The following is a 241,652-nucleotide window of genomic DNA, read 5'->3' as shown; positions in this document are numbered from 1 at the left end:
AATATTTAGTGGGCACTCACTGTGCACCGGCTTTATCTCAAGTCCTTACAAGGAGGCAGGGGAGGGGGGGGGTTTCTTATCTGTGTTATGGACCCAGGACTTGACCAGGAAAGGGCAAGTGACCTGCCCAAGTTACACAAATGCTTAGCTATCCTGTTCCCTCCAGGCCTGAGTGTCTAACCTGGAAAGTAGAGACTCCTGGGGCTAGGAATCCAGTCTCAGATCTTGATAGCTCTGTGCCTGGGGCCAGTTTGCTCTAGGGTCCCAGGCCAGGTCCTTCCTCTCTCAGGGCCTCTTCATCCCTGTGTAACGGTCAACGAGGGCCTGCAGGGCCACTCCTGTGGGTATGCTCAGCAGCACCTTCTAGAACAACTACTAGATCCCAACCCTGCTTAGCTGGAGACTGGCCAGATACTGCAAACAGAGGAGTTAGCTATTGCAACCACAGATTCCCCCCCCCCCTTTTTGTTTTCAGAGCTGAGGACCGCACCCAGGGCCTTGCACTTGCTAGGCAAGAGCTCTACCACTGAGCTAAATCCCCACCCCCTTTTTTCCTTTTTTAAAAGCAAAAAAATTCCTTTTGATCTCAGCTATAGTATATTTGCACAAGGCCCTGGGCTCTGTCCCGGCACACACACACAGGTTTTTTTTTTTTTTTTTGAGACTGTTTCTTTGTGTGCCCTTGGTTGTCCTGGATCTCTATAGCTGTCCTCGAACTCACAGAGATCTGCCTGCCTCTGCCTCTGCCTCCTGAGTGCTGGGATTAAAGGTGTGCACCGCCACTACCCAGCTTAAAGACTAACTTGTTTTTATGTGTATAAGTGTTTTGCCTGCATGTATGCCTGTGCATCACGTGTGTGCATGGTGTCTAGAAGAGGGTGTCCATGCCCCTGGAGTGCCAGGAGGTTGTTAGCTGCCATCTGGGTTTTGGGAACTGTGTCTTAGCAGCTGAGCCATTTCTCCATCTGAACATGGGACCAGTGCTTTTATCCAGTGAGCTATCTTGGCGACCTTTTAAAAGTATTTTGAGCAGGGTGTCATAGTGCAGGCCTTTGATCCTAGAGGAGAGACAGAGCAGGCGGGAGTTGGAGGCTAGCCTATTAGCAAATTTCAGGCCAGCAAAAGCTATGTGAGACTCTATCTCAAATATATATATATATATGATAGAATTTCATGTAGCCCAAGATGACCCTGAACTTATTTTGTAGCTCAAGATAACCTTAAACTTGTGATCCTCCAGCTTCTGCCCCTGAACGACAGGGTTATAAGTTTGCCTCCCTCCCTGTTTAAGAGAGGCCCAGCATAGTCCTACGTCCTCATTCACTGAGTCACCTGCCTGGCCTTGGCAGCCACACTGTAGCCAGGTCTAGTCCTCTACCAACTGGAAAGTCCAGAAGAAAGACCAGCCAGCCAGGGAGTTGGTGAGCAAGCTGGCGCCCTTTCTCCAACATGGGGCCACCTCCTTTGACACAGAGAGGGGAGAGAGTGAAGAAGGGGTAGTTGGCCCTGGAGGAACAGCCCAGTGCTCTGAGGGAAAGGGCTTGGCAGTGACTGCCAGGAAGAGACTTCAGCTCTCTAGAGCTCCAGTCCCAGCTTCTGGCCTTGGAAATCCTCCATTATCCTCTCACTGATGGCAACTGTTCATTTGTTTAGGCAATAGCTACCAAGTTCTTGCCACAGGATCAGGCTCTGTGCAGACCCTGGGAAACATGGAGACTCAGGCGTGGAACTAGACAGCCTGTGTGAATTCTCCAGGAACTTGCCAGCCTTTATGGATCTGGACTCTGCACCAGAAGAGATGAATACAGGTTTTTCCTAGTCCAAGTAGGAGACATTGCATGCATTCAGCTCTTTGCCTCTTGGGTTTTCCTGAATGAAGCCAGGAGATGAAAGGTCACTCCTGCTTCCATGTATGACCTATCTTCCTCCTATTTTGCCTGGCTTTTTTTTCTAAGACAAGTTTACTCTTGGGTAATAGTGACACTTTCCTGTACTGATTTCTGGTCATAGGTGGTCCACAGGCTGAATACTTAAAAGAAAATTAGTATTAGTGTCTGTGTATGTGATATCTGTGGAGGCATACATGAGCTAGCACACACCTGTGGAGGTCAGAGGACAATCCTGGGAAGTCATTTCCCCCCTTCCACCTTTATGTGGGTTCTAGGGACTGATCTCAGGTCCTCAGCCTTGTATGGCAAGCACCTTTTACCCACTGAGCCACCTCGCTGGCCCCCAGGCCAAATACTCTGGACACCTCACACCTCAATAGAGCCTTCTAGTATCCAGTGAGGGTCAGGCTGTCATTATTCCCATCTTACAGATAGAAGAATTGAGGCTCTGACTCACCTAAGGCCATACAGTTAACCTGTATGGCCAAGGATTCTGATCAGATTTATTTGACACCAGACATCTAAGCATTAGGCTTTCTGTTCTGCTGCCCCCAAGGTCCACTCCAACCATGCCCTACCCAGACTACAAGATGGGGGCTCTGCAGCATATTCAATTTCCCTGAATTGGTGTATGCCCTTAAGTATTTTTGTTTTCTAATTATCAGCAAAAATAAATCCAAGAGAGCTTTGCTTGTTTATTTTAAGTCTGAATCAATTGAAAAAACCAAATCTGCTTTTCACCCCTGGGTTCTTGGTGTCCAAGTTGCTAGCTGCTGTGGGGACCATTCATTCTTTCTCCCTATTTCCCTGCTTTCATCATCACAGCTGCTACTACTAGGCCATCAGCAATATCAGTAGGTAAAGAGGCAAAAGGAGATTGTCTATCTGAGTAGTGTATGCTTCCAGGAGGGACACAGTGCTGATGGATCCCAAAATCCAAGCATAACTGTAGTTCAGGTCTACTCCACTGTCAAAGATCAAGATCAGAGCTACAGAGATGATTTGTGCAAATATAGATGTCATAGTCCCCTCAAATGTTTTCTTAGTTCCTGGCCAGCGGATCTCTCCCATGGTGCTGCCAAATATGGAGGCCACAGTATCACCCACACCCACAGCCAGGACCCCAGCATAGGGGACCAGGGCTCTCGCTCCTCCCAGGCTGTCCTTCTGTGTACAGGGTCTGGGAATCAGCCAAATGGGAAGAGACATGCCCAGAAGCAGGTAGATGTGTGTTAGGATAAGGGGTCCACTGTCTCGTTCATCCAGGAAGAGGGACAGAAGGCTCCGCAGAGTGTGACCCAAGGGCTTGATTCGGAAATAGCGCACATACTCCAGGAAGATGAAGACTGCCAGACATACAGTGGCAGCCACATACAGCAGTGGCCGGTCAAAGATGATACCTGGGATGTAAGTGGCTACCACAATGAAGTGGAAGTATTTTCTTGTAATGGTAGGAGCCTTGTGCTTCTTGGATTCAGAAGAGGACCGCTTGGCATTCTGGTACAGCACCACCATGCAGGCCATGGTGGCCAGCAAAGACCAATAGGCTAGGAGGTAGATTCGAGTTTCTGTGTAGAAGAGGAACTGAAGAAGCCAGAGCAGGGGGTTCCTACGAATGAGCCAGTGCAGCCAGGGCAGAACCACACCCAGGCCTAGCACACAGGTCATGAGGTGGAAGAAGATGGAAGAAGCCCACGTGCCTGAGTCCATGAAGACAAAGAGGGTGCTGAAGAAGACACCCATGAGCACCATCCCTACCACCACCACCAACAGGAAGAAGTCCACTGGGTCCCCTTGGCTTTCCGTCAGAGAGCGCTTGATGAGTTGGTTGAGGACGAAGCTAATGCCACCCAATACCAGCAGTGCTTCCCCAGGAGTGAAGCATCGGGGCAGCAGGTACAGCAGGATCATGTTGAGATAAACGAATATCAGCAGGACTTCCAGGACCTCAATCACCTCGCCCACACTGAGGGAGTGCTTCATAATATAAATGATAATGCCTCCGGCCAAACCCGAGATGGCACAAGTATTGGTGGGCACCGGGCGAGTGATGCCCAGTGCCAACACCGAGGAGAAGAGGGCCACGGCCATGCCAGTGGCTGCAACCACAACGCCAAAGCGCTCGAAGTAGGGGTTCCCCGCAGTCTGGCAGCGCTCCTTCATGACTAACCCGAGCAAAGGCATGACCATGGAAGCCGGCAGTAAGCCACTGTTCGCGGACATTCGGAACTGGAAAACGGCATTCCCCTGCTGGAGCAGCCGGTCCCACTTGTACTGGACGTAGAAGGCCTGCACTGCGAGGGCCACGGCGCACCAGGAGTATCGGTCCCACACCACAGCGTGGATGCTCAGCACCACCGCGAACACCACGGCCGCCTCCGCCAGCACCGACCCGCTCAGCGGAAACCCAGACTCCGGGGCTGAGGGAGGGCACTGTCGGGTCATGTCTCTAGGCCTGGGGCTCTAGGGGCAGCTGGGTGACAAGGGACGCCTCGGCCTCTGGGGCCCTCAACCAGCCACTTGACCCAGCCAGCAACCTTCTCCAGCTTCCAAAAGGGTGCTCCACCACGGGCCACTCTGAGGCCTGACAGCCGGCGCCCAGTCACCCTCCACCGCTTCCAACCTACGGTGTAGCAGACGTCTGCACGCTTCGCCTCTCACAGGCTCCACCGCCTCCACCGCGGACGCCTCTCAGCCCTGGGCAGCGCCATCTTGACCGCCCCATCCTGGGCCCGCCCCGCCGTCACGTGACGGGCGGCCCCGCCCCCTTCCCGAACGGTGCGGGGTCACGTGGGCCCGGCGTACGGGGGCGGGGCTGGGGCGCGCGCGCGAAGATGGCGGCTGCCGCCGGTGGGCCGTGTGTGAGGTGCGGAGCGGGGCGCGGCGGCGGGGGTGGCCGTGAGGCGCCGGGTGGGAGCAGGGCGGGAGTTGGAAGCGGGATTCAGCGGCAGTGGCGGAAGCGAGCCCAGGCTGGGTGGACGGACATCCGCCGGGGAGGCGGTTAAGCCCAAACCGTCCCCGCTCGCGGGGCTGAGGACACTTCTGGAGCGGGCCGGCCACTCTCCCTTCCCTTTCCGCGGTCCCTGTGCCTCCCGTCTCCCCACGCTTCCTCCACCGTGCTCCTTGTAGGCACTGCGGGACGTTTCGGGGTCGCCTGGAAGACACCCCCTACCGGGCCCCGCCGGAGCGTCCCCGTGCGCTGCCCCGCCTCGGGTGTGCACTGCCCACACCGCGGAGTCGCCCCGCGGGCGTCCTTAGTTCCCGCCTTCTTTTATTTTTGGCTGATGCCGGTATTGATTCAAGCAGTAGACATGCCTTCATCCTTCCAGGTCATTCCGGGTGTTGTTGCAGACTTCGGACACAACATGAATTATTACAAAACAAACACACGGTTCTCACTTAAGGAGTGCTTTTTTTTTGGAGGCAAGGTCTCTTGTACCACCGGCTGGCCTTGAACGCCTATCTTCTTGGCTTTGCCTTAGTGCGGAAATTACGGACATGAATTACAAGACTTGCTTGTCTTTAAAGAGCGCTTACTAGCGCCAGACCCTGGGAAAGTGCCTTGCAAGGCGTTATCTCATTCATTTCTCACAACTAGGAGAGAGGCGCCTCCTGTTACACATGACTCAGAAGTCCAATTCATACATAGATTACCCCCCTCCTCTGCCTCTCTTGATGATCCCCATGAAGGCAGTCAGACAAAAACCATAACCAAACCTCTGTGCTCATTACATCTTCCACATGATATACAATACTCCCCACTCCTAAACCTTAAGCATACCTGTCACCTGGAATTGATTCTGCTAACTTTATTTGGCTTTGTTTCCTGCTGAACCTTTAAACAGGAAGACAAACATGTCAGTATCTCACACATTGCCTGTCCTTCTCTAGGTCAGCCGCTTCGCCTTCCAGTAGTAAAATTTCCTTTGGAGTTTCTTGTGATCCTTGTGAGGGCCAGCTTGGTTTCCTTCCATCTGCTGTTTCATGCTAGACCTTGTATCCACAGATACGGATACATACTTGTATGAAACTTTAAAAAATGAATTTTTCAAAAGGAAAGGAAAATTTTGGCTTGCCAGCAGGCTTTCATCATGTTGAGGAGCTTACCAAACCCATCCTTGAGGCTGGACTTTGACTGATCCTAGGGTTTTTATCTTATTTTTATTTTGAGGTCTAGTGGGTCAAACCCAGGGCCTCAGGAATGCTAGGCAAGCACTCTTACTATTGAGCTACAACCTGGGGGTGCCTAGCAGAGGATTCTAGGCACTGCCTTGGTCTGTTAGGAGAGTGATATTTAGCACTGGAAAGCGTGCTCCCTAGTAGTTGGGAATAGTGGTCTCTTTGAAGACCTGAGATCTGGACCAAGAAAAGTCCATCCTGTTCCTTTTGTCTATTGCTTTGTTGACCTTAGACACCTTTGCGTTTCAAGCTCCTGCTTTTCCAAATGGAATCTTTAATCTTTGTGTGTGCAGGTGTGTGTGTGTATGTGGAGGCTGTTGGGTGTTTTTCTTAGATCTCCATTTCTGGAGCTTGCTGATTCAGTCTGGCAAGCCATCTTAGACTCAGCTTTCCTGGTCTCCTTCTCCCAAGCATTGGGATTACTGGTGGGCTGTCACACCTGCCTAATTTTTTTTCTAAGTGCTGTGGATCTGAATCTGGTCTTCACGTCAGGTGCTTTATTTGAGCCATCTCAGTCCTGTGTTGTTTTCTGGAGGCTTATTGAAGTAACTGTGAAGCCTAGTGTTGTATGTGTGGCCTAGGCTGGTCTGGCACTGCAGCCCTCCTGCCTGAGCCTTTCTGCTGTCGCAGGTGTATGCATAGGAGTCAGCACTGGTGAGTAACACTAGAATGATGCTCTTTTCACACTCAGAATCTTGTGAAAGTCACTCAGCATTGTCAGGAAGTTGGTTTGAATATTGGCACTTTGAGGTCTCGGTGTTTGGACGTCTAAGTGGTGTGGTGTGTGGACAAAGTGCAGCCACTCTGAAAGGCTGCTGCTGTTGCTGGGCCCAGTGTGCTGATGCACACATTTAATCCCAGCAGAGGCAGGCTGGTCTCTGAGTTCCAGAGCCGACAGAGCTATGCAGTAAAAAGCCTGTCTCAAAAATGTTAAAGGCTGGGGCTAGAGAGATGGCTAAGAGGTTAAGAGCACTGGCTTCTCTTCCAGAGGACCTGAGTTCAATTCCCAGCAACCATCTATAATGATGAGCTCTGGTGCCCTCTTGTGGCCTGCAGGCAAAACATTATACATAATTTTAAGAAAAAAAAATCTTTTTTTTTTTTTAAAGTTAAAAGCTATTGCTCCTAAGCCTTTAACTTAAAAAAAAAAAAAGTCTTCATTTACAAGAGAACTGTGCAGCTCTATGGAGTTGGGTAGACAGTAACTGCATTGATTTCTATGTAGAATGTAACTTTCTCAAAAGGACTGTTTCATTAGAGTAATTTGGCTAGCTCACCATTCTCCAGATACACTCTGATTATTCTTTTCTATCCAAAAGTTTTCTTGAAAACTTTTTTTCTTGAACATTTTATTATTGTTTCTTAGGTCTATGAGTGTTTTGCCTGCATATGTCTGTCTGTGCATCACTTTTGTGTAGTGCCCTGGAACTGGAATTACAGAGGATTGTGAGTCACCTTGTGGTACTGGGAATTGAACCTGGGTTCTAAGAGCAACCAAGTGCAGCCTAAGTTTATGTGCACCAGGTGTGTTAATGCCCACAGAGGTAGGCATTGATTCATCTAGAACTGGAATTACAGCCAGTTGTTGCTGAGCCAAATATAACTGGACTTTCTTTGGACTGCCAGCTCCTGAATAGTGACATGACACTTTTTATTAGTTATGAAAGCTTGGTCTTAGTTTAGGTTTCTTCCCAACTAGCTCTTAAAACTTAAATTAACCCCCCCTTTTTTTAAAAAAAAATAAAGGATTTATCTTTATTCAGCACATTTCTCTTGGCTTCTTAAATGTTGATCTCTGCTTCTGACTTCAGATGACCTTATCTGAGTGTCCCTGCATTCTAATTTATTTATTTATTTATCTATGCATTTTATTATTATGTATACAGTATGCCTGTGTGTCCGAAGAGGGCACCAGATCTCACTATTGATGGTTGTGAGCCACCATGTAGTTGCTGGGAATTGAACTCAGGACTTCTGGAAGAGCAGCCAGTGCTCTTAACCTTTGAGCCATCTCTCCAGCCCATAACCCGTTTATATTAATCTACATTCTGTCATGTGGCTCATTACCTCTCCTCAGTACCAGATGTCTGACTTCCTCTCTTATCTGGCTGGCCAATCTCCTGTACCACCAATTCTTCTCCAGAGTTCCTATCTCTCTCCTGAAGTCCTACCTATCTTCTTCTGCCTAGCTGTTGGCCATTTAGCTTTTTATTAAACCAACCAGAAGGTGCCTTAGGCAGGTGAGGAAGGACAGAGACACATCTTTCCAGTGTACAAAAAGATCATCCCAACAGGTCATGAGCTGCTTGATGTGGGTGCTGGGAACTAAAGCCAGGTCCTCTGCAAGAGCAGTGATTGTTCTTAACTAAGCCATCTCTCCTGCTCTCATTTATTTACTTTTTTATTATAGTGTGTGCACACCATGGTGTGTGAGTGCAGGTCAGAGGACAGCTCCGGAATTCAGGTCTCCAGGCTTGTGTGGCAAGTATTTGTGCCCACTGAGCCATCTCTTCTGGCTGGTCCTCTGACTCGTAGAAATAAGATTCTATGGTGTCTCCTAGGGCTTTAGATTAATGGGCTATATGTTTATTTATTTTTACATTCATTTATTTACTGTGTACACGTGGGTGTCTGCTTAGGAGTGCATGTGGAGGTCAGGGGACAACTTGTTGGAATCGGTTTCCTCCTTCTACCACGTGGAAGGGTCTTGGGGATTCAATTCATGAGGCTTAGTGATAGGCACCTTTACCCACTGAGCCGTCTTGTTGGCCCATCAATGTATTCAAAACAGAACAAACTTACTGTGTGCGTGCGCTCACAGGAGGGAGCATCAATATGGTACCATGGCAGGTAGTCAGAGGACACTTTTGCTAGTCAGTTCTCTTCTACTGTAGGGTCTAGGGGTTGAGCACAGGTCATAACACTTTTGCAGCAAGAGCTGTACCACCTTGCCAGTCCAGTCAGTACATTTTTTAAATCTTATCTGTGAAGCTAGATACTTGCTTTCAGTGACTTAGTTTCTCCCCTGTACACTTAGTTCCTGTAGGATATAGGTAGAAGTCCGTTTAGACTGCATATCCAAGCTGTAATATAATAGTCATGAGGACTCTGTAACCAAGGTTTATCATGTCTTATCCAGTCTCAGCTGTTCCCATGTGGAAGGATCAACATACATATCACCTGTCCTGTTGTCTTTTGGCTTCCTCCCTCATGTCTGTAGCCACGAACCTCAGGAGGTCTTCCCCAGTCAAAACTAATCTTTATTAATTTTGAAGGAATCCATAGCTTTTCATTTCCTGTGGAAACAAAGGCATAACCTCTCCCTTAAAGCAACATATTTTTTGACTTCCATTTTAAAGTTAAGACATCCCAAAAGTACATAGGCTGGTTTAATTCAGCAATCCTTTTCACAGTCCACTGTCTCTCAGCAGGTATTTTTTTCTTCATTAGCATTTAAAAATTCAAAATCAACAAAGCACTATAAAGGATCCAGACACCCTCTGTATTTCCTATCTTTATGTGGCTTTTTAATTTTTTTTACATTACTTTACTCATTCTTTAAGGACTTTATTTTTTAAGCTTTATTTATTTTTATTTTATGTACATTGGTGTTTTGTATACATGTTTGTCTGTGTAAGGATGCCAGATCCCCTGGAACCTGAGTCACAGATAGTTGTGAGCTGCCATGTGTGTGTTGGGAATCGAACCTGGGTCCTCTGGATGAGCAGCCAGTGTGCCTGAGATATTATTATTTTTAAACTTTTTTTCTATGATTGTCAATACTCATTTTCTTTGCTTTTTTCAGCACCTAAGCACCTTTTTAAGCATATTGTTCCTTTTAAGAGGTTTTCTGTGTCTGGACCTGGCTTTACTAAGTTCCTGCAACGTGTTCTCTGACTGCATGAGACAATTTGTTTCTCCCCCACTGCCCACAAGACAGAGTTTCTCTGTGTAGCCCTGGCTGTCCTGGAACTCACTCTGTTGACCAGGCTGACCTTAAATTCACAGAGATCTGCTGCCTCTGCCTCTGCCTCTGCCTCCCAGGTGCTGGGGCTAAAGGCATGCCCCACCACCACCCAGCTTGTGAGACACATCTTAAACTGCTAGGCAGGAGCTAGGCCTTGCTCTGTGTGGCTCCAGCGCTGACTCCACACCCCTTTGTTCCCTGGGTGCCTAGCCTCATGCTTGTGGGTACCGGCAGGAGCCTTGATTACCACCCTGGTGCTGGGAAGTTGCTGAGCCACTTTCTGGAATCCCTGCAAGCAGCAGCTGTTGGAGAGGCCGAAGGCCCAGAAGGCACATGTGGCTGCTCCAGTTGGCTTGACTTCTCAGTCTGTGTGGTCATGCCATGCATTGGACACCAAATGTTGTAGTACTTTCATCAGGACCACCAATTTGCAAGTAAGGACACAGAGAATTACTATTAATTATAAAAACTCAGGTTTAGCTTAGGCTTGTTCCTAACTGGTTTTGTTTGTTTGTTTTGAGACAGGGTTTCTCTGTAGTTTTAGTGGCTGTCTTGGATCTTGCTCTGTAGACTCACAGAGATCCACTTGGCTCTGCCTCCCAAGTGCTGGGATTAAAGGTGTGCACCACTGCTGCCCAGCCCTAACTAGTTCTTATAACTTAACTTAACCCATATTTTTAATCTATATTCTTCCATGAGGCTTGTTACCTCACCTCCATACTGCCCATCCTCCTGAGTCTGGTGACTCTGCCTTTTTTGTTCCCAGAGTTCTCTTGCTGCCTGGAAGTCCTGCCTATACTATTCCTGCCTAGCTATTGGCCATTCAGCTTTTTAATTACACCAGTCACAACAGTACATCTTCACACAGGGTGAGAATATCCCATGACAGAGATGGTTCACTGGTTAAGAGTACCGGCTGTTCTTGCATCTACACTGATGCTCATAACTGTTTGTAACTCCAGTTCCAGGGGATCCAACACCTGTTTCTGGCCTCCTTGGACATTGCATGCAAGTAGTACATAGGTATACATGCAGACTAAACACCCATACATGTCAATAAAAATAACAATAAATGACACCCCCCACACACACCAAAGAAGAAACAAGATAAAAAAGAACACAAAACCTTTTCATTTGATTGAAAAGGTAAAGGCCAGGTGTGGTGGTACACAACTTGAATCCCAGCACTCGGGAGATAGAGGCAGGCGCATCTCTGTGAGTTCAAGGCCAGCCTGGTCTACAGAGTGAGTTCCAGGACAGTCAGGGCTACACAGAGAAACCCTGTCTTGAAATCCCTCTTCCCAAAAAAAGTAAGGAAGAAAGAAAGTTTATTAAACGTTGTTATTTTTGAGACCAGCTCTCTCTCTCCTGCCTCTCTCACCCAAGTACTGGGATCACAGATGTACAGGCCCAGCCATACATCATTTTTGACACCTAATAAAGTGATCATAATATAATACGGTTTTTCTAGTTGGGAATATTTTGTCCTGTTTTTCCTTTTCATGTTTGATTTTTATTTTCTATTTAGCTTAAGAAATAGTTAGAAAAATTACATATGCTTAGAACATACAACATATTTTTAGATCTCTATATGTCAAGCAAAACAATATATTTCTCTGAGAATTTTTATTTCTTCCCCGTCCCTCTTCTGTCTCTCTTGGTAGAGTCTTACTTTGTAGCCTAAGCCAGCCTTGAGCTTGAACTTGCCTCAGCTTGCTGAGTGTTGCAATTACAGACATTTGCTATTGTGCTTAGCCTGAGAATTTTATTTTTTAATTTATTTAAAAAAATTCTTGGGTTGGAAATTTAGCTCAGTGATAGAGTGCTTGCCTAGCAAGCGCAAGGCCCTGGGTTCGATCCTCAGCTCAAAAAAAAAAAATTCTTAAGTTGGGCTGTGGTGGTGCACACCTTTAATCCCAGCACTTGGGAGACAGAGGCAGGTGGATCTCTGAGTTTGAAGTCAGCCTGGTGTACAGAGCAAGTTCCAGGATAGCCAGGGCTACAGAGAGAAATCCTTCTTCAAAAAAATTTAAAAAATTATTTTGTGTATGTATATGTCTGTATGTCACCATGTGATGTGCATCTATGGAAGCCAAAAGTCAGTGTTGAATCTCCTGAACCTAGAGTTACAGGCGGTTGTGAGCTGCTCGACATGGATGCTGGTAAACCAACTCAGGCTCTGGAAGAGCCGCAAGCACTCTTAACTGTGGGACCATCACTCCAGCTCCTCCTTTTTTCTATTACAGGGTTATGTGTATACCAGGCTGTCCTTGAACTTGTTATGTAGCTGAGGATGTCCCAGAACTCCTGATCTCTCTGCCTCCAGTCCTAGGATCATAGGTGTGGTGCCACCTAGTCTGGTTATGTGGTGCTGGGACTGGAACCAAGGGCTTGTGATTGCTAGACAAGCACTTTGTTCATTGAGCTACAATTCCTGCTACCAAGAATTAGAATTTTCAAAGAAACACTGAACCCACAGCCTCATGTGTAGTGAGCAAGTCTTTCTCTTGTCCCTCCAGCCAGCTCCCAAATAATAATATGGAGACTTATTATTTATGAAAGCTCTGCCTTTAGCTTAGGCTTGTCTTAACTAGCTCTTAAAAGTTAAGTTAACCCATTTTTTTCCAATAATTTATTTAATTTTATTTTATGTGCATTGATGTGAGGGTGTCAGATCTCTTGGAACTGGAGTTGCAGACAGCTGTGAGCTGCCATGTGGGCGCTGGGAATTGAACCTGGGTCCTCTGGAATAGCAGCCAGTGCTCTTAGCCACTGTGCCGTCTCTCCAGCCTCAAGTTAACCCATTTCTATTTATCTACATTCTATCATGTACCTCTCTTCCATCTTGTACCTCCTGTTTCCTCTCTGTGGCTCCTGGCTTCTCCTTTTTTTTCTCAGAGTTCTCTCTGCCCATAAGTCCTGCCTATACCTCCTGCCTAGCTATTGACTGTTCAGCTTTTTTTTTTTTTTTTTTTTTTCCCGAGACAGGGTTTCTCTGTGTAGCTTTGTGCCTTTCCTGGAACTCACTTTGTAGCTCAGGCTGGCCTCGAACTCACAGAGATCCACCTGGCTCTGCCTCCCGAGTGCTGGGATTAAAGGCGTGCGCCGCCGCCGCCGCCACCACCACCCGGCGACTGTTCAGCTTTTTATTACACCAGTCACAGCAAATACATCTTTACATAGAGTACAAATATCCCCCAATACTTATGCATATTAGACATACAGCAGTTGCCACTTTTAAATAAAGCCCTAGCTTTTTACATTTGCCAGTTCAGGCTTGTCAAGTAAGTAAGACAAAGTATAAGTATGCCTTGACAAAAGGCATGATAACTTTCAAAACATCACCAATTTTCTTTAGTGACCTTGTCTCAGTGTTATTATTTGAGGCTGGTTTATTATCAGCATAAAGAGAAACATTTTTTTCCAATAACTGGGTCTAATCTCCTAATTACTTTCTGAATTGTGAGTGTTATCCTGTTATGAGAAAAAGATTAGAGGGGTTGCAGTGTGCTGGTGTGGGAGTTGGCAGCTGTGGATTTAATGGAATTGAACTTGTTTTCTTAGAAGCATTATCTGTTAGGAAAGATTTGTAATTTTCAGGTGTGTTTAAGATTCTTTGCTGGGAAAATCCTGAATGAGAGCCTTTGGCAAATATGGCTCTAATACTTTGTGTTTTAGTCTTTCCAGTTTATTTTTTTCTCTTGAGTCTGTCTGTAGGGTGTATCTGTGCATAAATGCATGTTCACATGTATGTAGACAGGTGGGTATGTGTGGAGCTCCTAGGCTGACTGGAGCTTCTTTGATTTTGTATGTTCCATTTCATTCATTGATGTAGAATCAGAGTTGAATCCAGACGCATCAATATGGCATGTTTCGCATCAATATGGCATGTCTCGCTAAGCCAGCTTGCTCTAGGCATCCTTTGTCTCTGCCATCTAAATGCTGGATTTAGAGGTATCTGCTGTGTGTGTGTGTGTGTGTGTGTGTGTGTGTGTGTGTGTGTGTGTGTGTGAAAGAGAGAGAGAGAGACAGAGAGACAGAGAGAGAATGTGAATGATCGCTCCAGAAAGAAAGAGACAGAGACAGAGAGTATGTGAATGATCGCTCCAGCCCTTCGATTTTGTTTTTGAGCTAAAATCTCCTGTTTCCCAAGGTGACTGACTTTAAACTTGGTACTTGTCATATGGCTTTAACTTCTCTACCTCACAAGTGCTGGGATTACAGGTGTGAAGCACCACATCTGTTTATGTAGTACTAGGATCAAACCTGAGGCCTTGTGCATGCCAGGTAAGCACTCTACTGCTTGAGCTACATCTCCATCTCTTAGAAACTCTTTGAAAATACAATTATTTATTTATCTTATGGGTATGTATGAATATGAAGGTCAGAGGACACCTGGAGTTGTTTCTCTTTCATCATATGGATTTGGTATTGACAAGGCTTGGCAGCAAGCACTCACTGAACCATCTCACCAGCCCATTGTTTTCGTTTCTGAAGATAGGGTCTCATGTAGCTCAGGCTGGCCTTGAACTCCATGGGATTAGATGTCTTTTTCTTTATTTTATTTTTTTTTAAATATACATTGGTGTGAGGATGTCAGATCTCCTGGAACTAGAGTTACAGGCAGTGTGAGCTTCCATGTAGGTGCTGGGAATTGAGCCCAGGTTTTCTGCAAGATCAGTCAGTGCTCTTAACCTCTAAGCCATTTCTCCAGCCCTTGGAGGTCTGTATTTTATATACTGTGTGTGATTTGAAATTTGAAATATGAGACCTTGTCTCAAAAAGCCAACAAATAAGAAAAATAATAATAATTTTAAAATCCTTTGTTCTTACATTTTCTTTAAAGATTTACTCTATTTATCATGTATGTTTGTTATGTCTGCATGTATGCCTGCACACCAGAAGAGGGTACCAGATCTCATTACAGATGGTTGTGAGCCACCATGTGGTTGCTGGGAATTGAACTCAGGACCTCTAGAAAAGTAGACAGTGCTCTTAACCTCTGAACCATCTCTCCAGCCCCCTTGTTCTTACATTTTATGTTTACTCTGAATATCAAATTTCTTTTTTTCTGAGACAGGGTTTCTCTCTGTAGCCTTGGCTGTCCTGGAACTCACTCTGTAGACCAGACTGGCCTTGAACTCAAAGAGATCCATCTTCCTCTGCTTCCTGAGTGCTGGGATTAAAGACATGCATCACCACTGCCTGGCTGAATATCAAATTTCTTTAACTTTTTTTTTTTTTTCTTAAAAGAGCAAAGTTATCTCTGCTTTCTCATTTTTCAGGAGCAGTAGAGAACTCTGGACAATTCTACTTGGAAGGTCAGCTCTTAGAGAACTGGTGAGTGATGGTGTTCTTGATCGATTTTTAGGTTTTTTTTTTAATAGTGTTTATTACAAAAAAAAAAAAAACCAAAAACAGAAAAACCCCTAATGGAGACTTGTCTTGTTGTGTAGCTACTGACATTTTCTGACTTTTTTTTTCAAGACAGGGTTTCTCTGTGTAGTTTTGGTGCCTGTCCTGGATCTCGCTCTATAGACCAGGCTGGCCTCAAACTCACAGAGATCCACCTGACTCTGCCTCCTGGTATTGTAGGCGTGTGCCACCACCGCCCGGCTACTGACATTTTCTAAGTCAGCCACGTTGGTCGCTCTTCTGTAAAGATGCCTAGGCCACTGTGAGGTTGCCTCAATCAGGCTGCAGAGAGTCCCTGCTGCTCAGGTGGAGAAGGGCTGTCAGGCCTCCGTCTCGTGCTTTCTTTTCTCTGTTGGCCTTCAGCTTCTAGTTCATAGAGCTGTGAGTTCTCAGATGTTTTCAAATGTATGATCAGAGAAGGGTAGCAGACATCATGTTGGTCCTTTGGCTTGTCACCCTTTGAGGAATGTTCTGATGACATTCGATTACTATTTATTTATATTTATTTATTTATTTATTTATTTATATTTATATTTATTATGAACACAGAAGAGGGTGCCAGATCTCATTTCAGATGGTTGTGAGCCACCATGTGGGTGCTGGGAATTGAACTCAGGACCTCTGGAAGAGCAATTGGTGCTCTTAACCTCTGAGCCATCTCTCCAGCCCTCGATTACTATTTTTATTATATAGAACAGAGTATTACACCTATCTTAGAATCTTATATTATGCCTTCATCTGATAATTGTGCTTTTAGAATGAATCTTTAGAGAAGGTCATCTTAGAAAATGTTTGGTGCTCAAAGTACTCTGGCACAGCATTCTACTACAGCTTGGCCATGGTGCACACTCCGGTAACTCCAGCACCCCAGAGGCTGAGGGGTGGATGGTCTCAAGTTAGGACCAGCTAACTACATAGTGAGACTGTCTGAAAAACCAAAACCAAATCATTAGAACTGGGCAAATGTTTGTTTGAGGGACTACCTTCTTTTTACAAACGATTTACTTATTTTTATTTCATGTGTGTGAGTGTTTTGCTTGCATGTATGTGAATATACAGCATGCATAGCTGGTGCCCAAGGAGCCCAGAAGAGGGCGTTTGATACCTTGGAACTGAAGTTACACGGAGTTGGTTACCATGTGGGTACTGGGAACTGACCTTGGTCTTCTGCAGTAACACTAAGAGGTCTTAGCCATTTCTCCAGCCCCTTGAGTGGCTACCTTAATCTAGGTGTGTGGTGTTTTTATTTGTAAATTTGTTACAATAACGTGATTTTACTTATTCATTTGTTTGTTCATTTATTTATTTATTTTCTTTTTTTTTTTGAAACAATTTCTTTGTGTAATAGCCTTAGCTATCCTGGAATTTGATTTATTGACTAGGCTGGCCAAACTCAGAGACCCGCCTGCTTCTGCCTCCTGAGTGCTGTGATTAAAGGTGTGCGCCAACATCCAGCTTATTTTTTCATTTTTAAAATGATTTATTTTTATGTGCGTTGGTGTTTTGCCTTCGTGTATGTCTGTATGAGGATGTCAGATTCCCTAAAACTGGAGTTAAAATTGTGAGCTGTCATGTAGGTGCTGGAATTGAACCTGGGTTCTCTAGAAGAGCAGCCAGTGCTCTTAACTGCTGAGCTATCTATCTCTTCAGCCCTGTGAAATGATTTTATTACACAGAGAGAGGGGAAATACAAAAAGACTTAGGTATTGATGTAACCAACCGTCTTATTAAATAAGAAACACAGAAACAATGCAAAAGAGAAAGCCGAGAGGTCAGAGCTCAGAGCTAAAATCTCACCCTTCCGCATGCGGTGTCCCAGCTTCCCGAATGAGCGCTCTATTCCTGTCTGTTCGTCTATTTAAAGTATTTTGTTCTGCCTTCTCATTGGTTGTAAACCCAAACACGTGACTGCCTCGTCACTGTCTGAATTACAGCCCCCTAGGTCTTAAAGGCATATGTCTCCAATGTTGGCTATATCCCTGAACACACAGATATCTATGGGATTAAAGGCGTGTGCCACCACCGCCACACTCTTGCTATGGCTCTAATAGCTCTGACCCCCGGGCAACTTTATTTATTAACATACAATCAAAATCACATTTCAGTACAATTAGATTACCACCACACTTAGGTGTATCTAGCATTAAAATGAATGAATGAATGCCAGAAATGGTGTGTTATTTAGTAAAATATGCAATCATTTTCATAAATGATGCTATAGTATTAATCAAAGAAAAGATTACAGAATTCTGTATTTACAAAGCTTTAAACCAGTGCTTCTCAACCTTCCTAATGCTGCTACCCTTTAATATAGTTCATCATGTTGTGGTGACTCCCAAACCATAAAGTTATTTTCATTGCTACTTCATAACTAATTTTGTGACTGTTATGAATTGTATCATAAACATCTATATTTTCCAGTGGTCTTAGGTGACCCTGTGAAAGGGTCATTTGAACCCAAAAGGGGTCATGACCCATAGATTGAGAACCGCTGCTTTAAGCTGCGGCGGGAACATTAGAAAAGATACAGAGGAAAACACAAGGTGTAGTGTGATCCTGAAGTCTGATCTAGGATGCATTTGTGTAATTGCTTTGTTCTTTTGCAGAATCAGATTGAGGCGGAACTGAATAAATACTGGCAGCGGTTGTTAGAAGGGCTTTCTTACTACAAACCTCCCAGGTATGGCTATTCTGTTTGTCTAGTGATGCCATTTTCCCAAGGACTTTAGCATGAATGAAACTTCCCTGTGTGCTTTTTAAATTGCTGGACTAGTAAATGAGCGAGAATGCAGTTTGGATATAAGCAGGATGCGTCCAGCACATTTCCCTTTCTGTTGAAGAAAGGGTAATTACCCTTCACAGTGATCCAGTTGTCCTTTTCTTTTTTTCCTCTTTCGCTTGAGACAGGATTTCTCTGTGTATCCCTGGCTGTCCAGGAATTTACTCTGTAGATCAGGCTGGCCTAGAACTTAGATTTGCCTGTCTTTGCCTCCCGAGTGCTGGGACTTTAGTGTGCCACCACTGCTCAGCTGTTCAATCTTCAAAGTGACCCTTTTTACTACTTGTCTTTTCCACTGTCCACTGGAGAAAACGATACATTCATGCAAAGAATACGAGCACTATGCAAGTATCTGCAAGTTCCTGTTTCCAGGGGATCTGCTGCCCTCTTCTGGCCTTTGGTGGCAACAGACACATATGCAGGCAAAACACCTAGACATACAGTAAAAATAAAGGCTAAACTTTAAAAAGAGAGAGACAGAAATGACTTTCTGTAATGACATGGGATTTGAAGTCTCGTAAATTTTTTTTTTTTTTTTTGAGAGAGGGTCTTACTATTTGTTCTGGCTGTCCTGGAGGTCACTATGTAAATTAGGCTGGCCTCAAACTTATTTTATATCTGCTTGCCTCTGCCTCACACATGCTGGGATTAAAGGCATGTGCCATCATACCCAGCTAAACCTTAAAAAACAAAACAACAAAACAAAAACAAAAATTAAACTCTGTACTTTATTGACATTTAACCTTTTTTTGTTTCAATTCTGGGATTGAACTGAAGAGCCTTTCATCACATGCACTCTACCAACTGGCCTACATCCTAGTCCCAAATGTCCTCTGCTTGTCCTGTAATCCAGTCCAGGGCAGTGTGTAGCATTTACCTGTCATGTCTCCTTTGGACTAAACTGTAACTGTATCTCAATTTTTCCTGGGTTTCTTGACCTTGAGCAGTTTTGAGAAGACTAGGGGTGTATTTTACACAGTGTCCTCACCTTGGACTTGTCTTGTGTTTTTCTCGTTATGGACTTGAGGTGCAGGCTTTTTGAGAGAAATACCATTCTTTTGTTTTTTTTTTTTTTTTCGAGACAGGGTTTCTCTGTGTAGTTTTGGTGCCTGTCCTGGATCTCGTTCTGTAGACCAGGCTGGCCTTGAACTCACAGAGATCCTCCTGGCTCTGCCTCCAAGTGCTGCGATTAAAGGCATGCACCACCACCGCCCGGCGCAAAATACCATTCTTTTTTTTTTTTTTTTTTTTAAAGATTTATTTATTTATTATGTATACAGCATGTATGACTGCAGGTCAGAAGAGGGCACCAGATCTCATTACAGATGGTTGTGAGCCACCATGTGGTTGCTGGGAATTGAACTCAGGACCTCTGGAAGAGCAGTCAGTGCTCTTAACCTCTGAGCCATCTCTCCAGCCTGCGAAATACCATTCTTATTACATCATTTCAGAGTGTATGTACTAGACCCATAGAACACATGGTAATGTTACCCTTGGTCACTTCACTGAGGAGTTCAAAGAAGAGGAAAATGTCTGACACCGACCTCTGGCCTCCACATATACTGCCTACCACATGTTTAAAAAAATGTAGCTTAATAGAGCTATGAATAACATTATTGTAACTAGTTTATAATGGACATACATGATTTTGTTACATAGGCAAAGCCAGCTCTGTGTTATAAAGTCTAGACATGAATGTGTGTGTATTTTATAGACACTAAAGGAAAAAGAAGGCCAGTACTAAAGTGTCATTGAGTGTTTATTTTGTACCCTTGGGGTCATTGTGAATGAGGAAGTAACTCATTGCTTTTCTCATAGTTCAAGTTCAGCTGAAAGAGTGAAAGCTAATAAAGATGTAGCGTCACCACTGAAGGAACTGGGCTTACGAATCAGCAAGTTCTTGGTGAGTGAAAGTTAGTACGGGGTCAGTTTATGTTGTGTGTGTGTGCCTGTGGCTTCATTATTAACGGTGTTAATAAAAACTCGAAGCTTCGGCAGCTGTTGCTCACTTACAACTTCTGGTCTTTAGGGTCTTGATGAAGAGCAGAGTGTGCAGTTACTGCAGTGCTACCTTCAGGAGGACTACAGGGGTACTCGGGACTCACTAAAGGTTTGTGCTTCTGCCCAGCTCCCATCCACCTTTCTTCTTGGAGAGTTTGGGCCCTGGCCCTTTACAGAAGAGATTATGAGATACATAGGTGCTAGTCAAGACTTTATTTATTTATTGTTTTCTCAAGGCAGAGTTTCTCTGTGTAGCCCTGCTGTCCTGGAACTCACTCTGTAGACCAGGCTAGCCTTGAACTCACAGAGATCCGCCTGCTTCTGCCTCCTGAGTGCTGTGATTAAAGGCATGCATCACCACTGCCCAGCTGAGGCAAGACTTTTAGTGATTTATTTTTATTTTATGTGCATTGGTGTTTTGTCTGCCTACATGTCTGTGTGAGGGTGTCTGATCCTCTGTAACTGGAACTACAGACAGTTGTAAGCCACCTTGTGGGTGCTGGGAACTGAACCCAGGTCCTCTGGAAGAGCAGCCAGTGCTTTTAACTGCTGATTCCCCTCTTCAGCCCCGAGGCAAAACTTCCAAAGGCTGGAGAGAGAGCCCAGTGTGTGTTTAAGTTGACACCTGTCTTCATTCTTGCAGTGCTAAAGAAATGTCAAAGAATTGCATATAGATGAGAGATCTAAGAGAGCACCCCGGCTGCTCAACTTTAATTTATCTATAAAGAGACAGACCAGAGAAGAGGGAAAGGATTGGAGCATCAGTTTGGTTAGACATGGCTTCAACATGAGGAAGAAATGTTTACAGAAACGAAATAGATGGGTAGTCACAAAGGGTGTGGTGCATCTTTTTCTTTGCCAGTTGAATTCTGCCTGTAAGACAGCCTCTTGACTGCTCTGTTTTCCTTCAGACGGTCCTGCAAGATGAGAGGCAGAGCCAGGCCTTAACCCTGAAGGTAAGCAGTAGTTGCTGTTTCATTCTTGGGTAGACAGTTGTGTGACAGCTCCTAGACCCTGTTTTCCTGACTATTCCTGCCTTTTCTGTTTTTTTGAGACAGGATCTTACTGTGGTATTACTGGCTGGTCTGGAATTCACTATGTAGCCCAGGCTGGCCTAGAACTCAGAGATCCGCCTGCTTCTGTCTCCTCAGTACTGGGTAATGAAGGCGTGTGGCAGCACATCCACCCTTTTGGCTAAGTTTTTAGGTCTTAGCTGAGGCCTCTTAGCCATAGACCCAGTTGAGGAGTTTTTCCCAGAGTTTCTTCTTCTGCTGGTGCTGACAACTCATTCATAGATGACTCTTTAAGGCTCTAAGGCTTGGTATTTTTGGGGAGAGAAATGTGCTGGTGATTAACTCAGAGCCTCAAGGATGCTAGGCAAGCATTCCACCGCTGATTCCCACTCTCAGTCCTTTTAGAGTCAATTCAGCAGGGTTAGTTTATATCCCCGTACTCCTTGCCTTTTCTTCAGCCTTCTCATTTTGGGTCTATCCTGTGGATTTGACTGCTGGAGTAGTTTCCTGTTGGTACTCAGTGCAGCTTAAGTCCATTGGTTGTATGTGGTTAGAGCATGTAGACCTGGTAGTTGTACATTTGTTTCATGTATTTGACTGCCAATTGTGACTTTGATGCCAAAGGCCCTCTGAGAACTCATGCTAGAAAATAGTTTTGGAAATGTGTTTAGATTATTAATAATAATTCCTTTTATCTTCCATGGCTTATTTCTTGGCTTTTGCCTTTTTTTTTTTTCTTCATGGAGGGGTGTTGTGGAATATTACTTTAACCATGTAAAGATGTGTTACATTTGTTTATGTTGCAGAATATTACTTTATGTAAAGGTGTGCTGCATTTGTTTATGTTGCATTTGTTTAACTATGTAAAGATGTGTTGCTGTTTTGCCTTGCCTGCCTAAGGCAGCAGATTGGTCTGATAAAAAGCGGAACAGCCAGTGGCTAGGCAGAAGAGGGACAGGCGGGGCTGGCGGGCAGAGAATAAGTAGGAGGAGGAATCTAGGCTCCAGAGAGAAAAGAGAACCAGGGAGAAAGAGAGGGAGATGCCTGGGGCCAGGCAGCCATGAAAGAAACAGGAAAGTAGGACAATGAAACAGGTTAAATCAAGTTATAAGAGCTGGTGGGACGAGCCTGAGATAAGGCTCTGTGTCATGATTTGGGGCTGGCAGCATGAGAAGGCCTGCTGCAGAGGGTACAGCTTTAGTCAGTGTGTTTGCATTTCTGTGATTGCTGACACTCATCAGGTTTTTCCGTTCGTGTTTAAAAATGGTTTGTAGGACCTGGAGGTGGCTCAGTGGTTAAGAGCACTTGCTGCTCTTTCAGAGGACCCAAGTTGGGTTCCTTGAACACACATGGCAGCTCACAAATACCTATAACTCCAGCTCTAGGGCATTCATTGCCCTCCTTTTGCCTCTGGCCTTGGTAGGCACCCGTACATAAGTGATATACATATACATGCACACAAAGAAAAATAGAATGAAATGAATTTTAAATATTTATTTATTGTGTATACCTTCATAGCAAGTGTGCAGAGGTCAGAGGACAACTTGTGGGAGTTGGTTCTCTTCTTCCTCCCTGGGGGTCCTGGAGACTGAACTGAGTGCTTCTACCCACTGAGCCATCTTTCCTGTCCTCCCCTCACATTTCTGAAGGAACTGATTATCAGCAGCTGTAAAGTTGAGGCTTCTTTTTTTTAATTTTTTTTTTATTTTTCGAGACAGAGTTTCTCTGTGTAACAGTCCTGGCTGACCTGGAACTCGCTTTGTAGACCAGGATGGCCTCAAACTTCACCTGTCTCTGCCTCCCAAGTGCTAGGATTAAAGGTGTGTGCCACCACTGCCCAGCTGAGTCTTCTTTTTGCAAGAGTGAGAAACTGATTTTGAAATTTTGTGTTTCTTCCTCCTAGATCGCAGATTATTATTATGAAGAAAGAACCTGCATTCTTCGTTGTGTCTTACATCTTCTGACATATTTCCAAGATGAGCGGCATCCCTACAGGGTGAGCCAGCTTGCTTTTCTTTGTCCTCTCTATCCCCTGTCCTTCAGATTTAAATAACTTCATGTCACTTGTAGTCATTTGAATGTCTTTATTCTACACGTGCCTCACTGCACTCTCATTTGTAAGGCTGAGTACGCAGACTGTGTTGACAAACTGGAGAAGGAACTGGTCTTCAAATACAGACGGCAGTTTGAGGAGCTGTACCGAATGGAAGCGCCGACCTGGGAGACGCATGGCAATCTAATGGTATGTAGTGCTTGTGCTCACCTGTAGCTCAGCAGAATGACATGCCTTGTTCTGGGAGCCCTAGTAGAGTTACACAGATGAACACGTGAGTGGGTTCTTCAGAGCAGAGGGAATGTGTCAGAACAAAACATTGACGAACGGTCCCTAGTTCTGAACCTTTTCCTTGGTCCATTTTGTCTTTTTTTCCTTATCCTTTTCTTTCCTCATTCGTGTTAGGATTTGGGGGGGGGGTGGAGGAAGGACAGGACTGAGACAAGGTCTTACTCTGTAGCCCAGTCCAGGCTGGCCTGGACCTCCTAGTAGCCCCCTGCCTTGGCTTCCCAGGAGGAAATAATTTCTTTCTGGCCTTTTTTTTTTTTTTTTTTTTTTTTTTTTTTGAGACAAGGTTTCTCTGTGTAGCCCTGACTGTCCTGGAACTCACTCTGTAGACCAGGCTGACCTCGAACTCAAAGCCTGCCTTTGCCTCCCAGATGCTGGAATTAAAGGGGTGTGCCACTACCACCTGGCTAGCTCTAATTTCTGTATGATCATTTCCTCCTACTGTGTATAATCCTAGTCTGATGATTTTGTCCTAAATTTCCAAATTAACTAGCTTCTAGACTGTAGTGTCACCTCTTTTTGCCTTTGTTCACAGACAGAATTTCACATAGGCTCAAACTCCCTACATAGCCAGGGCTGGTCTTGAACTCCTAATATTTCTGTTCCCACCGCCCAAGTGCTGGAATTACAGGCACCACCACATCAAGATACTTTGTTTGTTCATTTGTTTTTTTTTTTTTTTGGTTTTTCGAGACAGGGTTTCTCTGCATAGCTTTGTGCCTTTCCTGGAGCTCACTTGGTAGCCCAGGCTGGCCTCGAACTCACAGAGATCCGCCTGGCTCTGCCTCCCGAGTACTGGGATTAAAGGCGTGCGCCACCACCGCCCGGCTCATTTGTTTTTTTTTTTGTTTAGAAAGCAATGCATTAACATTAAAACATGTCTGGCTAAGTGTGTTATTCAGTGTTAGAAACTTTCCCAACATGATTGAGGTCCTAGTTTTAGTATCTAGCACAGCAAAAAATCCAAACCAACAAACAAAAAAAACCAAGCTGTTTAGGAGGCAGAAGCAAGAGGATTAAGATTAAAAACTGGTCCATGTCAAGCTGGAGAGATGACTCTGCAGTCAGAAGTACTTGTTGTTCTTCCAGAGGACATGAGTTCAGTTCCCAGCACCATGGTGGATGGCTCACAATCATGTGTAGCTCCAAGGACTCCCACATCATCCTCTTTATCCTCCAAGGACACTTACACATATGTAGACTGTAAACACAACACATAAGCATAAATAAAGATTTTAAAACATCCATTTACAATGCAATGTATAGAATTGTTCTGTATCCTTAGGAAACTTACAGTAAAAAGTGTAACATAGTAATGAAAACAGAAAATTCCTAAAAAGAAGCTTAAAGAAACCTGAAGTCTAAGTGCAGAGAACTTGAAGATACTGCTGAGGACCCTAAGTGAATGAGAAGACATACTGCTACAGTCTTGTCTTGTCTTTTTGACACAGAGTCTCTCTGTGCAGTCCTGGCTGACCTGGAACTCACTCTGTAGACCAGGCTGGCTTCAAACTCAGAGATCTGCCCACCCCTGCCTCCTGAGGGCTGGTTTTAAAGGGGTGTGCCACCACCACGCAGCTCCATATCACATTCTTGAATGTAGAGATTGAGCACCAATAAGGGGTGGTTTGGTTTGCCTGATATTAACTCATAGAAATCTCACATAGTCCCTCCAAAAAAAAAACACTTCTGTTTTTGTTTTAATTGTCGATTGTTGTGAAATTATTGATTATAGACACTATATAAAAGGATGCCAGGAAAATGGAGTAGCCCTGTCAGATAATAAAGTATAATTTTTTGTGCTACTGGAATATTGAAATAGGGTAGCTAATGTGCTCCATTGCAGTGTGCCCAGCCCTAACAGTACAGTGACTTAACTGCAGCAGAGGAAGACTAGTGATATAAAGCTAGAAGTTAGCGTGTGAGTAGATAGACACAAAAACTGACATTTGGGGGCTGGAGAGAGGGCACAGTGACTGTTTTTCCAGAGGACCCTGGGTTCAATTCCCAGCACCCACATGGTGGCTCACAGTTATCTGTAACTTGAATTCCTGAGAATCCAAAACCATCTTCCTGGCCTCTGCAGATTCTGCACAAATGTGGTACACAGACATACAGATAGGCAAAACATCCATATGCATAAATAATAAAATAATGTAGGAAAAAGAGAGTGACATTTCTCTAGTGGGAACTAAGATCGTGCAGTTAAATCGTACTAGAGCCAGTTTGTAGCCATCTGGAGAGCCAAGCGCCATCTCTACTGTAGACCTTTTCCTAAAAACGAAGTTAAAAAAAAGAAGAAAATCAATACTGAGTATTTAGAAGAGACGTCTAGCTAGGGCCTTAGCTCAGTGGTAGAGTGCTTGTCTCACATGCATGAGACCCTAGCTTCAGTACCCATTCTGCTACTAAAAAAAAGTGAGACCTAGTGTTTAATTTTTAGGCATTAGATGTTTTCCTTTAAAAAAAAAAAAAAAAAAAAAGAAGTGTCTCTGTGGGGGGGGGCAGATCTTCACAGCATGCATATATAAGTCAGACAAAATGTTGTAGGAGTTTGTTCTCCTGCCCATTCAGTGAATTCTGGGTATTGAATTCAAGTCATCAAACTTGGCAGCAAGTACCCTTACCCATTGAGCCCTCTTGTCAGTTTTTGAGATAGGGTCTCATTCTATAGTTCGGGCTGTCCTGAAACTCATAGTGATCTTCTGCCTCAGTTTCCTGAGTGTTAGGATTATAAACATACACCATCATGGCTGACTGATTAAAGTTGATTATGTTATGATTGATATACTTCTAGCCTTGAACTCTTGGTCCTCCTGCTGCTTGAGTTCTGGGATTATGGGTGTATACCATTGATGCCTGACTTTTTTTGAAGATGGGTCTTACTCTGTAGCCTAGGCTGTCTAGAACTCTCTAAATGGTCCTGACTATTGTTGAACTCAGGTTAATCCTACTCTCTTAGTCTCTAAGTCCTGGGATTATAGGCATGAGCCACACCCAGCAGCTCTTTGTAGTGTTTTAAAAGGTACTGTCCCTCCAGCTGTTATGGCATGTTCCAGTCACCCAGCATGGGGAACTAAGGTAAGAGTCTATAATTATTGCCCATGGTTTATTGCTCACCATGGGGTCTTTATTGGTGAATATACCATGTTCATGTCTACTTGAAAAGAATATGTGCTTGACTGTGGTAGAGTGTGGTCTATAAATATCAGCTGCTTGAGTTGTCCAAATCTGTTTGCCGATTGCTTTTGCGAAATTGTTGTGTGGGTTTGTCGCATGGTTATGTCAGCAAAGACTGGTAGTGAGCTGCAAGAGGGGCACACTGTAGTCTCAGCACTCGGGAGGCAGAGGAAAGAGTCGGGGATTCAGGATTAGCCTCAGCTGTGTGGTCAACTCAGGGCTAGCCTTGACAACCTGAGTCAGTCAGTGTCTGTCTGTCTGTCTGTCTGTCTGTCTGTCTGTCTGTCTGTCTGTCTCTCTCTCTCTCTCTCTCTCTCTCTCTCTCTCTCTCTCACACACACACACACACACACACACACACACACACACACACACACCGGACAACATGAGACTGTCAAACACATGCCCCATCTACCTCCCTCCCCCAAGGTATTCGTCCAAGTGGACTCTGAAATTACATTTATATGCAGGGAAATTCTATGCAATATTAAAAAGAAGTGACTACCTGGGCAGTGGTAGTGCCCGCCTTTAATCCCAGCACTCGGGAGATAGAGGCAGGTGGATCTCTGTGAGTTCAAGACCAGCCTGTTTACAGAGCGAGATCCAGAACAGGCTCCAAAACTACACAGAGAAACCCTGTCTCGAAAAAACAAACAATCAAACAAACAAGAAGTGACTAGTTTAACATTGCATAGCAAATCTGCTAAGTGCATCTATGAAAAGGACTGGAAAATACACTGTCATAGGGAGTTATCCTTGAGGCATTATTAAATAAAAAAGGTTAAGTTGCCAAGTAGTTTGTGTAATATGTTACTTGGTTTGGAGAACATATAGGCCATTACATTGGAATTGTAATGTAACTGCACAATTGGGAATCAGCCATTACATTGGCACATGGCTGAAAGGAGACTAGAATCTAAGACTGGTTGCTTTCTACAGAAGTGTAGATGACTGGAGAAATAGGAACTACAGGGACACCCCCCCCCTTTTTTTTTTCCAAGACAAAGTTTCTTTCTAACAGTCCTGGCACTCATTCTTTAGACCAGGCTGGCTTCAAACTCAGAGATCCATGCACCACTACTGCTTGGCACAGGGACAAGCATTTTTGCCAGGCGGTGGTGGCATATGCCTTTAATCCCAGCGCTTGGGAGGCAGAGGTAGGTGGATCTTTCTGAGTTTCAGACCAGCCTGTTCTATAGAGCGAGTTCCAGGACAAGCTCCAAAGCTACACAGGGACACCCTGTCTCAAAAAAACCAACAAAAAATAACAATTTTAGGGATGGATGTGGTAGCACATTTCTCTTTAATCCCAGCACTTGGGACCAAATACAGGTAGGTATCCTTGAGTTCAAGATCAGCCTAGTCCACATAGCCGGTTCCAGGCTAGCCAGGGCTACTTATTGAGACCCTATCTAATTAAAAAAGAGAGGGACTGGAGAGATGGCTCAGTGGTTAAGAGCAATGGCTGCGCCGGCAGGCAGTGGTGGCGCACGCCTTTAGTCCCAGCACTTGGGAGGCAGAGCCAGGCGGATCTCTGTGAGTTTGAGGCCAGCCTGGTCTGCTGAGCGAGATCCAGGAAAGGCGCAAAGCTACACAGTGAAACCCTGTCCCGGAAAAAAAAAAAAAAAAAAAAAAGAGTACTGACTGCTCTTCCAGAGGTCCTGAGTTTAATTCCCAGCAACCACATGGTGGCTCACAGCCATCTGCAATGAGATCTGATACCATCTTTTGGCCTGCAGGGACACATGCAGGCAGAACACTGTATACATAATAAATAAATAAATCTTTAAAAAAAAAAAAAAGAAAGAAAGAAAGAAAGAAAAAGGTAATTTGTTTTCTAGTCTAACTCTCTCTCCCATTTTCTCTATATTGGTGCAGACTGAGCGCCAGGTGTCTCGATGGTTTGTTCAGTGCCTCCGGGAGCAGTCCATGCTGCTAGAAATTATTTTCCTCTATTATGCATACTTTGAGATGGCTCCTAGTGACCTACTGATACTAACCAAGATGTTCAAGGAGCAAGGATTTGGTAGTAGGCAGACCAATAGACACCTGGTGGATGAAACCATGGATCCTTTTGTAGATCGGATTGGGTGAGTCTGAGTGAATTATGGTTCATGAAACTGTACAGTGTTTAAACCATTGGTATTGCAGTAACTCTGTGTGGCCATGGAGAGGAAACATGTACCTTCCATTGGGTGGGTAGGGAAGTGGGTGGGTGCCTGTGCTGACATGTTCTTGTTTACATAGGAGGTATAGTCTATAATTAAGGGGGCTTGTTCTCTCAAAGTCCTCCTATTCTTTATTTATTTTAACATTTTTTTTTTTACTTTTGTAAAAAGAATATGTGTGTTTTGTAAGAGTGTTTTGCCTTCATATATGTATGTGTACTGTTTCTGTGCCTGGTGCCTATGGAAGCCAGAAGAAGGCACTGAATCCCTGAAATTGGTGTTACAAATGGTTGTGAGCTACCATATGGGAGCTGGGAACTGGACAGGATCCTCTGCAAAAGCAGCGAGTGCTCTTAGCCGCTGAGCCATCTCGATAGCCCCAAAGACATTCTGTCTTTTCATTTGTTTTTCAAGACAGTGTTTCTCAATGTATAGCCTGGGCTATTCTAGAACATGCTCTGTAGACCAGGCTGGCCTTGAACACAGGAATTCACCTTCCTCTGCTTCCCAAGCACTGGGATTAAAAGTGTGTGCCAGCAAAGACATTCTGTCTTACTCTAAGAGGTTCATTCATCTACTCAAGGGTGCTTGTTGAGCAGCTGCTGTAGACGCAGTCCAAGTGCATGCTGGCACTGAGAAGCACAAGGTGCATTCTTTGCCTTCTTTGAGGTCACTGTCTCTAGTCTTTGAATTTATTTTTTCTGTTCCTATGGCCATGGATATATCCACATGTTGAGGCCTATTTTCTCAGTGAGCAGAGAAATACATTTGAGGAGTGAGAGCTGGGTCAGGTGTAGGTTGTAGCTATTGAAACCTTCAGTGCTAGTTCTGAGCTGCCCTGAATAACACGTACAGCCACAGGTCAGTGTCAAGTCCTTGAAATTAAGATGTGCTGGAAACAGGAGTGTAAAGTACATCCAAAGGTCTGGGATAGAGCTTTACTGGTATAGTGCCTACTTGGCACATGCAGGCCCTGAGTTTGGTCCTCAGCACCAGAAAACCAAGCAACCTCTGTGATAATAAAGAATGTGAAAAGACTCATTAAAACTATTGATAGCAAGTGTCTAACCTCTTGAAGCAGTTTCAGCACACCTCAGAACAACATGAATGAGACTGTGGTGTGGGTTGTCCTTTCTAGGTACTTCAGTGCCCTTATCCTGGTGGAAGGCATGGACATCGAGTCCTTGCACAAGTGTGCCTTGGATGACAGGAGAGAGCTGCACCAGTTTGCTCAAGATGGGCTGGTTTGTCAGGTGAACTTGGAATGACAGTTTTCTCTTCTCAGTTGGTTTATAGTTAGTTTTTAGCCACTGAACATCCTGATGCACAGAATTTTCAGTTCTGTAATTTTAATTAGGTCTGGGAGAAGTCAAAGTTATTTGTGCAGAGATGATAACTAACTCTGCCATAGGGAGTAGAGTCACTAAGAGAGGTGGCCCCAGGACAACATCTTTGCGGTTATAGGCATTTGTAGGTTTTGTGAAGAAAAGAAAATGAACACTGAGTTAGGATGAATAGAAAGACAGAAAGTGAGAGGTCATGGAAAGTCCGAGAAGTATCAGCTGATAACATCTCTAATTGTCTATTTGAACATGTATTTTATAGTTTTAAACTAAGATTGTGATAAAATGGGTAGAACAAGCTGTTGGTAGAAGTAGGAGTGATTGGTGTGTTATCAAGGTGGTTGGGGTGAAGATGTGCCAGTGTTGGTGCAGGAGAAGGCCTCCAGTCGAGGGCCTTGCTGAGCGTGATGACACGCCTGGCTGGATCTGGACCTTGCTTTTTTACAGACACAAGTGCTTTCTCCCCTTGTTAGGATATGGATCGTGTGATGTTGACCTTGGGCGACATTCCACATCACGCCCCCGTACTTTTGGCCTGGGCTCTCCTCCGTCACACACTGAACCCAGAAGAGACCAGCAGTGTGGTCAGGAAGATAGGGGGCACCGCCATCCAGCTGAACGTGTTTCAGTACTTGACTCGACTGCTTCGGTCACTTGCCAGTGGGGGAAATGATGTAAGTCTGGTTGTTGAGCGTGAGGAGGGCAGGCCCTGGGGGACAGTGACAACTCGAGTATTGACGTGGGTCTTTGTGGTTTTCAGTCTGTATTGAGATAGGATCTCAGTCTGTAGCCCTGGCTGCCATAACCTCTCAAGGGCTGGAATTACAGGCATGTGCCACTGTGCCAGCTTTGTGACTGGTATTTGTAGGTGGTCAGACAGGTACTCTGCACTCCTAGTCTTCCTCAGTCTCTATGACAGAGTTCTGCTTGGAGTACTGCCTGACCTACACATGAGAAAACTGAATCATTTCAGGAAGGTGTGATTTGTCCCAAGCAATAACCCTGAGCAAATGGTAATCAGTTTGAACTGATGATGAGCCTGACCCCTTTAGGGGTTCAGCCACCCTTTCACAGGGGTCACCTATGACCATCAGAAACCACAATTAGTTACATTATGATTCATAACTGTAGCAAAATTACAGTTATGAAGTAGCAATGAAATAATTATGGTTAGGGGTGACCACACCATGAGGAACTGTAGTAAAGGGTCCCAGCATGAGGAAGATGAGAACCACTGCTCTAGAGGGTGACTGGGGACATCTGACTGGGAACTGAGTCTTGATGGGGTTTATTTAGTCAGCTCATACTGATTGCTCAGGTGAAACACCAGGAGCAGGCTCAGTGGTCAGGTGAGCAGACTCTGACTCTGACCCTGGGATTAATCTGCTGTGCCACCAAAAGAAAGAAAGAAAGAAGAGAAACTGAAAATGGAGATTTGGAGGTGGTAACCATTGTTTTTTTTACCCTACCGAGTAGAAGACTACCAGAAGTGCCTGTTCACAAATGTTTGTAGCATCGTTGTCATCATTACCTTCATAGTGGCCCGAATCTAGAGCTGGGGAAATGTCCTTTATAGAAGCTATAAGTAAGCTCTGACAAATGGGACAGTGGACTGTTCTTCAGTGTAAAGAAGAAACCATGGGAAAACATGGAAGAGGGCTGTAGATACGGCTCAGCTATACAGCACCCGCCTAGCATACATGAAGCCCCAGGTTTGATTCCCAGTCGTCATGGCCCAACCCCTCATGAAAAAAGACAGGAGAATCCTGATGCATATTATTAAGTAAAAGAAGTAGCTTTGAGGAAGCCACATAGTGTGTGGCTCCAGTAAGTGTGACAATCTGGGGACTGTCAGAAGAACAACTGCTCCCCAGGATGAGTTGGGAGGAAGGAGATGAATAAGCCAAATGAGATTTTTAGGACAGTATGACAATTCTGTCTGATGTCAGCTTAAAGCTGCTCAGAAAACTACTCTTTGGGGCTGGGGATTAAGCTCAGTGATAGAGTATGAGCCTAGTCATTTCTTCATGAGAGCTTGGGTTCAAACCCTGGACCACAAGAAGTTTTAAAAAAGAAATTAGTCTTATCTGGGCGGTGGTGGCACACGCCTTTAACCCAACACTTGGGAGGCAGGGATAAGCAGATCTCTGAGTTTGAGGCCAGCCTGGTCTACAGAGTAAGTTTTAGGATAGCCAGGGCTGTTATACCAAGAAATCCTTTCTCAAGAAAAACAAAACACACACACACACACACACACACACACACACACGTCTTAAAACAGAAGCAACCAATAGGCAGGCAGCTCTAGGTACTGCAAGTTGGTGGATATTGGTGTCTCATTTGGATTAGCTCATAGAGCCTCTAGTAAGTATCCAGTCTCTTTGCTGGATGTGGTTTTCTTTTTGTCCACAAAAACTTTGGTCCTTTTGAGTTTGGTTTTATTCCTGTGTTCTTATGTTTGTGAGTCTTCCTTCCTAGTCTTGTAACTAAATTAGGGAAATATTAATGTTTGCGATTCCTTTTGCATTTGTTTTCAAGGATTCTATTGATAGGATGGCTGAATTTTGGAAAGAGTTGTGTTACTCAGACTTAGTATTCACTCCTTTATCTTCCAGTGCACCACAAGTACCGCCTGCATGTGTGTCTATGGCCTCCTCTCCTTTGCCCTGACCTCACTGGAGCTGCACACACTTGGCAATCAACAGGTCAGTAAGTGATTTTCCTTAGGTTCCCTGACTGCCCCACATTTACAGCCCAGTCATGATGCGGCCCCTCAGATCTCATATAGCATTTCGTTTCACATGTTAATTTTTTCTTGCTATTTGTTTTCATTTATTATCATATGAATGAGATGTGAATTGTAGCAAACTCAGAAAGTGGTACCAAAGATACAATCCTATCACACAAGATGTATTATATATAATACATATATACATATTCTGTTAGCAGTTGAATATATCCTTTCCATTTTACACACAGACACACGTACACCCTAAATTCTAATGTAATTCTGTCTTGGAATCATGGTATATATGATTATGTTTTGGTATCCACCAAGGATTAGGTCCAGGAACTCCCAAGTTTATCAAAATCCACTGATATTCACTTCCTGTGTATCAATAACAGAATGTTCATATAAAAGTTGTTCATGTTATTCTGTATACTTAAATCATCTCTGAGTTACTGATGATTCCTAGTATGTAAATAGTAGTTATGCTGTCTTGTTTAGGGAGTGATTACAGAGGAAAGTCTGCATGTTTGATACACAGACATGATTGTCCTGTCTTGTTTTGTATTTTGAGATGTAGTCTCATTTTATAGTCACATGGGCCTGAGACTAGGTAGACCAGACTGTTCTCAACCTCCCACATGTTGTAGACACCCCTTCTCTTTTATTTAGTTTTTTGTTGTTGTTGTTGTTTGGTTTTTTGAGACAGGGTTTCTGTGTGTAGCTTTGTGCCTTTTTCATGGAACTCACTTGGTAGCCCAGGCTGGTCTTGAACTCACAGAGATCCGCCTGCCTCTGCCTCCTGAGTGCTGGGATTAAAGGCGTGCGCCACCACCGCCCAGACACCCCTTCTCAAATGGTTTTGGTTCATGGGTGGCTGAGACTGTCAGGTTGGCCTGACAGTTTGAGACCTACTGACACATGAGCTGCACACTGCCTGCTTGTGTATGTATTTTGTTGTTTCTGTTTTCTTTGTTTTGTTTTCGAACAGGGTCTCACTGTATAGCTCTGGCTAGTCTGGAACTTGTTTGTGGACCAGGCTGGCTTTGAACACATGGAAATTTGCTCACTTCTGCCTCCTGAGTGTTGGGATCAAAAGTAGGCACTGCCTCACCTGGCCACTGTGTTGCATGAATTGGGCATGAGCTCCTGGGCTCAAGGGATCCAGAGATTAGTACTAACTACTAAGACTAGAGATGTGTACAACATATCTAGCTTTACTCTTACTTTAAAATTTTTAAATTTAAAATTAGGAAAAACAATTTTAAAATAATAATATTATTATTATGGTATATAGATACATGGTATATTTGTACGTGCATGCCTGTGAGCAAGTGCTTGAGTGGGGAGCTCAGAGGGAGACTTTTCAGTCAGTTCTCTCTTCAACTGTTACATGGATCCTAGAGACTGAACCTGACTTGTGAGGCTGGTGGAGCAATGATTTCCTCTGGGCTGTGCCTGGGGCTCCTTGTGCCTTTTAATTAATTAATTAATTAATTAATTAAATGTGCATTGGTGTTTTGTCTGTATGAGGGTGTCAGATTCCCTGGAACTGGAGTTACAGACAATTGTGAGCTGCCATGTGGGTGCTGGAAATTGCACTGGGGTCCTCTGGGTTCCAGGACTGCCAAGGTTACACAGAGAAATCCTGTCTCAGAAAAAAAGGTGAATGTGTGAATCTATCTGCAGATATGATGTGCATGCCTCAGTCTCCCAAGTAGTGCCTAGATCATAGGCCTGCGGCACCATCCCATACCTGTAACCAGAGTTCTTTCGGACATGCTGTGTGAACGTGTTTGTTGGTGTCTTTATGTTAATAGAATATCTCAAAAAAGATAAACTGGTTCATGCAGGGAGATCAACCCTTTCCTCCTCTTTGCAGGATATAATTGACACAGCATGTGAAGTCCTGGCAGACCCTTCTCTTCCTGAGCTCTTCTGGGGAACAGTAAGTGTGCTGGAGGGATTAGTGATGAGACAATGTCTAGAGCACTGGTTCTCAACCTCCATGATGCTTTAGTCCTTTAATGCAATTCCTCATGCTCGGGTGACCTGCAAACTGTTGTAAGACTTTCTTGTTGAACTTTCTTTGGACCGCGCCCCTCCCGCCCCCCCCCCAAATAATGACATGGAGACTTATTAATTATAAAAGCTTGGCCTTATCTTAGGCTTGTTTTTAACTACCTGTTATAACTTAAATTAACCCATTTCTAGTCATCTACGTTCTAACACTTGGCTCTTTACTGCTCCTCATTCTGTGTCTCTGAATCCTTCCATGTCTCCCTGGCAAAATCGCCTCTCTTCCTCCTGAAGTTCCTGGCTCTGCCCTGAAGTCCTGCCTAGCTATTGGCTCTTGTATAATATTAGGGGGACCAGCCTTAATATTATACATCCCAGGGGCTCAGGAGAGAGAACTACTAACGGCGAGGACTATTATCAGGAAATATAATCTCAGCACATCGAGTTCTATAGTCCACTTGCTTTAATTCCTCTGGCATAACATCCTTTATACACAGCTTCAGTTCTGTTCTCGTGTCTAGCTCCTTTCTTGCCTGATTTCTCTCTATATTTATCTACTGTCCCCTCTAGGTTCTATCTTAATTCCTTCATCTAGTTCTGCCCCTTCTAGGTTCTCATCCATCTTGTTCCTTCCCATATCATCTCCTCTCCCGTCTCCTTCTCTCTCATCTGGCTCTTCCTCATCTTCCATCTCGTTCCTCTAGTACTCTGCTGTAGCCCTTCAATCTACCTCTTCCCCATCTCAGTTTGTTCCTCTCAAGTTCTTACCCATCTAGTTCTTCCATTCTCTTCTCTCTTCTCTGTCCTTTTCTGCCCTGGGAGTTCTGGTATATATACACTTACAAGCAGTATTTCCTTAGCAGTGCAAAGCCAGGCTTCCAGGGTCAAATGGAGGGGTGATAAGAATAGGCTTAATTGCCACATCCGCCAGGCCTTCTCAAACAGGTAACCTGGATGCTTAAGTCTGTTCTTAGAGAGTACAGAGGTATCTCTGATAAGGTACTTTCCTCCATCCGGTGATGGACCTGGCCGGATGCTACCAATAATGATAATTACAGGGAGGCTTGAACTGGGAGTTCTGGCTGAGCATAGCTGTTAGCACAGAAGTTTATCTAAATATTCCTAGAAGTGGTTAGGTAAGTAGTTAGAGGTCTATAAAGTTAGTAAGGCTGTAAGAAAGGAGGGGTCTGAGCTAAATTGTGTAAAGCTATTACTTAATGTCTACCTGACCTAGGCGGTGTCCCCTTGTGGAATTTACCTTAAGTCAGGAGACTCGCCTGTGGGTTGTTATCACTGTTAATCCTCAGAAATTGGGTGACCACCTGGGTAATGTCTCCTTTAGTCCTTGAAAGTGGCTAGGGGAGATATCTGATTCCAGAGAAAGCCTTTCCTGAGGCTGTTCTCCAAATGCCTGGAATGTGTATGTCTAGAGAGTGATCAGTCCACATTGTTAGCCCTTCTTAGGGAAAAATCAATTGGGAAAACTATGAAGGCACACATGATTTTCATAACAGAATACAGCTGATATATAACAAGCCAAGTAGCACTAAAAACTCCTTGGGATTTGGCTTCCTCTGGAGGAATTCCCTGATTCCTCCAGGTAGTGACTTTGCCATAACCAGCTGAGTTCTTATGATATTCCTGCGGCCCGCAGCAATTGGCCATTCAGCTCTTTATTAAACCAATCAGGTGCTGTAGATAGGCAAGGTAAAACACATCTTCACACAGTGAGATCAAATGTCCTGCAACTTCCAACCATAAAATTATTTTCATTGCTACTTCATTACTGTAATTTTGTTACTCTTATGAATTGTAATGTGTTTTCTGATGGTCTTAGGCAACCCCTGTGAAAGGGTCGTTCAACCCTCCCCAGAGGTGTTGCGACCCATAGGTTGAAAACTGCTGCTCTAGAACAAAGAATAGTCAAAACGTTGTGATAGGTTTTAGAGTTAACATTTAAAATATTAGGGTCCAGCTGCTAAGTCTCTTTTCATTTGTATCCCAGCTGGGTTGATCTGCTTCTATGGCTTACACTCCTTCCAGAGACATTGCTAACTTCTACAGAGGCCTGCAGACTCCCTGAGAGAAGCTGTTACAAACCATCTTTAGATGGGGCTTCTGTGTTGCTTGTGTGTGCTACCTATTGACATGATTTGGGGATAATTCTCACTTTAATAGAAGCATAACTGTAGTAGAATATTTTGCGGTGTGTTACTTTTGTTTATGTTGCATTTGTTTAACTCTGTGAAGCTGTGTTACTGTGCCTGTCTAAGACACCAACTGGCCAATAGTGAGTCAGGAGAAAGGATAGGCGGGGCTGGCAGGCAGAGAGAATATATAGAGGGAGAACTCTAGAAAGAGAGAGGGAGCCAGAGAAGGGGAGGACATCAGGGGCCAGCCACCCAGCTGCACAACCAGCAAGCCACAGAGTAAGAGTAAGATTTACGGAAGTAAGAGAACCGGAAAAGGTAGATGGGATAATTTAAGATAAGGAAAGCTGGCTAGAAACTAAGCCAAGCCAAGGCTGGCCATTGTGAATTTTTTTGGGAGCTGAGTGGCCCCCAAAAAGAGTAGAAAAAAACCTCAACAACACCTAATGGAAGGAAGGGAATTGGATAGACAGGCAGTCTATTTTCAGGTCATGAATATTTTCTATCTTTTTTCAGTGGAATATGGATGTCATTTAAGAAACTAAAGGAAAGGGTTATTGCTAGATTTTCTTTTAAAGATATGAACTTAAAAAAAATTTTTTTTTGCCAGGCGGTGGTGGTACACACCTTTATTCCCAATACTTGGGAAGCAGAGGCAGGCAGATCTCTGAGTTTGAGGCCAGCCAGGTCTACAGAGCAAGTTCCAAGACAGTCAAGGCTCCACAGAGAAACCCTATCTCAAAAAACAAAGAGAAAAAGAAAAAAGAAAATTTAAATTGTTTTGTTTCACGTGTGTGGATGTTATGTCTGTACACATGTGCAGGCAGCCTATAGAGGCCAGGAGAGGATGTTGGGTACTGCGATGAGAGTTACGGATGGCTGTGAACTGCCATGTGGGAGCTGAGGCTACTGGAAGAGCAGTCAGTTTTCTTACCTGCTGAGCTATCTCTGCAGCCTGTATTTCTAGATTTTCTTAGGATTGCAGGCCCCTTGTGACGAGGGATGACTTTCCTTTCCACCTTAGGAACCAACCTCTGGTCTTGGGATCATTCTGGACAGCGTGTGTGGGATGTTTCCCCATCTACTCTCCCCACTTTTGCAATTGCTCCGAGCCCTTGTGTCAGGGAAGTCCACTGCCAAAAAGGTGAGTGCTGTAGTCAGATCCCGAAGAGAAGTGGGAGGGCGCTGGCTGGGGGGTCACCTGGGACTCCTGTGTGCACTCTGCATTGGACGGCCACTGCCAGGACAAGAAGCTGTCTGAAATGGAATGACAGATGCCACTTCACTGCTGTCACCTCATTTCTGTGTGGTTACATAAGAATCTTTCTAAGTACCTCTTAGAGGTGCCTGATGTCTGCTGATGAGAGGACCGTGGATTTAGGACATGAGTAATAGTTGGGAGGGTGTGCTTTGTGTTTAGTGCTCCCCAGCTGCTGCAAGGCCCTGGATTTGATCCCCTGCACTGGAGTGGGTGGTGGGTGAGAGTGAGAGAGAAAGGAGAGGCAAGCAGAGAGAGGTGTGTGTGTGTGTGTGTGTGTGTGTGTGTGTGTCTGTCTGTGTGTGTGTGTGTGTGTTTGTGTGTCTCTGTGTGTCTGTGTGTCTGTGTGTGTGGTAAAGGGAGCTTGAGTGAGTTAAAGAGTGCTGAGGCTTAACTGAGAAGAGCAGAAGGCCGTTCCCCGAAGAGCCTGAGTCTGGCGAAGTTGAGGGACAAGCACATAAGTCTGGCTTAAAGAGCTGGCATGGAACCCTGTTGACCCATGAGTGAATGTATGACTCCTGGGTTTCCTTCTGGGTGTTGACAGGTGTACAGTTTCCTGGATAAAATGTCTTTCTACAATGAACTTCATAAGCACAAGCCCCATGATGTGCTCTCTCATGAAGATGGAACTCTTTGGCGGAGGCAAACACCCAAACTCGTGTACCCTCTAGGTAAGACAGAGATGCTCTGCACCAGCCCTGTTTCAAGGCATCTGATTAGACCTAATGCTGGCTGCATCCTTTCCCTTCTCTTCTCATTGCTTGTTGAGTCACTGATAAAGAGATTCGGCTTGCAGTGATATAGGACCTGCTGGACTGTGGAGAATGTTCCAGAACTGAACAGTGCCTCTGCTTGCTTTCTCTTTCTCCTCCTTTCCTTCCCGCCCCCGTGGCAGCCCCCCTCCTTTTTTTTCCCTTTTTTGTTTGTTTGTTTGTTTTGAGAGCATCTTGTTTTGCTACTAGCCTATACTGGCCTAGAATCCATGATTTTCATACCTCACCCTCCCAGGTGCTGGAGGTAAAATCATCTGCACCATACTGAGCTTCTGTCTCTCTCTCTCTCTTTTTTTTTTTTTAATTTGTTGGTTTGTTTTGTTTTGTTTTTGTTTTTCAAGACAGGGTTTCTCTGTGTAGCTTTGGAGCCTGTCCTGGAACTCAGTCTGTAGCCTAGGCCAGCCTTGAACTCACAGAGATTTGCCTGTCTCTGCCTCCTGAGTGCTGGGGTTAAAGGTGTATGCCACCACCGCCAGGCTTTTTTTTTTTTTAAGGTTTATTTATTTATTATAGGTGTCTGCCACCACTGTCCAGCCTGTATCATATTTGGTTTTAGTATATCAAGTTTGATTTAAAATCTTTTATGAAGGGGTTACTTGTTTGTTTTGTTTGTTTATTTTTTGAGACAGTGTCTCTACATAACCCTGACTGTCCTAGAACTCACTGTGTAGACCAGGCTGGCCTCAAACTCAGAGATCCTACTGCTTCTGCCTCCTGAGTGCTAGAAATTAAAGGTGTGTGCCACAGTGCTCTGCTCAGTGATACAGTCTTTACACAGTCTTCTGCATGCTATCAGGTATCCTTTCTATAAGCACAATGCTGGTTCCACAATGTCCAGAGACTTTGGATATTGTTTGCAAAGTGATGTCAGACTAAAATTAAGTGAAAATCCTGTGGCATTCCACTGACGTCAACACCTTCCTGCACATAAAATGATATGCAACGTTGGTTGCAGGTCCAACCAATGCTGGCTTCCATGCCGGAGTCTGCCAAAACATTTTGAAGGAAGTAGGCCCGATTTGTCACCGTCACCCAGTATTTGGTGTCTTTTTACAAAACAGACTTAAAAGCTATTGGGTTTAAAGAGGTAGAAAATAGACAATTCTTCTAATTACCTGTTTGCATGGATGGCTGGTGTTAAGATTTTTAAATTGGGCTGATTATGGTGGAGGCAGAGTGAGTTTGAGACCCAGTCTGTGGCATTCTACATAGCTAGTTCTAGGCCAGCCCGGGCTACATAGTGAGACCCTGTCTCAAAATGAAAGATTAGATTAGCAAACTGCATGGAAGAGATTGGCATCCTAGAATTTCTACCTCCTCTTGAGTGGGGAATTCTGTGAGAGAGTGTTAAGTCCCAGTGGATTGTTTATTCTTCTGGCCCAACAGCACCATAGGTGTTAAATTTTTGCACTCAGTCTCAGACATAACAGTACTTTTTCTTTACTGCCTGACACTTCCTGGGATAGTTACTGTTCTGGAGGGATTACTGCCTCTCCATCTTTCCACAGTTGCCGAAATAGTGTTGTGGCTGTCTTGTGCTTGGACACACCCTTCAGACATAGTAATTACAGTCTCTGCTGCCTTTTACCAAACCAGTGAGCATCCCATCTCCCTGCCTTGAGACCCAGTATGTAGCTAGGGTGAGAACAGCTTGTATAAGGCCAGCACTTGGAGAGACTCAAACAGTATTTGCCAGTTGAGTTCTTGCTTTTAGAATAGTCCATGGAGGTTAGAGATCACTCGCTCTGTAAACCTTCTTGGTACTGGAGAGGTAGTACTAGAGAGTGGTTAAATGTGTATGCATCTTCCAGAGGATGCCTCGGTACCATAGAGAGTGCATGATAAGATGGTTTCTGTGTGGCTTGTCTTGGTTGTTTGCCCTCTGCTACAATCTTCTGCAAGGACCAAAACTGCACAGAGAAACCCTGTCTTTAAAAAAAGAAAGAGAGAAAGAAAAAAGGAGAAACATGGGGGCACGACCTCTGTTCCCAGGGGTCTTTAACGCATTGCATTCCTCCTGCTCCACCGTCGGGAGTCAGAGACTCAGGTGTGTGCGGCACTCCCACCCTCACTTTTTGTTTGTAAATTTCCCTGAAAGGGTTTCTCTGGGGAGCTTTGTGCCTGCCCTGGATCTCACTCTGTACACCAGGCTGGCCTCGAACTCACAGAGATCCACGAGTGCTGCGATTGAAGGCGTGAGCCACCACCGCCCAGCCCTTTATCGTGTTTTAATGTAACAGTTGAAGGAGTATTGTCTGCTGTGGAGTCCCTGTGTGTGTGTGTGTGGAGTAGTGCTGTCTGGTAGAAGAGTCTCCTCTCACATTTGTTTGAGGATTACAGTGAGTTCTCTTCCATAGGGGGTCAGACCAACCTTCGAATTCCTCAGGGCACCGTGGGCCAAGTCATGCTGGATGATAGGGCTTACCTTGTACGCTGGGAATACTCATACAGTAGCTGGACTCTCTTCACCTGCGAGATTGAAATGTTACTCCACGTTGTCTCCACGGCAGGTAAGGTCAGCTTTTGGATAGCAAGTGATGGGAAGAGTGGATGTGCTTGCAAGATTTGAAGGCTAGACCTAACTTCTAGATAGAATTCAAAGCTATCTACCTTTGGGGTCTGTGGGATTTGTTTATCTGGGTCTTACACTGATCTTTTTATAGAGTTCTGTGCCAAGAAGTCACAGGCCGTTTTTCCCCACAGATGTGATCCAGCATTGCCAGCGGGTGAAACCCATCATTGATTTGGTTCACAAGGTCATTAGCACAGACTTGTCCATAGCAGACTGTCTGCTGCCCATCACATCCCGAATCTACATGCTGCTGCAGCGGTGAGTCCCTGTGGTTGGCAGAGCTTGCTGCAGTGATTCTCTTGCTTTCCAGGAGCCTGGCCAAGAGCTCCTCTGTGGGAGGCCTTTAGGGATAGCTCCCCAGCTGAGGGCTTTCCTGTTCCTTCAAGAGGAGTGTGAGGGGAAACTGCTTGTTACTTGTTTTACTGGGTGCAGTGCTTTGTTTTTCAACCAGGTTGACGACCGTGATCTCCCCTCCTGTGAGTGTCATTGCTTCTTGCGTCAATTGCTTAACTGTCTTGGCTGCTCGGAATCCAGCAAAGGTGCGATGCCAAGTCTTTCTAACGGCTAAGGAGTATCACATTTGGAGTACACATCTAGAGGGATGTGAATACCTAATTTCTTTTTCCTTCTCAGGTCTGGACTGATCTTCGACACACAGGCTTTTTGCCATTTGTGGCCCACCCTGTCTCCAACATGACTCAGATGATTAGGTGAGCCAGGTTCTGAGGGAGTAGACCGTACTCCCCACTATGAATCATTCCTAGTCAGGTCTAGCCTGGCTTTATTCATTTTAAAGAAGCTTCTTTAAATCCTCTTGGCCTTGAGGGTGAGTGAGGGTAAGGTGAAGAGGAGGAGCTGGGGTACAGAACTGCTCTTCTCAGGGCACACTGGTGATTCAGTGTTTTATTTTGTTTTTGAGATAGGATATCATGATGTACCCCTGGCTGACCTGGAACTTGATGTATAGACCAGGCTAGCCTCGAATTCACAGAGCTCTGCTTGCCTCTCCTCCCGAGTTCTGGATGGTTGACAGTTTTTAAACTTTGAGAAATAGAGTAAGGCTTTCCTCACCCAGCTGCAACTACATTAGCTATGTGGGCATCTACTTTTCAGCTGAGACATCCCAGGGCTGTTTGGATCCAGAGACTTGGTGTCCTATTCTCAAGCGCAGTCAGTGTGCTTTTCCTCCAGTCTGAGGGTATGTGAGCTAGACCAGGTACTGAGACACGGGCGCCATCTTACTACCTGAGCATGCTCACCTCATTCTCTGCTTAGATGACTGGTGCTTCCCTAATGGCTCATTTGATTTTTCACTCTTAACCTCTTGGAGTTGTACATCAATAAAATATAATCTTAAATTATTCCCTGGCTAAAAAATTGCCTACATTTGATTATTTCCCTTTGAGGAGCTTTTGTATTTTATGCTGGAGCCATCTAGACAATAACAAGAATGCTGTAAAATCAGTTTCTTGGCCTTGAAACGTTGCTCATCATTTTATCCCTCTGCCTCTGTCTGTTCCTAGTGCGGAGGGAATGAATGCTGGAGGGTATGGCAACCTTCTGATGAACAGTGAACAGCCCCAGGGCGAGTATGGGGTCACAGTTGCCTTTCTGCGTTTGGTCACCACTCTTGTCAAGGTACCACCTGATGAGATGATTCTGGAACAGCTCCCCTGTTAGCTGCCTCTGTAGTCTTCTCTGTACACAGGATCGCTGTTTGGGGGTTACAGAGCCTCGGCCTCTGTGGGTAGAGTCTGTGTCCCTGTGTGCCTTAGTGCTTGCTTAATGGTGTGAGTTTGTTTAATCATCAGAAGGCTTGTAGTGACAGTTGAGAATTCTGTGGCTGCTGTGGTGCGTGTGAAGCTATTTTAACTGTTGTCTATGTGACTTTATATCTTGTCCCAGTGTGTGCCTGGATGCACCCTCCACAGGTCTAGTTTCATGGTCTGGTATTTACCATATAGGAGGTACTTGGATGTTTCTTACTTGGTTCTCTCATTTCTTTCTCTCTCTCTCTTTTTTTTTCCCAAAGATTTATTTATTTATTATGTATACAGTGTTCTGTTTGCATGTATCCCTGCAGGCCAGAAGAGGTTGCAGATGGTTGTGAGCCACTATGTGGGTGCTGGGAATTAAACTCAGGACCTCTGGAAGAACATCCAGTGCTCTTAACCTCTGAGCCATCTCTCCAGCCCCCCCCCTCGTTTTTTTTTTTTTTTTTTTTTGTGTGTGTGTGTGTGTGTGTGTGTGTGTGTGTGTGTGTGTGTTGTTTTTTGTTTTTCAAGCCTCTGCCTCCCAAATGCTGGGATTAAAGGTGTGCACCACCACCACCACCACCACCACCACCACCACCACCACCACCACCACCGCCCAGCTTCCTCATTTCTTTCTTAAGCAGATTGTGACTGTAAGCTGATAAATATTCAATGGATTGTGACTCTGAAAAACAAGTGTATAGTTAGGGACAAGAATTTTGGAATTGAATAGAATTAGAATGACACTTGAAGTCCATTACTTACTACTTGAATTTTTTTGACCTTAGGCAATTCAGAATTTCTGAGAGCTTCTATAGACTAGGAATAGGATATGGTCACTACCTGATGGGAGTTGAGAGGCTGCACATGGAGATCATTCAGCAGCCAGCTTGGTGTCCCCAGACTGTAATCCTAACTTCTCAGGAGCCAGACACAAAAAGCTGACAAGTTCAAAGTCTGCTTGGGCTTCAGTGTAAGATCAAGGCCAGGCCTGCAGAATGTAGTTCAGTGGTATAGTACTTGTTATATGGATGAGGACCTGGGCTTAATCCAATTATTACTGTATATGTACAAAAAACAGTCAACACATCGCACATATCCTTCCTGTAGGAATACGTAAAGGCTTAGAAATAAATCAGTCATTGTGTGGAGTCAACGTGAGCAGTCTCCATTTTTAAGATACAGAGACTGGAATTAATCACACTATTAGAAGAGAGAATTTGGGGCTTCGGTGTTCCCCTCTGGTCTTTTATGATAGTTGAGCTTTGGGTGTGGGTGACAAATCATTGACAGTCAATGGCTTTCTTTGTTGTTGACAGTTCTGCATCTTGGATGGTTAGGGTACCTCTCTCTTCCTGCTGCTTCATGTCAACACCTTTGGTGATACTGTCACCTTGCCTTTTTAGTTGTTTTCTCTGTTCACGGTATAGCTTCAGTTGACATAGGAATTTCCGATGTCTCCTTCTATTGGTCATTGTGTTCCTAGTTCTCCTTTGGAATTGTCTGCATTTTTTGAGGTTAAATCTTGAGTAATAAAGGATCCTTTCTTACATGGACAAGGCCCTTACAGAAATGCTTTCCCATAGGGACAGCTTGGTAGTACCCAGAGCCAAGGCCTGGTGCCATGTGTGATGTTCGTGTTGAAGGAGATGCTTCCCAGCTACCACAAATGGCGCTATAACTCTCACGGCGTGCGGGAACTGATCGGTAAGGACAGCATGGGCTGAACACCCTAAAGCCTCTGGCTCCCTGAAGATCTTTCCCTCCCTTCTTTGGTGAAGATCATCAACACAAGGCTGCATCTTTGCTTGTCTTTTCTGGGGTCTAGGTTGCCTAATTCTGGAGCTGATTCATGCAATACTGAACCTGTGCCAAGAGACAGACCTACATAGCAGGTAATGGGGACTGTGGGACTCAGCAAGGAGGACACTGTATTGGTGTCTCAAGCACCCTCATTTCTTCCTGACGTCCCACCGAAATTGACTCCTGTCTTACCTAGGATTTCTATTGCTGTGATGAAACACCGTGTCCAAAAGCACCTTGGGGAGGAAAGGGTCCACATTACAGTCCATCACTGAGGAAAGTCAGGGCAGGAACATGAAGGCAGGAGCTGATGTAGACCCCAGGAAGAAACACTGCTTACTGGCTTGCTCATCCTTCTTTTTTGTACACTCCAATACTACCTGCCCAGGGATGGTATCAACCATAATGGGCTGGGCCCTCCCACATTAACCACCAATTAAGAAAATACCCCACCGGCCAATCTGGTGGGGACATTTTCTCAGTTAAAGTTCCCTCTTCACCAATGACTACCCTTTGTTAAGTTGACATAAAATACTAACCCAAACCCAGAGCTCATTCATCTCCCTATGACTTACTGTCCCTGACTTGGGTGTCATTCCTCCCTGTCGTCAGAGAAGGACAGGTGAAGGTGCATGTCCGTACACATAATCATCTACTATGATCATTATAAAATAATGCATGGTCGTGCAGTGGTGGCGCACGCCTTTAATCCCAGCACTCGGGAGGCAGAGGCAGGCAGATCTCTGTGAGTTTGGGGCCAGGGCTACAGAGCGAGATCCAGGACAGGCACCAAAACTACACAGAGAAACCCTGTCTTTTTTTTTTTTTTTTTTTTTTTTTTTTTTTAAAAGATGCATGTCCATTAGAAAGTCTCATGTGGTACGATGTGCTATATCAGAGGTGTCTATTACCTAGTCAGTACAGATTGCAGGCTTTTCTTTTCAATGCATTCACTGCTCTGTAACTTGATTCTGGGCCCTCCCTTGTTGTCATACTTCCTTAAGTGTTATGAATGGATTACTCCTGAATTATTTCAGTAAATGCATCCATTAAGTGATGGGTGTTTAGTTTACTTCTCAGGGTGGTCTTTAGGACCAAGTCTGAGAAAAGTGTTCATAATCTCTTCCTTTCGCAGACACCTGATCTGCCTCACCCATCTCCAGTTGGCTAGGTGCATCAGGGCAGCGCTGCTCCCTTCTGAATAAGAGCTCTGAGGCTCCTAGCAACTGAGAGCCCTCTGTCTTCCAGCCACACACCCAGCCTGCCGTCCCTCTGCATCTGCAGCCTGGCATATACAGAAGCCGGACAGACAGTCATCAGTATCATGGGGATTGGTGTGGACACCATAGACATGGTGATGGCTGCTCAGCCCCGCAGGTAGGGCCTCCTCTGTGCGTGTCTGTTGGTCTTCAAGGTACCCTGCATTTTCTAAGAGCTCTGTCTTAGCTTAACTTGTAGTTGCTTTGTTTGTTTTCCCTACTTTTCTCCTTTTAAAGATAAATATAATTCCATCATTTTCCTCTTTCCCTTTCCTCCTTCCACCTCCTTCCATCTCCTCCCCTTGCACTCCTTCAGATTGATGGCCTGTTTTCCTTTGTTAATTGTTAAACACGCCCATGCCCATGCATAAACAGAAATACAACTTGCTCAGTATGTTTGAAGTTGCTGATAGGATTTCGAAACTGACCAATTGGTATTGGATAATCAGTTAAGGGGCTAATCTCTGAGAAAGACTCTTTCTCCTGTTCTTAGCATTCCTTGCTTGCCTGTAGTTCTCTGTTTAAGCGTGGAGCCCTGTGAGATTTCTCCCTCCCCTTCCTTAGCATGTCAGTTGATGTTGTATTCCTTCAGGTCTTGTTTAGGCAGCCATGTTGTTGGGGTGAGGTTTCATTTCATTTCTTGAAGACACAATCTCATAACAGCTTTCGTGGTCCTTGCAGTTTCTTTTTAAAAATAACTTTAATTCCTAGGCTGTAGCTAGTGGCTGCTGCATAGCCTCTTCTCTTTCCTAGTCAGGACTGGGGCCCCTAGAAGCTGGTGAAGAGTCTGATTCATGAAAATACACATGCTGTGAGTGAAATCATGTTGTCTAAATTAACTGTGATTTCCATTTGCACCCTAGTGATGGGCCAGAAGGTCAGGGCCAGGGTCAACTGCTGATCAAGACAGTGAAGCTGGCATTCTCTGTCACCAACAATGTTATTCGGCTGAAACCTCCTTCTAATGTGGTGTCCCCTCTGGAACAGGCTCTCACACAGCATGGTATGTATTTTATGCCCTATGATTGGACATGAAAGTTGTTCTCAGCTCATTTCCTTTGACTTGGAAACAAGGGGCCTGGATCATACTTTATTCTGGCCTCCTGTTGTTGACATAGTAATGCTGGAGGCTGGAGTCACATTTCCTTGGTTCAAATTCAGGTTTCTGCCAGCTGCGTGACAACCTCAGCAACCCCAGCATCCTTGGGAGACTGAAGCGGGAATATAAGGCCAGCTAGGGCTACCTAATAAGTTGAGTTCTAGGCCACCCTGATGACTATATTGTGAGACCATATCTTAAAAACAAAGATTTCGGGGCTGGAGAGACGGCTCAGCGGTGTAGAGCACTGGCTGCTCTTCTAGAGGACCGCGGTTCAATTCCCATCACCCACATGGCAGCTCACAACTGTCTGTAACTCCAGTTCCAGTGGATCCAATACCCTCATACCAATGCACATAAAATAAAGTTAAAATAAAACTGAACAAACTAAGATTTCTTACCTGTAGGATGGGGATAACAGCACTGCCCCTGAGGAGACAATGGAAGTGAATAGATAACCTAACAACATACAGAGGAGATGGAGAGTGGGGCTCATGCCTTTATTCCCAGCACTCCAGAGGCAGAAGGCCAGGGCCAGCTTCTGGTCAAGACAGTGAGGCTGGCATTCTGTCACCAGTTCCTGACAGACCTCTCAAAAGAAACAGGAAAACCTTCAAACAAACAAACACAAGAAAACTTTCAAAGCACACATTGGCTCATATTAGAGTGTGACTTTAAATTGGCTTAATCTGTGGCTCAATCTCATTTACAGTAATGTTTTATATCATGTCTAAGACCATTTATAACTTTTTTTCCCACTTGCTATGCTGGGGATAGAACTCAGGTTCTTATGCACATTAGCAGGTGCTCTGCTATTGAGTTACTGCTCTGGCCCAGTTATTTTATTTTAGTTTCCTTTGAGACATAGGCTGGCCTTAAACTGTCTTTGTAGCCAAAGGGGTCCTTGAACTCTCTTTTGCTTTTTTATTTTTATTATGTTTATGTGCATTATGTCTGGGAATCAGCTCTTTCTTTCCACTGTGTGGGTCCTGGGGTCACTCTGGTCATCAGGCTGAGCAGCAAGGACCTTAGCTCATAAGCCGTCTCACTAACCCCGTCCTTCAGTTCCCGGTCCTCCTTTGTTCACCTCCCAGCTGCTGAGATTACAAGTGTGTACTGCCTTGTCCAGCCAGAGAGGTTTTTCTTTCCGTGTGTGTGTGTGTGTGTGTGTGTGTGTGTGTGTGTGTGTGTGTGTGTCTGTCTGTCTGTCTGTCTGTCTGTCTGTCTGTGGGGGGGGCTGGGGGGCTGGTTCTCTCTCTCCACCTTGTGGGTTTTGGGGATTGAGTCAGGTCCTCAGGCTTGGTGAAGGGCCTTTACCCACTGAACCAGCTCACTGGCTTTCCTGCTTAAGGTTTGAGGTTTAAGGTTTTTTCTTCTTTCATTTCTTTCTTTTTTTTTTAATTTCTGTACAGTGGCTTTTGTAACTTATTTATTAAAGATTATTTCCTTAAAAATATATCTTTGCCATTAATGCAGTGGCCACCTGGACTTATTCTGGCCCATTGGAAGAATTCTAATAGACATGCTGCTGTCTGTTTTCTTTGCTTCAGGTGCCCATGGGAACAACCTCATTGCTGTTCTAGCCAAGTACATCTACCACAGACATGACCCAGCTTTGCCTCGTCTGGCCATCCAGCTGCTGAAACGTCTGGCTACGGTAGGATCTGTGTAGCCAGCTAGAGTGCTGGGATGTGGGCTCTCCTTGCTGCTCTCTGGCTCTCCACCACTTCTATTTTTTTAAATCTCTATGTAGTGCCTGCTAAGGAACCCAAGACCTTAGGCACGTTGGGCAAGCAGTCTCCCACCGAGTTACATACATACCTCTAGCCTCCTTGAGAACAGTTAAGAGCACTGCGCTCCTCCAGAGGACCTTCCTTCAGTTCCAGCACCTGGCACCCTCTTCTAGCTTGCATGGGCACCAGGCACACACGTGGTGCACAGACAAATGAAACCAAAATACCCATACATAAAAAAATGTGTACTTGTTCTTACACAACTCCACCAAATACTGTTGACTGACAAGCTTGTAGTAGTCTGAACTCTTTGTTTTCCTTCTTAAATGTAATTTAATTTCATTACTTCAGTGATGTGGATGTATGTGTTTGTGTGTGGATATGTGCACTTGAGTGCAGGTGCCCACTGAGGCTAGAAATGTTGGACCCCGGGAACTGGCATTACAGGCGGTTGTGAGCTGCCTGATGTTGGTGCTGGGAATCAGCCTCCGGTCCTCTGGAAGAGCAGCACTGCTCTCACCACTGAGTCACCTCTCCAGCCCCCATTTTTATTTTTATTTGTCTTTATGTGTATGAGTGTTTTGTCTGCATGTGTGTATGTATGTACACTTGCTCATCAGCAGATCCGGGGTCCTCTGCCTTCTACCTCCCCAGTACTAGGATTAATAGGCTCCTCAGTCCCAGCCCAAGGGGCTGGCTGAGGATCTGAACAGATGTCTTCATGCTTGTGCAGCAAAGCACTTAACTGACCCACCTCTCTCTCCAACCCTTACGTACTACTTCTCTCTCTTCTGTACATTCTTTCACTCCAGAGATTTAACTTGGGTTGTTTGGGTTTTTTTTTTTGGGGGGGGGGCAGGGGTGAGACAGGGTTTCTTTGTAGTTTTGGTGCTTGTCCTGGGATGAGGCTGGTCTCGAACTCACAGAGATCCGCCTGCCTCTGCCTCCTGAGTGCTGGGATTAAAGGTGTGTGTTACCGCCGCCCGGCAGGGTTGTTTTCTTATTTTCCATCTACTGGAATTCTTCAGTGTCCTTCTGCAGAATTGAGCTGGAGTATTTCGGGACAAAGCCCTAACCCTGTGTGCTCTGGTCTCCAGGTGGCCCCAATGTCAGTGTATGCTTGTCTGGGCAGTGACGCAGCTGCCATTCGTGATGCCTTCCTGACCCGCCTGCAGAGCAAGATCGAGGACATGCGCATCAAAGTCATGATTCTGGAGTTCCTTACTGTTGCTGTAGAGACGCAGCCAGGTCTCATTGAGCTGTTTCTGAACCTGGAGGTGAAGGATGGCAGCAGCGGCTCCAAGGTCAGCCTGTGCCTTGGGTGGAGCTGGGCGACAGAGCTTCTCGGAAGTTCAGTTATGGAACTTGCATGCCCACCTGTTCCTCCTGTAGGAATTCAGCCTTGGTGTGTGGAGCTGTCTCCATGTGGTGCTGGAGCTGATTGATTCCCAGCAGCAAGATCGATACTGGTGCCCACCCCTGTTGCATCGTGCAGCCATTGCCTTCCTTCATGCCCTGTGGCAAGACCGTAGGGACAGTGCTATGCTTGTCCTCAGAACCAAGTAAGTCTCCTCGGAGTGGTAGCTGACCCATGAATTTGACTATAAAATGGAAGTGGGTTTGTTAGCAGTTCACCGGATTATGCACAGAATCCTTAGCATACAGTTCAGTACTGGGGACTCTTACATGTCTTTTTCTTTTTATTTGTTTGCTTTTTGGGGACAGGGTCTTAGTGTATAACTTTGGCTGACCTGGAGCTTGCCATGTAGACCTGGCTGGCCTCAGACTCAGTAGGAATCCGGTAGCCTCTGCTTCCCAGGTGCAGGGATTAAAGGCTTTTACCACCACACCTGGCTGGAGTTTTTGTTTTTGTTTTTTTGAGCTGAGGACTGAACCCAGGACCTTGTGCTTGCGGGGCAAGCGCTCTACCACTGAGCTAAATTTCCAATCCCTGTTTTTGTTTTTAAACAATTAAAAATACAGGTTTTTGGTTTGGGTTTTTGTTTTTGTTTTTGTTTTTGTTTTTTTTTGTTTTTTTTTTTTTAATTTTGTGTGGTTGCAAGCACATATCACAGTGCTTTGGGGGCGGGGCACAGGACAACTTCTGTGGCGTAGGTCCCAGGGACTGAACTCAGATCCTCAATCTGGGTGATGGGTGTCTTTATCTACTGAGCCTCCTCATCAGCCCCAGTTGCACTTCTTCTTCTTTTTTTTTAATGCACATTGGTGTTTTGCCATGGGTGTTGGGTCCCCTGGCACTGGAATTACAGACAGTTGTGAGCTGCCAAGTGGGTGCTGGGAATTGAACCCCGGTCCTCTGGAAGAGCAGTTAGTGTTCTTAACCCCTGAGCCATCTCTCCAGCCCGCCCCCCCCCCCCAGTTGCACTTCTGTGTTGTTTTACACAGAAGATCTCTGTGTAACAGTCCTGGCTGTCCTGGAACTTGCTTTGTAGACCAGGCTGGGCTCGAACTCACAGAGATCTGCCTGCCTCTGCCTCCCAAGTGCTGGGATTAAAGGTGTGTACCACCACTGCATGGCTGGGAGACGGAATTTTATTTATGGACTTCTTACATTTATATAGGAATAGTTTGATTTATGAAAAACATTTTAGGGTTGGGACATTAAAGTATGAAAAAATACCTGCAAGGGGAACTAGAGTGAAGGGGCTATGAGAAAGAAAAAGTGTTATTTCAACAAGTGTTTTTGTTCCAGGCCCAAGTTTTGGGAGAATTTAACCAGTCCACTGTTTGGAACTCTTTCTCCTCCCTCAGAGACATCTGAGGTGAGCCGTGGTGGAGGGTAGGACAGTGGCTGGGAGTCCCTGAGAGGAAGGGTTGGTCTGTAAGGTGGAGAAGAGGATTCTGCCTTGAGTAACATAAAGAATGTTTCCCAAGAAGCTCCTTCTGCAGAGCAATGCGTGCTTCCTGTCCTATGGAAAGCACAGTGGCCTACCTGCTCTGGGTGGAAGGCTTTGGTGTCTCCACAGTGCACACGTTGCCCTGCCCAGTGGCCGGTGCCCATTTGCATTCTATAAATGTGTGTTTACATGTTTTCTCAGTGTTCGGTCTTTGCTCTCAGTGAGGGTGGGATGGAGATGTGTTTCTCCATGTAATTAGTGTGTTTTGTTCTCTCCCCTCCACAGCCCAGCATTTTGGAAACCTGTGCCCTAATCATGAAGATAATATGTTTGGAGATATACTATGTAGTTAAGTGAGTCCTTTTCCCTGTGAGGTGGTTTTGTTGTTCTTATTGTTTGTGTAGTGCTGGGGGTCAAACTCTAGGCCTTCTGCATGCTAAGCAAGTGCCCTACCAATGAGCAATGTCTCCAGCACTATCCCATGAAACGTTAGTCAATGATCGAGGGGTGGGAAATGGTGGAGGCCTATCACTGAATGCATGGTTGCTTAGCAGGGCAGACAAGAGAGAAGGTTTGGCCTGTTTTTTAGTGAACTTTCCCTGGCCAGTCCATTGATTTATGGTTGTCAGAGTTAGTGTTAAGAGTCCGTGTGACTGGAATTTGATGGAGTAGGAGGCTTTTCTGAAAGGACCTCAGCCTCACGCATTATGCTGGAGCTGATCCTATAGTTGGCTGCCATGTGAGCTGGTTTCCTGTGTCTCAACAAGGGCCTGTGCTGGTCTTACTCCCTGCCTACTTTTGAATCCTGACTAGGGTTTTTGTTTTCTTGACACCATAGGGGTTCATTAGACCAGTCATTAAAAGATACACTCAAGAAGTTTTCCAGCGAGAAACGCTTTGCCTACTGGTCAGGCTACGTCAAGTCTCTGGCGGTCTACATGGCTGAAACAGAGGGCAGCAGCTGCACATCATTGCTGGAGTATCAGATGCTGGTCTCTGCCTGGAGGATGCTTCTCATCATTGCCACCAGTCATGTAAGCACCTCTTGGGCATCTGGCTTTTGCTCTAAGAAGGAGGCAGTGATGTGCTGAGGTGCCTAGTGCATGCAGCTCCTTGGGATAAATGAATCCAAGTTTGTCCCTGGGAACTAAAGTGCAACCAGTTGTCTGCCAAGAGACCAGGATGGCCGGGCGCTTGGTGGCTGAGTCTCTTAATGAGACATCTTGGGAACAGGACAGCGAAGTTCCAAACCCATCAGACATCCGGAAGGCTTCTCAGCTGCATTGGGCCTGGATAGGTCTGGGATGCGCCTCTCATGAGGTGTGTAGTTGCCTCTGGTGCTCTTCCTTCTGGACACGGTAGGCGTCTGTGATGCGTCTGCAGCTGTTCGTTTTCATTGGTTCTAGGAAAAGGACGCAGGCCACTGTCTCTTCAGTGTATAGTGAGTTTTAAAGTTTTTTACTTATTATTAGTGTGTGCACATGTGTGTGGAGGTCAGAAGACAGTTGTGGAGTCAGTGCCACCTTTATTTATGTGAGATTGGGGGTTGAAGGCAGGTCAGAGGCGTGTGCAGCAAGTGCTTTGATCCACTGAGCCGTCTCACCGGTCAGTTTCTGGTTTTGTCTTTATTGATTTATTTTATGTGCATTGGTGTTTTGCCATAAACACCAATGTCGGGTCCCCTGAAGTGGAATTATAGACAGTTGTGAGCTGCCATGTGGGTGCTGAGAATTGAACCCAGGTCCTCTTGCTCTTAATCACGGAGCCATCTCCCCTCCAGTCTCACCAGTCAGTTTCTGAAGAGGGAGGATGCTGGTGTTTGGGAAGGGCTTACACCATTCTTGGCATTCGTTTTTTATAGTTTGATACTGTCATGCTGTGCTGAACTGTTCTTCCCAGGGCATCTGGGCAGTATCTTTACTGATGTACAGCCTGACCTTGGCAGATGCCTGCTTGTTCCAAAAACCTTGCGCATCTCTCTGACTTGTTCTCTAATACAGACTGCCTGTGTGCCTGGAGTGTTAAGCCTAGAAAGAATAGGTCTGTACATACTCTTGCTATGATGTGATAACCACAGACCCCTGAGACTTCAGACCTACTGCAAGGCTTGGCCACCTGAGTGTGTGATGTCCATGTCACTGCCTTTTAGAATCCAACCAAACAGCAGTTCTTTTAAGTTGTACCTCTGCTGCCCTCTGCCTTTTGGGAACTGACCTGGTAGACCTTGCTCCCTCCCTCCCTGCCTCCCTTCTTTCCTTCCTTCCAGCCATCCACGGCTGTTAGAATATTTGTTCTGTACCTGCAACCACCAGGGCTATAGCAGTGAACAGGCAGGGAAGGTCTACTCTCTCTCATGGAGACTGGCCTTAAAGGAGGAAAGTCATAAAATTTATAAAATTCACAGATGGAAAATGTAACTTGAGATTGTTACTTTGCTGTGATGGTTAACAAGATGCTGTGATGCTTAACACATGAGGTAGGAGTAGTCAGGGTGGCCTCTCCAAGGTGATGCCCCAGGTACCTAAGTATGTGAAAAAGCCTCAGGTGTCCAGTCTGTGGAGCAAGAAGTCTAGGCGGATGGAATCGCAGGTGTCAAGTCCAGAAGTAGAAGGCACTTGGTATGTTCAGCAAGGATGGAAGAGCCAGGTGTGGTTGGCACATGCTAATGGGGAGGCTACGGCAGAGCATCATGAGGTAGGGACAGGCTGCATAACAACATGGTGAAACCATTCTCAAAAAACCAGGAAAGGAGGTTGTGGGGAGGGAGGGCTGGGCTAGAATGAGCCCAGGTGGGGTTGAAGGTCATGTGGCAGGTGTGGCTTGAATTTCCTGGACACCGGGAAGCTTTTGAAAACTGCTGAGCAGAGAAAGGATGTAGTTCTGAGGAGAGGGCAAATCTGGATTTGATTCTGACCAGATCTAAGGATGGACCAAGAAACTGCAGGGATTGAAGCTTCATTTTAATCAGGGACACAGTGACTTTCCAATTGGTAATTGCCTCATAGGCCCCTGCGTTTCTTGCCTCCTAAAGTCTGAGAAATGTCTCAGACATGATCCTTTTCCTGTGCACTTACAGGCAGACATCATGCACTTGACTGATGGGGCAGTGCGGCGCCAGCTTTTTCTCGATGTGCTTGATGGGACCAAAGCATTAGTAAGTGTGTCTGGGCGGGTTCCTTTCCCTGAGGTCAGTCTGGTGGTGGCATAGAGGTTAGGTCAGGCCGAGGGCTGCCTGGGAGGTGTCCCCAGCTCCCTGCACCAACGCACCTGTGAAAGGTCAGTGCTGGGGAGGAGGGCACAAGGCCAGAGAAACTCTGGGTGGGAGCAAGAGCTGTGTCTGCTCATCAGAAGCCAAACTCCTGACTGCTGTGCTGGCCTCCATCAGCTCCTTGTTGCAGCGTCAGTGAACTGCCTCCGCCTGGGCTCCATGATGTGTACCCTGCTGCTCATCCTCCTGCGGCAGTGGAAGCGGTGAGTGCTGTGACAGGAGAGGCGACCTCAGCAGTGTGGCCACCCTTCCTGACTGACCTTCCTTCCTTGGAGGGAGAAGGGTCTAACATAACCTACTTCCAGGAACTGCAGCGCCTCGGCAGACAGTGTGCAGTGAGGCCGACTCCCAGGGGCAGTGGGTGAGGTGCGTGTGCTTCCCCTTGTTCTTTCAGAGAGTTGGGTGCTGTGGATCAAATCCTTGGGCCCTTGACAGAGGTCCTGGAAGGGGTGCTGCAGGCAGACCAGCAGCTCATGGAAAAGACAAAAGCCAAGGTGTTCTCTGCGTTCATTACGGTATTACAGATGAAGGAGCTGCGAGGTGAGCAGGCAGCCTGGGTCCAAGTTCCTCGGGTTAGGGCCACACGTGCTTCCTGTGACTCTCCAAGTGCCAGCCTTAGAATTTTCACCCTAGGAGACAGTGTATTTTCCCCGTCCCTTCCCCCCCAGTAGTAATCCCCTCCCTCTTAGTCCTTAACTGCCTTTCAGCCCCTGCCCTGTGTGACAGCGCCCCCCACCCCATTCTGCAGTGAGTGACATCCCCCACCCCACCCCCGTTCTGCAGAGAGTGACATCCCCAACCCCCCTGTTCTGCAGTGAGTGACATCCCCCACTCCCCCCAGTTCTGCAGTGAGTGACATCCCCCACTCCCCCCTGTTCTGCAGTGAGTGACAGCACCCCTCCCCCTGTTCTGCAGTGAGTGACATCCCCCACTCCCCCCTGTTCTGCAGTGAGTGACATCCCCCACTCCCCCCTGTTCTGCAGTGAGTGACAGCACCCCTCCCCCTGTTCTGCAATGAGTGACAGCACCCCTCCCCCCTGTTCTGCAGTGAGTGACATCCCCCAGTACTCCCAGCTGGTGATGAATGTCTGCGAGACTCTCCAAGAAGAGGTGGTTGCACTCTTCGATGAGACCCGCCACAGCCTGGCATCAGGCAGTGCCGCAGAGGACAAGGACAGCATGGAGACTGATGACTGCCCTCGGCCTCGGCACAAGGACCAGCGTGATGGGGTGAGGGAGTATTAGCAGGTGGGCTGACAGCAGACACACCGTACTGGCAGCTGTCACTACCCTGGGGGAAATGGGAAGGCGGGGCCCGAGGAGCCCCAGAGCCCTGTGGGGTCAGGACATGGAGAGAAGCCCAAGGGGCAGCCCCGGCCTCCTGCTGCTTCAGCCATGCCAGTCCCAGGCAATAGCCGGGAAAATCAGACCATCTTCAGGTCTCAGGTCAGGTCTGATGTGAGCAGAGTCAAGTGAGGACAGGGGGGAGCTGGGGAGAGCTGCTTCACAGCGCAGGGACTGAGGTCTTTAACAAGGAGAAAAATGAGCCCATTCGGACTCCAGAAGAAAATACTGGATAGTGTGTGTGTGTGTGTGTGTGTGTGTGTGTGTGTGTGTGTGTGTGTGTATCTATCTGTCTGTCTGTGTTTCAAGACAGGGTTTCTCTGTAACAGCTCTAGCTGTCCTGGAACTGGATTTGTAGACCAGACTGGCTTCAAACCTACAGAGATCCGCCTGCCTCTGCCCCCCGATTGCTGGGACTAAAGGCGTGTGCCACCATGCCCCAGCTAGAACAATGTTTTTTAAACTGTAGCTCATAATCTGTTATGTTATTTGGTTACTACCAGCATTTCTTTTTCTTTTAAATAGTAGAGTCCTACTGTGCCCAGGCTAGCCTCAAACTTACTCTTTGACCCTTTGAAGGAGGGTTTCTCCCTGAACCTAGGACTTATGTTTTCTCACCTAGGCTAGAAGCCAGTAAGACCTACTGATCCACCTGTCTCTGTAGGCCTCAGAGCTGAGGAAGCAGGCATGTGTGGAACTCCTGGCTTGTTATGTGGGTGCTAGGACCCACACTCCAGTCCTTAGGACTGGATAGCAAGTGTTCTTAATGCTGAGCTCCATTATTGTCTTAATGTCTCTCCAGCTCCATTATTTTTCTTTTTTCATTAAAATTATTTAAAATAGTTATTTTATGTGTATGAGTGTTTTGTCTGCGTGTATGTACGTACACTACCTGCATGCATGCCTAGTGTCCCCAGAGGTCAGAAGGGGACAGTGGATCCCCTGGAACTGGAGTTAGAGATGGTTTTAACCACTACATGGGTGCTGGAAATGAAAGCTGGGTCCTCTGCAAGAGCAACAAATGCTCTTAACCTCACAACCATCTCTCCAGCCCTACCCTACTCCTTTTTAAAAGAAGATGTACTGAATGTAGATGATTGCACTTCTGGATGTCAGAATGTTAATCTCTATTTCATGGTTGATGTGGATCAAATTATATACTGCGAAAAGACATTCTTTTCTTTGTAATTTAGTGTTTTGACAAGTCTCATGGGAAGGTTCTCTTCTGGTCCTGTTTATTTGGTGTTCAAAGTTCCACCCATAGCTGTGGCATACTCTTGGCAACTGATGGCTGCTAGGAAAGGGGTAGTTTTCTTGAAGGGTGTGAACCTGGTCAGATGATTGTGCTCAAGGGGATGGCCCCACCCGGAAGTATATTTGGACAACGTAATTGGACTCAGTGTGTTTCTTCTTGGTGGTTTTTGTTTTTAGACAGGGGGTCTCACTATGTAGCCCTGGCTGGCCCGAGACTCACTTGTGTAGACAAGATTGCCCTCAAACAGATCTGACTGCCTCTCCCTCCCCAAGGGCATGAACCACCATGCGTGGTGATTAAGAAAGAAAGTTGAGTGGGTAGGGAGGTGGAGTTGGATCTGAGAGAATTTCAGGGGGTAAATATGATCAAAATACATTATAGGAAATTCTCAAATAACAAAAATACTAAAACTAAGTGTGTAGAACACTGGTGCTTGGATAAAACCTAAGGTTGGAGATGAATGTGGATGCTGTGGTCAAGCAAGAGGTTAGGCCACTCAGACTGCCAGTGTCAGAATGGGGTGGGCTTGCTATTCCTGGAGAGATGGGCACAGGAGACTGGCAGGGCAAGAAGCAGGAGTGACATCAGTCACACTCCTGAGTGGAGTTTTGGGGACAAGGCCGTGGGCTGGCATTCTTCCTCTTCTGTTCCCTCAACTGCTGTTTGTCCACCTTTGTCCTTGGCTACCAGCAGGTATGTGTCCTGGGACTGCATCTGGCTAAGGAGCTTTGTGAGGTGGATGAGGATGGGGACTCGTGGCTACAGGTAACCCGAAGGCTCCCCATTCTGCCCACACTCCTCACCACCCTGGAGGTGAGCCTCCGCATGAAGCAGAACCTGCATTTTACCGAGGCTGCGCTGCACCTGCTCCTCACCCTGGCACGCACCCAGCAGGTAGGGGGCTGCTAAGGGTGGAAAAGACAGCCTGCTTGTGCTGGATGGTTCCCATGCTCCCAGAAGCCAGTCTAACTCATCTCTTCCTACCGTTGGCTCCATATAATTATGGGTTTCTCCTCCAGGGAGCCACGGCAGTGGCTGGAGCTGGCATCACCCAGAGCATCTGTTTGCCCCTCCTCAGTGTGTACCAGCTTAGCAGCAACGGCACGGGACAGGTAAGGCAGCTCTCAGGTGACCTGTGGCCCCATCTTGCTGCTCTTCCCTCATGTTATCCCAGTTCTCGGGTAGAACAAAACTTCCTGCCCCTGGCTCATGGCTAATGAGAGGAACGCAGCCAGGAACACCCAAATCTATGCTTAGCATCAACCTGGTGCCAGGCAGATCCCAAGCACAGGCCATTAGCCTGGAGAGTTGTCATCACTTCAAAAGTTGGTGTGTTACTGCAGTTGTGAATGTGTGTGTCATCTGGTTGTCCCCCCACCCCACCCCTGTAGGGACCTCACTTAACTCTGGCTGGCCAGCAGTTGTGTCCTGGTCTGGAGTCATCTTCACCGCACCTCTTGTCTGAATTGTTAAGTCTGCTAAATCTTCTTCCTCTAGCCTAGCCTCCCTGAATTTAGAGGGAGCATGTTGAGGGCCAGGGTCAGGTGGGCCGTGGCCAAGCTGACACACCTAGTTAGTGGCAGGCCCAGGTTTGGAACTCTGCTCTTGCCGAGTCTGGTAGGCTCACCCTCCTAGCCCTGCTCATGCTAGTGGGAACTGTCCCTCCAAGAGACGTTTCCCTTCCCAGTAACCGGGCCCAAAGAGGTTCTGCTGCTCAGTGGGTTCCTGTGGCTTCAGTCCTGAGCCTGTACCATTTGTTGTAGACACCCAGCAGCTCTCGAAAGTCCCTGGATGCCCCGTCCTGGCCAGGGGTCTACCGCTTGTCCATGTCCTTGATGGAGCGCTTGCTCAAGACTCTACGCTACAATTTCCTGACTGAGGCTCTAGACTTTGTGGGTGTCCATCAGGAGCGGACCTTGCAGGTAAGGGGCTGCCCTCCTCACAGAAGGAGACACCCAGAGCCACTTGGGGCAGGTGACTGTAGGACTTGGGGTATCAATGCCCTCATCTTTGAGATGCTGGAAGAAATCTTGAGTCACCTGACTAAGGAAGCCTTCATTGTAATACCAGCTACCTCAGCTCTGTGGGCCTAGGACCTGACCTCCGTAGGTAGGTGGACATGGTGTGCCGGGTTCCTGAGCATTCTCTGCTGTCCTGTCCTCATAGTGTCTCAATGCAGTGAGGACGGTGCAGAGTCTAGCCTGCCTGGAGGAAGCGGACCACACGGTGGGCTTCATCCTACAGCTGTCCCACTTCAGGAAGGAGTGGCACTTTCACCTGCCCCAGCTCATGCGGGATGTCCAGGTGGGCCTAGAGCATTGCTTTCCTGCCAAGGTCTGGGGAGATGCCGGGGCAGGGAACCAGTGGATCGCCTCAGTGAACCGCAGCCTCGGCTAGTGGGGATTTCTTGTTTGAGGACACAGGTTTGACCAAGGCTGCTTTCTTAAGGCTGCTTCTTCCCTTCACAGTGAAGTAAGGCTGGATAGAACTTGGGCTCTATGAGGGAGACTTAGGTTCAAAACTCTCAAAAGGCCTGAAGCTGGAGGAGCCCAGTGGCTTTGGAGGCAGCAGACAGCTGCCATGGGCTGTTGTCTATGCGACCTTGGCTGGGCCACATCACCACAGTTCTTCTGTAGTGTGGAAACAGTAATCCCCACCTGGCTGATTTATTGAGAACTGTGTAATGGGTCAGAAGTGCACCTGAAACAGTCTAGGAGCATCACTCAGTGAGAGGGGAGGCATGCTGGTGTCCTGGAGAGAGACCTATCTGTGGGGTTGCTTCATGAGATTTTCCTGTCCCTCCTGTGTCTCAGGTGAACCTGGGTTATTTGTGCCAGGCATGTACCTCCCTCCTACACAGCCGCAAGATGCTGCAGCACTACCTACAGGTAACCAAAACCCCAACCTGTCACCACTGGTGGGACCACTTCTATCTCCCCCATCACCGCTGGCGGACCACCCTCGATCTCCCGTAACTTTTTTTTTTTTTTTTTTTTTTTTTTTAAGATTTATTTATTATGTATACAATATTCTGCCTGCATGTGTCCCTGAAAGCCAGAAGAGGGCACCAGATCTCATTACAAGTGGTTGTGAGCCACCATGTGGTTGCTGGGAATTGAACTCAGGACCTCTGGAAGAGCAGTTGGTGCTCTTAACCACTGAGCCATCTCTCCAGCTCCCTGAGCCATCTCTCCAGCCCCCCATCTCCCGTAACTTACCCTTCATTTCTTGACTCTTTTCAGAACAAAAATGGAGATGGCCTCCCCTCAGCTGTCACTCCTCGAGTTCAGCGACCAGCCACTACCAGCACCACCACCACCCCAGTTCTTGCTGCCCCATCTGGCTGCTCCTCCAAGCAGCCTGTTGCTGACACTGAGGCCTCAGAGCAGCAAGCCTTACACACAGTCCAGTATGGCCTTCTCAAGATTCTCAGCAGGACCCTGGCAGCCCTGCGCCACTTTACTCCAGATGTCTGCCAGATCCTGCTGGACCAGGTACTGATACCACCTCCTGACACTAGGTTTTCAACAACTAGTCTTGAACATGGGCTCTGCAGTACACTCTGCTGTACACCAGAGAGCTCCCAGCAAGTACCAGAGTGCTGTTTTCTGTCTTTCAGTCGCTGGATCTCGCTGAATACAACTTCCTATTTGCCCTAAGTTTCACCACTCCCACTTTTGACTCTGAAGTGGCCCCCTCCTTTGGAACCCTCTTGGCCACAGTGAATGTGGCCCTCAACATGCTTGGAGAGGTAGGCCACCCTCCAAACCCCATAACTTTCCACTTGGTCTGTCACTTTGAGTAATAGGAGACATATCCAGTCCCTGGAGCCTAGGCCTCTCCCTACAGTGGCATGTTAGGAGTTCCTGTGAGGTACCAGGGAAACTGGTATGTGAGACCTGAACTGGTCACTTTTACGGTTAGTTTTTGTATTGCTTGCTTCTGTTCCTCCAGCTGGACAAGAAAAAGGAATCCCTTACCCAGGCTGTGGGACTCAGTACACAAGCAGAAGGAACCCGGACGCTGAAGTAAGACCTGAGTCTTAAGGGCCTGGGGCAGGTGTGTGTGGCTGTCCTCTGGGCTGTGGTTCAGCTGTGCTCGGGAGGTATGCTCACACCTGCCTCTCCAGGTCCCTCCTGATGTTCACCATGGAGAACTGCTTCTACCTGCTCATCTCCCAGGCAGTACGCTACCTCAGGGATCCGGCTGTGCACCCCCGGGACAAGCAGCGGATGAAGCAGGAGCTGAGCTCAGAGCTGGTATGGATGTTGGGCTGGCCAGCAGGGAAAGCTCTTTGGGTGCTGCCTGTCCTTTAGGGTCAGGAACAGTGGTCCTGGACCTCAGTACTAAGCTGCTGCTTTTCTTGTAGAGCACGCTGCTTTCCAGCCTCTCACGATACTTCAGAAGGGGAACCCCCAGCTCCCCTGCTGCTGGAGTCCTGCCCTCGCCACAGGGCAAAGCCACCTCTCTCTCCAAAGCCAGCCCAGAGTCTCAGGAACCTCTGATCCAGCTTGTGCAAGCCTTTGTCCGGCATGTGCAGAGATAGGGGAGTGACGTGCTATCTGCTGCTCCCTACCAACCTGCACTGCAGCCCGGGCAGAGGGTGCTGCCACCACAGAGCAGCCGCTCTCTTCGCCCTCTTCCCGCCCACCGCTGACATTATTTTTGTAATAGATCAAGAGGTCAACAGCATGGGCAGGGAGCCGAGGGTCTGGGTGCTCAAGCTCTTTACAATACCCGCAAGGTGGCCCTTTTCCTTCGAGCATTCCCGCGGCAGGTCACCAGCCAGGGAGGCCCTGGGTGCTGGCAGCACAGGACAGGCCTGTGTGCAGTGAAGATTTCCCATGATCTATTCTTCCAGGGTTTTTTGTTTTTGTTTTTGGTAATACTGTGGTCTATTTATACAAATATTAAAGTACTGTTTATAGACTGGGCCTTCAGAGCATGCGTCATGCGGCAGCTCTCAGAGGCCCCAGACAGGGTAGCCTGGAGATGGCAAGACTGCTGTTGATGGCTGACGTCCTCGTACCTGTCGATTTAGTCCTGGGTAGACTGTCAGAACAGGCAGGCAAGGGAGAGTCTGGGTCTCCTTAGCACTTGTACCAGGTATAACCTGTTGATCGCTCTTTCCCAGGTGAAGCCCCAGCATGTCCTCCGGGACCATTTAAAATAAAACATGGCTAGAATCAGGCTGGTGTAGGCTTAAGTGCCTGCCTGCCACTTGTAAACTATAGTACCCTAAACGAGAGGTAGGTGACTGAGCTCTTGTCCCTCATAGCTCCAGGCGGAGCCCACAGCAGTTGGCTACTGAAGCATTCCTCCTGGCAGGCAGGCAGGCCACTGCAGTCCAGTGGGTCCAAATTTGGAGGTTTTCCTTAGGCACAGGCATGGAACCCTGGGGATTGGGAAGTTATATGATCTGCAGGCTGGGAAGAAGCTTGTGATATGGATCCATGCAAACCCTACCCAGAGAAAGGGAGATCACTGAAGTCTAACCGCCACGCTTTCAGGGCGGCTCATGTGCTCTGAGACCCTGACAAGAGCCCAGGCAACTTGCACACAAAGGATTTATTTGCCAGAGAGCAAGCAGACAGAACGCCAGTTAGAAACTGCACCCAGCCAGAGCTGTGGGGGAAGAGGGAGGGCAGCCCTCGGCGCTGCTGCTCTGGCCGACCTTCTGGTCTCCTACCAGACTGTCCAGTCCTTGACTGTTAGCCCTGCCTGTTCGCTGCTTTCCCCTCAGCCTTCCACAGCTAGAAGGCAGGTGTTCTTCTCACGCCGAGAGCATTCCCTGCACATCATGGTACCAAGTGTAGTATCCTCCTGCCTTAAGGGAGCTGGGAAGCCTGGAGTGTGCAGGGATGCAGGTCAGAAGCAGGGCTAGCAGAGGGGCCTGGAGACATTCTGTTGTTTAGGGTCCTTCCTAGCTGGATGACAGGGCCACAGTCAGAACAGGGTTAGGTCCCCTATCCTAAACAGCTTTGTCACCAGCAGACAAGGTAAATGGCGGGCCTGGAAGGGGCTGCTTAGCTGAGAAGTTCCAAGTAGGTAACAGGGACCTTGCCCTTCTTGTTGCCTCTCTCCCCAATGAGCCAGTCAGGGTCCATGCCAGGCAGGCTGTAGACAGTGATGAGCTGTGGGGAGCAGAGAAGGAACTTGTGCCCTGGGAATGGGTGGGATGGCCCCAGGGCTAAGCAGGCGCAGAGCCCTGTGTCCCGCCCCCCCCAGCTTCCCGGCCCTGGGAGGGAGGTCACTACAGGGCTGTACTTGACCAAGGCAGATTAGGGACTGCTTCTTAAGACTAGTCACCTCCCCTGACTCCCACAGCTCCTCACTAAGGTCCAGGGATCCCAAGAGAATGGCCAGGGTTGTGTAGACCCAGCGTTCCTGGCTTCTTGTCTGGTAGCTCCTGTCCAGCTCTTGCCTGCCCTCCCACCCTTAGGACCCTAGACCCACCTCGTCAGCCAGCAGGGCCAGCTCACTGCTGTCAGCTGCCTCGTAGTCGTAGAGCACTCGGGCCTTGCGGGTCCCACTGGCTGGGGGAGCCACCTCCTCTAGGCAGAGTGCTGCCTCTTCTGGAGTGGCCAAGCCAGCCCCTGTGGGTGCCACAGGCATGGTGGCTGCAGTGGTGGTGGGTGAGGTGCTGCTCAGGGGCTGGGAGGCAGGTTCTGTAGTGCCCACAAAGGTGCCTGGAAATCTAGAGAGAGGAGGGTGTCTCAGCAGTGAGTGCTAACCTGAGACTCCCACATACTCCACAAGATACAGCACATCCATTATACACAAGGAGGCCCTACCCCCCAATAACTTACATGGTGCCCTGGGAGCTGGCAGCACAGAGAGAAACAAAGGAAGCTGAGATGATGTCACCTGCTTGCCCGTGCCCAACTCCAGCCCAAACACTAGAAACTGTTGGGAGTCCCGGGGGACTCTGGTCGTTGATGGTAGCCTCCAGGGGCTCACCATACGAGGTACCCAGGTGGGGTTCTAGGCAGAGCCTCTAGACCAATCTCATGTGTTGTGGGGTTTTCTGAGCTCTGAAGAGAAGGCCCTTGGCCAGAAGCATTGGGCCACTCACTGGGTCTAGGAGATAGGGGGCCTCAGAGACCTGGGTCCAGCCACACCTGCCTAGTTGTTTCTGCAGATCCAGCATGTGGCGGTAGCATTGTGCATAGTAGGTTGTCTGAGACTTGACAAACTCATGGAGGCAGCGGAGGTGGTTCACCTGGAAGGAAGAGGTTGGGGCTTCATCTAGCCTCTGGCCTCAGCATAGGCCATCCCCATCCCGTCCCCTGCCAGACCATACTCCAGGCACCACTGAGTGAGGATGGGGTGCCCAGTCTGTGGGTTGGCTCTGTGGCCCCTGCTTGCGGCAAGACCCAGCAGGACACAAATGCAGGACTCACATGGGTGCTGCTGATGCCCTCCAGCAGGAGACGAGTCACTTCTGCCTGCCGGTCAAACTCTGTCTGGGCCACTCGAAGCTCTTGCTCAGCCTAAGTGGGACAGGCGGTAACGAGAGCAGCCTCCATCCTAGATCATCCCTTGCACCAGCCTTCCCTGTGCCCCGAGGCCCACTGAGCATAATATCACTGCCCTCTAGGAACATAGATGCCTGGCTTTGCACCTAGAACTGACATCCAGAGAAGCCAGAGCCAACTTGAGGTCTGTGGGTAGCTTCAGTGACAGACCCTCCACCACCCGACAGGTTGGGATCTATCAGAAGATGCCTCTCTAGGACCTAATGTGCTGCAGAGCAACCATTTCCCAGAGGGGGATTTGGTATCACTGCCACAACCCTAATGAGCGTAAGGCAGAGTCCAGAGCCTCAGACTCCCCTATCTACAGCAGCAGCCCTTATCTCCCAAGTCCCCTAGGCCCCAACTCACCTTGTCTACTTCATCATTCCAAAGCTGTGGAGACCACACCAGCACCAGGGAGCAGGGAAGGGAAGGTGGGCATCGTCAGTGTGGGGGGAGGGACAGCCAGATGCCAGAGCCTGTGCCTGCCCCAGCTCCCAGGGACCCAACCTCTGTCCACCTTATCCTGCACAGCCTACTCTAGCCCAATCAGGAGCTGAGGCTGGAGCGAGGTTCACTTTAAGGGCAGGGAAATAACACCACATCCCATCTAGCATGCTACATGCAGGGCCAGCCAGCTGGGCAGTCTAGCTTGTACTTTTCCTACAGCCCCCAACTCTACGTGGGTCTTAGAGACCAAATGTCCCCACCCCACCCTGACTCCTGCTCAGAGGCAGGACAGGACAAGTGATCCTGGGCCAGTCACTGAACCTTTCTGTCCTCCGGCAGAGAAAGGCAGCCTCGGGCCAGAGTCACACTGGGGGCCAGTGGCAAAAGAAAAAAACAGGGCAGCCTCCACCCTCCGGGATGTTTCTCCTTCAACTCGGCCCCGGGAGGGGAGCGGGAAGTATCATCCAGAGTCTAGGGAAGAAAGACACCCCCTCCCCCCATTGTGACTTAGGCGACACAATTTATGGACACTTGTGGAAATGTGGCCTAGGATAACACTGACACATGAAGGGACCGCTGAACTGGGCCAGCGGAGTGCACAGCCCACGGGAGCATCCTCATCATGTGCCATGTTGGAGGGCCATCTAACGGGCCTGAGCATGAACAACAGTTGACATCTCAAAGACAGCTGCCAGCCATGGAATGATGGAGCACAAATCACACAGTGCATGCTCGGAACGGGAGCAGAGGGCCTGGTGGCTGGTGCAGGACGGTGTCACTCGGGACAGGCAGAGAGCCTGCCATAGGAATGGAGGCGTGTGGCTGGCCTAGCCCACACAGTCAGTACAACTAACCACGCTACTGTGGCAGCCTCGCCTGCCTCCCCCCTCATCTCGCCTCCGCCTGCTTTCCAGGTGCTTCCCGGGCCATCTAGCTTGTGAGCTACAATGGCGCTAAGGCAATCAGTTCTCTAGTAGTCTGAGACAGGAAGTCAGCCCAGACAGCCTCCTCCCTAGCCCCAGTGTCCCCTAGTAGGAGAGCACAGACTGGAAAGCCCCTCAGGTTCCCTCGAGGTGGTACAGCGTGCTGTCCTAAGGTCATGGAGTGGCTCTGTGCAGCTGGACAAAATATCTTCTACCTTGCATAGGAAGAAGCCAGCTAGCCTGCCTGCTGGGCCGGGCTGGGGCAGGTGAAGTTGTCACTTCCCTGTTCTGAGTTGCCCCTCAGCCTCTCAAGGCAACCTGCCACATGAGCAGGGCCCTTTGCCTCACCCGCTGGCTTCGGCTCCTGCACTGACAGGGCCAGTGCCCGGGGCTGTGGGCAGAGGCCGCCAGTGTGGGGCGGGGCGTGGTGGGAAGGGTGCTTACCGCGGAGGCGCTGGCCGAGAGAATGTAATTACGAGGTCTAGTCTCCTGAAAGTCAGGCACCGTCTGGCAGGGAACAGAGTTCATGGGGGAGGGGGTCACCCTGGGCCAGGGCCAGTGTTGAGGCCAGGAGGTGGCCCCGGAGTCTCCCATATAAGGAGACGCAAGAAACCCTGGCCCCAGGGACAGGAGGACACAGACAGATACAACATAGACCCGCTGCCCACTCCAACCATCTGGAGAGGTGACAGGCTTAGGGCCTCAATGGGTCCAACAGGAAGACCCAGTGGACAGAGGTGCCGAGAGCCCCAGGAAGCCACAGGCTGGGCCTGCCCCTCTTTGGGGTCTCAGATCCACAGCCCTCCCCGCCACAGCTTTCCAGCTCAGAATGTCACCACACTGTCTCTGCCTCTTCTGTTGAGGCCAGATCCCTCCCAAGAGGAGCTAGATGGATGCATGGATGGACAGAGTGACAGGCTTTTGACATTTGCAAGAAGCTGCCTCACAGGCCTTGATGCCTGCATCCCCACAAACCAGAGACGCTGCATAGAGGCCAGCCAATTGCAAAGCCTAAGGGGTGCCCTGGGTTGGCCCCAACACTGGGCCTTGGGACAGGACGGGTGAACCAGAAGCAGCACAGCACATGGGACAGGTATACTCACATCTCCCTCACACTGAGCCAAGTTACCCACAGCAGAACGGAGAGGAACAAAAACAGAGAGTTAGTTAAGTCCACAGCAAGCGAAAGCAGGCAGAGCCAGCCCGGCGCGAGGTGGGCATAGGACTGGAAGGACACTCGCAAGCCACCTCGGGAGTCCAGGGTGGCACATGTGTGCCCAGGAGTGAGCTGCTGAGCCTGAGTCCCTAGGGACACTGCTCCCGCCTCACTGGATTCACGGGCCCCAAGGGGAGAAGCAGTCACTGCAGCTGACTAGGAAAAGACAGAAGTAACGGCGTGGGACTGTTCTGCCCAGGTGATTGACAAGTGATCCCAACGGCCACGGGTCATTCTCTTCACATGTATGCCCTGCACACCTGGTTGACTTGGGACCTGGCTCTGCCTCTTGCCGGAGGCAGTGTAGGCCCCAGTGACCACACTGACCATGCTGTAGGGAGAACAGAGTGGGGAGCCACCAGGCTCTCCTGGTCTGGCCCACCTGAGCTAAGAGTCTGAGAAGCACAGAGGAGTTTCCTAACGTGCCTTGGGCCTAGAAGTCTCTCAGGACCTGAGGTGGCTGTTAGATCCTTACACCCCTGAGCAGCCTGCGTGACAGACAGTGCCCAGCCTTCCTGGCCTAGCCCTGTCAAATCAGCTCAGCCTGGCCTGCCTGAGTGAGCAGGCCCCAGTAGGCTGTGGGGGGAAGGAGGAGCAGGATACCCCAGGCCCTGCTCCTCAGACAGGCCCTGCATGGGGTTTGGTGGCTGGCCAGCTCTAGTGCTCTCCACAGCCTTCAGCCTCGGGGAGCCTAAGCACAGGGCACAGCGTACCCATGTTCAAGCAGCAGGTGGAGAGTTAGTGGGGGAGCCATATCCAGACAGGGCAGGCTGAGCATCCACAGAGGCAGGAGAGGCATGCAAGAATTCCATCTGATGCCTAAGAGATTTGCAGAGTGCTCAGCCCAGTTCAAGGCACTGTGAGCCTGCCTACCTCATAAATGTCTGCCCAGGAGCCACCAGGATTCCCTGGGGTGGGGACAGAAACCATGACCTGACCAGTCAGCACAGTCTAGCCCCAGCCAGGGAGGAAGAGCATGGCAAACACCAGGTCCCTTGCATACCCCATCTCGACCCCCAGCAGAGCTGGGGGGGGCGGGGCACTTACCGTGGCTTTGGCTTCTGCTGCCTTGGCCTTCTTCAGCCGTGCTTTGCAGGCGTCCAGGTCAAGACGTCGGTTCTGCAGCAGCCGCCTCTCTTTCTGCAGGGTGGGCGACAGGAACAGTGAGACCAGCCCAGACCTGGCCAGAGACCCCTGGGAAACTGAGACCCAGAAACGGACAGTCATTCTTGGTCACCCGGCCTGTAGGAACCACCTCTGGAGAGGTCTGGGTTCCCTGACTGGGGTGACAACCTGTGCGCAGAGCTCAGAGGAGTGGACCCAGACCCCTCACCGAAATTGTTTTCCAGTCCCCTTCCAGGAAGTTGCGCAAGGGCGTGAGGAAGCTGAGGGAGGCGGTGTGAATGAAATCCCGCTCGGCGGCTCCCAGGCGCTTTTCAGCTTCTGACACCTTGATGAGTGTCTTTCCTAGGGAGACAGAGTTGTAGTGTGAGGGGAAGGACTCAAGCAGCTGTGCCCTCAGGAGGTCTGCCAGGCAAGTGTGGGACAGACAGATGTGCTGACATCCACCATGAAGCACTGCAGCCCTAAAAGGATGGACAGTGGCTCCCGGGGCCTAGCAGGCAGGGGATGTGCGTCTCAAGAAAACCAAAAGACCGCGAGTGCCAGGATGAGAAAAAGGAGTTTGACAAAAAAGGACTTCTCCCCCAGAAGTCAAGGACTTCAACTTCCAGAGTCTGGAAATTGATCAAAGCCACAACAATGGAGAAACATTTTCTGAAGAACAACCACTGGACCCCAGTAAGAACAATGAAGGGGTACGTATCATCCTGGGGTCGGTGGCTCTCTGCCCCGTGACACGGCACTGCCCCGGGCAGCTGCTGGTGAGGCTGACAGGAGGGACGCACAGGCCCTGGGGACATTACTGACAGCAGCAGCCAAAGCACTGGCAAGTCACCGGCCAAGGCCAAGGGCAGCCAGTCACTGGAGGAAAGAGCGCCACCCCGGCCAGATTTCAACCGGAGCACATCTGGAATACCTCCCCGCAAGCACACCTGTGGCATGTCTGAGACAGGCTGGAGAGCACACCGGCCACTTCCTGGGCTGAACAGGAAGCCGTGAACCCACGAGGCAAACGCTAGGCTAGCGTTGTCAACTACTCCACCTTTAGAAGAGTTCCCCAATTCACATACACACCTACAGTCTCAGCAGCTGAAGATATTTAAAAACAACCACTGACCAATACTGGCTGACATGTACTGACTCTGACTTCTTAGGAGCTAGCTTGAAGTAAGACGAGTAAGCTGGGAATGGTGTGCAGGCCCATAATCTCATCTGCTGGGAGGCTGAGACTGGACGGTCCAGAGTTAGAGGCCATTCTGAGCAAATTGTAAGACATTGTTTAAAAAAAAAAAGGGGGGGGGAGAATAGGGATCTGGGATATAGCTCAGTGGTAGAGTACTTGCTGAGCACACACAGGCCCAGGATTAAAAACTCAGTACAGAAGAAGATAAAGAAGATGATGATGAAGGAGGAGGAGAAGAAGAAAATATAATAGAAAATACCTATAATATAAAAGGAGGCAGAGCGGGGCGTGGTAATCTCAGCACTTGGGAGGCAGAGGCAGGTGGATCTCTGTGAGTTTGAGGCCAGCCTGGTCTACAAAGCAAATTCTGGGACAGCCAGTGATGTTACACAAAGAAACCCTGTCTTGAAAAACAAACAAACAAAATAAATAAAAATAAAAAAAAATAAAGGAAGCAGTAAAGAAAGACAAGAAAAATTACCCAAGACCTAAATGAAAAAAATCTATCTACATCAATTATTACATTAAATGTAAATGGATTAAGCACTCTAATGAAAAGGCAATGACTATCAGATATTTTTTTAAAACTATCTAAATATTGCCGGGTGGTGGTGGCGCACGCCTTTAATCCCAGCATTCGGGAGGCAGAGGCAGGTGGATCTCCGTGAGTTCGAGGCCAGCCTGGTCTCCAAAGCGAGTTCCAGGAAAGGCGCAAAGCTACACAGAGAAACCCTGTCTTGAAAAACCAAAAAGAAAAAAAAAAACAAAACTATCTAAATATTGTCTATACTGAATGCCATTGATTAGAGCCATGCTTGAGATTTTATGATAATAAACTGGTTGAGAAGAAAAGGGTAAAAAATAAACTATGCAAATGCTGGCATTTGAGCTAAGTAGCCATACAGTTATCAGACAAAATGGACTTCCAGGCAAAAAGTTTGACTAAGGACAACGAATAGCATTTTAACTTTTGTTTTTGAGATGGAGTGTTACTCTGTTGGCCAGGCTGATCTCAAGCTTCTGGTCTTAGATGATTTCCATACTCAGCCTCTCAAGTGGTGAGAATACAAACTCATCAGTGGGATGGGGCAACACAGTCAATCCTGGACTGGGGATCACTCAATGACTACTGAACAAGCATGGGGACTTGATTCAGTCCCCAGCACTTACATAAAAGTCAGTGGCGTGCATCTATACCTTTGTTACAGATGGCAGCGGAGACAGGTGGATCCCTGACGTGCAATGGCCAGCAGGGTAGGGAATAAATAAGCTACAGGTTCAGTGAGAGAGCAGTGGAGGAAGACATCCAAATTTGACTTCTGGCCTACACACGCACAGGGACACACACACACACACACACACACACACACACACACACACACACGCACGCACAGGGACACACACACACACACACACACACACACATGCACAGGGACACACACACACACACACACACGCACAGGGAGACACACACACGCACAGGGACACACACACACACACACACACACGGAGACACACACACACACACACATGCACAGGGAGACACGCACACGCACGCATGCATGCACGCACGCACGCACGCACGCACGCACGCACGCACGCACACCAGTCCATCAGAAAGATAAACATATGGACCTAATGGGGCTCTAAACTATACACGCCACACTGACAAACGACAGAGAGAAACAGACAGTGAAGAAGACAGCTGGAAAGCTCCATGCTCTTTCTCAATGACCAGAGGGAGAGGCAGCGAGAACACAGCGGACAACACCATCAGCAGTCACCCTTCCTGAACAGTGCTGTACCCTGCAACACATGACGTGAGATCCTGTTACCTGAACACACAACAGTCCCAGACGGCTCATATGCTAGGCCAGTGGTTCTCAACCTGTGGGCCTCGAATAACCCTTTCACAGGGTCGCCTAATACCATAGGGAGACACAGACTACGTTATGGCTCACAACAATAGCAAAACTACAGTTGTATTTTTATTATTTTTTTATTTTGTAGGGACAAAAATAATGTTATGGTTGGGGTTACCACAGCATGAGGAGTCATGAAAAAGCCAGGAGCTTTAAAATCCAGACAGCCGAAGATCAAGTTTCCTGCTAGTGGGGTATAAAAAGCCACTTGGAAAAAAACTTGGGCAATTTCTCTTTCTCTTTGCCACAGTACCAGGTTTACGTGGTACTGGAGAGCAAGCTGCCGGCCTCACCAACCAACTGAGCCAGATCCCCAGCCGGGCAGTTTCCTAACGGGGTGAGCAGGGGGCAGGAGCAGTGGAAGACAGACCCAAACCACGTAATTGGCAGCCTGAGCTGGGAACCAGGACTGACTCTATAAAGGGGAGACTTTTGGATGAGATGGAGGGATTTTTTTAAATTGGTCTATGGAGATGTTTGTACAACTCTGAAGTCACTGGGGGGTATATAACATAAACCAGGTAATATTCCATGGCATACAAGGTATATCTCAAAAAAATTCAGAAATGAAGGAAGAGAGAATGAGGAGGCATGGCAGCATGAAGGCAAATCTGCAAGACCCTGGCTAATTAGGAGCTGGGGAGATGGCTCAGCAGTTAAGGTCACTGGATGCTCTTCCAGAGGACCAGCATGCAGTTCCCAGCGACCATGTCAGGAAGTTCACACGGCCTGTAATTCCAGCTCCAGGGGATCTGACGTCCTCTTCCACCACACAGGTGGCACAATACATATATGCAGGCCAAACACCCATCACATAAAAGTAAGTAACTTTTTAAGAAGTCAGGTTGCAGGGTTCCGAAGACCCCACCGAAAAGCACATATCGGGACTGGGGAGACGGCTCAAGCGTGAGGACCTGAGATCAGTCCCCAGAACACACGTACATAGCAGGGCACTGGAATCGCAGTGCTCGGGAAGGAGACACAAGGCACACCCACAGGCTTGCCGGCCGGCCAGCCTAGCCTAACCAGACAGTGAGCACCAAGTCCTAGTGGGAGACCTTGCCTCCTAAAACAGGGTGAAAGATGCCTAAGGTTGGACCTCTGGGCCCCACATTCACGTATGTGCACCTACCTGCGCACACACAACCTAGGGCTGGGGTGTAGGTCAGTGGTAGGGTGCTTGCCAAGCACGCACAGGGCCCCAGGTCCCAACTCCAGCACCACAGAAACAACACACATACATACACACCACATACACCATGTTTTTTTTTTTTTTTTTTTTTTTTTTTTTTTTTTTTTTTTGGTCTTTCGAGACAGGGTTTCTCTGTGTAGCTTTGCGCCTTTCCTGGAGCTCACTTGGTAGCCCAGGCTGGCCTCGAACTCACAGCGATCCGCCTGGCTCTGCCTCCCGAGTGCTGGGATTAAAGGCGTGCGCCACCAACGCCCGGCCACATACACCATGTATACAGGTACATACACACATACCACACTACATTCCACAGACACCACACACACACACACACACACACACACACACAGCACATACCGTACAAATACCACACCACATACACACATTCATCACACATACATACTCACACCACACACACATACAGACACCCACACCCACATACTATACACATAGCACACACTCATACACATACCATACCGACCCCCCCCCTCCCCCCGCCCCTCACACCTACACCTAAACCGGTTAGGAGAGTCTTTGTTCCTTTACTCTCATCTACATTCTGGAAGAGCTTACATTCATAATGAACTCAGGTTATCTCTGCGATTTAAACAGGAGGGAGTTGGCCTGAGGGCTACACCCTCAATCCCAGAATTGGGGTACAAAGTCAGGAGGAGCTCTGTGATTTTAAGGCCAGCCTTCAACAGCGAAACCTAGTCCAAAACAAGAGGGAGAAGGGAGGCGGGGAGGGGGACTTGGGGGGCTAGGGCAGTGCCCCTCACTCCGGCCCTGGCTCTGTGGTCTGCTCACCATAGGGGGTGCCGGGCCCCAGCTCGCTGGCCGCTTCCGCCATGTACTGAGCCAGCAGCTCCCCATTGGTGACCCTCGAGGGCACCTTTCTGTCCAGCTTCTCATAGAGGAACTCTTCCACACGAGCACCTGGAGGGGACAGCAGCCAGAGCCACCAGAGACGACAGCCTCAGTGACAGAGCAGACCCTGGCCAGCCCCAGCCCCCACCCCCACCCAGCATCCCTACCGAAGACTTCCAGACCCATCTCCTCCGCCCGCCCCACCCCGTGAGACCAGAGAGGACGCGGAGGAAGCTCAAAGACCATGAGTGCGGTCGGTCCCATCGCATGAAGTCAGCGCCTCCCATGCCTCCCCTATGTGAGCAGGATTTACAGTGTCTAACATGTTTGAGCGACCCCCGGCCTTGGTCCCCGGGCCTCTGGGGACACTTCAGGGACACTGCAGGTTTACAGATGACATGCACGATGCCTCCAAGCCAGCCTTCTGCTCCCAGGGCTTCTCCTGGAATCAGCTCCTCCGTATGACTTTGGTCAAGCCCTCTCCCATCTCTGGCCGGGAGGCCCGGCTGGCATTTGTCATTTGCCTGCCCCCCTTTCCCACCTGTACTTCAGCCCAGGCTTTCAGCTCCTGTGTGCAGCCTGGCCTTCCCTCCGCTCTGAGGGCCTTTGGAGCCCGGCACCCACAGCCCTGAGCTGGGCCGGGTGCCCACCTGCCTCTTGCCCCGCACCCACTCACTGGGGTTGGGCTGCAGCAGGACCTCCGTCTGCCTCAGGATCCGCTCTGTCCAGTTCTTGGTGCTGTCTGCCCGAGCCAGGAGGTTTTCAAAGTGAGCATCAAGCTCCGTCTTCTCCGCTTGGCCGAATTTCTCCTCTGTGAACTGGGAAGGAAGCGGCAGGGGAAAAACCTTTGGAGGGTGGCCTATTACAAGCCACCCTGGGTCTTGGTTGCCTCTTTCTAGGGTGAGGGGGTTGGGTGAGTTGGATTCATGGCTCCTGGAAGCCCCACGGCAGCCCCGGTCCCTCTCTCCACAAAAGCAGGTATGTTCCCAGTGAGTACGAGCCCTGAGGAGGCGGCCACCAGGGCTGAGGGAAAGAACTTGGTAGCAAGTCCTTAGGGAACAGGTGGGGCCCAGAGCAAGGCTCCAAGCTACCAGGGGACTCCAGGGGACTCCAGCAAGAATTCGGGTTCTGGAATCAAAGGGACAGCTCTACTCCTGTTGAGCTGTGTGCCATTGGGAAAGGGACTTTGGTCTCTGGGCCTCAGTCTCCCCCAAAAACAGAGAGTAAGAATGTTTCTCACAGGCTACACAGGGTCAGATGGGACAGCAGTGGCAGACAGGAGGGGTTGGCAACTGAGTCTGTGCCCAGCGTGAAGTGTCCACACTGCTTCTGCGGGAACCAATGGGCAGCATGTCCAGGGAGCGAGTGTGGGCGGGAAGCTGGCCAAGAGTTTGGCTTCTGGGTGTGGTAAACAGAGAATATGGCCAGCCCATCCGAGCCAGCTGCTGGATGTACCCAGGACCAGGGAGGTCACATAGGTCCCCAGTCAGAGCTGGCTGGAGCCATGCAGGCCACCTAGGAATAATCAGAAACTGGTCCGCGTCCTCACCATCTAATCTAGAAAAGTCCAGGAACAGATATCCCCAAGCATAAGCTTTTTCCAGCCAGGTGACCAGGCTTGTCCAAGGTCATCATTCAACAGCACAAGGTCAAATCTGCTACAGGTATAAGGAATAAGGACTATGGTGGTGCAGCTTGGGGCACTCAGGCTTCCCATTGCACAGACAGATCCACTGAGGCCGACTCTGGGGGCTGGAGCCCTGCAGAGCCACTGCCTGTGATGAATCATCTAGGCTGAGCCCGGGAGCCACCAGGTCTCTCAGCAGCCATCAATTATGCAGCAGCCTTGGGCTTCTCCCTGCATTAAAGCCTCCTCCCTCCGCTGCCTGGTCCAGCTCAGCCCTGTCTCCACAGCCCCTGCCTCTGTGGCCCTGCTGTTACCCCCAATTTCCAATTGGGGAAAGGGCTCAGAGAGGCAGCATCATCTCCCTGGGCCTCAGTTTCTCCCTGGAAAATGACAAAAACCCACCTCACACAGTATCTGGCCAGCATAAAGTATGGGCTTAACAGTTTTCTTTTTGGAAATACTGGGTATGGAACCTGGGACTTCAACGATCCTGGACTCTCCTGCTGAGCCATGCCCAGCCCCGGGGTAGTATTACCTGGTGCTATAACTTATAAAGTCTCCCAGTGGTATCACCGGGCGTGTAGGGATGCTGCCACCATTCCGGTTCCACACTTACACACGGGGCTTTCCCGAGTCCCTGGGCATCCGGCCTTCCCCATTGCGACCTGCCTGGCCTCGATGAGGGTGAGGCCCCTGCAGATGCTGGTACTGTGATCACTGCTAAGTATCAGCGGAGCGGCTACCACAGCCACCCACAGGCGAGTTAGCCGTATTATTCTAACGTGCTGTGCCCGGCAGGCTTCCCTCTCCTCCCAGCTCTGATGGGGCCCGCTCTGCCACCCGCACCCGCTTCACAGGCTCTGACTGATGTTTCAGACCCAACTCTGGGGCCCTTGGTGAGGGACACCACCCCAAAATTCACTCTTGTAGAAGAGACCCTGCCCTTAGGTTTCAAGTTGGGGAGGCCTTGTTCCCTTTGGGGGTGGGGCGAGGCCCTCAACACTGTCCCTGGTCCACACGGGGCTGTGTGCTTACTCTGCACGTCCCGGTGCCCGGCACAGTAACACTGACCCATAGGAGCTGTCCACACACTGGTAATTAAGAATCCCTCCATCTTGCCTGATGACTCCCATGGCAGACGCCTCTCTGCCTCTCTGGGTCACACTGCAGGCACCTTCCTCCTCTGTTACCTAGTCCCTCTCCCGCGAAGGGGAAGGGGATCACGCCTGAACCAGTCCAAGGCAGTTCCCAGCAAGATGGCATCAGCAGGAGGGTGGGTGTGTGGAGCACAGAAAGCCTCTATTTATAACATGCTCAGCTCCCTCCTCCACCCCAGCCTGGGCCTGGGCACTGGCTCCGGCTCAAGTGTGAGTGAGTGACCCTGTGGGCCTGCCTCCATCAGGCAGAGCGAGGCCAGGAAGTCCAAGCCACCACTACCCCCAAGCCCTTTCTGTGGGCCTGGCCAGGTCAGGTGGCAGGACCCAGTAGATCAGGTTCTTCCCAGATGTGTGAGATAGTGTGGTTACCATGCCAACGCCGGGACAGGATTTCCCCCTCCTGCAGAGACTGGAGCTCTGAGGGCCCAGCATCCTCTCTAGGGCTGGGGTTTGCCCACCAAGCTTGGAACTGGGAATGGGAACAGCAATCCTCACTGGGACACTAAGTCTCCTGGGAACCCTTCGCTTTCTAGTAAACATGGCCACATGGGCCCCTGAGGGGGTGGGGGCTGTGCCCAGCAGAGCCAACAAGTACCCACAAGGGCAGCATACAGAACCTGTTCCTGGGGTACAGAGATGGGCCAGCCCAGGGGCACAGAAGCCCCAGAAATCCCACACCCACCGTTGGAGCAGACAGGGCCTCCAACCTGAGCCTTATACCTGCTTCACAGAAAGGCACAGTAAGACTGAGATGACTGTACAAGGTCACACGCTGCACAGGTGCGCTTTAACCGTGGTGACCGCAGTTACAGCCATCCCAGCGAAGAGGTCCACTCATCCCATTGCTCAGACTGAGGCCCAGTGAGGTAAAGTCCCTGCCCCCAAGGTCACAAGAGAAGCATTCACATCCATATCTGACTCCAGCCCTTCACTATGACATCAGTTCGCCTCAGTTTCTCTTTCTGATCCCAAATGTTTAGGATTTGTTCCAATATCAGCATTACCGGCCTGGACAGAACCCAAAGAGGGCACCCAGCCAGATCCTAGCCTTCTCGCCATCCTTTAGGCCTGGGAAGTAAAAAGGAAACAGGCCTCCCGCAGAACAGAAAGGAAATTACTCCTGGCTTCCGGCCTGATAATCCAAGCGTGTGAAAGGGACTGAGTGGAACCGCAGCACCAACCTGCCCATTGCACGGGTAGGGAGACTGAGGTCCGCAGAAGGGATTAGTACGTTTCTGTGCAGCCCTGGGCCTGTCAGCCAGGGCTCGCTGGGCTAGGGTAGGGAAGCAGGAACCACCCAGTGGTCATTCATCTCCCGAGTTGTGCAGGCGCCAGGGCAGTGGGCAAACCTGTCAGTGCAAACCGGCACTGCTGGGCGCCCAGGCACCGGAGCTCAGGCCCCAACCCCATGCCATCAGGGAGCTGCGCTGACCCCGCTGGGAGCTCCCCTGGGCAGCTCAGGGACAGGGGAGCAGGGGGCCGAGCTGCCTCCAGCGCGCACCGCCGCCGCCGCCGCAGCAGCAGCAGGGAAGGGGCTCCCGCTGCAGGGTGCTCGGGGCGCGCTCCACATCCGGGGCCCCACGAGTGGCGTCGCGCCAGGCCTCACCTGCACCGCCCGGGTGAAGAAGATGCCCGCGTCCGACGCCAGCTTCTTCATGTTGAAGTCCATGGCGCGCCCGTACGCAGGGCAGCCGCGCCGGCCCCAGCGCAGCCGGCAGCCCCCGCCCCGCCTCGCCACCCGGCCCGCACCCCGCCCACCTGCTGCCAGCGCCCGCCCTCTGCGCGCGCGCGGAAGCGGACCAGTCGAGCCCGGGGCGGGGCCAAGCGGGCCGGGGCGGGGCCAGGTGGGGAGGAGCTTTGCTGGGAGCGCTGCTGCCACCTGCCGGCCGCCGGCCGCCACAGCCGGCCCCTCGCTCTAATGGACATTTTAATAAAGCAGACGCACACTTTACCTATATACAGTTCATCATCTTGGTAGTATTTTGTGCAAATTTTTGTTTTTTAAATATCTGGGGATTTATTTGTTTGAAACAGGGTCTCTCTAGGCCCCGACTGGCCTAGAACTCCTTGTGTAGGTCAGGCTGGCCTCCAGTTCACAGAAACTGACAAAGATCCACCTGCCTGCCAACATTCTTTGGGAGGCAGGGGCAGGCAGATCTCTGAATCTGAAGCCAGCTTGGTCTACAGCGCGAGTTCCAGGACAGCCAGAGCTACACGGAGAACATCTGTTTCAAAAACAGCAACAAAAAAGATCCAACTGATTAAAGGCATGAGTCACCACTTCTGCCCGATTTGGTTTTGTTTCTCGTTTTTAATATTTTTTTTCTCTGTGTGTGATTGTATGTCTGTGTGTACATTTACACATGAGCACTTGCAAACATGAGGCATGGAGCATGCGTTGGTCTGGCCCATGACATTCCTCTGTTCTCTGCCTCCCTTCTCACTGGCCATTGGAACCCTGGGGCCGTGCTCTGGGATTTTACATGGCTTCTTTCACTTGTGTTCTCAAGATTGCACAGTAAGCTCTTTACCCATGAAGCCATCTTCCCAAACCTGTTTTTGCTTTTAAATTTTATGTAGTGTGTGTGTGTGTGTGTGTATGTGTGTGTGTGTGTGTGTGCGTGAGAGAGAGAGAGAGAGAGAGAGAGAGAGAGAGAGAGAGAGAGAGAGAGGGAAGGAGGGAGGGAGGGAGATGGAGGACACAAGAAAGCCACAGCAGATGTGTGGAGGTCAGAGAAAAACTTCCTGGAGTCATTTCTCTTCTTCCTCTCAAGCTCCATTACCTGCTGAGGCATTTCTCCTGCTGCTGCCGCCGCCGCCGCCGCCACCATGTTTATTTTTTATTTATTTATGTGTGTGGGTATTTTGCCTTCATGTGCTATGCGCCCTGTGTGTGCAGTGCCCAGAGAGGTCAGAAGAGGGTGTTGGAGCCCTGGGACTGGAGTTGCAGAGACCTCTGAAGAGCAGCCAGTGCTCTTAACCGCCGAGCCATCTCTCCAGCTCTTCCCTCCTTTTAAGATTTTTATGTTGTTGTTGTTTATGTAGATGTGAACATGTGTCACATGTGTAGGCCACCCATGGAGGCCAAAGAGTGTGTCAGATCTCCTGGAGCTGGAATTAAAGGAAGTGGAGCAGCCAGGCTAGGAACCGAACTCTGGTCGTGAGGAAGAGCAGTGGTTGCTCTTAAGGGCTGAGACACTCTTCCTGTCCTGCCTGGCTTTTATGTTGTTGGTTTGGTTTGGTTTTTTTTTTGCTTTTGTTTTTTGTTGTTTTGTTTGTTTCAAGATCTCATGCAGCCTAGGCCTGGTCTTAAAAATAATATACAGTCAGGGGCTGGAGAGATGGCTCAGAGGTTAAGAGCACTGCTTGCTCTTCCAGAGGTCCTGAGTTCAATTCCCAGCAACCACATGGTGGCTCACAATTATCTGTAATGAGATCTGGTGCCCTCTTCTGGCCTGCAGGCACACATGCTGTATACATAATAAATAAATAAATCTTAAATAATAATAATAATAATAATAATAATAATAATAATATACAGTTAAAGATGGCCTTGGACTTTCCACCTTCCAGTTGGAATTACAGTCAAGGGTTGCCACTCCCAGCCGCAAACTGTGTATGCAGCCTGTACAGAATGACAGGTGAGTGTGTGTTTACCCAGTGGAATAATGAAATCAGCTCACTTACCATCACCTCCCTCATCTTCGGATTTTCTGCTTACAATTCAAATATTCCAGGTCGTCCTCTATAGGGGATTTATTTGTTTGTTTGTTTTTGAAACAGGGTTTCCCTGTGTAGCTCTGGTTGTCCTATAATTATCTCTACAGACCTGGTCAGCCTTGAACTCACAAAGATCTGCCTACCTTGCCTCCTGAGTGCTGGGATTAAAGGCATGCAACACCACTGTCTGGCTCTTTAGCAGTTTTAAAACGTGTCAAATCTGATTAGTTTCAGGGTGGTGGTGGCACACATGTTTAAGCCCAGTACTTGGGCAGAGTCAGATGAATCTCTGAGTTTGAGGCCAGCCTGGTCTACAGAGTGAGTTCCAGGACAGCCAAGAGCTACACAGAGAAACCTTGTCTCAAAAACACAAAACAAAACAGACAGACATCTGATTAGCTGTTGTCCTGCAGCTGTGTGACAGGCCTCTGATATGAGCCTTGTCTCTGCTGGTTCCAGTGTCCCCTCGTCCCTCTGCTACCCCTCTACTGTTCCTCTCTGTTCTTTCTCCTCACCTGACCCTGGCTCTAGTCCAGTGAGACCCTCTCCCAATTCCCTATCTTCTCTTTCTCTGGGACTCCGCTTCTATGGACCAAAGTGCTTCTCTCTTTCGCCCTTGACTTTGGTGACACTATAGGGCACCTAAACTAAGGACAAGCCCCCTTGTTTCTTCATCTGGGTGAGGGGCGGGTGTAAGAGAGCTCACAGGGTAGAGGGTTCTCAAGCCAAGGCCTGGAGCCCCGAGTGTGAAAAGTACAGACATCCTCCTTGGGAGGGCTAAGTTGGTGCCTCTGCCAGGGTAGAAACTGGGTGTGCCCTGACCTTGAATCCAGTTCCTCACAGCCCCCAGGAGGCAAGAGTATGCCCTGCCTCCACTGCTTTCCCTGTGGCTTGGGAAACGGGGCTTGGTATGTCTCCATCTGCTCTTGCTACTAATTCAAAGCTCCATCTTTTAAAAAGGGTTTATTTGTATTAGTTTTTAGTATTCTTTTATGTTTATGGGTGTTTTGCCTGTGTGTATGTCTGTGTATCATGTGTGCAGTTGTTATGCTGAGTCATGAGCCCCCTCCAGAGATCACCAGGAGTCTGGAGTTCATATGCAAAAGCAAAGAACCTTTATTGCAAGCTCAAGCTTGGGCTCTCTGTTCCCACACAGCAGTTGGGTCAAGGAGAGCCTAGAGCTCATTTGAGGCAGGGTTTTTAAAGAGTAAAGGATGGGATGGGTAGGGGAGTTCCAGATTCAGATGGGGGTTGAATTCCTGATTGGACAGGAGTTGGGCAACAGAAGTTTTGTCAGACAGGGATTGGTACTGGCGTTGCGGCAAGGAAATTGGCAATCTGTGTACAGATTATGTAAGCTATCTTTAATGTTCTAGAGCATTTAGTATTTTTTTTTTTTGTCTCAAGTCTGATTCGTCACCTGCAAGGTACAGTTTGTGGCTTTTCCTGGTTATTGTAATGGTGAGGCCTAGTTCTAGTATTAGTTTGCAGCCTGTCATGGCTGCACTAATGTTAGGCCTCTTCACAATGCCTGAGGTGGCCAGAATTGGGTGTCTGGTCCTCCGAGACTGGAGTTCCAGACCACTGTGAGTTGTCTGATGCAGGCGCTGGAACCAAACCTAACCTATGTCTTTTGAAAAAGCACCAGGTGCTTTCTCTACTGAGCTCTCTCTCCAACCTTCGAGTCTTTTCTTCCTTTCCTTTTCTTTTTTTGGAGGCAGGGTCTCACTATGTCTCTCTGGCTGGCCTGGAACTTGCTGTGTAGACGAAGCTGGCCTCGAACTCACAGAGATTTACCTGCCTGATTTCCCAGTGCTGGGATTAAAGGCGTGCACCACCAAGCCTGGCAAATCTGGCCTTTCACCCAGAACTGTTCCTCAGCTGGTACCTTCATGTTTTGTTCTTCTGTCTGAACAGGGTGAACCTGAGTCACCTGGCACTGGTTCTGGCATCTAGGTAGTGTTGTAAAAGCAGGTGGGGCCCAGGCATGTGGAGTTTCATTAGCCAGTTCAGTGGCTTACTCCTTGTGGCATCTCTGCCACTGCTCTGTCACTACCCACAAGTACTCCACAGGCCCGAGTGTCTGTGTTCACCGTCTTGCATAAACTATGTTCATCTTGATTGTGCACTTATTTACCAGTATCTCTCTGTAGCTGGCAACAGTGACCATTTAGAGAGACTCCAGCCCTGTCCTGTAAGAGCCACTTACAAATATTCATTCCTTCATTCAGTAACTCACATTGACTGAAAAAGGATCAGTCACTGGAGGCTAGAGAGATGGCTCAGCTGTTAAGTCCAGTGTATTGCTCTTGCACAGAGCTGGGTTCAATTTCCAGCACCCCCATAGTGCCTCACAAACAGCTGTAACTCCAGTTGGAGAGTGGGGGCAGCCTCTTCTAGCCTATGCAGGCACTACATGCACCTTTTACAAAAGTGTTCATTATTTTCTTTCTTGATATTAAAACAATAAATATTTACTACAGAGAATTTGGATGTTGCTGGGCAATGTTTTACATACTTGTAATCTCAGCACTTTGGGAGATTGGAGGCAAGAGGATCAATAATTCAAGATCAAGCAGGGCAGTGGTGCACACTTTCATCCCCAGCACTTGAGAGACAGAGGCAGCTAGTTGGATCTCTGAGTTCAAGGCCAGCCTGGTCTACAGAGTGAGTTCCAGGACAGCCAAAGCTACACAGGGAAACCCTGTCTCAAAAAACAAAACAAAATAAACAAACGAAAAAGAATTCAAGGTCATCACTGGCTACAGTGAGTTAAGCCCAGAGTTCCGTCCCTAGCATCTATAAAACTGCATGGTGGCACATACCTGTAACCCCAGTACATTGGAGATGTAGGCAAGAGGATCCGGAGACTCAAACACTTCCTCAGCTACAAAATGAGTTCAAGGCTAGCCTAAACTACATGAAACCATGTTCTTAAAACAAATAAATAGGGGCCGTTGGCGTTGGCACACACCTTTGATTCCAGCACTTGGGAGGCAGAGGCAGTTAGATCTCTTGAGTTTGAAGCCAGCCTGGTCTACAGAGCGAATTCAGAGAAATTCAAATCAAAACAAAAAAAGGCGAGGGGCGGGGTGCCGGGACGACGGGTATCTGTCAGTCTCCAAAGCATGGATCCTTTAGAAACCCTTGTCTCCAAAAAACAAATAAAAAAGGGGCTGCAGAGGTAAGCAGGGCCCATCCCAGCGACAACAACGCAGAACAAGGCAGAGACCGCAAGGGATGAAGGGGAGTGCCGGGGAAGCCTGAACCCGCGGCATTTGCAAGCTGGCTCTCACTAGTCCCTGGGCATAGTGAAGGCTACACCAGCAGTCGCCCAGAAAGCCTCAAGCCCCCAGCAGCTTCACCGCCCTTTTGAGGGGTCCCGCCCCACTTTCCCTTGTCCATCTAATCCTGGTGGCCAATCGGAAGAGAGAAGAGGCCAGGTCCACACCGCAACCACACTTAGGGGGCGGGCCGGGGGACGGGAGGGGCGGGGCCGACGTGTTCACGTAGCCCGCCCCATTGGCCAAGAGCCACGGCGGCGCGGAGCGATCTGGAGACGTTCGTTGGTCCTAGTAGAGTCGGGCCGCGGCGAAGCCACGCCCCCTCGGCCTCACAGCCGCCTGGTTTGGTTGCGTTGCGGCTTGGAAAGGAGACGCTGCCCTTCCGCAGCGATGGGATCCCGGGTGAGTGGCGGTCACTGCGCGGGCGAGCAGCGAAGCAGGGGTCAGGAGCGAGGCTGGCGGAGCACGGAGCCCGGCCCACGCAGGGGTTCGCGGCCCAGCTTGTCCGCTAAGGTGTCCAAGGTGGGATGAGTGGGTCCCCGGGACCAGGCGCGCGAGAGGATGCCTGGCTCCGGGGGTGGAACGAGAAGGCAGCTGGGTCAGAGAGGAGACTCCCGGGCCTGGAACGCCGCGGGCATCCACGCAGGGTCGCGGGTACTTCCTGGCCTGGAAGGAGCAGGCGTGCCGGCTGTGGGCAGCGCTGTGTGCGGATGAACCTCAAGGATGTTCTGGGGAGGTCGAGGCCAGAGAGGGAGGTCTCTGCCCTGGCTCCGCAAGGAGCAGGTGCTGGAGCTTGGGGTATTGCTAATGTCCATTCTGGGGATGCCCAATATCAGGCTGCGTGGGATCCCACAGAGATGTCCCAGGATGGGAAAGACAGGACATGAGGTAGCTTAGGGCTGACTGGTCTGGTACCATAGCTAGGTAGGTCAAGGTGGGACGAGAGAACGCTCAGGCCAGAGGCATTAGGAGGGTTGTCTTGCACAAGAGAGGAGGTCCTGGGATGGAAAGCCAGCCGGGATATCAGGCCTAAGGTGCCATGGTGGAGGAGCAGACACCCTGCCTGCTCAAGAATGCAGAGCAGAAGAGGCGGCTGGCTCCCCGCGCAGGGCCAGCATTAGAAGTGAGAGGCAGATCGGATGTAGTGCTGCCGAGCTGGACCCTTCCTTTCTGTGAAGTGATCTTTCTCTTGATGGGCACAGCCAGCACTAACTGGACTCCCCTACAGACATGACAGGCCTCCACCCCCACCTCCACCTGCCTCCGTCCTAGAGCAGGCTCACTTCTAATTCCATGTGGCTTTCTCAGAAGTTCAAGACCCTGAAGCCCTTCAGGTTTGATATGGGCAAAGCAGCAGGCAGGAGCTAGGTCGCTCTACCACAGCCCTGGGGCCTCGGTTTGTATATCCTTGTGGTAAATGATGGTTCCCTTGACAGTCCTGAGAGAACTGCACTTAGAGTTTGTCACAGAGAGCTAGTGCACTGGCCTGTTGAAAAGCACAGAAGAGTAACTCCTCGTCATCCGATGTCCTTGTCTCCCACCAAGGCTAAGCCAGGCTGGAGGTTTAGAGGAGCGACTGAATTGTAGCTCACCTCACAACCTCCAGGCAGAATGTCTCCTGCCCTTGACAGTGTGGTAATGTTTTTGGCCCTACTCACTCGCTTGCCCGCCCTCTGCCCTCTGCCCTCCGCCCTCTGCTCCACCCACCCTCCAGCTTCAGGGCCAGCCTGATAGGGCTGTGTGCACTCCCCACTCACCAAGGATAAGCTGTTCCTTTTTCATCTCTTGTGCTGGCCTAGTGACTTTTGGCTACCATCCCAGGAAGACAGGGTCTGTCTGTATGTTCCTTTCTCTGGAGAGCCCAGGAGTCACCCTTGAACTTGATCATAGCAGTGGGAGCACCCTGCAGGGTCTTGGAGTCTCGGTTATATGTGATCAGTCCACTGATCTGGCCTCAGGATAGAGCAGTGGGAGCCCCTGAGGTGGGTTTTGGAGACTCAGAGAAGGCTGTCTTTGTCCTCTGTGGCTCTGCTGGGCCTGCACTGCCTGCTCCTGCTTCGTTAAGCAGAATCTAGACCTTGAAGTACCCTCTCTCCACCACTTAGCAGGCGGGTTGCTTTAGACTCCTGGCTTCAGCTCCGGAGACTCAGTTTCTTTGTCAGAAGGTGGGGGAAGGCAGGGAGAAACATCTGCCCATATGGTTATGATTCAGTTGGCTCATGACAATAAACTCAGCACTTGTGAGACCAAAGCAAGAGAAGTATCTTGAATTCAAGGCCAGCCTGTGCTACAGTTTGAGACTCTGTCTCAAAAATAAATATAAATAAAAACAAAGCAAACAAACAAAAAACCCACCACCAACAACAACCAGATCAGAACAAACCTTTAGCCCACAGGAAGTGAAGCATTCCTGGCTTTGTGAAACGGATGTCATGGTTCTCAGCCGGGAGCCTGAGAACTTTATTTAGAAAATGGCCTGTGTGTTTAAAAAGGCTGAGAAAGTGCAGAAGGCCCTAAGTTAGAGGGTGACCTATTTATCTCCCAGTCTCTGTTCTTTCTGCAGCCAGCATACCACACATGCTGCCTTCAGCTCCCAGGCTTGTTGAGGTGTCTGTACATGGTTGCTTGCCTGCCTGCGGGGTGGGCTGGGGCCTGGGATTCCAGATGCCCACCTGGTGTTCATCTTACCCACTGAAGACACTGTCCTCCCCCCCCCCCCCAAATGCTAGACCAGTGCTTTAAAAAAAATTGAGACAGGATGTGCCTAAATTGTCCAGTCACTCTTTGAACTTTTGATCCTTCTGCCTCAGTGTCCTGGGGGTGGAATGTTTTCTAAACCCCAGGTTTTTTTGCTTTTGTGTTTTGAGGCGGTTTTTCTGTGTAGCCTAGGCTGTCCTGGAACTTGCTCTGTAGACCAGGCTAGCCTCGAACTCACATAGAACTACCTGCCTCTGGATTAAAGGTCTGCGCCACCACACCTGGCAAACTTTTAAAAAATATTTTGTGTTTTGTCTAAATGTTTGTCTGTGTACTATATTCATGCCTGGCACCCATGGAGGCTAGGTCAGAAGAGGGTAATGGATCTCCTGGAACCAGAGTCATAGATAGCTGTGAGCCACCTTGTGGATGGTGGGAATTGAACCTGGGTCTTCTAGAAGAGCAGCTGTTGATCTTAAAACTTTTTTTTTTTTTTTTAAACACAAGATTTCTCTGTGTTAACAGTCCTACCTGTCCTGGAACTCTGTAGATTAGGCTTTCTTCAAACTCACAGAGATCCTCCTGCCTCTGCCTTCCAAGTGCTGGGATTAAAGGTGTGGACTACCAGGCTGAGTTTAAAACATTTTTCTTTGGGGCTGGAAAGATGGCTCAGTGGTTAGGCATGCCTGCTTCTTTTCCAGAGGACCTGAGTTCAGTTCTCAGCACCTACATCACGTGGTTCACAACTGCCTGTAACTCCAGCTCCAGTATGCAGTGTCCTCTGTGACCTCTGCAGGCGTCTGCATGCATGTGGCGGATACACATACATAACTAAACTGTGTACATGAGTGCAGAAGCACCTGCCACAGGCGCATGTGGAAGCCGGAGAACAGCTTTTGGGAGACGGTTCTCTCCTCTCGTGTCTGATTTGATTTCTGTTGCTGTGATAAAATACCCTGGCAAAGGCATCTCAGGGGGGAAAGGGTGTTTTGACTTGTTCCGGGTGACAGTCCATGGGAGAAAGTCACAACGACAGGATCTCATGACACCTGCTCACGTTACATACACAGTTCAGAGGCAGAGGGCAAAGAATGCATGTACGCTTTTCCACAGTCCATGGCCCGAGCCTAGAGAGCGGTGCCACACTGTGGAATTGTCTCCCACCTTAATTAACATATTTAGTTCCTCATGGATATGCTCAGAAACCCACCACCCAGGTAATTTTAGACTTGTCAGGCTAACAGCACATTCAACCATGGTTCTGGGGAACTCAGTTGGTTGTCAGGCTTGCTCAGCAAGTTCTTTTACCTGCTTAGTTATCTCAGTGCCCCAAAGCTTTTTGGCAGGCTTGGGTATTGAACATGGGGAGGTGAGCACTCTACCACTCAGCCCCAGCCCTGTGTGCACCTTCCTGTGTCTCACTTGGTCGTCTGTCCCTCAGCTCTGTGGAAGGACCTGTTATGTGTGCCTCTGTCCTGCTGGCGTGTGGATGGTGCCCAGGGCCCAGCCAGAGACCAGTTGAAGACATTCTCCTTGGAAGCTCTTACCCCCAGAGTTCCCTCCTTGGGTGCTAGACCTGCCATGGCGTTCCGTCGGACTGAGGGTATGTCCATGATCCAGGCTCTAGCCATGACGGTGGCTGAGATACCCGTGTTCCTGTACACCACGTTTGGTCAGGTGAGATGGGTGTGGCCTGTCGGGGGTCCTCAGCACCTGGGAGAGCCGAGTCCTTTCATGGCTATACTGTGTGTCTTAGTTAATTTCTCATTGCTGTGATGGAATGTCTGGACTAAAGCAGCTGAGGGGAGGGAGAGGGGACTGGGCTTGTAGTTCCAGTGGGCTGTCGTCCAGCATGTGGAAGGCTGGGCAGCAGAAGCAGGAAGCTGGTTATCACACTGTACTCAGGAAACAGACTGACAGATACATGTTTATTAGTGCTTTCTCCATTTTATACAGGGCAACTTGCCCTGCCCAGTAGTGGTCCCCTCCACAATTAGGATGGATCTTCCTTGGTGCTGGACAGATGGCTCAGCGGTTAAGAGCACTGGCTGCTCTTCCAGAGGTCCTGAGTTCAATTCCCAGCAACCACATGGTGGTTTACAATCATCTGTCATGAGATCTGGTGCCCTCTTCTGGCCTGAAGACATACATGCAGGCAGAACACTGTATACATAATAAATAAAATATTTAAAAAACAACAACAGAGTCGGGGCTCTAAGCCTAGTCTTTACTCTAAGGCTAGGTGACCCCTTGACTTTAGTTTGTTGATGGGAGTGCTGACTAAATCTTTGACACCCCAAAAACTTTCTTTTGTGGGGCAGAGTTCCACCTTGGCCAGCAGCAGAGGGTGACCAGGATGAGCCTGTTCGGATGGAGTGGTCTGGGACAGTGAGTGTCATCAGCTCCAGATGTCATGGGGAAATGGAGCTGTCACATCTGGGTTTGAGCTGTGTGTTGGTCACCATCTCCACATGTCTTAACCGCTGTGAGCCTCAGGTTCCTCATTTGAAAGGTGGCTGGGATTCTGACAGGTGACACAGGTCAGGCCCTGGTGCAGTGCCTGGCACTGTACCCCTGCTGGCACAAATGGTGACCAGCAGCGTGGGGGCACACTGAGTCCCAGATCCCAGTACTCATGTCCTCAGTGATGCATTGTGCTCTCGTTCTATTCTGGTTCACATTTTGGAGGTGCTGGCCTGATTTCCTTTTCAGTGCCCCTCATCACTCTGATCAGCAGAGGGACACTGTGCCCACACCTAGAGCTTCCCTTTCGGTGACATAACCAGGCCTCTGTCTCTTTCCTCCAGTCCGCCTTCTCCCAACTGCGGCTGACACCAGGCCTGAGGAAGGTTCTTTTTGCCACAGCCCTTGGGACCGTGGCCTTGGCCCTGGCTGCCCACCAGCTGAAGAGGCGTCGGCGGAAGAAGAAGCAGGTGGGCCCTGAGATGGGAGGTGAGCAGCTGGGCACAGTACCCCTGCCCATCCTCATGGCCCGCAAGGTCCCTTCAGTGAAGAAAGGTAGGTGTGTGGTAGAGGAGCCCTGACATTGTCACGTTTCAGTGTTGTTCCCTGTGGGGTCTTGGGCTAGTACCTTCTTGCCTCATGCCATGTTCTCCCAAGTAGGAATGATAGAACCATTCTTTGAGACCCTGGGCTCAGTCTTGGTGGGTGGTATTAGTTCTGGATGTCTTTGTCACCTTAGGAGACACCAGGTCAGGGCCCAGGGCTGTCAGTTTCCCCGTGCTCAGAAATAGGAAGAGCCACGAGCTTCATGAGCCCAATAGTGTTTCTTGAATTCTTTTTAGGGGGAAAAAGGATTTGATGTGGTAAAATTTACCCTTTTAGTGTGTGCTGAGTTTTCAGATGGTACCATCATAGAACCAAGTCACTATGGGAAAACTTATTAAAAATGTATTTTGGTGTTTGTGTGTGTGTGTATACACGTGTGTAGGTGTGTGTATACATGTGTGTAGGTGTGTGTATACACATGTGTAGGTGTGTGCCATAGTGTACATGTGGAGGTCAGAGGACAACTTGTAAAAGTAAGTTCTCCTTCCACAATGTGAGTTCTGGGCTCAACTCAGATCATCAGATTCAGCAGCAAAGTGCCCTTGTCCACTGCACCATCTTGCTGGCCCTAGAAAACTCTTTTTTTTTTTTCCCTTTTCTGAGACAGGGTTTCTCTGTGTATCTTTGGAGCCTGTCCTGGGCCTCGAACTCACAGAGATCCGCCTGGCTCTGCCTCCCGAGCGCTGGGATTAAAGGCGTGCGCCACCACCGCCCAGCCCTAGAAAACTCTTCATCCCCTGGCAACCTTGTGAGTAGCTGTTCGCCATGTGTCAGTGTCAAGTTGCTCTTCTTCCAAAGTGTTCTCAGCTCAGGAGACAGTTTTCCGTCTTGGAAAACAGATTTTAAAGCTGGGTGTGATAGTGTGTGCCTGTAACCCTAGCACTGGAGGCTGAAGCAGGAGGATGCACAGTTTAAGGCTACCGTGAGCTATAGACGACTGAGATTTTGTGTTAAAAACTGAAGTAAATAAGAAAAGTCAAGAAAGATAAGGAAAATGAGGTTTCAGAATTGCTTTATTTATTTACGTGCTTATGTATTTATTTGTTGTACACGAGGCAGGCAGAGGACAACTTGTGGGAGTGGTTCTCTCCTGCCAGCCCATGGTCCCAGGGATCGAACTCAGGTCATCAGGCTCGGTGGCGAGCACCTGTGCCTGCCGAGCTGGCTTCCCAATCCCGTTGTTGTTTAAGGTCTGTATGTCTGTGTGTCTGAGTGCTTTGCCTGCCTGTATGCATGTCCACTCTGTGCCAGTGGAGGTCAGAAGAGGGCACCGGGCCACCTGGGACTCGAGTGAGAGATGGTGGGAGCCACCATGTGAGGCCTGGAAAGAAAACCCGGGTCCTCTGCAAGAGCAGTAAGTGCCCTTAACCTCCGAGCCACCCCTCCAGCCTGTCTGTGTGAAGCAGGGCCTGACGTTAGCCCAGTGCAGTGAGTTTCAATAGTCAATTGTCCTTGCAAATGCTAACTCTGTCGTGACAGCTGCAGAACTGGACCTTGAGAAGCGAGGACGGCCCTGCTGGCCTACATGGGCCCTGGGAAGCCGGTGCCGTGCCCCGCACAGGGTCTACCTGCGTGCCTGGCACCACCGCCTCCATTTTGATTTCACCCTTTTTCTCCCCCCCCCCCTTCAGTGCCGTGTGTGTTTAGTATATTCTTCTCATGAGCTGTACCCCAGCTCCTATTTCTCTTTCTTGAAGTGTGTGTGCATGTGCGTTCATCTCCCATTTTGGAAAGAAAATTCTTTTTCGGTCTTTTATTATTATTTTTTGTGTATGAGTGTTTTATCTCCAGGTACCTGTTTTTTGTTTGTTTAATTTGTGTGTACATGTGTTTTCTGTGTGTGTGTGTGTGTGTGCGCAAGTGTGTTTGTGGGTGAGTGTGAGCTCTCTCATTCCAAGGCTAGTGTGGTGACTAGCGGTCAGTGTATGCCTGGTGCCCAGAGAGGCCAGAAGAGGCACCACAGAGGCCTCTGGAACTGGAGTTACAGCCAATTGTAAACCCCCACGTGGGTGCTGGGGACTGAACCCAGGTCCTCTGGAAGAGCAGACAGTGCTCTTAACCACTGAACCACCTCCCAACACCATCCCCCACCCCCTTGAGACAGGTTCATGTAGCCTTGACTGCCTCAAACATACCGTGTAGCTGAGAATAACCTTGAGCTTGTTTTTATGCTCTGCCTATTGGTTTGTTTGTTTAATTTGTGTGTACATGTGTTCTGTGTATGTGTGCAAGTGCATTTGTGGCTAAGTGTGAGCTTCATCCCAAGGCAAGTGTGGCACCCAGTCTCAGGTGTAGCTCTTTCTTGCGCCCTGTTTGCGATGGAATCCTTTGTTTTCACAACTGCATGCACAGGCTAGCTGTCCTTGAGCTTCTGGGCTTCTCTGGTCTTTGCTCCCATCTCTCCATAGGAATGCTGGGATTACAGACATGGGCTACTGTACCTGGCTTTACAAGGGTCTGGGGATTTGAACTCAGGTCTTCACACTTGTGTGGCAAATACTTTACCCATTGAGCCATCTTCCCAGTCTGACCTTGAACTTCTCACCCTCTCTCCTGCACCTCCTGAGTGCCTGTGGCTACCATGCCCCATTTATGGGTGCTGAAGGGCAAACCCAGGGCCTCCTGCATGCTGGGCATCCAGCCCTCTAACTGAGTTATGGCCTGGCCCCTTAGTATTTTTACATTGTTTATTCTGGGGGGAGGGTGTGTGCCATGGTGGGTGTGTGTAGGTCAGAAGACAACTTTTCAGGAGTTGGTTCTCTCCTTCCATCGAGGACTGAACCAGGCTGTCGGCCTGGCAGCAAGTGCCCTTACCTGCTGAGCCATCTGGAAAAGAGAGTTCTTTATCAGTCACTCAATCAAGCTCACAGGCAAACTGAGCAAGAGGTAGGGAAGTGGCCCGCCTTGCTCTTGTCCCAGCATTTGGAGCCCTCCTATGGGCCTGGCCCTGTGTTAGTTAAGTCAGCAGGCCACAGGAAGGGCCTCATTCCTCTGCTGTGTCCACACTAGGGAGATCTGCTGGTGTCTTGGTGTTGGAGGTCAGGTCGTCAGAAAGATGAGGGGGGGGAGGGTGGTCAGGTGGAGGAGGCCTGCAAGTTCACCCTTCTCTTCACAGGCTACTCCAGCCGGAGGGTTCAGAGTCCCAGTAGCAAGAGCAACGACACTCTGAGCGGCATCTCCTCCATCGAGCCCAGCAAACACTCAGGCTCCTCCCACAGCCTGGCCTCGGTGAGGAGCCAGGGCAGGATGTATGTGTGTGTGTGGGGGGGGGAGGTGCCACCAGGACATTCTTGGACTCTGCCCTGAGGAAGCCTGTTAGGGAGATGAGAGAGAGGCCCCTCTCATTCCTTCACACCCTCATTCATGAATTCGGGCTTCTCTGTGGATGATGGTTGGAGGACCACTCAGAGATAGATGTGTAGGTGCCAGACAGGGAGCTAGCTTATCGGGAAGCTTGGGCTTCAGACATTAAGTGAGTGCCTGGAGGCGTCCACGGCGGGGCCGGGTGCTGAGGGTGGAGGTAAAGGAGACACAGGTGGACACTTTCACTGCGGCTCAGCTTCAGGGGCATTGACTATGTTGTAAATCATTCAGCAAGGACCAGGCCGGAGCTCTAAGCCCGGCTCTGGCTCCGCCCTGGTGATGCCCTTGCCCTCAAGTCTGGAGTAAGGTAGAGGCCACTTTTGTGGTTGAGAGGCTCCGGAACAAGGTGGCAGCTGTCTGTCCTTGTCTGGCTGGTAGGACAGGGAGTGGGGTCCAGGGAGGGTTCATACGTGGCTGTTGCTATCAACCTCTGTGTTTCTGTGGGGTCTCATCAAGCTGTTCTGAGCATGTGGGTGCTGACCTCGCTCACTCAGGGGAGGTACCTAGGAGGGCCTGTAGCCTGTGGCCTGTGGCCTGTGGTCAGCCTAGGGGGTCCCACAAAGGGCCTCACTTCTTCTCTGTATACTTGGTCCCCAGATGGTAGTGGTCAATTCATCCAGCCCCACAGCTGCGTGCTCAGGTTCCTGGGAAACCAGAGGGATGGAGGAGTCTGTGCCTACCACAGATGGCAGTGCCGAGAGCCTCTATGTACAAGGTTCGACTGGGAGGCTAGCCCAGGGCCTGGGGTGGGTGACAGTGTGGCGGGGGAAATGGCCCTCTAGGAGTCTGGGCAAGGCAAGTCACTTCTTCAGTTCCTGCCCCGCCCCCACATCCCCAGCCACTCCTCTGCAGCCCTTTCTGGTCAGAAGACAGACCTGCCTGGAGAAAGGCCTGGATACTGACCAGCCCCCAAGAAGTCACGGCCAGGCTGGACGGCCCTGCCCAGTTCTGGTCCTGCCCTGGCCTTTGCCTCCTGCTGCGCCTCATCCCCTTGAGGGTGAGACTGTGACCCTCTCTCCTGCCTCTCGTATTCTCAGGCATGGAGCTGTTTGAGGAAGCCCTGCAGAAATGGGAGCAGGCTCTGAGTGTAGGCCAGAGGGGGGATGGAGGCGGTGCCCCCACCCCGGCGGACAGCGTCCAGAACCCAGACACCGCATCAGAGGCACCGTCAGAGGTAGGTGGTCTGCCCCGTCCCCGTGCAAGAAGCTTGGCAGGGTGGGACAGACTGACTCTCGTGTGACCTCTCCCACAGGCATTCGCTAGTCTCTCAGCCATGAAAGCCCCACGGAGAGTGAGCAGTGTGCTCAGTGCCGGGGCGATTTGGTGAGAGCTTGGTAAACAAGTCCCATGTTGGTAGTCAGACCTATCTCAGCTCCGTTTGGGGAGATGGGTGTGCTGAGCAAGACTGTGGGAAGTGGGTCTCTGTTACTAGTCGGCTGGATTCTGGGGCCTTTGAATTATGTTTATGATTTTGGGGAACACCACTCAAATTTTTTATTATAATTCCATAATTTATTTATTTGTAAGGTTTAATTTTTTTAGTGTGTGTTTCCCTGCATGCATGTCTTTGTACCATGTTGGTGCCCACAAAATCCAGGAGAGGGTGTTGGATTCCCTGGAACTGGAGTTACAGTTAGGAGCCACCAAATGGGTGCTGGGAACTAAACCTGGGTCCTCTGCAAGAGCAGCCAGTGCTCTCAACTGCTGAGCCATCTCTCTTGTCCCTATCCCCCCGTTTTTTTCTGGCATTTTTTGAGACATGATCTTTCTATGTTGCTATGGTTGTTCTGGAACTCACTCTGTAGCCCAGGCTGGCCTTGAACTCACAGAGATCCACCTGCCTTTGCCTCCCAAATGCTGGGATTAAAGTTGTGTGCCACTACTTCATTCATTCATTCATTCATTCATTCATTCATTCATTCATTCATTTATCTTTGTGTATGTGAATGTGCTCACCAAGGTGCATGTGTGGAGGTCAGAGGTGTTGGCCCTTGCCTTCTGTCTTGTCTAAGATAGGGTGTCTAATTCACTGTGCTCCCTCAGATGCACGCACTGTATCCAGCTTGACGTTAGTTCCGGGGACCCCAGCTCTGGTCCTCATGCTTGTGTGGCAAGTGCTTCATCTACTGCAGCGCGTCCCCTGCCAGGGTGTCCGTTTACCACGTGTGGGCAGTACTACACCAGTGTGCAGGCAGGCGGGGTGCAGGACTTAGTTGGTAGTTGGGTGTGGAGAGTTCTGGAGAGAGGTGAAGAGGCTTTCGTTTCACTGACATTGTCAATGCCTTTCTCTTCTGTTGGTTTAAAAAGACAAAACTCAAAAAATTGGAATTAAACCGAGAGCCTTGCACAAGGGCTGTGCCTCAGCCCTGGGTTTGATCGTTTTGAGCACATGTGCTTGGCATTGGCTTGTGTGGGTAGCAATATTGTGGGCTATTGTTGTTTTATTCTTTATGCAGCCCCAAGGCCCCCAGGTTCCTGTTCTCTGCCTGAGCAAGGTCAGGTGGGGACTCCTTTTGGGGAGCCCCAGGATGTTGGGAACCAGCCAGGAAATGGCAGTAGCCTTAGACATTAGAAATCTGAGGGAGCCCGGGTGTGGTGGCTCACACCCAATACTGGGGAGACAGTCAGAAGGTCACAGAAAGTTCCAGACCAGCTTGAGGTACAGAGTGAGTTCTGGGTCAACTTGGGTTTCAGACTGAGACCCTGTCTCAAACCAAATAAACCAACCCAGGGGAATTTCACAGGGACTTGGTTGCTCAGGTGAGGGGATACCTGGGATGTGTGTACTCAGAGTGCAGGTCAGGACCACCTTGTGGCAGCTGGAACCACTGTGAGTCTGGCTGGTAGGGGTTGTGTCTCCTCTATTCTAGCCATCTTTGCACCTCCCCAGAATGGAACCAGCTTGATTGGGTGCCTGGAAAACAATATGCTCTGCAAGAGTGGGTGGTGCCTGCAGGCACAGACAGTTGCAAGTAAAGGTGCACTTCTGTTGCCCAAGCGGAAAGCTGGGCTCAGAAACCTGTCACTCAGAAGTCATGGACACAGTGGGGTGCAAAGCTGAGAACCCCACATGCCATAGACTCTTACTGTTCCTGTCTGGGCAGATGATGGCACCCACAGCTGTTTGTTGGGAAGAGGAGGAGGAGGGACGTGGCATTGGTCCTCCACTGCATTTACCACTCTGGTTACATCTGTGTGTGCGTAAGACAGGCTATCACCAGTAGTCGTAGCTGGGCTAGAACTCTCAGTGTAGACCAGGCTGGCCTCAAACTCACAGAGGTCTATTGACATCTGCCTCCGAGTGCTGGGATTAACGGTGTGAGCCACCACACCTAGTTACAGCATTTTTGGTTTGGGGTTTTTTGCATTATATATTTGTGTGTATGTGTGTGTGCCAGCATGCTGTGATGTGCGTGGAGAGATCATGTGGGAGTTGTTTCTCCTTCCAATTTGTGGGTCCTGGGAATCAAACCCAGGTCATCAAAGCTTGGTGACAAGTGCCTTTTCCCACAGAGCCATCTTGCCAGCTGTCTTAGTGTTTCTGTTGCTGTGAGGAAACACCATGACCAAAGAGCAAGTTGGGGAGGAAAGGGTTTATTTGGCTTAGCTTCCACATGGCTGTTCATCATCAAAGAAAATCAGGACAGGAACCCAGAGTCAGAAGCTGATGCAGATGCCTGGAGGGGGGCTGCTTACTGGCTTTCTCCTCATGGCTTGCTCAGCCTGCTTTCTTATAGAACCCAGGGCCACCAGCCCAGGGATGGCATTGCCCATCATGAGCTGGGTCCTTCCACGTTGATTCCTGATTGAGAAAATGCCTTACATCTGGATCTCACGGAGGTGTTTCTCACCTGAGGCTCTTTTCTTTCTGATGACGAACGACTCTAGCTTGTGGCAAGTTGACTCACAAAACCAAGCAGTACACCAGCATTTTTTGTTTGTTTTTTGTGTGGGTTTTTTTTGGGGGGGGGTGTTGGTTTTTTTTGAGACAAGGTTTCTCTATGTAGCTTTGGAGCCTTTTCTGGAACTCACTCTTTAGCTAGCCTCGAACTCACAGAGATCCGCCTGCCTCTGCCTCCTGGGATTAAAGTGCTGGGATTAAAGGTGTGTGCCACCACCGCCTGGCCAGCATTTGTCTTTGAGACAAGGTCTGACTATGTAGCCCTGGCTGGCCTGGAACTGGCCATCTAGACCAAGCTGGCCTTGAACTCACAGAGATACTCCTGCCTCTGCCTCCTGAGTGCTGGGGTTATGGGTGTGCATCACCACAACTGGTTTGCCAGACCTTTAAAAGTTTTTTTTAATTATATTATTTATTTGTGTGTGTGTGTGTGTGTGTGTGTGTGTGTGTGTGTGTGTGTGTATGTGTGTGTGTGTGTGTGTGTGGCATCTGCCAAAGTGGTCAGAAGACAACCTACAGGAATTACACCTGTCTTTCCACCGTGTAGGGCCTGGGAGTTGAACTCAGATTGTCAGCCTTGGAGGTAAGCACTTTTACCTGCTGAGGTATCTCACTGGCTCGCCATCCTTTTTGTTGTTGTTGTTTTTGTTTGGTTTTCCGAGACAGGGTTTCTCTGTGTAGCTTTGCGCCTTTCCTGGAACTTGCTTTGTTGACTGGGCTGGCCTGGAACTCACAGGGACCTGCTTCTGCCTCTCGAGTGCTGGGATTAAAGGCGTGAGCCACCACCGCCCAGCTTGTTGTTATTTTAGATTTATTTATTTTACATTATGTGTGTGAGTATTTTGCCTATGTGTATGTATGTTCAGCACATGTGTGCCTGTTACCAACCAAGGTAGAAAAGGGATCAGATCCCCTGGAACAGGTTACACATGGTTGTGAGCCACTGTGTGGTGCTGGGAACAAACAGAGCCTGGGTCCTCTGTAAGAGCAGCCAGCCCTCCTAACTCCTGAACCATCCATTCAACCCATGTTAACTTTTGTTTGTTTGTTTTGTTTTTGGAAACAGGGTTTCTTTGTATAGCCCTGGCTGTCCTGAAACTTGCTTTGTAGAGCAGGCTGGCCTTGAACTCACAGAGATCCACTTGCCTCTGCCTCCCGAGTGCTGGGATTGAAGGTGTGCGCCACCACCACCCGGCCTGTGTTAACATTTTTAACGGCTGGGTTGAACAGTATTCCTGTGTTGTTATAGTTCACTCACATTATGCAGCTCAGTGGTTTTTAGTATATTTTGGGGGCTGTGGCCATCAGTCTTGGTCACTTCATAAATCCCTACATACTTTAACACTCACCCCCACATTTCCTCACCTCCTCCCCCAGCCCTGTGCACTCCGGCTTTGATCTGCATTTCTTTGCTGATGGTGCCTGGCTTTTTGTGTGCTGTTTGCCATCTGCACATGTGTTAAACTCTTTATTCCTCTTGTTGGGGTTTGTGGGGAGGCATGGTGCACATGTGGAGGTCTGAAGACAACTTGCAGGAATTGATTCTCCACCTCTGTCGTGTGGGTCCTGGGGCTCGAACTCAGGCTCGTGGACAAGCACCTTTATCTGCTGAGCAATGTTGCTGGTCCCCATCTGTGTGTTTCCTTTAGAGAAATGTCTTTTCTGGTCCCTGTGTGTTGGATTATAACACGCCGGTTGTTTTTTAATCTTACGATGCTGCTGTCGAGTGTGAACGTCCCTTGTGTTCTACAAGAATGCCGGTCGTCTTCAGTCTTTGGATTTAATCTTTGGGGCTGTCGAGTGTGAATGTCCCTTGTATGTTCTAGGTTCAGTTCTGTTTTCAGATCTATGACTTACAGGGATCTTCCGTCCTGTGAATTTTCATGATCTTTTTGTTTTGTTTTCTTTTCTTTGAGACAGGGTCTCTCTACATATCCCTGGCTTCTGCCCTGAAGTTAGCTCTGTAGAGCAGGCTGGCCTTGAACTCACAGAGATTCACCTGCCTCTGCCTCCCAAGTGCTAGAATTAAAAGTGTGTGCCACCTTGCCCATAAAGTTTTCGCATTGTTGATGGCATCCATTGAAACACACTAGACAATTTTATTTATTTATTTATTTATTCATTCATTCATTCACTCATTCATTTATTATTTATTTATTTTTCGAGACAGGGTTTCTCTGTGTAGTTTTGGTGCCTATCCTGCATCTTGCTCTGTATTCCAGGCTGGCCTGGAACTCACAGAGATCCGCCTGGCTCTGCCTCCCGAGTGCTGGGATTAAAAGTGTGCACCACCACTGCCCAGCTACGAGACCATTTTAAATTCCAGGGCTAGAGGTGGAGCTTAGCTGATAGAGTGCTTGCTTGCTCTACACCAAGCCTATTGTGGGATATTTGTACACTGTGTGAAGATGTATTTGCTGCGATTGATGTAATAAAAAGCTGAACAGCCAATAGCTAGGCAGAAGACATAGGTGGGATTTCCAGGGAGAGAAAGGAAGAGGAAGAGAATTGAGGCACACAGGATATGCCAGGAGACACAGAGGAAATAGAGGTGCAAGATGGAGGAGAGGCAACGCCACGTGATAGAACACAGATTAATGTAAATGGGTTAATTTAAGTTTTAAGAGCTAGTTAGGAACAAGCCTAAGCTATAGGCCAGGCTTTCATAATTAATAAGAAGTCTCCATGTCATTATTTGGGAGCTGGCTGGACAGAGAAAGACTTGCTATGCAAGCTCTGGGTTCCATCCACATAAGCCAGAAATATGCCAGCAATCCCAGCAGGGAGGTGGAGGCAGGAGGATCAGAGTTTAAGGTTACATAGTAAATTTGAAGCCAGTCTGGTCTACATGAGACCTTGTCTCAGAACAGAAACATTTCTTTTTTTTTAATTCTGAAATTCATGGTGTCTGCTTTTCTTAAGTTGGTTGAGCTTCTGTGTTCTGTGTGCAGCTTTAACCCACCCACGGTTATTCCCAGAGAGCTAGCAGACGTTTTGATGAGCCTCCAGACAGGCTTTGTCAGCAACCCAGCAGAGGGGCCCGTGGCCCAGAATCCTGTAGGTCTGGTGCAGGTCTCTCTCTTGTCATATTTTAGCTGGTCACCCTGGGCCACCGTAAGTCTTCTCTGTGAAACTCTGCCCCAGAGAGATGCTTTGAGTCCGAACAGCAAGGTGCAGGGTAAGCCCTCACTCATGGCTGCCTCGCAGCTCCTCAGGCCCTTTCTCAGGCTTAATTGGCCCTCATCTGTCTCCTCCCTGGGCCCTGGTTACTATAGCAACAGTCTCTACTCTGGTTGCCTCCACCTCCATGGAGAGAGTAGTTAGGCTGACTCTTGCCTCACCCAGGGCCCCAAACCCAAGAGCCCCAGGGCGGAAGGGAGCCCCACTTCCCATGCCTGGAGCTGGAGGTCACGGGTGTTAACACGGTCACAGAGATGGCAGGCGGTGCCCCCACACCAGCTCCCTCCCTCCGCCTCTAGCTGACGCCCTGCTTGTGCCTCCCTGCAAGCGTTCCCCCGCCACCTGTGCCCTCTCTGGACAGTCAGTCCTTTGCTGTCCAGCTTGTCACCTGCAGGCATGACACTCATGTAGTGGATTGTCCCTTTTTAGCGACAGCTGCTACTGTGTGCACCTGTCTCCCGAGTCCTAGGAACCTTCTTGACAAGGTGACACCTTTTCAGTCCCTTATAGGACCAAACCTTGAAAGGCTTGCCTACGTACATAGGATCCGAACTCTGGGTGGTGGTGTGCAGCGGGGGAGGGGTCTCCAAACCAGAGACAGTCTTGGGTCACCTAGAGACACAGTGTTTTCTAGGAAACATGGTCAGCCAGTCAACCAACCATCCAACCAACCAAGCAAGCAAAAAGGCAGTAGGAGAGGCTGAGGGTACGGCTTGGCTGTTAGGGCACTTAGCCAGCATGCAGGAAGCCCTGAAGTGCTCAGTCTCCAGCACCATGTCAGTTCAGGTGGTAGGGAGTGAACGTGGGTCTGCTGCAAGACCAGCATGCAGTCTAACTGAACCACTGAGCCATCTCATCATGGTACGATTTTCTGTTTTCTTTTTTGAGACAGGGTCTTGCTGTGTAGTCCTGGCTGCCTGGAACTCACTAATGTCCCACACTGGCCTCAAACCTGAGATTTTCCTGGTTTTGCCTATAGGGTCCAGGCTTACAGGTGTACCCGACAATGCCATTCCCGCTGAGATCGCACCTCTGGCATCAGGGGGCGGTGTTTACACCCATGACACTGGGCCTTAGGCATATGTGGCTGGTGCCTCCTCTGCTGGGTGGCACGGTTGTGGGGTTTCTCGTTTGGACCCAGAGCCAGCGTCATTTCCTCGGGGCCCTATCTGAGACGGGAGCGTGGAGCTCCAGGTTGAAGGTCATCATTTGTGTCGTAGCCAGAGTCGCAACGGAGGGAGTTTGCCGAGAAGCTGGAGTCCCTGCTGCACCAGGCCTACCACCTGCAGGAAGAGTTCGGCTCCACCTTCCCCTCCGACAGCATGCTGCTGGACCTCGGTGAGCAGGAGCACGCAGGCTGCTGCAGGCCTGCGGTGCCAGGAACAGAGGTCGGGGACAAAGCGAGAGGGCCGGGCTCGGTTCCCCAGTGCTGCAAACAAATCACAGGTCCCAGGTCCTCGTTGAACAAATAGGGAAACGGAGGTATTCCCTCAAAGATGGCAGATAGACACTGAAGGAAGATGAGGCTGAAGGAGTCCTCAGTTAGTGTGCCACGCCTGGCCTCTTGGGAGCACCCTTGGACTGTGTGTCTATATCTCCGGACAGGCCTCAGGCCTTTGCGTTCACTTGGTAGTTAGCCAAAAGCAGGCTGAGAGCCACAAACAGAAAGAAGTTCTTTGTCACTTGGTGGAGGTGAAGGGATGTGAACACAGAGAGGGAACCAGCTTGCTCAGCCCAATGTGCAGTATCCTTCTCATGTCTGCTGTGGTCTGGCCTTTCCCAGAGTGCACTGAGCCCTGTGGGAACAACTGGGGTCCAAAAAGGGCTGGCCACTTCTGCAGGCCACATCCTCCCTGGCATCTGGGCATTGGCCTCAGTGTGGCTTTGCCTACTGGAAAAACCCTGTTCCCTTGGATCTTCCTTTATAACTGAAGTTGATAGAGCCTTCAAGGTGACCACCATCAGGTCTGTGGCCTCTATTTATTTGACACACTTTTCCTAAGTGGCCGATGAGGGAATGGTGGATAATTGCCCTGTGGATGCCCTTATGGCAGTTTCAGCCTTTTAGAAAGGGAAACAGCAAATCGGGCTGTGTGGTGCTTGACTCATCCCACAGGGAGGCCGAGATAGGAGGACCTCTGAGTTCGAGGCCAGCCTACTACAGAGTGAGTTCTAAGACAGCCAGGGATACACAGAGAAACCCTGTCTCAGAAAACCAAACCAAACCAAAAACCAAGAAAGGAAACACTAGGCAGGGCCACAGAGAGCAACAGAGTGGGTGTTGAGATGGCTCAGGGAAGTTTTGTGACCTCTGCCCACATCTGCCTGCCCCAGACAAAGCCTCTGGAGGTCTGGGTGTCAGTGCTGTGGGCCAGTATTCCTGCAGCACCATGGGTCTCAGCCCGGTCCTGCTCCCTTCCAGAGAGGACCCTCATGCTGCCCCTGACTGAGGGCTCACTGCGTCTGCGGGCCGATGACGAGGACAGCCTGACCTCGGAAGACTCCTTCTTCTCTGCCACTGAGGTGATTGGCATGGGGAACCAAGTTGGGTTGGGCCAGGCCTTCTGGGCCAGCACTAGGTTGTGGGGAAGTAAGGTTATTTTCTTAGGCGAGAACCAAGCCCTGCGTCCTAGAGACTCTCCAGTGCAGGTCAGGGAGGCTTGAAAAGCCAGGGGTTGTGGATCTGCACAGTCAGAGCATAGGTGTCCCCTTCCCCCTGGGACTCCAGAGCATACCCAGCTCTAGCTTCTCTAATCTTACATACAGTCCTTTGCTGAGCATTAGTCTGCTGCTAGGCTGGGGCAGGGGCGTGGTGTCTGCTTGGGACAGGACGATGGGCGTGTGTGTCCAGTAGACCATCCCTTTGGGGAGAGAGCCTAGAGGTGGGATGCTGAGGTCCTGGGCTGGACACGAACTAGACCTCCTGTCTCATGCAGCTAGTGTGTCTTTGGCATCCCCATGATGGGCCATAAGCAGGCCCCTTCGGGTGGTCCCTGTTGGTGTGGCCCAGAGCTCTGGCCTCTGTGGGTGCTGCTCACTGCTCTCCTTGGCCCCTCTCCAGCTCTTTGAGTCCCTGCAGGTCGGAGATTACCCGCTCCCTCTCTCCAGGCCTGCTGCTGCCTACGAGGAGGCTCTGCAGCTGGTGAAGGAGGGGAAAGTACCCTGCCGGACACTCAGGTGAGCGCAAATGGAGGCTGTGGGGTGCGCCAGCCCCGGGGGAGAGGTGCAGAGGCCCATGTGCCTCAGCTGAGTGAGTGCCTCACATTGGTCATGCCTGGCCCATCTCACCTTAGCAGGGGTCAAGAACAAACCCAGGCCAGGTGTGGTGGCGCCCGCCTTTAATCCCAGCTCTTGAGAGGCAGAGGCAGGCGGATCTCTGTGAGCTCCGGACCAGCCTGGGCTACAGAGTGAGCTCCAGGACAGCCAGGACTGTTATACAAAGAATCCTCTCTTGAAAAACCAACCATCCAAACAAACAAGCAAAAAAAACCCACAAACCCAGAACCAGGAAATAACTCTCTTGGTAGACTACTCACTTAGCTTACACGGGACCTGAGTTCTGTTCCTGAGACAGAGTCAGAGAAAGAGACTGAGAAAACCAGAGATACCTTTAGAAAGAGGTAGGCCTGTAGCCATCTTTAGTGTGTGACCTTGACAGGAGTCCTCCTGTCTCTTGGCCTCCCTCTCTTCTGTGCTTACATGTGGGTCTCTTAATCCTCTCTTTGGGGCAGGGAACTTGACATTCTTGTATCCCAGGCTGGCCTTGGACTTGCTGTGTAGCTGAGGATGACCTTGAACCTCTGATCCTCCTGCCTCCACCTCTGGAGTGCTGGGATTGAGGCATGTGCCACCACACCCAGTTTGTTGTGGTTTTTCTGGGTAGCGCTGGCTGTCCTGTAACTCAGTCTGTACACCAGGCTGACCTCAATCTCACAGATATCTATCCACCTTTGCCTCTCAGGTGCTGGGATTAAAGTCATGTGCTACCACCACTCTGCAAGAAAGTGTTATTAGCATATATTAGTTCTATATAATAGTTTCATTGTGACATTTTAATTCATGACATAGTGTATTTTGATCACATTCAACCCCTGTCCTCCTCCCCTTCCTGCTAATCCCTATTTCTGTCTTCACCTTCTATTTTTATGGTTTCATGGTGTGTGTGTGTGTGTGTGTGTGTGTGTGTGTGTGTGTGTGTGTGTGTGTGAGAGACAGAGAGAGAGAGAGAGAGAGAGAGAGAGAGAGAGAGAGAGAGAGAGAGAGAGAGAATGAACGTGAGTGAGTGAGCCAGTGAGTTACCTTAGGGTTGCCTCCAGAAGCATGGACTGTGGGTGAGGGTTGTTTCAGGAGCATGGACACCTCATCAGTGGACCTCATCAGTGGGTACAGTACTGAAGAGAAATGTCTTTTTCTTTCCCATCAGCATTTGCTACATATAAATCTTAAATCTTCAGGGAGAGTGCTGCTCTTTGCCCTCTTTTTTTTTTTTTTTTAAGATTTATTTATTTATTTAGTATACAGAAGAGGGTGCCAGATCTCATTACAGATGTTTGTGAGCCACCATGTGGTTGCTGGGAATTGAACTCAGGACGTCTGGAAGAGCAGTCGGTGCTCTTGACCTCTGAGCCGTCTCTCCAGCCCGCTCTTTACCCTCTTAAGTGAACCTTGCTGAGTTGTATGGACTCGGTGCTTTTGTTTTCTGATCATGGCTTATCTATCGTCGGTTTAAAAGTCCACTGACCAAAAACAGCAGAAAGCTCTATTGAGTGCTGTAGTGACTTGGAGGGAGATGCCATATGGAACTGGTTGGCCATTTTGGTCCTTTGCCAGGGAGCAGTGATGGCTGATTGTGGCCTAAAGGAGGCTGAGGTCAGCCTAGGCACCATAGCCATAACTGGGACCTGTGCCCAGGACCAGAAGGGCCAGTGAGGCCCCAGAGAACATCCAGTCAGCCTGCCTTTGACTGGGGAGAGATTGAACATAGAGGGAGGCTGGCAGCAGCCAGAGCTCACACTGCCAGGCTGAGGCAGGGCCAGGTTGGACCTTTGCCCCCTCCTCACCCAAGGAACACTCTGCCCTCCATTGGGCCTTTGCTAGGCAGAACCAGGTGGCACAACACCATCTGTTCTCTCCTCAGGACAGAGCTGCTGGGCTGCTACAGTGACCAGGACTTCCTGGCCAAGCTGCATTGTGTACGGCAGGCCTTTGAGGTGGGTGTGTTGCGGGGGCCCCTGGGAAGGGTGCTGGGCCTGCCCCACACAGGGCCACTCTGTGCCCAGCCATGACTGCCCTCTTCCTGGGCTCTGGGAGGCTGCCAGCTCACCCCCTTCTTTCTTCAGGGTCTTCTAGAAGAGAGGAACAACCAGATCTTCTTCGGGGAGGTCGGCCGGCAGATGGTGACAGGCCTGATGACCAGGGCTGAGAAGGTAGGGGCTGGGACGGTTGTGTCAGATTGTCTTGCCCACAACCTCTCCCTCCAGAACCTTATTTCTGGTGGGGGGCGGGGGGCTTGCTTTGGTTTGTTTGTTGACTGTTGATTGGCTCTTGAACAACAACAGACTGGTGCCTATGGCCAGGGGGTAAAACCACATGATCCTTGGGACTGGTGACCTGAGGAAGATCCCCAAATCCCATGGTGAAAAGGGAGGCCAAGTCCCAAAAGTTGTCCTCTGACCTCCCCATGGGCCTGTGTGTGGGTGTGTCCACACTCCCATGAACACAGTAATAATGAAAACAACACTACTTGGGGCTGAGAAGGTGGCTCAGTTGATAAAATACTGCCCGTGTGAGCAGGAGGACCTGAATTCAGAACCCGTCATTAAAAAGCCATGTGTGGTAGAGTGTGTTGTTGTAATCCCAGTGCTGTGGAGATGGAAATGGCCAGATCCATGGGGTTCCTGGCCAGTCAGTCTAGTTGGTGAGTCCCTAGTGAGGTTTTCTGTCTGAAAATGACACCTGATCTCCTATCTGGCCTGCACATACACACAAACACTTTCAAACCTAGTAGAGGAGTCCTGGCGTCTTCTATGGCAGTGGGGTGCTGGGAAAGGGTTGCGGGTCCCTCCCAACCTGGAAACCCTCCCTGTTCCAACTTGGAAAACTAGAGACTTGACCTCTTTCTTGTGATTCCAGTACAGCTTTATAAAACTGACCAGTTATGAAATGCAAACCACAAGCTGGGCGGTGGTGGCGCACGCCTTTAATCCCAGCACTTGGGAGACAGAGGCAGGTGGATCTCTGTGAGTTCAAGGCCAGCCTGGGCTACAGAGCAGGTTCCAGGACACCCTGTCTCAAAAAACCAAAAAAAAAAAAAAAAAAAAGAAAGAAAGAAAAAAGAAAAGAAATGCATACTGCAGAGGTTTCCCTGAATCTGTCCAGGGCGCCCCTTGCTGAAGTCCCAGATCTATTTCACGGACATTCTGACCAGGGGTGCCATTGCCCACCTCCCCAGCCTGTCCCTGCCAGCAGCTTGCAGTTTTTGCTTGGTGGTGGCAGAGGGTAACTCTTCCACCTTCCCACTCTAGCGTGCTGGGGTGGGAATTACCAACTGCAGAGCCCTCCATCTTGGGGAGGGGGGCGGCTCTGGTGTCCTGTTCTCTGGTAGGTAGGTGTCTTGGTGGCCCCTGCTGTTTTGAGGTGTTAGTGGCTGTCATCAAGCCCCACAGATTCCATGGCACCTGTGAGGTCGTAGTCTCGGGTCCTGGCAGGACTTTTTGAAGGAACTTGCTAGTTCACTTAGGTCCCTGTTGGCAGCGGAAGAGTGTGTCTCGTGTCTTGGCTGATGCCGGGTTTTGGTAATCTTAACCTATGTCACTCCATCCACTGCCCCACGGCTCTTTGCTGTGGGAGAGGTTGCGTAATTTTCCATACTTATTACCCACTTTTGCCTTTCTTAATGGATTAGAGCAAGTCTCTTGAGAGAGAGGGTCTTTTGTAACAGCCTGGCCATGTGCCTGAGGATGATTTTGAACTCCTGAACCTCCTGCATCTGCCTCCCAAGTGGTAGGATTACATGCATGCACATCCATGTCCAGTTTCTCTAGTTGTTATTAATTACATTTAGAAATACTCACTTTGTGTGCATGAGTATGGGGGCGTGCGCATATGCCCCTGTGTACATGTGAAGGACAGAGGACCACTTGTGGGAATTGGGTCTCTGCTTCTTCTATATGGGTGCGGGGATTGAACTCAGGTTGTCAGGGTCATGGTAGGTGCCTTTACCACTGTGACATCTTGCTGGTTCTGTTGTGTATTTTTCAGGCCCAGGCTGGCCTCAAACTCATGCCAGTGTTCCTGCCTCAGCTTCCTGAGGCTCTGCCGGAGCAAAGCTGCTCTATAGGCTGTCCTCTCAGTCCTCCTCCTGTGCTAGAGGGATGGTCTGAGAGCCCCGTCCACCCTTGTCCTCCACCGCTGGAAACCTGAGTGCTGCCGACATGTGCTATGCTGGCCATACTTTGCCCTGTGCAGCTTTGGGCACTGGGGCCTCGGGTGCATACCAGACCCTCTCCCTGCTTTGGGCCTTTGTCTGTGCTGCCCCTCTGTGCACAGCACATCTTTCCTCGTTATCTGTTATTTAGACAGTTTGGAATCACATAGAGGAGAGTTTGGGAAGGTGGGTATAATATGTAATGGAGAGAGAATGAACCCCGAGGGTTCCCACCTCTGCCCTTCTCACCCTGCATCCTCCTTATGATGGATGCCCTTTGTTCTCTCCCATGCAGTGAAGCCCACACGGGCCAGGACTGTAAGCCTGGCCCAGGTGTTTCTGCAGCCGTGGCCCTGGCTCTGGAGGCCCTGGCTCTGGAGGCCCTGGCTCTGGAGGCCCTGGCTCTGGAGGCCCTGGCTCTGGAGGCCCTGACAGGTGCTGCACTGGCCTTAGCCAGGTGATTGTCCCAGTGCCTGCCACCTGCCCCAAAGTGATTTCCCTCCAGCCGCTCTCAGGCTCTGCCACAGTCTTTGTTTAGCAGATGAGGAAACGGAGCCTGGAGGGAGAAAGGCGGCTTTCCAGACCACTGAGCAAGTGAAGTGAGAGCCAAGCTTTGCAGTCACGTTGGCTGGGTCCAGCCTGTGCCCTTAGTTGGCTCTCCTTGGCCTCCCAGGATTAGGAGGGGAGCAGAAGAGAGGTGGCCTAAGACCAGGCCTTCTGAGCAGGCCTCTGCCGCCTCTGCCGCCTCTGCCGCCTCTGCCCCAGTCGGTCTTGGGCTGTGTTGTTTTACAACTAGTGAAGGTCCCTGGGCAGCTGCTGCGCCCTGTGACAGGAGCACATCTGCAGCTCTGTCTGGGGTCCCCAGGCGATCTGCGAAGACGTTGGCCCTGTGGGAAATGCCCAGGCTCTGGCATTGTAGCATCAGGACCGTTTTGTAACCATGCGGCCTTTGGCCAAGCCTTGTGTCTCTCTCTAAGTAGGCTGTTTCCATTTACAAGTGGATGTGTCCTGTGTCAGCCACTCTCCATGCTGGGCAAGCCTGTGCTACTGAGCCACATCCCCTGCCCCTGCAAGAGTGCACAGCACTGCTTACGGAGTGCTGCTGTGCCAGGGGCGGTGGATGGTAGCACAGGGGTGTGTGCAGCGCCTCCCATCTCACCCCGAAAACCACACCACCTGGGCACCTCCAAGGAGAGATCTTGTAACAGCTGTGCCTGGCTCCCAGAAGGCCACCAGTGTTTAGTCCGGAGCCAAACTGAGACATGGCTGGGTGCCCTGGTGTGGAATCTGCCCCAAACCCACTCTGGTTCTTAGAAGATTCAGGTAGAAGATACCTCCTTGCCTCCTCTTTGGGTAAGGCCCAGCTCTGCTGGCACATTCTTAGCCACAGCCCAGCCTGCCTGTGAACCTTAGCCGGCTGGGTCTCAGGGTCTCTCCCACAACCAGAACCAACTGTGCTTCTCACAGAGTCCCAAAGGCTTCCTGGAGAGCTATGAGGAGATGCTGAGCTACGCCCTGCGGCCCGAGACCTGGGCCACCACCCGGCTGGAGCTGGAGGGCCGAGGGGTGAGTTGGTTCCTGTTGAGCTTCTAGGGTCCTTCCGACCTGAGATCATTTTGTTGGGAGCTTGTGCCCGGCTCTCATCTGTGCTAAGCAGCTGAGATGGCTCCTTACTGCCCAGAGCCTGGGTGCCAGCCATTTCCTCATGTGTCACGGGTAGGCCCCCTCCGGCCTCAGCTGTCTGCACAGCAGCTCTAGATCTTGCACCCCCTCTTGCAGGTGGCATGCATGAGCTTCTTCGACATCGTGCTGGACTTCATCCTCATGGACGCCTTCGAGGACTTGGAGAGCCCCCCCTCTTCGGTGCTCGCTGTCCTGCGGAACCGCTGGCTGTCCGACAGCTTCAAGGAAACGGTGGTCACCGTCCCTCCCCATTTGTCCATGTCACATAACTGCCACTGTCTTCTTATCTCTGGACTTCATTTAGGAGTCCTCTGACTCCTGGGCTAGTCCCTTCCCACTGAGACCGGGGGCAATAGACCCAGGGCTCTCTCCAGGCCTTCTGGAGCTCCTGGATGCCCTGGTTCCAGCAGAATGCACATTTCCCTCTGTACTCTACCTCACTCTGGGTTGACACTAATTACACTCATTTTAATGCATCACATTAGTTTAAAGTAGAGGAAAACTTCCCTCCCAACAACTCTACCCCCAAAACAAACAAACAAAAATCAAACAAGCTAGGCAGTGGTGGTGCACACCTTTAATCCCAGCACTCTGGAGGCAGAGGCAGGCAGATTTCTGAGTTTGAGGCCAGCCTGGTCTATAGAGCTAGTTCCAGGATAGCCAGAGCTACATAGTGAGACCCTGGCTTGAAAAACCAAAAGCAGGGCTGGAGAGATAGATGGCTCAGAGGTTAAGAGCACTCACTGTTCTTCCAGAGGTCCCGAGTTCAATTCCCAGCACCCACATGGTGGCTCACAACCATCTATAATGAGATCGGGTGCTCTCCTCTAACATGCAGGCATACATGCAGACAGAACACTGTATATATAATAAGTAAATAAATCTTTAAAAAAAAGAAAAGAAAAAAGAAAGAAAGAAAATCCAAAACCAACCAAATAAAAACCCCAAAGACTACCAGTGATACTCTAGTTACATTGTGGTACTGCTGCCCATGACTGACCTCATAGATACTCATGGTGGCTCCCCACGACCACCAGGTGAGGTAGATGGGGTGCTGTGTCATGGCCATTTGACAGAGGAGGAAACTGAGGCCTGGGAAGCCTCAGTATCTAATTGGAGTAAGGGTTAGAGCCTAGATTCAAAACTAGGTGTGTGTGGTGCTGAAGAGCTAGCTCTGGATAAGAGTGTTTGCTGCTCTTGAAAAGGACCCAGGTTTGTTCCCTAATGCTCACGTGGTAGCTCACAACACCTGTAACTCCAGTTCCGGGATCCAGTGTCCCTTGGCCTCTGTAGGCTCCTGCACACACACACACACACACACACACACACACACACACACATACACACACAAAGTAAAAAGCTAGGCATCTGTCGTCAAATTTAGGGTAAAGGAAAACAAGGCTCGGGCAGGGTTGAGTGTCGGTGAGTTGTGGGACGTGCCCATCCTGGGGCCAGGACTGGGGCTGTGAGTTAGTGTTCTAACCCTAGGCTGGGATCTTTTCTGTGTTTAGGCCCTAGCCACTGCCTGCTGGTCTGTCCTGAAAGCCAAGAGGAGGCTCTTGATGGTGAGTGATGGCTGAAGCCCCTTGGGGGCTATGCTGGGTCCTGACTCCCAGCACTCCCCTGACCAGTTAGGAAGGGAAGGCCCAACAGGGCACCCAGAGTCCCCCCTCCCACACTGACCACCCATCCTGCCACCGTACCCCAATCAGCCAGGTGCCCCAGAGGGCATGTAGCTCCACCTTGTTTCCTCCCTCGGGAGCGGCCATCATATCCCAGGACTCAGCGGAGGAGGACACTGAAGGAGGGAGGCTAGGGGCACGGGCAGACTTCCTCCTGCCCGCTCAGCACGGCATTGTGCCAGGGCTTTGGGCAGACTTTGCCCACTGAGGCCTGCACGGGCAGCTCTCAGAACAGTCTGCTGGCCCCTTCTGCAGGACTGAAAGTCAGGGCTACACCAGCCCAGGGTCAGCTGGCCAGGACATAAGTCGGCCTTTCGATGACCCCGATCCCCAACGCTGGCCTGGTCCTTAGCCCTGCCACTCACCACAGGTGCCGGATGGCTTCATCTCCCATTTCTACTCCGTATCGGAGCACGTCAGTCCTGTGCTGGCCTTTGGCTTCCTGGGACCCAAGCCCCAGCTCGCGGAAGTCTGTGCTTTCTTCAAGGTATATGACGACGACCCCACCTCACTGCTCCTGACACAGGCACCCTCCCAGTGCCAGAAGAGGGCTGGGGCCTGGGCTGCTCTAGATGAGGATGTAGCAGGGGCCCCAGGAGGGCAGGGCCCGAGCATGGGAGAGTGGCTGGGGCTTGGTCATTGAGAAAGGGACTTTGTAGGCTGTAGGAATGTCCCAGGCCCCAGGCCCAACCCCAGTCTCCTCCCCCAGCACCAGATTGTGCAGTACCTGAGAGACATGTTCGACCTGGACAACGTGCGGTACACGTCGGTGCCAGCCCTGGCAGAGGACATCCTGCAGCTGTCCCGGCGCCGCAGCGAGATCCTGTTGGGCTACCTGGGGGCCCCAGTGACCAGCAGCAGCACTGGGCTCAATGGGCCCCTGCCTCAGGAGAATGGGCCCCTGGGAGAGCTGCAGTAATGGGCACACAGGCTGGGGGAGAGGTGGCTGCTCGAACCTCACTCACAAGGATGATGGGAGAGAGAAGGCTGCCCCTCCCTTTAGGTCGGCATCCGAGGGCCAGGTGGCCAAGGGCCATTGTCCCTGAGCCTGCTCTACCTCCTCTTCTGGGAATCCCAACACCCAGAGGACAAATTTCCATGGAGAGGAACCACTAGGAACCCTCGGGGTTGCCTGGGAAGCAGGGACAGGCCAGGGACAGTAAGGTGTGATAAGGGAAGACAGTGAGACCGGAAGGTGTTATGGAGAAGGCTCTCTGTATGGACCACAGAGCCCCAACCCCTCTGGGCCGCAGACAGCACAAGGAGGATGTCAGTGGGGGACAGAACACGCAGGGCTATGTGGGGACAAGTCACAGGGTCCGGGATAGGAGCCAGCACCCAGGCTTCTGGCCAGTACGGAAAGCCCCATCTGGGCCATCCGGAGGTGGGCTCGCCCCGCCTGGGCTCACATCTGAGCAGGGAACTAGCCCTTCACAAACCAGGCACCAACAACCCAGGACCCTGTCCTCCCACAGTCCCACGCCCTGCCAAAGACTCAGTTCTTACCCCACCTCTGCCACCACCAAAGATGGAGGAGGTGGGACTGGGCACTTCCTACCAGCCTATGACCCTGGAGCTCCCCGGTCAGTGCTGGGCTCCAGCTGAGGGCTCTAACCAGAGCTCACAAAGGCCTATCCCCTGTGTTACCATCTGCTGCTCTAGAAGCGAGGACTAGAAACCATGGCAAGGAGGGCAGAGGGTAGCAGGATGCACAGCAGGGCCCCGTCCCCACCCCCCCTACCCCACTTCTGACAAGAAGCTGGACTCAGCACTTTGCCTTCAGCTCCATGCACACATACTCTGGAGCTGCACAGCAGCACAGAGCCCACCTCCGGCAGCTGCCACCCAGGGGCCCGCAGACATTCCGTGAGCGTTTGCCGTGGCAGCTGCCCGGGTCCTGGCAGCCCTCTCCTTTCGCTTGAACTGGGAAGTTTTTATTTATTGCCTTAACACTTTATTTGGATGTTCTGCCCATCCCAGGTGGTGAGACCTGCGGGAGAAAAGACTCCTGTTCCGGTCTGGAGTTGAGCACTGGCTCCGGGACCCAGTCCCTCTGGAAGGGGCAAGGGCTTCCCAGGGTCGGGAGGATACAGGGAGGATAGGGCGGCCATGGCTCTGGCTGCAGATCCTCTCTGAGGCCTCTGTGCAGAAGGGAGCAGCCCTCCGCACTGTCTTGACATTCCATTCATTTGCACTTACCCTGAGCTGTGAATGTAACCCTGGGCCAAGGCCCACTCTGATCCACCCCTAGATCCCACAGCAGTGGCGTTTTCATCTTGTCCTTGTTTATGTGTTCATGCACTGGCCTCTAGCACTCGATCTGTCTCAACTTCCAAACCCTGATGTAGAGCGTGGGCGACGACTGTGAATCAGATAAATGATGGAACCGGCCTCTTCCTGTGTCTTGCTGGGTGTAGGGCTGGGCTGTGGTGGGTCAGGAGCAGTGGCTGGAAAGCTGCCCTTGGGTGCAATGGGTAGAGGTTCCAGGAGGAACAAGGTCACCATCAGCCTGATGTGGGCTGTGAATTCTCTTGGGGCCACGTGACAGCATGACAAGCTCTCTATGTCCCTGGGATGGCAAGATGCAGAAGTGAAGTGGGTGGCCTGTACCTCTGGTCCTCCATTTCCACATCTGTAAATCATAAGCATTGCATCCAGGCAGTGGTTGAGAAGGGTGGGCTAGATGATCACAGTCTATCAGGTCTTTATGGGCATCCGTCTTAGGTTTCCATAGCTGTGATGAAGCTCCATGACAAAAAGCAACTTGGGGAGGAAAGGGTTTATTTCACTCATAGTTCTTTTTTTGTGTGTGTGTTTTTGTTTTTCCAGACAGGGTTTCTCTGTGTAGCTTTGGAAGCTGTTCTGGAGCTCACTCTATAGACCAGGCAGGCCTTGAACTCAAGAGATCCGCCTGCCTGCCTCCTGAGTGCTGGGATTAAAGGCATGCGCCACCACCGCCCAGCATTACTCTCAGTTCCTTGTAATAGTTCATCATTAAAAGCAGTGAGGGCAGAACCTGGAGGCAGGAGCCGAGGCAGAGGCTATTGATGAGTGCTCCTTACTGGCTTGCTCGGCCTGCTTTTGTATAGAACCCAGAACCACCAGTCCAGGGATGGCACCACCATCAATGGACTGGGCCCTCCCCCATCTAAGAAAATGCCCTCCAGGCTTGCCTACAGCCCCATTTTATGGAGGCATTTTCTCTGTTGAGGCTCCCTCCTCTCTGATGACTAGTTTCTATCAAGTTGACAGAAAAACAGCCAATATACAGCTGTTGGTGGTGCATGCCTTTAATCCCAGCATTCAGGCAGCAGAGGCAGGAGGATTTCTATGGGTTTAAGCCCAGCCTGGTCTACAGAGTGAGTTCTAGGCCAACTAGGGTTACACAGAGAAACCCTGTCTGGAAAAGGTTTTTTAAGGGCGGGGGACTGGGCATGGAGTAGATAAAGTGCTTGCTGTGGGAGTTCAGTCCCCAGCATCCTGATGTGGCAGCATAATTCCAGCTGGAGCAGAGATCCTTAGGGCCTTGAAGGCCAGCCAGTTTAGCTGAATCACAAATCTGGGTTCAGTGAGAGTTCCTGCCTTAAAACATGACGTCAAGATCAGTAAAGAAAGACACTCATTTACCTTTGACCCCACATCTGTACAACATGTGCACATATACACACAGAATTTTTTTCTTTTTTTCTTTAGACAGGGTCTCTCTGTGTAGCCAGATCTTCCTTCCTTCCTTCCTTCCTTCCTTCCTTCCTTCCTTCCTTTCCTTCCTTTCCTTTTCCCTTTACCTTTCCTTTCTCCTTTCCTTTCTCCTTCCCTTTCCCCTTCCCTTTGTATTCCCAGTATCCACATGGCCACTCACAGGGATCTGTAACTCCAGTTCAAGGTGAATCTGATGCCCCCTTCTGGCCTCCACAGGCATTACATGCACACAGGACACAGACAGACATACAGGCAAACATACATACTAAATAAGAATGAACAAAACACCATACATACTAAATAAGAATGAACAAAACAAGGGCTGTCTCTTAGGGCTGCGGTGACCGGCACAAAGGACTAAGGAGGAACATCTCATGGGATGAGCAGAAGGATTTCATATGCCACTGGTCTAACTCTCCTCTTAGATGGAGGAGTTAGAGGCAGAGCCCCTCATCTACACAGCTGGTCTGACCTTGTCACCTCTGCCATGCCAGGGGACCCTGCAGTGTCTCCTGGGCACACTTCTATCAGCAACACACTCAGGCACACCAGAGATGTACCCATGGGTTTGCTTTGCCTCTGTAGACCCATACGGGAACTTCAGCTCAGCCTATACTTGAGATGGCTGCCCTGGTCCCAAATGTCCTCCAAGAGTGGAATGGGAAGTAAACCGGTAGTTTATACCATGAGCTAGCACACAGAAAGGTCAGCTGTAGACCACAGCATGAAGAACTCCACAGTCAGTGCCCAGTGTGCCGGGTGTGCGCTGCGGGGTCCTGCTTACAGCAGGTGCAAACACAAATATGTCTGACATGGAGCATCAGTCGTCACCTAGCGTGGCTGCACAGGCCATCCTTAACTGGAGGATTCTTTTTTATTTTTCTTCCAAGACATGGTTTCTCTCATAGCCTTGGCTGTCTTAGAACTTGCTTTGTAGACCAGGCTGGCCTCGAAGTCACAGAGATCCCAGAGATCCACTTGCCTTTGCTGGGATTAAAGGTGTACACCACCACCACTGCCCAGCTCTCTAGGGGATTCTTTTTTTTTTTTGATCTTTCAAGACAGGGTTTCTCTGTGTAGCTTTGTGCCTTTCCTGGATCTCACTCTGTAGACCAGGCTGGCCTCGAACTCACAAAGATCTGCCTGCCTCTGCCTCCCGAGTGCTGGGATTAAAGGCATGCACCACCACTGCCCCGCTTGTCTAGGGGATTCTTACACAAGAATGTTTAGCTTCTGAAACACATTGACCCATATCCATCTGGTTTCTGGTTTCTTAGAATGTCACATATGAGCACATATATGGATGATTTTGAACTCTGGATCCTCCTGGCTTAGCTTCCCAAGTGAAGGGATTGTAAGTGTACATCACCAGGACTAGCATAAAAGTCACACTCACACACAATTTGGTGTTTAGTTTAGTTGTTTTTTTCTTTCTATTTTTGAGGCAGATTCTCATGTATCCCAGGCTAGCTAAGACCTCACTATGTAGCCTGTGGATGACCTAGAACTCCTGATCCTCCTGCCTCCTCCCAGGGGCTGGGGTCATAGGCATGCTCCATCTGGCTCTTCTTTTCTTTTTTTGAGACAAAGTCTCATTATGTAGATCAAGTTTGCTTGGAACTTACTATGCAGCATGGGCTGGAATTCTATCCTTCTGCCTCTGCCTTTCAGGTGCTATAATTTTAAGACATGCCACACAGTTAAATATTTTATTTAGTTAAAAAATAGCAAAAGTGGGGGCTGGAGAGATGGCTCAAGTAAACTGGGTGTAGTGGCACACAACTTTAGTCTCAACACTTGGGAGGCAGAGGCAGGCAGGTCTCTGAGTTCCAGATCAGCCTACATACCATTATATAATGAGTTCCAGGCCAGCCAAGATTACATAGTGAGACCCTGCCTTTATAAAAGAAAAAAGAAACCAACTTACTTATCCTCCAGAGCTTTCCCTCTCCTCAGCCCCAGCCACGCTCTCAGGCCTCAGTGGCCCAGCTCACCTCCCCCAGCATCCTGGGGTTCCTTTACACAGCCAGGCTGGACCACAAGACAGTGATGCTCTTTCCTCTGCCAGAAACCCACCCCATGACTCCCATGCTTCTCTAGTTCCTCATCTTGTCACTTCCTCAGGAACGCTCTCCCAGTGTGTCAGGGACTTTGCCTCTGTGGGCCTGTTGAGGAGAGGCGAGGCAGCCTGAGCCCCCATGGCTGCCCTGTCTCAGACAACTATTCTAGGAAGCTCTTGGCCAATCTTCACACCTCTTTCTCTGAGAGGCTAATAATGGCATTGCCTGTGAGAGCTGAGGGCAGGTGACGAAGGAGTGAGGCCAGCTGACCCGACAAGTTCAGGCTGGGCTGGGGAGATGGAAGGGGAGCTGAACACAGCTGGGGGCAGGGGTCTTCCTGATCCACAGCTGGATTCTGAGTCACCAGCAAGTAAGTCCCCAACCTAGTGAGAAGCCTCAGTCCTGGCTTCTGTAGGCTGCCAAACTAAGCCACTCTGGCTAATGACCCCATTCCACCTCAAGTGCCATGTTATTTATTGAGTATCTATTCTAGGTCACCTATCAGGTACCTGTGCTATGTCATTTATCAAGAACATGATAGGTCTGAGTTGGGCCAGGTGTGGGATGTAAGTTGCCTATTTTTTTTTTTTTAAGGTGGAGTTACAACCACCTGTATCAGAAACCCAAGAACATAGAATGTGGAGGCCAAGGCTCAAATCCCGACCTACTGGGTTGACCCAGGCCCCAGACAGACCCAGGAACCTGCATTTTTATTGTACATACTGCAGTGCTCAGTGAGGTCAGGGAACGACTGCTTACTGGCAGAGACGAACAAGGAAATACGGTGTCATGGAGCCAGAGATGAGGTAGGCAAAGGGGGTGCCCTGGAGGCCCCTGGGCTTTTTGTCTGTTTTGTTTTGTTTTTGAGGCATCCCGGAGTGGGAGCCTGTAAGTATGAACTGACAAGCCAGCCTGGGCCAGGAAATGGGGCCGGAGTGTGTGCCCATTCCAAGCAGAGGAACTACACAGGTAAAGGCTTGGAGGCAGAATTCCTGGCCTAGACTGTGAGTGGGAGGTGTGGCTGTTTCAAGAATGTTTTGGGAAAACAGAGAAGGGAAGATGGAACATCTGGACTTACTGAAAATGTTCCCAAGTGGCCTCACTACATAGCGTAATTGATGGAACCAGTAGCATTCCAGCTAAGATGCCTAGTATGTGCTCAGGAGTTAGGACCCATAATCTTTTAACAAAAGGGCTCCTTTGCAGAACTGTGCTTCCTGTATGTCAGTAAAAGACAGAAAAAATTCGCTGTGGGTCTTAGGCCTCAATTTACGTTTACGTTTATGGACAGGAAGCCGGAACCTGAAAGGGTGAGGGAAATGATGCTAAGATAAGCCTGGGATTCATAATGACGCACTAATTTTTGTTTTCAAAGTGGGTCGATTCAGACCCGATGGTGCTGAGGCTCCCTTTCCATCGTGTTCAGGGTTGGGGGAAGCCTTTACTCTGGGAGCAGGTGCCAGCCGAACCAAAGCTCCCACCAAAGTACAACACGCCCCCCGAGATAGCGCCTGATTGGCTCGCCCTGTCCACACTCCCAGCCAGGCTTACCTTCTGATTGGCTGTTCTGCACTCTGTCCTGCGATGGAACCCCCCGTCCTCCTGATTGGCTAGACAACTACCTGCGCTCACCCGGGATTGGACACTGGCAAGGCTGCGAGGGTCCCCGCTCTCTGATTCGCCGCGCGGCCCAGCCTCACGGCCTGCACACTGAATGGCTGCGCCACTACCTGCAATCGGCCCCGGATTGGGTGCGTGGCGCCTCCCCGGCGTGATAGGTCAGGACCACCGCCCCCCTTGCTCCCCATTGGCTGCTCGGCGAAGCCCGGTCTCCGGGTAAGATGGCAGCGGACGGACAGTGCTCGCTCCCCGCTTCATGGCGGCCGGTGACCCTCACCCACGTCGAATACCCTGCAGGTAAGAGGCGGCCCCGGTCTCGAGGACGTCCTCCGGGGGCCGGCGCCTCAGCCCCGGGCGCTCGGGGCCGCGTGGGCCGGCGTGGGGCCGCCGAAGGACCGCGGTGGGAACTGTCAAACAGCGAGCCATGGAGGGGCTCGGCCGGCGCGCGCGCCGCGCAGGCGCAGTGAGGCGGCGATGAGCTGGGCGAAATTGTGAGCCGCTCGCTCGTGCACTCTGCGGCTGCGCGGCCAAGTCGCTCTCCGGGGTCCCGGGGTGCTGGTGGGGCTGTCCTGGGCCAGAGGTCTGGGTGGGGCGGGCAGAGATCTGGTCCTGGACCTTGTCCCTGGTGCCCCGCCCTCCCCTGAGCCAGAGAGGCCGCACTCCTGCTCGGGCGTGCGGGGAGTGCCAGTTTGCTTCACTATGCGGAGGGCTGCTTGCTGGAGAAAGCTCTCTGTTGCAGGGAGTGTACAGGTCTAGGCCGGGTTTGGGAGGATTTGCGGCGCCACGCCCTGAGCAGCGGGGCAGAGGCTAGTCGCCAAGGGGGCACACAGCCCCCGGGAGCTTGACTTGTAAGAGCTTCCATCCGACACGCCTCTGGGAGTGCCCGCCTCTCGGGTGGGAAGGTCCATTAGCCACGGTTCTGAAGTTCCGGCTCCGGAGAGTGGTGCGGAGCCTAGGCCTTGGGGTGAGACGTTTCCGGGCTTCAGGGGAGGCACCACCGTTCCAGTCACTCCATCTTCCTAAGGGGCTCTAAGTACAGTGTCTCCTTTCTGCAGTGGTGTGTGAATCAAATGCCCACAGGCCTGAGAGGTGCTGGGCACAGGGCCTAGCCCACAATGATCACACCCAGTAAACCCCTGAAGTTCCGTCTCGTCTCCAGCGTGTTAGCGCCCTCCTGGAGGGATGTTTGTTGCTGAGCCGCTGGAGGCCCCTTGCTGACCTCTGGCTGTCCAGGAAGGGGGAGCTTGGTTCTGCTCAGAGCACAGGGCCACAGGCAGGGAGAACTTGGCCTCTGGGTGTTGTGGGTTAGACGTAAGGTGTGGCAATCCTACCCAGCGTTGGGCCCTATCCAAGGGCCTGGTCACCATGCATCCTTCCACTCATTCATTCATTCTGCATCCCCTTCGCATCTCCCAAGGGCTAGGCCTTGAGCCGCCTCTGGGTTTGCAATGGTGAGGTGTCTGCACGCTTGCTCTGTGGAAAGTCTCTGCTCCAGAGGAAGGAAACCAGGCCTGGAGAAGGGGAGAGGCTTGACTGAGGTCTCCACACCTTCCTGACTTTCCCTCCCTGGCTTCAGAGAAGCTTCTTGGAGGGCTCATGACCTCACAGGGGAGAAGGCACCTGCCGCTGAGAAAGAACACCATGACATATACAGGCTGTGTGTGCCGTGGGACCCGGTTGAGCCTGGGGGCATCTGGTGAAGTCCAGTCCCCTGGATACCCTTCTGGAAGCCCTGCACTACATATCCCTCAGTATAGTGAACATGCTCCTTTTGTCTGGCTAACATGGTGTCCGGTCCCTGTGGAGTGTCATGCATTACTCCACTCGGAGGACAGTGGGGTGTAGGGACTTTATCACCCCCTCATGGGACCCGAAGTATAAGGGGACAAAGAGAGGCGCCCATCCCACAGCTGCCATGAACCACGGCCCAGTCACATCCTCCCATCAGGCTTAGAGTTTTGTGATGGTCCCATCGGTGGGATTTGTAGGGGTGCTGGGTCTTGGCTTTGGTTTGCTGAGTTCACCTAGGCAGTACCCCGGGTGGGGGAGCCACGTGTGCGTGGATCCAGAAGTAGGACAGCACAGTGTGTTCAGGGAGCTGGAGAGCCGTCCCTGCAACTGGGGCAGTGGGTGGGAGGGAAGCGGGCCGGGACTGCACGGAGCCTGGGAAGCAGGGCCTACGGGAACACATCCCAAGGACGGGAGGGGTGTGGAGCCGAGAGGGGACGGCCAGAGTCCCTAGCAACGTGTACAGGAGAGCCTGAGGGGCTTGCTTGCTGTCAGACAACCTGAGGAATTGGCCAAAGGTTCAGGGGCCCTGCCGTGCCCTGTCCTCGTAGCAAGCAGTTATCAGTGGAGTTGAGAGCCAGAACTTCAGGGCTGGGCAGATACGGGCTCAGAAAAGGGCGGGCACTCACTCAGTGTTCCTTAGTGGGACTGTGGCAACATCAGCATCTGAACCTGGTCACTGGGCAGCTCCATCAGTTGTTCTGGGAGGACCGGATAAGGTGTGTGTGCAGCTGACTCTTAGGCCTGGGATCTGCTCTCTGGCCTCTGTGGGTACCTGCCTGCTTGTGTAAGGCCAGGCTGCTGGTGTGGGCTCTTTCCCATACTGGGTTCCCCCAGCCTCTGGGAGCACCACTGTGGGAATGTCCTGTGTGCCAGAGACCATGCCGGGCATCTTACATCGTTTCTCACAGCCGTGGGAAGGATACTACTGCCCCCACCCTAGAGGAGAGAGTGTGGCGGTCTAGGGAGGTAAAGTCCTTACCTGAGTTCCTGTAGCAGCCCAAGCTGCTACAGGAAGTGAATGGTGGCTTCTGACCCCAGAGTAGCTTCTCAGTCACCACCTTGTCTCTGTGTGTGCTGAGTGGCCTTTGGAGCCCTGCCTGTGAGCAAGGGAACAGCATGACTCTGAACTCCAGCTTCTGTGTCTCAGAGAGGCCAGTGGTCCTCACTGCCTCCATGCAGGCTTTGGTGGAAGGGGAAAAGCCAGCGCCTTGCCTGTGGAGAAGTTTTGAGAAACTGCTAACTGTTGTGGGTGGCCACGTTGAGTGGGGCTCTGTATCTGGTGTCTGGAAGAGCACAGACTTCCTTCTCCAGAGGCCCCACCCCATGGGCAGCCCAGAGCTGTGTGGCATCCGACCTTGGGATTCAGACTTCTCCCCTGGCAGAGCCATGGCTACAGTATCTAGACCAGGCCAGAGACTGGGGTTCATCTGGGCTCCACCTCTCTCTGGTTATGCTCCTTGAGCAAGTACCTAGCCATGCTGAGACTTAGTTCCTTCTGTGCGATGGAGACGAAGAGGCACCTTCTCAAAACGCATGGTGTGTGGGTTTTTGTGGTTGGTGGTGCACCCTTCCAGCTGTGGGCAGTTGGTACGTAACTGGGTGTCCATGGCTGTGGCTCTGGACCTGCTGTTCTGTTTAGGCCCTGTTGGCTTTCAGGCCCGTCTTCTGATGCCCATGCCCTTGTCTCATCCTGTCCCTGCAGGTGATCTCTCCGGCCACCTCCTTGCCTACCTGAGTCTCAGCCCTATTTTTGTTATTGTTGGTTTTGTGACCCTCATCATCTTCAAGCGGGAGCTACACACGGTGAGTTCTGGCCCCACATTGCCCAGAACCCTCCTTTGGTCTGCAGCGCCTTACCCTGCAAAGCCTGTAGGGTCTCCTGGCTGGGTCTAGGTTGTTCACTCATTGGTTTAGGCTGTCCATTCGGAGCCCACAGTCATGGGGACTGGGTAGCGGCCAGCAGGTGTGCAGAGGCCCGACTGAGTACCCGTCTTTCCCAGCAGATTTCATTCCTCGGGGGCCTGGCACTGAATGAAGGTGTCAACTGGCTGATCAAACACGTCATCCAGGAGCCTCGGCCCTGTGGAGGTAGGGCTGGGACTCAAGGACCCAGGGCTTCATGTTGGACATGATGAGGAAGCCCATGTCCTCCCTTGATGCCGTTCTTTTTTCCTCCCCAGGCCCACACACGGCAGTGGGCACTAAGTACGGGATGCCCTCCAGCCATTCCCAGTTTATGTGGTTCTTCTCCGTCTATTCCTTCCTTTTCCTGTATTTAAGGTGAGCTTCTGCATCCCTACCCCCTACCCCACCCCGTGGGAGCTATGTCCTGCTGGGACCTGCTGCACTAGGATTTGGGATGGGACCAAGGACTATTGGGAGGCCCTTATTCAGGCTGTGGGTTGAGACTGTGTGATGCACCTCTTTTTCCAGAATGCATCAAACAAATAACGCCAGGTTCTTGGACTTGCTGTGGAGGCATGTGCTCACCCTAGGGCTCCTCACCGCAGCCTTTCTCGTCTCCTATAGCAGGTATGGAGGGAGGAGGAGCCCTACCCTGCAGCCTGCCCATCTGGGGTCCTGCTAGGATCTTGGTGTCTTTTGAACAGTCCCTGTGGACCCCGGGCCCAGAGACTGGATGGTAGGACTGGGAAAGGGACATGGTCTCTAATTTGAACAGACAGGGCTCTAGCTGCTCCTGTTAACATAGCAGCCTAAGCCCACAATTGTAACAGCAGCTTCTTGTATTAGCCATTTGTCCCCAGCTTCCTGGCTGGGTGGGGACGGAGGGGGGCTCCAGTGTAAGAGCTGGCCAGGAAGGAGGCAAGTCTGGAGATGGGCTGCTCCAGCATCCATCCCTCCTGCCTCTGGAAGTGCCTCTTCTGTGTGTGTCCTCACATCTGCACACACACACAGGGTCCTGTGAACTGGCCCTGGGGCATGGGGTATTGTACAAGCCTGTCTCTGGTTGTGTCTCTTGAATTTCCCTTCTGGCCTTGTCGTAGGGTCTACCTGCTGTACCACACCTGGAGTCAGGTACTCTATGGGGGTATCGCTGGAAGCCTCATGGCCATCGCTTGGTTCATCTTCACCCAGGAAGTTCTCACCCCACTGTTCCCCAGGATAGCAGCCTGGTAACCAATCCCCATCCTTTCCCAGCACTCTGCCCCTGCCCCCCTACAGGTATGACCATCTTTGGAGAGCCTGGTGTCCTGGGTGGCCCAGTGTCTGGGCCTCTGGTGGCATGAGGCTGTAGTGCCTACTCTCCTGGCTACCACCTCCCCCAGGGGCTTATGGGTATCTCAGGCTCAGCAGCCAGAGTGCCATCCTTTGCCCTTGCTTCAGCACTTAGAGACTTAGAAGGCAGCCAGTCTCCTGGAGCAGTGGAGGAGGCTGGAGGGGCCCAGGAACTGTTGGGACATCTGACTTGGTGGTAGACTCATGCCCTCACCATGGCCCTGGCTTTTGGGTATCTGTTTCTCCAGGCCCATCTCCGAGTTTTTCCTCATCCGGGACACGAGCCTCATTCCCAATGTGCTCTGGTTTGAGTACACAGTAACCAGGGCAGAAGCCAGGTGAGTTCAGGGGACAGTAGTCAACGCTGCCCCCCATTTGGAAGGCTCCTCAAAAGCTAGATACTTGCTTCCATTTCTGACACTGAATTCTCCTGTGCTCCAGTTTTTCCGATGGGAAAAGTGAGCTTAGAGAGAAGGAAGTCACCTGCCTGAGCTCTGTGTGTCGGGGTGAGGAAGCCGGTGGTAAACTGCTGACCCAGTGTATACCTTTACCCTCTACAGCACAGATACAGAGAGCTGGGCCTTGGGGTTTTCAGGGCATATGAGTGTGGCCATCCTCAGAACTGTGTAGCTTTTTGTTAGCTGGGTAAGCTGAGGCACACTGAGCTGGGGGCCATCTTGAAGCCACGTGCAAGTTAGGGCAAAGCTCTTCCTCAGTCTGGGGTGGAGTTCTTCAGGGGTGGGGGAAGGCCAGCCTCTCCCTAAGCTCTGAGGAAAGTCAGGTCAGGCTCCAGAGGATGCCTGGAAGATTTCCAGGAGGGGTAATAGGCCATTGAGCAGGGCGGGTGTCCAGCAGCTAGGGGATGTGTTAGGACATCAAGGTCCACATTATCCTAATGAGCTTAAGGGCAAAGCCTCGGATCCATGAGGAAAGGGGATTGGAGGGTTAGGGCAGGGCAATCCCATTAGTGGCAGAAAGGCCCCAGATGCCTTGGGCTCAGCTCTCCACCTGGCTCCCAGAGTAGCCAGCCCTGCTCGGCCCTGCTCAGCCAGCTGCCACCTGCCTTCATTCTAACTCCCCCTGGCACCTGCTCCACGTCAGGCTGTGCAGGGGCCGAGCACAGTGAGACAGCCATGCTCTCACCCTCCTGGTGCTCAAAGCAGCGGGGGTCCATGAGGACGGAAGGGCCAGCCCATGTGATCCACACCGAGGAGTGCAGCTCAGAGGCTTCGGGAGGGACAGGCTCCCAGAGTAGAGCAGGCCAGTCCTGAGTGACACAGATGAACAGGCCTTTCACAGCGGGGGCCCCCCAAGAGGCGTCTGAGAAGAGGAACAGCGTGCATGAAGCTTTCAAGACAGATTGGTGTGCAAGAGCCTGGGGTGCGAGCTGGAGGGCTGGGGCCATCACACCAGGACCCTGTGGGCCACGGTTAGCTTTCTAGTTCTACAGGTACCTTACACAGCACCGTTCCTTCTGAGCCTCAGCTAGCCCCTCTAGAGAACAGCAGTGACTCCTCCTGTGCCCCTCCAAGTAGGCGCTTCCGTCCCAGGCAGCCCCTTCAGTGTGCCTTCCTCTGCTTGCATCCTCCTCCAAGAAGAGCACCCCCCCTCTCTAGCTGCTTTGGCGGTAGCGGCAGAACCCCCCACAATTAGTCAGGCCCAGACAAGTACCACTGACCTTCCTTGTCTTGTCCTAACCTCATCTTGCCATCCCCTGCTCACTTCCTGAGCTCCAAACCTGGGTCATCATGATACAGCCCAGGCTAATGCTGGCCCTCCTCGGGTTCCAGTCCGTGGCAGGAGCTCTGATTGGCCTGGCCCTGGTCAGGGTGGCTGTGGTTGGGCATCTGCCTGTCTCGTTGAGACTGAGCAGGGAGAGAGGAGAGCTGTAGGGCTGGCCACTCAACACCAGGCACCCCGACATAGAAATCACCCCATTTTGCAGGAACAGACAACGCAAGCTGGGGACAAAGCTGCAGTGATTGGCGGGCGTGGCTGGGTCAAGCCCCCGAATCTGGCCTGCGCCACACCTCGCAGGATGGACAGGATGATGGACGGAGGGGTGAAGCAGAGACCTCGACAGACCCAAGTCACCAAGTGGAGCCTTTTTTTTTCTTATTTTAATTTTAATGGACATGGTGGACCAAAGGGCTGAGTCAGGCCCTCGGCGAGGACCCTGGGAGGGCCTGCTGTCTGTGGGTCACATGGCCAGAGACCCTGGCTCTGCTGCTGCCAGCTCCTGACTGGGTGGAAGTGCTCTTGGCATGGGCCCTGGGTTGGGTAGAGCACGGGGCTCGGTCCTCTGGTCTTGAGACCAGGCACTCCAGGTGGTGGAGCGCACACTATTTATTTTTGGGGACTGTGGAGTCCAGGCCGAAGAGGCTGCTCCACGGTGGCTGCCCTGTGTACAAAGGGGCCCCGGTCAGCTCCCAGGCCCTGTGCCCTGCGTTGGGGCGGCCTGCCTCCTGTTGGACCTGAGTGGGGCCTGGGGCCTGGGGCCCACGAGCGAGGCCTCCCTGCCCCCACTCCAGAACCTTGTCAGTGTTTCCTTGCCTGGGGGCGGGGCCCGGGGCGAGCACCCGTCTGTCATTGCGTTCTTCCCTAGACCCACCCAACATCACAAGGGCTTTCCCTGGTCCTCTGTCCCTCCTGACAAAAGAGCCTGCACACAGGGGTGAGCACACCCAAGCGTTTACAGCTCCTTTTGTCTGGCCATCCAGTGGCCGTCTGTCTGTCTTCATCCCCACTTGAACAGAGGAACCAGGAGCTAGGATTCTGGCCGTGTGGCAGTGCTGACACCCTCCCCCATCAGCTGTCCTGTGCGCTCTGGATCTGTCCCTGTCCTTCCTGGCCTGCCCTGGAGGCTGCCTGGGTGTGGGCTCTCCAACCCCCACCTGCCCGGCTGCAAGGAGTCCCTCTTAGGGCCTCTCTCCGCGTCGGCCTGCCACAGTTGTGGAGATGCTTCCGGAACTGGAGCAGCCCCTGGGGACTGTGTTCGAACCCTCCCCCTTTCTTCGTGGAGGTCCTAACCTGCTGCTGAAGCACAAGTTTTTGGTGCTTTCCTTTCGTGTTTGTTAAAGGCCGTGTCCAAGCCCCTCGAGATGCCAGGGCCAGGGCTGGTTTCTAGGGAGGTAGTCAGTCACATTCCCTCCCCTTCTTCCCCTAGGATTTTTATTTTTGACTTTTTGTTTGAGACAAGCCAAGTGTGAGGTGGTTTAAGAAAATAAAATTGTTTACTATTGTTTTAAAATAAAATCTGAAACTCTGGAGGCTGAGTACACATTAACTGAGCTCAGGAGAGGAGGCTGTGACAGCCAGGGCACAGGTGGCCCTCTGAAGCCACAAGCATTTCCAGGGGACTTAGTCCCCACCAGCCCCCAAAGTGAGGGTTTGAGTGGCCTCAACATCTGCCTCTGGGGTCTGCCACTCGTGTCTCTGCTCCTGTCAGACGCCCCCCCTGCTTGCTGCCTGGTAGAGGCTAGCCCTGGCCAGCTTTTCCTCCACAGAAGTCTTGAGGACTGGGGAGACTCTGCCCTTCACAGGGGTTCCATGATCCACTCACTTGTGTGTTCTGCCTTAGCAGGAATGCCTGTCCGCCAGGCTGGTGGCCAGAGGTCTTGCAGGACTGAGTGAGCACAGGCTGGCCCGAAGCAGATAGTTTCCTTTCCTGGCAGGTTATGCCAAGGTGCACAGCCACACCCTCTGGGTGAGGGTGCACGGGAGGTCACGTGTTCCTCACGTGGTGGGAAGCTGGGTGAAGCACTCGGGTGGGGGAGGGTAGAATCTTGACAGGTATGACTGCTGGCTAGTAGTGACCCCAGGGAAAGGAATGTATCTTGGACTTTAAATTATTTTTTGTTTTTGATTTTTCGAGACAGGGTTTCTCTCTGTAGCTTTGGAGCCTGTCCTGGAACTCACTCTGTAGACCAGGCTGGCCTTGAACTCTCAGAGATCTGCCTGCCTCTGCCTCCTGAGTGCTGGGACTAAAGGCGTGCGCCACCAATGCCCAGCTTGGACTTATTGTCACAGTGTTAAGTTACAGTGAGCTCTGCCTGAACCGGGGCCTAGTCAGAGCCCAAGGCCTCCCCCGATACAGTTCCTTTGCATCCCGACTGCTGTAGGTCAGCTGATGGGTGTGTGAAGCTGGGCTGAGTTGAGCTTCAGGACCTTCTCGGACCTCTCCTGGCCTGAAGATGACTAATGGACCCTTGGGAGCCTGCCATTTAGTAGTATGGTGACATCAGCTCCTCTGAGCAGGTTTCGTGTGAAAACTGGTACATGCCACAGGCCCTGCCAGGTGACCACACAGGTCGGTCAGGCCATGAAGCACTTCCTTCACAGATGTGACCGCCCCCCAGTCCCCCATTCCGAGCACCTGTGTACCCTGGGACTTGGGCAGGTGTCAGGGTTGGGGACAGTGCACTGCTTCCCTAGCCCACCTCCAGTGAGCACTTGCTTCTCTGATGACAGGGCCCTGCTTGCTTAGCCCTCGTGTTGAGTTCAGTGCAGCTTTCCGATCCGCAGCCCCCCCACTGTGCATGGACTGGGGAAGCCTGGGTAGTGGGAGGGTGCTGTAGAAACAGACCCACTAAGGTCTGGCACCACCCCTGGCTCAGCACCAAGGTTGGGGCTGGGCCTCAGCTCTGAGCCCTGCTTGAGGACTTCTCTTGGCTTCCCCGGGAGCATATAGCAAAAGCATTGGCTATTTGGACAGCAGCTCTCGGAACCAGCTAGAGGATGGCCATGCCGGGCATCTGTCCTCTACCTGCCCCTCAGTTGAAACTGTCTTCACCAGCACTTCTTGCCTTTATTGATCACCTGGAATAGTCACATTATGTAACCACGAATGTAGTTCTGGATGGAGTCAAGCTGAATGGAAGCAAGAAGGCTGGGGCAAGAGTCACCAGAAAGAGCGTGGCAGCTGGGAGATGGCACCTTGAGGTGGAGTGATGGAGGCGAGGCCTCCAGTGTCCCTTTGGCTACAAAGACTTGACCCTCAGCCTCAGGGAGGCTGAGAGCCACTCAGCGCTAGATAATCCTGACTCCTGGTCCTTGGGCGTTTATGGATGAAGACAGATTTCAGATGGGCTGTGGAGACGGTAGCTATTGGTCAGGGCTGAGGAAAGGAACTCTTCACGGCTCCTGCTGTGAGGAGGGATGGGCTAGACTGGTTCCCTTCCCTGGGACTCATGTTGGTGGATGACATGTTGAGGACCTAGGCCTTAGTCTTGTTCAGCCTCTGAACTCAACTCTGGCACTTGGACTATGGCAGGTGCTGAGGACAGGACCTGAAAGGCACTTGGCTTGGACCTTGGGGCCCTGCTAGAGACTTCGCCTGGCTCAGTGAAATTGGAGGGCACAGGAGCCAAGGAACTGAGCCATGGCAGGTGTCCATCCCAAAGAGGGCTTGGCTGTGGTGCTGGCAGGCCTTGGCCTGGGCTCAGAGCTTGGCCCTGGGGTGGTTCTGCAGCAGAGTGCGCATGTCCAGCAGAGCTTTCTCCAAGTAGTGAGACATGCGTGCGGCATTGGTCTCCGCACAGCTGTTGTAGGCCGACACGGAGAAGTTGATGTGGGCCTCCATGGGGTTGTAGCAGACGCCATAACCATCTGGGACCACCGGTCCGAAGCACATGACGCAGTCTGTCTTGGCAGGCACCTGGGGACAGCAGGTTCAAAGCTGTCATCCCCAGGCCTGCGGTGGCCCTCCTGCCCGTTGGCTGTACCAGTCTGCCTCTCTGCATCCATCCACTCCTCCCTGTGCCCTTTCCCTTTCTCCGTGGGGTGAGCCTTCCTTCACATTCCTGGAGGGAGCGTGGTGCTCTCTCTGCACTCCTCTGGCCCCTAGCACCGCCCTGGGGCCATCACTGCCTGTGCTCCATAGATACTGGCAGCTTCCTGAGACTATGGCTTGTCCCCAGCTGCATCCCAGCACCCAGCACGTTAGTTGGTACTGATCAGGTAGTCATTTACAAACGGCAATAGAAGAGTGAAGAGTCTCCTAAGAGGCCTAAGTCTTCCCATGCTTGTCACGGCAGTGTCTACCCTGAGCTCCTGCTCGGGAACTCAGGTGCTTTGGCAGTGAGCCTGTGGTGACCTGTGTGGGCCACACTACCCCTAAGGTCCAGCTGCCAGTGGGTTCTAAAGATTATGTATATTTTATATATGTGTATGCCTGAGGGTAGGTATATGTGTTACATGTATGTGTGTGCCCACAGAGGCCAGAAGAAGACATCAGATCACCCAGAACGAAAGTTATAGGTGGTTGTAAACAACCTGACGAGGGTGCTGGGAACTGAACCTGAGTCGTCTGGAAGAACAGCAAGTGTTCTTAGCCATCTCTCCAGCCCCCTCCCTGCCAGTGGGTTCTAATCCCCCTCCCCAGGGCACCCGAGGCAGTGGCCTACCTGGCTGGTAGAAAGGTTGAAGTGCATAGCAATGGCATAAGAGGTGTCCATGAAGATGTCGGGCATGCTCACCAGGTCCTCAATGGCTTGCAGCTTCAGTCCCAGCAGGTGCCGGTCAAAGCCCTCTCCTCGGATGGCCTGTGGGTGGGGAACTGTAAGGGCAGGTGCTGCAGGGTCACATCCCTGCTCCCTCGGGTCTGTGGCAGTGCTGCCCCTTCCAGCCCCTGGTCTCTCAGAACCATGAGGCCCAGGTGTCCAGTCAGAGGAGTCCTCACCTCCAGATGGGGAAACCAGGGCCAGAGAGGAGCAGACACCTAACTGCCCAGGGCGGCAGAACAGTGAAGGATGTAAAACATAAGCTCTCACCAAGTGGTAGCAGTGCACGCCTTTAGTCTCAGCACTTGGGAGGCAGAGGCAGGTGGTTCTGTGAGTTCGAGGCCAGCCTGGTCTACAGAGCGAGTTCCAGGACAGCCAGGGCTACATAGAGAAACCATCTCAAAAGCCAAACAAAAACCCAACAAAACATGAGCTCTGGTAATGAGTGGTGCAGTGAGGGCTAGACAGTGTTTGCATGTAAGATGAGCAGTGTCTGCATCTGCCATGTAACAAGGTCAGGACCTGCACAGGCCGTGGAATAGGCCATCTGCATGTTGGGTAATACGGAGGGAGCAGTGTGCCCTTCACATGACAGGCGGTATCTGTGCGTGCCCTGTAGCATGGGCACACTGTGCCTGCTGGTGCCCAGACCACCTCCTCCCCGGCTGTGGTGTTAGCTGCTGGAGAACAGGAGAGATGCCATCTGCCGGGCCATCAGGGAGAATGCACAATACCAGACTGACGGCTTGTGCTCAATTTGATCACGGAACTGGGAGCAGGGCAGTGGCTAGGTTGACCCTGGTTTCACCAACTTCAAATGGTGACATTAATTAATTAATTTTTAAATTTATTTTTATTTTGTGTGCATTAGTGTTTTATCTGCATGTATGTCTGTGTGAGGGTGTTGGATTCTGGAGTTGCACACAGTTGTGAGCTGCCATGTGGGTGCTGGGAATTAAATCCAGGTCCTCTGGAAGAGCAGTCAGTGCTCTTAACCCCTGAGCCATCTCTTCAGCCTGACAATATTAATTTAAAATGGAGAGAGTCCCAGGGGCTCCAGAGCTCTGGGAAGAGGCAGTTCTTACCAGGAATGGACGGGAAGATGGACAGGCAGGCAGGGGTGGTAATGGACAATAAGGAAGGAGGGTAGGGCTCACTTACCCGGTCAGTGTAGGCTCTGTGGGCCTGCACAGCCTTCCGAAGCAGCTCCACCTTCTCGTGCTCCTGGGGGGTGGGGGTGGGGGACAGAGGAAGCTGAAGTGCTGTCTCTCCCACGTTAGCAGCTCACTCTGCACCCAGCACCACAGCAAGTACTGAACTCTTCATTCTCTAGAGCCCAGTATTGGCTGGGCTAAGAGTGGGCAGCTGGCTGGCTGGCTTCTCTTATGAATGGATGGATACATGGTTTTGCCTTGGCTGCCAGAAAGCTCAGAACTAAATTCATGGCTCCATCTTCTATTAAGTGCCCTTTGCCCACTGTGGGGCTGAAATACCATGGAGGTGCAATCCATTTGCACAGAGAGAGAACAGGAAGGAAGATGACCCGGTGCAGCCTACCCACCCTGTCCCAGACCTCTCACCGGCACATTAGAGTCATCCATGCCTTTGACAAAGGCCAGTGAGTCCATGGAGGCTGAGCGGATAGTGTCAGTGCGGCCCAGGTGAAACATGCGCAGAGAAGCACTTTCATATGTGGCACATGAGTGTCCATAGATCCTGGATGGGAGGTGGGTCTCAATATGTCCCCTCTCCACAGCAACTCCCCTCCCCTCTTCCTCTGTGGGGCAGGTGGTCAGGCAGGGCGCACCTGTAGTATGCCAGCTGCAGGGCTAGCTGGATAAAGGCATCAGGGCTTAGCTTCTCTGACTTGGGGAAGTCCTTTCCAAAGTGATGGAATACCAGCATCACGATGTCCAGGTCCTGGATCATGCTGGGGTGGATGTGCAGGAGGCGAGGGTGAGAAGCAGGCACCTGGCAGGCAGCCTTGCGGCTGGCCCTCCCCTAACAAGACCCAGCATGCACTCACATGCTGATGTTCTGCTTGGCTTTCTCGATGTCATTCTTGACCTCAGGGGTTATGTTGAACCGCAGCTTCTTGGGCATGGGCAAGGGCACCATAGGAGACCGCACAAGGTCAGGCTTTTTCCTGCATGGGAGAGAGGGGTTCAGGCTCCTGCTGGTGTCACTGAAGCCCGACTGTCCCTGGGATTGAGGTGGAGAAGATGAGTTCCTGAAGCTAGGGGGTAGGAGGTTCACAGATCATAGGTTAGCTCTTGTGAAAACTAATTTCGCTCTAGCTTTCAAGATGCCACATGGAAGCCAGGTGTGCTGGCATACCTAGTGTCCCAGCTCAGAAGGCAGAGGCAGGTGGATCTCTGTGAGTTTGAGGCCAGCCTGGATCATAAGCCAGTTCCAGGACAACCATGCTATAGGAAGACCCTGTTTGAACAGGGTTTCTCTGCATAGCCCTGGCTGTCCTGGAACTTGCTCTGTAGACCAGGCTGGTCTCAAACTCACAGAGATCCACCTGCCTCTGCCTCCCAGGTGCTGAGATTAAAGGTGTGAGCCACCACACCTGGGGTGCTCTGCTCTTCTAGAGGTTCTGAGTTCAATTCCCAGCAATCACCTGGTGTCTCACAACCATCTATAATAGGATCCAATGTCCTTTTTTGGTGTGCGGGCATACATGCAGACAAAGCACCCATATACATAAAATATATAAACAAACCTTAAAAAAATATTCTAAAATGGGTGGTGGTGATGCACACCTTTAATCCTAGCACTCTGGAAGCAGAGGCAGGTAGATCTCTGAGTTTGAGACCAGCCTGGTTTACAGAGCAAGTTCCAGAATAACCAGGGCTACACAGAGAAGAAACCCTATCTTTTTTTTTCCAGAGACAGGGTTTCTCTGTGTAGTTTTAGTGCTTGTCCTGGATCTCGCTCTGTAGACCAGGCTGACCTCGAACTCACAGAGATCTGCCTGTTCTGCTTCCCAAGTGCTGGGATTAAAGGCGTGTGCCACCACCGCCCGACTTGAGAAACCCTATCAAAAACAAAAAAAGGGGGGGGGGCTGGAGAGATGGCTCAGTGGTTAAGAGCACTGGCTACTCTTCCAGAGGACCCAGGTTCAATTCCCAGCACCCACATGGCAGCTCACAACTGTCTGTAACTCCTGTTCTAGGGGATCTGATGCTCTCACACAGACATACATGCATATAAAACACCAATGTACATAAAATAAAAATACATAGATTATATTTTAAAAAATCTTCTAAAAGACAGAGATGGACAGACTGACCTGACCTGACTCTGGTGCAAACGAGAGTGATATACCTCCATAGGCTAGGTCTGTCCCCTGCATACCACCTGCCACCAGGAACTGGGCAATGAAGCTGAATCCATACTCACGTATACTCCATGACATGGTCCACAAGAGCGACAATGGGGGGCCCTTCTGCTGCTGCATGCTCATAGACCAGCCCACAGGATCCATCTTCTGCCACAATGAACTGTGGGTGAGAGAGGACCCGTCCTATGAGCTCTAGCTCCTGGAGGGTGGCTCTCACAGGGAGGGTCCCTGAAGCCATCGCCAGTCCCTGTGCTGACCCACTCAGCATATTTGGAAGCAGGCCCTCAGAAGCCCTGCCCCGCCCCCGCCAGCCATTCTGCTGTACCTGTGTTATGAGCACAGCGGAAGTCACACCCAGACTGCACCACTCTGACCCAGACTGGCTCTGACACGCTCAAGGGTTATGCTGGGGGTGTCAGTGGCATGCAGGCCTGGTAATGACAGGCTGGTTGCCTGGTAATTACAGCAGCGTCCAGCCTCCTTTACAAGCAGGAGGCTGGGCCTAAGGAGGGAGGAAAGTGTAGGGCCTGAGTGACCAAGCTTCAGGCCGTGGCCCTCCAGTCCACACTTGCCTGCAGCGTCTTGTCGAACCAGCGGTTGCCACTGTTGAGCTTGCTGCCACCGCCATGGAGCATCTGGCCGGCGACATGGCTGCGGTAGACATCGTCTGAGACTCTGGGCACTGGCTTGTCCAGGCACACAGTGAAGATGCTCTTCTGGATGGAGCTCACCGACTCCCGGTTTACTTTGTCTATGGGGTTGGGGTAGACAGAAGGGGCCTCAGAGCCTGCTGTCTCCTGCCCTGAGCTCTTCTTGCCTCATACCCCTCTGACCACCTTTGGGGCCATGCTTGGAGTTCAGATGTATGCTCAGAGCTTTGCTCTCAACAAAGCTCTACAGGGATCCCCCCGTACTTCAAAGGTCAGGGCCCAATACCTGGCACACTACAGACACAGAAAAACAGAAGCCCAGGGTCCCATGGACAGCTGGTGTGACAGTCAGGGATCTAATACCAGCAATCTCTGACAGTGTCCATGGCCAGGGGGAGTGGTTCTGGGAGCAGAGAGAGTATGGAGAAGGGCCCTGCAGCCAGAACACTTGTCTGAATCCAACTTGCTACTTCACAGGAAGAAGCTACCCTCACCAACCCGAGCCTTGGTATTCTCATCTCTAAAATGGGCCAGTAACACCTGCTCCAAATTGAGAGGGTCAAAGAAACAGTGGCTGCCAAGCCTCATGTTGGATCTGTCTGGCGTCTAAGGGAGCCCTTGTCCTGGAGGCACCTTTGATGAGGGTGTTGTAGGCCTTGGCCCAGGTGTTGCGGTGGTTGGAGGTAAGGATGCCAACGGGCTCTTTGTTAGTTTGCAGTGACGAGTTCCAGATTTTCTCCAGTTGCACGAAGATCTGATCCGAGGTGAAGGGCGTCCCGTCGCTGTGGTACACATCCAGCTCGAAGAACTGAGAGAGGCCCAGACACAGAAGAGAGGGGCTGGGTGACCTCAGACCGAGAGTACCCACCAGCACCCCACCCCCATCCCCCGCTGCCGGCCTTGGCTGTGGCGGTCACAACCAGTGCAGCTCAGGGCCAGTGGGGAAGCTGGAGTTTCGCTGGGAGGGCGGGCGGGTGGGCAGAGCAGGCAGTGGTGCTCACCTGGTAGTTGTGCACCACGGTTATGTGCATGGGCGGCTTCTTTGTCTTTAAGAAATTCACCACGGAGTCCTGCTTAAGGCCCGGCACACGGCAAGAGGACAGGATCTGGTAGTACTGGTTCATGCACAGCGGCTTTCCCCCCAGGAACTCGACCGGCAGGGTCTCGCTGTGGGAGGACACAGGGAGGGGCCGCTGGGCAAGTGACAGGGAAGAGGCTGGGGTAGACAGACACCTGCAAGCTCTACTTGGAACTGGGTGAGGGCCTTCTCTTTAGCATGAGCAGAGCCGTTGGGGTTATAAGGAGGTCTTGAGGCCTGTACTTTCTAAGTATTGGGGCCCTGTTGATGAGTCTCCCACAGACTCCCTCCCTCTCCCTTTCTGAGCTTCAGTTTGCCACAGGCAACTGTGATCCATTTTGGCTGGAATGACAAGGTCACCAGGAGAGCCCTAGGAGCTGGAGCAGAAGACTTAAGTGTCCCCCTCTCAATGATGACTGTCCTCAACCCTTTCCAAGGCTGGGCCAATAGGAAATGAAAACGACATGGGCCCGCTCAGTGCCCTGGCTGGCTGACACACTGGGCGGCTTTGGCATTAGGCAGGTGTGGGCAAGGCCGTCAGGGTGGGAGTGGGGCTGCTCACTTGTCAATCATGGACTTGAAATCCAGCACACCCTCGATGAGTTTGGCAGCGAACCTAGAGGATGAAGCAGAGATGTGAAACTGTGGCCATCCAGTGGAGGACGCTGGGACAGGGATGCGTGCTGAGTAGGGGATGAGTCAAGGGGAGCTCCTATGGAATCAGTGCTCCCCACTCAGTGTACTGAGGCCTGAGGAGTTCAAGGTGGACCCACAGCAGTGGGAGGCCCTTCTGAGCTTCTCTTCTTCACCTCCAGTGGGAGGGCTGCACCTGCCTCCGAGAAGTGCTGGCGGGCGAGGACCTGGAAGGACCCCGGTGCTGCTCAGCAGCGGCACACTAGGGCTGGATAAAAGGCCAGCGGTGACTGACACCCACCAGGGCCTGAACCACAGTCTGAAGGGTCTCTATGTGGAGATTTGGTCCCTCGGTGAGATGGACAGGGTCCCTCCAGGGTCCAAGTCTCCTGCTGCTGAGCACCTTTCTCTTCTGAGCCTAAGTTCCCATGACACTGCTGTCAACCCGTTCTGCCTCCTTGATTATCTGGGCTAGGAAGAGGGGTTTCCTGGCTCACACCAACTCTTCCCCAGTGCCTGAGGCCATCTCTGGTCCCAGTATGGGCTGGCTGGCGTTCCCGGCTGAGTCCCACTTATAACCCTTTATCATTGTGTGTGTGCATTGTGAGAGATGGAGCTCAGGATCTGATGCGTGCCAGGCCATCAGCCAACCACTGAGCCACACTTCTCTCTTGCTCCCCCTCCAGGCTTCTCTGTATTCTTGCCCTGGTCTCTTTAAGAGAAGCTGGTGGCAGGCTCCTGGAGATCCCTGCTGCTAGTATTTTTATCTCTGGTAGGACTGGAACAGGGGCCAGGGCAGGTGACATGGCTGAATGTGGAAAAGGGGACTGTGTATAAAGGTCACTGTGTGGCTAGCTAAGAAAAGTGGGAGGGACTCATGGCAAGGTTGGAGGGTGAATGGTTCCAAAGCCTCGGCACTGGAAACCTGACCTCTTAACTTGAGCTGTGGCCAGGGAGAAGGTCCCCTCACTGTTCTGAGCTTCAGTTCCCCCGTCTGTAAGACGAGGCTGTGGTGGGAAAAGCACAGGGGTGAGGCCTTCCCAGTTTCCTAGGGAACAGACCGGAGGGCTCTGGAAATGCACAGGCCCTGACCACTGGCCCTGCCCCGCCTTGGGCTAGTCTCAGACACTCACCGGAGCTGGCCCTGCAGATCCACGAAGTCCTGCTTGGGCAGCATCACTCCTGGGCTGGAGCAGATGACCACGGGCTGACGGTACTGGAGATAGGCCGTCTTCAGCCACCACTCCGACAGCTGGGCAAGGAGCAGAGTTTGTCAGGAGTGGAGACGGCCCCGGTGCCCCTTCCTGCCCAGGAACACGGGCCTAGCTGGCCCTGTGTCCTTCGGCCTCTGTGCAGGACAGTCTCCCAGCGAATGCTGAGGTCCACAGTACCCTTCCCTACCTCCTTCTACCCAGCATCTTCCCCTGAGCCTGAGCAAACAGCATTGCCAAACAGAGTGACCTGGGAGAAAAGACTGGAAGCAAACCTGGCCAGGGAATAAATGAGTGAGTAGCTTTTCTCTAGTTTCTTTCTGTGTGTATGTGTGCTGGGAAGGTTTGAACCCAGGACCTCACACACATGCTAATAATAAGCACGTTTGGTCACTGAACTATACCCTTCCTTTATCTTTCAAATTTCCTGTCAATGATTATAATACACTAGTAAATAAAAATGCATCCCTCGATATGTAGAATAAAATAGAAGGAATGACATATAACAACAACAACAACAATAATAATGCCCAGCAAGTGGGTTTTCAACTATCTCTAGTTGGTAATTGTCCGAGGAGCCAGCAACCTGCATCAGGGCCACCCACAGGAACTGGTCCTTCTCAGTGGCCTTAGACTAGGAGATGGACACTGGCAATGGTCAGGGACCTCCCCGAGGGTAAGTTACTGTAGTAGTGAGAACATGTGCATGGGTTCTTTTTCTGCCCCATGGACGGGGTCTCGCAGGGGATCAACCATTGGCATGGTGTTAGCGACACCCTTTAGCCTTCCGTGCTGATTACGACTTACAGTAAGTTTAGAGTAGGTGTTTGTCCCCAACAACTTCTACCTAGCCCCCCTTCATTTTTTAATTTTTTTTTTTTTTTTGAGACAGAGGTCTCACCATGTACCCCTGGCTGGCCTAAAACTGTGCAGATTAGGCTGACCTTGAACTCACAGAGATCTGCACCTCTGTCTCCCATGTGCTAGGCATGTGCCACCATGCTACAGCAGATACAATCATCTTTTGGAGGTTGCTAAACCTCTCCAGACCTCGACCTCTCAGTGTGCTCCACGCCCACCCCAAAGAGCAGCGGGGTGTATCTACCCAGCACACAGACTCTTTGTGGAGTGGCCGGCCGGTGGCATCAGGCCACTCGCCCTGGGCCCTTGGCAGGAGGGAAGGGAAGGTGACTTGCACAGGCTGGCTAACACGTGACTGCCACCAGCTGACTCATAGCCAAGGACTGGGCCCCCTGAAGCATCCAGGCCCTCTTGGGCATCTCAGGGTCTTCCTGAGAGCTACTCTGAGAATCTGGACCCTGGTCTGCCTCTCTGTAGAGTTCCCTCATCTGTAGGAAGGGGACAGACAGACAAGGGCTCCCTCTCAGCCAGGGGCCCTCACACCGCAGGCAGGGACTGCAGGACCCCCTGGCTGCAGTCTAGAAGACAAGGTAGAAGGTGCCCCTTGGTAGCAGCAGCAATGCTTCAAGGGCCCTGTGAGTGGAGAGTGGGTGGCCTAACTCTAGCTGGCTCAACAAAGTCAGAAAGCCACTCTACCCCAGAATCCCTAAGGTCCTGACTTCAAGAGCCTAAGGCCCTGGCCTGCTACGACTCAGCAAGTGATTGTCCCTAACTACTTACTACTTCCTGCACGGGGCTCCAGACTCCACTGAGGCCCACCCATCCAGGTACTTCCCATTCCTATTCCAGTCAGCCCAGATCTGTGGGTCTGCCTCCACAGATTCGGTATCTACAGATCCCACCAGCTCAGGTGGAGAATTTGAAAAACAAAAACTGTATCCATACTGAACACATAGGCCTTTTATTTTTATTTTATTTTTTTATTATTTTTTTTAATTTTTTGGTTTTTCGAGACAGGGTTTCTCTGTGTAGCTTTTGCGCCTTTCCTGGATCTCACTTGGTAGTCCAGGCTGGCCTTGAACTCACAGAGATCCGCCTGCCTCTGCCTCCCGAGTGCTGGGATTAAAGGCGTGCACCACCAACGCCCGGCTTATTTTTTGATAATTATCCCTTAAACTATACAGGATACTTATTAACCCAACATTTACGCTGTGTTGGATATTACATCATCTGGAAATGACTTAAGGTCTATGGGAGCAGGTATTTAGTGAGACAAAATACTGAACTACCTAAGGGACTTGAACATCTGTAAATATTGGTATCTGTGGGGTCATGGAACCAATGGATACCGAGGGTGACTGCTTTTCACCCAGTTCAGGCTGTCCCTATAGCCAGCTCCTTCCTTGGGCTTCATATTAGAACCTTCTTCTCCCCAGGTGCTTTAACAGGGACTGTCCCACCCTCAGCCCCACTGTGTTAGCAAATGCCATCCAGTCCTGGAGCTCATGACCCCGTCTCCCTGTGCCAGGCCCGGCCTTGAACATCCCCTCTAGGTGAAGGTGTGGCTCTCTTCACTGCCTCTGGCTCCTGCTCTGCTTTCTTCTTAGCAGCTGGGCTAAGGGTTTTTACAAATCTTTGTGTATAATGTGAATACAGAAATATGTACCATGTAACAGTGTAGCTGTGTTTTGCAAATTGAACTAATCTAAGTGATTAGACCCAGAACCGGGAGCATGTACAGCAGCCTCAGGCTCACACAAATCCCCTGCCTCAGGTTATCCCACCAAGGTCAAGTCTACATTCCTTCCCCTTGACTGCCCATCCTGCTCTGAACACACTCTGTCCCAAACAAAGCAGGCCATATTGTTGCTACCCTGGCCCTCAGACCCAATACCTTCTCCTCCCGCCCTCCCTCTGACAGACACTGCCATCTATATCTGTGCCTCTTTCCCGAAGCCCTGGGAGCGGAACCCAGGCTCTCATACATGCTGGCTAAGTGCTGTACCACAGAGCCACAACCCCAGCCAACATGACCTTTAAAAAACTCCATGTAATTTCTCTGCTTACCATGACTTTACAGTCCCGTTTCCGCCCTCCTCCCTCTACCCTCATGACTGAATATCAGCTGAGAGGCTACAACCAGGGCCTTCGTGCCCACCCTGCTCTTGTTGAAGGTAATTACTCAGAGAAACCCTGCCAAGCAAACAAACAGGAGTGCCGGAGCGACTGGAAGGAGGAGACTATGGGCATGCAGCCAGCAACGAGCAACCTGAAGGATGCTCTGGAGGACCCAGGCCCGGGGACCATCAAGACGCCGCCATCTCACTTACCCAGTTCTCCATTTTCTTGGCCCTGCGCTCCAGTCCCTTCTGCAGGCGCTCCCCTACACCCCCTGAGCTCTGAAATTCGTCCACCAGTTGCTTGGTGTGGGCCCACTCTTCCTCACTCACGATGGGCTGCAGGGCCTTGAGGTAATGGTCCAGGGATTGCTGGAGCGGGGGCACGGGCAGCCTCGGCAACGCATCCTGGTGGGCCTTGAAGCGACCAGAAACCTTCATCAGGGAGGAGGGCTTGAGGAGGCCCAGGGGCTTCACCTGAGGGAGGCAGAACAGCTTATTCATTCTCTCAGACTAAGCACAGCTCTCTCCAAACTGCAGTCCTGGCGCTTATATGCCATCCCTGGGGGCAAAGACTAATGGGTGGTACCTGCTCTGGATGCCCAGCCCTTCAGGTTTAGGAGTCCCGCCTCTTAGGAGCCTAGAGGTGCTAGGAAAGGGCGGGGTGGGGTGGGGTGGGGTGGGGCAGGGATGAACTACACTGTAAGGGGGCCTCATGCCTGTCAGGATGCACAAGACCCATCATCCTTCTTGCCCTGGGCAGAAAAGTCAGCCAGCAGAGAGGTGGCAGCCAGCTCTTTAAACTGAGGTCCCCAACTTCCTTTCCCTCCACCCTTTCCACTTGAGAAATAGGAAGGACTTGGAAACGGGAGAACCAGACAGGGACAGCGCCTCTGGGCTTTCTCTTCAATGTGCGGTGATGGGAAGGGGGTGGGGCAATGCTGCAGCAAGAGCTGAGTAGCCTGGCATGGAGGGAGAGGTAACAGAGAGAGAGGTGGAGAGTCCAGGAGACTCGGAAGTGGCAGAAAGCGAGGTAGGAAGGTCCCAGGCTGCTGGCACAGTGGCAGGCAAGCGGCAGAAGCTCCATTCCATACCTTCTCTCTCTGCTGCTCGTCCTCCATGGCAGGACTGAGGATGTGAGCCCTGTCTGTCTGCCTTGGCTGGATCTCTAAGCCTAACTGTGCTACCAATTGGACGAGCAGAAACTACCAAGAGGCAGCCACCTGCCTGGGCTGGAAAGAGAAGACAAGATCCACAATTCAGGGCTGAGGGAGCAGCGAGGCAGTAGCCACTGACGGACGGGGTGGCATCTAAGGCTGTAGCCGTGGTGGCTACAGGATTGCAGCAGCTACCCTCCACTTCTCCCGACCTTCCAGAGGAGGAGGGGTAGGGCAGCTGAGTGGGCTGGGAGTAGGCACCGGAGTAGGAGGAAGCCTGGAACTTTCTCCTTTCTTCTTTGGATGGGCCCAGGGCCAGGGAGGCAAGCCAAGAGGTATTAAAAAATCCACCTGTCAAGATCTTCAGTGATCTTTTTGATGTGGGAAAACTTGGCTGGAGGGTAGACTGGTTGTTAACCCGTGGCCCTGAAATCGGTCCCGTTTGGGACTGTGCAAGACAGGAGATGGCAGAAAGGGGCCACTAGTGGACGACTGCTACAAACCGTGCCCACCTGTTTCCCTTCTAGACCTAGGGGCTTTTGGTGGTCACCCCTCTAACAAATTCTGTTTTTTCATTTGTTTGTTTGTTTTTCTGAACTCTAGATCATTCAGGTTGGGATCAAGCGTGTGGCATGGGGTGTGTGTTGCGGGGGAGGCAGGAGTACTTTGGGTGTGAACAATAAACCAAAGGACCCTAGTCTGGGGATCGGGCTAAATTGATTAGCAGAGCCATGGGATCTGAGTTCTCCTGTGTCAGTTTCCCTGGCATTAAAGTGATTGTGCCAGTATGGTTGGTGGTCCCAGAGGACGACGATGTAAAAGCAGTCTAAAAGCAGTCTGGTGGACGGCGTACAGCTTTTGGAAAGGGGGAGGCAGGTCTCAGGTGCTGCTGGGACTCTTAGAAGAGTCTTGGTCTGAGCTGACATGGTACCCTTAGCTGTCAACCCAGTGTTGGAGGAGGCACAGTTCACAGCTGTACAGCTCACTTGAATCAGAGAGGAAGGAGCATTGGTTAAGAATGGCAAGGACCTTCCTGCCACCTCCTGCCTGTTCTGGGGACTTCCAGGACAAGCCTCCACCTGAGGTTCTTGGTCACATACAGTGGGGGAGGGTGAGCACCTGATGAACTCAAGGAGAATGACCAACTGGGTAGGCTTGGAGAAGTGACTCTGGTCGGGACAAGGGCAACTGGGCCTGAGGCTGAGCCCCAGCCAGGAGCTCCTGACAGGTGTCTGGGTTAGAATAACAGAGTATGACGGAGAAGCGGGGTGTAGAGGTGGGAGAGACTTGAACCTAGATTTCCCAGCGTTTTCCTGGGTCGTTGACAATGAGCACCACAGGTCTCGGGTTCAATCCCGCCCTTCATCTATCTGGTCGGTCTACCCTGCCCACCTTGCGGATCGCACCCTAGCAGCCAGTGTGGGATTCCGAACCGCCGTCTCCCTGCAGCCCGCGGCCCACGGCCCGCCTACCTTAGCCTGTCCCGAACCCTCCGGGCCGTACTCACCACGGTCCTGGCAGCAAAGGCTAACATCGTCCCAGTCTGTCTGCGGACACCCGGTCCGCTCCGCCCCTCGCGCTGGGCAAAGTCTGCACCCTTGTGGGGTCAGTGGGTTCCCCTCCGGGGCTCTGGGTTCAAGGTCACCAAGTCGCTGCCGCCAGCCAGGAGAGGCGGCCCCGCGCCCACCGGGCCGGGCGGGCGGCCGGTGGAGCAGGACTCACGGGGCGGAGCCTCGGCGGGTCGCAGTTCCAAGCCGCTAGGCGCGAGCCGGGGGCTGGCCCGGGCCGGGACGTGGCCACAGGGGGAGGGGCCTGCGGCGACCGGTCTCCGGCTCGGCCGTTAGGAGCCAGGCGCCGGGCTTCCGCCACGGGTCACAGCGGGGGCCACGGTCCCGCTCGCGCCCTCCGCTGCCGAGCGCCGCCAGAGCCGTCGAGGCGGCTGTGTGCGTCCATCAAGTCCGACGGGTGTCCTTGAACGTCACTCCTGGAGGCGCAGGGAAACATAACTCTGTCGACAGAGGGCTGTCTCAGACGCTCTGGGTTAGGCTCAGTGCCGCACACAAAGATGACAGGTGGCCTTGCCCCACACAAATATGGCCGCCGCACCCACCCCCACGGACCCGGGCGCCCCGCACAAACATGGCCGCCGCGCCTGCAGTTGGCCCGCGGGCGGCGGCCGTTAGTGCGCATGCTCGCGGCGCCCCGCACCAAAATGGCCGCTGCGTGCGTCCGTCCGCCCGGCGGCCCCGAGACGGCAGTTGCTGGGCATGCTCCCTGCGTGCCCCGCACTGGCATGGCCGCCGCCTTCACGAGAGTGACTCTAACTCTCGGCTTCCGGTCGTAGCCGGCCGGCGCTCATTTCTCTTCGGGAAGCTTAGCGGAGCCGGGGAAAGGTGCGCCGCGGACGGTGAGAGGGAGCTGCGAGCGTCCGCGCCGGCTGCTCACCGGGAAGATGGCTGAGGGCGAGCGGCAGCCGCCGCCAGGTAGGGCGGTTGGAGGGCCCCGGCGTGCGGGTAGCAAAGGGGTGTGGCCGGGGGGGTCCCAGGGCTGGGGGAGATGGAGAGGCGTTAGAGGCGAAGCTGACGGCCTCGGAGGAGTTGGAGGGCCAGACCCAGGGCAGCAGGCGGGTGGCGGGGAGGGCGGCCGCACTGGGGGAGCCCGGGGCTGTCCGAGGGCCGGGCGGGCAGAGCGGTGGGGAAGGGCAGAGCGTGCTTAGGTAAAGCTCTTGACCTGGTGGCAGAGTCGCCTGCGGTCGGGGGCGAGAGGGATGTAGGTAGGAGGCTGCTCGGGTGGCCTGGGCCTCGTTCACACACACACGCCAGCGTCCTCCGTGCCCTGCCTACCCTGCATCGTCGCCCTCCCTCCTCCCCTCCTGCAGGCCTGGCTCTGGGGTTTCAGTATCTATAGAGTTGAGAGAAACTACCTGGGGTGTCTAAACCACTAATTTAAACAAGCTGTTTGTGCAAGATGAGAGGGTTGGTGGCATCACCGTCTGTAACTTGTATTTACACTGTGGCCTCATTGTAGTTCATCTCAAGTAACTAGGGCAGAGGTACAGGCCGGTTCTTCCAGAAGAGACTCCCCACCCCCCTTTCCTGGAGAAGAAAGCAGTTTGCTGACTCCATGGAGTTAAGAAGGTCCGGAAAATTCTTACAGAGAATGGATAGTTTGGCAAAAACACAGCTCGTGTTTTGAAAGTGTTTGATGATCCTTCTGCCACACTTCGTATTTCGTGGCCCCAAAGAGAGTCTCACTCAGTAGGGAGAAATTTTGAAAACCAAAAGAGGCACCATTTCTGTGCCCTGCTAACGTAGATGAGCACAGTGGAATTCAAAACCAGACATTTATTTTAAATTATTCCCAAACCTCTATGAATGTGTTCTAATCAATTCTGACTGACTCCTTTTGAAATGAGTGTCCCTGAAAATGAGTAGGGAGGAGATGTTGGGGATCAGAACCTGTGCACTAAAACAAGCAAACAAAAAAACCTCAGGGAGGTGATCTGTGACTTCTGGAAAGACTCAGGTCCTTGGAGGTAGCTCCTTTGAAGTCTGAAATAGTATTTATGTATTTGAAGGCAAGGTCTCACTATATGTATAGCTTTGACTGTCTTGGAACTCACCATGTAGAACAGACTGGCCTCAGTTTACAAAGATCCGCCTACTTCTGCCTCTGAGTGCTGGGATTAAAGGTGTATACCACCATGCTCAGAGGAGTTATTTATTTTTTAAAATTAATTTTATCAGTTTTAACTTATGTTTTAGGAGTAAAACAGATTTGAGTTCATAATGAAGGACAATAGTGTGGGAAGTAATGAGAGTACCGCCTGAGGCCCAGACGGGAGTTTCTAGATTAACTGGTAAGAAATTCTGTAAAGTTGTGTAAATCGTTGAGTTATGCAGACTATATGGCAAGTCACAACCTCGGTGTCCTTGGGTAGACTGAAAATGAGGATGCTCTGGCTGAACAAGTAAAAGTGTTTGCTGCCAAGCCTGGTGGCCTGAGTTCCATCCTTGGAACCCACAAGGTGGAAGGACAGAACTGACTCTTGCTTGTTGTCTTGTGACCTCCACACACACTCTGTGGCTTTATCCACACATGTGCATGTACAACACACACACACACACACACACACACACACACACACACACACACTTAATTTTAAAATGAAGTTATCCAACTTTCCTCATGGAGTTGTGGTATGTGGGCAGTCAGATGTGAGCAGAGTGTGAGGTGTGACAGGTACACAGTGGATACAAACAAGTCACCTCCAAATGGGAGGTGATAACCCAGCACACTCTTGGAGTGTTTGGTGGGTATTTTTGTTTCTGGGTTGGTTTTGTTTTGTTGTGTTTTGTTTTTTGAGACAGGGTATCACTGTGTGTCTTCAAATCCCCTAACACTTTGATTTCCTCATGACTTCTCCAGGCAGGAGAAGTTCTGTGCTCTGCACATGCCATACACTAGGACTAGAACTCACTGTAGACCAGACTGGAACAGAACTCACCTGCCTCTGCCTTCTGAGTGCTGGGATTAAAGGCCTGCGCTACTATATCCAACATGTGCTTTTGATACAAGGTCACTGGCCCTGGCTGCCCTGGAAATCATCTTGTAGACAAGAATGACCTGATCTTCTTGTCTCCCCCCAAGAGCTGGGATTACAGGTGTGGGCCACCATGCTCAGCTGTTATGAGGCAGGGTCTCGCTGTGTGGCTGAGGCTGGCTAGACTTGGGGGTCCTGCTGCCTCCAGTCACTGAGGGCTGGGACTGTAGTGATGTGCTACCGCACCTGGGCTACTTTTGGGGCTTTTCAAGGAACGTCTGTAAAACTCTTCATGTTTTGATCTTAGCTGTCAATGCAGGTGACCCAGTGTCTGCGTCCTTTGCCAGACAACCTGCGACTGGAGAGGCTGGGACCGTGCTCTCTTGTCGTCTTGTCTCTGAAGCCTTCTTAGTTTTTGCTTATTTGGTTGGTTTTGATTTGAGATTGTGTATTCTGTCGACTGTGTTTCTTCAGGGACTTACTGCTTTGCTTCACATAAGGCGGCCTCTGCTCTTGGGGATGTCGCCAGCTCTGGAGGCCTTCTTCTCTGTGAAATAGTATCTGGAGGGGGCACATTTGTTGCAGGGAATAGGTCTCTTTCAAGAGGGCTGGATCCCAAAGCCCATTTGCAGGTTGGTTATTTGGAATGTGGAAGACATTTCCCACATAAAATGTGTCCCTATAAACCGGTTGGCTCACCAGGCTGGCTTCAAAGCTTTTTATTTAGCATCTTACTTTCAGTAGCAATTTCCTATTAGGAAGGGCCTGCAGTGGGGCTCTGGGAACAGTGTATGTGTGGGATCAGAAGTAGGGGCGGAGGGAACTTCTGGACTCTACGCGACCTTTCCCTTCCTCACTCTCTGCTGTCCTTCTGAGTTCTGCTAAGTCTGGGAAGCTTATCTTGCTCTTATCTCATTTTCTGAGCTTCTCCTTAGGTCTCCAAGTCCCCTGGCACTTTAGTTTCCTCATACCTTCTCCAGGCGGGCTCTGTTCCCTGCACAAGCCACACAGGACTGTTGTAGGCCTTTGTCAGCGTGCAGTGTTGACTGGGTTTGAGAGGAAGACAGCAGGGAAGGTTTGTGTCATGTGGAGTCTCATCCCTTCTCCTTCCTGAGACTTCCAATTGCAGACTCAGGCTTGAGCTCGCTCTCCGAAACCCGTGGCAGGTGTGTTTGGAATTCAGTTTCTCGTGTTGAAGGAGGTACACTCCTAACCAAGCAGAATCATTTCAGCAGTACATTAATGCCTTCACTAAGCAGAATACACAAAGCCTATGGATGTCTACATATTAGTCTATAAATATAAATTAACATGATTAATATAATAAAATATCTTTTAAAAATCAAAATAATAAAGACAATTTTAAAAAAAGCACCGCCCAGCCACAATTTTTATTTTTAAAATTTCTGTGGGTCTTGATTTCCTTTTCTTTCTTTTTCCTTTTTTCTTTCCTTCTCCTTCTTTTTTTTGAAACAGACCCCAGCTGCCCTAGAACGTACTGTTTCACCCAGACAGGCTTCCCACCTGATGATTATCCCCTCCTCCCAAATCTTGAGACTGTAGGCAAGTGCAGGGGTTACAGGTGTCTGCCACTGTGCCTGGCTTGGTTTGATTTTTTTTTTAAGTGTCTTGTCCAGTTAGGGATCAGGGAGGGAGTGGTTGGTTACTAGAGAACCAGTCACTTTGTGTGTGTGTGTGTGTGTGTGTATATATATATACATCTGTGTACAGGTATGTAGAGAAGCAGAGGCCAGAGGTGGTCATTGGATGGTGTCCTCCTATTTTTGAGACAGGGTCTCTCACTGAACCAGGAACTATGGACTCAGCTAGGCTCTGGCCAGTGAGCTCCAGTGAGCTCCAGGGGTCCACCCGAATGCTTCCTTAACACTAGAACTGTACACATGTGTCACGTGCCAGGCGTTCATGTGTGTGCTAGGGTCTGAACTCAGGTGCTCGTTCTTTTGTGGCAGGCACTTTACCTGCTGGCCTGCTCTGTTTTTCACTCCTTATGAAATGAAAGACTCGAAGCTGGTGGGTTTGGTTTGGACTCAAAGACTGGAGTCTTGCTTTAAAAATGAGAGAGAGGTGGGTAGTGGTGGTGCACGCCTGTAAACCCAACACTCAGGAGGAAGAGGCAGGTGGAGCTCTTGAGTTTGAGGCCAGCCTGGTCTACAGAGTGAGTTCCAGAACAGCCAGGGCTACACAGAGAAACCTTGTCTTGAAAAACAAACAAAACAAACAAAACAAACAAACAAACAAAAAGGGAAGAAAAGAGAGAGAGGTCTGGGTGTGGAGTCCCGCTCCTTGATTCTAGCACTGAGAAACAGAGAGAGAGCTCTCTTGAGTTTAGGTCAGGCTGATCTACACAGTGAGGTCTAGGCCAGCCAGGGCTACATAGAGAAGAGAACCTGCTTCCAAAGAGGGAGGAGGGGTTGGAGGAGAAATTATTTACCTGTTTGCCATTTCATTTTCTTTGTCAAGATTCTTCAGAGGACACCCCTCCAGCTACTCAGAACTTTATCATTCCAAAAAAGGAGATCCACACAGTTCCAGATATGGGCAAATGGAAGCGCTCTCAGGTACGAGTGGTACCCACATGTGAGGGTTGGAGCGGGGGTGAGAACTTGAGACTTTGCAGGCAGGGCAGGTTTCTATGTCCCTTGACTTTCCTGCTCTTGGAACCTGAGCTGTCGGTACTTAGGAGGGAGATGAGAAGGTAGCTGTCTCCCTCCCTCCCTCCCTCCCAGTCAGTGCACAGAGGTGCTTTGTCAGGAAGGTCTGGCTGGGGCCCTGCTAAGTCTGGAGTGTCCCATTCTGGTTAAAGCGTTCATTGCTCCTTTAGTGTTATACTGGATCTCCTGATTCTTGCTTGCAAGAACCTACATATGTAGGAGCCAGTGCAACAGAGGGAGACGAGACTGGCTCGTGGATACCTTAGCCAGGAACATGACTGCCCTAAAAATAGCTGAGACTGGAGATCCAGCGCCCTGGCAGTAGGCTGGCTTTCTCTGCTGCTCGGCCCAGATGGTGGGCAGAAGAAAGCTAATTGTGCCTGTTAGGCTTCCAATCCAGAACTGAGGAAAAGAAAGACCACTTGGAATTCTTAGAGAGAGGGCCTTGGGCCCAGCTCCAGTCAGGCACTAATGCCAGGTCTGCAGCTGCCTTGGAAAGTGTCATTTGCACAGACGGCAGGCACAAGGGCCCTTGCTTATGTGACAGATCATCCATGCCAAGTCTGCCAAACTTAGGCTGAGCAGCCATATGCCTTACTTCATTGGGTTGGAAGGGTCACAGGAGCCCGTCCCTTCCTTCTTTCACAAGCCTGCCTGCCCTCTGACGTTTGCAGATGGTTATCGTGTCCTTTTCTGAGTTCTCACCGGGCTAAGCACCGTAGCCCCTCCCGCTGCTCCGAAGCCGTGGCTGGAGTCCTTTCGTCATCTCAGTTGCTCTGTCTCTGAGTTTCTCAGTCGCAGCACTGTGTGTCTTGTAGGGCCAGTCCTCGGATGTAGGCTCTGACCCTAGCTCTACCCACTGAACGTCGCCACACCTATCAGTACCCTCCCAGCTGAGAGACTGTTCTATCTGGAACTAGCTATTTGTCTGACTCTGTCTGTGACACCACCTTTTGCATTCCATGGCAAACACTGGCTCTGGTCAGGACAAGGGCTTGGTCCTGTCCTGTGTGGGGAAAGTTTCTTTGCTTGACTTCCCTGGCCTGCTGGAGGCCATCTTACAGGCTGGTGGGAGGCTCTAGTATGGACTCTCCCACTCTAGATGCCAAATGTTGGTTGTCATGGCTTATCATGGGTGTCCCACCCACCATAGGCTGAATGAGGAGGGAGAAGGTAAGAGGGAGAAACGAAGAAGAAACAGATGGGATGGAGGCATTGCCCTCAGAAGCTGCTTCCCCGGGGCCTGCATCCCAGTGTTCCCTCCTCCCTGTGCTAGAGTAACCTGCAAGACAGAGGTAGAAAGGCCAGTGGGAAGTGGGGCTGGGGTCCCAGCAGACCAGTCTGGAGGCAGGGAAGAGCTCCTGCTGGGGCTGAGAGTCTCACTGTGGCTGCCACCCTGACCTGGGGAGGGAGTGGTGGGGCAGTCCTTGACCTCCTTCCTGCTGGTACCGGGGGAGTAGTCAGACATGGAATGGCTGTTCAGCTGTGGAGTTAGGCTGGCTCTGTGTCTAATGAAATCTCGGTCCTGGAAAACCATGGCAGATGACTTCTTTCCTTGAGGTTTTGCTTTCTCTCTTAGTAAGATGGTGACAGTGGTGTCTTCCTGTGGTACTGTCTAAAGAAACTACCTACAGGGGCTGGAGAGAAGGCTCAGAGGTTAAAAGCACTGGCTGCTCTCCCAGAGGTCCTGAGTTCAATTCCCAGCACCCACATGGTGGCTCACAACCATCTATAGTGGGATCTGATGCCTTCTTCTGGCCTGCAGGCATACATGCAGATAGAATACTGTATATATAATAAAAACAAATAAATCTTTAAAAAAAAAATCAAAAGAAACAAAAAGAAGAAACTACCTACAGCAGTTGTGAGCACTTTAGACCTTGGCTGGGGGTTGGGTGTGGTTGTGATCACTGCATTGCTGGCTTTATTGATGGGGCAGATGTGTATTTGGTATTGTCTGTCTACTTCTGGTAGTGGGTTGGGAGCGGGAGCTGGGGCAGCTTGGGTGGGGCTGTGGTAGATGAGATCTGACGCCTTCTTCCTTCCCTACTCTCCCTGTTCGGCAGGCATATGCTGACTACATCGGCTTTATCCTTACCCTCAACGAAGGCGTGAAAGGGAAGAAGCTGACCTTCGACTACAAAGTCTCTGAGGTAGGCACAGGCGAGGAGCCTGCTGCAGGCCACTCAGGCTGGTCATCCATGGCAGGCAGGTGCAGACGATGGTTACCCCGGCACAGTGCAGTTAGAATTTGTGGCCCATGCTCCTAATGTTTTCAGTCTGTGCATAAAATAATATTTATAACTGAAATTGAGGTGAATATGCAGTCTTATAGTCTGTATTTTTTCTAATTGGTATTTTTATTAAACTTGAAATTAAAGATGACAAAGGGGCTGGAGATGTGGCCAAGTGCTTGCTTAGCATATGCATGCCTAGAGCTGGAAAAAAAGGAGGTAGATGAGTTCTGTGGAGAGGTCGCTAGCAGAAGCACGTTTGGCATCAATGCAGACCAGAACAGGGTTAGATCTCTAGTTCTCAGGAGATTCAGCACATACTTGACATGCACTATGGCCTGAGTTCAAACCCCAGCACCAGCACTTCTCAGGTCAGCCCTGGGAACAGCGCGCGCGCACGCGCGCGCGCACACACACACACACACACACACACACACCTCCTGTCTGTTGGCCTGACTAGCCACCTGGGAACAGTACACACACACACACACACACACACAAACACACACACACACACACACACACACACACACCTCCTGTCTGTTGGCCTGACTAGCCACCTGGGAACAGTACACACACACACACAAACACACACACACACACACACACACACACACACACACACACACACACACGCACGCCTCCTATCTGGTGGCCTGACTAGCCACCCCATTGAGACATTCCCTCATTTGTTTCAACAGTCCCGACTTTGCAGCTGTGTCCCCAGGCTCTGCGGCTCTGAGCATCTGACAAGGAGCTCTGTGGGCCCCATTTCCTCACCTCCATTCCTGGTAGAAATGCCGAGCAGAGAGCACCGGCAGGCCCTTGCTTTAGGAGTCCCGCTGTGTCATGGGTGTGCTGGTTGTCTTAGAGGCAGTCTTGCTTGGTTGTGCAGGAAAGGTCTGAGCTGGGAACCAGGTGGCCAGCCACCTCTCCCACTGGAGGGGAGTCTCCCAGGCTACGTGCTGTTGCAAGGCCGTCTCCCAGAACTAGGTCCCGGGCCTCCAGTGGCCTCTCGGGTTCATGGCCCAGTTGGCCCAGAGCCACTCTGAGCCTCTTATCTCAGACAGACACCAGCGGCTGAGTGGCCTCTCAACACTTTGGCTTTCTGCCCTCTAGTTACAGCTGGAGCCTGTTGGGTAAGGTCTGGCTTTGTCCTGGCCTGGTTTCTTCATCTGTCCCAGGCTAACATTGCCCTTTTTAATCCCTCATACCAGGTCCTTGGTACAACCACTTGGCCCTTGTTGGCTCCTGGGTGACAGTCTGGTTCTTTCTACTAGATGGGAGCTAAAGCAGCACTGGGAGAGACTGTCCCTTGAGGAGCTAGCCCCCAAGTGACTCCTTGGATTGGCTCTGTGGCTGTGGCTTTGAGCATAGGCTGGCTGGGAAGATGAGTTCAGCCCTGCCCAGTGTGCTGGAAACATCGAGGGGGAGCTAATTAAAGGAGAATGCTATGATTACCCCAGCGAGGACTGAGCTACCAATCCCCTTGGCTCCTCAATTGCTCCCAAGTTTCCGTGGGAATTGTCCTCACTGATCAGGTGTTGCCTTGGCTGAGGGCTGTTCTTTTGGCAGGATCATATGGTGGGTCAGGCTGGATAGGGTTTGCCAGCACGCCACCTCCCAGCTGAGTGGCTTTGCGCTCCCCTCCTCTTTTTTTTTTTATTTTTTTTCAGTGCTGGGGATAGAACCCAGCACTGCACAAGCTAAGCAAGAGCTCTCTGCACTGAACCATATCAGGTCCGTCTCTTCTCTTTCTTTCCCCTTCCTTCCTTCTTTCCTCCCTTCCTTCCTTTCTTCCTTTTTTTTTTTTTTTTTTTTTTTTTTTTTTTTTTTTTTTTTTTTAGGCTAGGGTCTTGCTATAGCCCTGACTGGCCTGGAATTCACTGTTTAAACTAGGCTTGCCTCCAACTTGTGATCTTCCTGCCTCTGCCTTCCAAGTACCAGGATTATAGGTTTTCATTACGGAACTCGGCTTCCTTCTTGTCCTTACTGGCCCTCTGTAGAGTAAGTGGGCCCTCGGGGTGTGGGACATGAGGTGAGGAGCCACTGGGATTCCATGTACAGGGTTAGTATGTGTGGCAAGCCTCTGCTGTTCTTAGCTGTCTGTCTCAGTAGGTTCATTCAGCTCTACCTGTCAGATGTTCTCGCTTCAGCTGGGCCCGTCCTGAGCTGGATCCATCCCATTGCCCACATTAGCGGTGTACAGCCAGAGTCAGTTTGGTCCCCAGAAGTCTCCTGAGTGTTGGCAGGAGCAGTAGAAGGTGCCAGTCATAGCGTGTCACCTGGCGGTATGCAGGGATTTCCTTGTGCCACTCCACACAGCTGCCAGAGCTCCTGTGTCCTCTCAGTACAGCCCAGATGACTCGGGAAACGGAGGGACCTAGTCTAGTGATTTCCATACGACCTGAAGCAGAGGACAAGCCATAGCAAGGTAGAGTTTGTCTAGACCCATGATGACAAGTTGTCTTTCAGATTGTACTGTGCTAGTACTGGAGAGGTCTTTATTTAAGATGGATTGTGTGTTTGTTATTGAGACAGAGTCCTTCTATATAGCCTTCCCTGGCCTGAACCTTACTGTGTAGACCAGGCTGGCCTTGAACTCACAGATCTATGTGCCTTTGCCTCCTGAGTGCTGGAATGAAAGGTGTTTGCTACCACACCTTATTTTTGTTGCTTCTTTTGCCTTTGTGTTTTGATTTTTTGAGACAGAGCCTCTCTGTGTATCCCTAGCTGCCCTGGACCTCGCTTTGTAGACCAGGCTGGCCTTGAACTCATCAGCTGCTTCTGCCTCCACCGCCCAGGCAGAATGAGGAGTTGGCAAGTCTAATTGTGGAGAAGATTTAGTGGTCCATGAAGTTCAAGAGGCACTGCTATAGGAATGGGAGGGGCACAAATTCTTCTTCTGCCTTAGGGTGGGGTGGGTGGGGTGGGTCCAGCCCAGGATTGCTTCCTTCTCCAGCCCTTCTCTCCCAGCGGGCCAGATATTGGAGGCAGAAGGAGGAGCTGTGAGTCTCTTAATTATTTATCAGCCCAGCTAGTTACTGGGTCCAGGCTCCTGCTGGCCTCAGGAGCCACATTCTTATTTTTTTATTTTTTGGAGACAGGGTTTCTCTGTGTAGTTTTGGTGCTTGTTCTGGATCTCGCTCTGTAGACCATGCTGGCCTTGAACTCACAGAGATCTGCCTCCCGAGTGCTGGGATTAAAGGCGTGCACCACCACCACCACCACCACCACCACCACCACTGCCTGGCCAGGAGTCACATTCTTTATCTCCTTGTCAGGGCCTCAAGCTGAGATCTCCAGGGAGCCTGGTGCTTCCTGGGGCTAAGACGTCCCACCCTCCTGCAAACCCCAGTTGCCATGTGAAATGAGCTTTGGTCTGTACTCAGCAGCAGTTCCTAGTGACCTGGTTCTTCACAGAGCCTGGCTCTGATGGCACTTGCTGTTACAGTTCAGCAAGACATCTTTAGGCCACGCAAGCCACCGCCTCAGCTTACAAGCACCTTTCCTTCCTTCATGCCCCTAGCCTACGTGAGGAGGGGATCTCAGCACCCAGGGCCATTGTTTTGCTGTACAGCTAGAGTCCTTGCGGCGAGTCCTCACTGCAGGTCCACAGCGCCTTACTGAAGTCTTTTCTTCGGGGTTGCTCCTGTTTTTACCCAGTCCAGGATCTCCTGGAGATTTCTCTTTATACTCTGCATTCCCATTGACACAGACAGGATTTGCTTCCTGGCAGGGCCTCTCTTCCCAAGGTTTCCTGGCCTTAAGTTGCTCCAGTATCATGTACTCTTCCAGCCCTTAATCCTGGCCTGGAAGGAACATGTGGATGGATGCCTGACCTGATTTCCTCTGTAAATAACATTTAATGTGCCGATGCCTCCCACACCTGTGACTCCGACTCTGCTTCCTGGTACTGTTTGTGGGGGTGGCATGAAGAGATGGGTTCTTAGGCTGCCAGCTGTCAAAGCTTTGTACAGATGACCCCAGATTTGCATATTGTCTGTGGTGGTGAAATATGAAGAAAGCCTAGACATTTCAACAGTTGAAGGCTATTAAGGGGGTCACAGCATTCTGTGTACACACTGGTGTAGAGTGAGGTTTAGTGGAGAGGAGCCGGCTGGGGCAGTTGTCCATGGTCCAATTTCAGGGTCTGCAGGCATTAAGTATATCTCATTGCTCTGTAGCAGGCTCTTGTACCTTAGGAGGTATAGATCCGTGCCCTCATATTTGGAATGAAGAAACAGAAGCTCAGGTCTTCAAGTAGCTCAGTGCTGTTTTAGTAGAGGGTTGGAGCCAGGCTGTCTGCCTGTGGAGTTCTTCAAGTGTTGGGGAGCACTCTAGAGAACAAGCCAGGGTGTTAAGATGTGGGCGGTATTTGTTTTGGGGGGTCAGGATTACTGGCTATAGTAGTTACTTGTCTTGGAAGCCGTTTAAGGGAGAGGGGTTATTTCAGCACTAAGTTGAGGTACAGTTCATGGCAGGGAAGTATAACAAGCTGAAGGGATGTGGGGCGGGCGGCTGTTCACTTTGCACCCACAGTCAGGAAGCAGAGAGAGGAAGGCTGGTGCTCAGCTGGGTTTCTCCTTTTGTCCTTTTTATCTAGTCTGGATCCTACCTATAGGGTGCTACGACCCACAGTCAGGGTGGTCTTCCTCCTCAGTTAAGCCATCTGGAAAATGGCCTAGACATACGCAGAAGGATGCTTTAACAGTGGTTCTAAATGGAGCATGGTGACAGTGAAGATTGTCTTAGAGTTTCTTTCTAGTGCTGTGATAAGGTACCATAACCAGCAGGGCGTGGTGGCGCACGCTTTTAATCCCAGCACTCAGGAGGCAGACGCAGGCAGATCTCTGTGAGTTCAAGGCCAGCCTGGGCTACAGAGTGAGTTCCAGGACAGCCAGGGCCATTACACAGAGAAACCCTGTCTCAAAAAAAAAAACCTTAAAAAAACAAAACAACAACAACAAAAAAGGGCACCATAAATAAGCAAAAGCAGCTTTGGAGAGGAAAGGGTTGTTTCTGCTTCCATCTCACGTCCCCGTCCACCACTGAGGAAGTCAGGGCAGGAACTCAGGCAGGGGCCGTGGAGGAGGGCAGCTTACTGGTTGGTTCTTCATGACTTGCTCAGCCTGTGTCTTTCTTTTTTCTTTTCTTTTGTTTGTTTGTTTTTTGAGACAGGGTTTCTCTGTTTAGCCTTGGCTGTCTTGGAACTCGCTCTGTAGAACCAGGCTGGCCTCAACTCAGAGAACTCAAAGATCCCCCTGCCTCTGCCTCTTGAGTGCTAGGATTAAAGGCGTGTGCTACCACTGCCCAGCTTCAGCCTTTCATGAAGAACCCAGGACCACCTGTCCAGGGTCAGCACTGCCCACAGTGAGCTGAGCCCTCCTGGATCTGTCGTCAGTCAAGAGCGTGCACCCCAGGCTTGCCTGTAGGCCAGTGTAGTGGGACATTTCTCAGTTAGGTTCCTCTCCCCAGTGACACTAGCTTCTGTCTGGCTTTGCAGAGATGAAGCACCACACTGCCTTTCTCTGCTCTTCAGTCCTGCCTGCTTCAACAAAGATGGGGCTGGGGTTTGTGCCTCTCCAGTGACCCCTCCTGGGTAGGCTGGCTGAAGAAACAGTTGAAACTACCCAGGACACTGTCCTGTCAGCCAAGTGTGATCCTCTCTTGGAAGGGAAGGTCGCTTCCTGACCCTCCTTCCTATCCAGGACAGTTGGGAATGAGGGTGACAGCTAGGCCAGCCTAGGGGCCACCTCCCACAGCAATTGAGACTTCCTTCTGTGGCTCAAGCAGGGCCACCCGTCACTGGTGTGGTTCCTGTCTCCCCTTCACAGGCCATTGAGAAGCTGGTAGCTCTTCTTGATACGCTGGATAGGTGGATTGATGAGACCCCGCCGGTGGACCAGCCTTCCCGGTTTGGGAACAAGGCCTACAGGACCTGGTATGCCAAACTTGATCAGGTAAGACCGTCAGAGCCCAGGTTGGGCTGGGCCAGCGGGAGGACTACTGTGGCTCCAGGTGGGACAAGGTCTGTGTTCAAAGTAGGCCAGTCTAGCTTCCAAACATAAAATCAGGTAATTTGTCAGAATGGCAGTTTTATTTACTTAAATTACAAATTCATCCTCTGTCCCAGCCAGTCTTCTGGGAACTGCAGGTGTGGCTACTGCATGAGTCTGTGTGAGGCTGCTTGTTAAGTCATTTTTATTAACAGCAGATTGGAAGTGACTCAGGTACCCATCATAAGAGGACAAGTTAACTCTACTAGACCATACTGTGAAGTACTATGCAACCGTGAAAAGGAATAAGGAAGCTAGGTGGTAGTGACACATACCTTTAGTCCCAGCACTCAGGAGGCAGAGGCAGCTGGAAAAAAACTCCCTCCAAAAAGAAAAAGAATAAGGAAAATCTGGGTTTGGGTGCATACCCTTAATCCCAATTTTGGATGGCAGAAGCAGGTGGATTCCTGTGAGTTTGAGACCAGCCTGATACATACATAACAGGTTCCAAGCCAGCCAGGGCTACATAGTGAGACCCTATTGTGGTGGTGCTCGCCTTTAATCCCAGCACTCGGGAGGCAGAGGCATGCAGATCTCAGTGAGCTTGAGGCTAGCCTGGGTTACAGAGTGAGATCCAGGACAGGCACCAAAACTACACAGAGAAACCCTGTCTCAAAAAAACAAACAAAACAAAAAACACAAAAACCAAGAAAAACAATATAACTTTAAAAAAAGTTCCAAGAAAAAAAAAAAAGTGTGTGTGTGGGGGGGCGTGCTGGAGAGATGGCTCAGAGCTTAAGAGCCCTGACTGCTCTTCCAGAGTTCTGAGTTCAATTCCCAGCACCCACATGGTGGCTCACAACCATCTGTAATGTTATCTGGTGCCCTCTTCTGGCATGCAGACAGAACACTATATACATAATAAAGAAATTTTAAAAAAATTTCATCGTCTTTAAATAAAAAACTCTTAACACCTAAAAGGTTCCACTTCTCTTCAAAATCTGAGTTGTAACTGGGCTCTTATAAAACAGAAAACAAGTTATGTACTTTCTTATTTCAGAAGAGAGGATGATCAAGGAAGGTATGGTTATGATCAGGCAAAGCAGAACCAAAATTCAACAGGGTGAAAATTTCAGCTTCTCACATCTGGAATTCACACATGATCTGGGCTCCAGAGTGCTTGGGCAGCCTGTGTCTCCAGCTCTGCCATCTGCAGCTCACATAGCTTGTCTCGTAGGCTCAGATTGGCTCCATTCCACTCTTTCCGTGGTCCTTGCACATCCAGTGTCCTGTGGTTTCTGCCGCACCATCACTAACAGCCCCCCACACCCTGGCCTCTCTTCAGGAACTCTGACCTCGCCACTTGATGTCAAGCCTCAGCTTCTCCTCCATGACTCCTCATGCCTTCAAAATCATACTATGTGGAGACTCTTACACGTTGCCCAGTTCAGCTTCCACCTAGAGCTACAGCCTTGCCCAGACCACAGCTTGTCTACACAAGCTTGTCTACACAGCTTGTCTGGTGAAATATTTCCCAGAAGAGTTTTCCTGGACAATGCTGATCTCGTATTATTCGCAGTTGATTTCTCAGTTCCTTGTAGAATCTGCTTCTTTGTGAGACTTCACAAGCCAGGCCTCCATTGTCTGCATTTTCTCACCATTCTTCCATGCTCCCGCAGAACAGCCCATTAAGATCTGAGGACTCAATGTCTTTTCCAGCTCAGGTTCCAAACACTTCCCCAAGCTTCCAACAAAACATGATCAGATCCATTGATGCAACACCCCACTCCTGGTACCGATTTCTGTTTTTTGGTCATGGTGTGTATTTGCAGTAACAGAGAAGCAATCTAAAATAATTGGAAATTGTTTTAATCCAAAACCAGAATTCATTCACCAGTTTGTTTTGTTTCTTTGGCTTTTTAAAAAAACAAAAAAACAAAAAAACTCAGGTTAGCAACTCAAATTGCAGTTTTTAAAATCAAATATTCTCTGTGGCTAGAGAGATGGCTCAGCAGTTAAGAGCATGTGCTACTATGTTTTTGAGATAGAGGCTTTCTAGTTAACCCTGGCTACCCTGGAACCTGCTTTGTAGACCAGGCTGGCTTCAAACTCAGAGATCCTTCTTCCTTTGCCTCCTGAGAGCTGAAATTAAAGGCATGCACCACCATGCCCAGCCATGCATGGGCTACTGTTGAGAGAACCTAAGTTCAATTCTAGCTTCTACACTGGCTGGTTCATTACTACCTGCAACTACAGTTGTAGTGGACCCAGCGCCCTCTTGTGGATGCCAAGGGCACTGCGTGCATGTGTATCACATGTGTGCACTGGAGGCATACCCACTACAATCTAGAGATTCGTTAACCTGATTGGTGCTGAGGAGTGACAGCGGGGACATCAGAAATCTTTGTTTTCTGTTGCTAAGCCACTTATAGTTCTTTGGTTGTGGTTTTGGTTTTTGGAGACAGTTTCTATGTACTTGTTGCTGTCCTAGAACTCACTTTGTTGACCAGACTGGCCTCGAATTCACAGAGATCCGCCTGCCTCTGCCTCCTGAGTGCTGGGATTAAAGGTGTGCCACCTCTACCAGCAAGCCATTATTATCTCTATTAGAGAACAATACAGAGAAAGCCCTACAGTTCCTTCCCAGCATCTGGGTGTGTCAGTCAGGGCTCATTGGTACCGTGTGGCGTGATGGTTATACATGGCCGTACTCACAGTGCACAGGTGCATGTCGTATGCTCAGAACCAAGGCTGCAGTAAAGGGTTGCAGCAGAGGAGAGCATTGCCCAAAACACCTTAGACTCACAAATGCAATTGATTTTTAATTAATTTCTGATTGTTGTTTATACTATTACCGCCCTCACACTGAGCTACCCCCACCCACAGTTTAAGGAGCTTTGTTCTCAGCTAGTCTGGGTTACAAACTCAGACAAGCGAACAAATAGAGCCCAAGCCCGGGGTGCTGATGTGCAGACCTTATATCCTTTGAATTGGGAGAGGGAGTTAAAAATGCGTGTTTGTGCTGCTCATATTTGCAGAAGAAACACACTGGGATTAAAGGGATGCACCACCACCGCCAGGCATCTAGTTGAATTTTTTTGTTTTAGATGCTATAAATAGTGCTACTCGGGATATTTCATATGTCTGTCATGGCAGACTTATGGCCTACACTCTTACTGCCCTGGGAATGGAACCAGCAACTATGGGGATAATAGGCTGGATGTCCCATAATCTCTGTGGGCCTTTGGTGAGCTACCCATGGGAGAACTGATCTTTTGTCTTGCTTCCAGAGTCACTCCAGGTGTCTCTCTGTTATATCCCCTCCCCTTTTCTCTGTTCAGTCAGAACGGGGAAGTAGGCAGGCTGGCAGCATGGACCCTTGGCAGATGCTGCCCCTCAGTGCCTGTACCCTCAGACGCTGCCTAATCTGCTGCCACCACTGTGTGTCTCTTATGTTATCAGGAAGCAGAGAACTTGGTGGCCACAGTGGTTCCCACCCACCTGGCGGCGGCTGTGCCTGAAGTGGCAGTTTACTTGAAGGAGGCTGTGGGGAACTCCACTCGCATTGACTATGGCACAGGTATCTAGCTTCTGCTGCACGGCTTCGGATGACGGGGGCCTTGCTGCTTTCTTCATGTTCCACACAGGCCCCTGGGTGTGTGTGTGTCCAGCAGGGCCTGTGTGTGAGGGGGGGCCCTGTGCTCTAGTTTATTCCACCAGGTGGCGCTATGCCACAGGCCTGGCGTGCGCTGGGAGTTGGTTTAGGTTGTTTCAGTTCTTTGTGAAGCTGGCGTCCAGTTAAGCTCTTCATCACTCTGTGATAGTTTATTTAGCACTTACTCAAGGCAGCTGCCTATAGACGCTGAGAAAAGAAAGACCTTTGCTAGCCTGCTCTGTCCTGACATTGCTTGTCTCTTAGCCCTTTTTTTTTGTGCTGATGGTCTTTGGCTCTGTCATCCATTTCAGCCAAGCTGTTGTGGGTACCTTAAATAGAAGTGTTCTTTAGGTCAGGGATGGCCTCTATAGCCCAGGAGACTCTGCTTTCCCTAAAGAGAGATAGGCTGCCTCCCACTTGCTTGAGGAAGGAGGGCCAGAGGGAACCTGGTTTCAGAGCAGGCTCTGGAGAAGGCTTCTCTGGAGCCAGAACCTGGGAGAGCTTCATTCTCTGCTCGCTCTGTTGCTGGGAACAGTTCTGAGACCATGGATGTGGGGGCGTTAAGACGCAAGTAAGAGGATGCAGAGGCAGGTGGATCTCTGTAAGATCTCTAGCTCAACCCCCCCCCCAAAAAAAAAAAAAAGACCCAACTAGGAAAAAATTTTTTTTTTTACCCCGAGACAGGGTTTCTCTGTGTAGCCCTGGCTGTCCTGGAACTCACTCTGTAGACCAGGATGGACTCAAACTCACAGATCTGCCTGGCTCTGGCTCTGGAGTGCTGGGACTAAAGGTGTGCGCCACCACTGCCTGGCACGGAAAAGATTTCTAGGGCAAAAGGGTCATCTGGAAATTGACAGGTGAAAGTAACTGAGCATATGTGCTTCCAGCCTCTGGCTGGCTCTCCAGTCTACAGAAATAGCCTGACACCGGCTTCACCTCCTTCCTGATGGCTTAGCACGTAAGGAACAGGGTCCAAGGTCCAGCCAGCGCCTTCTGAGCGCTGCCTGTTGCTGTGGATGTGACAGGGAGAGAAAAGGGTACCTTAGCCTTCTAGTCTGTCCACATGGTCCCAGTGGACCACGTCCAAGCTTCTTACCGTGGCTGTTGAGGCCATCTGGGGAGAGGTTTTTCCCTCACCCTCTGCCGAAGACACACTCCTAGGCCTTTGCATGTGCTGTTGCTTCTGCCTATTTCCTCCTGTCCTTTTTCCCAGCCGGTAGCCGTTCCTCTTTCATTTCCTTAGGGGAAAACCTTGAGCTCTGAAATCAGGGTTCCCCTGGGATGTGCCTCAGGTACCTACCTGTCTCCTGCGTAACTAGACTCACAGTAGTAACTGTCTGTTTAATGTCTGGTTTCTGACAGTTCATGAACTCTTTGAGGCAAGGATTCCTTTGTCCCTGGGACCCAGCATGGACAGTGAGTGCCCACATAGTAGGTGCTCAGAAAGCTGGGGTTGCTAATGTGTCAAACTCTTAGGTAGGAGGCAAGTGCCTGTGCAGGAATTGACATGAGGCCCATCGAGAGCGCGCACACCAGTGCTTGTAAATACTGAAAGGCCCGGATCTTCTGGACAGGGGGCGCCACCTCAGTGTGGGCCTTCCTCCTCAGAGGAGCTGAATGCTGGGGAGTTCTTCCCGAAGACCTCAGCTTGAGATGTTTTTCTTCCCCAGGCCATGAGGCTGCCTTTGCTGCTTTCCTCTGTTGTCTCTGCAAGATCGGGGTGCTCCGGGTAGACGACCAGGTGGCTATTGTCTTCAAGGTGTTTGATAGGTGAGGTCCGCTCGAAGGGAGGAGATGATGCTGTCCCTGGGTTCACCGTGGGGGGCTCTTCTGAGGCGGCTCGTGCAGCTCAGTTAACTCCCCGTGGTACAGCAGCTGCCTCCCTCTTAGAGAAGAGGAAACAGGTCTCTGCTGAGATCACAGTCCACCAAAGGTAGGAGGCAGGTTCTCCTGGGCAGCACAAGTGTACAGTGGAGTTGGAATTGTCTTTGGCCTGCCAACCAGCTCTCAAATAAAGACAGGGAGACATTATTAATTAATTATTAATTAAGCTCGGCCTTAGCTTAGGCTTGTCCTATTAGCTCTTCTAATTTAACCTGTTTCTATTCATCTACATTTTTCTTGTGAGTCTTTCACCTTTCTTTCATTCTGTATGTCCTACTTTCCTGCTTCCTCTGTGTCCGGCTGGCCGGCCCCTGGTGTCTCCTTTTCTTTCTTCCCAAGCCTAAATTCCTCCTCACACTTACTCTCCCTGTGCCAAAGTCCCACCTATCCCTTCTCTCACTATTGGCCGTTCAGCTTTTTATCAGACCAGTCAGGTGCCTGAGGCAGGCAAGGTAAAACAGCAACACATCTTTGCATAGTTAATGGTGCAGAGACCTGCTCTGAGCTGCAGCCGCCCCAGGGGCATACTGGTGTGCTGGAGTTGAGGCACATGGAGCTCTGCAGGGGACCCAGGGGTGCCTGAGGTTAGAGAAAGGGACTCCCTCCCGCCTGAGGTTACAGGTTGCCAGGGATGAGGACACTAAGTCTGGTTTCCAGGTGGTATTTGGTCTCTCTCCCTAACAGAAGATGTATGAGCAGAAAGGAAAGAGCAGCCCTGTTGCTCTTCCAGCCTTGCTCTTCTCCCTACCCTCCCTGTGCTGAAGAACACCGTTTCTTACCTTTCTCTCTCCTTTCTCCCCCCACCCTCCTCCAACGCAGGTACCTCGAGGTTATGCGGAAGTTGCAGAAGACATACAGGATGGAACCTGCAGGCAGCCAGGGCGTGTGGGGTCTGGATGACTTCCAGTTCCTGCCCTTCATTTGGGGCAGCTCACAGCTCATAGGTACTAGTGGGTGGTCAGGTCTCTACCTTGAACCCCCAAGTCTCCCCATTGTCCTTCCTCCTGCCCAGGGCACACAGTGACAGCCTGTAGAGCAGGACATTAGACCAGCAGTGATGGAGGCTGATCGCTGTTGACTCAGTGCTTTCAGCCAGTGTGGCCAGCTGGAGGAGGTGACAGTGGAGGGCCACCAAAATGATGGGTAGTGACATGGACTGGAGCAGCGGCATGTGCCTGGTGCATAATGGACTGGTGTGCATGCATGCACCTCCTGGCAACAGCTGTGGGGCTCACTTGAAAATTAGGGCCTGTTGGTTTGTCGGTCATCGGTGTCATCCACTGTTGGTACTGAGATCTGTGCAGGGCATATGAGGAGTTGCTGCCAGTGCCGTCCCCTGTGTGTGCAGGTTCTCAGTTTGAAATGGTTGTCTAGGCATGGGCAGCATCTTGGGATCTGCCATTGGGCAGGGTTAGTGATCATCTTTAGTTCTGGGCAGAACGAACTGCTACTAATTAATACTCACAAATGCCTAATGGCTGAGAACTTGCCATTCTAGACACTTCCACCACAGTCTTCTCAGGGACCCCAGGAAGATTTAAGGGCAGGCACCTTACCTAGTGTGGCCCCAGCCTCTGGTGGGGTAGAGGGTGATCCTGTTCCAGTCTTGTTGCATAGATGCAGAACCTTGAAGGCTGGACTCATCCATCCAAGGCCTCACTGCCATATGCTGAGCTGAGCTGGATTTGTTAGGACACATTCCTGTATCACCGTGTATACCCTGTGCGTGGTTTCATTGCACAAGCACTTAGTGTGTGCCTCTTACACCATGGTGTCTTCTTGACAGAGTGAGTGTGTACAGTTAACTCCACTAACTAGTCTGTAACTGACCTGTCTCTGAATGCTGGGACTAAAGGTGTATACTACCACACCACACCCAGCTGAGATAGCTTTGAAGGTAGATGTCCGCTCTGATTGTGCTGACAAACCAGGAGCAGAACTGTTGTCCTGGGTACGGGGGCACACGGTACTTAGCTGTGTCTGTTACCTCTGCTGATTGGCAGCATGGCTGGCTTGTGTGCACCAGCGTCACCATAGTACATGCATGGTGGCTGGCTGTGTCCCGTGGACACCTCACTAGGTGGCAGAGATTTCTCAGTCCCATTATGATCTCTATGCAGCTAGGCAAGCGCTCCCCCACAGCTCTACCCCAGCACACCATGACAACGGATGTAAAATACTGTGCTAGGCACCTTGTGCTCAGGCTGGATCAGGGCTGTTCTGAAGGCCAGGCCTCTGCTCTCCCCAGACCACCCCCACCTGGAGCCCAGACATTTTGTGGATGAGAAGGCGGTGAGCGAGAACCACAAGGACTACATGTTCCTTCAGTGCATCCTGTTCATCACTGAGGTGAGAGCCACAGCAGCCTCTGGTGGGCAGCTTCGGCTACCAAGGCCTGCTTGCCCATGCCAGCCTTCTCCCAGACCCGGGAGGACTCTTTCATTGTTTGGCTTGAGTTACAGCCTCACTCTGCTGCCCAAGCTGACCTTAAATTCATGACAATTTTCCTGCCCAACCTACTAACTGCTTGGGATTACAAAATAAGCAGCCATACTCAGCTCCCACAGGGCTCTTGAGCTAACGACTAAGTTGTAGTTATTAGCTAGACTTGGTGACTGGCAGCAGGCCTGAACGGGTGGCAGACAGTGTGGCGGGGGGCAGCCTCATCCCTCCGGGCCCAGTGAGGTCTGTAGAGCCATGCTTAGAGGAGCTGCAGTGACGGGCATGGTCAGCTCTCTGTCTTCGTCTGTGCTTCAGCAGTGTGCTGGAGGTGACACAGGCAGCCTCCGGGGACAGTCACTGGGCCCTATACCACCTGGCAGATTCCCTGACGGGAAGCTCTCGTCTCACCAAGGCAGGATTCCCTATAGTGTGTTGCTGGAACATTCCCCAAAGTGGCTTTGGGCCTTTGAAAATTCATGGCCTTGGGCCCACGCCAGCTTTCTCACTTAGAATCTTGTGGACAAGAGCCAGGAGCTCAAGGGGCCTATAGTCTCAGGGCCCTGCTTCTAGCAGGTGTTGGAACTTTTCGTTCTCCCACCGATACCTGTAAGCTCTCTCCCCCAAATTTAAAGTCCTGTCTTCCTTCTCTTCCCATGCCCACCGGCATGTCTGCTCTGTGGAAGTACACATGGACTCCCGGGAGCCTGTGGACGCTGCGCTCAACTTCCTGTTCTGAGCCCCTGAGTAGGGAAGAGCCTGGTTAGCAGCCTTGACTCTTAAGTTCCTTCTGGTCAGCATTCGCCTCAGGCTTCTGCCAAGCTCAGAGGCCAGAGGGGAATGACACATTTTCCCAAGTCAGCAGATGGAAGCAGGCCTGACGGCCGGCCGCAGAGCGCTGCTTGGCTCTTCGAGATGTGCTGCCTTCAGCAGAGTGGCAGGCTCAAGGTCAGAAGGACCTGGGGGCAGCCTGGCTCACTGCCTTGAGAGGCGGCTCTGCAGGGCTCCTTCCGAGTGGAGTGCGGGCTGGGGAGCTCCAGGATGAGGGGAAGATCTGGATGGGAAGGAGCCGCACATTCTGCAGAGCTTGCTGCTGGAGGCCAAAAGCCTAAGCTGTTTCTGCCTCCCCTGGCGGCCTGCCAGACCCTTGCATCCTTGTCAGTAATTCTAACAAGAGCCAGACTGGGCTCAGGGACTGGGAAGTGATCCCACACTAAAACTTAGTGTGTTTGTTTGTTTCTGCTGGTATAAAGCCCCAAAAGCTTTCCCAAAGTTTGGGACAGAGGACCCCATAGAAGGTAGCCCAAAGTAACCGCGAGGTGGCGCTAAAAGCGCATTGCACTCGGTGCTTTCAGTAACAGAGGTGGGAGGACGCGGGAGGGGTGGCTTTTGGCTGGTGTGCACCTTCTCTGCAAGGCTTGGTTTTCTCTTCGTTCCAGGCTCTCGGGTCAAGCTCTGGTTGGTTGCTAGGCACTGTGGGTAGCAAAGGGCCTTTTTGCCTGTCTGGCTTGGCTGGTTGCTGTTGCAGCATTCTCTTGTTTGACAGTCTTCGCCCCTCCACCAGTACCCCATGCGTTTCAGAGGAGTGGGCGGCGTTTTAGGAGCTCTGATCAGTGAGTGAGTGGCTTGATTAGGATCACCCAGACCCTGGCGCCCAGCGCCCTGGAAGTCTTCGAGGTGTTCAGGGCTCGGTTGCCTTTGGAGACCTGAAATCCCTCCTGGTAAAACAAACCCAAGGAAGTGGGGAAGGAAGCGGCTTCCCTTTGCTGACCTTGTGTTGGGACTGCCTTGATAGCTCCGGGCAGGGCAGGGCAGCGGAGGAAGCCCACCTTGCGGGGCTCCTCCTGCTCCAGGAAATGCAGCCCTGGCGCCTTTAAGAGTCCAGGGCAGGCAGGAAAAGAATTTCAGTTTCAATCTGGCTTCTAAATTTGGAGTTTTGGGAAGGGAGGGATCAGATTTCAGCTGGAAGGGAAGGAGCTGACAGGAAGGCGCTGTGCTGAGCCTCCCCCACCCCGCCCATCCCCCTCAGTTACTGACAGAGGAACCATTTACAAAAGGCCGATTCTCTGGGGAGTGGAGAGGCAGGAACGCAGCGTCTGTGAGTAATTTCCTGCTCAATATGGCTGCTCTGACTCACACGATTCCCCTGGGGTCACTGCGGGACTGCAGTTGCTTGCTCGTTCTCGCTCTTTCTCTCTCTTCTCCCTTTGTGGCTAGAATGAGCTAATTTTTTTTTTCTTCTCACCCCCGATTCCTTTTCCCCCTCATCTGTGTTGTTTTTTTTTTTTCTTTCTCTGAGTTGCAGAGCCTCCTTCTGAAGGACTTGGGAGACCTGAGGCCCTGAGGCCTGGGGGTGGGGTGGCCTCTCAACTCTGCAGCCTGCCAGAGAGCCCTTGCTGAACCTCCCTTGCTGGTGAGCGAGGCTGGGCCTCCAGGCAGTCTTATGTCCCTCTGTTTGTCTTTGCCCCAGAGCCCTTGCTGAGCACCTGCTCTGAGACAAAGCAGTTGGCAGTTGGCTCAGAGGGTCGGTCTGTCTGTCGGCAGGGGACCTGGTCTACAGTCCAGCAGTCTCATGCCTCTGGCCTGCAGGTGTGCAAGGTGAGGGCAGGAACTAGAGAGGCTCAGGGTGGAATCTTTGCAGGGGTGTTAGGATCCGTCTCAGGAAGCAAGGGCCTTGTAAACTTTGGTGCCTCCTGTTCCTGGTCAAGGAAAGACTCCACAAATGCCTGGTAGAGAGCAGGGCTGGCTTTGGAAGTCTGGTGACCTCACCACTGGGGAGGGGCCACTGAGACAGGCTCTCCTGGGGACTTTTGCCAAGGGAGGGAGAGATGGGAAGTCGGCGGTGTCTCTAATGTAAATCTAGACGTTGTTCTTACTGAAGTAGAGGCCTGTGGGAGTGGACCAGGTGAAGCCACAGCACGAAAGGGGCCTGTGATGTCCCATTACAAAGAATGGGTTTATCCTTTCTCCTTGGACTAACCCGTACCTCCCCCCCACTTCCATGTAGAGCCTCTTCTGGAACCTTCCACTCACTAAGGTCCAAGTCTCTGCTTCCTTGCCAAACTCAGTTACTTTGCTTTTCAGAATCTTTCTCTGTAGCCTGGGGCTGGATGCTGAGTCCTGTTCCTAACATAAAGCTGCCTGTAAACTGGGAAGGGAGTGAGGCGGGTGTGGTGAGCTATGTGGTTAATAAATACAATTGTCCTGGCCTTGCGCTGTGACGGACAGGATCTACTCAGGACACAGGTGGATCTGATGTCACAAGAACCTCCTGGGCTTGCTGGAGCGCTCCTGCCTTCCTGGAGTCAGGTTATTTAGCAAGAAGGACCTAGTGATGGACTGGCCATGTTCCTGCCAATCTTATTGCCTTGCTTATTTCTGCCTTCCTCTTGACCTGGCTAAACAAACCTTCCTCCCATCCTGCTCTGGAGTTGTGGCCTCCTTCCGGTCAGCCACCTGGTTCTTCCCTTTGTCCGCTATGCAGCGACTCTCCACAGGGTCCTCCACAGCCCCTCTCCTGCCCTCTGAGGTCTGCCTGGCAGGTACAGACCAAGCCCGCACAGTCTGGGGAAGAGAGCCTGGTTGCTGTCTGAATGGGAACACGTCCTACTCTCCCAGGGTGCAGATTTTGTCTTCCTAGGGTTGCTAAACTTGATAGGTTTTGGGGCCTTTGTTTTCCAGTCTGTAGGAAAGAAGGGTAAGCGGAGGATGTGGGCAGGAGAGGTGATAGTTTTCAGCAGGGCTTACAGGCCCAGCCCTTCCTTCCCTCAGGAGTATGCCTCCCCATCTCGTGTGTGTGTGTGTGTGTGTGTGTGTGTGTGTGTGTGTGTGTGTGTGTGTGTGTCCCTGCTGCATGAGAGCAGGGATAGACTCCCAGGTGGCCTCTGCCTCGCTAGTTCTGGACTTTTCTTTTCCAGATGAAGACCGGCCCCTTTGCAGAGCACTCCAACCAGCTGTGGAACATCAGTGCTGTCCCCTCGTGGTCTAAAGTGAACCAAGGCCTCATCCGCATGTATAAGGCGGAGGTGAGTGGGGTCTGGCCAGCACGCCTGCCCCGGCTGTCACTTAGTCCTGGGGGTGAGTTCAGGACTGCTGATTCTTTCGGAACCGTGGAGACCTCAGAACCGGATGGGCAGTAGTCACAGGCACTGGGCAGAGGCCCACCTCAGCCCTGTGTAGCTTAGGGATTGACACATCCTTGCTGCTAGAGAAGTTGGAGGCTCTCCTTCTGTCAAATGACCTGAGGCCCCCAAAGCTCTGGTAACCTGAACGTCTCTCCCAAGGTGACTAGGGTATCCTTGGGGTGGGTGTGATCCTAGACCCACTATCGGAACTGAGCTAGCCTCCTGGAGAAGGTGGCTGGGAAGAGGGTGTGGTCAGCGGTGGTCGCTGGCATTCTTTAATGGGAAGGGATAGGTCTTCTCCCCTGCTTTCAGCTCACAGGTCTGGGCTGGGGAGCCCCCCCTGCTGAAAGGGGCCTCCCTAGTTCCTCCATCCTCTCCTCCCCAGAAACGGGGAGAAGACTCTTACCTTCTTTCTCCCTCCCCACGGCCCCTCCCACACCTTGAGCACACTAATCCTTGGAACTCCTGGTCTTGGACCTTGCGCGGCCCCGCCTGCCCCCCAGCCCTGGTATTGTCCTACTGATGCCCATCTCTGATTCTTGACGACATCATCCCTTCTCTTCTGGAGAAGTCAAGTTTCACTGGGCTCAGAGCTCACCCTCTCCATCATCAGAGGCAGGACAGCGGGGAAGGCTCTAGAGGCCAGCCAGATTTGGTAGTGCAAATGTTTCCCGCTTGCCCAGTGCCCTTGGATTGGCCCTGAAGGGGTTAATAAAACATGGTCCCACCAGGTCTGGGCCTGGCCAGCTTTCTTCTGTCTTCCCTCCTGACCCTCTTCCTCTAGACTTCACATCCTATGTTTATGCTTCAGCCCACATACCTCTCATCTGGGAGGCCATTCCTGGAGCTGCCCAGACTTTTTCCGGCTCAGCAGGCCAGGTCCAGCACCTGGGCACCCCCTTGGTCCTGTCTCTACAGCCTTATTTCTGCAGACTCCCAGTGGGAAATACAGAAAAGTCTGACCTGCTGCTGGTCCACACCACTGCAGGGAAGTGTCAGCATGGAGGTGTGTGGCTCCCCTTATATCAAAGGCAGGACTCCAGCTGCCTTCTGCTTCGATTCCTAAATGCTGGCCTTGTGTGTCTTCAAACCTGTCTTGATTCAGCCTTCTAAGGGAAGGCCTGCAACCCTGTCCCCCTTTCAGAGGCAGAAGATCTGCAGATAAGGTACAAGCTGGTGGCATGACACACAGGCCTTGGCAGCCTGGGCCTGAACTTGAAGTCCTGAAGGGATTGCTAGGGATCTCTAGTTGTTGAAGGAAAGGTCAGTGTGACTGAAGACCAGACATTTTACCTGGTGTATGTGGCAGGTGGGAGCCGACCCCTGCCCTGGCTCAGGCCCCCTATGCCAAGGCTGGATTTGTAGTGTAATTCTTCAGCTTGCTGATAGGCGTGAGGACCTCAAGGCTTTGTAGGACCCAGTTTGTGTGTATGTGTGTGTGTGTGTGTGTTTTATTTTTTTGAGGGGGGTGGTATTCAAGACAGGGTTTCTCTGGAACCAGGCTTTCTCTTTAGACCAGGCTGGCCTCAAACTCAGAGATTCACCTGACTCTGCCTCCTGATTGCTGGGATTTTTATCTCTATGAAGAGCTATAAGCCCCTGCCCAGAGGGCCCAGGAAAGGACCTACTTTTTCAGCCCAAATGTCTATAGGGAAGACATTTAAGGCTCACTAGACTTGAAGTACAAGGCCATGGCACCCTGAGCTGCCAACAGAAGCCTAATCAGGCATGGCATTAGACAGCCTCAGGATATGCAATTCACTGTCAGGTTGCCTGACCTGGTTTTTTGAAGAGAAGTATCAGGGGTTTTCTGGGCCTTGTGTGGTGGGGGTCTTTCTGTTCTGAAGGCTACCACTGTACCTGGAGAGTCCTACCTCTCCTTGAATCACAGACCACCCAGCCTGGACTCTGCTGGGGTCAGGAGGTGACAAGCTTCTGAAGCCCAGGCACAGTAGCTGGCCAGTATTGTTGGAAGAAAGGCCCTCTTCCGATGTTTCTCCTGCCCTGGGGTCTTGGACTTCCTCAGCCCTGCGGCTTCTTTCAAGCTCAGGTTCTGCCTGTTCTGTGGACAAAATGAGGACAATTTCTGCCCTTCCCCCCACTTGCCTTTCTGGCTTCTCTTCTTGTGAGCGCTTGAGGCAGGTTGACCTTTGACCCTTTCTGGAATTCCAAGCCCTGGGGGTGGGGGTGGCTTCCAAACTCCCACCACTTCCTGATGACATAAGCACCATGGCAGCTGCCTTGCCTCAGGCCTGGACATGTTGCTCCTCCCTTAGGGACATGCTGCACTTCCCTGCTCCCTGCTGTGCTCAGGCCATGCTCCACTTTGGAGTTCAGTCCTGTCCACTTGTCCTGTGTGTGCCCCTCGAGCTTGTTCTGAAGCTGGTTTCTGGGGAGAGGGAAGGCAAGCCAGTCAGGTTACTCCTTTGACCACAGCCAGAGGCCCTCACCTCCTCCGAGTCCAGAAGTCTTGTTCCCCAACAGCCTACAGGTCCCTAGCACACTGAGAGTTGTGTCTGAGGCCAAAGTATAGGAGGAGGCCAGGCCAGCCAGGCAGATCCTGTCCTCACGCCCTGGCTTGGGCTACTGCCTGGGAGAGTGAGCCTGTGATGACGGCCTGTGGCAGGCGAGGAGATAGGGTCAGGCTTGGGCTCCGGCTCTCTCCTTCTTGCCAGGGGTCTGAACTGGGCTCAGGAAGTCCCCAGCCCTTTGCCTACCATCAGTGCTATTGTCTTGACCTCCACAGGAGCTGTTGCCAAGGTGGGCCAGAGGTGGGCCCACTCCGATTGTCACATTAAAGAGACCCAGAGACTCCCGAGAACGGGTCCTAGCCTCTTCTCGGCCGCGCTCAGATGTCCCCACACCTCAAGGGGCAGGACCGGGGTGTGGGGGTGTGGGGTCTTTTCTCTTTCTGTGCCCGTCTTGGCTTCCACCGTGTGTGTGTCTTTGAATGGGAGGTATCACCCTTCCTTGGATAGGCCAGGGGCTGCTCTGACTGGGTGACTTCAGAGCATTCATGGATACCCCATAGAAGTGGCTTCTGTCTGGGTCCCTGGGATGCACGAGGCCAGCCCAGCCTCACCCCGGTCTCCCTCCTTCCCCAGTGCCTGGAGAAGTTCCCTGTGATCCAGCACTTCAAGTTCGGGAGCCTGCTGCCCATCCATCCTGTCACATCAGGCTAGGAGAGCCTGAGCCGCCAGAGCCACCCTGGCCAGGTTCCTGTCCCCTCTGACCCGGCACCCTCCACCCACCTTGTGTTCTTTCTGTTTGATGAGACGCTCTTTACTGAGATGGGTGCTGAACAGGGCCTGAGTCGGGGAAATTGACCGAAGTGTGGCCAGTTTCTGACTGTCCGTCTGCTGGGCAAGCAAGAAGAGGGGCTGGGACGTGGTCTCAGGGCCCCTGCCCACCCCTGCCCTCCCTGCTTCCTTCCTCTCTAGCCCAGGCCCATATGGAGACAAGGGCGGCCTGCTCTTCCCATTGCTCCCTTTTCCCATGATGGGACTCCTCCTTCAGAGAGGAATGCTGCACCTCCGGAGCGGCTGGTCAGCTTCCCCGAGCTGTCTGCTGTGGGGCTGCAGGCTGAGGCTCTCAGCAGCTGGGGAGGGCTGAGGGCGAGCTGATGAGGTTGGCCTTCTCAAGGTGGCCTGCTAGGCCCCGAGGTTACCTGTGCCCATCCTCATTCTGGCTTCTGTTCCCTGGCCCTTGGACTTGCCGGGTTTCCTGACTGTTAGTACTGTTCCCCTCCTGGGGGTAGCCTAGCTATGGAAACTTCCCTGAGCTCCTGGGAAAGCCTGTAGAGTGGGGGAGGACTGTCTTTCCAGAACTGTCTCCGGCAGGGAGAGAATGGTAGAGACTCGGGGAGGCACTAGGGCTATTGTGTGCGGAGAACCTGGTTTCCCCCGGTCAGTCTTAGGCCTGACCAGTGCTGCCCCTTCTCCCTGCTTCAGTGGCCTTGAGCTTCATCTGAGGCCCTTGCTTGCTGCTCTGCTCCCGTGGGTCGGCCTGGGGCTGGTGTGAGATGGCAGGGGAGGCGGCAGCCCTCTCTTCCGACCCTTTATGAGATGAGGCAAGTGTACCCTGGTCCTGGGCACAGACTCAGAACGGGCAGGACTGCTGAGGGGGACCTAGCCCAGTCAGCAGCTTTCCCCAGTGCTGTGGCTGAGCTGGTCCCTGCAGGCTTCCCTGCCACCCTCCCGTCCTGCACCGCTCCCCTGTGCCTGTGACCACGGAGCCTTTGGGGGGTGGACACTGAGCGCACAGCCCAGGGGCTTGGCCAGAGTTAGCAATGCTCTGCACAGAGCTGGGACTCAAGTCATCGGTGTCACAGGTAGTTTCCCAGGAAAGGCCCAGTGCCAGCCTCCCTTCCAGGGCCAGGCCACCACCTTCCTGGGTCCCTAGCCCTGCGCCTCTCCCTCCCCTGTCCCTGGGTCCCTAGGCCTGCGCCTCCTTTGCTGTTTGGATTAAAGCCTCTGTTTTACACCTGGCCCCTGTGTGAGACATCTTTTCCTGACACGTCTGAGTGACCGTTCCCCGGCAGGTCTCCTCCCCATTGGTTGACTTTGTGGGAATGGGTGTGTGGCAGGGACTCAAGCAGACAAGAGGAGTCAAGTCCCAGCTTCCCCCTGCTCACTCCCAGCGGCAAGGTTGTGGGTAGGTTTCTGAGCTGCTCTGAACCCCAGCACCCTCATCCAGAAGAGGGTACAATCACAAGTGGCGCTGGTGACCCCGAGTCTGGGCCTGGCACATGACACGTGCTGTGTTGTCACTGTAACGTGTGTGTGCCCTCCTGCAGCCAGCGGCTCTGGACTCCCATCAGCCCCTCCGTGGTTCTTAGGTGTGGCCCGTCCTCTGAGTATGGCTGGACGGTGGACTCCTTAGACGCCGGGCAGCCCTGAGAGTGCCTGTCCTGAGACCAGAAGCCTTGCAGCTGGCCCTGGAGGCTTTGCACAGAGGCAGGAAAAGGAGCCTCAGCCCAGCCCTTGTTCTTCCTCCAGACACCCTTGGGTGCCCAAATTCAAGTCTCTGGAGTCCAGCACACTGGCCTTCAAGCCCAAGGCCAGCTGCTTACAATGGAGGGAAACCATGATGCTTGACTTCACCTTTCAGAGCTTCAGTTTCTTGGTCCAAAAAAAAAAACAGGCATAATAATGCATAATAATAGACCATAATAATGGTCTAGAGCTGTGGTTCTCAGCCCTCCTAATGCTGTGACCCTTTAGTACAGTTCCTCATGTTGTGACCCCCAGTCATGAAATTATTTTCATTGCTACTTCATAACTAATTTTGCTGCTGCTATGGATCATAATGTAAATATCTGTGTTTTCTGATGGTCTTAGGTGACCCCTGTGAAGGGTCATTCAGCCCAAAGGGATCAAGACCCACAGGTTGAAAACCACTAATTAATGGCTTATCTGTTTCCCAGGCAATAGCTGTGTGTTTGTGACCACAACATACCAGAAAAAAAACAGCATTATTTATTTATTTATTTTCAAGATAGGGTTTCTCTGTGTAGATTTGGTGCCTGTCCTGGATCCCACTCTGTAGACCAGGTTGGCCTCGAACTCACAGAGATCCGCCTGGCTCTGCCTCCCGAGCGCTGGGATTAAAGGCGTGCGCCACCACCGCCGCCCGGCAGAACAGCATTATTTAGTGGATTGTAATTAAGGAATTAATAGGGGGTGATGGTTTTTGTTACACACAGGCATGTCCAAACTATCTTAGTTAGGGTTTCTATTGCTGTGAAAAGGCACCATGACCACGACAACTCTTATAAAGGAAAGCATTTCATTGGGGCTGGCTTACAGGTTCGGAGGTTTAGTCCATTATCATCGTGGTGGGAAGTATGGAAGCATGCAGACAGACTTGGTGCTGGAGAAGCTGAGAGTTCTACATCTGGATCTGCAGGCAGCAGGAAGAGAGAGCCACTGGGTCTGGCTTGAGCTTCTGAAACCGCAAAGCTCACCCCCAGTGACACATTTCCTTCAACAAGGCCACACTAACTCCAACAAGGCCACACCTTCTAATAGTGCCACTCCCTGTGAGCCTATGGGGGCCATTTTCATGTCAACCACCACACTATCTACTTGAAAGCTGTACAGTCACATTTAAAAAATATATCTTCATGTGGAGCAATCTTCTCATCTATCTGTGGGCACCTGCACTTATGGGCACATACTCACACACAGATGCATACATATACATGTAATTAAAAATAAGGGCTAGGGGCCAGAGAGACGGCTCAGGGGTTAAGAGCACTGGCTGCTCTTTCAGAGGACCTGGGTTCAATTCCCAGCAACCACATGGCAGCTCACAACTATCTGTAATTACAGTTTCAAGGGATCCAACACACACAAACATACATGCAGGCAAAACACTAATGTACATAAAATAAAAATAGATAAATAAATATAAGGGTTAGGCCTGGAGAAGGCTTAGGTTAAGGTCCAGAAGCTCCAGGTTTGGCTTCTAGCACCCACATGGGGCTCACAGCCATTTGTAACTCTAGTTCCAGGGGATCTGACGCCCTCTTTGGCCTCCGTGTGCATTGCATGCATGTGGCACACAATCATGCATGTAGATAAAGCACTCATACATGTAAGATACCTTTTCAAATAAAAATAAGGATCCAGAGAGATGGCTCAGTGGTTAGTCTTTGCTGATCTTGCAGAGGACCTGTGTTCAGTTCCTGGCACCCACATGGTGGCTCGCAACTTTCTATAACTTGAGTTCCAGGGGATCCAATGCCTTCTGGTCTCCATGGGTACTACACACATGTGCTTATATGCAGACAAAGCACAGATTTGTTTGTTTGTTTTTAAGACAGGGTGTCTGTATAGCCCTGTGGCTGGCCTTGAACTCACTACATAGACCAGGTTGCCCTCACACTCAACAGAGATTTACTTACCTCCTGAGTGCTGGGATTAGAGCTGTGCACCATCATGCCCAGCTAATAAAAACAAGATCTTGCCTGGCGGTCCCAGCACTTGGGAGGCAGAGCCATGTGGACCTCTGTGAGTTCGAGGCCAGCCTGGTCTACAGAGTGAGATCCAGGACAGGCACCAAAACAACACAGAGAAAAACCCTGTCTCAAACCCACCCCCTATCCCCCCAAAAAGGTGTTTTTTTTTTTTTAAGTTTTTTCAAGACGGTTTCTCTGTATACCCACCATAGCTTTCCTGGAACTCACTTTGTAGACCGGGACGGCCTCGAACTCACAGAGATCCGCCTGCCTCTACCTCCTGAGTGCTGGGAATACAAGTGAGCGCCACTGCCACCTGGCCAAAAAAAATCTTAAAAATAAAATCTTTTAGCTGGGCGGTGGTAGTATACACCTTTAATCCCAGCACTCGGGGCAGAGTAGATCTTTGTGAGTTTGAGGATAGCCTGGTCTACAGAGTGAGTTCCAGGACAGTCAGGGCTATACAGAGGAAAAAACAAAACCCTGTCTTGAAAAACAAAACAAAAAAAAACAAATTAAAAAAAATAAAATCTTTCATTAGGAAATTTCTTTTTTATTTTATGTGCATTGGTGTAAGGGTGTCAGATCCCCTGGAACTGGAGTTACAGACAGTTGTGAGCTGCCATGTGGGTGCTGGGATTGAACCCAGATCCTCTTAACCACTGAGCCATCTCCCCAACCTTCCCCCCCCCCTTTTTTTTTTTGAGACAGGGTCTCGTGTATCCCAGGCTGCCTCAGATTTGATGATTGGCTGAGGAAAACCTTGATGGACTACTGATCCTCCTGAGTCTCCCCACGCGGTGCTGGAGTTAGAGGCGTGCACCACCATACCCAGTGTGGGAGGGGCAGGAGATTGAACCTAGGGCTTTGTGCATGCTAGGCAGGCTCTCTCCCAACTGAGTCACCACATCTCGGGTCACAAGCTTCATACGTTCATGGTTAGAGTTGAATGTGCCTTGAAGGAGAGGATGTGAGCCCCCAGGGGAGGTAGAATAACCGTGGAGTTGCTGCGAGCGAGCTCCAGGAAACCCGGCTGGGGCTGGGTGGCATCCTGGATAGGTGAGGAGTTTGGGGTTTGGTTTTAGTTTGGAGCCTGAGAATCCTGGGGTGAGCTAAGTGGGTAGACAGCTTGCTTGGGAGGCTGTAGTTATGTTTGGCACATGGATGGGGACTGGTGAGAAGTAGTCCAGTGAGGTGTGTGAAGATGTCCCTCAGAGGCAGGAAGGTGGGAGGGGAAAGCAGGTGTGCCCGAAGACCCCCAGTTCCTGGCTAGCACAGCTTGACTGCTCGTGGTGGGAAGTGAAGAGGGGATGCCCTGGGGGACTGTGGACCTGCAAAAAGATGGGAGGAGGTGTGTCCGGCAGAGAGAGAGGATATAGCCAGCAGACCCTTGCCAAGTGTGAGGAGTGCCCGAGGAGAGGAGGGGCGGGAGAGCCTGGTGCAGGGCTCTGGCCTTCACCCTTTCGGAGGACGCAGGACGGGAAGCACTGGGGGTGGGCACATGGGAATGGAAACAGGTAAGAGTGGTGCTCCCAGGACTGCCTGGTCAGGGCAGTCTTCAGCCCCGCCCTCCAGAGGAAGGAGGTGTGTGCAGTGGGGCAGTGTGCATTCCACGGTGCTCTGAATCACACAGCCTGCCTTTCCTTAGGACAGAAGAACTGTGAGTGGGTGAGACTGGAGGTCGTGGGGAGGTTTTGGAAGGCGGGCCATGTGGCTTTGTGCATGCTGAAAAGGGCCTAGGAGATGGTCCACAGGTGATGATGGAGAACAGGAGAGCTGGGGGAGTCAACCCGGCAGCCAAGTCCAGCCTTCCCAGGCAGCCGGAGGGTCCTTGTCCTGTCCTACAAGAGGGTGCCGACTGGTGGATTGTACCAGGTTTATCTGAGCAAGGAATGGCGAGGCAGGACCATCAACTGCCCTGGTGCCAAAGAGTAGTGAAGGGGTCCATGGGGGAGTGGGAACATTGAGGATATGGGAAGGGGGGGTACATTCACACCTCGGAGATGGGTGAGAGGATTCACACTGCGGTCCATGCTGTATCCATGAAGGCTGACTGCTGTGCTGACATCTGGGTCTAAGGAACCTCGCCGTGGATGGGCATGTCTGCCCACCATCCTCAGCCAAATGGTCCTTGAGAACAAGCCAGACATAGCAGCTCGTGTTTGAGAGTCTGTGTGCGTCAGCCTGGTTTCTTCATGAAGGTAAGAGGAAAGAGCCCCTTTCCTAGAAGAGGTCTCTGCAGGGAAACAAAGCTGGGGTCTCAGTGGCCCCCAACATAGGTTGTATAGTGTGTTTTTTTTCTTTCTTTCTTTTTTTTTTTTTTTCCTTTTTTCTTTTTTGAAACATGGCTTCTCTGTATAATCCTAGTTGTCCTGGAACTCAATCTGTAGATGAAGCTGGCCTTGAACTCACAGAGATACTCCTGCCTCTGCCTCCCAAATGCTGAGATTAAAGATGTGACCAATGTGTTTTTCTTGACTCCACCTAACATCAAGCACTTTCGTAAAGATATTCCAGGGGTGTGGGGATGAGAATGTTCCCTGCTTTCAGGAAATTTACGGGTGGGGGAAACATGGTGGACCAGCCATGGAAGAAGGCGGCTAGTACAGACGGCTGGGCTCCAGGGCTCCCTCAGAAGGCCGAAGAGTGGCCCGGGAGCTGAGTCCTGAACAAGGAGCACAGACCATGGGCATCAGGTGGAGCCTGTGACAACAGAGGTATGTAGGCGTCAGGACACATCTGTGAAGGTGAAGTGGCCTCCTGGAGCTTTGAGTCAGGCTTGGGGACACCCACAGCACTGTGTAACTCACGTGACCAAGCACATGTGGCTCTCTGCACAGTGCATGCTCTCATTGTTCTGGTGGACAAGCGGCAGGGCAGCTCATTAACCCCAGAGCCAGCGCACAGCAGGCTCCACTCAGTGCAAACCAGTGGTTCCTAGGGGCTGATGGGCACCGCTGTGGGCATGTCGGTGTAGGGGGGACCTGTGTAGGGAGTGGGGAAGCTCCCTGGCATCTGGGTGGGGGCTGGCATGGAAGCTGGTATCAGTTGGTGCCTTGACACATCCTGTGCAGGCCAGGGAGGCCTGGGCTGCTGGGAAGAGTAGACAGATTAGACGGTGAAGAAGAGGGAAGGGTTCACTGAGCCTGGGTCCCGTCACCTTTGTCTTGGAGGGAAAACAGTAGGATGTGAGATAAGACCCTGGACTCAGCCAGAGGGGCCAAGTTTGAGAAGCTGCCCTGCAACTTGCTGGGCCTGGCCCATAAGAGGCCTGCTGGAGGGAGAGCCAGGCCACAGGGTCACAGCCCCGTTGCCCCCCCCCCTTACATCCTCTGAGTTCTAGCCACACTGGCTGCTCTGATCTTCAGACTCTCACCTACTGATTGATTTGACCCTTTTACCCCATTGGGGACCCCCTGGTTCTTTAGGGCTCAGCTGAGGCCTAACTTGATTGAAAGGTCTCAGCCTTCTAAACCAGGCTTCCTCTCCCAAGTACCAGGCACACTGAGCTGTGGACGCTGTGCTTAACTGTCCAGCAGCAGTTCTACCAGCTCTCTGAGGCAGCCATATGGTCATCCTGGGCTGGAGGCTCTTGGCTCTGCCCATGCAGCTCTCCTTTAGGGCTGATGGACGCCCTCCTCCTCCTCCGCACTGCTGTCACTGCCCTGGGAGCAGGGGTCTCGTGTTGTTTCCTCCCGCCCTAGAAGTATGCCTTACACTGCGGGCATTGAGTTATACTTGGGAATGGCCAGATTAGAGTCAGGACCCATTCTGTGCAGGGGTGATGGAGATACAGGAAAGGGAGGCTAAGCCAGTGGCCTGGGCTGGAGATGGGGAACCTCGGGCAGCACAGCTCCGAGAGTCCTGAAGTGGAAGTGCTGTAAGCTGGAGAGAAAAGAGGACCCCAGTATGTCTGCACGCCAGGGACTATGCACAGGCCAGAGGTGTGGGCCAGGCCTGAGCTCCGTCCCTCACTCAGTGTGGGTGGAACCCTCCAGTTCCAGCTCTTTGCAGGAGCTAGGGTGCTGCAGTGAAGCCACCAGACAAGGCCTGCCCTCTACTCTCATGACTTATCCTCAGAAAACGCTGGAAACACCCCAGTGTTCAACTGTTAGAGGCGGCGGGGGGGGGGGCAGTCACAGTGGCTTCTGTGTTCCTTTTGGTAAGAAGCTTACGGGGTGTTAAGTAGAGCAGGCAGCGAAGGAGACCAAGAAAAGAACATTCCCTTTTGAGAGAAGCAGGTCTGCATCCTTGGCCTCTCTGTCCTGTCCACCTTCGTGGACATAGGTGGTACTCTACTGTGGGTATGAGAGTTCTGGAAAGTTCTGTTGCTTTTCCTGCTGTCGATTCTGGCCGTAAGAGGTGAAGCACCACTGACCCAGCAAAGAAAAAGGGGTCGTAGGCATTCTAGTTGGCTTTCCTTCTTGGTTTGTTTATTTGAGACAAGATCTCACTATGTACCCTGGCTGGCCTAGAACTTCATTATGTGAACCAGGCTGGCTTCAAACTCATAGTCATTCACCTGCCTCTGCCTTCCAAGTGCTGGGATTAAAGGCATGTGCTTCCATACTGAGCTGCTTTTCATTTTGTGATTTGAATTTTTAAGTCTGTCTACACTGCCTACATACTACTTTGGTACTGAGACAGATGGAAACTGGTTAGAAACCTCTTCTCCTAAAGAGCCCTGAGGAAGGGGGTTGGGGATTTAGCTCAGTGGTAGAGTGCTTGCCTACCAAGCACAAGGCCCTGGGTTTGGTCCTCAGCTCTGGAGCAAAAAGAAGAAAGAAAAAAAAAAAAAAAAAAAAAAAAGAGCCCTGAGGAATAGCATGCTTTTAACAGGGATGGAACTATCTCCCCATTGTGTGTCTGAAGCCTCCCTGGCCTGGCGTGCCCTCTAGGACCCAGCCTGGCTCTTCTGAGTCCTCTGATAAGTTAGATGTAAGTTCAGTCTTCAAGGTAAGGGCTCTTTTCCCTGTGAATGGCCTAGGGTGGAGGAAGTGTGGGTATAGGCTAAGACATGGTGGCTCTGTTTTATCCAACACTGATTCTATGGTGGGGGTACTTGGGGACCCTAGCAAAGAGGTAGAGCCCCTGGGGGAGTCCAGCCTTATCCACATCTTATTTTGTACCAGAGACACATCCACTCAGGACAACCCCCAACAGCTCTTTGGTAAGAAGGACCTGGCACAGATGTATGCAGACCTGGGCAGCCCACATACACTGTCCTTGTAGCTAAGACAAGCCATGCTCCATCCTGCTTTCAGGACAACCTCTCTAACTGGACCTAGACCTTTGCTGATCCCACAAAGTTCTCTTGGACTGGGTGTAGACAAATCCTGTTACTGTCGTTGTTTCCTTAAGACGTACATTGTGGTTTTTCAAAAGGGACACTGAAATCCCAGCACTCAGGAGGCAGAGGCAGACAGATCTCTGTGAGTTTGGTGCCAGCCTGGTCTACATAGAGAGTTAAGGCTAGCCACGGCTACATTGTAAGACCCTGTCCAAAAAAAGGCTGTGTATGGGGGAGGGGAGGCTGAAATAAAAATGACCCAAACTATGCCCACTGGGCTGTGGTGGCACACACCTTTAATCTCAGCATTTAGGAGGCAGAGGTAGGTGGATCTCTGAGTTTGAGGCCAGCCTGGTCTACAAATCGAGTTCCAGGATAGTCACCAAGGCTACAGAGAAACCCTGTCTCGAAAAAAGAAAGAAAAGAAAAAAAATTATCCAAACCAAAAGGCAGAGTGTGTCTTGTTCTCAGGTGACCTGTCCCAGGTTGGGGATCCTAAGTAGGCCTCATGGTTGGCTCTTCTGACTGGACTTACAAGATGAGGCAATCTTTCTAGAGCCAGATTTTAATGTAAAACAAGGGAGCTTTGGACCCTGGAGTTAGCTCATGTACTTAGCAGTGTGTGACCTGGGGCCTTCCTTGGTTTCTTCATATGGAAGTGGTAAGTAAGCATTACGGTGTGTCTTTATCAACCATTGAAGGGACAGGGCTTGGCTAGTACAATCTCATTTCATGTCCCCAGGCCTGAGGTAAACTCGACCCACGCAGAGGGTAAGAACTGAGTGCTTATTCTGTCCTTGTCCTTGTGACTCGGAAGGAGTGCTTAGATCAAAGGAGGAGGCCTCCTGGGGACATGTGGAGGTGTTGGAGAGCCGTGGACACCACAGGACTGGGTGGAAGGCCTCTCTCTGCACAGGGTCCCCAGCGAGGGCCCTATGGAAGGCTCCTGCTGACTGGGGATTACAGGCCTACCATCCGATCTGGGCCAGGCTGCCTGGTGGCCCCTCCCAGATGAACAAGCCCTGTCTGAAGTAGCTCCTGCCCTGTGTGCATGCACTGGCCCAGAAGCTGTCTAATGCTGGCCTCTGGGGCTTCTTCTTTTGTTTGTCTTGGGTTTTGGAAACAGGTTCTCTGGTTTCTTTCTTTTTTTTTTCTTTTTTTTTTTGTCAGAGCTGAGGACTGAACCCAGGGCCTTGCACTTGCTAGGCAAGCGCTCTACCCCTGAGCTACATCCCCAACCCCGACAGGGTCTCTGTAGCCCAGCCCTACCTAGAACTCAGGGAAATGATCCTACCTCAGCCTCAATAGTGCTAGGATTGTGTCAGGAACCCAGTACCTCTGGGTTCTTCCTTGCTGGAGCTGCTGGCTCCTGAGCTGCGCTGAGCCTGGCTGTCAGACATGGAGCTAAGTGTCAAGTGTGTCATCTCATCCTCTGGCCCGCATGTCCTCACCGAGAAGAAAACCAGGACAGTTGGCTCAGGGTGCTGACTGGTGTGGGGCTGCTGGGTCTTGCTCACCAAGACTCCAGACCTCAGGATGGCCACAGCTGGTAAGTGCTGGCCCGCCCTGGTGGCCAACAGCCCTCTCCTCTGCTTCAGAAGCCATCTTTTCAGGACTGGTCCTGGCCCAGAGGCACCAGGGAGAGGTGAGCCTCTACAGGAGGTGGGTGCTGAGCTACACAGACAACAGAGGCGAGGTAGGCCATGGTTGTGGCATATCTGGCTGACAGTGGGTTGGATCCCCACAACGAGCAGAGAAGGCATCACCACAACTGTTAGGAGTGATGGAGGTGGCGCTGGGAGGCTTTCAGTGGCTGCCCAGGGCCTCCAGCTGCTCCTGGTGTGTTAGGGTAAAGCCTGACTGGCCTGTTACACTTCCTGCTGGTAGGAGAGACTTCTCTGCAGTAGGGGGGCTGCCAGCAAGGCTGCATCCAGGTTATCACCCCCCCATTCCTTCTACCCCAGGAATGCAGTCCCTGAGCAGGTTTGACTTGCTTTCCCTCCACATTATAAACCAGATCTGCCTGCTTCTTGCTGCACCATGGCCAGCTCAGCCCCCACAGTCAGCTGTCACTTGCCACTCACTGCAGTCCGTCCACTGCTAAGTTCTAACTCCCAGGCCCCTTAGGTCTCCAGTGTAGATGTTCCTTTTCAGTTTACAACTGAACGCGTGAGGGAGTCAAGGATAGACTGAGTGTGTGCTCGGAGTCCCTTTCTGGACACAGCCTCTTTCCCAGAGAACCCATTAGAAGGGGCTAAGACAGGCCCAGCAGCCTCCTAGCCTTAGGCTGGTCATAGGCCCAGACCTGCCAGTCAGGGACCTTGCCTTCCCACCTACTGTGGTTGGTGCAGGGTAAGAATGCATGCCATTGGGGATGCCAGGGGCAGGGCCAGGGGAATGATGTGTGGAGCCCGATGCTCAAAACCCAGGAAAATGACCCGTGATTTCCTTCCAGATTTGCTCTTTTGTTTGTGTTGAGGCGTTTATTGGGGGTGAGGATGCACACGTGTGGCAGCAGACACACAGGAAGAGCAGAGGGGAGACTCCGGAAACCGAAACCTCTTGTCATGGTGTTAAAGGTTCTACTTAATGTCACTTGAAATAAGGAAAAATGAACGTCTGAGTACTGTGCAGTTTACCACCCATCAGTGTGCAGCGCCAGCTTCATATATAAATACCGGGGCACCCAGTTCACTCGAATGTTCACATGGAATCCCAGAAGTGATGCGTTTCTTATTTCGTGGCTTGCCCTAAAGGGTACCATCAGCTGACCGAAAACACCAGCTAGGTTACAGAAAGAGGAGAGCACCCCAGGCTGATGTCCCAAGCCCTGGCACCTCCTCTTCCTAGAATATACTCTACCAGCTTATCACAGGAAAGTGCTGCTGAGGACCCCAGTCTCCAGGATGGAGGGGGAGGGGAATGGGGAGGCTCAACTCACATTTAGACACAGCCCACTGGCTACCAGATGGGTTCTGTGTGGCTGCCTCAGGGCAGGGACCAGTGTCATTCATTCGTGTGTGTGTGTGTGTGTGTGTGTGTGTGTGTGTGTGTGTGTGTATATATATATATATGAGATTTTTTTCTTTTGGTTTTTTGAAAGAGGGTTTCCCTGTGTAGCCCTGGCTGTCCTGGAACTTGTTCTTGACCTCAAACAGATCTACCTGCCTCTGCCTCTCGAGTACTGGGGTTAAAGGTGCGCACCACCACTGCCCAGCTTGATATAGGGTCTTGTGTAGCCCAGGCTGGCCTCAAACTTGAGCTCCAAGCCTTCCTGCCTTCACCTCCTGAGTGCTGGGTTACAGAAATGCCCACCAAACCTGTTTTGAATGTGGCGTTGGGGACCAGACCCAGGGCTTCATGCACTCTAGGCAGGCACTATGCTGGCTGAGCAACTTCTCCAACCCACCCTAGACTCATGAACAAAATACAGGTTCAAAGCTTATCAATGGTTTGTAGATGGTAACCATGGAGCTTGACCTTTGGAGTGGTTGTGCAGCTGTATTGCTTCTGGTAGGACAATCGAGAAAAGACTGAAGGGAGACTGGAGTGCAGAGAGAGAGAGAGAGAGAGAGAGAGAGAGAGAGAGAGAGCGAGCGCCAGGAGCCTGGTGGCATCACGTGCCCAGCTGCACTCAGCTGAGTTACCTGTGGACCTCCTTATTTCCCTGCTGAGAGCCTGACTTCTCTTGCCTGGTTGGCACCAGACCAAAATGGGCCACAGAAGGAGATGCTCAGTCTGAGTCAGCCACCCCACACATTTCTCTCTTTTTTCTTAATTTTTTTTTTAATTTTTAAATTTTTCGAGACAGGGTTTCTCTGTGTAGCTTTGCGCCTTTCCTGGGACTCACTTGGTAGCCCAGGCTGGCCTCGAACTCACAGAGATCCGCCTGGCTCTGCCTCCCGAGTGCTGGGATTAAAGGCGTGCACCACCACCGCCCGGCTCTTTTTTTCTTTTTGAGACTTGTCTGCATATGCAGCTGGCCAGGAACTCATGATCCTCTTGCCTCAGCCTCCTGAGTGCTGGAGTTTATATGCCTGACTTCTGGTTTCCTTTCCTGACAGGAATCTTAGAGCTGTTCATCACCTCTGCAAGAGGTCACCAAGAGTCCACTTACCACAGCCCTGCTTGTCCTCAGGTCACATGCATCATCTGTCTTAGGCCAGGTTTATTTCTAGAACAAAGGAAAGCTCATTTACCTCATTCAGGTTTTTCCCAGGCTGTCTGATATGTCAGCGAAGGGCTGTGTGCATCTGTGTATGACCCTGGAGGGTACGTAGGACTTCAGGACAAGAGCAGGGCAATGAGTATTCAAGAAACATCAGATAGTTGCCGGGCGCAGGCCTTTAATCCCAGCACTCGGGAGGCAGAGGCAGGCAGATCTCTGTAAGTTCAAGGCCAGCCTGGGCTACAAAATGAGTTCCAGGAAAGGTGCAAAGCTACACAGAGAAACCCTGTCTCGAAAAACAAAACAAAAGAAACATCAGATAGTGATCCTTGTAGGACAGGACCATAATCCTTGCTACCTGAGAAGCAGAGGCAGAAGGTGTGCTGTGAAGTCAAGGTCAGCTGGGGATAGGTGACAAAATCCTATCTGGAAAATCACTTTATGGGCTGGGGAGACAGCTGGGTGGGAAGTTGTGCTGGCTGCAACTCTAGAGGACCAGGTTTAATTCCCAGCACTGGCATGACAGTTCCAAACTAACTCAATTCCAGAGGCTCCGACGCCCTCTTCTGGTTGAAGCCCACACTGCATACACACAGTGCACAGATACACATGCTGGCAAAACCCGCATACACATAAAATAAAAATTGTGAAGTAGTAAATACAGCAGGGCTAGGGAGAAGCCCAGGGGTAAGATGTTTGCTCTCGTGCTCAGACTCTGAGCTCAGCCTCCAGCTCAAGCACTCACTGGGAAATGCAGGCTTGGGGTGGGAAGCTAGCTGGACCCAGGGGTAAGGGATCGGGAGGTTCTGCATAGGGAACACGCAGGAGCATCTTTTCCCGGAGCCTTGGTCTCTCTACAGAGCCCTGGCTGGCCTGGAACTCACAGAAATCCTCCTGCCTCTGACTCTTGAGTGCGGAGCTACACAGAGAAACTCTTTGTCTTGAAAAACAGAGAAACCAAGAAAACAACACAAAACCTCTAAAAACAGAAACCAGGGCCAGGCAGTGGTGGCACACACCTTTAATCCCAGCACTTAGGAGGCAGAGGCAGGCGGATCTCTGTGAGTTTGAGGCCAGCCTGGTCTACAGAGTTCTAGGACAGCCAGGGCTGTTACATAGAAACCTTGTCTCAAAAAGCAACAAAACCCCCAGAAAACAAAATATACAAGCAAAGACAAAAAATACAAATTAAAAATGCCCAAACAAAGCAGAGACAAAAAGGTCTACAAAAATATCTTTTGAGTTTGTTTTATATTGGCCAACTACTCTTGGACATGGGGCCTGCCCTGAAGTATGGTCAATATACTCAGTGAAACTCCATTGGAAAAAATTGTTTTTTTCTTTATTAGCTGATGTCCTTTGCAGTTATCTTTTGGTTAGGGATGGGAGCTCATGTCCACTTCCCCTTCTCAGGGCTGGGGCTCCATCTAGCTTGAACTTGAGGGCCTGTGGATGCTGCCACATTCTCTGTGGATTCCTAAGTATGTCTGTCCTGTTGTGTTTGGAGTGTCAGTCCACTCCCTTTGGCCCTTAGAGTCTTTCTACCTCCTCTTCCACCCAGCTCCCTAGCCCCGGAGGGAGGGTTCGATGAAGACAGCCCATTTAGGACCAGGGGCTCCAAAACCGCTGCATCCTGACCAGTTGTGGGTCTCTGTTAGTTCCTGTCTACTGCAAGGAGCGGCTTCTCTCTCTGATGACAACCGACTGAGACACTGAGCTATGGGTATGGCAGAATGTCATTTTATTGCTTTGTTCTTTTATTAGAACAATAGTATTTGGTTTTCCCCTAGACCCATGTCTTGACCAGTCTCAGGTTCTTGGCCACCCAAGCCAACTGCTTCCTCTTTAAGACACACCTTGAAATGGACAAATACTCTGTTCAGTCAAGCCCCAAACATAATCTTGACTGAAATTTCTTTTAAATATTTATTTTATTTGTGCATGTGTGTGTACATGCCTGCCTGCACACATTCACGCCCGAGAAAGCCAAAGGCATTGGATTCCCCTGGATCTGAAGTTAGAAGTCCTTATGCTTTGCCTGGCACTGGTGCTGGGAACTGAACTCAGGTCCTTTGCAAGAAGTATACATGCTTTTAACCTCTGAGCCATCTTTCTAGCTCCCTTTTAAAATTTTTTATACATTAGGAATTTTTAATTTGGTGTGTGTTTGTGAGCACACACCTTCCAGGGCCTTCATGGAGGTCAGAGAAAATTTGCAGTCTGATCTCTTTTCACTTTTTAGGACCTGGGGATTGAACTCAGTCATGATGTTGGAGGCAAGCACTTTTTGAGCATTCTTACAAGCCATAAAATCTAACCTACTTCTCCCTAGCCAGCTTGAAACGCAGTATGTAGACCAGGCTGGCCACAGATTCATAGCTATCCACCTGCCTCTGCCTCTCAAGTGCTGAAATTAAAGGTGTGTACCACCATACCCACTGAAATTCCTTTTTAAAAAAAAAGGCAGAATTAATAACTGGGGAGATGATGCAGTGGTTAAAAGTGTGTGCTGCTCTTCCAGAGGACCCAGATTCAGTTCTCAGCATCCACATTGGGGGGGCTCACCATGGCTGGCTCCAGGGGCTCAGATGTGCCCTCTTCTGGCCTCTGTGGACACTGCACTTATGTGCATGAACCCACCCCCCTAGACTTCCCCCCTCCAAAAAAGAAGTTCAGCTTCTTAAGTGTCCCAGGCTAGCTAGCTTCAAACTTACTATGTAGCTGGTGATGACCTTGAACTTCTGACCCTCCTGTCTCTAGCTCCCAAATTCTGGAATTACAGATGTGCATTACCACACTGGGTTTGTGCAGTGCTGGGGATCCAAGCCCAGGGCTTTGTGCATGCTAGGCAAGCACACTAACCACGAGCTACATATCCGTTCACTGAGAAAATGCGGAAACAACCAGGCAAACTGACAGTAAAAACATGACTGGCAGTCCAGGGAAGACAAACCAACCCACTGTGCCTCTTCAGGGCGAGAGGGCAGGGCTGGGGCCCTCGGGAGAAGATTCCCGTTTCTTAGGCTTGGCTTTTAACAGGGCGGCCTCAGGGGACAGACTCCTGGCTTTTCAGGAGAGTTACAACCTAGGAAGAGATGGCCACCCAAATGGCAGTCTCCCTGACTGGGCACCCGCTGGTGTGGAAGGCACGGCTATGGCGCTCACTGCACATATACAACCTGGTTTTGCAGATGAAGGACTGGAGTCTGGGAAGGTGAATCACTTACGTGCAGCAGAGCCTGCTGGGTACGCAGTGTGGCTCTGGGCTGACCTGGAAACCACCTGCCTGGATTTGCCGACGTCCCCCCATCCAGGGCGTGGCTGGTAATCCACATTGAACATATTGGAGTGTGGCTTTCTGTAGCAGGAACCCAGACCACAGCTAGAGCCCCTCCACCCCCTGCTAAGGATCCCTGGGGTGGGGGTGCATAGGCTTAGTCCAACAGGAGAGGCAACAGACAACATTACTCTGGAGCCTCAGCCTGCCAGGTACAACCAGGAAAACTGGTTAGGGCAGCTGCCCAGACTGCTGGCTCCTCACCCAACCCCAGCCCTCCCTCCCACTGGCCTAGGGGAGGGAAAGAGGCTTCTGCAACACCGAGAATTGTCGCTCTTTCCGAGTGCTAGCTAGATGCCAGGCTCTGCTGCGTCCCTACAGTCAGCTGGTCCTCTCTAAGGAGACCAAACTCAGAAGTGTCAGACCACAGATTCCTGCCCCCCCAGGGGGTGGGGGCAGAGCCGAGACGGATCTGGTTGTGTTGGATTGCCCCCCCCCCAGAGTTCTCATGCCCTGAACTGGGCTGACACTTCTAACTAGACCCACCCCTGGCATCCAGGCTCCCCCTGCCGCCATCACCTGCCCACACACCAGTGTGGCTCTGAGGGTCACCTTTTCCCTTGCTGTGTGCCCTTCTGCTTGCACGCCCTTCCACTGTGTGCTGCTGTGATCGAGACTGCCAGTGCTCACCACAGACTGCATCCCTATAACCATTCCTCCCGGGGTTAGTTCTGACCAATGACTGGGAGTGTAGGTGAGGAGAGTCACTGTCAAGCTGAGGAGCACAGAGCCTTCACGGGACTCCAGCTCTCATTGTCTGTCACCGTGGCAGTGGCAGGCTTGAGACAGAAGCAGTTGAAACACAGAGTCACTATAAGAGATGCAGCCATGACAGGTCTGATGTAGCTGGACTTTGTGTAGTCAACAAACAAACCTTGGGCCTATTGAGATGACTCATCAGGGAAAGGCTCCTGCCTCCTGCCGAGTCTGACAATCTGAGTTTGGTCTCCAGGATGCACGTGGTGGAAGGGAAGAACCTACTCCCTCAGGTTGTCCTTTGACCTCTGCATGTGTGCCATGGCATGTGCACCCATGTGTATACAAACAAATAAAATGATTAAGAAATAACCCTTTTCTTGTCAGATCTCTCATGTTGGGGATTAATTTGTTATGGCAGCATAGCCTATCTGATTCTGACTAATATGCTGGTCTGTTCAGGTTTTGAACATCATCTCAGATCACCAGACCTCAAATGGTCTGCCCCCTCCAAACAGCCAAAAGCTCTGATTTCACTTTCCTGTAATACTAGCTTAACGGTTTCTTTGTGGATTTCTTGTCTTCAGTCTCCCCAACTAGACTGCAGGTTCTCTGAGGCAGAGCCCACCACTGTCTGCCCCAGGCCTGGTTCCTAGTACAGTGCCTGGCAGATTTAGGTGCCCAAGAAACTCTTGAATGAATGAGTGTTCATTGAATGTGTGAGTGCAGCAGTCAGGTGACCATGCCCCCAGTGCCTTCGTGATTCACTGTTGCTGCCTGGGCTTCTCACTCCAGGTGCACACAGGCCTGAAGTCGTCAGAAAGTTGGAAACTGTGGAGCATCAAAGTCAAAGCTGGCTGGGACCTCTCCCCTCTCCCCATAGCTTTACGGATGAGGCAATATGGGCCTGTGAGGAAAAGGAAGGAACTCCTAGGTGCCGGGTTTTGCCAGAACCTTCCCTGGGGTCTCTAAACATACTGTCCATTGCTCCTCTTACTCAGCTTCAGTGGCTTCCTCTGTAGCTTCTGCCATCTTCCTTAAAAATGCCCCTCCCCAGCATCCACCTCACCCCACCAGGTAACAGTATTGGCATCTGGGATTGGGATAGGGCTCAGAGATGGGAACGGATGGGGTACCTCTTCGGGCTGGGGAGATGGTTCCATCAAGGAGGTGCCTGCTGTGAACACACATGAAGACCTGACTTTGGATCCCAGCACCCATATAAGCTTTGGGTGCTCAGCCTGTCACCCACCACTGGAGGTGGGGTGGGGTAGACAGGTGGATTTCTGTAACATGCCTAATCAGTGGGTGAGGCCAGCTCCAGTGAGGGATACTCTGTCTCCAAAAACAAGGTGGAGACTAACTGATGAAGACACTCAGTGTCAATCACAGGCTGCCACATGCACATGCACATGCACACACACATACCACACAGAGACACAAAGAAGAGGTCTTCTTCAGAGGGCTCCAGGCTCCATAATGCCTACACGATAAGCATGTAGGCTTGATTTAATTTATTTTAAAACCTTTTTGTTGTTGTTGATGAGAGGACTGTACAACGCCTTCTTCTGGCCGCTGTGGGCACCAGGCACGCATTTGGAACACAGATATACATGCAGGCAAAACACTCATATGCACAAAAATGTTTTATGTGTTTGTGTATGTATGTGTACCATGCATGTGCAGTGCCAGTGGATGTTAGGAGGACATCAGATCCCCTGGGATTGGAGTTACAAGGGGTTGTGAGTCACCACGTGGATGCTGGGAACCAAACCCAGGTCCTCCGCAAGAGCAGTAAATGCTCTTAGTTGCTGAGCCGTCTTTTCAGCCCCAGGAAATAATTAACTTTTTTTTTTTTTTTTTGAGACAAGGTCTTACTGTGAAGCCATGGCTGGCCTGGGAACTTCCTACGTAGACCATGGTGGCCTCAAACACACAAAGATTCTACTGCCTCTGCCTCCCATGTCCTGGGATTAAAGGTGTCTATGTCTGGCTAGAAATAAATACTTTTTAGAAGGTGTCTGGCAGGGCTGGATAGATGGCTAAGTAGTTAAGAGCACTGGCTCTACTTCCAGAGGCCCCAGATTCAATTCCCATCACCCACAAGACAGCTCACAACTGTCTGTTATCCAACTCAGAGTGATTCCACACCCTCATACAGACATAAATGCAGGCAAAAGACCAATGCACTTAAAAAAAAAACCTATTTTTTAAAAAGTTGTTTTGCTTTGTTTTTGTTTGTTGTTTTTTGTTTGTTTGTTTGTTTGAGACAGGGTTTCTTTGTGTAGCTTTGCGCCTTTCCTGGAACTCACTCTGTAGCCCAGGCTGGCCTCAAACTCACAGAGATCCACCTGACTCTGCCTCCTCCTGGCTCTGCCTCCCCTGGCTCTGCCTCCCGAGTGCTGGGATTAAAGGCGTGTGCCACCACCGCCTGGCTTGTTTTTGTTATTTTCTCCTGGGATAGGGTCTCAGATGAGCTGGCCTGGAGCTTGCTATGTAGACCAAGCTGATCTAAAACTTGCCTTAGCCTCCTGAGTGCTAAAATTAAAGGTGTGTCACTTGGCCCAACTCGATTTGTTAATTTTTGTTTTATTTGTATGATTGTGTGACAGCATGTATATGTGTGCACTATGCGCATGCCTGGTACCCACAGTGGGCATCAGATCTCTGATGGAACTGGAGTTAAAAACTGTTGTGAGTCATCATGATAGGACCCAAACCAGGTCCTCTGCAAGAGTAGCAAATGCTCTTAACTAAGCAGCCACCTCCAGCCATTATTTCGTTAATTAATTGATTGATTGATTAATTAATTAATTTGTTTGTTTGTTTTCCGAGCTGGGGAGCAAACCCCAGGGCCTTGTGCATGCTTGGTGACTGTTCTGTCACCAACTACATCCCTGACCTAAACCTGTGTTCCTCTCTCATATTTTGTTTAACAATAACGGGGCGGGGTGGGGGTGGAGAGAAGAGCTAGGTACTAGAGTGGCTGAGCACCTGAGAGGCCCCGGGTTCCATCCCCAGCGCCTGAAAACCAAAAGAAAGAAGAACACAGCTCAGAGAGCGAGCTCTGCTTGGTCAGGTGTTTCTGGGTGGTGCTTGCCCCAGAGGGGCTGGATGTACCTGCTGCCTCCTCTCTACTGGGCAGCTCATTTACATTAATGATGGTGCCTGCCGCCCCACAGGGTTCATTTTTTTTTCTTCTAAATATAAAACTTGCTTATTGTAGAAATTCAGGAACTAGAGAGTTCTATGCAGGAAGATGCGTAGAATCAAGGTCATCTGTAGCCTCCCTGCCTACTGTGACCGGCTCAACTCCTTAAGGGTCTTTCAGCCTTATTTATCTGAACAGGTGACTAGATCACACTGCCTGTATCCCAGATGTCCCCAGGTCCCTCCAGGTGGCCATGTTGGCCTCACAGAGTCTCTCTTCCTTTTGACTTGCTGGTTGACATCCTTGGCTACCTGTTGAAGCCCTTTTCCATTCTACCCAAAGTCCAAGAGAACCCACATGTGTTCTGCCGGGCGGTGGTGACGTACGCCTTTTTTTTTGTTTGTTTGTTTGTTCGTTTTTCGAGACAGGGTTTCTCTGTGTAGCTTTGTGCCTTTCCTGTAACTCGCTTTGGAGACCAGGCTGGCCTCGAACTCACAGAGATCCACCTGCCTCTTCCTCCTGAGTACTGGGATTAAAGGCATGCGCCACCACCGCCCGGCTCCCTGGAATTTTTTGAGTGAGCAAAAAAGGTGGTCCCTTTCCGGTGACAAAGCCGTGAGCTGGCAGGCCAGAGCTCTGCAGTCAGAGTGGTGAGCTCCAGACACTGAGAGAGCATTTTGGAAATCTCCGACGGGATCCATCTGTGCCTGAAGCCAGTGCACTGGCACCCCTGCCTGCTGAAGAGTTCGGTGCCGCGATTCCAGAAGTCTCACCTTTTGCCCAAGTCATCCCATTGTCCCTTACACAAGTCTCAAAGGACACAGGACTAGGACAGCCCTAGGTGGGTGGAATACAGGCCCTCCTTGGTCTCTTCTCTGCCTTTGTCCTGGACCCTGCAGAATGACCACTGAAGGGATGAATATGTGCTTCCAACCTGCCAGCTCAGACATGACTAGATCCTGTAGCCTAGTGTAGGCCCAATTGTGAATTCTCAATCTGGCCATTTAAGCCATGTCCAGATCAACTGCCAGCTCCCATCATAAGGCTACAGATTCCTCCCCACCAGACTGTTGCTGGAGGGCTTCTCTCCAGGTTCCACCAAGCCCTGCAGTCCCACAATCCACGTATAAAATAATCATTCAGACATTTATATTACTTATAAACTGTATGGCCATGGCAGGCTTCTTGCTAACTGTTCTTATATCTTAAATTAACCCATTTCTATAAATCTATACCTTGCCACGTGGCTGGTGGCTTACCGGCATCTTTACATGCTGCTTATCCTGGCAGTGGCTGCAGTATCTCTCCCTCCTTCTTCCTGTCTCCCCAATTCTCCTCTCTCTTTGTCCCGCCTATACTTCCTGCCTGGTCACTGGCCATCAGTGTTTTATTTATATAGAGTGATATCCACAGCACCAGACTGTGAGCACCAACAGGTAGAGGCTGGCTCCCAAGTGGTATGACCTTGGATGTGTGTTCTCATTTCCAAAAGGCTGGATCCACCTCCGAGGATGGCTGGGAGGTTGAAATTAGTAATCCACAGAGGCAATTGCTGTTCTGGCTATTTATTGCTTTGGTGCTGTTGAGTGGAGAGAGCTTTCCAGGGCCTAAGCACCCAGTGCACACTTTGTAGATGTGTGTCCTGTGGACAAGGAATGGTAAGACGCAGCGCTGGGTGTGCATTCTCTTTCCCAGAGCAGTGGCCCTCCTGGGAGCTTAGAGCATCCCCAGCCCCAGTCTTCTCTGGAGGGTAGCTCAAAGCTCTGCGAGGGTCTATAGCGTCATCCTGGCATCTAGCTCCAAACACAGAGCCTGGCTCAGCCCTTACCCAGCATCAGAGGCAGCCTTGGGATGTGTGTTTTATGTTGGGGGAGAGCCGATTACCTGAGGAGGACCAAGGGCTGAGCTTCTGTTCTCTGGACGCTGCCTTTTGCTACCATGAGGAGCCCTCAGCCTTCCAATTCCCGCTCAACCTTGGTCTTGCTGGAGGGAGAGGGTCTATGGACCTGACCGCTCCCCCTCAGCCCGTTCCCCTGTGCGGAGGACTCTCAGGGCTAGACAGCCCCACCCCTTCCTCCAGTGCTTCTGTTGTGCTAATGCCTGTGGAGCATCGGTCTCTCCTGGGGAGTTCCGGGCTGCCACGTTGTGGGCTGCGTGGGACGCCCCAGGGGCTGGGAGTGGGGTGAGAAGGATGCTTGGAGATTCACGTGTTGGAGGCAGTTGTAGGGCGGCTGTGGCCCTCAGTGTGGTACTCCGTGGCCGCTGATTCTGGGGGAATATCTGTGTAGAGCAGGGCATTAACCCTTTGTGCCAGTGGTCGAGATACGTGGGCCCTGCAGAGATAAGCAGGGCTGAGGGTCCTCTCGATTGCGGCTCCCTGAGCTCCCCCCACAGCCCTCAATTTCACTGGATCACAACGTTTCCAGTATGTCCTGAGCTTGAGCTCAGAAAATCTGCGCGGGTGGGGAGGGGAGAACCTTAGTCTGTGGTCTTGCTGGTCTCAGGGCTTTTATTTCGCACCCAAACACCCACACATCTTCACCACACGGGTCCCAAGGATAGATGCAAAGGTCCCAAGCCCCTCAGCGAGAATCTTGCTGTGCCCAGCTCCATAATCCCAACAAAGGCGCCCGACCACGTGCCCTTCTCCTCGTGGACCTGGAATGGGGAAGCTCCATGCTCACGGTCCCTGCTCAGGCCAGGGCTGGGTGGGGATTCGATGCTAGGCCGAGGGTGCGCGTGGAGCCTCCCCTAGCAGCCCGGCCGCCCCCGGCTGCGCCTCGCCCACTCCCATCCGCACACGCTGCAGCGCCCCGCAATTGGCGCTAGGGGGAGCCGTGGCAACTGGCTTGAACTGACAAAACTGCATCCAACAGCTATTTCCTTGGACTTGCAGGGGGAAATGGGAGGGGGTAAAGATGCACGCCCCCCCCCCTTAGGCAGCTCCAGGCTCTTCTCATGGGAGGCTGAGAACACAGGGGTGTGTGTGGGGGTAAAGGTGTCTTTCCTCTCGGTAACTCACACCTCCAGAGCATCCCTCTTCCCTAACCCGAATCGTGGACCTTCGCAGCCCCCCGCGTTTTGGAGTGTCCCCAAGAACTTCACCACGCGCGACAGCGGGATCCAGAGCCTAGCAGCCCCCTGAGAATGGATAGCATCCGTCTCTCGGAGTCTGGGAAGGGGGTCCAGGGTGACAGCGCCTCCTGTCGCCCAGCAAGGCGGGTGGGGTGGGGCGGAGTGAGTCGACTGGCCGGTGGCTGGGAGCTTTTGCGCAGGGAAGGGGAGCGCGGGGGCGAGCCGATGAGAGCAAGAGATCTTTGGGGAGACAGCCTGAGACAGAGAGACAGCAGAGATAGCCTGAGACAGAGAGATGCTACCCCCAAACAAGAGGCTGCCGTTTTATCTCACCCCCCGCCCCCCGCACGCCACCCCGGTTCGTTCTTTCCTATGCCCTAAGCAAGGCTGGAACCACCCGTGTGCCCTGGGGTCGGAGCCCCGGCTCCAGATGTGAATTTGGTTCCAGTGGGAAGAACGCGAGCTTCCTCCGGGCCTTGGCACATTCTCCCACTCTGAGGTCATTCCGTAGGTGGTCAGAGGGGAGCGCGCGCCTGGAGCCTTCCTGCCTCCATCCACTGGAGAGGGAGGAGAGGCGGGCGGGAGGGAGCAGAAAGGGAGAGGGGAGGGGCGCGAGGAGGGAGGGAGACGCCGCCAGCACACCACCAAGTGGCACCGAGCAGTGATAACAAACTCAACTTAAAAAAAAAAAAAAAGAAAGAAAGAAAGAAAAAGAAAAGGAAAAAAACTTCCCCAAGTTGCTGCCTGAGACGTGCGGACGTGCGGTCGGAGGCACGGGGCGGGGAGTGTGGGTGGCCCAGAAGTCTCCGGGCTGCGGCGAGCTCAGACTAGAGCCAAGTAGGCCCTTGCAACCCTGGTTGCGTAGGGAGATGTGTTGGAGGCTAGCTCAGCTTCCTGTTGGAGACCCCGGAGCAGCCAGTTCCCAGGGGGGCAGGACCCGCTGATGAGAGGGGTGGGATGGGGGACGACTGGGAGACGTGTAGCGCCGGGCTCCATCCCTTGAACCCGCAACACACACACCCCGGGACTCCCAACCCTGGCCCTGCGACGTGGGCAGATCCGGCCCGCCGCAGTCCTGGAGAACTGGGGTTTGCATGCGTGTGTGTGTGTGTGTGTGTGTGTGTGTCCCCACCTCTAGGCCCACGTGAAAGCAAAGCACTACCATACACTCTACAGTCGACTTTTTATTAAGATTATAAATTTAAACAAATAATCTGAACAGTTTTACCCGGTGAGATTCAATTCAGTATGCACAAAAATACAGGAGGAAGAAGGGCCGGAAAGACAAGGTTGGCAACTTGTTTTGGAGTCTCTGAGGTGGTAATGGTAGAGACCCAGAGGGGGTCTAGGCGAACCTCACCTTCTCACAACAAAAGGCTTTTAAATTAAACAGAATCTATCGAGCTGAGGACGCAGACAGGGTTCTCACAGGCTGGAACAATGCTGGTTTCACGAGATGGAACCGAAGAGCGAAGCAGGACAAGGTAACTTAGAAGCGCGCACACAAACACCACTGCTGACCAGGAGCTAAGTGAAGCTAAGCGAAAAGTCTCCAGCGCAGTCGGCGGTCGGGGCCCCTCCCTCCCCCGGGGCCGCCGGGGATCCAGGTGAAGGAATCGACTTCCTTTTTTGTTTAGTGAGGACCGCAGTGCTGGGCATGATGGGAAATGTAGTTCGCCCTGCTCGCCCCCCACCCCTTCCCCAACTGTGCTGAGTGTCGGGGTGTCGGGCGCCACCTTCCCCCTGGTCCGGGAGGCGGGTGGAGGAGGGGAGGAGGACGGAGCCAGAGGGGCGGGGAGAGGAGGGGTTCTAGACGCCCGCCCCGGCAAGAAAAGAAAAAAAAAGTTGAAGTGTTTTCATTTCTGCCTTCTCATTTTGAGAACTTTGGAGGCCGCCCCCAGAGAGGAAATGTGACCGAAACGTCCCTTTTGGAGATAGAGTTTGCCTTTGTTTTTTTGCTCAGAATTTCACAAGACCCATTCCTCACCCTAGAGAGGAACTCAGGAGAGCGGAACGTCGGGCTTCCAGGCTGACAACTGATTGGAGTCGGCGTCCCGGGCCCCGCGCCCTCCTGCGTTGCGCCCCCAGCGCGCCCCGGCACCCAGCCTCGCCCCCGGCTGCCCGGCACCTCCTCCGGGCAGCAGCCCTGCCTCACGTGGCAGGCTCCTCACTAAACACCACTGCAATCAGTACAATAAAAAGAAAAAAAAAGAGTAAGAGAAACACAAAGCATACTTAAATAGGCGCTTTTTCTCTCTGCAAAAATAAAGTCCAAGATTTTTTAGATTTTTTTTTTTATTTTACAGTTTATAAAACATCAGCCTCTGCTCGCCCCCTGCTCGCCCCGAGTGGCCAGGACCCGCTCGCTCCCTATCGTCCCTTGGCCGAGTCTTTGTCTGGCCCCAGCCCCGCGGGGCCCAGGGTCCCCATGCCCTCGGGGGTCCCTAGAAGGCGACAATGGCTCGAGTCCAGGCGCCGAGGCTGGCGAGCGCCTGCTTGGCGCACAGCTGCCCGTTGAGCGGCGGCGGCTGCTCCGAGGAGTCCGGCTGTCGGCTCACCAGCCCCGAGAAGCCCGAGCCAAAGATGGAGATCAAGTTTGAGATGTTGGACGCGTCCGGGGACGAGTCCGGGCAGAAGTCCTCGAAGCGGGCGCGCTTACAGGGGGCGAACGGGGCGCCCCCGGGGGGCTCGGCTCCCAGGTCACCCGCGTCCTCCTCGTCGTCGTCCTCTTCCTCCTGGCCAGGGTAATACTTGCGCTTGCAACCAGCGGCGGACGCCAGGCCGGGTCCCGGAGCGCCCTGGCCACAGCAGGGGCAGTGGGCGGAGGCGCAGCAGTCCTGGTGCAAGTAGCCGTTTTCCACCGTGGTCACCACGTGAGTGTCCAGGTCCAGCACGGTGGTCTGGCTGCTGCAGTGCACACCGAAGTCCGAGGTGGCCGGGTACGCGCCCCGGTAGAAGCCAGGGGACGAGGAAGGGGCTGGAGAGGCGGGCGGAGAGGAAGCGGCGACGGTCGGTGGGGCAGCCCCCGGGGGCGCTGAGGGCGCAGAGCAGGCGGCTGGGACGCGAGGGTCCCGCGGGCAGAGCGCGGCGGGCGCGGGCGGCGGCAGCGGCGCAGGACCGGGCTGCAGCGGCTCCAAGTGCTGCCCGCGGTGGGCGCGCCGTGCGGCGGCTGGAGCGCGGCGCACCCGGCAGCTCCGAGAGCGCCCCCGCGCAGCCCGCGGGCGCCCCGGCCACCGCCGCCGCCGCCGCGCAGCTCCTGGGCGCCGGGTGCTGGTGCTGGTGCAGCTGCTGCTGGAGGTGCAGCTGGTGGAGCTGGTGGAGCTGGTGCAGCTGGTGCCGGGCGACCGGCTCGCGCGCCTCCGCGTCCCCGCCGCCGCCAAGTTGGAGCGGGCCGAAGTCGGCCGCGTTGGCCGGCATTCCCGGAGCCGCGTATGCGAGGTGCTGGTGCTGGTGCTGGTGGTGGGGCGGCTGCTGTTGCTGCTGCTGCTGCTGCTGCTGGCGCCGGTAGAGCTCGGCGTACCGCTCGCTCAGGTAGAGCTGGCGCGCGTTGCGGAGCACGTAGGACACTAGGAGGTTCTTGTGCAGCTTGATGCCGCCGCGCTGGGTTCGGGAGCTGTGGATCTTGCGCAGGGAGATGCTGATCAGGCTCTGGGCGTCCAGGGCGCACTCCATGCTCCCGCGGAGACGCGGGCGGCAGAGCAGCCGCCTTTGCTGCTGCTAAGGCTGCTGCTGCGTGTATCTCCAGCTGGTCGCCGGGGCGCACCGGGCACAGAGAACCGAGCCCGGGTCAGCGGGTCGGCGGCGCTCCGAGAGAAGCCGCCACCATGCGCTGCGCGCCACCCGCAGGCTCACGCTCCCCAGACGGCGCCAAAGCAATGAGCCTCGGCCGGCCCCGGTCCCAGCTATTTAGCCGGGTAGCAGCGCTCCGCCCCACTGCAGATTAGCCAATAGGAGTGTGCGCAGCCTCCCGAATGACAGCCGCTTCCCGCCCCGGGGCCACTTGGCTGACCAATCAGACCAAGGCGGTTCCTTTGTGCTATTCAAATACCGAACGGACCCCGGGCCTCCAACGCCGCCGCTGCCTCGAATGTTCTCCTGGGGCCGTGGCACCGCGTGGGACTCAGGGTCTCCTAGGTAGCCGTCCACAGCGTGGGTCGTCTCTCGGGAGCCACGTTGAGGCCCGCGGCTACCCTGGACCTGGCTCGGGCGAGCTGGGGGTCGGCTCACCTGAGCGCCATGGAGATGGCTCCGCCCCCTTCCGCACGGTTGGGCCTCACCTGCAGCAGGTGCGCGCGGTTCCCCGCTCCCGGCCACGCGGCGCCTCCTCTTTCTCACCTGCCAAGGTCCGGGGTAACCTGGTAGAGCTGAGCCTTCTCCCGAGAAAAACTGCTGGTGCTGGTGCTGCTGCTGGTGTGTGTGTGTGTGTGTGTGTGTGTGTGTGTGTGTGTGTGTGTGTGTGTGTGTGTTTTGGGGGGTGGCGCAGCTGGGCACTAGGGTACCCTGGTGGAAGAAAGAGTTTGGGGCCTGATTACCTGATGGTTTTTAGCTCAGGGGCCTCTGGGAATGGTCGGGGAAGGGCCTCCCCTTCTGTTTGACTGCAAAACCCAGTGGATTTTAATTTCTAGTAGAGAGCTTCGTTGTTGTAAGCTGGGGGAGTGGGGTGGTGGGGTGGTGATGGAGGTAGGGAGCTAGGAACCCGCCCCAGCTTCCTCCTCACCTTTGGATAACCCCTACTCTCCTGCCTCACTAATATCAATGACAATAGAAGCACTTACTCTGTGCCTAGCTTGGGGCCCTTATCAGGAAGATCTGAATCCCTCTCTCTAAGGTTCTCAGGGCCTGGGCCTGAGACTCACTTGAGTGGGCAACCTGTTAAGATTTGGTGAGTACCCTGAGCCACAGGAGTACTCAAGGACCATTTATGTCCTTGTTCTGAGTCATCCACAGACCAGTGGGACAGGCCATAGGATACCTGGGAAACTTACAGAGGAAGAGGGCTGCTGTCGGGGGAGGGGTCCAATGCCAGCCGTAAGGGCTGGATTCACAGTGTTCAAGGCCCCTTGAAGTGCATAAGTCAGGAAATTGGCCCAGGAAGGGTCCAGGGCTGGGCACTTGAAAGACAAGCAGTATCTACAGAGACAACGAGTGACAGATGGGACCTGGCGGGGTTGGGGTGTGGAGGCTCTTCTGACACTCTTTGGACTTTCTCGGTACCTCGTGGCTGGAATCAGAGGCCCAGACACCCTACCCTGCTGTCCTGGTGGTTCTTTTTAGGAGAGGACTCAGAGATTGTTTCTTCAAGTTTTTGCATCTTCTCAAGATCAAGTGTCAGAAGAGTAGGGAACAGTTTGCTCAGGTTTTCAGATGAGGAACCGTAGACACTAGCAAGACGACAGGGCTCCAGACTGGGCCGCGCTCTTTCCGGGAGAACATGCTAACGGCTCTTGGCCCCTGGGTAGTGCACCTCTCCCCACCCTGTTTCAAAGTGCCAGGGCTACATCTGGGGAGGGGGTGGGCTCAGAACAAACACACTTAACTGGCATCCTACTGGCCATGTGGTCATGGGGACATGCTTCCGAATGTGCCCTCGTGAATCCCGGGGGGAATAGAGCCGTACTCCCCTTGCCTCCTGAATACCTGTCTCAAAGGTATACAGGCTGGGGGGGGGTGTGAGTGGGAGGTGGGCTAGTGGAATGCTTTATCCCGCTCCACAGCTGGGCGGAACCGAGCTGGAATCAAGGGAGTCTGTGGCCCACAATGTGTGCTGTCCTTTCCCAGTATTTACTGAAGAAACTTGAGACTTGAGGTCAGAGTCAGAAAGGGATAATGGCAGGATTTGAATCCTGTTCTGTAGGCACCTGGAAATACGCCAGTGGAGCCAAGTCCAATTCTTCGGGCCAACTAACTCCTGATGAATGATTTGATGCCCTCTCACCCTATGGATTTATATATTATATATATATTTGCCAAGTGTCCCAGGACCAGGGTTCTTCACAGCCCCTGGACTGCAGACCTCTGCTTGGGCGCAATGGTTTGGCAGAGTGTGAGAATGACCATTCAGGAGTGTGTGTGTGTGTGTGTGTGTGTGTGTGTGTCACTCAAGACCGTAAGTAGTCACCTTGTGGAGGGGAACAGTGCACAAGGTTCTAGAGAGCACCTGAGTGGGGTTGGGGCGCTCACTTCTCCTCCCTGAGTTGGGGAGATTACATCAGGTCTGAGTCATCATTCCCTAGAGGAAGTTAATTAATACCTCAATATTTACCGAGTGTCTGCTGGACGGAGCTCTGAGCAGGGCATGGATCAGTGGGGACCTGGTGATACCAGCCCCACATTGGAGCCCTGTGCCTTGTCAGCACACAGAAAGCTGCACACACCAGACTTAGGGGCATCTGGAAAGGTGTCTGGCCAGCGATGGGATTTGGGGGGCTCTTGGGGTGGTTGGGGGAAGAGTGCCCAGGCAGAAAGCATCTTGGAGGCATTGTGCTAGGAGTCGGGGGAGGGAGATTGGGACTTCTTAAGTTTGTTCATATGCTCAGTCTCCTGAGAGAGGTTTTCAGAACCGTTAGCTGGAGGCCGTGGAAGTGTATGGAAGAACAAGATGTAGTTCTGCCCTTCGGGTAGAGAAAGTAGATGGTATCTCGCAGAGCAGACACAGGAGAGGCCCAGAAAGCTCCCTATGATGAAACCAAGACCTTAAGGCCAAAGAGGGAGGGGGACTTACCAGTGAGGATCTGGTATACAGTAGTTGCTCAATAAACAATCTGTAGGATAAGTAAATCAGTGAGTGTGATGTGCAGAAGGTATGATGGAGGGAGGCCAAGCACTTCTCCCCATTTCCACATGGGTAAACTGAGGTCCAGTGAGGGGGCGAGGTATATTCTTGGAATCGGACCAGATGCCCCTTTAACACCCGCCTCTTTCTCTGTGCTCCAGCCTCTAGGAAGCTGAGGAGGAGGGGAGGCAGATGTTACCCTCAGCAGCCTCCTGTGGTCTGATATGGGGACAGAGACCCTGGGCCTCCTGTGGCAGCGGGGCATAGCAGTGTAGGAGTCATTGCTGGGGCCTGACTCCAAGAGGCTGGCGATTCTTAGATGCAGGAGATCATACTGTACCCCAGGAAGTTATTGTGTAGCCACTAGTGCTGAGCAAGGCTGGGGTCCTGCAGCCGTGACAGCCGCCATTCCTAGCCCGCCAGGAACCCAGGCAGAAGTTAAGAACCCAGAAGTGTTTGTCTGCCTCACATGGTCCTAGCAAGAGGCACAGTACTTAGGACACTGGGCCGCCTTCAAGGACCTCAAGGAGGACGGACATTGCCTCAGCCTGAAGAACTTGTGCTCTCTCACCCCTGCACCAGTCTTTGAGGCAGGGCCTCTTACAGTCCACATTCCATGGATGAAGCAGGAGGCACAGAGTAGGTGCCCTTCCTGAGGTCACACAGCAAGGAGGAGAGGTGGCAGGGATCTGGAAGAGAAGGGTACCATTCCGTGGGTGGGTGAGGGGGATACAGTCCCCGGTACTCTCACTCACTGGCCCTCCAGGTGACTGTGCCTGTGGACAGAATGTGTGGAGTGTTGCTGTTATCTCTTCTATCTTGGGTTTCTGAGCACTTGGGCTAGCTGGGTGTACATTTGTTTATTCACTTGCTCATTCATTCAGGCTGCAGGCTGGGCTATGGTGCAGGCACTGAGCTAGGCTGTAGGAAGAACACACAGCAGGTCTTACTGCCTGAAGTCCGATTTGAAGTATCCTTTTCATCCCCTGAGCCATCTGATTGATTGGTAATGTCTGCCTGGAGCTCTGGGTGAGAAGGGATTTAATATGTGCCGCAGTTGATTAGTGATGTCTGCCAAGGGCTCAGCAGGAGCCTTTGAGATCAGTGTGCTAGGCAATTTGGATACCTGGGGTGGGGGTTGTGAGTCCGGCATCAAATGGTAGGAAAGTGCTTTGAGAAGCTGGAGGAAGGGAGAACAGAGCTGGGAAGGAATTACGTACAGCTTTTCTCTTCTTTTCCAGAACCTTCTATATATATATAACCTTCTATATAGGCCAGGGTTAACCCTCATTCACCTGGGCTGGGAGAGTGGGTGGGTGAGTGGCAGCAGCTACAACTTCCTGACTGGGAATTGTTTTTAGGATTCAGTATAGACCTTTGTCCCTGCACAGTTCTGCTGGGAGTTTCTGAGGCTCTTAGAACAGAATCTGGAATTTGTTTCTGTTTGGGTGGTGGGGGCTGCCCCCCCTACAAGTAACCCCAGATCCCACTGTGTCAGGGCTGTGTTTGGCGTGAGCGACTTTTCAGTCATTCTCAAAACAACTGAAGTGTGCAGTGCTGCTGGCCCATTGGAGAGCCAAGTGGACTGAGGCCCAAGCCTGCTATGGTGGCACATGCCTTTCCTCCCAGAACTTGAGAATTGAAGACAGGAGGACCCCGAGTTCAAGATCAGCCTGGGCTACAGAGTGATTTCAAGGCCAGCATCAGTAAATAAAACCAAATCAAACAAAATGACACAAAGTGGCTCCTGCCTGTAATCCTGGTACCTTGGGAGGCTGAGAGGAAGGATGTCGAGTTTGAGGCCAGCCTGTGCTACGTAATGAGTCCCAGGCCAGCTGGGATGACACAGCAGGACCTTGTTTCGAAAATCAGAATGAGGGGCTGGAGAGATGGCTCAGAGGTTAAGAGCACTGACTGCTCTTCCAAAGGTTCTGAGTTCAATTCCCAGCAACCACATGGTGACTCACAGCCATCTGTAATGAGATCTGGTGCCCTCTTCGGGTCTGTAGGCACACATGCAGGCAGAACACTGTATATATAATAAATAAATAAATAAATCTTAAAAAAAAAAAAAAATCAGAATGAGCCAGGAGGTGGTGGTGCGTGCCTTGAATGCCAGCATGGGGGAAATAGAGGCAGGTGGATCTCTGTGAGTTCGAGGCCAGCCTGGTCTACAGAGCGAGTTCCAGGACAGCCAGGGCTACACAGAGAAACCCCTGTCTTGAAAAATGAAAACACAAAAAACAAAAACAAACCCGCAGGAATGGGGCTGGAGAAATAGATGGGTAGACAGACCCTCCCCTGACATGGTTTCTCGAGTAGAGGTGCTTGACTACCCAGGTTCAACTCAGAACTCACATAGAGGTGGAAGAGGAGAGAGCAGTTGACAAAGCTGTCCTCGGACCTCCACATGTACGCTGTGGCATATGTGACCAATCAACGTCTGCCTGAGCTAGGGAGCCGGGGTGGCCTTCACCCTGCCCCGACCCGCCACCCTTCCGCCGTGGTCTTGCTCATACCCTTGGTTCTTTCCTGTACATTCAGTGCCTGCTGTTTGCTGGGCTCTTGCTCAGCTCCCAGAGCCATAGGATTCCTGCCGTCGGGAACTTTCCTTAGGTTTCAGAGGAAATAGACAAGAAGTCGGTGAACGGAGGAATGAACTGGAAAGCTCTGAGTGTGGCGGTGGCCAATGCCTGTGACTTGGGCTTGGGGAAGTGTTTGAGGCCAGCCGGGGTGACACAGCTAGACCCTGTCACAAGCAAGACTGCCTTGAAGAAGAGTAAGGGAAGCAAGTAGGGGCTGAGGGAAGGGACAATGCCATCCCAGGCCAGCGGGCAGGGGGTCAGGTCGCTTTCATTGGGTGGTGACCCTACCTCTCACTTTTCAGGGCCTCAAGCTGAGGCTGCTCCTCTGTCCCTCCTGATCCCCCAAACTGGTGAATTTTTAATGCTGGTTCCATGGAACAAAGAGGAGTTTTTTGTTTTAAGAGCGTTTCTTAAGAACCTATTTCTCATGTGTGTTTGTGTTCATTTGTGTGTATGTGTGTGTGTGTGTGTGTGTGTGTGTGTGTGTTCACACCTCTGTGTGTATGAGGAAAAAGTGTAAGGGAGCACAGTGACACTGTTTCTAGCACCCTTGTCCTCAATTCACCTTCCAAATTCCTTTCTATTCTCAATGAAAAAACCAAAACAAAACTTAATGGTGCAGGCAAGGATTCCAGCTACTCCAGAGGCTGAGGCAGGAGGATCCTAAGTTCAAGGCCAGCCAAACTGCAGAAAGAGTTTAAGGCAAGTGTGGACAACTTGGTAAGACCCTGTTTTAAAATAAGTTTAAAAAAATAAGGGGAGGGGATATAGCTCTGTAATAATGCTTGCCTGGCACGTGCCAAGTCCTAAATTCAATCCATACTACTGCAAAAACAGAACAGAGCAAAACCAGAATGGAGTGGGGATGTGGCTCAGTTGGTAGAATGTTTGCCCAGCACCTAAGAAACCAGGCACTGTGGCACACGCCTGTCATCCTAGCACTTGGGAGATGGAGACAAGAGGATCAGGAGTTCAAGGCCAGCCTTGGCTACATAGCACTTTTGAGTCCCAAGCCAGCACGGGCTACCTGATCTTCTATCTCAAAACAAAGAAAATCTGAATAAAACCAAGAGACCCAAACCCAGGACCCTCTGTTTTCAGTTCTGGTCCTGGTACTCTGGTCCCAGAGCCCCCAAATCCACATCCTCCTTGAGCCTACCTGGCTCTGTGGGATTCAGGTACCTTTTCCCATGCAGACGGGGAAAGGAAACAGAGGCCCTGAGACAGGAATTGGTTTGGGCTGTTCACCCTCCCTCTAGCCAGTGGTGGAGTCAGGGTGAGGATTCAGACTGCTGACTCCCAGGACCTGCTGTCTGTTTCTGTCCCTGATCATCCTCTCAGGTGTGTTTCTCAAAGCTGCAATTCTGCCTCAAGAAGAATGTAAAAGAGGGACCTCACCTGCGACCTCAGAGGGCCTGCGAAGGGGGAAGAGAAAGGAGACGTAGATAGATGGGAAGGCAGAGTCCAGGACTTCTTTCCTAGACCTGACCAGGGTGTGTGTGGCCTTGTGCCTGCTGTGGCGGCTCTTGTGTCTTCCTCTTAGCTTGCTTGCTGAGGGATCACTGCATGTCACCACGTTCTCCCTGTGAGTAGTTCATGGGATCCCTTAGGGACCTGGCTGAGTGTTCTTACTGTCATACCCACTTCACAGGTGGAGCAGGCTGGTTTGACTCCAGAAGAGACCCCCCCTTAGTCCTGATTCCTAGGGAGGCACTTGTGGAGTGTAGGTGGCCTCTGGAACCCCGAGAGCCAGGGCTCACGAGTGTGGTATGAGCCGGGGACCCTCCACCCTGCTTTGTTTCCTCTTCAGCCTGATTTCATTGCATCTGATGCCCTGCCTTGTGACTGACTGTCCCTCTAGGGACAGCTGCCATGGCCCAGCCTGGGGCCTCAGCTCCTCCTGTGTGTCTTTGCTGGGGTCTGCCTTCAGTTCCAGTTTCCAGCCCCCTCTTCTTCATAAGAAGATGGGGTGATTTTAAGAAGAGCACTTGGGAGCCAGGCTATGCTCTGCAGCAGCAACAATGACCTGGATGGCAGAGCATTCTGAAACATGTGTTTTCATTTCAGCCACGTCTAATGTAGGCCAGACCAGTGTCCTCCAGGCCTGTTCTTCGGGCCCGGCAATTCTGCCATGCAAGGTTTAGCTGTAGACCTGTGTGTGTGTGTGTGTGTGTGTGTGTGTGTGTGTGTGTGTGTGTGTGTAGATAGTAGAGGAGTCAGGATAGTTTTCTTTTTTTCTTTAAGATTTGTTTATTTATTATATATACAGCGTTCTGTCTGCACATACACCAGACCCCATTACAGATGGTTGTGAGCCACCATGTGGGTGCTGGGAATTGAACTCAGGACCTCTGGAAGAACAGCTAATGCTCTTAACCTCTGAGCCATCCCTCCAGGCGCCCCCCCACCCCTTTTTTTGGTGCCTGTCCTGGATCTCGCTCTGTAGACAAGGCTGTCCTGGAACTCACAGAGATCCGCCTGGCTCTGCCTCCCCAGTGCTGGGATTAAAGGCGTGCGCCACCACCGCCTGGCAGGATGGCTTTCTGTTAAGGTTTATTTTATCGTTTATTTATGTGTCTGTGTGAGTGGCTGCCTCATGTGTTTAGGTTCCTGTAGAGGCCAGAAGAGGATGTCTGCTCCCTTGGAGTCTCAGGTGGTTGTGAATGCTGAGAACTGAACCTGGTCTTCTACAGAGGAGCAGTACCTTTCACTGGGCCACCTCTGCAGCTGTTTAAGTACACTTTCTATTAATTCTTTGAGAGTTTCATACATGTATACAATGTATTTTTATCACATTCCCACCCCCACTTCATGTCTGCTTCTAAAACATACTAAATACAACCTCCTGAGTCCAATCTGCGCTGTCCATGAACTCACCGTACAGGACCATCCACTGGGCATGACTGCCAGAAGCCACACCCTTAAAGAAAACTCTCCTCTCCCTAGCATCGACCAACAGTCAAAACCCCTCAGCCGCAGGTCTGGGTAACTGGCTTGACTTTTGTGGGGGTCTTGTTCAGACATCCAAAGCTGCTGGCGGCTCCTGAGGGCAGTGGTCCTGTCAGAGTCGGAACCTCTGGCTCTTCCATCTTTCCAACCTCTCTTCAGCAATGTTTCCTGAGCCTTGGTGTGTGTGTGTGTGTGTGTGTGTGTGTGTGTGTGTGTGTGTGTGTGACTTACTACACGGCTGTTGGGGTTTGTTTTTGTTTTACTGTTTTGTTCCTTTATTAGACTAGACATTCTCTGAAGTCAAGGCCATAAATCTCTGAGCTTGCAGCTTCCTTAGCCCATGACAAAGAATAGATAGCCAATTAGCGTTTGCTCCACAAAGGTTGTCTGGGTGACAGATTTTGGATGAACAACTGTTTTGGCTTTGCACACATGAGACGTGTACAAAAATTTATTTTAGCATTAGTTGAGCATTGAAGTTCCTCTTTAGTTAAACTAAATTAATTACTTTAAAAAATACGTGTGTGCCCATCTATGTGTATGTGCCCTTGTATGTGTGTCCATGTGTTTGTATGTGTGTGTCAGGTGTAGAGGCCAGAGGACAGCCTCGGGTCATCCTCAGGACCACTGTCTACCCCCTTTGAGACAGAGTCTCTCATTGGCCTTGAGATCATTAATTGGGCAAGACTGGCTGGCCAGTGAGTCCCCGGGACCCTCTTGTCTTGCCTAGTGCTGGGATTATAAGCACAGTCTGCCATAACTGGCATGTGAACTTGAGTCCTGCAAATTAAACCCAGGACTTTGTGTGTGTAAGGCAAGCACATTATTGACCTCCTCCCTACGTGTCTTAGAGACAGTTCTCCCAGGATGGCCTCAGACTCACTATGTTGTTGATGTAGCTTAGGATGACCTTGAACTCCTGATTCTCCTGCCTCCACCTTCCAACTGCTGGGTATTATAGGCATGGGTCACCACGGTTGGCTTGTGTGGAGGTGGAACCTAGGTCTTCATACGTGCTAGGCCAGCATTTTAATGACTGAGCTATATCTCTAGCCCATACACACACACACACACACACACACACACACACACACACACACACACACACACACACACACACATAGTGAGCAGGGTCTCACTATGTAGTTTTAACTGGTCTAGAACTCACTGCATAGACCAGGGTGGCTTCAGGCTCACAGAGATCTGTCTGTCTCTTTCTCCCAAGTTCTAGGATTATGGCTGTGCCACCATGTCTGGCTAATTTTGATTGTTCAAAGCAGGGACTCCATGTGTAGCTTAGGCTGGTTTCCAGCATGCAGTATCCTCTTGCCTCAGCCTTCCAAGTGTTGGGATAACAGGCATGTGCCACCATACCTGGCTGGCAATCTCTCTCTGTTTTGTTTTTTTTGAGACAGGGTTTCTCTATATGGCCTTGGCTATCTTGGGACTCCCTCTGTAGACCAGGCTGGCCTTGAACTCAGAGATCCACCTGCCTCTGCTTCCTGAGTGCTGGGATTAAAGACATGCACTGCCTTGCCTGACCCAGAACATAGTTTTTAATCAACAGGCACCATTATGGTTGATTTACTTATTGATTCTTCGGTGAATGGAGGGATGGGTGAGCCATCAGTCTACAGGTATTTGCTGAGTTAGCTCCTTTATTCCAAACTCCCAGGACACAGAAAAAGGAAAATGATGGTACACAATGACTCACATGAAGCTTCTCCAAGGCACCAAGGTCAGTGTTGGAAGCCATGTGTGCATGGTATGGTTTCTGCCCTCTGACACCATGCACAGAGTGTCATTTATTCTAAGACATCAGGTCCCCAGTGTCTAGCATCTGAAACAAAGTGTCTTCCCATCAGTGACATCTTAGATTTGAGAAAGGCTGTCATGTCCCACCTTGGACTGTTAGCATTGACGAGGCAGGTGCATCCTATGGCATGCCTCCGTCACTGCACCTTTAGGAGCAAGTTCTGTTCCAGCCCCTTAAGGAAGCCCACTCAGAGAAGGGAAGGGCAGATCTCTGCTGGGATCTGAAGAAACACCGTGCAGGGCTCCCACGCTCACTCTCAAACCGAGTATTGATGTCATCATTCATACCCATTTTAAAGAGATAAGCCTTCAATAAGTCCCTCATGGGAGGGGCTTGCGTTCCAATCCAGGATTACCCTGCTCCATAGCCTATACCCTGCTATTTCCTGCTGCCTCCCCCTCCCCCAGATGTGGCCATGTCCCAGATGAGATTGAAGTGCATGAAACTTCCCTGTTCTTCTAGGTTGACAGCCTTACAGTGCCAGGGCTGGGGTTGGAACCCAGTGCCTTGGACCCCGCTCTCTTGTGTCTGGCTGCCGCACAGATGGGCTGGTGTGGAGGATCTGCTGCTGGCCCAGCCTCCTTGGGCTCTGGTTGAGTACAGACCCCTGTGAGTTTTGGGCCAGAGGGGTTCTGATGCTCGCAGAGCTAACCCATAAGGTTAGCTGGTCAAACTCACTGTACCAGCCTTGCATGCAGGCAGTGGGTGGGGCCTCGGAAGGGGGATGGTCCTGGTTGCAAACCATTTGGTGGCTGAGTAGATGGATCATCCAGTAAAGTGCCTGCTGCACCAGCATCAGGGCCCTGGCACAAGTTCAGAACCCTGGCACCCATGTGAAGGGCAGGCGTGGTCACCTGTGTAACCCAATGCAGGAAGGGCACAGGCATCTGGATCCCTAGGGCTCCCAGGCAGTCAAGCTTAATTGATGAGCTCCAGATTCAAGGAGCGACTCTGTCTTGATGTATAAGGTGGACAGCAACTGAGAAAGATTCCTTAGATTGTCTTCTGCCTCCAGCACTCATGTGCACACGTGTGTATGTGTACTTACACACACACACATGTACACACACACACACTCACAGACTCGTGTACATAGATGCACAGGGCACCTTGTGCAGCTCCTGCTGGGGAGCACAGCTTCGGTGAGCTCATGAGGGCAGCCCCCAGGCCATGTCCGGAAGATGGCACCTCACAGCTCTGCTCCCTACCCTCTGGCCCTTACAGACTTGCTCTTCTTTCTTCTGCAACGTTCCCTGAGTCTTGGACGGGATGAAATAGGGTGATTTAGCCGTCCCGTTTAGAGCTGAGTGCTTGAAATCACTAACGCCCAGCACTTTGACCAGTTCTGCGCCTCTGCATTAATCACTGCCCTTGAGCAGAAGCTTCTCTGACCAAGGCTGAGGGCGGCCCAGATGTATGGATGCAAACAGTAATCTTCAGACGGTGGCTCCACGCTTTGTCCATTTAGCAAAACAACAGCCATAGTCTCCCCCAGGGCCTCTGAGTGCCCCACCCCGGGCTTCTGACCATATTTGCAGTACCAGGCGTGGATCCCTCCTGTAGAGTGAGCTCAAGCCCCTGTCAGAAAGCATTGGTTAACCCCCAAAGTCATGCCACTGTTGTACTGGGGGTGAGAGGATGGGGGGGTGAGGGGCCATCTTGCCTGGCGGGTTGGTGTTGTGGTTCTCAGGGTTCAAGGTCAAGCTAAAACTGCTGATAACCTTTCTCCCCCAGAAGCATACATAAACACCTTTGGGTGTTGACCTTAAACCTCTGTCTCAGCAGGCTGGGTAGTTGGGATTAAAAGCCTATGCTGCCAGGCGGGGCAAGATTTTGACACCTTCAAGTCATACTGTCATTCAAAGTCAGCGTAACTACTGCAGTTTGGTTCCTGTCACTTATTGTGATGGTTTGAACAGAAATGGCCTCCTAGGCCCATAGGGAGTAGCACTATTAGGAGGTGGTCTTGTTAGAGGAAGTGTGTCACTGGGGGTGGGCTTTGAGGTCTCAGATGCTGAAGCCTGGCCAAAGTGTCTCAGTCTCTTCCTGCTGCCTGTGGATCCAGATGTAGAAGTCTCCGTTCCTTCTCCAGCACCATGTCTGCCTGCATGCTGCCATGCTTCCTGCCATGATGGTAACGGACCAAACCTCTGAACCTGTAGGCCACCCCCAATTAAATGTTTTCCTTTATAAGAGTTACCGTGGCCATGGTATTTCCTCACAGCAATACAACCCCAACTAAGACGTACAATACAAAGGACTAAATATTGAGGTGCATTTATTTGAAGAGGAACCCCCCAAGTCTTCCTGGGGCTGTTTCTGCTGGTGACTTTGGGCTCTTGTGAAGAGTTAGACCCTGTTATAACAGACGTGAGTAGATTCCGTAACAGGCTCCAAAAGGAGAAAGCGGTTCACTGATGCCGGCTGAACCTTTTTGGGGTGAGTGAATGAGGATGAGTTTGTATTTATTTTTTGCCCTCTCTTCTTTGTTGAGAAAAACGTGCATTTTTTATGTTTATAGGTATTTTGTCTGCATGTCTGTCTGTCTGTGCATCATTTGCATGCCTGTGGAGACCAGAAAAGGGTATCAGACCCCTTGGGTTTAGAGTTCAGATAGTTGTGGGTGCTGGGAATAGAATCCAGGTCCTCTGGGTTCTTAACCACTGAGCCGTCTTTCCAGCCTGAAGTTTTGCAGTTTGGAATCAATCTGGGGAATACCGAGCCTTTTTGGTCAGGAGGACTGGCTCAGGAATGAAGCCGTCCCCTGGCTCCTGTGCATCCAGACCTTTCCCTAGTCTCTGTGGAGATCAAATTCACTGTCACACTTCGGTGATTGGGGACTCCCGATTGAATCCCAGCCCTGACAGCACTGGTGGGATAAATAGCCCACACAAAGGTCCCCCTTTCCTCTCCACAGCTACGTCTAGGGGTGAACCTTACTCTCATTCATTTTCCACAAAATGAAACAGATTGCAGAGGTTGTGTGGATGTGTGTGAGTGCGTGTGTGAGTGTGTGTGTGAGTGCGTGTGTGAGTGTGTGTGTGAGTGCATGTGTGAGTGCATGTGTGAGTGTGTGTGTTGGGGGAGTCTTGGGAGGGAATGACACCATGAGAAACACACAGGCTAGAGAAAGAGGGAAAAGGAGGGAGAGAGGATTATTCTGCCCTCAGTTGTCTCTGGCCCTCCTCCCCTGTTTCTTGGCCTCCTAGCATCTGTCACAGCTAGTGTGTCCTGGGGACCCCAGCTCCCTCTCCCCTCGGCATTTGCCAAGCACTGAAGACTGGCCTTCCTCATCCCCATCCAGGAGGACACAGCCTTCCTGTGGACTTCTTGTGCCAGGAAGGTGGCTCCTCCTGTTCCCACTACTTCATAAAGTCTCCTGCCAATGCCACCTCCTCCAAGAAGCCTTCCCGACGTCCCCACCTCTGCTTTGCTCCAGCGCCTCTGCAGAGCCCAAACGTTTCCTAGGGCCGGCTGCGCACGGGTGTCTGTCCCTCAGTGGTCAGTGATGGGGCCATGGTTGTGGTCGGAGTGCCTACTTGGCTGGTAGGAAGACTTGAATCTTGGCCTGGGACCACCTTTGTGTTTTCCCTGGGACTTGGGGAGCAACAGCAGACCTCTTCCCAGCACCCCAGATCTATAGTTCTGCATGGGCTCAACCTATACATTGGGCTTAGCTGTTTTGCTCTCTGAAGCCCTGTTTCCGTGTTGATTACACAATGGCATGCTATTTCATTTTATATAGTATTATTGTACGTGCGTGTGAGTTTGGGCACACGTGCCATGGCATGCATGTGAAGGGCTGAGAGCGACTTTCAGAATCTGGCCTTCTCCTACCACTGTAGGGTCTGGGGATTGAACTCAGACCGTTAGGCTTCCATGGCAAGCCTTTCTCCACTAACCCATCCTGCTGGCCCTTCCCACTGTTTGTGCATTCGTGTGTGTGTGTGTGTGTGTGTGTGTGTGTGTGTGTGTGTGTGTGTGTGTGTGTTGGTATGGGTATCCATGTTGGAATGTGTGCGACTGCACACATGTGTGCATATGTATGCATGTGGAGAGCCAAGCTTGACATCTGAAGTCTTCCTTGGTCACGGTCTACCTTATTCATTGCAGAAGGGTCTCATGTGAACCCAGCACTCAAGGACTGGCTCCTCTAGCTGGCCAGCTTGCTCTAGGGACCCTTGTCCCTGTCACACCCACCTGGCATTTACATGGCAGGAAGGATCTGAATGCTGCCTGCCACCTGCCGGGCTTCAGGCTTTCACAGAAGTGTGTTGACCCAGCCAGTGACTCCTCCTCCTGACAAGTGACTCCCAGCACCTAGGCTGGGCCAATGCCAGCCCTTCTTAGATGCTCCCCTACCAAACAGCTACTTCCTCACTGAATATGAGGCAAAAGGAATACCCACTTACCCACCAGACTCTCCCCACAGCCACCAAGCCCCACAGTAAGGGAAACTGAGGCCCAGAGAGGGACAGGAACTTGCTTGGGGCCACACACTGTGGACCCCAGGCACCCTAAGTGTGGAGGAAGGACTCAGCACGTCTCTCTCAGGCAGGCAGCTGCTCAGGCCCCAGAGCCTCAGGACTGACTCATCCAGCTGTCCTCCTGCTTGCCCAGTGTTTAGAAGACAGTTGTCCTGGCTGATGTGCGGCTGGCTGAGCATTCTGAAGGTCCCCAAGATGGCCTGGTAATGAGTCAGGATTTGCAGTTAGCTGCAAGCCACAGAAGCCAACCATGATGGCTTAAACAGGAAGCACAAAGCCTTGCAGGAGGCCTCTCCAGATGCCCTTCTGGCTTCTCTAGCATGTGGCTCTCATTCTTACGGCACAAAATGGCTGCCTTACCTCCACTAGATAAAAAAATAAAAAAATCTCTGTGTGTGTGTGTGTGTGTGTGTGTGTGTGTGTGTGTGTGTGTAGGGGGTGGGGACGATGACAACAGCCTTCTAGGCAAGCTGGGGTGTTTTTTTTTTTTTTTTTTTTGTTTGTTTTGGTTTTTCAAGACAGGGTTTCACTGTGTGCCTCTGGCTATCCTGGAACTCAATCTGTAGACTAGGATAGCCTTGAAATCACAGAATTTCACCTGCCTCTGCCTCCTGAGTGCAGGGATTAAAGGCACGTGCCACTACTGCCCAGTGAGGCAAGTCTTTTTTTTTTAATCAGAAAAACATTTCATTATTCACAACAGTGATTTAATCTCATGGTCAGAACTTCACCATTTCTGGCTAGCTGCAAAGGAGTCTGGGAGGTGAATATTTTTATCTGGGCACAATATCTGGGGAAGGAAGTTGGGGATGGAACGACAGCCCAGTGTTTCTACCCCTGTGTCATTGGTCTTGGCCACTTGCCTTGGGGTCTTCTAGCTGGGATGTAGAGTGGGAAGTCCCTGGTCAGCGCCTTGCTGTTTCGCAATGGCTTAGAGTCTGTGTCTGTACACTGTCCGGGGACCGGGATACACAGGGTGCTCGGTGTCTGTGGGGACTTTGAAGTGTCTCTAAGTCTTAGCATTTCCCAGGTACTTACCAGAAACCCACGGGGCTTCTGGTGGCTTACACAGGACTCTCAGCATTAGCTGGGTTTGGGTGACCGTGACTACTAACTAGTTCCTCCATAGGGGCTACAAGCCTCTTCTGTTTGTAGCAGTTCATGGGTGCACATGGCTTAGTCCCTCCATGCATTTCCAGTCCCTTGTTGCCCCTCTGCAGAGATGTTGACGTCGCCTTGCTGAGGACCTGGCTGCTCTCCAGTGCCCTGTGCTCTGTCCATGGCCTGGCTGCTAATAGACAGCCCGGCAGCCCCAGGGACAGTTGGTCCAACCCACAGTCGACAGGCAAACAGTCTGGATCATTTGCCTAAGGACTGAGAAATTTCAAGCAGCAGATCTGGACTTGAATCCTTGCTTGTCCATTTCCATAATGACCACTGCTCTGGCCTGGTTAGTGGTCAGTCCCTCACTGGGCTTCTGGCTGTGCTGAAACCTGGAGAACTCAGAGGCACAGAGACAGACCGGCTGGGGAGAGGGCAGGAGTTGGTAGCAGGTGTCGGGTGGCATCTTTAGCAGGCAGCAGACTGTAGCCCGGCGCAGACCTGGGGGCAATGGCGATCCTGCCTGGAGCCCCCAGGGTCCCTGACTCCTCTGGTGCTTGAAGCCAGCCCGACCCAGTCAGAGCAGTCTCGCTTATTTTTTTGTGAAACAGAGAGCTTGGCCAATACTCTGGGTCAGCTCCGTCACAGTGACTCCTGGGGTCAATTGCCTGCCCTGGCAAGGAGCCCATGTTTGTGAAGTGCTGTGAAGAAAAGCACCTCCATGGGCTGGGGTCTGCCGTGGATCCAGGGCTGGGGAGGAGGAAACCCTGACTGACAAGTGGGCGGCGAGGACACCCTGAGCTGGGGCTGCGGCCACTCCTCTCTGCTGGAGGAAGATTTCACTGAGGGACACACTCCTCTGGTTGATTCCTCCCTTTTAGATCGACTTTATTTTAGTTTTGAGACAGAGTCTCACCAAATAATTCCACCTGGCCTGGAAGTCACTGTGTAGACCAGGCTGCCCTCAAAGTTACAAAGACCTGCCTTCCTTTACCTCCAGAGTTCTGGGAATTAAAAGTGTGCACCACATGCCTCTCTCTGTCTCTCTGTGTGTGTGTGTGTGTGTGTGTGTGTGTGTGTGTGTGTGTGTGTTGCATTCACGTAGGTGTTCATGTATATGCATGTGTATATTACAGAGAGAGGCGCATATCCCCTGTGCATGCGCACATGAGGACCAATGGTCCAGGTCAGGGGTATTACTCAATTGCTCATCACTTTATTCTTTAATTTTTTTTTTTTTTTTTTTTGAGACAGGGTTTCTCTGTGTAGCCCTGGCTGTCCTGGAACTCACTCTGTAGACCAGGCTGACCTAGAACTCAGAGATTGCCTGCCTCTGCCTTCCGAGTGCTGGGATTAAAGGCATGTACTACCATCACCCAGCTTACTTTTTAAATTTTTAATTAAAAAACTTTATTTTTATTTATATTAGTGTGTATACATGATGTGTGTGTTAGCATGAGCGGACATGTGCCATGACACATGTACTGTGGTCAGCAGAAAACTTTCAGGAGACTTTTCTCACCTTCCACCACGGGTTCTGGGAACCAAAGCTGCTTTTACTACTGAGCCGTCTTGCTGCCCAAGCTCACGCTTTGAGAGAGGATCTCTCACTAATTGGAGCTCATCCATTTACCTTGGCAGGCTGTCCACCAGTCTCCGCTGTACCAGTGCCGCGGTTTACAGATTCACACCAGCGTGCTCAGCTAGTGTGTGGGTGCTGGGAATCCGTCTCAGGCCCTCATGTTTGCAGGGCATGCGCTTTACCAGATCCAAACCCAGATCTTCCAGGCTGGGGAAATGGACCAATCGTTGTGGTGGCTCCTGCCATTCATTCATTCCTCAGGCATATCAGTGATGCTGGGTACTGTCTGTGGAACAAGGAACAAAGTCTAGCCTGGCGGTGAGTGACAGGTAGCAGAGGAAGCCTCAGTCACCCAGGCAGCAGGTGTGGCCAGTGAAGGGCAGGCTCCTAGAATCGGGAGATGCTCGGAGCTGTCCCTGCCTGGGCATCAGGGTGGGGAATGTGGGAGCCATGCTCCTGAGAGGGTCTCTAGCTGCTAAGCCAAGAGTGACAGTGTGACCCCAAGAGAACGACACTGACCAGCCCACAAAATGAACTAGCTCAGCAAACCTCCATTGAGTACCTAGCGTGCCCTGGGCCAGGGCTGCAGAGACAGAATCCAGGTGAGGACCTCCATCCTCTGTGCAGCCCACATCTGGTGCAATATAAAAAATAAAAAAAGAAAAGAAAAAGGAGGGCACTATGGAGGAAGTGTCAGGGAGTCATGGGGGGGGGGAGCTGTGAGAATAAGCAGGAATGCTGGGATACTGGGGCCTGGGGGACTCTCTACACTGTGCACCAGGACAGCAGGTCTTTCTGAAGTGGAGACCCCAAAGAGGAGGGTCTACAGAGTGCAGAGACCCCGGTCAGGAATGAGGTCATAAGTGACCCTGAGGACAGCCATAGGATCTGCGTTAGAGGCAACCGCCCAGGAAGGCCGATCGCCAGCACTGTTCCTGCTCCTGTAAACGACTACAGCACCTCAAACAAATGGAGAGCTTGTCTCGGTCCACAGTGAGCCTGGTGGTCAGGGCTGGGGATGGCTGGTTGCCAGGTGTCTTGGCTCTGTCTTCCCTTCTCAGGGTCTTCAAGTGTGGAGGCCTCACCCCTTCCTATTGGCTACCTCCTGGTCTCCATGTCGTCGGCGCTCCTTTGGGTCTCATGTTCGTGTCCAGGCAAAAGCAAAAGGTGAAAGAGCAAAGGTTTCATGGCCTTTTCTTTGCCAGATGCCGCCTCAGAACGGGAGCTGCTTCCCAGAGGCTGTTGACTGTTCTCACTGGCTGGAAGTAGGCTCTGTGGCTACCACAATCTCGAGAAGATCCTGCAGAAGCAGTCACTAGAGCAGAGGAAGGAAGGAGAGCAGGGCTTGGGGTGGCTTTGTTGATCCACAGTGTTGTCGTGGGCTTGTAAGGCTTTGGTGAACTCAAGGGTCAGGAAGATAAGGAGTGGGAAGGATTTGGCTATAAAGGTGGGCTTCCTCCGGGGGCCATAGGGTCGCATGGATGGCTTTTACAGGGTGTGACAGGGTCAGGTGCAGATTTGTGCTGGGGCTCTGCTGTTTAACTAGAGGACCTATGGCATATTGCTGAGGAGGACCTGGTCCATGGGCACCTGTGGGACAAACCAGGAGAGTCCTCAGGGCGCTATCAACCTTAACTACCTAGAGAAGGCCCCTCAGTCCCAGCTGACACCCAGCAATGGCCCACAACGGCTTATGGTAGTTCTAATTTCTAAACAGTAAATGTAGATGAATTTCTAAACAGTCTTATTAAATAAGAAACACAGAGCCAAATACAGGGGTAATAGCCGAAGAGATCAGAGAATTAGCGAAGAGCCACTGACTAGCCTTAACTTACACCACGCTGTAGCTTCCCCAGAGAGAGCTTCTGCCTGTCTAAACTGTGCTTTTATTGCCTGCCTGTTCTGCCTTCTCATTGGCTCTAAGCCCAGCCACATCACTTCCTTGTCACTGCCTGTCTATACAGACCTCCAGGTCTCGATGGTTGGTACTGGGATTAAAGGTGCTTGTCACCAAGCTTAGCTGTGTCCTTGACCACACAGACTCTGCCTGCCATGTGATCGGATTAAGGGCATGTGCTGCCACCACCTGACTTCTGTTTTATGGCTCCGTATGACCTCTGATCTCCAGGCAAACTTTATTTATTAACATACAAATAAAATATCATATTTCAGCACAAATAAAATATCACCACATTCCCCCTTTTTTATTCTAGTAAAAAGAAAAAAGTTATAACTAATATAAGAAAAACTATATACAACAAGTACAATAATTATATACAATATACACAAGCAATAAATGCCTCGACAATGTCTAGTCCATTTGCATTTGACAAACTCAGAGAAAATAGTCCATCATTTATCCTATTTTGGTAAGTGATGTACCTGAATCACTTTCTATCCTAACTTATATTACTAACAGAGAACTATCTTATAATGTCTTTCAAATTGATTTGGTTCTCTGGCACGGCACCAGGATGTGAGGAGGAAGCGACTCCCACTGGAACCTCTGTGGTGTGAAAGCCCGTTCACAGCTGTTGTCTTCCGGAGTTTGGTCCAATGCCCCAAAGGTAGGTCCGTAAGACTCTTTGGTGCTTCCTGATGGGGAGGCCAACCAGGGGTAGGGAGGGTGAGCACAGCTGTATTCTCAGCAGGCCTGCTACCACCCACACCACACCCGGGAAGAGGCCATGTGTCCAGCCCTTGCTGGCCCATCCATCTGCCTGTCTGAGTGGCTGAGAGCCACGTTCTTGGAGGTGATGTGAGGGTCTTGGAGGTCCTGTGTAATCAGTTGACTCCTACCACGTGGATCCCAGAGATCAAACTCAGGGCTTCAGGCGTGGCCACAGTGCTTTGACTTGCTGTGTTGTCTTGCTTTGGGATTCACACAAGGAAGTACCGGGCTTTTTACATAAGTCCTGGGGATCTGAACTTAGGTCCTCATGGTTGCATGGTTCTTTACTGACTCGAAATCTTCTCTGCCCTAGTTGAGATTCTGTGTAAGAGGCTTTCTTGGACCACCAGCCCCCAAACCATGACACAGAGACTTATTATTAATTATGAATGCTTGGCCTTAGCTTAGGCTTGTTTCTAGCTAGCTTTTTAACTTAAACCAACCCATTTCTGTTAATCTATGTGCTGCCCCAAAACGCATTTACCTCAAGTATGTACTGTCTTTCCTGCTTCCTCCATATCTGTCTGTCTGTCTGGCCCCTCGCTGACTGGCTGGCTCCCCTTTTCTCTCTGCCTGCCAGCCCCACCTATCCCTCCTCTGCCTAGTTATTGGCCATTCAGCTTTTTATTAGACCAATCAGGTGCCTTAGGCAGGCAAGGCCAAACAGCAACACATCTTTACATAGTTAAGCTAATATTCTGCAACAATCCTGAGTGTCTCTCAGAGCCCCTCACATCAACAGCTTCATCTCCATCTCTGTCACTATTGGAGGTAGACCTAGTGGAAGGAAGTCAAGGTCCCTGGGGGTTGCCCATGAGGGGAGATTACGGGGGCTCGTCCTCTTCTTTTTTCCTTGTTTCCTGCCTGTCACAAGGTGTATAGCATGGCCCTCCTGTAGGGGCAAAGAACCTTGGACCAAAACATGTAAAACTTTGTGGGAGGGCCAACAAAATTGTTTAAGGGCCAGAGTTCCATTCCTGAACCCACAGAAAGGTGTGGGGGGGGGAGAACCAATTCCAGGAAGTGCCTTCCAACCTTCACATGTGGTACCATAACTTGTGCGCCTACACACGTAGCAATTCTCTCGCTGTCCCGCCAGCCAGCTCCCAAATCATGACAATGTGGACACTTCTTACTAATTATGAAAGCTTGGCCGACAGCTTAGGCTTGTTTCTAACTCTAGCTCTTATAACTTAAATTGACCCATTTCTACTAATTTACGTGCTGCCACATAACTCATAGCTTGTCACCTCATCTCCTACATGTCATGCTTCCTCTGCGTCTCCTCGTGACTCTGCCCTTCTTCTTCCCAGCGTCCTCTGTGTCTGAAAATCCTGCCTAGCTATTGGCCATTCAGCTTTTTATTAAATCAGTCCAAATGACACATCTTCACAGTGTAGAAAAGATTATTCCACAGCATACACACACATTATGTACCACACATACACACTATATATTATACTCCCCACTATGTCCTCCCCACCACTATACATTACACCACACACGCACACACACTACACCACACTACACCACACACACACACACACACACACACACACACACACACACACACACACATTGCTGGCAAGATGACCCAGCAGGTAAAGGAACCTGGAACCCACATGGTGGAAGAAGTGAACTCCATGAGTTCCAGGCCGTCTGTCTAAGCCAGGTCTGTCTTGGCTAGCAGAAAGACCACCTTCACCCCGCTAATTCCCGTTGCACCCACACAGTAAGGCAGCAAGGCAGCTGTGTTCCCCGCAGCTGTGTATAGCAAAGACAGGGTGGTGGCTTTCCTCCTCTTTCCAGAGAGCAGCTCCTGGTGCTCAGTAAACCTGAGTGCTGCTTCTCACTGTCACTGGGGAGAGATGCTGGGAGAGGTCGCCCAGTGAAACAGCCCCAGAGCCCAGCCTGCGCCCCACTCCGGAACTACAGTCCCCAGAAGTCCCTGAGGGTGCAGAGCGCGGCGACTTGGGAGTTGTAGTTCTACGCCACTGGAGATGGGCGTGGCGGGGGCGCGCTTGGCCTCGGGCGCGCGCGCAGCTGGGATAGGGGCGGAGCGGCCAGGTCCCCGAGAGTCGTTCTCCCGGGGGTGCTCACCACCGCGGTCCCTTCGAATTGACCTTGGTGACTTGGGGATCCTAGTCAACTCCACTAATATTCCGGGTTTGGGGCTGCGGTCCCTTTAAGGGGCGAGGCCGGGAGTGTCCCATCCTTGACGGCTCCACCTCAGGGCGTGTCCCACGTGGCGTTTTGAAGTCCCTGTCACTCTGAGACCTTTCTTGTCGAGGAATCCTCTCCCCCCTCCGCCCCCCTCCCAGCACTGGTTGTCCCTTGTGCATCGGGTCCTTTGGGGGGCACAGGGCTTGAGGTGGGGCTGGCAGGAGGGGACCACACAGGTCTAGCTGACCCCAATAGAACAGTGAGGTGGCCGGGTCTGCCTGAGGCTGAGTGAGCATCAGGCTACCAGGTGATTGGCATCCAGACTGGGCTGGGGGGGCGAGGCCAGGAACAGGAGAGGCAAGTGTGGGCGGCTCACATGGATGGATGCTTTGGGGCTTTGAGGGAACCAGAAGAATGTTGCTAGGTTGGAGATGAGAGAGGCCTGGGAAGGGCCAGTGAGCTGGAAGCCGGCCCAGCGTACAGGAGGCTGTGTTGGAGTCCAGGTGACTGTGACTTGGGGCGGTGTGTGTGTGTGTGTGTGTGTGTGTGTGTGTGTGTGTGTGTGTGTCCTCTTTGACAAGGAGTCAGGGGCGTCTGAATCTAGCCTGGCATCGTGCCTGGCAGTCTGGCTTGCCCCTGGGGCAGGCACTTCCCAGGGCAAGGTTGTTTAGAGAGGGGCCACTTGCCCCCCTGGGGTTGTCTATGGAACCAGGGGGCAAGAAGTAGGGGATGAGGAGTGGGCTCAGCATTCCTACCTCGGGGAAACTGAGAGCCTCGTGAATTTCTGCTGAGTGAGTCTCTCAGGGAGACTCTCCCAGACAGACCCCAGCTGTCAGAAACTCGACATGAGAAGAAGCAGGGAGGGGGTGGGGAGGGTGGGGGGTCGTCTTTCTCCAACCCTCCCTCATCCCCAGATGCAGAGACTGGCGATCAGGCTAGAGGCCCAGAAGTGGGGGCTGTTAGGTTGAAAGTTGGGCTCTGATGGTTGGCTGTGTTGGGTGTTCCTGCTCTGGCCCTGCAGGCTGCGTATCCATAAAGACATGCTGGCTGGCTCCGGTCGCCTCCAGAGAGGCGGGAAGCCTGGGCCGCAAGGCTATATAGCTTTGGCAAATCTCCACAAGTCTCCTGACTCTGCCTGGAACCCGCACTCTGTCTTCTCATGCCCTGGGGATTCTCATGTTCTGGCTTTTCAATTTTTGGGTTTTTTTTTTCAAGACAGATTTTTTTTTTCCCCTGTGTAACCTTGGCTGTCCTGAAACTCACTCTGTAGACCAGGCTGGCCTTGACTCACAGAATTCCGCCTGCCTCTGCCTCCCAAGTGCTGGGATTAAAGGTGTGCACCACCACTGCTGGCCATTTTTTTAGAGATTTTTTTTATCCCCCCCCCCAAAAAAAAATGAGTGTGTGTGTGTACGTACATGTGAGTTCAGGTCCCTGCAGAGTCCAGAAGTGAGAGTCACATACATGCCCTGGAGCTAGAGTTACAGGCAGTTATGAGCTGCCCAGTGTGGGTGCTGGGAACCAAACTCAGGTTTTCTGCAGGAGCTGCAAATGTTCTTAACCTCTGAGCCATCTCCTGGCTCCCACTTTCCGGACTCTCAGGAAAGCCCAACAGAAAGGAAGTTCTTCTCAGTCCCGTGTCTGCCCTGGTGAGTGGAACACCATGTTGGTGTGACGTCATTCCCTGGCTGGTGGGCCTGGCCCCAGTGATGGTTTATCTTTGATTAATAAAGAAACAGTGAACATATCAAATCAATCGAATGCCCTTTCATTAAAATGCAGGTCACACTGTAGCAAGGTGGGGTGTCACTTCTGCGTGACGTTGATGAGTCACACAGAAGGCGGATGCTGGAGATGCCTCTGTCCCACGGGTGGCTATGCTACACTTGACAGGGACAGAAGAGAGGGGTGAATGGCCAAGGGAGGGTGGGAGTCAGGCTGGTGTTTGTTGAAATCTCTTCCCCACTGCTACCGGCTCCTGAGGACATCTCTGCTGTCTCCCACCACTTTGCTTGAGTTTCAGAGCCGATGTTCTAGAAACCAAATGATTGCTCAGGTGCTGGCTGCTGGGTCTTGGGAGACTGGTGAGATGCAGGCTCCCGCCCCAACCTCATACACAAACCCCAGGGAAGCTGGGAGAACTGACTCCGCAGTTGTTCTGTGTCCAGAGCCAAAGCAGGTCCCAGCTCACTCAGCTCCAAGAGGGACACTGGCCGAGTTCTTTCCCGGGCCCCAGACCCTTGACGGTGAAGTAGGGTTGAAGCAGCCCTGCCATGGGCTGTGTGTGGCGGGCACAGGGCACACATGTGTGGGGCAGCCGCTATGACACTGCCCTTCCACCCAGCACTGGAGGCTGCTCAGAGCTGGGGTCTGTGGTGTGGCCTGGGGTGCAGGACAGAAGATAGGCATCCTCCTCGGGAGAAGGTCAGGGGTGTGTGGCCAGTGTGGGCAAAGAGGCCCTGGGTACTCTCCTTGTCCGGTTCTTCTGGAGCTCTCCACCCTGGGGCGGCCAGAGGCCAAGTCCCCTGCAGGTCTGGCTTCATGGGGATGTCTACCTGCCTGTTTCCTCTCAGGATGGATTCCTAGAAAGGGTTTTTCCCCTCTGGCCAAAGCCGTGGGGGCGCTGTCTCCAAACCTGTCAGGCCAGCACCCTCCTGTGCCCCCAGGCTCTGGCTCTTGGGTCCTGCCTTCCCTTAGGAATGAGCAGGACATCCTGATCTGGCCACTCTGGCCAAAGAGGCTTAGGAGCCAGTGCTCTGCCCCCAGGCAGGCCAAAGACATGGACCTTCTTACATGCATGTCCTCCTGGATCCAGCCAGGCCTGATCCAGCCACCCCTTTTTGCTTGGGACAGTTTAGAGTTGGGGTTCTATATTTCTGACTAACACAGAAATCATGCTCTCTTTGTCCATCGGGCCTCACGAAACGTGGCTCGGTGGCAGCTGCCACGTGCCGACTGGCCTCAGTCTCAAATGTCTTAGAGTGGGGACAGGAGCAGCTGAGGTGAGCCTGGTGTCTGGGACGGAAGTGGCTGTTTGGGGACAGAGACTACAGGTAGCCTTTGTGGAGAAGGTGACCTTTAAGGGGTGGTTTGAGGCATAGGTAGCCTTTTTGGATTTGAGATCAGGGGGAGGACCCTTGAGAGCAAAAAGGGTAAGCGAGATGGGGTGGGGGAACTGGGGACGCCTGAGTCTCGGGGCCCGCGGAGCAGGCGCTGGGGCTTGGTGGACTTTTGTGTAAATGGTAGTCAAGTCCTTAGTGTGACGAAGCCACACACGCTGTGGATCCTGCACTGTTTGCCTGTGATGTTTATCTTGTCACAGTCCCCCTCCTTGCAGGACAAGTGTGGGTATCACCTCCCTTTGTAGAAGATGAAAACGGAGAGTCGGAGAGGAAACGCTTCTCTCAAGGCTGTATTTGTTTACACACTCGTGTTTGTCTATGTGTATCTGCATGGGCGGGCACAATGTGTGTGGACATCAGAGGACAGTCTGTGGAGCTGCTTCCCTCTCTACTGTGTGGATTTGGGGAGCTGAACCAGGCTGTCAGCCTTGCCAGCAGGTGCCCTTACCTGCTGGGCCATCTTGCTGGCCCACCTGTCAAGGTTTTGCCGATGCTGAGCGGCCCGACACACTGCCCTCTGACCACTATTCTGAGATCTCAGCCTCTTAGGCACACGTAGGTTCTGGGGCAACGCTGTATCTTCACCTGGGGAGGAGCAGGGAGTTGCTGAAGGATGTGTCTGGCATGCTAGGGCCGGGAGTGTGCATGCAGAGGTTGCAGGCAGGCTGCCTGGATCTGGAGTGACCCGCAGCCCTGAAGGCAACTCGGATCTCTCTGTTCTTCTCCTATCTGCTGTCTCCTTCCTCCGGCCTCTGGTTGCTACAGCTGCCGGAGCCATGGGACTTGGGAGGGTCGTGCTGGCCTGGGCTCAGCGTGGCTCAGCGTGGCTCAGCGTGGCTCAGCGTGGCTCAGCGTGGCTCAGCAGTCAGTCTTCAGTGGCTCCCTGTTGCTCTTAGGTGAAATCTCAACACTTCTTGTGGGCCTGCACCTTCCTGTTCTCTGGAAGCAGAACCTGCTTTCCAGGGTCCTTCCTTATTGTCCCTTGGTCTGTTTAGCCATGCTTCCTCCCAGGCACCTCCTGTACCTGTCCACCTCACAACGCTTCCCCCCTGCAGTTTTTTGGGGGATGTGCCTAGTTCTTTACCTGACCTTGAGCCGCTTGGGGTCCCTTCAGGCCAGCTTGGCCTTTGTTTGACGGGCTCCCATGGTGTGGGTGGGATGCTCTCCCCAGCTTGTCTCTTTTCTGAAGAGGTGCCCTCACCTTCATTCCTGGGCACTGGTTAGAAAAACAAAGAGGAAGAGACATCCCCGGAATTTGCCTGTGGCTCCCCTTCTTATGGAGACAGAGGTGACTCTCTGGGTCCTGCTGGACTACCTGGGGCTGTCAGGGAGGCTGCTGTGCTCAGAGGAGATTGTAGGGAAGCGGCAGGGGGAGGGGGGGCAGAGGCTGGCTTCTTGGTGGGGGCTGGGCTGGCATTGAGGGATTGCCTGGAAAGCTTGATTACTGGGCCAGGACCTTCACCCTGCCACCAGGCCCGAGTGCCTGACACCCAGTCCTGCCCTCAGGTGGTCTGGGGAGGTCAGGAGGTGTTGTTTCAGATGCTGGGTACATAAGCACAGGGGTTCTTGGCTTAAGTTCCCCCTCGGAAAACATGGTCACCGCAGCAGCTTATAGCGACCCAAACCACCAGGTGTTTATAGCCCCCAGTCCCGGCAGCCTGCTCACCGGTCCTGGCAGATTGTTCACTGGAGTGGAGACTTGTCCTACACAAACTGTCCGTGTGTCTCATTGGGATCAGAAGTGTCCCCAAAAGAAAAGCTGCTGTGTTGAAGGCCTAGTCGAGTGCAGCAGTGTTCAGAGATGGAGCCCTTGAGTGGTGATCAGAGATGGAGCCCTTGAGTGGTGATCAGAGATGGAGCCCTTGAGTGGTGATCAGAGATGGAGCCCTTGAGTGGTGATCAGAGATGGAGCCCTTGAGTGGTGATCAGAGATGGAGCCCTTGAGTAGTGACTGGATCACGGCGGGTGTGACCTCAATAAAGGGTTAATCCACTCATAGGATCCTTAGCTTTATGGGGTGCTGGGGATGAGGGAAACATGAGGAAGGATTGGGGATGTGCTGGTTAATGTATGTCAGCTTAACACATACAAGTCATTTGGGAAGCAGGGCTCTCAGTTGAGAAAATGCCTCCGTGAGACTTGCCGCTAGGCAGCCTGTTGAACATTTTCATGAGTAGCAGTTGATGTGGGAGGGCCCAGTCCACTGTGGGCTCTGCCATCTCTGGACTAGTGGTTCTGAGCTGTATAAGAAAGCAGGCGGAGCAAGTCAGGAGCAAGCCCGTAAGCAGCTCCCCTCATGACCTCTGCTTCAGTCCCTGCCTCCAGGTTCCTGCCTGACTTCCCTCAGTGATGGACAGTGATGTAGAACTGTGAGCTGAAATAAACCCTTTCCTCCCCAAGTTGCCTTTGGCTCTGGTGTTTTATCACAGCGATAGAAACCTAAGACTGTTGGATTGGCCCATGGGTATGTGGGGGATTTTTTTTCCTTTAGGTTTTTTTTTTTTTGTTTTTTTGTTTTTGTTTTTGTTTTTTGTTTTTTTGAGACAGCATCTCTTTACAGAGCCCTGGCTGTTCTGGAACTCTCTACATAGACCAGGCTGGCCTTGAACTCACAGAGATCTGCCTGCTTCTACCTCCCAAGTGCTGGTATTAAAGGCGTGTGCCCCTACCCCCAGTCTTCTGTAAGTAAATTGATGTGGGGAGACTCAGCCCACTGTGGGCAGTACCATTCCCTAGACAGAGGGCCCCGACTACATGAAAATAGAGAAAACCAGCTGAACAGAGTGAGTAACACACATGCATTCCTCTCTGCTCCTGACCGTGGATGTGATGGAACCAGTTGTTTGAAGCTGGCTTTTTGCAGTAATGGAAATGAAGCTAGAACACTCTACTGTGGGCTTCTCTTTTCAGGGTGGCCGAGCAGCTCCTCACCTAGACCCACTGTATGTGAATGGCTGCAGCATGCAGATAATCCAATGCTATTGTCCCTCCATCTACCAGCTGGAATATTCCAGAAAGGAGTTACCTGTCTAGACATCGGGTCATACCACGTGTCCAGGCCATGTGGCTGGGTGATCTTTCCTGATTGTCTTGCTGCTTTTCCAGCAGGGGAGGAAGCTGAGGTCCCCAGGCAATGTGTGACTTGAGAAGAGGGTTACAAAGAAGGGCCCCTGGTGGAAAGAATCATGATGCTTACAGGGTGACTTCTGCAGTCTAGGGGGCAAAGGGCAGGTGACGACTGGAGCCAATGTTGAGTGGCAGACTTGACCTTCTCCAAGTCCTGCAGACTGCCTTACCCTGGCCCAAGTTTGCTTTGGTCTCCATCTTGACTCAGGTGGGGACTTCATGCAGGACTCGACCAAAGGGTGTTCTCTCCTCACTCCAGCTGTTTCCTTCCCACGCTTTCTCCCAGACTTGTTGGGAGAGTCAGGGCCTTCCTTGCCTTTGTGTCCAGTGGCAGCATCCGTGGTGAACCCGGCAGCCCTCTCCAGACCCGCCCTGTGTTCTTGGTTGTGGACTCAGCTGTAGTCCTCTGCTCCTCTGCTGGTGTCCTTCAGAAGCCAGGCCTTGGGGTGGTGACGTGGTTCGGTGGGTAAAGTTCTGATGGAAGAAGAGAACAGACCCTGGCAACTTCCACCTCCACAGGGGCACCGTGGCTGGTGTGTGCCCCCAAGACAAGTTAACTAACTGCACCCCGCCTTTTACTTTTTATGTGAGTGCTGGGGACCCAAACTGAGGTCCCCATGCTTTTGTGGCTGGCCCTTTACTGACAGTGCCGTCCCCCTGCCCAGGTGTTACTTTATTCCTTAAATGTGTTGGTTTTTGTTTTTGTTTATTTCTCTGAAGTTCTCTCTGGACGTAAGTTTCCTTGTGTATAGTTGACAGACAGCAGATTCCAAGTGTGATTTTTTTTTCTTTTCTGAGACAGGGTTTCTCTGTGTAGCCCTGGCTGTCCTGGAACTCACTCTGTAGACCAGGCTGGCCTTGAACTCACAGAGTCCCTGTCTCTGAGTGCTGAGATTAAAGGTGTGGGCCACCACCGCCCAGTATTGAACTGATTACTTATGGGGCACTTGTGATGTGTCGCCGTGTACCTGGTGACTGTGGAAAAGCAGCTGTGGGTCAAGAGAGTGGGTGAGAACCTTAGTGTCCGTCACCCTGAGCAACTATGTGACTCTGAGCCACCGTGCGGGGCTCCAGATTCTCACCTGTGACCTCTTGTGGATATGTGGGTAGTTATTAGCAAGCCCTCTCTCGTGTTTCAACAGCCTTGCTGTGGAGCTCCGGCTGGTTTTGATGCTACACACCCCTCTGCAGCCTCGCTCCCGAGTATGGAGGGACAGGTGTGAGCCAGTGTCCTGTCCCTGCCCCCCTGCATTGTGGGTAGGTGTCATGGCAACTCAGAACACTCCTGACCAGGATAAAGAATAGGCTGTTTAAGCGTCTGCCACATGCTCCCAGATAGCTGACGGGCCCAAAGGAGAGGCTCCCGGGACTGGAGTTGGGAGAGCACTTGGCGGAACACAGCAGTGTCATGCCAGGCAGCTGCAGACCTCGGGGAGGAAGAGAGTATGCTGAGCCCTGGTTTGGGGGGCTGTTTCTTCCACAGCCTGGGCATAGCAGCTTAGACCCGACTAAGCCACACAGAGCAGACAGTGCTCATCACACCAGCTTGTCTGGGTAGATGGGATCATGTGTTTTAACATGAACACACGACGCACAGCCCGGAGTATGAATTACGGGGTGGAGACTCCTCAGCACCGACACTTCAGAGCCCCTTCCTGCCGGCCTGGGGCTGCCTCTGATCGTGGGGAGCTCTCTGAGGCACACGCTGGTTTGTTTGGTTCTAGAATCTTCCCCGTGATGTTAGGGATCTTCTGTGAAGGCTTTTGTCTTTATTCATTGAAGGAGAGTCTCTTAAACCTGAGCTCTGGGAATCCTTTGGACGCTGGAATTACAGTCAGGCTGCTAGGCCCACCCAGCATCTGCAGTGGTTTTAGGAATCTGAACTTTAATCTTGCATGGCAAGTGCTCTAAGCACCGAGACATTTCCCTAGGACCTGGGAGTTCTTAACAACAGGGTACAGACTCTGGAGTCAGATTTGGGTCAGAATTCTGGATCCTATACTCACTGCTGTGTGGTCTCAGGCAGGTGTACTTACCTCTCTGAGCCTCAGTATCATATCTATACTGAGATGGGGAGTTTTTTTTTTTTTTTTTTAAATCAATCCTGCTCCTAGAATGTTCAAAAGATTAATATAGAGACATGCAGGGGGTCCTGCAGGGGAGGCACACGAGGTGCGTGTTGGCACCAGGGTGATCCAGGATGTGGAAAGTCTTGCTATGTGCACACTTCCTGGTGGGCTTCGACTGCTTTTCTCTAGACGGAAGATCAGCTGAGGGTGAGCTCCCTGGTTCTACACCCACGATGCACCACCTGGGGGAGACGGACACTGGGGGTACTTGTGCTTAAATCACAGTGGGGGAGCCCCCCCCACCTCCCCTACCTCCCCCCTCCCACCCCTACCCTGCCTATCTGGCACCCAGGGCTTTGTGCTGGTCCTTTTACGGTGTGGCCCAGGCAGAGGGACTCAGGTCTAGAGATGCAGCCCGGCTGGCAGGGGGTGTGGGGGTGTGGGGGTGTGGGGGTGTGAGGGGTGTGGGGGGTGTGGGGGTGTGGGGGTGGGAGGCCCGGGGGTGGTGCGGGGAGCCGAGGGAGGAGTGAGGGGGTGGGGAGGAGAGGGGAGGGATAGGGGACCTCGCCTCCTCCACCCCTGCTGCTTTGGCCTCCAGCAAGGGCGAGGTGGCTCCAGCACTGAGCATGTGCGTCTTGCAGCCTCGCCCACCCACCTCGGATTCCCGCTCCACAGAGCTGCGGGTGCAGGCTCCGAGGTGGAAGAGGCAGGACTTGAACCCGGGTCTGCTCAGCTCCACCAGAAGCTGGCGATGCCTCTGTTGCTAAGGAACGAGGCGGATGCTGTGTTACCATCTGCAAGGGGAGCTCACGGATAACAACGGAGTTGTTACCGTTCTCAGCGTCCAAGGGGACAGAGTGACAGGATCCTAGTCTGTCGGGGGAGGAGCAGCCACCAGGGCTGGCCCGCGAGGATGTCTGGCACCTGGGGTCCAGACCCGCCCTGAAAGGTCCGCAGCCCTGGGGACCCGCATCAGTCCGGGTCGGGTGAGCTCCGCCGGAAGGGGGCCCACGGGGATCCGCCCACGCCTGGTTAGAGTCCCAGCCCTGCCACTCACAAGCGTGGCCCGGCAGGGTCGTCTGCCCCCTCGATCCGGGACTCGGTTTCCCCACCTAGGAGCTCAGACCTGCGCCTGCCCGCCTCGCCTTTCCTCCCTGCGCAGCTATTTAAAGTGGCCGTGGTTTGCCTCGTTGTTTAAAAAAAAAAAATCATTCCCGTACTCAGCCGAGTTCCACAAGGCCAGCTGTCACCACTAAAAATGTCTGTCGTGAGACAGCCACCAGCGAGGAGGTGGGAGGAGGCAGGGGGCCCGGATGGGAACGCAGAGCTCTGTGGCTGGAATTAAAAAAAAAATAAACACACAAACACACACAGACACAAACAGGGACACTCAATCACACACACACACACAAACACACACACACATGCACAAAGACACAGAAACATACACACAGATACATACACATAGATGAACACACAAAGACAGACACACACAAACACACAAAGACACAGACACATACACACAGATACATATACACACAGATGAACACACAAAGACACAGACACATATACACACAGACAGACAGGCAGACACACACACACACACACACACACACACACACACACACACACCCCACAGGACTGGGAAGGAAAAAGAACCAGAGAAGGAGCTGCCTTCTCCCATTAGCTGGTGGCCTGCAGGGCCCTGTGGTGACGGGAGACAGAACACCCCAGTAACCCGGCCCCCTCTGCCTCCCAGTGCTAACATCCCCCTTTCCTGGGGGAACCAGAAGGGGTTCGGCTGATCTCAGACCAAGGCTGCTTTCCCAGCCAGGGGTGGACACGGGCTTCTCTGGGGAGGGAGGGATCACTTCGCCTTACAGATCAGGAAACTGAGGCTGACAGTGGGGGCCCTGGCCCAGACAGAAGGGGTGCCAAGCCTGATGCCTCACACAGTGGCTGGTGGGAGCAGGTGATCGATCCCTCTCCTGGGGTGGGAGATGTTCAGTCACAGAACGGCTCTAAGGAGCCAGCCTGACCTAGCCTTGGGCACAGAGAGCAGAGGGCAAGGCCACTGGGAGAATGTGCTAGAAAGCCCAGAGCTGGGGTAGACAGGACTGCCAGGCTCCTAGGCTTCTCAGGGTGGCAGGAAGCAGGTTCTGGAGAACTCTGGGGGAAGGGAGAAGAGAGGCCAGCTCTCCTTGCCCCCACCCCAGCCAAGCCTTTGACGAGTGGGACCCCTGGAGGGCTGTGGACAACTTTTCAGATACGGAGGGCAGGCAAGAATACACACACACGCACACACACGTGCACACATGCGCACACACACATACGCACACACACACGTGCACATGCCCGCACACACGCACACACACGTCTTCTGGGAATGAAGGAGGAAGTTACATAATCAATGCGGGAATCCCAAGGAGGAATTCTGTGTCTCTAGAATCATGTCCTGCCACATGTGGTGGCTCATGCCTGCAGAGGCAGGAGGATTGCTGTAAGTCGGAGGCTGATCTCGTCTATAGAGTGAGCTCCTGGCCACACAGGGCTACTGAGTCAGGACTTCTCTAAAGACAAAACAAACAAGACAGAAAGCCCACAAAATTTGCTGCTCCTCTTCTCTTGGGCCCCATTTCTTTACATTCATAGAAAAAGACCCAGGAAGTCATCTACATTTTAATAATAATTTACAGCAGTTCCCATCCTACCCGTGACTTTGCTCTCTAAGGTTATAGTTGTCTATGGTTAAATTTGGTCTGAAAATATTAGGTGAAAAGTTCAGGAAATAATCTGTGAGTTTGAACTTGCAAGTCCTCTGAGGGGTTTGATCAAATCTCCTGTTGTCCTCTTCATATCGCCCAGGACTTGAGTCACCCAGTGTATCTGTGCTGTGTGCGGTGCCTGTGTGTGGTCACTTGGTTGGTGTGGTACCCTAGTGCTTGTGTTCAAGTATCCTTAGTTGACCTCCTGATGCTCCACAGTACAAGGCCAGTGTTGTTAGCCACTCAGCCACGCCAGTGACAGCTGTGAAGTACAAAGGTGTGGGCGTCTGTGACAGTAAGCATGTAGGCTGGGGACACGGCTCAGTCCATAAACTGTGAGGACCTGTGATCCATCCTCAGCACCAGGCAAAAGCTGGACATGGGAGGGCTGGAGAGATGGCGCAGTGGGTGAGAGCACCTGCTGCTCCTGCAGAGGACCAGGGGTCGGCTCCCAGCACCCACGTGGTGACTCACAACGTCTGAAACTCCAGTCCCAGGGCATCAGATTCCCTCTTTTGGCTTCTGAGGGCACTGCATGACCTTGCATGCACACTTATACACATAAAACAAAATTAAAGAAATTTTAAAAACAATGATAGGCAACCGGGCAGTGGTGGCGCACGCCTTTAATCCCAGCACTTGGGAGGCAGAGCCAGGCGGATCTCTGTGAGTTCAAGACCAGCCTGGGCTACCAAGTGAGTTCCAGGAAAGGCACAAAGCTACACAGAGAAACCCTGTCTCAAAAAACCAAAAAACAAACAAACAAACAAACAAAACCCAACAACGATAGGCATGGCGGTCTGTGCTTGTAATCCCAGCACTGATAAGGCAGAGGTAGGGACATCTCATAGGCCTGCTGAACGGGAATCTTGAATCAGTGAGCTTCAGGATCAGTGAGAACCTGTCTCGAACAGGAAAAAAATGTGGAGTGACTGAGGATGACATCTCTAGCCCCCACATGCATGTGCACACACAGGCACACATGCATGTGCACACACAGGCACACATGCATGTGCACACACAGGCACACACTCCGGTCCAGGAGGGTCTTAGGACATTGACTAGCTCCTGCCACTGAGCATCTACTGAATGCTGGTTGCCTCTGGCTGGGGGCTTTGGTCTCGTAAAGGAACTCATCCCTCTGGTCAAAGGTCGTTCATTTCTTTATTCACGTGACAGATACTTATTTAGCCCCTGTGGTATACAGGCTCCATCCTGGTACAGCATCAGAGGCCAGGTGGGCAGAGTGGTGCTGGTTTCTCTCTTCCCTCAGGGTTCAGGCTCTCTGACTCAGTGGTAGGATTTAGTGCTCGGCATAGTCACGCTTTGACGGGTTAGTGCTCAGTTAAACATGCACTTCCTGTGTGAGCAGTTGGGGCGGGACTGGATATGAAAACGCGGCAGATTCATACTGCACTTGGCAGGGAGGGCTTGACTCCACCCCTCTCTCGGCCCCTCCCCTCCCCCTCTGTGCCTGACTCCCCTCCCCTCCCCTCTCCTCCCCTCCCCTCCCCTCCCCTCCCCTTCTCTCTGTATCTCCGTTCCTTTATTTTTCTTTCTTGTGTGTTCTTGCGTACACATGTGTGTTTGTGTGTACACACGTGTATACACATACACGTGGAGGCTAGAGGTTGAGGGTGGGTGTCTTCAGCCGTTCTGCACTGTATTTCTTCAGACAGGGCGTCTCACTAAACCTGAAACTCATCAGTGCCGTTCTAGGGGTGTGACACCACATCAGGCATTTTACTTGGTCCTAGGATTTGAACTCAGATCCCAAGGGCTACGCAGCAGGTGGTTTACAGACTGAGCCATCTCCCCAGTTCCCTTTTCCTTTGTTTTTGGAGGTGAGATCTCCATAGGTAGCCCAGGCTTCCCCGAAACCCACAGTGCTCCTGTCTCAGCCTTCTGAGTGCTGGGATTCCAGGTGTGCACTGCCATGCCCAGCTACATTTATTTATCTCTGCATTTTTTTGGTGCATTCTTGTGATGCAAGACACAAGGAAGTTAAGAGGCTGTGCAGTGCCCCTCTGCAGTGTCTTATGCAAGCCCCGAATTCTATCATCAATGTTTGAGAAGCTTCCGGAACCTTTCTTGATATGGACTATAAGCGTTCTGTTTGTAAGAAGGCGGCCCACGCCAGGCGCCGTGCTGTGCACCGAGGCCTGGCAGGGGAGAGGGAACCACACCAGGCGGGGAGGTGTGAGTGGGGCCCAGCACTCAGGTGGACTGATGAGATGGGACCAGACTGTCACAGGATCCCCTTGGTTGCTGAAGTGGGGCAGGAGGAGCAGGTGGTCAGTGTCCTCGTAGCATCGTTGGTGGCACCTTGTGCTGCGCAGGAACCAGCACATGGAAGGCTAAGTCCAGAAGGTCTCACAGGCAGCAGCTGCAGAGGTGGGAGGCATTCAGGGGTCTGCCGGGGGCTTTAGCTTTGGACTTGTGCTGGCTAGGTTAATGTCTGGAGTCATTTGGGAAGAGGGAACCTCCACTGAGAAAATGCCCTCACTACACTGGTCTGTGGGCAAACCTGGGGTGCCTTTTCCTGATTGATGTGGGAGAGCCCAGCTCACTGTGGACGGTGCCACCCCGGGCTGCTGGTCTCAGGAGCTGTAAGAAAGCAGGCTGAGCAAGCCATGAGGAGCAAGGCAGTAAGCAGCACCCTCCATGGCCTCTGCATCAGCTCCTGCCTCCAGGTTCCTGCCCTGACTTAGGGACTGTGATTGGAACCTGAAAGCTGAAATAAAGCCTTTCCTCCTCAGGTTGCTTTGGTCATGGTGTTTATCACAGCAATGGAAACCCTAACTAGGACAGTCCATTTGCCTCACTGATGGCTGCACGACTACTGGGAAAGGAAGGAGGCATCTCCCAGGCCACACAGCAGGAAGGCGTGGGGCAGGACCTGCCACTACACTTGTATACTCCAAGCTGGAGTCGCCCACCCAGAAGCACCTCTCACCCCAGTTGTGGGGACATCACTGGAGCAAATGCAGATTCCTGGGCCCCAGGAGGGGTCTGGGGACCCATGTTTAAATCATGACACCCACATCCTAAACCCAGCCAGCCTCTCTTTCCTTTGCGCTGGGCACCCCCTTACCCCGGCCTGGCCACTTCCCGCCCTTCCAGCTCCTTTCTTAGTTTCATTCATTAAATCTACACATATTTGCTGGGAGCTTCATCCTGCCAGAATTCAGGAACTTGGCCTGGGGACACAGCAGTGAGATGTCCCATCCAGACCCTACCTGTGCATTGGCCTGATCCTACTCTCTTATTTACTCAGGTCGTGTGCGTGTGTGTGTGTGTGTGTGTGTGTGTGTGTGTGTGTGTGTGTGTGTGTGTGTGTATGCGCACACATGTCTGCACTTGCAATGTGGACGCCTGAGGTTGACGTCAGGACTTATTCTAGACCACCCCCCACCTCTCACTGAGGCAGGGTCTCTCCTAGCCACTAACTCGGCCTGCCTTTGTTTAGATCTGGCAGTTCAGGGTGCTATGGCCATACACCTGCCAGGCTCTCTCAGTCAAACCAGAGCTCACTGATACGGCTTGTCTGGCTAGCCAGCTTGCTCCCAGGAGCCAGGGTGCCCCTGTCCCGGCCTTCTGAAGCTGGAATGAGAGGTGGGCTGTTTTGCCCTCCTGGCATTTACAGGGCTTCTGAGGATCTGAACTCAGAACTTGGTCCTCATGTTTGTGTGGCAGGCATTTTAACCACAGAACCAGCGCCTCAGGCCCTCTGGGTACAACTTTATTTTCATTTCTTTAGGACTCTAGACCTCACTACATAGCCCTGGCTAACCTGGAACTTGCTTTGTAGACCAGGCTGGCCTTTAACTCACAGAGATCTGCCTGCTTCTGCCTCCCGAGTGGGGACTCAAAGGCGGGTGCCACCAAACCCTGCTGGATGTGACTTCTTAATATTTGATATTTGCAAAAGACCTTTCTACACTCTTTTTTCTTCCTCCTTCCCTCCCTCCCCGCTCCGTCCTTCCCATCCTTTCTTCTTTCCTTTCTTCCTTCCTTCCTCCCTTTTGGGAGACAGGGTCTCACAGAGCCCAGGGTGGTCTCAAACACCCCTTCCTTCTAGCACAGGCCCACCACTCCTGGCCTCTTTCTACATTAAAAAGGGGGGTGGGTCTTATGTAACATCTCCAGAGGACTTTCCATGGGGCAAGGGAGAACTTCTGGAGAATTCCACCCCTCCCTGACCCCTTCCTCCTCCTCTCCAGCTTGTGGCCTCAGGCCGGGCAGCATTTGAGGAAAGCCAGGCTTTTCTCTCCTCATAGCCCTAGACCACTGCAGGAAGTCGCAGACCTCTCAGATGTTCTGGGAAGAGGGATGTGGTGGGGGGCTCTGGGAAAAAAGCCTCTAGTGTTGCTGGCTCTGCCAGTGACAGGCTCTGCTTGGCCAGTCTGTGTGTGTGTGTGTGTGTGTGTGTGTGTGTGTGTGTGTGTGTGTGTGTGTGCAGAGCTTTGCTGGCCTCCTCTGGTGAGGAGTTTGTGTAATGGAGGAGAGATAAGAAGAAGGAGATGGAGCTCTGGCCATAGTACAAGGTGGGGCAAAGAGGTTGTTAGCCACCCCGCTGTGAGGTGCTTACAGAAGAACTGAGGAGTTTAGGGCCTGATATCCCCATAGAGGCACCGGATTTTGTGCCCTTGTGACCCTGAAGATCTTATCTGAGAATTTCACTTGCCTATCTTCCCTTCGCTGCCCTGAGGGATTACATTCAGCCTCTGCAATTGATCAGGCTCATGACTGTCCCAGGACCGCTGCATCCGCCATTCCTGTCTTGGAATAATCTTCCTTGGCTTGCTGCTTGCAGCCATGGGGTCTCAGATCGGTTGTCATAGTGACTGAGGGGCTTGTGATTGACAGGCAGCTAGACCCACCCCTGGGGGCAGAATGGTAGCTGGGGGTGGCTGTCTTGGCCAGAGACAGGGTGTCTGCTTTAGACAGGTGGCACTGCTGTGTCTTAGCCATAGCAGCCACCCCTGGATCCTGCTGAGCCAGTCAGGGAGGATCACGTGGCTCTGGCTTGCAAGGCCTTGCTGGTTGGGCTGTGATGGTGGCTGATTGGAGCCTCGCCTTGGCTTTATGCTGGTCATTTCTCTTCTGCAGACCTGTTGAAAAGCAGACACAGTGATGATGGGGGTGTCATTCCAGTGGAGTGTGAGGGTCAGTGTGGGTTTTGTGGGGAGAGTGGCTCTGGGGCACAGACAGATGTTTGTGGAAGTTTCTGTCCTGCAAGCCACTTCCAAGTAACCACAGAGAGGCTTAATATTAGTTATAAATGCTCAGCCAATAGCCCAGGCTTGTTACTAGCTAACTCTTACATTAATTTCTTTTCTTTTTCTTTCTTTTTTTTTTTTTTTTTTTTTTTTTTTGGTTTTTTGAGACAAGGTTTCTCTGTGTAGCTTTGCGCCTTTCCTGGGACTCACTTGGTAGCCCAGGCTGGCCTCGAACTCACAGAGATCCTCCTGCCTCTGCCTCCCGAGTGCTGGGATTAAAGGCGTGCGCCACCACCGCCCGGCAACCCACATTTCTTATCTATGCTTTGCCATGTGGCTTGGTACCCTTTCTCAGTACAGCATGCTTATCTTGCTTCTCTCTGTCTGTTTGAGACTCCTGACTCCACCCATCTTCTTCCCAGCATTCTGAGTTTGGCTCTCCCACCTAATCTTATCCTGTCCAGCTATTGGCCAGTCAGCTTCTTTATTAAACCAATCACAGTGACATATATTCACACAGTGTAAAGGAATATTCCACATTTCCCCCTTTTTGTCTAATTAAAAAAACGAAGGTTTCAAGTTTAACATAGTAGAATTATATACAACAAAACAGTCATCAAGTAAGAATTTCAGTTACAATATCCAGTCCATTTGCATTTGGCAAGTTTAGAGAAAATACTCTATTATTTATATTTGCATGTCTAAAGTTTTATACCTAATTTACCTTTTATCATAACTAAGGAAAACTTTAACTATGACTATCTAGTCTTCAACTCCATCAAACACCCCAGAAGAGTGAAATGTTACCTAATGACAGGGACATCTGGCTGCCTGGACAAGTCACACAGAGTGCTTCTGTAATGTTGGGGCATCCATCTTTGGCCCACAGGCCAAGCATATCTGACAGACTTTTCTGAAAAGCAGGGAATTTTGAAGAACTTCATCTTACCTTGTCTTGGCAAAGTTTGGCAGTTGCCTTTTTTGCGTCCTGCTGGTCTAGTTTGGACAGTTTTCTGTCAGCAATCGAGACAAGGCAGTTTCTTTGTCCAAATGGCTAGCTTTTGCCATAAAGAAAACAAACTCCATATGTATTTTCTTCAGTGCTCATCATCTTTTCTGAAGTAGATTGGTGCTGCCAGGAGCAGATGTATCTCACCGTCATAAAAAGCCTTAAGTTATTAAACATATTAAATGCCATATTCTGTAGGTCTTTGAAGTGTTTGAAGACCATCTATCTATCTAAATATATCTGTTTATGACCTTGAAAACATACCTAACATGACTATAAGTCTGACTATTATAGATGATTATTAATCTGTATTTCTTAATTATATATTACATTTTTAAATGATCTGCATAAACATAATACCCTATACAAAAGTAGAAACATACATACAGTATAACAAAATTAACTTTAAATTTGTATCAATAAACCAAAATCCATACCAAAGTAAAATATTTTGAAATTAATAGTTGTTTATTAGATTAAAGTAGATTTAATAATCTGCCCTTCGATCTCATCATTTCTATATTATATCACCCTTTTTTCCTTTAGAAAGAAATCTTTGAATTCAACTATTGTTTAGCTTTTTTTTTTTTTTTTTTACTAAGACCAATAACAACTGTAACCCCCCCCCCAAACAATGACAAACATTCATAATCCATTGAATAACCAAAACCCATCCATACTCCATCTCTTGGGAATGCGGGCAGCATTCTCTAGACTACTTCCTGTTGTTTGTGGGCATTGGCATCTTTGGGGTACCTTGAGAAAATCAGGATAATTGTTAAGTCTTGGCTAGAGTATTTTTGAGGCTGGATCATCTTAGTCAGCAGCCTTGGAGCTGTTCTGGATGCTGGATCACCTGGGCCATCCATTTTTATTGGTGTCTGGTCCCTTGTTCTGAAAATGCATAAACTTTTAAAGGTAACATACATGTTTGTATTAATACAAGTGTAGACTGTGCCTTGTACACAAGTCAGCCCAGACAACTTTTTGTTTCATGTTTGAGCAGGTAAAATATATATTACATGTCTTGTAGGGGTTTTTAGGTTTATTTTTTTGTCTATAGCCAGAATTTCAAGGGGTCTTCCTTGATCAAACCTGATCATCTTTAACCCTGAATGAATCTACAACCTCTCATTTCCTATGGAAATAAAAGCATAACCTCTTCCCCAAAGTAACATATCTTTTGACTTCCATTTTGGTTAAGACATTTTTAAAATACTTAGGTTAGTTTAATCCAGCAGTTTTTATGGTGATATTTTATTTGTACTGAAATGTGATTTTATTTGTATATTAATAAATAAAGTTGCCTGGGGGTCAGAGCTAATAGCAAGCCATAGCAGAAGTCTGACAGTGGTAGCACACGCCCTTAATCCCGATCACATGACAGGCAGATCTCTGTGTGTTCAAGGACACCACCACATAGACACATGCCTTTAATCTCAATACCAACCATAGAAGACCTGGAGGTCTGTATAGAAGGGCAGTGAAGAGGAGGTCATGTGGTTGGGTTTATAACCAATGAGAAGGCAGAACAGAAAGTCAATAAAACGCACAAACACACAGGAAGTAGTTCTCTTGCGGAGAGGTAGGACAGCAGTGGCAGTGAAGGGTAAAGTTTTTAATCTCAGCTCTTAGCTATTGCTCTGACCTCTTGGCTTTTAACTCTGTATTTGGCTGTTTCTTATTTAACAAGATGGTTACATCTACAAGTTTTTAAGATTCAATGTGTCTTAGCAGCTATTATTTCTTCATTAGCAATCAGAAAATCTAAAGACAACACAATAACACACAGGATCCAGCCTCTCTGTGTGCTTTCCATCTTTATGTGGCTTATTATATTTTTACTATTCTTTCTTTTTTAAGGATTTTATTATTTTTAATCTAAGATTGTATATATTTTTCCCTTCTCTCTCCCAAGCCTATGTGTATTTTAACACACTGTAACCCATCTTTAAATCTGAATCTGTCTTTATTGCATATCTGTAATTTTTTACTGGCCATACGAGCCTCTAGACAGCTTAAGGGGTGTGGCTAGAACCTCCGCCTCTGTTTTGGTGGCTGGCTCCCTCCCATAGGCAGCTGCCAGATGATGCTTTTCTGTACTGCAGCTGGTGAGAGACTGCAATAACCCACCATGCGGCTTAGCTCATGGCATGCTGGCAGCTCAAGCCCACAGGTCATCGCCAGGAGATGCCTCCCTGTACCATGACTGGCATGAGAGACATGAGACTAGGAAGCCGCTCTTGGCTCTATTTCTGTGTGTCTAGAACCCTTTCCCAAGCTCTCTCAGTTTTTATATGGATGTAGTTGCCGAACATTTGGGCACCATTTGCTGACAGAAGTTTCTGTCCTGCAAGCCACTTCCAAGTAACCACATAGAGGTTTAATATTAGTTATATATGCTCAGCCAATAGCTCAGGCTTGTTACTAGCTAACTCTTACATTTAAATTAACCCATATTTCTTATCTATGCTTTGCCACATGGCTTGGTACCCTTTCTCAGTACAGCATGCCATCTTGCTTCCTCTGTCTGTTTGAGACTCCTGACTCCACCCATCTTCTTCCCAGCATTCTCAGTGTGGCTCTCCCACCTAACCTTATCCTGTCCCGCTATTGGCCAGTCAGCTTCTTTATTAAACCAATCACAGTGACGTATATTTACTCAGTGTAAAGGAATATTCCAGAGAGTGGGCTCT

At 51.2% G+C, this 241,652-nt stretch overlaps 8 protein-coding genes across 21 annotated transcripts; 4 read left to right on the top strand and 4 right to left on the bottom strand.

The window, feature by feature from the left end:
- Window positions 1–2,564: 2,564 nt before the first annotated feature.
- On the bottom strand, window positions 2,565–4,632 carry Dolk (dolichol kinase). The gene has a single exon (XM_028883222.1). It carries the CDS (start codon window positions 4,332–4,334, stop codon window positions 2,724–2,726), a length of 1,611 nt encoding a protein of 536 aa, XP_028739055.1. The 5' UTR covers window positions 4,335–4,632; the 3' UTR covers window positions 2,565–2,723.
- A 60-nt stretch (window positions 4,633–4,692) lies between these two features.
- On the top strand, window positions 4,693–63,082 carry Nup188 (nucleoporin 188). 2 transcript variants are annotated; one of them, XM_028883213.2, is made up of 44 exons: window positions 4,693–4,755; window positions 15,321–15,375; window positions 18,057–18,130; window positions 20,048–20,132; window positions 20,259–20,339; window positions 21,142–21,186; window positions 23,147–23,239; window positions 23,366–23,485; window positions 28,643–28,854; window positions 30,071–30,185; window positions 30,749–30,949; window positions 32,891–32,980; window positions 34,886–34,951; window positions 38,197–38,316; window positions 38,975–39,101; window positions 41,561–41,713; window positions 41,907–42,033; window positions 42,227–42,314; window positions 42,409–42,485; window positions 43,299–43,413; window positions 45,116–45,236; window positions 45,358–45,424; window positions 46,581–46,709; window positions 47,455–47,594; window positions 49,241–49,347; window positions 50,521–50,727; window positions 50,816–50,985; window positions 52,137–52,206; window positions 52,567–52,634; window positions 53,120–53,315; window positions 55,358–55,435; window positions 55,667–55,752; window positions 55,944–56,089; window positions 56,598–56,779; window positions 58,842–59,042; window positions 59,168–59,260; window positions 59,912–60,070; window positions 60,315–60,452; window positions 60,962–61,036; window positions 61,391–61,642; window positions 61,768–61,899; window positions 62,103–62,176; window positions 62,278–62,407; window positions 62,518–63,082. In XM_028883213.2, the coding sequence occupies exons 1-44, from the start codon at window positions 4,724–4,726 to the stop codon at window positions 62,692–62,694; spliced, it is 5,274 nt and encodes a 1,757-aa protein (XP_028739046.1). In that variant the 5' UTR covers window positions 4,693–4,723; the 3' UTR covers window positions 62,695–63,082. The 2 variants fall into 2 exon arrangements, with proteins under 2 accessions (XP_028739046.1, XP_037060486.1); XM_037204591.1 differs by lacking the exons at window positions 59,912–60,070; window positions 60,315–60,452; window positions 60,962–61,036; ... (3 more) ...; window positions 62,278–62,407; window positions 62,518–63,082 and adding an exon at window positions 59,540–59,905.
- A 616-nt stretch (window positions 63,083–63,698) lies between these two features.
- Sh3glb2 (SH3 domain containing GRB2 like, endophilin B2) lies at window positions 63,699–79,094 on the bottom strand. Of its 9 annotated transcripts, none has more exons than XM_028883214.2 (13): window positions 78,928–79,094; window positions 75,214–75,355; window positions 74,478–74,606; window positions 69,588–69,721; window positions 69,302–69,394; window positions 68,142–68,153; window positions 67,483–67,545; window positions 66,035–66,058; window positions 65,552–65,641; window positions 65,270–65,370; window positions 64,958–64,972; window positions 64,605–64,845; window positions 63,699–64,282 (listed from the first exon to the last, which is right to left on the bottom strand). In XM_028883214.2, the coding sequence occupies exons 1-13, from the start codon at window positions 78,988–78,990 to the stop codon at window positions 64,175–64,177; spliced, it is 1,215 nt and encodes a 404-aa protein (XP_028739047.1). In that variant the 5' UTR covers window positions 78,991–79,094; the 3' UTR covers window positions 63,699–64,174. The 9 variants fall into 9 exon arrangements, with proteins under 9 accessions (XP_028739047.1, XP_028739054.1, XP_028739048.1 ...); XM_028883221.2 differs by having other exon boundaries at window positions 65,224–65,370; window positions 78,928–79,059; XM_028883215.2 differs by lacking the exon at window positions 68,142–68,153.
- A 5,525-nt stretch (window positions 79,095–84,619) lies between these two features.
- Miga2 (mitoguardin 2) lies at window positions 84,620–113,717 on the top strand. Of its 3 annotated transcripts, XM_037204589.1 has the most exons (17): window positions 84,620–84,727; window positions 88,464–88,699; window positions 89,830–90,040; window positions 93,207–93,319; window positions 94,052–94,169; window positions 94,492–94,628; window positions 97,903–97,938; window positions 101,756–101,873; window positions 102,958–103,058; window positions 103,597–103,712; window positions 105,673–105,745; window positions 105,875–105,961; window positions 109,429–109,527; window positions 109,741–109,875; window positions 111,156–111,209; window positions 111,697–111,813; window positions 112,036–113,717. In XM_037204589.1, exons 2-17 carry the CDS (start codon window positions 88,604–88,606, stop codon window positions 112,243–112,245), a joined length of 1,821 nt encoding a protein of 606 aa, XP_037060484.1. In that variant the 5' UTR covers window positions 84,620–84,727; window positions 88,464–88,603; the 3' UTR covers window positions 112,246–113,717. The 3 variants fall into 3 exon arrangements, with proteins under 3 accessions (XP_037060484.1, XP_028739045.1, XP_037060485.1); XM_028883212.2 differs by lacking the exon at window positions 97,903–97,938; XM_037204590.1 differs by lacking the exons at window positions 84,620–84,727; window positions 88,464–88,699; window positions 89,830–90,040; ... (1 more) ...; window positions 94,052–94,169; window positions 97,903–97,938 and having other exon boundaries at window positions 94,523–94,628; window positions 101,760–101,873.
- Window positions 113,718–116,878: 3,161 nt separating this feature from the next.
- Dolpp1 (dolichyldiphosphatase 1) lies at window positions 116,879–127,627 on the top strand. The gene is made up of 9 exons (XM_028883211.2): window positions 116,879–117,891; window positions 118,627–119,002; window positions 122,199–122,299; window positions 122,500–122,584; window positions 122,677–122,776; window positions 122,930–123,028; window positions 123,502–123,630; window positions 123,982–124,071; window positions 125,679–127,627. The coding sequence occupies exons 2-9, from the start codon at window positions 118,927–118,929 to the stop codon at window positions 125,713–125,715; spliced, it is 717 nt and encodes a 238-aa protein (XP_028739044.1). The 5' UTR covers window positions 116,879–117,891; window positions 118,627–118,926; the 3' UTR covers window positions 125,716–127,627.
- An 893-nt stretch (window positions 127,628–128,520) lies between these two features.
- Crat (carnitine O-acetyltransferase) lies at window positions 128,521–143,359 on the bottom strand. 2 transcript variants are annotated; one of them, XM_028883210.2, is made up of 14 exons: window positions 142,797–143,359; window positions 140,346–140,609; window positions 137,077–137,195; window positions 135,873–135,926; window positions 135,234–135,399; window positions 134,866–135,040; window positions 134,155–134,333; window positions 133,642–133,742; window positions 132,260–132,379; window positions 132,041–132,163; window positions 131,814–131,949; window positions 131,395–131,457; window positions 130,138–130,275; window positions 128,521–129,389 (listed from the first exon to the last, which is right to left on the bottom strand). In XM_028883210.2, exons 1-14 carry the CDS (start codon window positions 142,821–142,823, stop codon window positions 129,174–129,176), a joined length of 1,881 nt encoding a protein of 626 aa, XP_028739043.1. In that variant the 5' UTR covers window positions 142,824–143,359; the 3' UTR covers window positions 128,521–129,173. The 2 variants fall into 2 exon arrangements, with proteins under 2 accessions (XP_028739043.1, XP_037060483.1); XM_037204588.1 differs by lacking the exon at window positions 142,797–143,359 and adding an exon at window positions 141,227–141,337.
- Window positions 143,360–143,493: 134 nt separating this feature from the next.
- Window positions 143,494–173,326, top strand: Ptpa (protein phosphatase 2 phosphatase activator). Of its 2 annotated transcripts, XM_028883208.2 has the most exons (10): window positions 143,500–143,772; window positions 148,314–148,411; window positions 150,571–150,657; window positions 156,576–156,701; window positions 160,200–160,317; window positions 162,063–162,162; window positions 163,096–163,220; window positions 164,525–164,625; window positions 168,633–168,740; window positions 171,944–173,326. In XM_028883208.2, the coding sequence occupies exons 1-10, from the start codon at window positions 143,742–143,744 to the stop codon at window positions 172,019–172,021; spliced, it is 972 nt and encodes a 323-aa protein (XP_028739041.1). In that variant the 5' UTR covers window positions 143,500–143,741; the 3' UTR covers window positions 172,022–173,326. The 2 variants fall into 2 exon arrangements, with proteins under 2 accessions (XP_037060482.1, XP_028739041.1); XM_037204587.1 differs by lacking the exons at window positions 164,525–164,625; window positions 171,944–173,326 and having other exon boundaries at window positions 143,494–143,772; window positions 168,633–168,703.
- Window positions 173,327–196,686: 23,360 nt separating this feature from the next.
- Window positions 196,687–199,405, bottom strand: Ier5l (immediate early response 5 like). Its single transcript, XM_028883207.2, is given in 3 exon segments — window positions 196,687–198,671; window positions 198,674–198,703; window positions 198,706–199,405. Coding segments are annotated over 3 exon segments (1,224 nt in total). The 5' UTR covers window positions 199,190–199,405; the 3' UTR covers window positions 196,687–197,961.
- Between the last annotated feature and the right edge of the window lie 42,247 nt (window positions 199,406–241,652).

The sequence above is a fragment of the Peromyscus leucopus genome, chromosome 4 (assembly GCF_004664715.2).
Source record: "Peromyscus leucopus breed LL Stock chromosome 4, UCI_PerLeu_2.1, whole genome shotgun sequence".
In the NCBI taxonomy this organism is placed as follows: Eukaryota; Metazoa; Chordata; class Mammalia; order Rodentia; family Cricetidae; genus Peromyscus; species Peromyscus leucopus.
Note: the sequence above shows the minus strand (reverse complement) of the source record. Positions and strands in the feature narration are given on the sequence as shown.

Bases quoted from the DNA above. Each gene is read 5' to 3' on its own strand.
- Ptpa (XM_028883208.2), top strand. From the start codon at position 143,742: ATGGCTGAGGGCGAGCGGCAGCCGCCGCCAG. The intron at 150,658-156,575 runs GTAGGCACAGGC...TCCCCTTCACAG, and splicing joins TCGACTACAAAGTCTCTGAG to GCCATTGAGAAGCTGGTAGC. The intron at 156,702-160,199 runs GTAAGACCGTCA...TTATGTTATCAG, and splicing joins GGTATGCCAAACTTGATCAG to GAAGCAGAGAACTTGGTGGC.
- Nup188 (XM_028883213.2), top strand. From the start codon at position 4,724: ATGGCGGCTGCCGCCGGTGGGCCGTGTGTGAG. The intron at 42,315-42,408 runs GTGCGATGCCAA...TTTCCTTCTCAG, and splicing joins CTGCTCGGAATCCAGCAAAG to GTCTGGACTGATCTTCGACA. The intron at 60,453-60,961 runs GTGGGCCTAGAG...CCTGTGTCTCAG, and splicing joins AGCTCATGCGGGATGTCCAG to GTGAACCTGGGTTATTTGTG.
- Dolpp1 (XM_028883211.2), top strand. From the start codon at position 118,927: ATGGCAGCGGACGGACAGTGCTCGCTCCCCGCTTCATGGCGGCCGGTG. The intron at 119,003-122,198 runs GTAAGAGGCGGC...CTGTCCCTGCAG, and splicing joins CCACGTCGAATACCCTGCAG to GTGATCTCTCCGGCCACCTC. The intron at 122,585-122,676 runs GTAGGGCTGGGA...TTTCCTCCCCAG, and splicing joins GGAGCCTCGGCCCTGTGGAG to GCCCACACACGGCAGTGGGC.
- Dolk (XM_028883222.1), bottom strand. From the start codon at position 4,334: ATGACCCGACAGTGCCCTCCCTCAGCCCCGGAGTCTGGGTTTCCGCTG.
- Crat (XM_028883210.2), bottom strand. From the start codon at position 142,823: ATGTTAGCCTTTGCTGCCAGGACCGTG. The intron at 135,041-135,233 runs GTGAGCACCACT...GGCCTCTCTCAG, and splicing joins CCGTGGTGCACAACTACCAG to TTCTTCGAGCTGGATGTGTA. The intron at 132,380-133,641 runs GTGAGTATGGAT...TCTCCCATGCAG, and splicing joins GACCATGTCATGGAGTATAC to GAAAAAGCCTGACCTTGTGC.
- Sh3glb2 (XM_028883214.2), bottom strand. From the start codon at position 78,990: ATGGACTTCAACATGAAGAAGCTGGCGTCGGACGCGGGCATCTTCTTC. The intron at 74,607-75,213 runs GTGAGTGGGTGC...TGTCCCCTCCAG, and splicing joins CCTGCTGCAGCCCAACCCCA to GTGCTCGTGTGGAAGAGTTC. The intron at 69,722-74,477 runs GTGAGCAGACCA...CTGTCTCCCTAG, and splicing joins GGGGCCCGGCACCCCCTATG to GAAAGACACTCATCAAGGTG.
- Miga2 (XM_037204589.1), top strand. From the start codon at position 88,604: ATGGCGTTCCGTCGGACTGAGGGTATGTCCATGATCCAGGCTCTAGCC. The intron at 109,876-111,155 runs GTGGTCACCGTC...TTCTGTGTTTAG, and splicing joins CCGACAGCTTCAAGGAAACG to GCCCTAGCCACTGCCTGCTG. The intron at 111,210-111,696 runs GTGAGTGATGGC...CACTCACCACAG, and splicing joins CCAAGAGGAGGCTCTTGATG to GTGCCGGATGGCTTCATCTC.